Here is a 239,884-nt window from a genome sequence, read left to right on the forward strand (position 1 = left end):
ACTCCCATGATATTCTCTGAGACATGGTGCACAAAGCTCCGTGCCACGTGCACGTCTGTGGCACACGTGGGGTTTATACAGCAGGATAACAATGTTTGTTTTTCTCTGGATATCTTGCCTAACAATTGCTCACATCCCATTTGCCTTTTTGACCACGCTGAGCTGCGAATCGATGTTTTCAGAGCGCTATACACAACATCTCACAAATCCTCAGATCCTCTTTGTAAACGGTACACGATAATTTAGAGACAAACAGCACATAAGCATATTGAAGACTCCCCCCCACGCACAGGCATCATCTTGCAGTTAAAGAAAGTGAATTTCATTTGCAAGATCATTGTGCAGCTCCTCAGCCCGTTTGGACCATCCAGAATGGGTCTGCATCAACAGCAAACTTGGCCACCTTCTCCTAGATCCCTTTCAAGACATGCAGGAGATTCCACAGGCAAGCTCTCCCCATGGAGAAAATAAGCGTTTACTCCTCCTCTACCTTTTAAAACATTTATTAATATGCTTTCCTTCTAGCTCCATCACAACTCCATTTCTTACTGCCATGTCCCCACTAATTCTGCTCTTTATTAGGATTTCTTACTGATGTGCCTGGTAGATCTGGTCCCCTGCAGCGCTCAGTGCCACCAGCGAGTTTGCAGAACATTTCTGAGCTAAACTGAGGACTCTGCAGTCTTTAGAGATTTATTCAGCAGTCTAATGTAACTCCATCTAATTTTCCTTCCTCTTTACCAGATAGCAGGGATGCAAATTTAACAACCTGCCAATCATTAAGATCTTTCAGAACATTGCTAGAGTTACTAGTGTCTTTATTCCAATTTCCTTCTTGGCTAGGACATGAAAAATCTCATTACTTTCATGAATGAAAGCTTGTGTCTCCTAGCATCTGCCCTTCCCCACCCCCACAGATAAGGGAAAATTTAAAAACCTCTCAAAAAGTCAAAGTTCTTAATTAAGGGTGGGGTGGGGGGGGGAAATCATACCATAAAAGTTAACAAGGGAACAGCGAATGAAGCGGCTGCAGTGGAGAACATATGTTCGTTCTGTAGAGACACTCCAGCTGACGCCAACAGCACACCGGCTGCTCCCATGCTTGTCACAGCACCAGTTGACTCATTTCCAGGCAGATAGGAAGCTTTAGCAGGATCACACCGCAGTTTAGCTCTGCAATGGAGTTGAAATTATTAAGAATCTGTCACGGCTTCCAGATACACTGGAAGCACAGACATAAAATTGCTTGGATGTTTTTAAACCAGAATTCTTGCACTTCTGGCAACCTTGAGAGCTTAGCCCACTAAGAATAACTGTATGGGCTTGAAAAGACAAGTTTAACCCAGGAGAGCGTGGTACACTTTAAGATAAGGCTACAGTTCATCTAAAAGCACAATTCTATTGCAAAAAGTGTAGGGGTTTATGCAGATTTTTTTATTGTCTTGCTAAATCCACGTCTGAAGATATCATGTCTCCTCATCTGAACTGGCAAACTTAACGCTGTAGAAGAAAACATGCTATGTCGTCACTCAGGTTTCCAGGAGGACTAATCCATGGACATAAACACGCTGGGCGTCACCGGAGGTTTTTTGGTACCTACCCTCTAACCCAGTCTGCCTACATGGTCTTCCTAAGAGATGAGTGGTCGTCAGATACATGTGACAATGGGCTGCAACTGGATCTGCTGCAGTCCTTGCACAGCCATAAGTGCTAGAAATAGATAGACTCAGGAATCACATGCCCTTTGTATACGTGGTCAAACTCCTCCCTAAGGCACCCATTGGACTAGAGATACCACAGGCACCTTCCCACCAGCATATCCAGGAGTCCACTCGGACCAACCACCTGATGCTGTACAACAGGGCAGCCAATGGCCTCCACCCAACAGACCATCACGACTTAAAACAGGCTACTAAACACTGCAAAAAGGTGGCCTTAAACTGACTGACGTTATCTAAAAGCCAGCTGTTCCAGCTCTTCTAGACAGGCCTCAGTATGTCACTGTACTTAAACCATGAAAACCTAATTCTTTCCGTTTTCCTTCTTTGGCTCACATCCATGCATCCTCAGCTGCTTGTGCTATTTAATCTCCTCCAAGTCAGGAGATGACACCAAGGAGGCTGTGGCACAGCAGCACTGTTAACCAGGGATAATTGTGGGGGGTGGACAGGCAAGGAGACAAATATCAAACGGCAAAATCTTTGCCAGCAGAGAGCAGGGGTGTCACCGAGGATGCCATATCCGCCAGCCAGGTTTTTCCAGGCTGAACCAGGCTTTTTCAGAGCGTAGCACAAAAAGAAGGTTAGGACCAAAAAAAAAAAAAAATCTAAAGCAGTTCCGAAGAAACAAATGCTCTTGGGATGTGTGGTGGGCCATTTCTAAACCAAGAGCTAACTTTTACAGAGAGCTTTTGTTAATTAGCATCACCTTCATTAATGGAAGTAACATACCCAGGGGAAGGGAGGGCAGGACACTGGAATAAGAGCTCATCTGGGTAAACCTCCAGGCTGCAGCCCTGGTCTATGTGCAGAGGCAAACATGCATACAGCGAGACATATGTCCTTTCCCTCCTTTTGAGCTACATCAGCACCTATATTTGCAGCACAAGATCCCTGCCCCATACCCCCTACCTTCTCTTGCCGCACAGCAGAGAAGCCCCACAGTGTGTCATCAAGAAAACACAGCTTTGGAAAGCACCACGTCTTTCCTTCACACCCCTGCCCCATCCATCGTAACATGCAGACAACCAGGCAGGGAGTGACAGGTCTGGAGACAATGCTTGCTCCTTCCAGGAAACCCATTAGTCCAAAAGCCCCAGTTAAAAGGTTTTTCAAGCACTGTGATACTCATGATCTATAGTAAAACAGAAACAGAAAACCTATTAGTCAGTCTCACCTCTGTGCCTGGAAAGATTACAGAGCAATCCTCCTGGATACTATGCTAAGGCACATGGAAAATAAGGTTGTCAGTACTGGGACTGGTGCTGTTTAACGTCTTTGTTGGTGACATGGACGTTGGGATTGAGTGCACCCTCAGCAAGTTTGCCCATGACACCAAGCTGTGTGGTGTGGTCAACACGCTGGCAGGGAGGGATGCCATCCAGAAGGACCTGGACAGGCTGGAGAGGTGGGCCCATGCAAACCTCCTGTATTCAATAAGGCCGAGTGCAAGGTCCTGCACATGGGTTGGGGCAATCCCATGCACAAATCCAGGCTGGGCAGAGAATGGATTGACAGCAGCCCTGAGGAGAAGGACTTGGGGGTGTTGGTGGGTGAGAAGCTCAACATGAGCCGGCAATGTGCACTGGCAGCCCCGAAAGCCAACCCCATCCAGGGCTGCATCCCCAGCAGCGTGGCCAGCAGGGCGAGGAGGGGGATTCTGCCCCTCTGCTGCGCTCTGGGGAGACCCCACCTGGAATATTGCATCCAGTTCTGGAGCCCTCAACATAAGAAGGACACAGACTTGTTGGAGCGGGTCCAGGGGAGGGCCACGAAGATGCTCAAAGGGCTGGAGCACCTCTGCTGTGAGGACAGGCTGAGAGGCTTGTGGTTCTTCAGCCTGGAGAAGAGAAGGCTCCGGGGAGATGTTATAGCCCCTTCCAGTGCCTAAAGGGGCTCCAGGAAAGCTGGGGAAGGACTTTGATGAGGGAGGGTAACAATAGGAGGAGGGGTAACAGTTATAAACCGAAAGAGGGGAGATTTAGATGAGATATTAGGAAGGAATTCTTCACTGTAAGGGTGGTGAGGCACTGGCTCAGGTTGCCCAGAGAAGCTGTGGAGGCCCCATCCCTGGAGGTGTTCAAGGTCAGGTTGGACGGGGCTTGGAGCAACCTGGGCTGGTGGGAGGTGTCCCTGCCCTTGGCAGTGTGGTTGGAACTAGATGATCTTTAAGGTACCTTCCAACCCAAACCATTGTATGATTCTAATAGTATCAGGGAGGTCCAGGCATTTTTGTGAGACTTTTATTCTCTCTTGGAGATGTCCCAGCTCCCTGCCCCCTCCCCATCCGGGGGATGATGCCTGGGGAATGAAGCAATGCCTATTTTCATTTGATGGAGTCTTGGTCTGGGGCTATACCGTGCCACTCCCCATGCAACTCCTATAAGTTCATGCTTGCTACAGTATTTTTCATGTGCTTGTAAGCCTGCCCCAGCCAGCTCCTTCCAGCTGGGGGTTGTATCAATGTCTTTGGAGAGACAGAGGACTTTCATGTCACTTTGCAAATGTTATCCCACTGTCCTTGCCACAGGAGGGAGGTGAAAATAATGCCTCTTAGTGCCCTCTGCACTCTTCCTCCCAAAATACAGCTGTCTAAAACCCTCCTCAGGCAGAGGCTCAGCACAGAAAATTTTAGGCCCAGAGGTGAATGTCTCAGAAAGTTATAGGGAAATGAAAACAAAAGGGATTGAATAGAAACTGGTTTGTGACCTCAGTGCCAGTGGTTGCTACTAGAGCCCAGAACAGGGATTGCTTGTGATGGGGTGAAAGCAATCTTCCTTGCACCAGTCACAAAGATTCATCAAAGATGTTGGAAATTTTGATTTATAGATCATATATTCCTAAAAAGCATGTATTTATTATTATACATCAGAAAACATCCATACAGATGACACATTGCAAAACTAGAGCTGTCAGATATTTATTTTTGCAGTCACCAGAAGTAACGTTATTAAACTATCCAAAGGCAGCCTTCAAAAGCAAGAAAAATAAATTCCAAATTAGTTTAAACGAATGAATTCATAATAATTGCTGCTAAAGTATCAAGTGATCAATCTCTGTCTCCACCGCCTTCTGATCCTGAATATTAAACTAGCAGAAGACAAAACACAGTGCAAAGATCTGTGTGTCTGTCACAGGGGTGAATCTGGAGCCAGCCCACTCCCATGAAAGAAGCGCTGGTCTCCGTGCCCTGCCCTGGGCCTGCTGGTGGGTACCTGATGGTCATTAGTTCAAGAAAACTTTTTCTATCAAACCTTTGGATCTTGGAAATACAGAGTCACAAAATAATTGAGGTGGGAAGGGGCTGTGGTCAGGCTCGGATGGGGTTGCTCAGGGCCATGTCCAGCTGAGGCCTGAGTGGTTCCAAGCATGGAGATCCTACAGCCTCTCTGGACTTCCATGCCCATGTTTGGCCGCCCCTGTGAGGAAAAAAAGATTTCCTAGCATATTTTCCCCTTATTTTCCCCTGGCTGCTGACATCATCGCCTTTTTTATGCCTCAAGAAAAGAGTTGGAATGTTGGGGGCAATGCTGATATGGTGAAGGCCAGTGCTGTGCCTCACATGGTGAGGGTCTTCTGGATATCATTACTGATTAGCAGCAGCAGAAAGATGAGAGTTGTCTCTGATGCCTGAGATGGTCCTGAAATGTCCTCTCTTGAGCAACATCTTCTAACCCACAAATCTGTGGTTCATGGTGGATGGGGGAAGCTACTTCTTCACCCAGGGCCAGGCAGGTCTTCCTCTTCTGAGGGCCCAAAGGCCACCATTTTATCAACTCGCAAATATAGAAGTGATCGGGGCATGTTTCTGACAGCACAAAAGGAAGCAGTAGGGGAAATCAGCTCCCTTCTTCCCCTTTCTGCCCTCAGACTGAGAGAGAAGCAAACATTTTGGGCAGATAGTCTTGAGGAAGGGAAAAAAATTAAGAAACGTAATCATTGATCGGACATGCTGCATAGGACTGCTGTTCTGCCAGCCTGGGGCTCGCTTTCAGACCCCTGAGAACATGCAGGAAATTATTAACAATTACCTAGTAATTATATTAATTGCATATTAAGTCTGTCCTGTGTTGTATGAAATGTATTAACCATATTAAGTGGCAACGTGTGAAGTATGAGCAGTAACACCCTGAAGTAAGAAACTTTCTCCTCCACTTTCCTCACTCTTTCCGGAGAGGCGGTAAGGGGGAAAGCCACTCAGGGAGGCTGAAGCAACTCTCACCTCTCCTGAGCAGGGGGAGGAAAGCAGAGATGTGGGATGGCCCAGAGCTCTGCACTTGCAGCTTTATGGCCCCAGCATTGGCCGTGTGAGCCATTTCACGTTCTTCAGTGGGAAGCGATACTTTTAGGCTTTGTATTTCAGTTTTATAGGCCATGAAATACTTCTGAAGTGCTTCACCCTTGGCAGGTTTATGGGCAAATAGATATCTTCCTTTAATATTTAGTCACGTTCATGCGTGAATTAACCAATGCTAGTCACGCTAACACTGACATTACACCCTGGATTTGAATATTTTTCTACTCCAGTTTGCACTGTTGCAACAGGGGGGTGCAAAGAACCGTCCTTTTCCAGCCCCCAAAGCTGTAGCTGCTGCCCCCCGCAAGGCTCACATGCAGCCAGGAGAGGTCACAGCCTGAAGCACAGAGGTGCCAGAGGGAAAACAGAGACAACCCCTTCCACTGGGAGACACACGCAGCCTCAAAAAGGAAAGCATTAATAGGGGATTTCAGTTTTGCCCTTTGTTTTCAAACACGTGTGGTCTCATTGTGCTCAGTCACATGCTGCGGGTCACCAGCATGCCCAATCAGGAGGTTTTTGGGACTGAGGTAAGAGGTAGACGAACAAAGCTGGGACAGTGTCTCCCACTACCCATCCCTGAATGGAGCAGGGCATGAAGCTGCTGGGACAATGTGGTGAAGGGGCAGCAGCAGAGCAGTGAGCAGACCAGAGGGTTCAAGAGGATAAGGATGAGGGGCAATGGCTTCAAACTGGAAGACGGGAGATTTAGATTAGATATTAGGAAGAAATTTTTTACTGTGAGGGTGGTGAGCCCCTGGCGCAGGTTGCCCAGGGAAGTTGTGGCTGCCCCATCCCTGGAGGTGTTCAAGGCCAGGTTGGACGGGGCTCTGAGCAACCTGGGCTGGTGGGAGGTGTCCCTGCCCAGGGCAGGGGGAGTTGGAACTAGATGGTCTTTAAGGTCCCATCCAACCTAAACCATTGTGATTCTATGATCTCTGGTGGCGGTAAGGGATCAGAGAGCAAGGTCAATGGAGTATAGGCACATCTCTTGTCTCATGGGCATTTGGGTGTCACCCCCAGACTTTTCTCCCTGCCCTGCAGGTGGGACGCTGTCACAGAGAGCCCTGGTACATCTATGGACCATACGAGGTTGACAACACCAGGGAGAAACCCTGAATCTCTTCAAGAGGTGTGGAATGAGGGGTGCTGCAGCAAGCAGTGGGCAGCTGCCAGTTCTTCCAGCACAAGCATGGGCCGGGGTTTCTGTTGCTGGATTGTCTTACCTCTGGGAGCCAAAGCTGCTTGCTGCAAGAGTCTGGCCAGAGGACAGCATAAGAGGGAGACCACTGACACACTGAGGGAAGTACCACTGGGCAAACATGAGGTGTGAGGAACATCTTTGCTGGGGCACCCACAGAGGTGCCACCCCCTCCACCTGTGAGCATGCCTGGCTTTGTCAAGCTAGCATGGAGCTAGTGGGTAACAGTGGCCATGGATCAAAATACATTTTCCCAGTAAAAGCAATTTTGCTGAATTTAGACTCTTTAATTTTAGCAATACTCATCAGTATCTCTTCATCCTGATTACAATGTTGTCTCCAAAAGCACTGTTTCCACAGAAGTGCTGATTAATTTTATCACACCAACAAGCTGATGAACAGAAACGAAAACACTCTGGAGGAAAGTTGTCAAAATCCTGTCACCCCGACATGACTGCAGAAGCAAGGGAGCCCCTGAGCCACGCTCCTCCTCCCACAGGGTGGAAAACTCCTTCCTAACCCCAGAAGGCTAAAAATGACCTCTGGGATTCCCAGGATGATGGACACCTTCAGGCAAAATTCTGTGACCAAGCTTTCTTCAGATAAAGCACCACTTTTATCTTGGCAGCTCCACAGGCCTGGGTGGATCTGATCATGGCTTCATGGCAGGGAAAGGAACCAAAAGATGGGGTCTCCTGTCTATTCTGGACAAAGGAGTATCAGGCCATAAGCAAAGTGCAGAGCAGAGACATTTCTGAAATTCACAATATTCAACCATTAAGGGCTCCAGAATCCCCTCTGGCTGCAAAATGACTGGTGGAGCTAGTGACATTCAGTCACGGCTGAACAAAACCTGCCCTTGGGTGCCTGCTCCCAGGTGGTTTGCTGTGACTGGAAGTGTGCAACTCCATTCTTTCTGCCTCTCTCTCCCCTCCATCCAGCATAGGACTCTGAACTTTTATAAACCTTCAACTGTTGCATTGTTACACTTCTGTCAAGTTTGCTCATGTTTTCTGGGACAGATGAAATGTTTGGCAACAGCAGTTGTTGCATACGCCACCTGCTTCACTGGTGAAAAAAAAAAAAAAAAAGAATTGCTTTTCCTAATTGCATTATGGCCGTACCTAGAAACCCAGAAGAACAAGACCTTTCTGTTCTCAGTCCCTCTATACCTCCAGTAACAGACAGAATTTGCCCCCTAAATCCAAAGAGACACAACAGTGGAAACAAGGCCTCATCATCTCTGTTTTGCACAGGAATGAACCGGAACAGAGAAAGGCCACATGAGGTATGCAGCTTCTGCTTGAAAACCAGGCTTCCAGTTGCTAATGTAATGTTTGATAGGACGAGGGGTGATGGCTTCAAACTGGAAGAGAGGAGATTTAGATGAGATATTAGGAATAAATTCTTCACTCTGAGGGCGGTGAGCCCCTGGCCCAGGTCACCCCGAGAAGCTGTGGCTGCCCCATCCCTGGAGGTGTTCAAGGCCGGGTTGGACGGGGCTCTGAGCAACCGGGGCTGGTGGGAGGTGTCCCTGCCCAGGGCAGGGGGGTGGAACTAGATGGTCTTTAAGGTCCTTTCCAACCTAAACCATTCTATGATACCTGGCCCAGGCGTCTGTGGAGCAATGGGTTGGTTTTCATAGGAAACAGCTAGCACCACCACAGTGTTGGCCTCTCCCTGCACTGCCCTGGTGTGCCGGCTGTGTAAAGCGACGGGCCTGTGGGATTGGCAAGGACCTGAGGCCAGAAGCAAGGCATGGGTTGTAGACAGAGGCAGTGAGTTGGACTAAGCCAGCAGTGCAGCAGGAAAAGCCATGCAAAAGAGAACTTTCTATTTTCCGCTTTCACATCAAATACAGGTTGAGAATTTTTTTTTTTTTTTAATTACCCGGACTCATACAATTTGAGAGAACAGGGCAGTGTTCGGGCAGCAGGCAGGAGTATCAGAGAGGGGGGAGATGAAGAAGTGGCTTAGACCCCAGTGGTGGTTAGGGCACAAAAGAAAACGTGGTGATTCTCTCTGGACCACCCAGGGGCATCTGGAGAAAAGTCCTATGCACGTTAAAACCAGCACCTCCTGTTTTCCAGGATCCACTGCAGGTACAAATTTTTGCTCCCAGGCTCATCTTTTAACGGCATCTTGATGACCAGGATGGGAAAATCAGAAACAAAGGGGATATTTTACGCTGGTAACCGAGTGTGCTGTCCTTTACAGACTGTTTGTCTCTGTTTGTGCTATTGTATGGAGGTTTCTTGGCTTCCCTCGCATAGTTTCCGTGGTGCGTTGGGTGCGTTTGAAGCATATTGTGTTACATAAAGCAGCTCATTTTAACGTCGCATGAAATGTGCCATCGCCTCCCTGCCCTCTGCTTCAGGCACACAACAGCTATGTGATATGTATGAGAGATGTGACTGCCACCGTGAACTCTGGGCAGACTCATATGGCTTTTATCAAGCAAGTGACGGCGCTATCAGTACGGGGCCTGATCCTGATCAGGTGTAAACTGCTGCAGCCACTAACACCAGGATGTTTCCAGGAAAACAAATAAATCAAGAAAAAGGCCAAAAAAAAAACAAAAAAAAAAGGCAGCAGAGTTTTTTCTTCTTTCTTGGCAACCAGCAGTTCATTTTTTTTCCAGCTGTGGTTTTTGAGTTTTAGACGACAACCCAAATATTTTCACTCAAAACAAAACTTTTCAGGGAAACCCTCTGTCTCTTTTGCTTTATTTCCAAAGGCAAAACTTTCCTTCAACAAAATTGCAGCCCGTGTTAAGACACTGCCTGGATCCTCTGCTTGCTTCTGCTGGCTGGGAATCTGGCCTGTTGAGACCTGAGGTTCCTAGCAGCAAATTTCAAAATTGTCATCTCTCTGATGTTTTAAATAAATGTAGGCAGCTGTCTGAGCCACACATCTACCCTAGCCAAAATATTGTTCATTCCAAGTGGATTTGCTCCATTATAAATTGTCTACAAATAATTTAAAAAGCGATGGTGTTTCTTAAATTATCTTATCAAGCTCTTTAAATATTGAAATGCATCAAATATTTATGCTTGGCAATTCAGGGTATCCTTAGTCCTGGTTACTGCAGTATTCTGATCAGCATTAGAGCCGTGTTCTGCCAGCCCTAGGATCTGAAGAGGTGGTGCTAGCTAAGAGAAGTGTCATGTCCACCACCCCCATGGGTGCTCGGCTCCGGGGGTGTTCTTTGCGGGAGTGAAATGTGGAAGCCCAAAGAGGTATGGCGGTTTCAGCATGAGTGGAGCAAAGGGGTTAGCAGGCACAAGCAGAGCCAGGAGCAAACACACAAGGCCGCATGCACCATCCAAGCGCGCTGCTGATTGCGTGCGTGGTCTCCGAGTCCTTCAGGGCAGGTCCAGGGTGAGCTGATATGGGCAGACTCCTCCGATCACTGCCACAGAATCCCAGTGCTTGTGGGCTTTTCAGTTCCAGCCTGGCCATGGGGCCCTCAAGTGTCTCTAGTTACACACAAAATCAGAGCCCGTGTGGCAGTTTCTGAATTCAGGAATATCACCCGGACCAGGCTGCTGAGATCCTCATCTCCACAGCCTCAGAGGCGGCTCTGTCAGAAGGCAGGAAAGTGCGAGATGAAAAAAAGCACTGCATGCGGATTTTACATGTCAGGGATGGAGAAGCTACACCTGTAGCAACCAGAGTCCAAACGAACGCAGCTAGTGTCGGACCAGCTCCTCCTTCTCTTCCAGCAGAAATCCCAGAACAAAATTCAAGTCTTCTCTTTTGGAAGCCAAGGAGGAGGTCCAATTGAGTTGACTGAAGTATCTCATTTGGAAAGGCTGAAGCGCCGTTTTGCATGCACGTTCCCAGGCTGGTGTCCAGTGAAAGGGAGCTGGGGAGACGAGGCAGGCTCCCTCACTTCTGTATTTACCACTCCCGTCCAGAGATCAGGAATTTCCAGGACCTGTCCACCAGCATGTTGCCTGTATGGCAGATTGCCCCAAACTCCAATCCCTAGTGCTGCCACGAGGCTCGCTGCCAGGCGGGTACATTGGCAGGGGATCAGCAGGAGGGTTTTGATGGATCCCCTCTTTCCTTACTCCCACCCCACCTCAGCCCACCGTGGGGTACCGGAGATTCAGCCAAATCAACATGTTCTTCTGGAACTTTTCAACTTTGACTAATCAGGAGAGTTTCTGACAGAAAAAATGTTCCACTGGAAAATTTCTGACCAGCGCTAATTAGCATTTTTTCTATTAGCTTTGTCCTGAAGGCACAGTAATTTATGCCTCGGTGAAATAAACAATCACTTAATGATCACCAAGAATTGGACGCTCCCCAGGTTTGAGGCATATTTGCTTACCCTGAACAGAAAAATTCTTATTCACTCGCAAAGCTTTACATACCTAACACAAGGAAAGAACGGCTGCCTGACTTTCTTGTGCTTTACCCGGGCACAGGCCCAACTCCCTTTTAATCACTTTGCTTTTTTTTTTTTTTTAAAAAAAAGCTACACTGACGCACCTGAGCAGCACATCTCAACGTGTGGGAGGCGTCAGCTGTGGTCCGTCCCTCCACCTTTTCTGCCCGGCAAGCCTTTATTTTGGAACCCTGCGCAAGCCAAATGCGGAATAAGAACGAGCCCCTTGGCGTCTTTGGGAAACGGCTGCGGATGCCGGGGCATATGGTGCTGCTTTCGCTGCAGCGAGAATACGGCTACAGGGTCTCCCAGGAAAGCAGGCCGCTATATTTAAATCACTCTTGCAAAATCCACATTGATATTCATAAAAAGACACTTCAACACCTCTTTGGTGACTTGAAGCTGCAGCACACAGCACGGGAGAGAGCGCCAGTGGCTCTGGAGACCAAGGCTCTGTTTCATTGACCATGACAGGCAGAGGACGGGTGGCACAAGAAAAAAAAAGCCCAACCAGGAACAAAATCCTGGCGACGCAGCGCTGGGCTGCCGAGCGAAAAGCCAGGGAGGATTTTCCCCAGGAGAGTGTGCAGCCCTAGGAGAGGACGGAGCTGCACAGGGGACATCCCTGTAGGGGGACCAGCTCTCAGCAGACCACCCTGGTGTGGTGCAGGCACCAATCCTCATCTCGCCAGCTCACCACAAACGTCTCTGGTGCCAGCCCAGGCAGAGCTGCTGACGTCCTCCACCTGTGTCACCACCAAAGGTGGGCTTTCTCCCTCTGTCCTGCCTGTTCTGGGGAGGAGGAGATGATTCAGTAAGCACGAAGAGCTATGGGGTTTTATTTCCATCCCCCTGCAGCCCGCTGTGGCAGCACCGCTGCCTGTTTTTCCTTTTGCTTTAGGAAAATGTCTTCCACCTTATCGCCCACATGCCCTGATACAAACCTCACCTCTCCCAGCAGGGACAAGTGGAAAAGCGCTCAATGGAAAATATGAGAAGCTCTTTGGCCGCTCCATGTGGGGAGCAGAGTTCAAAAAGGGCGGCGTCGCTCCTGTGGAGGGTGACAGGCGGTGGCTGTGCAGAAGGGCAGATCAAAGCCAAAAAACAGCCTACCCCCATGGCCTCGTGGCCACCAAAACTCTGAACGCAGCATTATCCTGTTATTCTCAAAGCCACGTACATTTTTCTTCAGTTACACACACTCGCGGCTTTCAACTTTTCCTTCATGGAAAGGAGGGGCACACGCAATGAATTGAAGCAACAGTCTTGCTTTCCTTAGCCCTTTTTGGTTAGCCCTAAGGCTTCTCATGGAAGGCAAAAGACCTGTGAAACACAAATATATTGGTGCCAAATCTTGTTCGGGTTTTATGTTGCTTTGTGGTGGCAGCTTCATGTGTATATCTGGACAACCTAGTAAGCCATAGAAATAAAATCACATGAATAAGCCCAGGGAAGTCAGAAGTATTATTCAATATTTAAAATTAAACAGGAATTTCAATGCTTTGCTCAATCATGTTCTTATTTGCAGACCTCCTGAATCACCAAGCCCGTCTGACAGGCAACAGTGGCGTACGTTCCCCTTCAAGCATGCTCCTAGGATGAGCTTGGCTCCTGGTCTTGACAGGCGGGAGAAACCCTGGGACAGTTTTCCAGAAGGGATTTTTCTTCTCCCGTTACTTCCCACCACCCCAAACACCAGGCACCAATCATTTGCCTGATGTGGTAGGAACCGAAAGGTCCCCTTCATACTTACTCAATCTCTTTTTTTTTTTTGCGAGGGATTCCTTTTGCCACCAGTTTCTTGCTTCCATGGGTCTTCTGCTTGCTCTGGGATGGAGGGCTGTGCTCCCAGGGCCTTTGTTCTGGATGCTGGGAAGGTGCTGTAGACCTCCGAGGATCCCCATCTATACACACACACACACATACACATTCGCTCCAATTTCGGAGACGCCAAACAGCAGGAGTCAAATAGGCCATTTGAAGCAGTATCTCTAATTGGGCAATTTGGAACATAATAATGAAATAATGTAGTAGTTTATCGTTAATTGTAGAGGTGGAGCTGGTGAGCCCTTAACAAAACTTGTATTCTGCCAAGTGTTCAACAGATGTTTAGGAAAAATCTCAAACAGTCAAGGTCATTCGCATGTGGGAGTATACACGGAATTTCCTTCTCCTGCAATGAATCAAAACCAGCAAGTTTGAGGATGACAGTTTCAATGCAAGTGGCCTGAGTATGGAGACCTACATTCAGCCTTAGGTATTTAAGTGCCTGAATATGTCTTTCACCAGTTCTTTGTCATCCTGGGAGCCCCATCTGGAGCAATAGATTAGGTCCCTAATATCCTATTTACTCCCAGTTGCCGCTACAACGTACAGTAACAATGACATACACGTAGTCTCGCCTTTTCACTGGAGCCCTTAATATTCCCATTTGCACAGCAGGGATAAAAAAGGGCAGAGTTAATTATACGACCACGTGGCTGACCTGTGACACAGGGCTCCTTGTGCACATTTTTGTCCTTTATCGGCCCTTTCGGAAACTGAAAACTGGGAAGTATGGAAGGTGGGAAGGAGAACGAGGAGTGATTTATTCATAAATACATCTGGAAGGAGCTTCCAAACTGCAGCTTCCCCTCCTCAGTGTTTCAGGCATGTCCCCCGGTGGCTACTGTAATATCAGAGGAATGCTTACTCCTGCTACTGCTGCTAATCTGGGAGCAGTCACGTGGCTCTTCCATAATCTCTCTCTCTCCAAAAAATTTGACTCTTAACCTTCCCTGGCTACAGACATGATGTATATTGCCTTGACATGCTTCCAAGTAGCAAACATGCAAAACCCTGACCTATAAGCAAAGCAAAGGGGAAGAGGGGAAAAAAAAATAAAATATATATTTCTAAGAATAAAATGATGTGAGACTGCAGGAAAGGGAGAAGAGAAATCTGCCTTGGTCATTTCTGTTTGCCCTCACCTAGGAATTACGTTGGAAAAAACCCAAGAGAATGTTACTCTGGGGAGAAGGAAAAAAAGAAAAGGTGTTCTGAGGTGCAAATAAAATAAAAAAAAAAGAAAAAGGTAGCCGGCAGAAAAGAGCATTATTTATTTATTTTCGCTCATTTATGTGTCAGATGAAGCTGAAAGCTGCCAGATAGCTTCTTTTCGACAGCTTGAAGTTACTGTTGGGAACAGATCCATGTATGGAAGCAAAAGCAGAAAAGCATAGATAAGCTGAGATCCAGCTATGCAAACCATCTTTAGAGACACTTAAAGGACAAGCACCCCAGCTCCTTTCTTTCTGGTAAATTTAGAGGCGCTATCATATGAGGGCTTTTTTCCGTTCCGCTTCACCCGCAACTGCTGCGACTCGGCTGGGGTAAGTGAAAAGCAATTCCAGCGTTTCTTGGGAAAAGCTCGGTATTCGGTGAGCCTGACATCCTGAGAAAAGCCGTAAATCCGGGGCTATGGGATGACTCCAATAGCTGGATGGCGGTTAAGCTCTCTGAGTAAGGAACATGACATATAACAGCTTTGCCGCTGGAGGGACAGAAACTTTCCAAGTGTCTGAAAGAGGCAAAGAGAAAAATGTTGGAAAACAAGCGGTTTGTCACTCCTGAACTGGATTTACAGGCTGACTGCCGTTAGAGCTCTGGCGGACAGAGGGGCAGGAGGGATCGGTGGTAGTTTGTAGTTTCCAGCATCTGAGTCTTTCTGTGTTTCCATTTAGAAAAATTTGTGAAATAGTCAAGGGTTTTTTCTTCCCTGGTCTGTCCTACTTTCGTTTTGAGAAACATGTCTCGTTTGGGTTGAGCTGACTGGACATTGGGAAGAGCTTGTTGTAAACGACTGTTGTTTTTCTTGGCACTTGAAGGCAGTTTCTCAACGTTTCTCTGTAGATTTGAGGTTGATTACATCCTGTGCAAGGATTTTTTTTGGTACAGTTTTAACTGCCATTACAGTGTTGTGAAAGTCGACCCCAGCGAAAACAGCTGTGTGCTATTGTGAAGGTTTCCAAAGCGCTCCTTCCAACTAGCGCTGAAGTGTGTTAGCTCTGCGGACCGGGCACTGCCAAGAAAGCAGAGTATACCCTTGGCAGAAAGGCTTTCCCCACGGAAGCGTTTTGTTAAAAAGAACACCAAAAAACTCACCCTTTTTGTTGCTTTGGCTTAAAATCTTGTTGGTTTGCGGTGGTACAGTTAAATGCGAGATTCTTCTTTAAACGCTCCAGAACGGTGTTTGGGTAACAGTTCATGTGCTTTCGGGTGTTATAATACAGTATTCGTACTCCCACTGCAAAGCGCTAGGTAAAGCTTTCTCATTTTTCTGGTGGTTAATAGACTGGAAAAAATGTTAGAGCAGGTGAAGTGAAATTATACAGAAAGAACTGAAAATAATATCGGGAATATGAGTGAAATTGTAGGAGATTTCCAGAGATATGAAGGATGACTGTAAAGGGAAATTACGAGACCGTGAATGTCATAAGCATTTCCATTCATGAATGAAAACTCTTTCCCTTGTCATTGTATAAGGAGAACATAACGAAAGCGTTTGCTTGTAACTCTGTAGTGGAGTCTGCAATCGAGAGGGCCCGTGTGTACGGCCCCCCTTTCCCCTTACATAGCCAGCATTTCCATGGGTATTCCCACATTCCTCATTTTTACACTCACGGAAATACAAATCTTCTATTTGTCCGGTTTCCTCCCAAGTGCTGAAAATAAAAACTACCCAAAATTAAGCTGAGCTGCCATTGAAATTTGTCCTTGCCAGGCAAACTTTGGGTTTTTTTTTTTTTCACAGGCATCTTCTAAATACATATCACCTGTCTATAGAAAAGCCAGCACAGAAATGAATCTTTAAGTAATGGGGGGTCAATAGATAGCTTTTTAATTGCCATTGAGTCGAGTCATTAACAAATAAGCCTTTTTGCTGTTATTGCTACGAACGAACACTTCTGCATTTCACACTCAGATTGCTTCTGTTTTCTGTTGGGTGTGGTTCTGGTTTATAGGTTGCTGTGAGCCTGCTGATAGGGAAAAGCTTTTCCCCAGTTCCGTTCCCCCCCCCCCTTTTTTTTTTTGCCTTCTCTTCGAGGCTTTGCGCTTCCCTTTCCCCAGAGACAGCGACTAGCTGATGTGCATGGTCCCTGAGCAAGGCGCTGCTCGACAGTTGTGCTGGGCAGGTCGGGAAGAGGATGGCAGGATGGAGCTGGGAAAGATGGGACCTATTTAATTTGATTTTCCCATTTGGCCCAGCGTGGCCCAGTAGACAAAGCCCCGGTGGCAGGAGTCATCACTCGGTTCCCAGCCCCAGGGTGGACCTGACCAGGGACCTCGTGAATGACCCATCCTTTCTGCCCCCCTCCTTCCCTCCCTCCATCAGAAGCATTTTCAGGCAGGCTGTATTATCGCTAATGTTTATTGCTATTATCATCAGTGTACTAGCTATTATTAATATTTACTATTGATTAGTCATGGGTATTGCTAGTGTTTGTTTGGTCCCTTGTGCAAAGCTGATGGGATCTCATTCAGAGGCCCTAGACACGAATATAAATAGTCATATAAAGCATTAGCGACAGTATCGCTAACATATCTTTTATAAGTGACGAGTCATTATGAGTGCTGCCGTCTCCGAGCATCCGCCACGAGGTCCTCCCACGCACCGTTTTTCGCCGGGAGGAGGGGTGGAAGGGGGAGCTCTGCTCTTTCTCACCATCCCAGCCAGCGAGACTGCCGGGGCAGCGCAAAGCCCAGGAGTTGACTAACAAGGGCAAAGCCGAGCTCGGTGCTTGTTCTCGCCAGCGGTGGAGAAGGGTAAAGCTGCCCTCGTCCTGGTGGCACTTGGAGCGAGCAAGAATCTGGTGTGTGTGTCTCGTGCAAGGAGCCACAGGCACACCGGACTTCTAGGTGCACTGGTGCTTTGTGTTCCTAAATCTTAGTGGCTTTCAAAACAAACAAAAAAACCCAACCAACACCCTTGGATTTTCAAACATAAGGTCTGAAGAAGTCTTTGCACCAGACATCCACAGCTGAGCCCCGAGGTCAGACTTTCTTGTGAGGAGGGAAAGACGTGTTTGTGGTTTGTAGTGCACCCAGGACGAGAGCATCCTCAAAACAAACCACACAGAGAGCTACACCCTGAAGTCGCTCCATGAGGATTTCACACCCTGGCTCTGGCTTGAAGTAAGCCCACCATGTATTCTCCTCCTTCAGACACTTCAATATTGTTATGGTGATTCCTGAAGGATGGAATTTGGACACCATCTCTGCCTTTTCTCTAGTAAGTCAGAAGGTTGGAGCAGATTCTGGGGACACATTGAGAAGACTGATCCACTTCTCTGGCCCGATACATTTTATTGCCTATGTTCTACAGAAATGTGCTTTATGTGACAGCTCTGCCTGTTCCCAGCCTAGAAACCTGCAGACCCGTTTGCCAATTCAAATCTGGTTTGCCCAAGGAACTGAGGCCTGAAGAATATGATGTTCCAAAAAAAAAAAAAAAAAAATCATTCTGAAAATGTGCAGCTGTCTTTGGTTTTCTTGCTCCCAAAACATCATCTTCCTATTCTTGTCTCTCTTCCTTCAGGGTAAGGGACAATGGTCTATCTGGGGAGGGTTTCACCAGAGGACTCACAAAGACAGGCAGTTTTCAAGAAGGAATGGCGTTTTAGGAAAAGTTTGCGTTTGCAGGCTGCGAGCAGTACATGTAGCGTGTAGCATGGCACTTGCTGCGTGCAACCTCATGCACAAATGTGTCCAGTATCTTCTATGCACACGTGGCCGTAATCCTTTTGAATAAGAGTAGAACTTCAGAGGGGAAGTGAAAATAGGCTGTGTTTTGGAGAAATTGTGCTGCCAGTTTTGTTTCACGGTGTTAAACGCTGGGCCATCCAGCCTCACAAACCTTTTCTTCTTTATAAAAATTTTGTGTATAACAACTGACTGCGCAGCGTGGAGAGATGAGTCAATAACCCTCAATGGCCTCAGCTGGCCTAAATTCGGCTGTCATTTTCGGTCACTTACAGACATGAGCTACTCCTAAATTTCCATCCCATTATACAAGTTGCCTTTAATGCCAAGCTGGCGTCGAGCTCTTACAAAATAGCTCTGGATGATACTAATTTCTCAGGTATTCAGCATCTCACTAGCAAACTGAACCATGGCGTTGCTGAATTATGCTCACACGGGAGGAATCCCGGTGCTGTGGTTTGCAGACAAGGGAAATGGAGAAATGTCTCTTTACAACTGCAGGAAACAATAATCTGAATTCAGAGTTGCATGCCCCTGAGCTAAAAAGCTCAGTTTTAGAGGTGCCTAGGATGTTTTCCCTAAGCGGTCGGCAAGATGTGCCAGCAGGCTGGCTAGGGACGCGGCTGCAGGGATCTCCTGCTGTTCCAGTGTGCTTCAGAGGGACGCCAGCCATGAGGCTCGCTCTTCAGACCCACCATCTGCTGATCTGTGCTGCTACGGGGGGAGGTAACAACACGACAGCTTTAGGCAGTGGTGGTGTTTGCTGCCCATTTACAGGTAAGGCAAGGCAATTATGAATTGACATTCATGAAGGAGTCGGTCCTTTAAGAAACTTGGTATTATTCTGGCAACACATGGGGGGAAAACATAGCAACAATACAGTAAATCTGGAGGTCTTCAAAACAGTTTATATTTATCTAGGGCTCCAGCCCTCACTGTGATCCAATCATAAATGTATTCTTATTGCATGGGGTCACTGCAGGGCAAAGCTGAAGTTGTTTTGATTTCCATACTTCAACATATTTGGATTTCTTTTATATTTAATGCTGAACTTCCTCCTGAGTTTGGGATGTTTGTTTTTAGGATCTTTCCCAAATCCTTGGAATGCTGAACTCTGACGTTGCTAACATAAAATGCAGGTTTTGGTTTGTGATCTCTCTAGCTGAGCCTTTTTCAGAGAGGAGAGGAGAGGAGAGGAGAGGAGAGGAGAGGAGAGGAGAGGAGAGGAGAGGAGAGGAGAGGAGAGGAGAGGAGAGGAGAGGAGAGGAGAGGAGAGGAGAGGAGAGGAGAGGAGAGGAGAGGAGAGGAGAGGAGAGGAGAGGAGAGGAGAGGAGAGGAGAGGAGAGGAGAGGAGAGGAGAGGAGAGGAGAGGAGAGGAGAAAACTGCATCAGTTTACTTATGCAGAAAGGTGGGCATAGGTAGAAGGAAGATATTCGCAGAACTGGGATTCTGGAAAATGGCAGGATTTGGGTAGAGGTACAGTGGGAAGACACATGTCCCAGAAAAGTTTGGGTTCCACTCAGCTTAACAATGACTAGTGACTTGTCTGTAAATACCCAAAGAGGACAAAAGCTTGGGAAATTCTTCTGCCAAGGAGCGCTGTTCGGGTATAGATTTTTCCCTTAGCAGGCTGGGAGATTCAGTGCTTTCAAGCCCCTCATCCTGTGCAGGATGAGTTCCACCAGCAGTTTTGTCCCTGCGATGTTGCCCAGGTTATCCCACAGACTGCAGTGTGCCCTGGAGGTTGCAGACTAACCCAGCATGACAACACCACGCACCATTTCCTGCTCTTCCAGACAGTTGTCCTTCCTTTCATCGGAACATCAAATTGGCTTTTCTTTCCCTCTTATATAAGCAAAAGCGAAAATCTAGAGGAAAATGTGTAAACGGAAAAATGACAAAAGATGGGAAGCGCAGGAATGTGGCCTGCAGAACTATTGCTGCCTTTCTGTCCCCCCACCAAGGCTTCCTTCAGCTGGGAACTTCTGCATGTGAAATGTTCCCTTCCTGCTTTCTTCTCTACCTTGAGGTGGATTGGACAGCCTTCTGTTGCAACATGGCCCTAACGGGGTTTGTGGTCTCCTCTTTGTCAGCCAGATGGGTCCCAGCAGACTGCCTGGACAGCAATGTGCAAGGAGACGAATGGCACGCCGCCATCCTGGGCCACCTGTCCAGCCCCTAACCCACTGGGAGATGGTGGGGATCCTTTGATGCAATCTACCTGAAAACTTCTCCAGGCAGCTAGGTCTCCCAGGCTACAGGGCGACCTCACCGAGATGCTGAGTTTTATCTGTAATGTTAAACCTAATGTAAAGCATTAAGAAGCAAGGGACAGGACATGAGGTTAGTGGAGGTGATGGAGAGGCCTGGCCCACATTGATTTGGTCAGGGCTTCAGCGGGTCAAGCCTCAGGCAGAAGTCTGAAGACTCCTGAAGCAGCTGAGGGGATGTGCTTGTCCACTTGAGGCAGCTCTGACCACCCTTAGGCTTTGTGCAGGGGCCTAGGGCTTGGGGGACCAGTCTTCTCTCTTGCCCTACAACCTCTTCAGCCTTCCAAATCAGCTTGCTTTGATGCCTGCTTCCAGAAGTAGGAGCCGCGCATCAAGGTTTAGGCTTTAGTGTGGGAGCCCACCTCTTTGAACCAGCTGATTCCCAGCATCAGCAATTGCCGTACCCGCACACTGGAACTAGGAAGCAAAACCAAGGTGACATCTAATTCTCAGCTCATAGCTTTTGCTGCAGTTTGGCAAGCATGATGTTAGAAATACCCCATGTTATCTTTTTGGCTCACAGAAAGGCTCCAAGCAGAGATCTTGTGCTTCTGCCCTAGATGCGGCAATAAACATTTGGATTTGCTGCTGGCCTGTTGAGACTGCCAACATGTACACAGTAAAAGTAAACCCTTCCTGTGGCCACAGACCACAACATGCTAGTGATCCGTGGTATTATCCTGTTATTTCGTGAGTCATTGTTGCTGCTGAGAAATACACATAGCCGAATAAGTTGCTAACAATAACACTGGATGTGAGAGACAAGTGTTTGTTTTACTCTGGTGTAACTTATTCCATATGGTCCTTTAACGCATGTTAAATGTTAAGTCGCTGTGGCCTGCCAACTATTATTCCAAGATGACCTCCCGGATTTAGCCTGCTTTTCAGAGCGTAGCTATTTGAAACAGGGCTCTGAAAGCATCTCCTGTCCAGGATAAACGCCCAGTTCAGGAGCAAGACAGATGTTTTGGATTGCCCTGTCTTTAGCTGGATAAGTAGGTCTCCATTTTTGTTGATTGTCCAGAATAGTGATGTTTACTGCGGCTCTGCCGCCTGCTGTGACACCTTTCAGATGTAAGCCACGTGTCATACCAACGTCCTGGCACAGGGCAGAAGCCATATCCTGACCGAGGAGCCAATAAAAGTTTAACATATAGAATCACAGAATGCTTTAGGTTGGAAGGGACCTTAAAGACCATCTAGTTCCACCCCCTCTGCCATGGGCAGGGACACCTTGCTCTAGACGAGGTTACTCAAAGCTTCTATCATTAGCCTAGCTTCTAGGTTACTTCTAGCATTTACCTCCCATGTGTTATTTCCCGAGGTGCTGATGAGCCAAATCTTTGTGAAAACCTTCTTGCAGGCTTTCCAAATCTTCTTGGTAGTCTTAATTCATGGGCAAAATACGTCGGGAAGAGAGATATGCAGCTGCGAAAGGTGCCCTTGTTGCACACTCTGGCTACGTTACTCAAAGGTTTAACACAATGAGCTCCAGCACTACAGCGGACCTTTGCGTGATGTCCTGCACCTGTGTTCCTGCCCATACTGGGCCCAGTCTACAGCACAGCTTGGAAGACAACTGCATTGAAAAGTTTCTCTTGTTTTGAAATACTTCTTGCCACCAGTTATGGAAAATAGATGCTCCGAGAAGCATCTTTCTCAGTAACTGAGAGATTTGCCTTTTGGCTTGAGTTTATTTGATCCAAAGTGAATTTCTGAAAACAAGAGTAACCGATACTTAAGAGCGTTTGAGAGCCTTGCTGATAACCTCATCTTTCCCCTGAAGTGTGGCATATCTCCAACTTAACCTAGACAAAAGAGTTAATCTTGAAGGTTCTCTGCTGTAAGAGTGTACGAGGATCTCTATGATCCTGTGGAGGAGAACAGCGTGTACAGAGCACACGCGGTTTATTATCAGAGAAAAGAATACTTTGGACTGCCTGCCATTGAAAATCTGCTTAGTGAGCAATGATTTGTCTGTTCAGCTACCAATTGTTGGGAAGGTTAAGGAGAAATCGTGAGTATTTTAGAAAAATTAGTCGGTCCCTTTCTAGACACTTGGGAATCTCCATTATAAATCACCAAAGACCCACCCAAGGATCCATAATTCAGCGACAGTCCTTGCATTTTTAGAGGCTGGGGCAAGGCGTCCAGGTGTGCACCTTGCTTCGTGTGTGCCTGGAAAGCGCCTCAATGTGTTAAAATGCCTGAAGATGTACCTCCACAATAACGCACTAGAAAACATTTGGCCCTTGACCCTTAATTTCAATGTTCTTACCTTAAAAATAACCAGGCAGGCTATTTTTAAGCGTGCTTTGATGAACAGACCTGGAGGAATGCTACAAAACAGGACAAGTTTGTAAGCATTACAAGCTGTGCCACTACTCATGTTTTCTAGACGTTTTCTGTCCCTGTTGATAAAAACATAACCAATTTTAACATTCTTCTCTTTGAAACAGACAGTCTGATTATCTTGAAACGTGCCTTGATGTATGCAGCCTACGGAAAATTACAGAACAAGACAAGTTTGAAGACTCTAACCTTAATAAAGCTGATGTTTTGCCAGCACAAACTCCCTGCCTTCATCCTTGAGCTGTAACTTCGTTTCTTGTCTGTGGAGTGGATTTTATTTGACCCATGTCCTTTCTTTTGTGGCTGTTGACTTGTGCCGAGACTTTGCTTTAGCTAGTTCTTTCCTCCCCCCCAAAAACCATCTGCAGGAAGGCACTGCGGTGAGCTGGGCTTTTTGAAGAGCTGGAAGTGTGCTGAACGTGTGGGGTTTTTTATTATTATTTATTTGTTTGTTTGTTTATTTACTTATTTTGCCCAGGTTCTTCTTCTTTACCAAGTCTCTCTCCTCCCAGACAAGCCATCCACCCGTATTTACTTTTTCCCTCGCTGGCCCCAGGTTTCCTGACTTTAAACGCTTACTTGGTACTCACGATGGGGTTGCCTTGGTAATTTCTACCTCGGTCAGCAATTAAGCTGCTACCCTGCTTTTGTCATGTGCAAAGTTTCTCTTTTCTGCCGTTTTTCACACTGCCGTCTCATCAGGTCGGTCTGCTCCCAGGTTGTGTGAGCTTGGAGAGCATCGCCGCCTAGATCCGCTCTCCCAGTGTGGCTTCATTTCCAGTGCTCCGACCATTTTGCTACACCAAATCTTTGGCAGGTTTTCTTTTCTTTCAGCCTACTAACCGTGGCAGCGGTTTTCTTTCTATGGAGTGCTGAATGCCTCCTGATTGTTCATCTCTCAGGCGCATCTTCTTGATGGAATGATGTCGAGAGCTAGGTCACCTACACCTGAGCTGAACTCAACAGAGGTTTGATCATCCTGGTCTTAAAACCTTTGCCTGACACAGCCTTCTCCTCTGCAGACAATCCGGCTGCCTACAACCTTACTCTTGTGGTCATAGAAAGCTCTTCCTCGTGCCAAACTTCAGGCTCCCTGCCTGTAGTTTGACCTCCTGACTTCTTACCTTACTGACAGTAGGAGTGGGAAACGTCTATCCTTTCAGATTTGCGAAGCTACGTGTCTTCTCTTGACTTGACAGTCTGTGTTCCTGCAACGTTTCCTCTTGAATCATGTTTTCTAGACCTCTTCTCTTATTTCTTCCCATTGGTGGCTCTGCAGATGTTGCCTGCTTTCCTGATGCCACTGGTCATGTAAATACAGCTGTTAACTCTGGAGTCTACTGATGGCAAATAAAATGCCAGATACTGTTAACAGCCCTGGCACAAGTACCAAAATACCACACTGGTGTCTTGAGATGCAGTGGCCCAGAAACTTTCTTAATGGAAAGGAGCACATGGAAAGGAGCTGAATGAAAGAGGAAAAGCCTGTGTTCCCATCAGCCCTGCTAAGGCACTGGTCTACCAAACATACAGCTGCCTGCACACCAGTGGACTGGTTCTACTGCTGGATCTCTGCTCCCTCCCTGTATGGTGATGCCTTCCCATCTCTGTCATTCCCTCCCTACCTGCCACGGCACTGCCTGCACACCCTCCCGTCCCTCCTGCACGTACAAACACGGGAGAACAGCCCCAGAACACGGATGGTTTTGCCAGAAGCTGGGAACAGCCTCCCGTAAGAGCAGAAGATTTTTATAAGAGACTTGGGGATTTATAACCACCGGGCAGGTGGCAAAGGAGCATCTTCAGTCGTTCTAGAGCATCATCGCAATCCAGAAAGATGTGAGGAAGCCACTCAGCTCAGAGCAGCTTTCGAACAGGCCGTGTCTGAAATTCCAAGGGGGGGGACAGACCGGCACGTGACAGCACGGGGAGTTTGAAAGGCAATCCGGTCTCACAAATGGTGCAGTTTCATTTCTCCAAAATCTCTAGCAAAAACCCCAAACCCATAAACATTAAGTAATCTGGAAAGTTAAATCTGTTTTTCTTCAGTTTCTCTGCTTTTCGGTTGAATTTTCTTTATGTCCAGGGCTGCAGTTCCTACGCTTAGGACGTGCAGCATCGGGTACCGCCTCACCACTGCTTGCACAGAGCAGCCAAGCATTTTTGGTCTGTGCCTCTTGGGAAGCGCAAACGGAGCAAACTGGGCCAAAATGGCAAGAGCTGCGTGTGCACCAGTGGGAGCCCCCATCCATCGGATTCGTCTCTAAGCCGTGGGGAGTGATAAGAACCCCGCTGCTGCCTCAGCTGTTCCAGGGACAGAGCCAGCCAGGAGCAAGGGCACATGTCTTCTCCAGGGTGCCTTGGGGAAGACTGAGGAACACAGAAATTCCTAGTCCCATGGGTCCTCTTAGCCTAAAATTGACTACCGCGTGCTGATAACATCTGGCAGCAGCACGCTCCTCAGCTCCGCTGTGTCCCCAGGACCCAGGGGTTAACCTTCAGCAGAGCTGGTCAGTGCTGGAGGGCCACCTAGCCAGGCGAGGCCACTTGGAGGTCACACGAGGCAGAGCTGAGGCAGACATCGGTAAAGTCCAAGCAGCAAGGAGACACGGAAAACTTCTGGCTGCCCTGCAAGGACAGCTCGGATTAGAGCCCATCACAGCGAAGACAAGTCTCCCTTTAAGAGAAGTCGTTTCACATCCTTTTGCCTAATGGGCTTGGTTTTTGCAAGGTGTTCCAGCAGCTTTCTTGACCTGGAATATATAAATAAAATATAAATAAGGTGCTTCATGCAGCTGAGGTCGGTCACTTCTCACTTTTAATAAAAAAGTCTATTTTCCCTGGAATATTCAGCCTCGCTCAGGGCTTGGCAAACAGATGGTGCAGAGGAGGCCAAATTACCTTCACAACTAGGGGCCGCAGCCGGAGTCACGCACTACATCCGATTCCCTCCGTGTTCCCCACTGGGAGCGACGGGAACCTTGCACGCAGATCAAATGAGGGATGCGGCCTCACGCCACACCAGAGCTGCTGAGGAAGCATCACAGTCCTCAGTTTGCAGGACGCAGCTCCCAGATCTCACCACATTCTCATGGCGTCTGCACGTTTGTTCTTTCTTAAAGTCCCAGCTCCTGGAGTCATGTGATGACACATCACTATTTCATCTCTCTTATTTTTTCAACTTATTTCTGGTTACTAAGTAAACCGGAAAACATCAAACCTCTAGGCTTCAAAAGCAGAAGGCAAATCCAGAGGACACAACATTTGTGGCTTTTTAATTCTGGATTTGGGCCTGGGGGTGGGACGGGGGAGGGTGTGGGGGGGGGGAGATTGTTTTTTTTTTTCAGCCAAATTTTTTCTAGGCCAGGGCAGTCTTCGGGTGGTGGTGAAAAGAGCTGGAGCATCAAGTGGAGAGCGCTGGTGCCTGCTGGGGCGTAGCGCTGCCCCAGGGCTGGCGCGCTGCAGCTCCATGGCCCCTCGCAGGACACTCGGCTTGGGGCAGCGGCGTTCCCTCGGCTGCTGCTTTCACTGGGGAACGCATTTCAGTTGACCTTGCTTCTGCATTTGTAGTTCCTGTATTCTGCAGTTTTGTAACAGCAAAACACAGCTTCATTTTTTTTTTTTTTTGGATGGTAAAAGGGACAGCGAAGGGACAGGCAGTTCAGCAGAGGACATCTGGCCCTTCGTTTTCCAGTGACTCAGGCTAGGAACTGGTTTTTGCCTGTGAAACGGGGACGGGAGTGACATGCTAGTATTAGCAGGCACCGCTGCGGAGACAAATGACAGCTGTCAGAAGGCTTCTGAGTTTCTACTCCTTTGAGAAGAGTAAGGAGGCAGTTTGCACCTTCTACCTCTCTCACGTTGAGCCCAGGCGCCGAAGTCACTCTGCGCACATATTGGATTTTTCCTGATGACTGAAGAGCAGGGTTGTTTTTTTCAAAAAAAGAAAACGTGAGGTTCCGAAGCAGAATTTGAAAAGAAGAGTGTGTGGCTTGTTTTGCAGACTAGATGTTTGCAAAGTACACGCAGCTCTCCCTGTTTCCAAGCTCCCGAAACTCATGCCCAGCCCCTATAACTAGCTCTGTTTTCAACCCCCAACGTGGCAGGTGGTTTCCAGGGCAAATACTCTTTTGTGTCCGCCACACACACGCAGTGCTCTGCAAAATTTGGCCAGCCAATGCTTCCTCCAGGAAAATTCTCTCCCAAGTTGTTAAATGCTACGCTCATCAATTAGCGCTGCAGATTTATTGTTTAAACCTGCATAAAACACAGCATTGAGCGAGTCTTGGGGGAAAGCTTGAAAGCAGCACAAGCGTGGTTTCTCCAGTTACCTCTGCGTGTTCCCAAAGCATCGCAGTGAGAGAAAACCACACGCTGCCAATTTTGCACAAGCGTGCCCAAACATCCCACTGAGCACTGCCTCTTCCCTGGGGTACAGCCTTCACTCTCGGTTTTCCCAGGACAGAAGACACCTTCCACACCTAAAAGCTCTGGCTGGCCGATGGACAACTGTCAATGCGCTCAGACCTCCCCGGGGGTCATCAGGATGCAGACTGCACCAGCCGCTTGGAAACAGCTACGGAGGCACTGCCTGGAGAGCTCAAAAAGAAGTGGATCGTGTCCAGCAAACAGAATTGCCCTTCCTGTTCACTGCTCTGTCCCACTCCATCCGCCACATTTCTTGATGCCTGATTTATCCTCCCAACAGCAAAAGCAGGTTTGAAGGTGACAGTGAAAGTGAACGCTCAAATTGCTGGAAACTATGTTTCTGAGCGTCTTTTTTAGAAACACCACTCTCAAGGATCTCCGGGTCCCTGCCAAGAACATGCAGAGGAGAGCCAGAGAAGGTTCAGTGGGCGCACGCTCAAGCCTGCTGCCGTGAGGAGCAAAGACAGATGGATGGCAAGACAGAGGTGACATCCCATCTGCTCCCGCAGGATCTCGCTGGCATCTTCTGAGGGACTCAAGGAAAACCATGACCCGAGATAACTAACCAGCGAGGACTCACTGGTTATCCTCCAGCATTATCTGAACCCGCAAAAGCTGGAGCAGAGACCAAAGCATCCCACCAAGGAGATGTTCCAGACAGGGCCAAGAAAGGGTGGTGGGACAGCTGCTGGGAGGTGAGCATGCTGTGGCTGAGCTGAAGACTGACCTTGCCCTGAAGGGAATATAAGGCAGGAATTTTTCGAGCAAGAAATGCTTGAGGGTTTGTGTCCCCCTCCTCTAAAACGTGCAGGAGCTCAGATGTCTTTTTCCAGAAGGCACTGAGCAGAGAATTGGCCCGCACCGTTCTGTCCTGAGCTCCAAACTCCACAGTCCACTGACCCCACTCTTTGTGGGAGGGAATTGTCTTTCTGCTCTGCATATGTAGACAATACCCAGAAACCTCCTCCAGCAACCGCAGAGAGATGCAGGCTGCTGTCGGAGAGAGCTGTGGGTGTTGCATGAATGAATGAAAGAATGAATGAACCACTCGTTCGCATTGGCATGAGCATCTCCATGATTTTTGAGACTGCTAATTAGTGGTTGTAAGCGCGTTCGCAATGGTAGGTGTTCGCTCGCCCGACTGCAAAGAGAGAGACGGGGAAGGAGAGGCAGCTGGAGCAAAGCGCTGCCTCTCCCAGCGCAGCCCGGCTGCAGTGGTGATGCAGCACGGACGTGCCCCGCACCGCGGCGAACGCGCTGTGTCAGCACACGAGCCACCTCGTTGTGTTTGTTGCCTGGAGCACTGGGCAGACCGGGGGAGCGCTCCCTCCAGCTTGTCCAGCATGGGTGGACTTCACAGCCCCGTTCCACTGCTTCAGCTGCGTCGGCTGAGAAAAAGCAGTGTGAACCAGGGCCACCGCAGGCTGGACCCGTCCTAAAACACAGCATCTGCTCTCACCGTTTGGGCTCCCTGTCTCCCCTACTCCCTGACTTCCACTCTTTCTTTCGGAGCCCAACTCCACCTTTCTCTTGGAGGCTGTGGAAGGTGAAGGTCTGAATGTGCCTGGAAAGGGGTGTGTGATGGACCAGGGAGAGGGAGACATCTCCCAGCCTCACATCCCTCCTAACCAGTCACTTGCCAAGCAGATGGAAGCTGCTCGCAGGTGCAGGTGGGATAATGCCGCATCTCTGCTTCACCTTCCCTGTCCCGGTGCCGTTAAGCCAAAGGCTTCATTTGCGTGGACTAATGAGCATCACCACAAACACCGCCTGGCTCTTGTTTTCTTCAGCTCCCCTCAAACGTCCCAAAAATCCCTCAGCTGAAGCAACTTTTCTGAGGGTCTCAGCAGGAGGCAGGGAGAACCGGGACCAGCTTCCCGGGAGGAGCTGGGGACGCACCTGGCTCTTCAGAGAGCAGCTCACCAGTGGATCAACCATGAGCAGGGTTAACGTCGCGGTGCTCCAGAGGAGTTGTGCACCATATTCAGTGAAATAGCTGGGAAGTAGGTCAGCAACGTAACTGAGGGAAACGGGGAGCTTTAGGGAGAACTTCATGGCTGACAGCTAATTAAAATCCGAGCTCCACTGCTTAGGGTGGCAACAATTAGATGTCAGTGCGCAGGGTGAAAAGCACCAGCAGGGACTGGGTTTGCTGCAACCACGCCAGTTTTTCCCGCTCGCGCTCCCCGTTTGCCGTGCCGCCTTGCGTCCTGCAGCCGCTGCCAAACCCAATGCCGCTGGTAGGTACACCTCCACGGCTCTGCCCGGGTCCTGAGCACGTTTAGTTGTCCTCATTTTATATCAAAGGCCCTGCAGGGAGAACAGAGTCCCATCGAAGTACTGCACATGGCCATGTACAACCTCATCCAACCTCCAAAGAGTTTTAAATCAAAAGAGGTGAGACAGACAACCACAGTTAGCTACTGGACACAAAAACCCATTTGGGTATTTTTTTCTTGTGTGGAAATGCCCTGTGTAGGCAATAAGCTCTTAAAGTGAGACAAAAACTAAATAACAGGACATGGTGATGTAAATTTTTTTTTTTTTAAAAAAAAGGAAAGGAAAGAAAAGAAGGAAGGAAAGCACAAATGAAATCCAAAGGTAAAATTCTGGCTTGCTGTCTTGCCAGTGGTGACAAAAATCACAGGCACAGCTGAGAAGGTAAGAGGGAGCAGGTGTAAGAGGGTGCAGGAGCTAAAATAACGGCTCTGCTTCTCCCCGGTTCTCGTTGCACCTGAAGATCTGGGCGTAGAGGGCTGCTCAAGGTCGCCGGGTACTTGCAACTACCAGCGTGTGAGTTATTAGATTTGGTCCTATTTTAAGTTCCTAAAGCCACAGAGTTTTGCCTGGAGGGTGGGACAATGGGTTCATCCGCTCCTTGCTGGAGCCAGCGAAGGGTGGAGGAGTCGTTCAGGCGTGGTGAAAGGGGAATTGCCCACAGGAAGGACACTTGGGCCAGCCTGAGGTGCAGCAAGTCCTTCTGCGCCAGGCTGCCGGCTTCCTGCAGGACCTGCCCAACCCCGATGACCCTCCCGTGGGGACAGGAGGCTCTGTGGGTTCAGGGGCTGACCTGGACATAGCCAGGTGCGGGGGCAGTTCCCAGGAGAGCCCTAGATGACCCATATGCCCCTCGCCTGTCACCCCACGTACGCCTCTGTCCGCTGCAAACCGCCAGGGTTTGGTTGTTTAGGTTATTGGTGATGTGAGAGGGGAGTGAACCTCAACCCAGGGCCCCCTGGGATGCTCCTGGCCTCCCGCCTCCCCAGAGCAGCCATGGGGGACACGGTGGGGCACGGTGACAGACACAGCAAGGCACTCCTTGCACCCTATGTCCTGCGTCCCTTCTCGCCATCTCTCCCAGGACCCCCTGCAGGGTACAGACGGCACCGGGCTTGCCTTGGCAAGGCTGCGGGGCAACCGGAGGGGGGATGCGATGAGCCACGGTGGGCAGGACTGGGAGCTGACTGGGAGCTGGGGCATGGCGGGCAGGGCAGGGGACAAGCAAAGCGTGGATGGGGGACTGTCCCAGGCAGGGTGGGCACGCCTGGGGACAGGTAGGACATGGATGGGGACTGTCCCAGGCAGGGCAGATGAGGCTGGAGGCAGGCAGGGCAGGACGGGGGACAGTCGGGGAGGGCAGGGGAGAGGCAGGGCACGGATGGGGGCGGGCAGGGCAGGGCAGGCAGGGAGGGCAGGGCGGGCAGGGCTGGGGACGGGCAGGGCAGGGCTGGGGGCTGCCCCAGGCAGGGCGGGCAGGGCTGCTGGGGGTGGGTCCGCAACCAGCCCTGCCTTTCAAAGTCCCTCGCTCCGAGGAGGAAATCGGGAAATATTTCCATCAGCAGCAGCAGGAGGAGGAGGAAGAGGAGGAGGAGGAGGGCTGAAGCCGCCAGCGCGGAGGAGGGACGGCGGCTTTCTCGCTGCCCGCGCAGCGCGGCGGAGGGATGCGGAGGGAGGGGAGGCTGAGGCTGAGGCTGAGGCTGAGGCTGCCTGCGGGGCGGGCGGGCTGAGCGCATCCCCGGGGCTCCGTGTGCGTGTGTGTGCGCTTCCTCCATCCCTCCCTCCCCTCCCTCCCTCCCTCCCTCCCGCCCGCCGCCGCGCCGCGCCGCAGCCGCGCACCGGGGCTCCGCCACCCGCCCCGCCGCGATGCCCCGCCGATGCTGAGCCGCCCCCGGCGCCTCCCGTTCCTGCCCCCCCCGGCCAGGTAGGACCACGACCGACCCACATCCCCCTCCCCAAGCCCTGCCCAGCGCGGCCGGTCCCCTCCCGCCGCTGGTTTCTACCCCCGGGGGGTCCCCAGCGCCGGGGGAGGATGGGGGGGGCGTGGGGAGGGGGGGGGACGGGACCGGAGCCGTGGGGGAGGCGGGGGTAGGATGCTCTCCTCCCTGCTTTTGGCAATCCAGCCGTGGCACCTTCAGGCAGGCGATGGGGCTCGCCCTCACCCCCCCGCCGGCCAATCGCGACATGTCGCGACGGGAGAGGCGGCTGCGGCGGAAGGGGGGGAGGGGGGTGTGTGTGCCTCCGCCCGGCGGGGGTGTCGCTGCCCTCCCCAGGCAGGGCTGCTTTTCCTCCGGCCCCCCCGGGGGATTTGTGCCTTGAAAGGGGGTTCGGGAGGGGAGCGGTGGGAGGCACCTGCAGCCGCCGGGATGAAATTCCCGTTTTCCCCTTGGCTCCCGGCGTGTGCCGGGGAGGGCTGGCGTTAAGCAGCGCTCATCACGTAGGCTTTTGTCTAGGTGGAAGCATGGCTGGGGCTCTGCCGTCATCTCGAGTTTTAATTCTCCCATCGTCGCCTTGTTGCATCCCTTCCCCGCCGCGCCAGGCGAAGCCACCGCACCCCACGCTCGCCGCCGTCTCCCCGCGGGGAAAGCGAACGGCCCAAGCGATGTGGGAAACGCAGAGCTCCGGGCGCTGGGGAGAATTGGAGCCTACAAATGAAAGCTGTAGTAAAACCACAAGGTCACGGGGCGTGTGGGTGCGAGCGGTTTGATTTCAGGGCTCCTCTTCGCTGGCGCTTGGCGGGGAGCCGTGCCTCCAGTCCCAGGCGGTGGGAATCCGCCTGTCGGGCGCTGGAAACGGGGGTTGCGAGCGGCTGGGGTTCTCTGTGCCCTCTCCCGACACCTGCCTTGGCATCCGTGTGCTTTTTCTCACCACCACGAAGAGAAGAGGTGCACTTTTATTGAGAATAGGGAAGCTGGGACACTTGCATGTTGATGCGATGACAGTGGCCAGAAAAAAAAAAAAAAGCACCGTGCCGTTTGGCTTTGGCTGAGGCAGTGGACATCACCAAAGAAAGGCATTTGCGTTTCCCTTGGTGGATCTGATAAATGTTTCTTTCTCCCCTTTTCCTTCCGATTGGTTCTTCAATAGCAGCTTTGCCCCTTTTCCAGCAGAGGCGTTTAGCCCAAATAGGGAAATAATCTGGCATTTCTAGAGCCGTAGCCTACCAGCCAAGCCATGAACCCCCACCGCTGTCTCCCCAGGAAAGTTGATGCGTTGCCTGACTCCTCTTAGACCCCACCAGCTCTTGTTTCTCTGGAGGCATAAACAACTCCTAAGCCAGTAGCTGGGGAGCCGCGGTGCTCGGAGCTTCCCCTGTACCAGGGTTTGTGTCCAAGATATTGGAGGAGATTGGCTGTTCTCTTCGTGCCTGGCGTCCCTGGAATGCCAACACCAAGGAGCACGCTTTTAAGCTGATGAAACTTTGCTTGCTTCTCTCTCCCCCACTTTCACTGTGAATTGCTCCTCAGACTTAAATATTCACCATCCTGCAGCTGCTCAGGCTGCACCTAGTTTGCTCGCCTGGCACTGCTGTACCCGGGACGACACGAACTTGGCTCGTGTCCTTGCTTTTGGGACCTCGCATGATGCCATACAGGCACAGCCATTTCTCTGCCTGTTTGGGCAGTGTCCTGATCTGCTCAGGGCTGTCAGGGTTGCAATTTTCCGGTGTTGCATCTAGGACAGAGTTTAGTTTTCTGCAGTGTTTTCGGGGGGGGATACAGTCGTGCTGGCTTACCGGGGAAAAGCCACTGTTCTTCAGCATCCTAATGAAACTCAGATCCTATAATAAAGCCCAGCATCCCTCAAGGCAGGAGCATCACCGGACAGCCAACCAACAGGTTGGTCGTAGACACCACAAACGGCACCGGATGCGGGCTCTCCTTGCGAGCTCCCTTCGAGCTCAGGGTGCCGTGATCGGCACGTGCTCCCGGCTCACGGACATCGGTGCAAATCCCGTCTGCAGCTGGGTCTGCTGCAAGGTGCTCAGGGAGCTGTGCCGCCGGGTCGCTGGCACCCAACGTGGGCCGAGCTCACTGCCCCATCGTTCCCTTGCCGAGGGTGTGAGTGGTATCTCCCCCCAGCTGTTTTCAGGAAGCTTGTAGGAACTTGGCTTTCTCCACTATCTCTATCCCTCTGGTGATTTTTGCTGCAGTTGGGGGGGAGCGATGTGAACAGACAGACAGACATGGAAACTGTGATTTCATACGCCTGGCTTCCGAAGGAAACCTGGCTACAAATAGAAATGAGATTTGCTGCAGCAAAGAGACAGAGAAGGCGGGGGAGAGTGGGGAGGAGGGGAGGGGGTGGTTCACCCCGCTTTTGAGATAGGCAACCAAAGGCCCGGCACACACCTGGGCTTGCACTCCCTTTCCTGAGATCTGGCGGTCTAAAAACTGGGCATCTGCTCGGCACTCGCGTTCAGCTCCCTCTAGAGTCAGCGGTGCGAGAGCTGTACCTCTCTGGACGGGGACTCCCCTGGAAGGTGCTACCACCCTTGGCCAGCCAGGGCTAGGCACCTCCCTGATGGATGGAGCATGCCAGGGTGGGCCTCCAGCCCAAACTAGCCTGCCCAGCTCCCGTTTAGGACCCTGTCCGAATCGCCCAGCTCCACAACCTGCGTTCCCCTCTGCCTTTTTTCCACACACCTTCCCAGGGACGTCTCCCACCCCTTCATGCCTGGATGGACGCGGGGAGCTGGGGCTGGGGATTTGTCTCTTCTGCTCCTTCCTCCCGCAGAGCCCAGGAAAGCATCCCGGGGACCCACCCAACAGCTACAAAAATGGGCCCGGGGGGAAGAGGGGACACAGGCAGGCAGAGAGGAAGGCAACACGCCTGCTAATTCCTCTCTCCCGGCCCCTGTGGGGCATCTCCGGGCAGATGCTTCCTCCCCAGGCTGCCCGGGAGCCTCAGGTTTATTCTCCCGACGCTCACGGGAGGTGCTCATCCCGTTTTACGGAGGGAGAGGCAGAGCGCAGGGAGGTGAAGGGCTGCCCTGAGATCGCAGAGGGAGTCTGTCGGCGAGGCAGCCTGCGAAGCCGGCTCACGGAGACCAGGCAGAGGGACCGTGCTTAAAGCAGCAAGCGAGATCCGCAGGCAGAGGAAGGCATTAACAGCCCCGGAGGGATAATGGGGAAGAGCCTGATGCTGCTTGGTAAAGAAGAGACCAAAACCAGGTGGTAGGGATAGAGAAATGGTCTGGAAACAGCAGTGAGTAGAAGAGGAGATGTAAAATAAAATAAAAAAAAAAATTATAAAAATACAACCCCAAAAGAAACGTAATATTTCTCCCTTGCTTCTTGTTCCCCGGCATTTTGCTCGCTGAGATCTTGAATCATGGGGGAGAGGGACGACTTGCCACTTGGTCTCCACGCGTTAAAACGCAAGGCTGGAATCTCCCTGACAAACGCTTCCAAGATCAGTCTCTACAGGCAGCCCCCAAATTCGTCCAATCTGGCTGAAATTTTATATCGGGGATGTTTTATTTTCTCTTATTTATCTGTTTATTTTGGAAAGTTGCTGGGGAGATTGTGGGAGGAGATTGGATGCTTCATTGAAGAGATAGGATACTTGGAAAAATCAGTTGCAGACTGATAATTGTTCTAACTTTTTAATGTCCTTTACAGAAAACAGGGTGGCCTGATGTGTATTTTACTTGATTGGCTTCACGGAGGGCTTGTGCCTCTGACTATATTTGGAAAGGTTTCGATGGGGGTTTTTTTGGTTGGTTTTTTTTTTTTTTTTTTTTTTTTCTTGTACTGATGCAATCAGGATGCTGATGGCCTGGAAATCATTTTCCTGATGTGGAGATCTGGAGGGGCATGGGCAGGGGATGCCAACAAGGCTGCGCCTGTTTTTGGAGTGGCAGAGCTGGGCGGAAGGCAGAAGGAGCCAGGCAGAGCCGGAGCCGGGCTGCCAGCCAAGGGTTTTCCAAGCTGTGTTTAAAGAGCCGTCACGCTGCGCGGCCCTGAGCGGCAACACGGTATTTGGATGCGGTGGCTTTCCTCCACAGGCACGGGTGCGCAGGCGGCGCAGCGGCAGGGTCCTTCTCCTGCTTTGATGGGTAAAAATCACAGCTGGCAAGAGCTGCTTCTTACCAAAGCTGTGCCACGGGTCAGCGTCACAAGCAGAAGCGAAGCCAGTGGAGCTGCCTAGACAAACCCCCAGTCGCCCTGTCCCTTGCAGGGCTGCTGGCATCCCTTTTGTGTCCCTTGGCTGTAGAAAGCTGGACTCGGGCTCTTGGCTGGTTTACTGATTGATGGTCAGAGATCAGACAATTTGTTTGGGCTTTTTCTTGTTTTGTTTTTTTTTTTTTTTTTTCCCTTTTCCTACAGTCATGTCTTTTCCCAGTAGAGGCTTTGCTGGAGCTGCCCCGCTGTGAAGTGGATTGCTGCTTTCAACGGGGCGCAGGTGTAGAGGCTTCGGCAGGGCCGGGGAGGGTCGGGAGGAGAGGAGAGAGGTGTGCTAGCCCTCCGGAGATGGGGCAGCAGAAGGGAAGGATGCCATCCAGCGAAGGATGGGTATTGCTCGCGGGGGACTCCGAAGCGAAGAGAAACTGAGGAAGGGGTGCTGTGACTTCGGGTCTGACCTCGGGGTGGGAGCATAGGGCGCATCGCTTGAAACAGCCATTGACTTGTTGGCTCGGAGAGCCTGTCCTCTCACCTGGGGCCTTTTTTTGGGGGGGGTTCTGTCTTTTCCCCAGGGACGCTGGCAGGGGAGTGAGTAGCTGGCTGGCTTTGAGGCTCTGTTTCCCTAGCTTGCGGGCTGCCTGTGCCTTCCCGTGGCTACTAGGTGCTGCTTTGTCAAAGTTTTTGGCCCCTCTGGCTGAAGAGAGACCATCTTTCTCCTGCCCCGGGCACCGGCAAAGGGGGGTTTTGAGGTGCCTTTGGCTAGGAAAAGCCCCTCTCTGTCTAGCCCTGACTGTGGGGCGGGGAAGGGCTGTGTGGGATTCCCCGTGGTGTTGCCACACGCTGCTGGGTTGTGTCCCCACAGCACGTGGGAAAGCAGCCGCGTGAAGAGCAGACTTCCCACTGCCCCCCCCCCCAGCCAGCGACCAGCCACCCCGTGGGGAGAGGGTGCTGCTCCCACCGCCCGCACACCAGTGACACAGCCATGGGGACACCCTCTGCGGTACAAGCTGGCGGTAAATTCACAGTAATGATGTTTATCGCGAAGCTGATGTCGCAGTGGGGTGGGCACCGTCGCGTCGGGTGGTGGCTGTCCCCGTGTGAACACTGCTGTGTTACGTTACAGCTGCTCCGTACAGGCTTTCTGTCAGACGCTGGGGGAAAAGAAATCCCTATGGAAAGTCTCTCTTTGTGTGGCCCCTCGTTCCTCGTGAGCCCAGGCCATTTCCTTCCTTGCCCAATCCTTCTTCTGTAATGGAAGTGTCTGGGCTGGCAGTGTTTTTTCAGTACTCTGAAAAATAATGGTGCTCATTGCAGATGGTCATAAACCCGTGTGAGATACAAAAGCGGAGGAAAATAACAGGAAGGGTCATACAGTGGGTGTTTCAAGGGCGAAGTGCCCAAATGGAGACGGGACTTTGGGGAGGCTGCTGCAAGTGGAAAAGTCGTGCGTTGTTGAAACGCAGAGCAGCTCTCCGGCTCGCTCTGCATGCAGCGACCAGCCAGCCCGAAGGAGCGTTGCTGCCAGGGAAAGGTCAGAGCAGAGTCTAAAAGGCTGTTTTCTCCCCATCTGGCAGCTCCTGAGCTGGGGGGCTGGAGCACGAGCTGGCAGCAGGAGCTTTCTCCGATCAATTTGTAAAACCTAGAGCTCCCATGCCCCGCAGGGAAGCAAATATCTCTGCAACCTTCCCAGCCCTGCTGTGGGCCACAGCTTCCCTCCTGGTGTTTCACACCACCAAGTGTTGGAAGAAAGGCTGGACCAACATCCCTTGGACGGGAGGTGCATCTAAACTGAGTTTGCCTCTAAGGGACCATTCAGTCTCTCCATGACCGTGCAAAACCAGCTGCTAGAGGCCCCGGGAGTTTGTCCACAAAGGGAAGGGGCACAGCTGCGACTTCAGGAGACCCCCAGTTGGGATCTGGCTTTGCTGGTTAGAATCATGGAATGGTTTAGGTGGGAAGGGACCTTAAAGATCATCTAGTTCCACCCCCCCTGCCCTGGGCGGGGACACCTCCCACCAGCCCCGGTTGCTCCAAGTCCTGTCCAACCCGGCCTTGAACACCTCCAGGGATGGGGCAGCCACAGCTTCTCCGGGCAACCTGCTCCATGGGCTCAGCGCCCTCAGGGTAAAGAATTTCTTCCTGATATCTAATCTAAATCTCCCCTCTTCCAGTTTGAAGCCATCACCCCTCATCCTATCACTGCACGCCCTTGTAAAAAGTCCCTCTCCAGCTTTCTTGTAGGCCCCCTTCAGATACTGGAAGGCTGCTGTAAGGTCTCCCCGGAGCCTTCTTTTCTTCAGGCTGAACATCCCCAACTCTCTCTCAGCCTGTCCTCATGGGAGAGGTGCTCCAGCCCTCGGATCATCCTCGTGTCCCTCCTCTGGACCCGCTCCAGCTCTACCTGAAAGCTCTCAGGCAGCCGGTCCCGGGGAGCCCCGGGGCGGCTTTGCCCCCTCAGTGGTGAAGAGGGCTCTGGGTGCTGCCCCTGGGCAGGGCCGTGCTGGCCTGGGGTGGTGGTTTGGGGCTCTTCACCGTGCACGTAGGGTGAGCGCCGAGCCCGAGAGCAGCTTGCCCTCCCCCTGCCCAGTGGTACCGTGATAAATCTGACGGGAGAGGCGTCGGGGGAGCGATGGCGAGGGCGCCACGCCACGGCAGGCGGGGTTGGCCGGGGCGGCTAACCTGGCAGGCCGTGAATCAGCTACCGCGTTTGCTTTTATTGTTGATGGCCGGGATGGGAAATGCAATTGAGACACCTTAATGAAAAGCTAACAAAGTTGGGTTCGGAGGGAGGGCTGGCGCTCTGGTAGCCTTGCTTCTCGTTAGAGAATAGTATGAATGATTTGTCTGGGAATATTCCTACCGCTGCGCCGGCAGCAGTGTGCTGACCATGGGCCGGGACCCCATGCAAACGCAGAGGAAGAGGGTCTCTGGGGACCCAGCTGTTTATTTTGGATTGTGCAAGTAAAGAAATGCTGTTAATTTTATAGCAGCTTCTTCTCAGAGATATTTGGCGTGCCAGGCTCTGATTGTGTGTGTGTAACCAGCACGGCGCAGCCAAGCATTTTCTAGCCCTCCATAATTTCGGAGACTGGTGTTAATAAGGCTCATTGTGAAGTGGTTCCCGTAGGAAAGCTTGTGAGGGTGCGTGAGTCTTGCTTAATGGCTGCACCCCAAAATGCTGGAGAAAGTCCAACATAGAGCTGGGGGATGCTGCTGCTGCTCGATGAAGGCTCGTGGCACATGGCCAAGGCCGGTGGGTCTTCCGAAGCTCCAGCCTTTCCCCACCCATCGGAACTCTCCAGAAAAGTTCCATGTTCCTTATCTCCTGCCCTCTGAGGGAACAATGTTTTTGGTACATGGAGAGCTGGATGGGAAGGCCGGAAAGGTGGATTGCTCAGATGCAAGCCTCTAGGCCTTTTTTCCTCCTGTTCAACGTAATATGGGACTTGATCTAAAAAAATAGGAAAAAGAAACAAACCCAAAACCAACAAACCAAAACCAACTTTATTAGAATGTTTGAAAGGGAAGAACATGGCAAATAAAGTTCAAGTGACTTATTAATCTGATTTAGTGGGTGTCTTTTTTCTGGCTGAGACTTCCAGTGCTCGAATCCTTTTAAGACTGTAGAGTTGGTCCAAAGTGTGATGGGACTCTCCTATTCTTTATGACCTAAATCAGTGACCCAAAGCCTAATATTTTCTCTAGAACCATCTGTTTCCCCTTCTTGCCAAGGGGATTTCACAATGCCTGGTTGCTCTGAATAATTGTACATGTGCAAGGATATGACTTGCCACAGGGAGAAAATTAACTGAGTAAGGGCAGGTGGATGCTCTTGAGTTTTCTGTTGAAACTACTACCATTTAGAAAGAGAGGGTGAAGAAGCATGCCGCTGAGTAATATTTTGTGCCCACACTAAATTTTTTTTAAGCCTGCATATTTAAAAAAAAAAAAAGCAAAACTACAGTTAGGAGCTATCTGGGATAAGCCGAGTAGATACCAAGTCAGCCTGTGTTTTGACAGCCCCTTTATCAAACGTCTCAGAGATCTGGTTTGGAGCAGTGTGAAACACAGGAGTACAGATGTTGGGTGACTAATTCATGCTTCGGCTAAACTTCAATGACCATGAACGCACATCTGTTTCGACTTAGCTATCCGCCAAATGGCCTGCAACAAGGTACTCTGCATTACAAACATCATGTTTTCAATTTTTTACTTCAGATTTGTGAGCGGTGGCTGTAGCCTGCGTTCTGGGAAGCGGAGGGTACCCAGGGATTGTGACCAGAGGAGCAATGTTCAGGGCTTCTGACTCCGGCAGTAAGAGCTTTTCATAGCGTTAGCAGGATTCCCGAGGCAAACAACTCCTTTCTTTAAATCTGTCTTCATACAGGAGACTTGCTTTTTCTTGTTCATCTTATCTGCGCTTATCACCCAGCTCTCTGACTTGCTCACTTCCTGCTCTGTGTATCTTTTTCTTTTCTTAATTAGAAAACTGGGAGGAGGGGGGGGGCAGACCAATAATTCCTGGTGAGGAAATGCCATTTGTATAAAACTGCCTTGATAAATTCTCAGTAGTATTTCTCCAGCCCAATAATCCTACTGCAGCATCCTTAAATAAAAGCAAACGGAGGAGAGGGCTTTGATCCGTCATTATAATGTCTCTGCGAAGTCCATCCCATAACGTGGGTGTGAGATGGTACCCATTGCTTCCTCCGGCCGGTTCTTCGCTTGCGCGCAGCTCTGTCCCTGCGCAAGGTGCCCTAATCACCCTAAAAAGGGGTGATTTCTGTGTCACGGGGGACAAGGAGATGGGTGGTGGTGACCAGGTGGTTGGTGTGGTGTGTCCCTGTTTTGAAGGGTCAACGCTTCTCCCCAGGCACGCCTGCCTGGCTGTACTTTTGCAGCCAGCAACGCGGCATGCGTGGCTGGAGAGGCAGCCTGCTCCCTGGCCGTGCTGTGGGACGAGCCCTCTTCCAGGAGGAAGAGGGAAGGTGTGCTTTAGCCGTCCTGCTTGGGTCACGCTGGCCATGAGTGGGCCCCAGGTGGGAGCTGGGATGCTGTGGCCGGATGCAGCCTTTAGCGTGGATGGGTCAGTCTGCGTCTCCCAGCGTGTCCAGCTGGGCAGCTGTTTGGTGGAGACCGGGCAGATGGCAAATGGTAGGGAGAGACCTGCCAGGCATTGCGGAGGCTGGGCTTTGGCGGGCATTGACTGGATCTCCTGCTTGTGTCCCATCTCCCATATGGGCCTGGGAATACCACCCTTCTCTTAGAATCAGAGACTCATAGAATCATAGGATGGTTTAGGTGGGAAGAGACCTTAAAGCTCATCCAGTCCCACCCCCCTGCCCTGGGCAGGGACACCTCCCACCAGCCCAGGCTGCTCCAAGCCCCGTCCAACCTGGCCTTGAACACCTCCAGGGATGGGGCAGCCACGGCTTCCCTGGGCAATTTGTTCCAGTAGTTGAAACCTTTCATAGCTGGGCTCTTTTTTTTTTTTTTTCCTCCCCTTTCTGGGTGGTGGGGTTTTTTATGAGCAAAACCAGTTCAGCCTTTTGTATTCTTCAGCAAGGTAAAGGTATTGACGTACTCATTTTCCTCTCTTCATAGAAACGATTTTAAGTACCGTGTGATTAAATTAACTTGTAATGGAGAAGCATAGTATGGCAAAGGCTCTCCTTGAGGAGAAAATACAGCTTTAATAACTAGGAATCTGGCTTTTATTGGCTGGTAAAATTGAGAATGTAACACTGAGCATGCTCAGGTTTTCGCACTAAGCATCTCTGTGTACTTAAAGGCATCTGTTCTGTCGGTTTATGCACTGTTAACTAACTGCAAACCTCTTTAACAGCTCCTCTCCACTGCTGGAAAATCCTGAGGCAGGACAAGGGCAAGTACTGCTGTCATGCCTGATGACTGATGTTGTAAATGGAGTGAGAAAGGCCCTTGAAGGGGAAGCCGTCAAAGCTGACCTAGTGGGAAGGGAGCGCAGGGACAGGTTTCCTCTCGAAGCATGCCAAGAGAGCCGGGCTCGGATGCACATGGGGCTCTTTCCAGTTTCATGAAGGTGCAAAGTGATGCGCTGTGGAGGGAATGGCTCCAAAATCATTAATTAAAGACTGCCCTTCTGGTGCACCTTATGACCAAGTTGCTGTTAAGAATAAGGTTTTGCCAGGGCTTGAGCTCACTTCGTGCAGCTTTCAGATGGGGAGTAGATGCTTGGGAGGACTTTGAGCAAGAAAAGGCTGTGAAATACGTAGTTTACAGTGATTAAAAATGGCAAGTATAAAAATATTTTTTAAAAATGATCGGGGACCAGGAGATTTCCCTGTCCAATCCTGCTTTCACCCTGAACTCCCGTGAGTGAGCGCACTGTAATTTTGAAATGGGAACCACTTCTGCCAGCTGTGAAGCGGAATGATGGGCTTTAACTAGATGAGAAACAAGAAAGTGCAATTGAACAAATAGGCTTTCAGCAAAGAGAAAGAAAGTGGCATTAAACATCATAGTAGCTAAAGGGGGTAGGTGCTAACCCACTGGTAGCATCTGAATCCGTCCTTGTTCAGGTAACTGAACTACATGGAAAACTGCAGCAGTCGTAAAACAAATGAGCTCATTAGATGGGTCATCTTGAGTAACAGGATAACTCGATTATATGTTTGGGAAAGATGGGAAATAAACGGGGTGTAGAGGAAAATCCGTTGTCTGTGGCTGGCCTCACTTAATGCATCTTTCATTTTGTCTCTGCAGCTTGAGGACGTCTGGGACCTGTTCGGTGGAAGCGGCCATGTCGCGAGCAACTCACCCACCCACCTTCCCAGTGAGCTTCCAACTCCTTGGCGTTGTGCTGGTGTTGCTCTTCCATGCAGACGGCATACATGCAGAGAGCCCCAGCGAGTTGCCTGTGAACGACACCGAGGAGTGCACTGGCTCATACATCTGCAAAAAGGGTGTGATTCTACCAATATGGGAACCCCAAGACCCCTCATTTGGTGACAAAATCGCTCGGGCAACAGTGTATTTTGTAGCCATGGTGTACATGTTCCTGGGAGTATCTATCATAGCTGACCGCTTCATGTCCTCCATCGAAGTCATTACATCCCAAGAGCGGGAAATAACCATCAAGAAGCCCAACGGCGAGACCAGCAAAACCACAGTGAGGATCTGGAATGAGACCGTTTCCAACCTCACACTGATGGCCTTGGGCTCGTCTGCCCCCGAGATCCTCCTGTCTGTTATCGAAGTGTGTGGCCACGGCTTCACAGCGGGGGACTTGGGGCCAAGCACAATCGTGGGGAGTGCTGCGTTTAACATGTTTGTCATCATTGCGATCTGTGTTTACGTTGTTCCAGATGGAGAGATAAGGAAGATCAAGCACTTGCGAGTGTTTTTTGTTACAGCGGCCTGGAGCATCTTTGCCTACACTTGGCTTTACATTATTTTATCTGTGTCTTCCCCTGGGATTGTGGAGGTTTGGGAAGGCTTGCTCACTTTCTTCTTCTTCCCCATCTGTGTGGTGTTTGCCTGGATAGCTGACAGGAGGCTTTTATTTTATAAGTACGTCTACAAGAAATACCGAGCTGGCAAGCAGAGAGGCATGATCATTGAGCACGAGGGTGACCGGCCCTCCTCCAAAGCTGATATCGAGATGGATGGCAAAGTTGCTAATTCTCATGTGGAGAACTTTTTGGATGGGACATTGGTGTTGGAGGTGGATGAGAAAGACCAGGATGATGAGGAAGCCAGGAGGGAAATGGCTCGGATCCTGAAGGAGCTGAAACAAAAGCACCCTGACAAGGAAATTGAACAGCTTATAGAGTTGGCCAACTACCAGGTCCTGAGCCAGCAGCAGAAGAGCAGGGCCTTTTACCGCATTCAGGCCACTCGGCTCATGACAGGAGCTGGCAACATCTTGAAGAGACATGCTGCAGACCAGGCCCGCAAAGCTGTCAGCATGCATGAGGTCAACAGTGAGGTGGCAGAAAATGACCCCATCAGCAAGCTCTACTTTGAGCAGGGTACCTACCAGTGTCTGGAGAACTGTGGCACTGTCGCCCTGACCATCATTCGCCGGGGAGGTGACTTGACCAACACAGTGTACGTTGACTTCCGGACAGAGGATGGGACAGCCAATGCTGGCTCTGACTATGAGTTCACTGAAGGGACAGTGGTCTTCAAGCCTGGAGAGACCCAGAAGGAAATCCGTGTTGGCATAATTGACGATGACATATTTGAGGAGGATGAGAACTTCCTGGTCCATCTCAGCAACGTCCGCGTGAGCACTGATGCCTCAGATGAGGGCATTCTTGAGGCCAGTCGTGTCTCAACACTTGCTTGCCTGGGATCACCATCTACTGCCACCGTCACCATCTTTGACGATGACCACGCTGGCATCTTCACCTTTGAGGAGCCAGTAACGCATGTCAGTGAAAGTGTGGGGACCATGGAAGTCAAAGTGTTGCGAACCTCTGGTGCACGAGGAAATGTTATTGTGCCCTACAAAACCATTGAAGGCTCAGCCAAAGGTGGAGGAGAGGACTTTGAAGACACCTGCGGGGAGCTGGAATTCCAGAACGATGAGATAGTGTAAGTGAAGTTTTTATTTGTTACTTACAGTCTCTGGTTCTCCTGAAATTAAATGCACATGGCTCCCAGAGCTGCACTGGAGGCGTTTGGGTGCCAGCACGTTGCAGTAAGCCATGAATGGCCTTTGGGGAGCCTGAAATACCGTGTTCCTGCCTTGCTAACAGACCAGAGAGTGATGCCTGCTCAGGGGCACTCCACCCTTCCAGCAGCAGGGAGGTGGGACTGGTTTGTGAGCCCAGCCTCCCGCACCCTACCCGTGCACTGAGCAGATCTCTATAGCCTCGGCTCTACAGTGAACAGCTCTCTACAGTTCTCTACAGAGAACAAAACCGAGCTGGCTGTTACCGCTCAGTCGTAAGGACCTGTCTTATGAAGGGCCTGAACTGAGCGTATGAATTGCGGTACCTGCTTCTCCTTGCCTGTTGAGGGTCAGGTCATCTGGGACTGGGCCACAGCCTGTTCCACTGTTCAGGGCTTTGGTGAAGGTCACTGCATCTCTTCCTCTTCAGAAGGCTGCAGGCCCAGGTCATTGTCCAATGCAAAGGTACTGACATGCAGAGAAGCCTCATAGTTAGGATGCAACTGCAGCCACATTTGCCTGCTTGCAAATAAGAGAGGCTGAAAGCTGTTGGAGGCTACTCCGGGGTGTTGCTAGGTGGATGGTGGAAAAATTATTAGTGCTGTAGCCTTGTTTATTACATTATGTGGAGAATATAAATTAGCCCAGTAAATCATGGTAGAAAACATCTATCCTTGGGTATGCCATGGAGACATTTCCTTGCCCAGTTGGGGCTCAGGGAGGAGCAAAGGTTGGGAGTTGCGTTGTCCAGTCTCAGGCACTTCCTACAGTGGAGGCTGTGTCTGTAGGTCGGTCCCTGCCAACAGTAGACTCTGTATCACAGAACCACTGTGTAGAACTTGGAGTAGTGACTGATGAAGGGCACTGCTGCGTCACGGGAGAGCTAAATGTTGGCTTGGGTGTTGGGTAGCATAGAACTGGTCTCTTGGGAGCTGAGGCAGACCCACGATGAGTGCTGGGAGTGGGCCTTATGTTCTGTTACTTGTATGTGCTCCGTGTGCACAGGGAGACTGAAGCAAACGGGGGAATCATAAAACTACTCGAAGTAGGGGGAAAAAAAGTCATTTGTAGTTCTCAGGCAGAGTATTAGACCAGTTGGGGTTTTGACTTCTCAGGAAAAACTGAGCAAGAACTTCTCATCTCCAGCAATCTGGAGGCCAGAACATGCATTTTGCTCACACAAGGGTCAAGAGCACGCAATATGCCATTGTTCCTGGCTCCTGAATGATAACTTTAGAAGAGAGGAATGCAGTTATTTGATTATTTATTTATTTATTTTCATTCTGGGAGAAGCAGGGAGCTATCTGCAAAGATGCAATGAACTAGGCTATAAGGATATCCCCCGAAGGCTCTTTACTTTTTATCCAGGTCACTCAGCACTAGCTAAACTGGGCTACTGGCAGGAAGACTTTGACGTTTGATCTCGGTTCCCCTGGGGTGTGACATGTTTACATGGCAGGCCAAACACACGGCCGCAGGCTCTGCGACTGCGCTCAGAGGGCCTCGGGCTTCCCCCGTGTCTTGGATCCATCACTCTGGCCAGGATCTCTGTGCTGCCCTTCATCAAAGACAGGTAGTGCCACCTGTGTCGGCACTGCCCGTTGGTGCTCGGTCTGTGATGTGGGGTTTTGCAGCGGAAGCGGTGCTTTCTCCCCGGCGCACCACTGCGCTGTGCCTCTGCTGGTGGCCTTTCCTCCGCTGCTGACTTTTGCCACCAGCCCAGTAACCAAGGGGTGCGCTGGAAACGGGCTGGCCGCATCCTGCCGGAGCTGCTGCCTGGCCTCCCCGGGGGCGTCCTGTGTGCCCTCCCCACGGCGGCAAGCCTCCTCCTTCCTTTTCTTGCTGGCTCTCAGCATGTGCACAGCAAGCAAGAAATGGGGGAAAAAAGCTTTCTTAGAAACCAAAGCGTGTGTTTTTTTTTCTGTGCAGATGTCAGGGCATTGCTGTCCTGTCTTTATTGCCTTTAAACTGTGTCTCCTGGGAATCACAGGGAGGGACAGGACAGGACAGGACATGGGAAGCACCACTTTAGGAGTTTGCAGCCCGGTACAGGTGAGGGCTTGGGGAATGGGGTGGGAGGAGGTGGCTGCTGCCGGCTGTATATTGACCAGGGGGCTTGCTCCATTCAGGTGGGAGAGGACATGCACATACCTTATTTTTCTGGGAGAAGGATGAAACTGATTGTACAAATTGCAATCTACTCACGCGCCTGAAAGGCAGCGTGTAGTCATCCAAAACTTAGCCGCTACAGTCCACGTTCAGGTGTCGGACGGTACCATCTGAGTCGCAGATTTCCTGCAGGTCCGCGTTTGCCTGGGCACAGCTTTAGGACAGCCCTGCAGCACAAAGGTGGTGTGGTCCTGAAGCTGAGGTGCCTATTAGAGGCATCCTCTCTCAGAAGAATTTCCTCTAATGGGAATAGAGAAGATGCGCTGGCACAATATGTGGATTATGGAGCCTGTTCGCTATGTCGTTGCTTGTTCCTGCTGTGCTTCAGCCAAATCACAGCTGCGTAGAATGGTGCGATTCCCCAGCACGTTTAATAAAGTTCTAAATCTTCAGGTTTTCCCATGGTCTGGTGGCCGAGAGGTGGCTTTGCTGCCCTTTCTAAAGGTCCTCAGTGCCTCTTCAGCTCTGCCATTCTGGGCTGTATCAATCAGCTTGATAAAATCGAGTACAGTGTGTTTTTCTGGGGAACGAACAACAAACGTAGGGCAGTGCAGGGGGACACGAGGATGAAAGAAAACTGTGTGCAAGCCTCTATTTTTAGAGGGCTGGCTTGCTGGTAAGTCCCAGTAAAATTAGACAGCACTGGGACGGCCCTGATCTTCTGGAGAAGACCTTCCTCTGGTTCCCAAAAGGCCTGATTACGTAACGTGTTGTTTGTTTGCGGTGTCCAGAGAGACTTTCCCGTTTTGCAATCTGTTGATGTCCCCTTTCCCAGAGCACACAAAATAGCTGTGTAACTGCTGCAGCTATGCCACTCCTATGCATTTAATCAAACATCTCATTCCAATGCTACGAAAAGAGATGAACAATGGAGAAGGTGTTGGTCCTCTTATGGAGAAGGTGTTGGTCCTCTTATGGAGAAGGTGTTGGTCCTCTTATGGAGCATTTTATCCCAGCAGTGCCTGGTAGCCTCGTGGAGTGGTGCTTTTCTGCTCCTTGCTCCTGAAGCACAGCTTGTGTGTTCAATGGGTGCGTGTTGACAGGTGAAAGAAACAGCATTTAAATGTGTTGTGCAAAAGGGTTAGCTGTGTTTGCACAACAGATTGTCCCAAGCTGTGTGGGAAAGCTGAAGATGTCCGACTTGGGTCTCAGCGAGGTCAGTCTTAGTGATGCTGCATGGTTACCTGGGGCTCTGAGACATCGGTGTAGGACAGGGTGCTATGATTTAAAGTGTAAGAGAGAGCCTTCCCTCTGGGACCGTCCTCAACAGGGTGACTCCAGCCTTGTCTTGCACCTCCATTAATGATTAAAGCTTTCTTGATAAGAATACAGAGAAGATGGGTAGTTGCAGGCTTTTCCTGCCCACCCATCTACCACAGCTGTTGTGACCATAGAAGAGGTCACCGGTTCATCTAGCCACTGTATTTTTATCTCCTGACCGAATGCTGAATGATTCAGAAGTCCAGCCTCCTATCTTAGAGGAGGAAGCAATGCTTCCCCCAGATGATGGCATCTCTTCTCTTTGCTGTCTCGAAACATCAGGAGGAGCACCTCTTCCAGACGGGACTGCGAAGCTATATGAAAACTGTGTGTTCTTTCATGTTCAAAAAAAATGGTAGTTTTTCTAGAGATAACACTGCGACTAGAGATCTATTGCAATCTGCATTCCAGATGTCTGCACCCACGCGCCCCCAAAGGAAAAGTTTTTACTGCATTAATAAGTCAGTGAGGAAGGTGGTACCCACAATTGTACGGATGACCGATTAAACCAGTCTTTCACCTATGCCGTTACACCTGTAAATGCATGGAGAATCTTATGTCAATAGGTCTTGCTGTTTGTAATATATAGTTTAGCTGTTTTTATAAAAAGGCGTCTGCTGCAGGTTTAGGAAGTGACACTCTTGGCCCATTGAATTCGACTTGTCCAAGCCAGCTTTGGCATTTCTCTGGAAGCATAAATCTGGGAGCCAAATGCTACAGTGACACAGACATCAGCTAAATCCTCTGATTTTTTAGGGAAACTGTCCCCAGAGACCATGTAGCCTCCCTCCCAAGAGCCGTTGAAAAATGTCAATGTCAATAAATACAGATTGTGGCAGGGGGGAACCAAGTGGTGCTGCTTTTTTAAGTTCCCCTTTTCTTTTCCAAAAGAAGTTGGGTGAGGTATTTCTAAAGAAACAGCAAAAATAAAATCCTGGCTCAGCCCTGGGACCTCTTGAGCTCAGTTTTGCATCTGTGGCCTGCAGCTTCAGGGAGGGGGAAAAAAAAAAGAAACCTGCAGCAGGGTCAGCCTTGCAGTAGGAGGCAGTTGAAGAGCAGAGAGTCTTCTGGTGTGGCGGAGAGACCGCTGTCAACCGGAGAAGCAAACAAACATTCCCTTTTTACCATTCATCGTTGAACACATGATCTTTGTCCCTCCCGCTTTGTTTGCGTGGGTGAGCGTGCATCCCCTCCCTCGCAAGCTCTGGCTTGCGCAGAGTTAATGTCCGGAGGCACGGGGCGAGGTATCAAAATCGACCCCAAACCAAGATTAAACTCTTACTTGGACTGTTTCCAGCGCCCAGCTTGGGTTTTGGAGCGTGTTTTCCCCTCGCCGCTGGCAGTCTCGCCTGGCCCAGTGGGACTTACAGGCAGCTCAACTACAGCCACCAGGATCTAGGTCTTGGGTCCTTGGCAGGAGCACCTAGTGCCCTGGGTCCACCTTCTGGGAGGTGGACCCGGCTGTGGCCCACAGCAGGGAGCTGAGCACCTCTGTCGCACCAGGCTGGAGCACGGCGTGGGGGCCCATTTCCCTTTCCAGGGGACTTCTGTGGAGGAGAAGTTCCCTGGGGCTGAAACGTATCATTGCTTTGGCTCCTGAAGCCCAAAAGCTGGTCGTCCCCTCCTCAGGGGGGAAGATGTAAGAGGGTGAGCTGTCTTTTCTTTTTATCCTCTTCATTCACACTATGTTTAGACTTTCCCAAACACTCCTAAAATATTAGCCTTAACATCTTCCAGACTTGTGCATCTCTCATAAACTGCAGTGCTGTCTTGGTGGCACTGGACAACCCCCACAATTCTGTTAGGAGACAGCAAGGAAATAAGGCTACACGGTGTTTGCAGACCTTCCCCTGCCTACAGGTGCTTGCTGTTGCTCTGTGCACACAGACATGGACACGGTGTGTTCTGAAAAAATCATCCACAAGTGCCTCGTCAGGTCCCAAGCCTGCGAAACGCATACTTGTGACTGTGTCTCTATGGCTTGATGTTGTCCTCTCCTCCCCAGAGCAAGGCCAGTGGGTGTGCTTCCATGGCATGTCATCGTGGCGGTGTGGACAGGTCCTGCCCGTAGCTTGCCTGAGGAGGGTGAGCACGGGATGTAGACCGCGCCGTTTGCCCAAATAAGTCATGAAATCTAGGAACTTGATTTGATGATGTCCCCTGTGGAGGGGATCAGGCAGCGAGGTTGGGTTATTGGCTGAAGGAAGTTGTGCCAGCGCATCACTGGGGGAAAATGGGGGGGGGGGGGAAGGGTGAGGACAAGAGTGGTTAGCTCTTGCTGAACAACTGACACAGTTTTTGTCCTTGAAAAACCAATGTTTCCTTATTTGTAATGAGCTGTTGTTGGCAATTTACTGCTGCCAGCTGCATCTCTGTGGTTGATTAAGGGAGCTTGGATCTTAAATATGTAATAACTCTCTGAAAGCCATTGAGAGGCAGTTATTAGCTTCATCAGGGCCTGTGTACACATCCGCTGTGCTCCTTTATGAAAAGGCTACCTATTAAATGCATTGTAGTAATTTATAAAACACAGGATCTAGGCTTGTTTTAAGAAATGAAAGCAGCAACCCTAGCGAAGCGTTGGAAGGGTTGTCTTGGAGCGAAGGGCTGCTCTGCAGCTCCTTGCTGGGGAGATGAAAGTGGGGGGACAGGAGAAGGCCTGTCCCCCTTTGGTGGCTCTCTGCCATCCCTGCCGTGTGCTGGAGCACCGCTGGCAGCAGCGTTAGCACCAGCTGTGACACGCAGGCCTCGTCAACAGAGCAGGGATCCATCCCCTTCTCCCTCTTGCGCCCGCGGGATCCTGTACCATAGCAAATCCTTGAGCGGGGAAGAGGTAAATAGTTGGTGTCGCCATGCCCTTGGCAGGCAGGTCTGCTGGAGGAGATGCACCGTCTACCATGCCTGGGTCTGCCTGCTGTGCGTCCCTACTGGCTTTGCTCACACCGGGGACAAAACTGCATGCTCCCGAGTAAGGACACACACGTCGCTGCCCTGCAAGGGGGAAGACACCCATGCTGTCCCTTCGTCTCTGCTCCTTTCCCATTCTCCAGCACCGCAGGATAACTGTGTGAGCTCATCCTTCACCGTCTGGTCTTGCTGAACCACCTGTACTTTTACAGTACTCAGATGAGGAGCTTGGATTAAAGGTTAGTCGTTCACAGCCACGGTGTTTGTGATGGCCGGGGTGCGTGGCCTAGCTGCGCTGGTACTAGTGGGGATGTTCTCTGCTTTGCAGTCTCGCGCATGGTTGGAGTTAAGATCAGCCCTCTCCAAGCCATAAATGCCATTTAGCCCGAGGACATCTTGGGAGATATCAAAAAATCTACTAATAATGTTTCTGACACTGACATTGGAGGCATTGCGGTGGTTTCCAAGAATGGCAATGCTGAATCCTGGGTGACAACAAATAATAACGGCATTCTCTGTTTTAAAAATATCTTAGCGTAAGAGAGAAAATATTCCCACTGCTGTGCAAGTAAGGGGGTGACCAGCATGTGCCTCCTCTGTCCAGTCCCTATATGGTTCCATTTCCATAGTGTCTGGACTCCTTCCTACACAATCAAAGTAACAATAAAATGTGTCTGGCAATGAGGAACAAAGCAATAACGAAGAATGGGGTCACGGACCGGATCCCCATGAACTGATGGAGCTGATGGCGTATGCCTGTCCCATCAGAGCAAAGTCCTTTCCAGGGGAAGGTCCTCTGAGTGCAGATGCTCTCAGATGGCTGAGGACAGGGATGGAGATGGGCTGAGTGGAGTCCAGTGCAGAGATAATACCTTTGGATTTTTTCTAGAGGTGGTTTAAATTTTACGGCATTGTTGTTCAGGAAGCTTCTTTGCTCTTTGGAGTGCTTCAGTGGTTCCCCTGGTTATTTGCTCCTGTGTTATTTGCTCCTGGTGCGCGGTAGTCACACACTGCGCTATTTTGGGGTCATGCGATGCAGCTCTAAATTAACCACAGGCCCAGCACGCCCTGAGGAGAGCCTTGTCCCAGAGGCCAGATGCACCGTCACCAGGTGACAAAGCTGTTGTCTTGCTGGCTGGGACATAAGGAGGACATGAAGTTTCTTGCTGGGTCCAGAAAAAAAAACCCAAACCAAACAAACCCACAAGGATTGATTTGCTCCGAGTTCTTTTCCAAACTCTGTTGCTTGCTTCCAGGAGAACAAAATAGTTATACGTGGGGCCTTTGCAAACAATCTGGAGTAGTTAGAGCGCTCAGCAGCCCCTCAAACTGCCCGGACAGCCTCTCCGCTTTGCAGCGCCGACGGCTCTCCTTCCCCTGCCTCTTCCCCCCGGCGCTCGCCCTCCTGTCCCTGCCCCGTTCTTCCGGCCTTGGCTCTGCCCTCCCCTCAGCCAAGGCCTTACCCGGGCGCTCCTCTCGGCAGGGCTGTGACAGATGATTTCTCCTGGCATGCCCTCAGATATGGGCAAGAAACACGGCTGTCTGGAGCCGGCGGACGCTGTGCTCCGAGGGGCTGCGCGTCCTCGGCCGCAGCCCTGCTTTCCCTCTCGGCATCGCCGTCCTGCAGCCCCGGCTCTGCTGCCCTAACCCTGCGCAGCGCTCACATGAACACGCAGCCCCGTCACAGCATACGAGGCAGAAAAAAGGTTTGTTCTGCAGGGAGACTGGAGTAAATGGAGCTGGGATGAGCAGGGGAGAGATGCTGGTTTCGTTGAGAACGGGAGGCTGGACCTGCGACGAAACCTGTTGCGTTGGCTCGAGCAGGTGGGGAGCAGGTTTTACCTGGCACCAGGGTCTGCACAGGGCTTTGTACTTGCTTAGTTCAGTAGATTTGCGTTCATACTTTAGCTTTGGTTATTGAAAAGTACGTTCCTCCTTAGAATCATAGAATCACAGGATGGTTAGAGATGGAGGGGACTCTGAAGATCAATTTGTTCCACCCCCCTGCCCTGGGCAGGGACACCTCCCCCCAGCCCAGGTTGCTCCCAGCCCCGTCCAACCCGGCCTTGAACACCTCCAGGGATGGGGCAGCCACAGCTTCTCCGGGCAACCTGCGCCAGGGGCTCACCACCCTCACAGCAAAGAATTTCTTCCTAATATCTAATCGAAATCTCCCCTCTTCTGGTTTAAAACCATTCCCCCTCATCCTATCGCTCCCTTCCCTGATGAAGAGTCCCTCCCCAGTTCTCCTGGAGCCCCTTTAGGCACTGGAAGGCTGCTATAATGTCTCCCCGGAGCCTTCTCTTCTCCAGGCTGAACACCCCCAACTCTCTCAGCCTCTCTTCATAGGAGAGGTGCTCCAGCCCTCGCAGCATCTCCATGGCCTCCTCTGGCCCTGCTCCAACAGGTCCATGCCTTTTCTCTGCTGAGGGTTTCAGAGCTGGACACAGTGCTCCAGAAGAATCATACAAAAACCTGAAAATGGGTCAGTTTAGAAGGGAGGGTTGAAGAGCAGCGTGGGAGTGTTGGGTCAGAGTCAGGTCGAGCATGACCTGGATGAGAATTAGAGGGGAAGGAGGTGTCCTGTCCGTGCCTCAGCAGTGCAGAGGGAGAAGGGAAAGGGAGGTGAACAACAGACTCCACCGAGAAGCAGATCCCGCGGTAGACTTGTGTGTTCACGAGGCCTACAGGCGTAGGACAGAGATGGTGTCCTCATACCCAGCGAGCATACTGAAATCTCGCCTCGTGCTGTTAGGAGAATGCCTGAGGGGCTCTTGAAGCTGCTAGCAGCCCCCCTGGAAGGTTTCCTGGGCAATAGGGCAGATCTGCAGGCAAGCTTCAGGAGCTGCCATGAAAAGCAGCTGAGCCAGACTAGGTCTGCTTCTGTACCTAAAAGAGCCTAGAATAAATCAACACGATATTTGTAAGTGCCTCGGAGATAACGAGGAGACGAGTAACAGCCAGCATATATTTGTCAAGAACAAATCTTATCAAGCCAACCTAATTTCCTTTTATGCCAGCCTTTTTGGGGAAGGGAGAGCAGCGGTTGTCATATCACCGGGCTTCAGAAGGGCTGTTCATGGTGCCTTCTTCAGCACTGTCGTAAGGAAGCGCTGGCTAAATGGGCCACTGGGCTGATGAGGTCAAACCCGTCTGGAAGGAGAAGCGTGGCACTGGATGGGGGTGAAAAGGCGTTCAGCGGGTGCTTGTTGGGCATGGAAAAGAGATTTGGTGTTTAAACTTGCAGATAGGAAGAGCGGAAAGGCTGGAAGCATTATCAAAGGCAGGATGGGGTTTTAGAGACGGGCTGGGAAATAGCCTGAGCGGAAGCAAGACACTGTAAAATGCTTGTGCCAGAAGAGTCGTAAGCACAAATTCAAGTGGGAGGGGATCGACTGAGTCAGGGGGTGACATTGTGACCCGGCAGCCAAATCTGAGCTCACGTCACGCTCTTGCAATGAATGAGACAGACGTCATCCTGAAGGTATTCATGAGGAGTGCAGCCATCCCTAGGCCTGCTCTGCCCAGCTGTGTCCAGCTCTGAGCACTCGACTCCGGAAGAAGTTGGGAAGGGTCCAACGGAAAGCACGGAAAATGATTGATGGTCTGGGAACTGTGACCCAAGGTGAGAGACTGCAAGAACTGGGGCTGTTTAATTTAGAAAGACACAGGCGAAGGGAAGGTCTAAGCCTGGTAAAGGGCAATAAAATATTCTCTGTGTCTGCAGGGTCTTGAGAAAGCAACAGAGGCAATCCAGATTGGACAGGAGGGAAAAATTCCTCCTCATACAGATGGGTCCACTCAGGAGCAGCTTGGGGGAATGGGTGACCTCTGTCAACTGCAGAGGACAGCTTAGAGACGCTGTTCAACAATTTACTGAACGTATCAGGTGTTATCGTCTCTTTTAGGACAGCATTGGGTCAGATGGGGTCTTCTGGAACTCCTCCTCTCCTGTTGTTATGTGCTAGCCCGGCAAAAGCGTTCATCATGTGAGTTACACTTCGGTCAGGTGGCCTCTGTCCTGCATGGTCTTCTGCTGCAACTGTGTGATGGGGTAACATGCAAAGCAACCTACAGATGGAGCAGAAAGACTAAATGCGAGTGTACGCATGCAACCTTCAGAGCTTCCCTGTGGCCACCCAATCTGGGCTCATTGCTCGCAATGCATATCTGGGACAGGGCCAGTGCTCGCCTGCCGTCTGTCTCCTTTGCTGATAATTAGATGCAATCCAAGCTTCCCTGCAGGAGAGCCCTGTCCCCGTGGGGGAAGAAGCAAGGCTGCACAGATTAAGGAAGCTAATTAGAGGGGAAGAGAGCATTGGTACTGAAGCCCCAACAGTAAACTTTGAAATCTAGATAAGGGAGCAGTATTTAATTATATACAATTAAAACACCACATCTCAGCCCCCCTGAGAACTGGCGGTCTTGGAAAGCCCTCACAAAGGTGCTAATGAACAGATCTGAAGGCAGCGGTGGGCTAGGGGCTGTGCTTATTAAACCTCACCTGGAAAACACATCTGAAGAGAAGAGCTAGGAAAATCCCCTTGGACCACTGGCTCCTCATTTCTGTGCGGTGTCCTCCCTCTCCCAGAGCAGGTAATGGGAACCCAAAGCTGTGGTGCTGCTCTTCCACGCATCTGGGCACAGACCATGGCAGCCACCTACGCAAGGAGAAGCTATCCTGAAAACATTGGGGGAACTGGAGAGGGTTGTAAATACTTGGCCCGAGAAAAAGAAAGTCTTTGTGCCCTTCTCTCCCAAGGCACAGGAGACAAAGCTCCTGCCCTCGCGCCTGCCAGCCAGGGGCCTCCTGGTGTCTCCAGGGAGCACCATGCCGATGTTCCCCTCCGCTCCACCACCCCGCAAAGTTATCTCAGGCTATTTTCTGGCAAGTTTGCTGTAGCCACTAAAGCAGCTCCTTCCCCTCCCTGCTCCTTTGCCACAGCACGTATGTAGCCCCTGACTTGTGATCCTTTAGCCTGCCCTCTCCAAGGCAGGAGGGCAGTCTGATTTCCCTGTAAAGTGCCTGCCTTGTGGTCAAACATCGCCCTCGGTGCCAGCAAGCTTTGTGGGCTGCAGCAGTAGCTTTTATCCCATAGCTGCTTCTGGGTGTTAATGCAGTAAAACCACGATGAGGGAAAGCTTGGATGGATTCATATCATCTGGCAGAGTGGAACTGCAGAGCCAGCCTGAAGTTTTCCAAAATTCCTCTTCCTCAGCAACTTCAAACCCCTCGGGAAGGCTTTGGTTCAGCCTTGGGTGCCAAAGGAGGTGGTGCCTGTTTTAATTTGTAAATATAAAGTGCCAGAGGGCTTCTACCTCCTGAAGGCAGTAACTTTGAAAAGCACGAGAGAAAGGCTACAGCTCCTTTTCCTCCATCCTTGTCTCCTGGTATTCCTCTTTTGCCTGGTCTTTGCCCCCACTTTCTTCTAGGTTCGTGCACAGAACCCCTGAGTCACATCTGCGACGTTGTCACAAACAGCTTCCCTGGTGATTCGGCTGCTTAAAATATTATGAGACCTAAAAGTGATGCCAATGCCATTTGAGGTTCATTTTATTTGCCTGAGCCTTCCTGGTGATGTTTTCCTCCGCCGTGCCAAGAGCTAAAGCCTCAGGGGGTTCTTCACTCATTGTGTTTTAGGTGAAAATTAAATTTCTTGTTGAATCCCAGAGCTCCGAGAGTTGGGGTTTTAAGAAGAGTGCTGACTCGCATCTAGAGTGCCCCGTCTGGCCCTTGGTGTGCCCGGGGAGAATTTGCCGTGCTCAGGGGGGAGAATTGCTCTCTACTCTCGGTCCTGCAGAGCTGGAAGGGAAGGTGGGGAGGCTGAAGTTGCCTCTCAGTCCAAGTCTTCCTAGACCTAGTGTGAACGAGCACGCCGGTCTTTTGCAAATACACAAACAGGTTTCTACAAAGCGCTTGCTAATGTACCAAAACAGCAGTTTGTCCTTTCAGTGATTTGTGGGGAGTCAGTAAAGGACTCAACCTGGGGAGCTCGTTACCCTGCTGAAGTAGTGCATTTTTAGCGTAGCTGCCGGGAAGCTGTTAGCTGCCGGCTGCGATGCAGAGTGAGAGGCTCGGCAGCGCCGGGAGGAGACCTGTGAGAGGAGACGTCTGTCGCCTCTGGTGGGGTTGGCTGGCGGTGGGGACAAGGCAGCAGGGGGGTGTGAGAAGCGCCGGGTTCGAGCCCCATGGCTGGGCTGTGGGCACGCTGGTATCGTCCTGGGGTCTCCGGTCATGGGGGTGAAGGGGAGAAGAGGAGAGCAGAGCCTGCTCGGACACTTAGCCACGCGCCGGGTATAGAACAGAGACCTTCTGGAAAATGCAGTCAGACTCTCAGGGCTTAAAAGCCAGGCCCTTGGTTCTGTACATCAAAGGGAGCGTGGTGCGGATCGGCCACTGCGCTGCTTCACGGGCACGGCGTGTTTGTCGCCTTCAGCTGTTGCACAGCTCAGCGACAAAGCTAATTCGCGCCGTCGCCCTTTCCTCTCGGTGTGCGTAGATGGACTTAACCCCCGCGGCAGCTGTAGCCATCTCCAAAAGGGGTGCGCGTCCCTCAAGGTGCCCGTGGAGCCGAGGGCTGCGTCTGCCTGTGCCTCAGTGATCGGAGCAGGTGATGGTCCGATGGGGGACGTGCATGTTGGGGCTGAGGCGGGATAAGGGAAAAGAGAGGTGAATGCTCGATGGAAGTTGGAAAAGGAGGAGCGGAAGGAAAAATGAGAGGGGTGAAAATCACCACGGTTGGTATAAGCGCTTCCTCTCAGCTGCTGGTGAGCGCTTCCAGAGCTGCAGCGTGCTCCGGGTCGTGTTGGGAGGCCCCTAGTCCCATCGAAACGTCGAGCCAGGTTGGGCTGCCCAAGTTTGCGACAGCTTGTTGGAAAAAGCTGTTTGGCTCCTGCTACAGCATGAGTTTGACGTCCGTGTTTTAAATGCGTTGAGCTGATAACTGCCCAAGTTTCAGCTTCGGTGTGCTTGCGGGAAGAGCCCTGGCCTGGCGCTCGGCAGCAAAGGTGAAAGCAACGAGGGGAAGAGAATTGTTCTGGCCTTGCCGAAGAAAAATCTCTGTGCGTGGGAAAAGGAGATCTGAAGTGATCTGAATTTTCCTGCTCTTGGTCAGCATTTTGGCGCCAAGGTAGTCACGCTCTGTGTGGATGGGTACACGCATGTGGGAGAGGGAAAGAAAAAAGGTTACGTGAAGAGCTCCATATTTAATATTGTGTTAATCCCTTCCCTCCCAGCTAGAGCAGAGGTTTAAAATTCCTTTGCTGGACATGAAGGGAAATGTACTGATCTGTGGGAACACTGTTTAATTAGGGAAGAAAGCTTTACCTTTCAGGAAACTTGCAACTGAATAAATGAGTTTGGAAATCTGAAGAAATTAATTAAAGTTTGGGGTTGTGGGGTTCTTTTTTTATTTATTGCTTCACAGAAAATTCAAGTTGCATTTTGAACCCAACCCTGGAAACTTAAGCAGGGGATGGATTTCAGGCCAAGTGTTTTGAAAACCCCTGCTGACAGCAGCCGTGGCAGAAGGTGAAGCAGCAACACGTCAGCGTGGCGATTTCTCCGCGAAAGCCAGGACGCGGAAAAGGTGTATATCGAGTCAGGCAACTTGCGCAACAGCTCTTTGCAAGCAGGGATTTGCTTCCAGCACCCTAGTTACGTGACGGAAAATCCTGCAAAGAGGCAGGTGGGAGTCGCAAAGCCCTGCGCCAGCTTCGGGCCCAGAGCTCCGCGCGATGGTGGTCTCCACCGGCAGCCGCGGGGAGCGGGGCGTTGGGCCTGCCCTCCAGTCCTTGCTGGGGTACAGCGCCCTTCGATTTGTGGCAGGAGTTTTGTTCGTTTATTTCTTTTTGAGCTTAGGCACATTTACTAATTAGAGGCGAACTGGAGAGCTCTGCTAACGCGTTTGAACGCGGGTAGCTTGAGGCCTGCATTTGGGTCATTAAAAATGGAGTAAAACGATGTTCTCTTTGCACCAGTTATTGTGAGCAGGGGCCTTGATTTGGCAGCAGCTATCTCCCCAACACCACTGCGCTAATGACTTCTGACGCAGAAGGAACAGCGTGTCATTGACGCAGTAGGGTGGTGTGAAGCCACTGTATGACAAGGAGAGGCTGGGAGTTTATGACGGGCTTGTAACAAACCTGGACCAACTGGCTGAGTTTAAAGCCTTGGGAGGCTGGAAGCCAAAACATTTGCTGACCCGTGAGGGGAAAGCCTTTCCCGCACAGACATCCTCCCGAGGATGGGGGCATGCCGCAGGGTGAGCAAAGCGGGTCTGGAGACGTGCCAGCACGAGCATCGCTCTCTCCTGCTCCTCCCTTGGTTTCTCCATTGGTCCCATTACAAAATAGGTCACGCGTACAAGTGAGGGGGAACCAACATCAGGATTTCTCTCCAGGTGTTGCCAGGAGAGGTAAAACCCTCCCAGGGAAACCCAGCTCCTGCCTCCTGAGGATCTTCTCTGCCTACTGGTGCGTCCAAGCAGCCCGGGTGACCTTGACTATCGAGAGAGGTTTTCTTCACTGCTCTGTGGGATCTCTCTGCTGGCTGCAGGCAGGTTTTGGTCGAGATGGAGGCCATCGATTTTTTTAAAAGTAAATGATAGGCTGTCAAGACAGGCTTCATCTCACGGCTGGTCTAAGCTACAAATACAACAAAAGCTGCTAGAGATGGTCTGTAAAGGTCATTTGGCTCGCCTCCCTGTGTGACAGAGGTTGTACAGGCTTGTTGGTTGTCATTCCTACAACAGCTGGAACTGGGGAAATGTTTGATTGAGGGTTTTTCCCCAGAAGTACCTCAATGCATTTTTCCTCTCGGTGAAAATGAGGAAAATTGGAAACTCCAGAGAAGCATACCTGTTTTTCATTTTAAAAGCTGGAGGAGGAGAAAACAAAGATTTGGGGGGGGGGGGGGGGGGTTGGGTTGATTTTTAGAGAAGACACCTGGGACAAAATAAAACGTCCCTCTTGCCTACTTTGGTCCTTGATGACAGAAATCCACATCGCAACGCGAACACTGAGTGACCTGCAGAGATTTGCTGTGCTGGGAAGGCCCTGGGCCATGATCCCACTGTAGGGGTGCAGTCACATTGGTCGAGGTTCAGTTGTGAGGGAGGTGGAGGGTTGCTTGCGTGCTGTGACGGTGGAAACGGCTCACATCTCTTGAGCTGCAGAAGGAAATTACTTCCCATTTCTTCTTCTGTCGCTCTGTGCCCTCTAGCAGTGCTCTCCAAAGGTGGTTGCAATGCAGACATAAATAAAATTCAGCACGCACTGGGACTATGCATACCTGGAGCCATAAAGGAAACCTTAATGAGTTAAATCAGAGCTTTTATTATCTAATTTCTCATTGTCAACCAGTTTCTCGCATCTCTGTAGATAACTGATGTGGTGAAGAATAGTTCTTACCTTCTGGAAGCGGGCTGCCTTTCGAAATGCTTCCATCAGAGATGCATTTTTCAGGCTTGTACTTCTTCCTTCTCATTATCTTGTCAATGGGAACTTTCTTTGCACTGACTCCGCCGAGTGGAGGAAGGAGGACGGATTAGCAGGGAAGGCAAGGCCGTTTTGTCTTTGCCTGGGGGATGGGGGCACTGGGGCCTCGGGAGAAGGGAGAATAATTCCCCTTTCTGCCGGAGGAGTTGCAAGGGTGGCTGGAGCCTGGTAGAGGGAAGCCAGCTCAGCCACGGCTGTGGCTGAAAATGCCTTGATGCGGGAGGGTTAATCATCTGGCCACTGCTCCTGTTGGTAAGCTCCACAGCTGCTCTTTCGGCAAAGGAGCTCTTTTTGAATCTCAAAGCTATCGGCCGCAGACAAAAGCAGCGCATTTTTAAAGTCTAGAGGACTGTAAAAGACTGCAGATAAACCTAAAGAGTTTTCCCCAGTAGCTAAACCCCTGGGTTAAATCTGTTGAAATTGTTGAGAGAAGATCCCACAAATATTTGTAATGCTCGGATTTTGACCGAGGATGCTCCATGCTCAGCTGAAGGAGTGCCTACAGCTCTGGCCTGCCGGCTCGGGAGCGTTAGTGGGCTGGGTTGCAACCGCGTGAGTCTGCGTGCAAACGTCGCTGCTCTGCTTTGGGGTTTGGTCCTTTCCCTTTCCAACCTCGTGGATGGTCACATCGAGGAGGTGTGCCTTCCTTTTCAGATCTCTTCTTCCACGTGTCCCACCTGGTGTTTGCAAGCACCACGTGTTTGGTTGCGGCACGCAGGCAGGGAGCAATGCGAGACCGGTGGTCAGAGGTAAGCAGGCTTCCGGGGCATGCAGAATGAAGATTGACGGCAAAGTGGCTCTGGAGCACGCAAGGAAGCTGGGAAGGGTCAGCAGGCGCCAACACACCTAGTCCTCTTCTGCGGGTGCAAAACCCATTCTTCCTACAGAGACCTCTCTTATCTCTCTTCATATTGTCCCTGTTTCCACCCCAGCCTTCCCTCTGTCCCGCCACTCCAGTTTGGTCTCTCTGCTCGCCTTCCGAGTGTCATGGGCTCAAGGGGAAGGAGGCTCGTACCCTGCCTCCAGCCAGGTGGGCCTGGGTCATCCTGCCCCAAGATGTGCTGTGGGTACCTGCGCAGGCATGACGCGGCTCCTGGTTTGGCCTTTAGGCTCACTGCAGAGAGAAACCATGTCTGCTGGGCTTAGTCCTCGGGCGTGAAAAGTTAATAGATGGGCTGGGATCTAAATGAGGATGCCACAGGGCCCTCTGGGCAGGTGACCCAGGCTGCACGGGGATGCGCTCCTGCTGCGAAGGCACCAGTGCTGGTTAGAGAACCGTGTGCCATGGTACAGCCCACGTAATAACCACCAGCCAAAGCGGTCGGGGTTTGCATTTCAAACTGCAGTTCTCAAGCCTGCGTCTTCTTACTTGCCATCGCTGCAGGAGAGGTTTGTCATGTCTGATGGTTGTTTCCACCCTGCGAACTCCCCCTTTTGCTGTGGCGTTACTGCTGCTTTTGGCACTGGCTGAGGCCAAAATGTGGTTGGTTGGTGGTTTTGTGACCGTGCCCTGCTGAGATACAACATGAGTTACAGAAAGAGACACAAAAGAGGGTTTGTATTTAAATAGAATTGGTTCTCGTGGTTTTGTCACCACATATGGCAGGGACATATGCAGAAATGAATTTGCTGCTGTTTGCCTGGTAACAATAAGCAGGTTGGGACGGTATGTTAGAGCTGCCAAAAGGACACATGACTTCTCTTTTATAATCTCTGGTTTTTTACTTCAGATGTTCACTGCTGTTTTCTTGAAGCTCAGTTGCAAGTAACGAATTGGGGGCGGGTGGGAAGGTATTCAAGCCGCTGCGAAAAAGAAACAGGGTACCCCAGAGGCACATGGGTTCGTCTGCCCGTCAGAGAGAGATGTCCTCCACTGAGGCTGATCTCCTGGTGAGGACCAAGCGTTGTGAGCCTCCGGCTCAAGCCTTACGCCTGTTGGCGAACTCACTGGGCTGGTTTGCGGCTATAATGTTAGAGGTGAGTCGTTAAAAGCCTACATGCAGCAGACTGAGGGCAGGAACGCCAGCTCTTTGCTTTTGAGCGTGAGACCATCTCGGTGGTGGGGCGCATGTGCACAGCAGTGTCTTGGAGAGAGCAAGCACTTGGTTCTTGTTGATTCTTCAGGGGCTACAAACCTGTTCTTCCCCCCTTGGAAGGAAAACCTGCAATGCTGTTTTTCAAGCCCGTGTGTCTGTGAGCATACATCCCTACTCTGTGTCTCTTCGGGTCCTGCACTTGGGTCACACCAACCCCACGCAGCGCTACAGGCCTGGGGCAGAGTGGCTGGAAAGCTCCCCAGCAGAGAAGGACCTGGGGGGGTTGGTGGACAGCTGGCTGAGTATGAGCCAGCAGTGTGCCCAGGTGGCCGAGAAGGCCAACGGCATCCTGGCCTGTACCAGCAATAATGTGGCCAGCAGGACTGGGGCAGTGATGGTCCCCCTGTACTCGGCACTGGTGAGGCCCCATCTCAAGTGCTGTGTTCAGTTTTGGGCCCCTCACTACAAGAAAGACATTGAGGTGCTGGAGCGTGTCCAGAGAAGGGCTACGGAGCTGGTGAGGGGTCTGGAGCACAAGTCCTGTGAGGAGCAGCTGAGGGCCCTGGGGGTGTTCAGCCTGGAGAAGAGGAGGCTGAGTGGAAACCTTCCAGTTCCCTACAGCTCCCTGAAAGGAGGTTGTAGAGAGGTGGGGGTCAACCTCTTCTTGCTAGTAACAGGAGATAGGACAAGAGGAAACGGCCTCAAGTTACGCCAGGGGAGGTTTAGGATGGATCTTAGGAAAAAGTTCTTCACAGAAGGGGCTGTTAAGAATTGGAACACAAATCCCCAGGGAAGTGGTGGAGTCTCCATCCTGGAAGGTATTTAAAAGACGGGCAGACGTGGTGCTGAGGGACATGGTTTAGTGGTGGATTTGGCAGTGTTGGGTTGATGGTTGGACTCAATGATCTTAAAGGTCCCTTCCAATCTAGACAATTCTGTGATTCTATGATTCTCAGCTAAGTGGCAACGTCCCTGCCCTCCCAACCACACAGCAAAGCCAGAAATAGTCACTCGTCCAGCCCCACAGTGAACCTGGGAGGTTTACTTTCCCAGAAAAAGCCGGGAGGGAGGCAACAGTTTGCAAGCTGGAGGGGAAGGGAGGACGGAGCTGACATCTGGGAGACATGAAGCACCTCTCGGTAAAGCCTTGCAGCTCATTTCCCCTCCTGCAGAATGACACATGGGGGGTTCTTAAAAAAAAAAAAAAAAAAAAAAAAAGGAAATTTTAGTGAAAAACATGGACTTTTGCTATCTAAAGAACTTTTTCACAAAGGGTAAGTCATAATCACTACGAGTCTCCGAAGCAAAGCCTTTCAATGCCAAGTGATTTTCTAGCTCCATTTTCATGCAGGCATCGTTTTTGCTCTCATTTCTGCAAGCCTGAATCGCAGAAAACACCGTTCTTCGCCAGAGAGCATCTTGTAAAATGCCCTGCCTCTGCTTGGGGGTGCTTTGCTTCGAGGGTGCAGTGGGTCACCCTCCCCCCCGACTTTGCAATAGTTAATAGCGCTTTATAGCTCAAGAGCCGCCGTCGCAGGCGCGCGAGGCCGGGGGACGGCTCTCCGCCTTTCCAGCGTGTCGCGCGCCCTGCCGCACGCGTGGCTGCGAGCATGGCGTGCGGAGCCGTGCCCGGCGGGAGCGGGGCGCTCAATCCCGCCGCGGGACGATCACACTTCAAAGCTGGTTGACGGTAGGGGGGCGGTGGTTTTACAGAGGTTAACGGATCTCGCTGGGGCCGCGTGTACGAGGATCGCTAGGGACTTAGCATCTTTTTCTCCCCCGTGTAGTTCTTTGACCATATATAGCCAAGGTATCAACTTACAGGCCTGGGGATTTCAGCTTTCTGTTTAGATTTTAGATGAAAGGCTGCAGTTGGAAGTGATTGTTATAAATATTTCCTGCTATCTGGTAGCAGGCTGACTTCAGTCCCTTCTAAGGAATTCGCCATAATTATCCTTTATAGCAGCTGCAATGAAAACCCCGCTCCCGGTGGAGGCGGGTGAAGGGAGCGTGCCCTCCGGCCGCCCCGGTGGGATGGGGCTGCGCCCCGTGTTGGAGGGCTGGCGTGGGGGGACCCAACCTGAGGGGAGCGCAGAGCTCTGTTGCTCTGCTGCTAGGGCAACCCAACGGGTGATGTCACGCGCTCCGGCAACATTCACAAGCCAAAGGAAGCGCGTGCAAAGACCATCGGGGATGTTTTTAGACTCCCTTGCAAGCACAAAAAGAGGGGAAGCTGCTGTTGGCTTTGCAGGCTGGAACCCGGCCGGCTGCTTTCCCCCTCCGGGCAGGGTGCTGCTGGCCAGAGCCTGGGTGCGGGGCTGGCGGGGTGGCCCATGGCAGGAGCTGGGGTTCGGAATGCAGATGAACCGTCCTGAGGCTTGCAAAGGAGATAGAAGCGTTCAATAAACACCTGCATCCTCGCATCGATGCTTATCAATATCTACAGGGCGGGTGGCAAGAGGATGGGGACAGACTCTTTTCAGTGGTGCCCAGCGACAGGACAAGGGGCAACGGGCACAAACTGGAACATGGGAAATACCGCCTGAACATGAGGAGGAACTTGTCTCCTGTGAGGGTGGCAGAGCACTGGCACAGGCTGCCCAGAGAGGCTGTGGACTCTCCTTCTCTGGAGATACTCAAAACCCGCCTGGGCAACCTGCTGTAGGTGCCCCTGCTCTGGCAGAGGGGTTGGACTAGATGGTCTCCAGAGGTCCCTTCCAGCCCTGACCATTCTGTGATTCTGTGATCCTCCTGCGGTTTCTCCTGGTGTGGCCACACAGGGGATGGGAGATGGGGCTGGGCGCTCTCCACATGGTGGGAACCAAGGGATTCCCTACCCAGGCTCTTCTCTCTGTTGGCCACCAGCAAATTGTTCCCCGTGTCTGAGAAGGAAGGGGAAGAAGGCACCGTCCCGCACACCATCAGGCTGTCCCAACTGCACGGGGTAGCATCTCGCCGTGAATGCAGCTCGTGGAGGGCACGGGCTGGACATTTCTGGAGGAAACTTTCTGCAGTTTCCATTTTAGGGAAAAGTAAGGAATGGAGTGAGCGTCTGGGGCTGTTGTCGCTCACCTAGAGAAGCCCCAGGACTGGAGTCTGGGTAGCTGCCTTCAGTCTCAGAGCTGACTGACCACATTTTCCTCCAAACGCTGAGAGTAACAGGGAGGATGAGGGCTGTCACCCTGCCCAGGACTCTTCCTTTCATTTTCCCTTCTCCCTCTCTCTCTATTCTATCTTTAAAAATCTCTTCACATATCAAAAACCACACAGCAAACCAGCCAGAGCTGCCACTCTGTGCAGAAGGGCTAAAAAAAACCCCAAACCAGCAGCCAGCAAGATCAGGCAGAAATCCTGGCTCCCAGGGTCCCAGGGCCGCTGGAAATTTGTGCCACAGAAATGCTGCGCTGTGGTGCAATTTAGTGCCGCTGAAGAAGAATAAATCTGCTTTAAAAAAAAAAAAAATCCATCTGCATATTGCATATATTTATAGTTAGCTGCAAGCCTTTCCAGTGAGAACTTTTAGAATTTATTTTAAATTAAAGTGACTAGCGTGACATACCAGTACTTAGCCTTTTAACAAAAACATTTTAGTCGTATAAATACAGTTGCTATTATTAAACTCTAGGGAAAGCCAGCAAGCTGCTCCGAATAACATCCCTCTGGTTTGCCCGTCTGAGCTCTTCTGTTGATACCCAGAACCGAGGCGTTTGAACACCTTGATGGAGGCCAGGGCTTCATTTTATTTTCTGCTTCCCCGATGGCAGCTAAAGCTTGTTTTAAACTTTATTTCCACTTTCTCTTCTTTTTTCCCTCCCCCCTTCCATTATGTTATTCCTTACACTTCTTTTTTCCTTTTCTTTTAAGCCTTTTAAATCTTTTTCCTCCTTCTCTCATCACCCAGGGAAGCCCAATTCCCAGTGGTACCTTCTGGCCTTCTCTCTGAAGGCTGTTGGAAACTGGTCTGATAAATCAGTTGCTGGGACAGACTGGAAGGACGGCATGAGCTGCCCTCTGGGTTAGCAGAGAGCAGGGGTACTTCTGGGCATGGAAAAACGCCTGTAGAGGAGCTTTTAGGAAATCTCTTTCCATTTGTCCTGCCTACACCTTTCAGAAAAGCCAAGCGGGAGTGAGTTTTGATGCTCCAGAGTAAATAACACCAACGACGGTGCCGGCAGAGCTGGGGGCAGGTTTCGACCTGCAATCGGCCCCCTTTTTTAGGGACCACCCTTCCAAAAAGCTGTCTGGAAGTTAAAAGGCGGGCGGCCGATGGCTGGGGTCCATCCCGTCTCCTCCACGTTGGTCTTCGCCCAGTTCGTTTCCAAAGGAGAGCTGAGCAGCTCTTCCTCCCGCAGCCTTTGAGCCCGTGCGGCTGCTGCGAGAGGGAGGAGGCAATAAATCACTTCAGCCAAAGGCATGGGCCCATCCAGTCGCTTAATTAACGAGGGGCTCTCTCCTTATTTGTAACCTCCTTTCAGAGCAAATGAGTATGACTGGTAATGAAAGGAAACATATGCAGTAGTTTAAAAATAGATGTCTCGGGGCAGCGAGGAAAATCTTTGCCCTGCCGTGTGTGGCTGGAGCCGGCATCCAGCATCTCCCGTTCAATGGGAGCCCGCGTGCACGGGGGCTTGCTGCCCCAAAAGTGTCCCTCTCGGGTCCTGTCCTGCAGCACAGGCATGGCGCAGGGAGAACCAGCTGGCTCCTGCTCGGGTTCCCGTGCTAATCCAGCCGTGGCCCGCTGGGATTTATCCAGCCCAGCTGTGTAATGATCCTGCCTGTGCTGCCTTGTGTCTGCTGTCCTTCACCTCTTCTGCAGCCCCACAGCTGTCCCTCTACCCGCCACCATGCGGACCACGTGCTGCTGTCCCCTCTCCCCAACCTTTGCGGCCTTCTCCCTCCACCTCTCCGCTCCCTCTCTCCCAGCACCCACAGCAGCTTATTGCTTCACGTGACGGAGCGGTATTTCCATGTCCAGGGACCAAAAAGCAGGGCCCTGCCACGCCAGCACCTGAGAACACCCCGTCCTGCCCAAAGGACTTTGTACAAGCCTAACAAAACCCCATCGATCTTGCCCTTGTAGGGGGGAAATGGAGGCACGGGAGTCTGGGACCAGCCTGGTGGGCGTCGTTGCTCCAGCTGCCCCGCCAGCCGGTGGCTCGCGGCTTGGAGGGCCGGGGCCATGTATCCGGGAGACACAGGGCTTTCCGAAAACCCATGCGCATCGATGTGCTGGTCCACACAAGGGCACATCTGTATCAGGCAAGACGGGCAGGATACCGGACAGCAGAAACAGGGGGTATAATTGGCAAAACCAGTGTGGGTCCCAGTTGTCCCCTGGCAAAGGCAGGATTTGATCCAGCAATGTGCGCTCACAGCCCAGAAGGCCGACCCCATCCCGGGCTGCGTCCCCAGCAGCGTGGCCAGCAGGGCGAGGGGGGGGAATCTGCCCCTCTGCTCCTTTCTCGTGACCCCCCCGTGCAGTGCTGCCTCCAGCTCTGGGGGACCCAACAGCAGAAGGACATGGACCTGTTGGAGCGGGTCCAGAGGAGGCCACAAAGATGATCCGAGGGCTGGAGCCCCTCTGCTGGGAGGACAGGCTGGGAGAGTTGGGGGTGTTCAGCCTGGAGAAGAGAAGGCTCCGGGGAGACCTCAGAGCCCCTTCCAGTGCCTAAAGGGGGCCTACAAGAAAGCTGGAGAGGGACTTTTTACAAGGGCATGTAGTGATATGATGAGGGGTGATGGCTTCAAACTGGAAGAGGGGAGATTTAGATTAGATATTAAGAAGAAACTTTTCCCTGTGCGGGCGGTGAGCCCCTGGCGCAGGTCGCCCCGAGAAGCTGTGGCTGCCCCATCCCTGGAGGTGTCCAAGGCCGGGTTGGACGGGGCTGGGAGCAGCCGGGGCTGGGGGGAGGTGTCCCTGCCCGGGGCAGGGGGAGTTGGAACTCGATGATCACAGTCCCTTCGAACCTAAACCATTCCATGATTCTATGATTTTATGTCCAAGACACACGCTAGAATTAGGAAAGTTTACGATTTGTCATTTAAGTTCCTCCAGCACGGGACATTGAGAGGTATCATGAGGCTTCTATGAACACAGTTTCTGTTTGCTTTGTCCTTATTCCAGGTTTTCTTTTCTTTTTGTGTCCCCCTCTCTTAATTCAGACAGTTTAAAGCAATGTAAGTGTTACGCTTCTGAATTAAAAGCAGACAAACTGACTCAGTCATGCTCTGACAATAGGCGGTAATTTGCAATTATGGGGCAGCGATTCCCTCCGCACCTGTCTGAGCCGGTCCCTTCGGCACCTCTCACCCGTCCTGCCCCGAGCTGCTGCTTTCCACCCTGGGGGATCTTCCCCCCCCAGGCTCACCTTCCCCTGCTTCTCTCCTCGCCATAAGAAACGGGGCCTGGCAACGCTGCTGCCAGAATGATTAGGGCCGTTCCGCATGTAAACCAGAAAAAAACCCAAACGCAAACACTCAAGCAAGCATAGGGGGAAAAAATCATTTAATCCCTGTGACAATCACTTTATTGTTGTTTTTTTAGGCCTGGAGGTTTTCTGATGGTTCAAGAGATAAAAAAAAAAAGTCTTTCTACCGTATCTGTAGCTTTTAGTAATCACCCAAGTAATTGCGTTGGTGGTAAACTGTGCAGCAATAAACATGTGTACAGCTGTGATGCAAAAAGCAGAGCTAATCTGGCTGAGGGTGCCAAGCAATATGCCGTGCAGAAGTAATGATTATTAATAGTATGTGTTGACTTAGGCTGATAATGCCCCAGAGCCTTCGCTCTCTGTATCTCACCGGCGGTAAACGGGCACTTGGTGCGGAAGACAAATACCATGTCACTAGGAAACTGCCTGCCCCTGGACACCCTGGAGGTAGCGTGTCCGTAGGGACGGTGGTTCACCGGGATGGAGGCTTTGGGGTGTATCTCGAGCGGAGGGAAACCGGCAAAAATGCCAGGGCAGGGGACTGTGCCCTGTGTCTTACCATTTTCGTCGCACAAAGACTCATGGAACGGTGTTTGGATGCGATAAACGCGGACACAATGCGCTGTGTGGGCAGGAGTGATGCAGGTTGTGTACGGGGAGGGCTCTTGTCTGAGTTAATTATTCCCAGAACCAGAAATAATTAGCGCTGAGCCCTATTTTTGGAAGCAAATGCAAGATGAGCTAGAGAAATATTAAACAGGAAAAATTATTACATAGTCTGAAGGGTAGAGCTGGTTGAACAGGGGGAAAAGAAATTTAATTGAAAAAATATAAAACCTCACAGTGTTGAAATTAGAAAATGCTAGATTAATCCAGGAAAAATCCCTAAACCAACCCAAAACCTAGAATCTTCACCTTTTTTTCTCTCTGGCTCTCGTTACAGCCTTCCAAACAGGCGTATAGGTGACTGTCAAGGCACAGGGAGGGTTGGGGAAGAAATTCTTTACTTTCTTTCTTCCTTAAACTTCTGTCTTTTGCTACTCTCCATCTGTTCCTGAATTCCTGGGTTTGTGGGAAGAAATCTCTGATATGTCAAATGAAAAGTAAAACCATGGCTGTGGTGACTTTGTAGCATTTCAGAATTTCATCTGCTTTAGAAAGTCTGTTTAGCAAAAGAGGCAAGAGAGCACTTTTTCCTTTTTTCCCCTCCATTTTTTGGCAGTTTTGAAAAATTGATGAAATGCTGGAGAGGAAGTCAAAGGAATGGGTAGGAAACAGCAAGAGTGAGGACTTAAAGAAATGGCAGGGAAATAGGTATTTCCTATTTAATAATAATAATAATAATAATAATAATAATAATAATAATAATAATAATAATAATAATAGAAATATAATAATAATAAAGACTATTATAAAAAATAGGCAGGGAAAATGTGGTACTCAAACATTTAGTTTGGAGGATAGAGAGGGCTTGAAATTTTCAGCAAAGAATTGCAAGATAAGTTTTGTGGAGGAAAAAAATCTTTTAACAAGACATTTTCGGACAGCTCTGATAGTAAATATTATTCCTCTAAAGAGAATTGTGGACTTTTAGAGGAAATAAAGAAATTTTCCTAATCCAGAGCAGCAAGCGGCCTCTACTCAAATGCAGTGATTTACTCTGCTTTGTTTAAGGATGCCTTGTATTTAAAAGGGAAACGGGGAAAAACTCCCACCATAAGGGCAATTAGTACTTCAGAGATTAAATTTAGAGCCAAAACTGTCACAGGCAACAGTATTTCTGATAGCAGGGCACTACTTCTCACGTCATGTGAGCTGGCGTTAACGTTGATAAAACGAGCAGCTAAAACGTGAGCCACGGTATATATAGAAAATATATATATATTGTTATATATCGTTATATATAACAAGCACGTTCTTTTGAGAAACTGACATTTGAGGGCAGGTGATTGGTCAAGCATCCATGGACTTCTGTCACGAGGGAAGAGGTATCATTGGTTTCCTCAAGTTGAAAACAACCAAAATTGCTTTTGTTGCCGAGTAAGTGGTTTGGTTCTCATTTTCCCACTGCATATTGTACTTTGCAGACTAAAAAAGACATGAGAAATAGAAGTGACTGATTTTTCCATTCCTTAAGCTGCCTCCACGTGGGTTGATTGCTCAGGGGATTTCAAGGCAGACTGAAACACAGACAAATGCTGGCTTCATGTACGCTCTTAAATATTGCTGTGTTTTGAATTTTATTAGAAACTTGGCAGACTTTTGCTTGAGCTCTAACTTCCTTTTCGGCTTTCAGTTTATCAGCTGCCATAATTTTAGATGCACAATCACAGTGTGCAACCACAGAGCGCGGAGCGCCTGCGCAAGGGGAGCGCTCGAAGAACATGTCTGGTTAAAGTGCTTGTCGTATTAGTAGCTGGCAGCCGGGGCAAACCAGACCCAAACTGGTACGTTGCACAAGTGCAGAAACCCGTTCTCCAGCATGCCTTGTGCTGCCAATCCCGCTGTGCTTGGACACAAAGCTTAACTGCCCGGGAAAAGGCCAGGATCTTCCTCAGCCCTGTTCTCGGAGCTCTGCCCAAAGACGTACATTGGGTGTACATACACTCAAGGGCGCGTATATTCAAGGGATGGGATGTGATAAACCCGTACGTCTGTCAGAAAGTGAATACAGCCTCCTGATCTTTCCGAGCTGACTGCGGCGCTAAACCCTGCCACGAGGCAGCCATAATTCCTTGTGCCAGGCACTGAAGACAGACGCCCAAATCCTAGTTTAGCATAGGAAGTAGGTGTTTTTCCATTGCTCCAAAGCAGTCTTTGACTCCCGAAATCACTGCCCTTCATTTGGTTTTGCTGCAGCATGTCCTGTTCAGGGTCCAAAATGCAAGGTGGCAGATGCTGCTGGATCTGGCCATGAACACCTTTGAGTTGGCCGATTAGGTCTCACAAAACCCTTGGGGATGTGGAAGACATGAGCAAGTTGGGGAAGAGAGATGGGCGCAAAACTCCTGTGGAAGGAAATCAGTCCCTCTGGAGCAGCGCCGGCTTTTGGTGACTAAAAGGCAGGAGAGAAAAAAAGCTGATTGATAACTGATGAAGCTCTTGATGCGACGGGGTGCTTTCTCAAGCATGGTCCAGACCACAGTATGTTTGGGAGTCACTGGTAGCTTGCCACCTGCACGGGAGATGTTCATGGTCTCCATCAGTGCAAGAGGGGAAACTTTGCTTTTTGCTTCCCACACAAACGGATCCCATGCCGGCTGGTGTGCAGGCTCTCCGCTGGAGAGTGACTGGGACACACCTCTCTGAAATAACGTGAGTTTCTATGGCAAAGATATCTTTCACCACCATAAATTCTGATGCTGCAGAGCATCCATGCCCTGAATTTCCTCCAGCACAGAGCAAGCCTGGGTGCCTGCCGAGTACGACCCAAGGAAATGCTGGGGTATGGTTGTGACTGGTAGGAGATGTTGTACTGGGCATCCCATATCGTATTCTGAAGAGGTCCCACAAGCTGGAAGGACTGCCGGTTATAGAATCATAGAGTCATAGAATGGTTTAGGTTGGAAAGGACCTTAAAGATCATCTAGTTCCAACCGCCCTGCCCTGGGCAGGGACACCTCCCGCCAGCCCAGGTTGCTCCGAGCCCCGTCCAACCCGGCCTTGTACTATCGCAAAAGCTCGTTTCTTCCGCAGTACTGAAACGGGGGTCTTAAGTGGAGCAAAAATCTGTGCTACATCAACCCCCAGCTCACGTGAGGGCTGTAATGTTTCAAGCCATCCACCTGGAGTAACCACCCTGGGGCTTGTTTGCGTCCATGAGAACAGGGACGCCGATCCTGGGTCCGTGCTGGCACCAGTCTCTCGGAAATTAGCCAGGCTTCCAGTGGCTTCCAGTATATCATAACGCCCGCGTCGTCCAGTCTCAAGGCAGGTGGAGCAATAATGAAGACAGAGTGGGGAAAGGCAGTCTGTACCCAGAGCGTTTTTAATAAGTGAAATTGAAAATAAATCACCGCAGACGCGGTGGCTCACGCCAGCTCTCGTTGGTGCGCGTTCCCTCGCTCTGCTTTCCTTTCCCCTGCTAATTGCTCTGCCGCAACGCATTATTATCCTGGTTTATTACCCGGCTGGTGGAAGCTGGGGTAGTCTCCGAACCTGCCTTGGAGAGGAGTTACACTGGAACGAACCAGCCAGCGTCTTTTCCTGGGAGAATAAATTAGGAAATAAAGAGAACTGGAGAGCCTGACGTGTTTGATGTTTGATGGTGCGGGATTAGGCGTACCTCACCCAGCAAACAGCAGAGCCCTGGCATACCCGCGTGCCCCTGCCTCCCTGGGACCGCCTCGATGCCGAAAGCCCACTGTCACGGTGCCAAAAGGCAGCATCCCCCCCCACCGCCTCCCCAGAAAGGGGGTCTCTGCGGCCCGCCCCTCCCTCCCTTCATTCCTGAGAAATTAAAGCAAGTTCTGGGAAAGCAGCCGGGCGCTGGAGACCTTGAGAGATGTGGCTCAGAATAGAAACTCTCTCCCTCGCCACAGCTCTCTTGGCAGCCGTCTTTTAGCCAGCCAGGGTTTGTTCCCCTCGCCTCGCTGACAAGCCACCGGCTGTAGGGGCGGGAGAAGGCAGGGTTTGCACCCTCCCCCGGGCAGTTTGGGGGTCCTCAGGTGATGGGGAACCATCTGCGCCTCGTTCTGCTCCATCAGAGATGTGGGTCTTTGTTTTGAGGCTGGCGGAGGATGGAAGCAAAGCGCAGATGCCTGGTGGTCATGAGTTTGGAGGGAAGACTGGCCTGTGCTGTCATTCTGCCCTGCTTTGGGGAGGCAGGCTGCTCCCCAGGTGCTGCTGCCGGAGGGATGGCAGCCCAGGGTTTTAACAAAGAACAACAAACCAGTATTAACTATTAGATTGCTGGGCTTTTTTTAAGTTTGTTTGGTTTTTTTTTTACCAGAAGTTCCCAGGCACTTCTGTCCTCCTTCATAACAAACCCTTCTCGTCTAGCAGCTAGGTGGTTCCCAGGGAAGCGGTTTGCGGCGTGGTGAAAACCAACCCTTTCGGGCTTAAAATCGGCTCTGGGCGATGCCGAACCGCCTAGAGCAAGAGATGCTTGGAACGGCGGGGCTGCCTTCAAATGTCATGGTCTGGAGAGCTCCACTGGTGAAATCTGCAGCCGAAAGCCCGCCTGCCACCGCCGCCGCCGTGCGCGAGCCAAAGTGAGCGTGTGGGGGCCGAAGGATGCTGTCTGTGCTACAGCGAGCAGCAGAGCGCTACGTGAGAGACGGATGAGTTTCAGGGAATGGCTCTCCTTTGGGTGAGCCGGGACCCGCCGTCCCCATGCCTGAGGCATGTCAAGAGATGCCAAAGCCCAGCTGGGGCTTTCCTCAGGCGGTGGCAGCAGTGCCACCGCACACGGGGACGCAGAGCGGAGGGCGGATGGGGTGACTCTCCCTCGGCGCAGGGGACTAAAATGCGAGGCAGTGAGCCGAAGCGTTTTGAAGACGCTGTCTTTCCGTTTGATGTGAACCCGTCTCGCCTGGCAAGAGCCCAGAAGCGCGTCGCGGCTTGGTGACAGCCAGCAGGACTTGCCTGGTGGGGAGCACGGGGATGAGCCAGCTCCTACTCGGCACAGGGGGGAAATCAGTGCCTCTGGCCAAATCTGGTTTTGAATTTGGGAACAGCTATCGGCCAGCACAGCCCGCTTCTTGAACTTTTCACAGTTATGTGTCCATTTAGGGCTTTGCATGTAGAATCAGTCATCTAGGTTAGCAGGGACCTTTAAGATCATCAAATCCAACCATTAGCCTAACACTGCCAAACCCACCACTAACCCACGTCCCTCAGCACCACGTCTGCCCGTCTTTTAAATACCTCCAGGGATGGCGACTCCACCACTGCCCTGGGCATCTGTGTACATCAAGTACTTCCCAGGTGTAGGCATCAAGCATGCAGAACCACTCGTCTCTTTCAGGAGTAAGTGAAAAATTTGCCCTGTGTTGCCTGGCTTTAGCAGCTATTCTCACCCTTTTATCTGAAGCCCCTGAGATGTGAGGAGCAGGGATGGTTCCTTGCACGCTGCAGATGGGCTGCTGTGTAAGGACAGAAATGAAATGATTCGTCTTGTGCGTAATCCAGAAGCTCAGCTGAGTTACTCATCAGTTACCCTCTATAAACCACTTTGTAGACTGCTGCTGCTGCTTATTACTTCTGATATCTTACATTGTCTGATGAGTTGCCGTGTTTTGCCTGCTGCTCCTTCCATCGCTTTGCACTCTTGGCTGCTTTAGTTTATCAGGTGGCTTCTGCAGCCCTGCCGGCGAGCAGTCAGCAGTTTGGAGATGCGTTGTGCAAACCACTGGGTATCTGGAAGCTAAAGGGTGTGGGCTTCCGTCATAGGTACGTGGGGATTTTCAGCATGGTGGGGTTTGGATAAGGACTTTTCCCCATCTATCTGTCTGTGTTTTGGGCCTAAGCACACACGCGTTGGTCATGAGGAGGGCGGTCTCTGATCTGCAGGGTGTTTGGGGGCAGTAGGATTTTACATGTATTTTCTGGAGCTGCAATTTCCATTTTCTCGTCAACAAATACAAGCCTGTGCAGGAACGAAAAGCACTAAAGCGCTGGAGAAGAGCCCGATGGAAGCTACATGGGAGAAGCGTTGATATAAAGTGTCAAACTTTGGTTCATCACGGTGTGGTGAGGTAAGAGTATCATCTAAGGGTAGTCCAGTTCTGGGCTCCCCCCTTCAAGAAAGACAGGGAACTACTGGAGAGAGTCCAGCAGAGGGCTAAGAAGATGCTCAGGGGACTGGAGCATCTCTCTGGAGAGAGCATCTCTCTGGAGCATCTCTCTGGAGAGATCTCATCTGGAGATCTCTCTGGAGCATCTCAGGCTGAGAGCCGCGGGGCTGTTCAGCCTGGAGAGGAGAAGGCTGAGAGGGGATCTCATCAATGCTTATCAATATCTACAGGGCGGGTGGCAAGAGGATGGGGACAGACTCTTTTCAGTGGTGCCCAGCGACAGGGCAAGGGGCAACGGGCACAAACTGGAACACGGGAAGTTCCATGTAAACACGAGGAGGGACCTCTCTCCTGCGAGGGCGGCAGAGCACTGGCACAGGCTGCCCAGAGAGGGGGGGCATCTCCTTCTCTGGAGAGATTCCAAACCGGCCTGGATGTGTTCCTGTGCAACCTGCTCTGGGGGAGCCTGCTCAGGCAGGGGGGATGGACTAGATGATCTCCAGAGGTCCCTTCCAACCCCGACCATTGTGTGATTCTGCGATCTGAACGCCTCTTACACTGTGTGCCGGCTGCTGCTGCTAATTTTTCCTCTTTAGAAGTTGCCAGAAACCGCTCTGTGCAAGGGGAAAGATACTGCGGCTGCTTTCTTTAAAAAGTCATGCCTCCTAAACGGCTCCTGTGCCTGGGAGGCAGGCGGTGAGGTGCTCTGAATGCATCAACGCGAAACCCCCTCGAAGCCATCGCCATCATTTATGTCACAGCCGTCTCGGTCGGGCGCAGTGGCACGCTGGCAGACGAGCCCGGCTGGTGGCGTAATCCAGGAGCCCGCTCTTTGCTTTGGAAGATGACTCCTGCCATCGACATCTCCAAAATAAAGCTCTCGGGACTTTTGAGGGTTGGGGAGGGGGGGAGCGTGGCCTGCCTGCCTGGCCCTGAGCCGCAGGGTGGTTTTGGGCACGGCAGGGCTGGCTTTGGGGACACCGGCCACAGCCGGCACCCCCAGGAGCGAACTGCTGCTGGAGGAAGGGCACGAGGATGGCGGGCAGACACCCGGGTTTGCCGCCGGCTGCTGCAAATATCGCCAGAGTCTGAACTATCAACCGGTGAAGAGAAATGTGCTTTTTTTTCTTTCCAAGCGGGATTGCCAGGGGTTTGGTCTAAGGCTTTTGCAGGTATCTTTAGCTTTAACGGCTCTTGCATTTAACTGGCAACCCGGCACTGTTGTGTAACCTCTTGAAATGAGAGGGATTTCCAAAGAGATCTGGAGCTTTTCCCACCGTCTCCGGCAAGAATCCCTCCCTGCAGCCCTGCGGTCCTGTCCCCCGGCGCCCATGCCGGGAGCCCCGGAGAAGCTCCCTGCGCTGGCGCCCTGGGACGCTGCGCTCCCAGTCTGGCCTCCCTCTTCCCTTTCCCTTGTCGAGGTACAGTCTTGTCCTGTTTCGAAATGGTTTGGTTTTCCCCTTGCTGCCTTCGCCTTGTCCGAAATTGGAAAATACCGAGGGCAGGACAAGCCCCAGGAGGGGAGGGGAGGGAAGGGAAGCTCGGGCCAAGCCGCGGGAGCTCGGCGGGAGGACGCAGAGGGCAGCGGGGCGGTGAGCAGAGCCGGTTTGCAGGCGGAGGCTGGGGGAAGAGGTCCAGCCGCGGCGCTGGCCGGAGGCAGCGTGGCCAGCCTGGCCGCAGCCCCGGGCTGCGCTGCACCCCCATGACCTACATACACCCGCGCTGCCGGTGGATGGATGTGTTGCCAAACTTTTGAAGAGTTTGTTCCTCTCGGCCTTGCCGGGAGGAGTGAGGGAGGTTTTTTGGGGCCAGGCTCGGCGCGTCTGCCTTGGAAGAGCTCCTTAGACTGCACTTTTTGCTGTGTAAATAATAAATAGTGCATTTAATATTAAACAGCCTGTGCACTTACCAGACCTTGTGGCGCACGTGAAACCTGGCAAATGAAGTGCATGACGGCAGTTTGTCTTTAAAACCATGCAGGATTTCCAATGCGTCACCTTCCTTTTGGAGGGGGGAGCAAGGCTTGCTCCCTTGCTTTTCCCTCTGCTCCTCCAGTCGCATCTCAGAGCATCCTCTCCCGTGCTGAGCACGGTCCTTGGCCCATCCTGGAGTTCCTCCGCCTTGGCCATCCGGCCCCTTGCACTGCGACCACCCGCATCTCCTCATCCCCTGCAATGGGACCTCAGCTGTCTACATGGGCACGGCTCAGTGCACGGCCCCCCGAGGACCACGGACATGGGGGTGGAGAAAGCCTGAGGGATTCAAGGCCAGGTTGGACAAGGCTTTTGGCAGCCTGGTCTAGTGAAAGGTGCCCCTGCCCAGGGCAGGGGGGGTGGAACTGGGTCATCTTTAAGGTCCCTTCCAACCCAAACCATGCTGTGATTCTATGATTCGCTTGTGGTGAAACAGCAGAAATGGGTGTGTGGAGCTTGGTGGAACCGGGACAAAATCGCTTTCTGGCAGGGGACTCAGCAGGGTGCACAGCAAGGATGACGGAGCAAGTGAAAATTAGTCATTTGGGGAGGAAGGACTGCCGGTACAGTGGGTGACGTCTGCCTGGTTAGCTCACAGGCTTGCCAGGGAGACACTGGGAAGCCCATCACTGGAGTAATTGAAAACCCAACTGTACTCAGCCCTAGGGAGAGACCTGCATCTGCACGGGGAGCTTGTGCGTACATGCACAGATGCATGCACCGGTGAGGTGGTGGTGTGATGCAGTCGGTTTTTCCGTCTCTGATTTCTACGATTCAGTGACCATCGATCATTTTGGAGAGCTAATCACGTTACTCCACAGTTTCAGGTGAATAAGGAGCAGGCGCGACCTCTGGGGACCTGGCACGCTGCAGAGCAGGCATCCGCCTGCGAGAGCGTTATTGCATTAGCCGAGCATCCCTGTTTGTGTTGATACAGGCTCTGCTCTTGCATCGCTGCTGACAAGCGAAGGCTGCGTGGAGTAACACGCAGCGGCGATGCGGCGAGGCTGGGCAGCCTGATTCGATTTCGTTGTTTGTTTGTATAAGATTCATGGGAGGCAGAGGGAGGGGGAAAATCCAGATGAAGATGAAAAATGATGCTGCAGATGAAGGCTAGCAGTGAATATACAGAGCCGGCCTTTAATTCAGTCTTCATAGTCTGAAAGGAACGCGCACACTCACACACGCAAAACCCCGGCTGCACGTAATGGGCTTTGGGAAAAGGAGCCCTTGGCTCCCTCCTCCCAGCTTTACTTTTTAGAGAATGCCTTTCCTTCATTTTGGAAATGATTGCATTATCTCAAACTGCTTGTAAATCTTGTTAGCCAAGTAATATAGTTTGGACTAAATGTCTGTTCCTACATGGGCCTCGGGGGAATATGGAAAATAACCAACGCGGCCCTGTTGCGAACTCCCACCAGCTCTGCGAAGGAGACTCCTTTTTTTCTGATTAACCTCCGTTCCTTTCCTCGGAGAGGCAGAGAGAGAAGCAGCAAGATTAATGAAAATTAGGTCTGTTAAAGCCAGTGTTGTCTTCTAGTTGTGTGTACAGCCTTGCCACAAACTGAGCTCATCACCAAACGCAGAATTAATCAAACTGGAGTGCAGGCACTTAGCTTCTCCGTGTGCGTGTGCGTGTGCGTGTGTATACACTACGGTGCCGGCACCAGATGCATTTGCAATTGAAAGGAGCAGAGAAACGGAGACAAGATGTTAATTTTCCTATTTATTATTTATGTAGTTGAGAGTTTGCACCCAGCAAAGCTCGTGGAGCTGTGACTGATGAGTTAATTGGACACCACACTGGCACCGCTGGAAGAAGCTACGGAAAGCCAGGGACAAAAATAGTAGCTGGGGCTGTAGGAGAGCGTGTCCAATGTGTGTTGACGTGCTTAGGGATGCAAAGCCATAGCTCCTGCTCCTGCTCCAAAGGGAAGGGAGTTGTGGTTGGTGGTTTTATTTCCCAAAAGGCTCCAGTGTAGGGTTAGAGCTTGCATAAGGATCACGATACCTTGTATTTAAACCAGCTCCGGGCCAAGCGTGATTCCCCTCGTGTGGCCGAGGAGGTGCCTTCCACGGGTCCCCTGCGAGACGGTCCCGAAGCCAGTTGTAGGCCGTGGGGTCATGGTGTCACTGCGACGGGTGACTGTGCTGGTTCTGCCACGAACAAACCACCTCGCGGAGAGCCCGGCCAACCGCGGCTCTCCTCCATCTGGTGAACCAGGCTGCCTTTGAAAACAAAGCAGCAACTGAAAACTGTGCATAGATCTTATCACGCCGCTCTTCTCTGAATATAAAGAGGCTGAAGGGAGATCTGCGATGGAGATTTCCTGCGGGCATGTGCGCTCGGGCTGTCCCAGGGGAACGCTGGCTTTTCCATGTCACCCATCTTTTTGCATTGCCAATAGCAAATAGCAGAGGACCACAGGTGGTGGCCCAGCAGGGTTAGCAAGGGCAGGGCAGGGGCTGGGGATAGCGTTAGGGTCTTCTTCCCCTTGGTGGGACCGTTGAAAGGGAGCTAGCAACCAACTAGCTTCCGGGGCACAAAAGGAAAACATCAAGGGATCCAAGGGCTAAGCAATGAAGCTATTTCACTCTGCAAACGTCCCCCCACCATGGCGAGTGGTTTGCTTGGGCTCACTCTGGGGATCCTGCCTCACAGCAGCCAGGAACTGGAGTTTCCTTCCCACCACAAAGCTCGGCCCACCACGGGGAGATCTCGTCCCTTTCTGTGTCCCCACCACTGACACGGAGCAGCCACTTTGCTCCCATTTCCCTGGGGAGAGTCGCTTTCCCACTCCGAGCAACACCATCAGGATCCCAGCGAGGAGAGGGGAAGAAGCCTTTTGCTCCCGGCAGCGGAGCGGTCCTTCCAGGGTAACCCCGCAGGAGAAGGGCATCACGGGCATGTCACTGGGTGGTCAGCTTCGGGCTCTGAACCTGCTGGAGAAGGGTGCGAGCAGGTTTAGCGAGCACTTTCCCATAGGAAAGGCCGGGAGGACGTGGCCTCTGGGAGCGCACCCTGGGCTGCCTGCTTGCCCTCTGTGTCTTGCCGTAATTTCATTTCCAAACCCCTCCCTTCTGACCAAACCACGCAGCCGTGAAGCGCAAGGTCGAGAGGAGTCAGGCTGGGGAGGGAGGGTGGGGAAATAATGCTGCTGCAGGATAAAAGCCGCTGAGGGATGAAATCCCATCCACCGGGAGCCTGGGGAAACCCTCCTCAGGGGGTTACGCCGAGTCTTATGTGGTCCAGAGAAAAGGGAGTTAAATTACTCCCCTCATCCAGTAAATTCAACCCATTTTTCTGTCTGCAGACATAGCAAACCTTCCTCCAGCACCTTTGGTCCGATACTTTATTCCTAGTTGTTCGGCCTGGGCTGGATGAGAAAGCATATTGTTGATAAAAACATGGGGGGGGGGGGCGCATGCTTCTTTTCTAAACTTTCATTTAAAGCAACTGCATTTTCCACCTAAACATCTGATTCTGTCTTTAATCATACCAATCTCCTGACCTCAAAAAAATACTTCATCTGTTAGTGCCACAGTTTGGTGTGCTTTATGTGAGAATACAAAAATCCTTTTGTTTCTTTAAAATCTGCTGCTTTTTGATGTCACCGGGAGATCACTTGTTCTTGTGTCAAGGAAGGATAAATGAGAAGTGTCAGGCAGACCTTTTATATGTTGCTTTATCTTTAAGCTAAACAAATCCACTGTGTGCAGCCTGGCTTACTATGGAAATCTCTGCACCCCCTTATCAGTTGTCACCCTGCTACTTGATGTTCTCCCTTTCTGAAGAGGAATGACAGAAACCGCGTATGTGCCCGCGCTGCAGATTTACTGAATGTCATCGTGCTGGTTTGATACTATTTTTTTCAAGCCACTGTTTGCACCTCCAAGGGTTTCTTTTGTTTTCTTGATGTCAGAGCGGAGTTCTTCACCGGGCTGACTGCTGCGGAGTCCTTTTCACGAGCAGCTACAGCTGATTTACAATGCAGGGCGTGTAGGAGTAGTTTGGGTTTTTTCCCATCGATGTGTGCGTTGCTTTGCATTAATTTCTTCAGGCTTCATCTTCCCACTCCCTCACCCTTCTCGGGTGCCTTTGAAGATTCCCACAGTTCTCCCCGAGCTTGAGTCAAATATGCATATACATGTATATATGTGTATTTGTGTGCGTATACGTATGTGTACATATATGGAAGGATGGGGGGGGGGGGGGGTGTATGGGCTTTTTTCTCAAGACTGTTAAAGAATTTCCGAAGCCCTGTATATCCTCCCATGCAACTGTATGACACCCCGCTGGTGAGCTTACTCTCTTGAAAATTGACCATTTTGCCCAGAGAAGCTGTGGGAGGTGTTCAAGGCCGGGTTGGACCGGGCCTGGAGCAACCTGGGCTGGGGGGAGGTGTCCCTGCCCGGGACAGGGGGGTGGAACTGGATGGTCTTTAATGTCCCTTCCAACCTCAACCATTCTGTGGTTCTTCCTCCTTGTTTCCCACTTGTGAGCTCTTTTCAAAGCTGCGACCTCTCTCAGCTCTCCTAACTGTTGATCACTGGCTTTCATTGCCATCCTTCCGTGAGGCCCGGACCAGGTTGAAGCCATCTGAACTGCGCACGAGAGAGTGATGCGCAGAGTGCTCTTAGATGCTTATCCTCAAATTTCCTGCTCTGACACCAGACGCCTCCGGTTGATGGCTCACTCTCTCTCCAAATTTAATCTGGTTTACTGCATAAAGCCACTCTGTACACTGAAAAAAAAAAAAAAAAAAACAAACCCCAAAAAACCCAAACCAAAAATGTCGGAAATTTTTGTGCCACGTGTGAGCTGGGGGCAGGAGAGGAAGCCAAAGCGTGGAAGGCCTGTTATTGCGCTGCCAGCAAGCCGATGAGGCTGAGCCGATGCGGGGCTCAGAGCTGCACCGCCCTGCGTGGCTGTCAGCCGCCCGACCCACAGCGCAGCTCGGCGCACCAAAACCCGAATAAGCAAGCACACAATCACACCTGCTTCCCCTCCCGCAACCCACCCAGGGACGAACAGCCGGCTCCCCGTGGGGTGTAAATCGCCACCTTGAGAGGAGCCAGATTCTTTCATTTTATGAAGTTTTTTTTTTTTTAAAAATAGTTAAGCTAACTTTGTGTTCGGTGAGTCCCTTTGGGACAAATTTCCCCATGACAAGCCAAGGGGGGAGCGTTTTGCTCTAGCAAGGTCTGGTGTCTCATTCAGCACAAGGAGCTGCTCTCTTAATAGTTTTGTACGTAGAATTCTGGTTCCCCATGCTGGGAGAAATGGAGTGTGTTGTGCATGCTGTTACTGAGCCGTTGTGAAACAACGTTAAATAGTATAGAGGGGAAAGAGAACATAAAAACAGACTATGAGGGTTTTTTTTTATCCCAGAGCAACGTTGCAATGTGTGTGTTGGGGGTGGAATTCAGAATTCTCACATTTCAATAAAGCCACGTTTCCCTTCAAACTGGCAAACCGGTCCCAGCCAACAAAGCACTAGGTACCCTGTGAACCGTTCCCTTAGCGAGCAGAAATGCCAGCAGCAACCTCAAGTGAGCAGTCCTCGTCAAGCTGAGTACTGAAATAATATAGGAGAGGGCCGGTGCGGGCTGCCGAGAAACGAAGCCTGGGGACAGGACAGCTCTGCACGTGACGAGATGCTGCTCCGAGCCCCCTCCAGCCCTGCCTGCCAGAGCTGTATTTGCTTTCTCCGTTGGGTTCGAGGTGGCTTTCCGCGACTCGCGCCGGTCCTTGTCTCAGCCCGTCTAAAAAGAAAGCGAAAAGCCTCCTGTGGCTGCTGTTCTGCATTTCTCTCATGGGTACAAAAGCCGTGCTGCTTTGCAAGGCCGCGGGGGATTTTGCCTTTGAGAGGTGACTAAAGACTCCTGGATTAGATCCAAAGTGTATATAAACTCTCTCTCTCCCAGGGCAAAGCCCCACGGCTGTGTTTTTCAGAGGGTGGTGGAGGCAGTGCTGGTTTGTGCATGCATGTGGTCTGGTTCTTTGCGTTTTTCTTGCTGGTTTGGGAGCTGAACCAATTCAAGAGTTTAAATGGCTTTGAAGCCCAGCTTGTCGTGGGTTGCCATCAAAATATAGATACATGCGTGACTCTACGTTGTTCTTAATGGCTGCGTTGAGTGCGTATGGTTGTGTTAGTGTCCTGAGCAGGGGGACTCAATTAATCTTGGCCAGCATCACTGGCTGAATTTTATAGAACCATAGAATGGTTTGGGTTGGAAGGCACCTTAAAGACCATCCAGTCCCACCCTCCTGCCCTGGGCAGGGACACCTCCCCCCAGCCCAGGTTGCTCCCAGCCCCGTCCAACCTGGCCTTGAACACCTCCAGGGATGGGGCAGCCACAGCTTCTCTGGGCAACCTGCGCCAGGGGCTCACCGCCCCCACAGCCAAGAATTTCTTCCTCATATCTATTCTATATCTCCCTTCTTCCACTTTGAAGCCATTCCCCCTCATCCTGTCAGTACCTGCGCTTGTAAGAAGTCCCTCTCCAGCATTCTTGTAGGCACCCTTCAGATACTGGAAAGGTGCTATAAGGTCTCACCGAGGTCCATTCATTTTTTCATCATCCTGACAACTTTTCCAGCTGGGAAAGTGATGAAAGGCCCCGCCTGCTCCCGCAAGACCAGGAGAATAAGGAGAAATATGGTTGTTCCTGGAGGGGTGTCTCACAAGGCTGCTGCTCCGATGACACTTAGGCAAAAGCAAGTCCTGGCAGAGGATGCGATAGCCCTGATCCGTTGTGGGAAAATGAGGGTGCAAAATCCAGCGTATGGGGAAGGGTCCTTCTCCCGCATGATGCTGTGCCTCCGCTTGTCCGCACCTCCATGGGGGAGGGAACACTCCTGCCTCTTTCCCCAAGCACCGTAAACAGCTCTGCAGAGCTGCGCGGAAACTCTTCAGATGTCCTCGAGAGTCCTGGCCTGACGGTGTCAGGGAGGAAGACCACGTCCCTGACCCGTACTTGACTTTTCTGTTACTGGCAGCGGGGCGGTGGGGTTGCTAATGCCAACATTAACACTTGGAAGTCTCCTGCGGTTTAAGATCTGAGACCCGTGGTCTGAATTGCACTGAAGTGAAGGCCAGATTAAAGGGGAGAACTCGGCCGAGATCCTGATGTGCCTCTGCGTTTGTGTGTGCGCACATGCAAAAAACAAGTAAAAAAAACCAAAACCCACTTGGGTATGATTCACCAAAATATTGTGTGGGGGAATCATTTTCCACCAGGGAGATAATTGCTAATTACATGAGTATGAAGCAATTTGATTTGCAAAGTTTTGTTCTTTGCAGCCTGAGAAACCTAATTTCGCAGGAGCTGAGGTTATGGGTATTTAGGCAACGGAGGTATTGTTGTTTCTGTCAGAGCCCTGAGTTTAAGTTTTCAGGAAAGCTGCTGCCCTTTAAAATAACTTCGCTTTATTTATTAGCTCAAAACTTTCCCAGAGCGAATGACAAATAAAGCCTGTGGTATTTTTCCAGGGCTTATTTTGAGATAAAAGCTATCTGGTATAAAGGGTTCCTCTGGCAGCTGGACAAGACGACCATAAATCAGCATCAAGGAGCAGGGAGAGCTGCCTGACGGATGCAGGATGCGCTTAGAGGGTTCCTCCGCTCCGGATGAAGCGGGGCGAGAGCTGGTCGGGCCGACATGGCTGGCCAGGATGGTGCCGGCATGCCACCACGAAACGAAATGTTCCCGCTGAACGTGGTGGCAGCAGGAGTAGCTTGGTTACTCCGGTCTGTGGAGCTGCTAATTAAGAATAATGAGCTCGAGCCAGCGCAGCCGTTTTCTGCGTGCCTCGATAGAGAAATCATCCTCCCCTTATGAGTCCTTTAGTCCTCGCAGCTGGTACGTAGCCCAAACCCCTTTAATTTCTCCAGACAGCGCTGGGAGGTCCTGGGGTGGCTCCCGGCAGGTTTTGTTCAGGAAGGAAGAGATGGAGAGGGCTTGGGTTGCAAGAGCCCAGGGAAGCTGAATGAATCATTAAAAGCACGATAAGAGCCTAAAAGCCTCCACCAAATGCCCTTATTAGTGTTGATTTGATTGTTTATGCCACTTGACAGGGATGAAACCAGAGGCAGATGCAACAACTAAGTACTGGGTCACTGCAGCGCCCTGCCCGCGGTGCCTGGCCTTTGCCGGAGACCTGCCTTGCGCATCCAGACGCAAGGTTGTGTGTTCGGGAGAGCAGCTGGGCTCGGGGGCTGGGCCTGTGGCCACCCGAACATCTGCGGCGAGACGCCGCGCACGGTTTCTCGCAGAAGAGGAGAGCGGCGGTAGCGCGGCGCGGGGGCGGCCGCCTTCAGCAGAGGAAGCGGCAAAGCTCGCCCGCCGCCGATGTCCGCTGGGCTGGGGGTCTCCTGCTGAGGGCCAGCAGCTGGGGGAATCGCGGCTGCCCCCCAAAGGCGCCAAGCAGGGGTTTGGGGACGCCCCTCCTGTGCCCTGCGGGCGTTTTGCCGGCAGCCGAGGAGAGGAGATTGAAGCAGGAGCTTTTAAAACACCGGGGAGAACATTGGGAGAAAAGAGGAGCGGAAGCCAAGCTCCTCGTCCTTGCTGCTTACCCTAGGGTGGAGATGGTTGTGCTCTGGAGCCAGCCGGCACGGGTCGGGGGAGCAGGGTTTGGGCAGCCTGGCGGGGAGGGGCGGAGGGGGGACCTCTCCCACCCCAAGGACTCCTGCACGCCATCGCCGTCGGTCCCCCGCCGGCTCTCAGCAGGCAGTGGCAGCTCCCTGTAGAGCAGAGAGCTGGTAAAGATTGCGAGGCACTCAAATACCGTGGCAAAAGTGATGAATGTGGACAATTCCAGGCAGATTATGCCCGCTAGATAAGCTGTCGGTACCTGGAAGACACACTGCAGGAGAGCTGCTGTGCAGAGGCAGGAGACCTTTCCTTCTCCCGCTGCTCCTGAGGAGGCGGCTGTGGGTCTTCTGGCCCCGCTTAATACAAACAGTGGATTTTAGATGCAGTTGAGTATTCGGAGCAGTGGTTTTCAGTGCAGACTGATCCAAGCCTGGAGATGCTCCAACGTGGAGCATCGCTCTGCCTTGCTTTGGTGCTCTGCGGTTGACATCAGAGAATCGAACGCCAGGCCACCAGCTTGGCCATGAGCAGCTCACCAGAGGGATGTGTCTGAGGCTGTGTTAGGAGGGAGCTCTGAGGGTGCTGAGCTCTGTCCTGACTCCGGCAGACGACTGGCGTTGGCTGTGTCTCACGTCTTCCCTCCATATAACGGCATTGCTCCACCTCACAGCAGTGTGCAATAAAACCACGGAGGGGTGTTAGTGAAAGGCCAAGCGACCGCCATGACGCGCGGCAGGCATCCTCTGGGAAGCCCAGGTGGCAGGGGGCTTGCGAGCATCTCTACAACCTGCACAGGTATCACTGGCGAGGCCGGAGGGGATGGGGTGCTGGAGAGCTCTCGGAGGAGCTAAAGGGGCCATTTTTTGGCATAGGTCTTGCATCATGCTCTTAGCAGCCCACTGACCGCTGGCAAACCGTATCACCATCCAAGCCCAATCCGTCCCTGGTAGCGTAGCGTAGCGTTGGTAGGTCTTTCCACTTCTTAGCTGCCTTGGGTGGATGGGCTGGCTGCTGAATTAGCCGTTCGCTTGCGGTGTCTCAGGAGCCGCACGTGGATTTTGCAGGCACATGCCTGTTTTATTTGGCTTCAAGGACTGAACGCCCGGTGTTTTTCATAGCACTGTTCCCTTCTCTGTGCTTCCCCCCACCTTCGGAGCGGGCCACAGCTCCCAGGGATGAAAGGCCAGAACTAACCAGGCTGAACTTCGAACCGCCGTGCTCCCGAAGTGCGGCCAGTCTGGATTTAGATCAGCAGAGCTCAACTCACAGCACAAAAATAGACAAAATTCTTCAAGGCATCCTTTAAATGTTAGCGACTCTTTAAAAGGCAGCTCTTTCAGCCTGTCATCCTGACTTTCTCCCTAAAATGCTGCTTCTTGCACAGAATGGGCCCCGTTTTCTCCCCATCCCGCAGCTGAGGGCCGCCGCTTTGCCGGCGTTCGGAGCTGTCGCTGTAGTAGGGTCTTGTGGGGTTTTGTCACCCTCCAGCGCCAGTGTGATGGCCTCGCTGGGAGCGCAGGGCCCAGGGACGTTTCTGCTCCCTGTGTGAGAAGAGGACCCCTCTGCTCAGGTAGATCCTCGGCTCCGGCAAAGCAGGGTGGTCGCTTTCCAGTCTCGAGATGCATCGAAGTCCAGCCTCATTGCTTCCCCCAGCAAACATCTTGCGGTAGCTCCAGCCCGCCACGGCATGTGGCATGTAGCTTTTCCTCGAGCCCCCAGGCTCCAGGAGACCAGACCTTTGGGAGAGCATCAGCTGGCCCAGCACAGAGCCCGGCAAACACACGCTCGCTGCAGCACGGCGCGTTGGCAACGGGGACCCTGCACCTCCTGGGCCGCGTCCTGCGGCGAGCACCCTCGCTTCTGACTGGTGAGGGACCGTGGGCCTGTGAAGATTACTCCACGAGGCCAGGGAGCGCGAATCTGTTACCCTCACGGTCAAAAAGTTGTTTGAAGTCAGAAGAGGAAAAGAGAAAATGTGGTCTCAGCGACTAATGTTGCAGGAGAGGCCGTCAGCGGCTCCGAGGGCCTTACAGCTTTGTCGCCCTGCGCTGGAGGGTTCGACGTGGTTAGTTGACCCTCCCCTGATGCAAAATACAGACATAAGAACCCTGCATGTTAATGGCATGCCAGCCCTGATCAGTAAATCCCTGGATATTGACGGCGAGAGGTGGTCACCTCGAATTAACAGCCGCCGCTGTTTAAAGGTCCTTCTCCGCCTGAACTCAGCTGCCCCCGGCGCTCCCGCAGCTGCGGCGAGGGGAGGCTGAGGCTCAGCGCCGTGCTCTGTGCCTTGCTTCCCTCATCTCTGAGGCATTGCCTGCTGCGTTTTTCTTGCTTTCCTTTTTTCCTTTTTTTTTTTTCTCCCCTTTCCCCTCCCGCCCTGTGCATTTTTAATCCCCTCTCAGGGCAGCTGCAGCACCCTGGCTTACTGCGGTTGCATGTCTGTGTATTGTCCACGCTCGCGCTCCTCACAGCTGAAGATGCTTTTCAAATTAAAAAAAAAAAAAAATAAAAAAAATCCCAATCCTCGCAAGCACCACAGAGATGAAATATGCATTCCTTGGTAAAATATTAAAACTAATCTCTTCCACAACAGGCACAGCCCATGAAGATGTCTTGAAAACACACAGGGAGGCATGGATGCAATATTTACAATCCTGAGCAAGGCAATGTATAAGCTGCCTGAACTCCCCGATGCTGTTTGAGCAGTATTTTTCTGGAGTGTATCAGAACAAATTAATCAACATTTTCCTTCCTAACTATATGCAAATGGACTTCTAAAATTTCTCTGGCTGTAGGTTGTAGCACTAATTGCTCACTGGGCTTATCCAAGCGGCTTGGGTTTGATAAGCAGGAGAAAGCGCTTTTTTTCCCCATTTCCCCTTCTGCAATTATTAAAGGTCAGCACAAAACGAACCAAAGAAGCAGAGGGATCTGGTCGCCTTTTCCTTTGATGCTGGGCTCTTGTTTCTCTTCCTCGGATTGTGGTAGGGGAAGGAATAAGAGCGAACTACCCCATCTCCACTTGTACCCCTGTGTGGCTGCCATGTGCTGAACCATTTCTCATGGCAAAACAGCCCCACGCACCTGCCAAAATAATTACTTTTGTTGTTGTTGTTTATAAAAAAAAAACAACAACAAAACAAAAAACAGGATAATAAAAGCTGTCCAAAAAATTGTCAAATTTTATCTCCAGGCTCTAGGAGAGCGCATGGCTTCCCGGGGCTTTCCTCCACGTGTCTCCTGCTGAAGCTGAGCAATGAGTGTCCGTGTGCGCCTGTGTGACTCCTGCAATTGGGAGGAGCAGAGGAGAAGCGGGGTGGGAGAGGAGCAGAAAGGTCCCCAGGGACAGCCAAAGCATTTCTGTGCATCCCTTGCGCTGACTCATCTTGCAGGGTACTTGTGACCCACGCGTGTACATGGGCTTTGTCTCTCGGTGGCCTCCAGTCTGAAAATACCTTCGCCAGCCAAGCGTTACTGTGGGGGTGCTGAAGTGGTTTAGCATTGGGAAATGACTGTTTACTGAAACCGTGCTGCAGGAAAACCAAAATTCTTTTCTGTGTTTCTGTGTTTTCGGAATCTTGTGTAGAATCATAGAATGGTTTAGGTTTGTAGGGACCTTAAAGATCATCCAGTGCCACCCCCCTGCCCTGGGCAGGGACACCTCCCCCCAGCCCCAGTTGCTCCAAGCCCCGTCCAACCTGGCCTTGGACACCTCCAGGGATGGGGCAGCCACAGCTTCTCGGGGCAACCTGCGCCAGGGGCTCACCGCCCGCATGGGGAAACATTTCTTCCTGATATCTAATCTAAATCTCCCCTCTTCCAGTTTGAAGCCATTGCCCCCCGTCCTATCACTACATGCCCTGGTAAAAAGTCCCTCTCCAGCTTTCTTGTAGGCCCCCTTCAGATACTGGAAGGCTTCTATAATGTCTCCCCAGAGCCTTCTCTTCTCCAGGCTGAACACCCCCAACTCTCTCAGCCTCTCCTCACAGCAGAGGTGCTCCAGCCTTCTGATCATCTTTGTGGTCCTCTGGACGTGCTCCAACAGGTCCATGTCCTTCTGATATTGGGGGCCCCAGAGCTGGCCCTGCTGGCCACGCTGCTGGGGATGCAGCCCAGGATGTGGGTGGCTTTCGGGGCTGCCAGCGCACATTGCCGGGTTGTGTTGAGCTTCTCATCCACCAACACCACCAAGTCCTTCTCCTCAAGGCTGCTGTGAATCCATTCTCTATCCAGCCTGTATTTGTGCTTGGGATTTCCTCGGCCCACGGGCAGTATGTGTATCATAGACATGCTCTGTATCCTACTGGCTCGCTCTGACCAGGTGGAGCTGGCGAACTCCAACCTTGCATCTGGAGACCCAGAAATGCACAAAGCTACGAGGAGGCAATGCTCTCACAAACCACGTCTGAAGCCAGAGCAGACCTGGATCGTGACTGTCACATCAGAGCCGCGCTCCTGCAGTCAGAGAGGGGCTGAGATTGCTCTGGAGCAGGTGACACCACCTGCGCACCCCCCGGGGACCAGAGGTTGCAGAAGTCCTGGTGTAGCTGCAAAGCTTTCAGCACAAAGCAAGCCGCTTTCCAGCCGTTCAGAGCTTGCTGGTCACTGCTGGAGAAAATCAGCTCCTGCGCATACAAGCGTCTTCCAGCAGGAACTGCTGAGCCCTTTGCACCAAACACGTGGAGTTGATTTTTGATTTGCCTCTGTAAATAAAGGCAGGTCCCAGTGCGGGACTGGGGACCGAGGTTGTCCCACGCAGCTCAGTTGTGTGTGTGTCTGGTGGCCAGAAGGAGAAGCTGGACCAGGGGTGGTGCGCTGGGGAAGTCTGACCAGGGCTGAGATCTCAAAGCAGAGGTGGCATGCCGTGCTGATGTTGCGAGGCAGAGCTGCGCTGGCCATGCCAGTGTCGCAAAGGTGTCCCTGCTGCGGGAACCCAGCTAACGTGGGTAGGTGGAGCCTTTCCAGCCACAGCACTGGGGCTCCGGGACTTCCGTGCCTCTGCTTTTGGCCACTGGTGGCTTGTAGGGCCTGCTTGGTTAGACTGTGGTGGTTCATCACCGGGGCTCAAGGTGCCCCAGTCCATGGCAGGACACCTGCGTGCAGCTGAGCACCGTTATTGCTACGTGGGTGAGACAGGCTGGAGGCAGATGAAGGTCTCCTGAACGGTGGCAGTGTGACTGGGGGGGGATGGCTGGCGAGGACGAGTGTCTGCTCCCTGGAGAAGCTTGGCAGAAAAGCTGTTCACGGTAAATCCCTGCTCCGCAGCTTCTCCCACGCCTGTCATGCTCTTACCATCCAGCTACACGTTCCTTAGCGTTTCTTGCAGACAAAGCTTCTGGGTGCTCCGGCAAATGATCCTGCATCGTTTCACCCGGGCATGCATGGCCTGTGGACCTCAGCGGTGTTTATGGAGAGCGCGGGGTGAGGGCAGAAGGGACCTGCCAGACCTTGGGCAGCAGCCCGGTACCCAGGAGGGATGGGAGAAATAAACATGTTATGGCTGTGGAGTGGGGTGCAGCCGCCTTGTAGCCCCACAGGATGCGGCGGGGGGCTTCCCGGCATCATTGCATCCTTGGGGGTGGGAGGACGTCGGGTGTCGCCGTGCCCCTGTGGAGCCAGCTGGGCAGCTGTGGTGTTACAGCTGTTCGCAGAGGGATTTCAGAAGCGCTGAGTGGTACTACCCCCCGCCCCGAAACCCGTCTCCCTGCGCTAGGTACTTCCAGCATGCCTCTGCCGGGTGCCCAAGCTCCATGATGACTGGGAGAACCAAGAGGTTGAGCAATTTGGTGAATTATTTATCCATTATTCATTTACCCGATGTGCATATAATGCTGTGCAGCGAGTGAGCAAGCGCAAAATTAAAACCCGAAATGATGGATGCTGCCTTGTGAAGGGCTCTTCATCCCGCTCTTGAGACTCATTCAGCTTTAAATATTGATGGCGGATCGCCTGTTGGCAAACAAATATTGTGTAAATCTATCCGTCTCAGCTCACTGCCGCAGCTGGGGAGGCAGAGGGTGCGCGGAGTTGCAGCCGCATGGGCTGAGACGTGTGGTCTGTGCTGCCTGGGGGGGAGAGGGGGGCTCCGAGTCCCTTTAATTACCTCCTGAAGTTAGCAATTAATCTCTGCTTGAGTACTTAACCCGCCTGGCAATACAGCATCAGCCAGCTGCAGTCTTTAATAGGCTGATCCGTGCAACCTCCCCAAGAAGCACGGGCAGTCTCAGCGGGGGCTGCAGCGGGTCCGGTAATCGCAGGGCTGCTGCTACCTCTCTGCTGCCGTTTGGATAACCGGTGGCTCCGGTTGCTGCTATTGTACTTCAGAACCTGCCAGGCACGTATTAGCATGGAAGACGAGTTAAAAAAAAAAAAATCCAAATCAACCCTGCTGAGAAAGGGCGGTGTGATGTTCGAGGAGCTGGGTTGAGGGACTAGCGCAGTGAGAAGCAGCTTCCCAAGCTGGCACGGTCGCTCCCCAACTGCCCAGGCCAGCCGCGCTCAGTCTTTCCAAACACACGGACCCCTAGGATCCCAAATTTCCCAGGCGGATCCCACCCCAGGCCACCTCACCCCAAAACCAGCCGCGAGCCCAGCAGACCAAGAGGGGCTGCCTGCAGGGAGGATAAATTTGGTGTCGTCCCTGGTGAGCCCCAAAGCTGTGGATCTGCTTTGTTACTCCTCGAGCTCCCCGCAGGAGCCATGCCTGTGGCGAGATGGGTGGGTGCTCAGCTCAGCAGGCAGCGGGGTCCATCCACGCAGCGGGGTCCATCCACGGCACGGAGTCAAGAAGCAGAGGCGTTTCCACGCCGGCTTCTCCCGGTGCAGAGCCGGCGGTCTGTGCACCGGCGCGTTGTCCCCAGCTCCCTTAGATCCAGCTGTGGTCTCCTTATCTCCCGATGCACAGCGGTAGCCACAGTCTTCTCTGCCCTGTCAGCATTCAAACCGCGTTTCGCACCCTTTCCCCAGCCGCCGGGAATTGGGAGAGGGACAGGGGGTCGCGCACAGCGGGCTGGGGTTTGTCTGCTCCTCGGCAGTCTGGAGGCACCCTGGGGACCATGGCGGCAGATGGACAGCCCGGGGGAGCCGCCAGCGAAAGGCGGGCTGAAAGCATCTCTCTTGGCCCTCCTGAGCCACAGGCATGTGGCGAGGTGCCTCTCCGGAGATGCTGTCCTTGCACGACTCCGGGGCTCGCTGCCCGCTGTGCGGCAGCGTGACTCCCGCGTGGCTTTGGGGTAAAGGCCTGAAGGGTACGTGTGCCTGAGAAACAAATGCCATCGGCCCCTCTCTTCCTTCCTCTCTGGAAGGAGGACCTGATATTCTTTTCACATTTGAGAAGCCCAAGACAAGTATCTTAAACATGGACCGTGGCCAGTCCAATTACTTCTCTTGGTTCCGTGCCCAGGGTTTATTCCGTGAAACATCTCCATGACAAATGTTCTCACTGCGAGAAACTTTCTAGTACTTTTTTTTTTTTCCATTTCTTGATGCTGTATAAACTTCTGCCAGAGGCTGCCCAGAACCAAGGTGTAATTCTGATCCATCCAGACCTCTGCAAAGCGCGGCTGGAAAATATATCAGCAAGGTGATAATCACTACAGCCTCGAGAAACAGCTTTGTATGAACGAACCCAGCGATTTCTTTTGTAGGAATAAACTTTCCTTGGAGACATTATGTTGTTTTCCTCCTTTAATCTTTTCCCTGGGATTTCCATATCAGCACCCTAAGACCCAAGCAGACGGTGTTGCTCGTTTTCAGTCTGTTTCGGGCATGGATTAATTGCAGATACCCAGCTGTCTTGCTCTAACTCGCCGTATCATACCGTTCAACTAAACAACTGCCAACCTGAGCGCAGGAAAGCGCGGCTGGATAATTTTTCTGCCGGAAAGAAAAACTTCTGGTGGCAATTCAGGTCTCGACCTTCGCCCTGCGGAAATCAGCGCCTCTCGGTTTGGCACGGGGGTGCCCAGACCCCGGGGGCGCCGGGCAGCGCCGGACGGAGAGGAGCAGCCCGCAGGGTTTTGCTGGCCGCTCCGTCCTGGCCCTACCTTGTGTCTCGACGTCGGGGCTTATTATTCAGCGCAGGACTCTGCGGAAGGGTTGCCAGCTCTGACCGCTTAGCCAAATTAATAGCGCCGAGCGGGAACAAGACGTACTGGCGAGCTTCCCCAGGACTAGGCAGATCGTGGCTGCCCCCGATGGGAGCCGGTGACAGGGAGGGCTCCCCTCTCCCTGGCCTTGCTCTCTCCCGGCTCCGGGAGCCCCAGCCTGCTGTAAGCTCCACTTTTTGGAGTCTTTCTGACTTGGGAGGAATCAGAGAGAGGCGGCTGCACAGGTTTGCGCCTCCTCCATTCCCCCACCGCGAGCGCTGGGTGGCCCCCAGCCCCCTGACCAAGGCTGTCCCCCGCGTCTGGCTGGGGGCTTGCTCACCCCCTCCAGATGTTCCCAAGCACTGATGGCACAGCAAGCAGCAACGTGCCCGTTTGTTTATTGTTATTCCTCTGTGCCTTAGCTGTGGCCAGTGGCTGGACCACGTACTGCATCCCTATGGGAAGCATGGGGCCGACTGGATGCTGGGGAGCACACGGCGAAGAAACGGCACTGCCCGCCGAAAACCAGCAATACCTGGCACAGAGCAATCACTTGAAGAGCCCTGTGCGGCGTGCAGACCGGCTGCTGCGCCGCGACACTACGTACCAGCAGGCTGTTTCTCACTGCTTTCGCTTTTATTTCCCCAGTGAAAACCCCGTGTGTTGCGGTGCATGGTTTTTCCTGCTGTAGTTGCTGGATCTTCACAAATCCACCCCCCCGCCTCAGCCTGGCTTCCCACTCCCGCGCCTGTCCCCACGTGCAGCCAGGGGCCAGCGGGGCTTGTGGGCATTCTGCAAGGACTTGTAGAAGCATAGAATCATAGAACCATTTGGGTTGGAAAAGACCTTTAAGATCTTCGAGTCCAACCATCAACCTGGCACTGCCAAGTCCACCACTAACCCACGTCCCTCAGCGCCACATCTACAGGACTTTTAAATCCCTCCAGGGATGGCAACTCCACCACTGCCCTGGGCAGCCCGTGCCAGTGCTTGACAACCCTTTCGGTGGACACATTTTTCCTAATATCTATCCTAAACCTCCCCTGGCACAACTTAAGGTTGTTTCTGCTTCGCGCTTGAGAGAAGAGCCCGACCCCCCCTCGCTACCCCCTCCTTTCAGAGTGTTCTCCCCTCAGCCTCCTTTTCTCCAGGCTGAACAACCTTTGATTCACGGAAAGTTCATTTTGGGGTCCCACAAAGCTTCAGGCTTGCGGGAGGCTGCTGGGAGCTCTGTTTGGTCGTTAAAACATTTGTGGTATCGCCGGGGCTTCCCCTACCAGCGCCCCAGCAGAAGAGGTGTCAGAGAAGGGGAACAGGATCCTCTGCAGCCCACAGTGCGGCGGGACCCACCAGAGGAATGGAAATCTCCTCAAACCAAACTCGATAACCAAAATTCAAATTCGTGATGTTGAATTCTTTTAACAAAACGCTGTCATTATCCTAAATATAAAACTGTTTGATTCCAAACCATTTTTCATAGTAATATTAGACAAAAACATCTTGTTCTAAACATGTCACTTTCGACAAACCCAGCATCTTTCTGGCTGAAAAGAAATACTTTGAGAATAAATCTCTATGGCAGTACTAGTGATAAGTCTTTCATTTCATGCTCTAATTGAACATTGGCTTTACAACTTAAAAGCAATCATCCTAAATTGCCTTCTGCTAATGTTAATGCTTCAGACAAAGGGTAACAGCCAGATTATAGGTTCGTATATTATTCAGGCAAATCTGGGTTCTTCATACATCACTTTTAAAAAGAAAATTAATTTTTCCTTGTGTCAAGAATGCAAACAGTGATAATGGATGATATACTTACATCACCCTGCATTGCTGAGATTGGCGAGAACATCGCCTCCGAACAAAGCGAGCGGCGGCCACCGCGCACGCCCTCCTGCCAGCCCAAGCGAGGAGGTGGGCAACCTCAAGAATGCCGTGACTCAGACCTGTGCTGCTTCTTCCAGGGGGGGAGGCCAGGTCTCACCCCCTGCACTGATAAGCACCATCCCCTTCATCTGTTTAACTGACGTCATCTATTCAAAGCCCTCGCTTGGCGGGTGGCTTTGGCGATGGGCAATGACTCGCCCCCCCCCCCGGCACTGAGCGCAGAGCTACCCGTTTCGCCGGGTGCTCTCTCCGAGGAGTGCCAAGCGGAGCCGTCCCCAAGGCTCCCCTCTCCCCCGCCGTCCACCCCCGTCTCGCGCACGCTGCGTCTCCCAGGCCCCGCGGAGAACGTGCTGCGTGGTGCCAGCAGCACGGGGAGGGCTCCGGCCAAGTGACCCAGCAGGGTCCGTGCGGGGCCGGCGCTGAGCCTGGCCAGATGTGTGCCCCGCGAGCAGAGGTTTGACAAAAGCTCAAACCGTAGGCGTCAGCTGAGGCTGCCGCATCAGGGCTGGACCTGACTTGGATGCGTTTGGGTTGTCCCCGGGGTGGGAATCACCGATGCCTCCTGCTTCCACCCAGAGCCTCTCGTTTCCCAGCCCAGCTCCCTCGCAGGGAAGACTGGGTCTGCACGGCAGCCCCGGTGCCGCACGCTCCCTGCTTTTTTGGCCGTGCCATGGGAATCCCGCTCTTTCCCAGGCGTCACGCTGGGAGCAGTGTATTTTTAGCCCTGGGTGCCGGGGCCGGGTGTCTGCGCGGCGGCGGGGCCCTCGGCTCCCCGGGCGCTGCCTGTTCCCACCACATCTGCTGCTCTCCGTTTGCAAGCTGCCTCCGCGGCGCTTGGCACGAACGGTCTCCGTTGTCTCCTCGCTCGGTGGCTTCATTAATTCACACCTTGTTTCCTCTTCCAGGAGCGAGCTTTCCAGAGCCGCTTGTGTTTGCCCCGCTTTTCGAGGTCACGTCTGCCTTCTCGCCCGCCCCTGCCATGCTGACCCTCTGGTCCAGCAGTTTCGGGGTTTCACTGGCTCCTAAATTGTTGGGGGTCATCTTTTGCATCGGCTGGAGCGAGTCGGTGCTCGTTGTGAGCTTGGGTGGCGAGGTGGGATCACGGCTGCATCCAGCCATCGCATCACCGGTGCCAAATTAGAACGGACAATTAGAATTGGCTCCCACGCGCTCCTCGGGTGCTTCTGCCCACGGCAGGCTCGCGGCCCCGGTAACGCTGGTGAGAAATAGAGGCCCCCCCACAAGCTGCTGGGAAGGAACGGAGGGACACGGCGCTCAAACTGTGCTGCTTCAGCCCACGGGCTCCTTCCTTCCCTCCCAGATGTGGACACAGCTGCCCGGCAGACTGATGGCTCCTGGGGCAGAGTGATCTGCAGAAGCGTTACCCAGTAAAAATAGCAACCCAGTAAAAAATAGCTGGAGCTGGGAGCTGTGCCTGGCACTGGCGAGCGCGGCCCCCCAAGGCGGGAAGCGTCCCTGCGGGCAGAGGCTGCGACGCCACGAGCGGGCGCTGGCAGGATGGAGCGGTCCCTGCCCTTGGTGGGAGCAAAGGGCACGCGCGGCTCTCCCGTCCTTCCATGGCAGGAGCTGAGGCTCCGCAGGGAGCGTCAGGGGGAACGCATCACAGCTCAGGGCTTTCCTCTTGAGATCAAGACGGTTGGACAAGCAGAGGGCGGAGAGCAGCTGCGGCCCCGGGGAGCGCGCTGCGCACAAGGATGAGCCTGGCAGAGGAGCTCTCCATGCTCACAGAGGGACAGCTGATACCGAGAAATCCACCAGATTTCTGGTCACGCAAGAAATCCAGAGCATCTTTAGGCTCTCAAGGCCAAATCCCAACTGGTCAGGCTGCCGTCCACGTCTCATACTTCAGCCGAGGAAGCCATCGCTGTAAAACGGCGGTAGCTCAGCAATTCGCAGCAACCTCTAGAGTCTCCCGCAGCCCTTCCAGCTCAGAGGTCCCAGGTGCTTCGCAAAGCCCACCCGGTATGGTGCTGTCGCAGGGCTCAGGGAAACTGAGGCACAGAAAGATTGAGACGGAGGTGGTGTGTGCTGGATCAGACCACGTGGCGTGAGTTCTCCAGCCTGTGGCTCGCAGTCTGAGCTCTGCCCCGCGGCTGCGAGCAGCGCTTCGTACGGACAAACACTTGGGTTTTATCTGCGTTATGTTCTTTACTGCTCAGTTGTCAGTCTCCTGTTGAAAGCAGTACAGTCTGAAAACGCCTCTTGTTAATAGCTTGTTATCGGGACTGGTGCCACTACGTACAAGTGTTATCTCCTTGATCCCATCTGTCTCGGGAAATGTGTCTGAGAGGAGAGCGAGGACGGAGCTGGGTGGCTGCGGGAGCCCGGGAGAGAGACCTGGACACCCCACAGTTACACCGCCACCGGCTTTAATTCATCTCCGCGCAGCGGAGCTCTTAGAAATGTCACTGGGGAGCTGCAGTGGCTGTGATTGATCACGTCTCCACCGCACGCCGACGGAGGAGAGCAACTTCAGCAAGAGGAGACCTTGGCTCCCGAGCCTCCCCTTGAAGTCCGGGAATGAATTATGCAAACTAATCCGTCCCTTGGCTCCTCCGACAGCTGCTGCCTTCCTCACACCTCCTGCCTTTACCTTTTTCTTTAGCTCTGAGCAGTTTTAGAGCCATCGAGGCGTCGCCTCCTTTCGGCTGGTGTTCACGTGTGATCCAGGATGCCTGTGGAGGTCATGGCGGCTCATCCCCTCCTGTAGGTTGTTGATGGAGGGCTTGCCCTGGTGGCTTGCTGGGATTGCGGCCCCGAAGAGAGATGGGAGCTGGGGCAGACAGAGAGCAGGGCAGAGATGAGCCCACTGGGAGTGGGACGGAGAGATGGAAGGATAAGGTTCCTGCCAGCACTGGTGCCTCGGTCACCCCTTTGCCACGTCCCTCCCGCTGTCCCGGGGTGTGAGATGCCCCAGCGCGGGGTGCCGGCGCAGCGCGGGAGGCAGGGGGAGGCTGGCGTTGCCCCAGCTCTCCTCCTGCCCCGCTGCAAGCCACGCTTTATTTAAAAGTCCGTTGGCAAAGAGCCTGTCTCATTTTGATCCAAAAAGGCTCCCAGGCTGGAGAAGCGGGGAGAAAGGTGGCTGCTTTCGTCTGTCACTTGTTGGAATGTGCTGAACCCTGAGGCAGGGAGGTCATCACCCCGGAGAAGGGGGGGGGGGCATTAAAATGGGAACCCCCTTTTTGTTCCGGGTGTTGGGGAAAACAAAACCAAAACAGAAAAGACAGCAAGAATATCTCCTTCCTCCTGCTCTCTGTCTGCCTTGGAGTGCAGAGCAGGGGCGGGCAGGGCCCGGCTTTTCCGCCAGGATTGTCGGCCAGGAAACGGGATTTCGTTGCGGCTGAGTCTTGAAAGCGCTGCTGAGCTCCGAACGCTCCCAGTGATGGCAGCTCGGTGTGGAAATGGTTTAAAATGAGTGTTTCGCACTCGCCATCTCCGGAGCACTCAGGTGTACGCGTTGGCCCTGTTCCTGGGGTGGGGGGTGTGCGTGTCGAAATGATTTACACAGGCAGTGCCGTTACGTTTGGCTGCTGGCGATGTAGTACGTGAACACTGAACTTCAGATGTACGACCACGTGCGGTGAGTTAAGGTTATACGGACAATCTTCGCCCTCCTGCCCATGGGCACCTTCTGCCGACGCGTAGCTCTCGAGGCGCGCGTCTCCTCAGCGCAATGCAGCTACCGCCAAGCCGCCGCGCGTATGGTGGGAGATTCTAAGGGCGCTCGCTTTAGGCAAGACAGCGCATGAGAAGGCCATGGGGTCAGGGACGACGTCGGGTCTCTGTATGGTCACACCGCCCTGCCGCCGGGCAGCTCTTTTGCGATCGAAGCCATTAGATACCCACAAACCACGCGTGCCAGGAATTTGCCGGCACGTCGGCGCTGACACGTTGACCCCGCAGAAGAGCTGCTGAGGTGGGTTTGGGTCATCATTCTTCGGAGCAGCTCGTTTAGGGCTTGCATTTTTGAGATGCAGAGATTTAATTTCTCCCTGCACATCAGCTGTCTGGAGCGCTAAGTCTTCGGCATGTGAGATAACGAAATCCCATATGATTAGCATTTGTGGTTTGCCGCTATTTGCAGAAGAAAATAATAGCGAGCTTAAATACCTATTAGTCACCCATAGCTGTGCGTGTCTGCGCTGTACGTTCAGAAAGTAGGTGCCATTTAGCAGGCCAGGGGATTTTTTTGAAAGAATCTTTTAAAAGCGCGCTTTTGAAAAATCAGCTTTTAAGTATGGGGAATTTGATATGGCTCGGCAGTTCTCGCCGATTAAAAAGCCAGTGGCCAAGCCCATTTCTAAAGTGCTGGTAGGAAACAAGAATTTCCTGGGGAATTAAGAGCCCGGCTGAACACAGGCTTCAGGAAACAGATGCAAAACGTTGTGTGGGGGGTTGTAGTATGTTTTGGGGTTTTTATTAAGGCTGGTTTTGTGTCGCTGGCCTGGGCAGGTTAGTTAAAAACTCGCCCTGTTTGTGCATCTCTTGCCTTCTCAGCGTTGTGTGACGCTGCTTTGCAGATGAAAGCGTCTCCCTCTGAGCTCGGGAGTCCCAGAGCTGTTCCCTATGCCCGTGGGATTTCTGGCAGTCGCTTTTCAAAGGCTTTGGGGAGGAGGCGTGAAATAACCGCGGGGAGCTGGGGAGCCTCCTTCCCCAGCTTTGCCTCAGACAAAATCCCAGCAAGGTGGGCCAGACACCAGCGCTGTGTCCATCCCTGTCCCGCAGCCTGCCTGGACCAGGAGCCCAAACGCCCTGGCCAGGCATAACGGGGGAAGGTTGATGGGGAAGATGAATCCAGAGATAAGGAAAGAACACGTTTACTTGGCACAATCTCATTTCACGCGGTCAAGCTGCTTTCTCCACCAGTTCACTGTCTGCAAGGGCCTCCCGGAGATCTGTGGGTGCTGGTCCCGAACCCTGCAGAGGGAAGGCTGGGGAGGTGCAGATGACTTTTCCAGCCTTGTGCTTGTGTTATAGTCAGACAGGAAAATAGGAAAGCGGCATTTGAGGGTAGGTCATGATGCCAGCAAGGGACCGGGGTCCCTCCAGGGCCCATGGGTTTCCTTGCTCAGGCCATACCACCAAGGCGGGACTCGGAGGGGGCCGGTATCAGCCATGGAGGAGCCCGGGGGTGCCGGGTGGTTCAGGTAGAGAGCACCGGCTGTGATGGGCCAAACAAGCACTGCTGCCTTTGCACGGGGAGCATCCTCAGTGGGTGGCCACGCTGGACCAGCGCGGGGCTGACAGCATGGCTTTTCATAGAAACATAGGATAGTTTCGGTTGGAAGAGACCTTTAAGATCGTTGAGTCCAACTGTTAAGCTAATACTGCCAAACCCACCACTAACCCATGTCCCTCAGCACCACATCTGCCCGTCTTTTAAATCCCCCCAGGGATGGCGACTCCACCACTTCCCTGGGCAGCCTGTGCCAGTGCTTGACAACCCTTTCGGTGAAGAACTTTTTCCTAAGATCCATCCTAAACCTCCCCTGGCGCAACTTGAAGCTGATTTCTTTTGTTCTATCACTTGTTACTAGTGAGAAGAGGTTGACTCTGACCTCGCTACCCCCTCCTTTCAGGTAGTTAGAGAGCGAGAAGGTCTCCCCTCAGCCTCCTCTTCTCCAGGCTGAACACCCCCAGGGCCCTCAGCTGCTCCTCATGAGACGTGTGCTCCAGACCCTTCACCAGCTCTGTTGGTCTTCTCCGTGCCACCGGGATTTTTCATTCCTTTGCAGCAGTAGAGCAAGGAAAAGGCTGCTTCTGTTGCAAACCAAGGCGTGCAACCCACCGTACACTGCAAGCATGCTGGAGTCCCTGCATCAGCCCAGAAATGTCCTAGAGAAGTGACGGAACCTGCTCCCCAAATCCTTTCTTGCGGGAAGAGGTGGTGCGGGTCGCTTCGCTGCTGATCACATTCCACCCTAAGAGACAGAGGGAGCTGAGCGGATATTCCCACTGCAGGAGGTGAAACCCCCTTGCAGCCTTTCCGGCTGCTGGGTGGGACTGTGGCAGAGGTGGACAAGCACCTCCTTGTGCTCCTGGCCCTCAGCCGGAGCAGCAGCACAGCAGGCAGGGCTCTGGTGCGGGGCTGGGTTGAAAACTGGGGTGAATCCGATTTCAGATAGCAGATCCCATCTAGCGCTGATCTGCTGGAGAGGAACAGATGCCCTTGCTACTCGGATCTAGGAAAAGTTGCAACTAATGGGTATTGATCAGAGAAGAAAGCAGATCTGTGGGCACAAATTTATGTGCGAGCTTGAAAGAAGTATTTCCCTAAAAGGGGAACAGTGTGAATAATCAGGCTCTGAGACAAATGCTAATCAGCATTACATTTTGCCTCTGAGTCCCCAGACAGAGTGTTTAATCTCTGGAATTAGATATTTCCCTGGTGAGAAGTTAGACAACTTCAAGAGACTGCTGTTTGAAAAATTAAGCTTGGTGTGCGTTGAGTTTAGATCTCTCCGATTGCGTGCGGTTCGGTCTGTCCCGAAGCTGGCCAGCCTCCGGACCTGTGAGCAAAACGTGAAAACATTCATTTCTTCCTCTCTTTATTGAGAGACCAGCAGAGAAACATTTATTAATCAAAGGCTACCAAGGACGGCTTTCAATCGGACATAAAGGCACAGAGTTTTCCGTATGAGAGCCACGACGCAAACATTTTCTTACTGAAATATTTTATCGAAGATGAAGGCTCAGATGTTCATTATCTGGAAGAGTATCTCCTACAAGTTGTATCTTTATTTTTTTGGTAGCCCCTGGGGCTACATAGCATTGACTAGAGGAGCTGAGCCATAGGAGAAGACTGGATTTATGGAGATGTGAGCTGGACGTTTGACAACTGTAGGTTCAGGCAGTTGATTAATCAATAACTGGTATCCATCCCAGTTTTTCATTGCACTAGTGATATCTAGTTTAAAGCAGTCTCAGATGGATTAACCTTTTATTATGTGCTCTGGGCTTGCTTCTGAGAGTCTGGAAAGCGTCCCAGATGGTGTGTGTGCCCAAGCACGCACCTATACAGAGACACGTATGTCAGGCAGGCTGGGAGAGGTGGGGGGGGTCAGCCTGGAGAAGTGAAGGCTCCGGGGAGACCTCAGAGCCCCTTCCGGTGCCTAAAGGGGCTCCAGGAGAGCTGAGGAGGGACTCTGGATCAGGGAGGGGAGCCATAGGATGAGGGAGAACGCTTTTAAACTGAAAGAGGGGAGAGTTAGATTACATATCAGGAAGAAATTTTTCCCTGTGCGGGCGGTGAGCCCCTGGCGCAGGCTGCCCCGAGAAGCTGTGGCTGCCCCATCCCTGGAGGGGTTCAAGGCTGGGTTGGACGGGGCTGGGAGCAACCTGGGCTGGGGGGAGGTGGCCCTGCCTGTGGCAATGGGGTTTGGAACTAGATGGTCTTTAATGTCCCCTCCAACTCTAACCGTTCTATGATTCTATGATATCTGCTCACCCTGCCCTAGCTTTGGGGTTGGCCTTGCTTTGACCAAAGACTTCCAGAGGTCCCTGTCCACCCGCACCCTTCTACACCTCTGCATTTCTGACCACACTTCAGGAGAGGGTACATGTGCTTTCCCAAATGCTGTGTGCCCATATATGTACAGAAATGTATGTGTTACTGCAGCAAAATAAGCTGAATCAAGCCAAAAAGAAGCTTCACAAAGAAACACGAAGGAAAACTGTACCTTGCTAATAAAAAATAAATCCTTTTTTATGAAAAAAAAAAAAAAGAGATATAAGGAAAGAAGAGACTTCTTTGTTCCTCTTAGGAGTAAGAGTTCTGGCATTACAGTACTTATTTTGGAAATTTCATGACAGTGATTTCATCCTTTGTAGCCACTTGTGGCTCAGAACATTTTTACCATGGTTGCCAAGTAACAATCACTAAGCATTTGTGTCTAGATCAGTAAAGGGGAGTAGAGGGAATGGATAAAATCTATTTTCAGAGGCGTAATCATTGGTGGCTCTTTGTAGGTTAACGGTTAAGTTCACTCAGCAGTGACAGTGTTTTGTTGAAGGCCTTGGGATTTACAAACGGGAAAACAGAAAGCAAAGAGACTAAAGAGGGTTTTTTATCGTTATTATTACTCTTCCAGAGCAGAATGGCTTATGAGTGATTAAGGAGGCATTAACTATGTTGGACGTCAAGTCCCACGTGCAACAGGCGCATTATAATCCCCTCCTCGGGGCCGGGCTGCGGCCTGATCGTTTCCCCCAAGGTTTGGCTATGCTGAAACCTCCCGGCACCGCAGACCCCGCTCTGCCCTCATTTGGCTCACGGGGCAGCTGACAGCTGATGCTGGTGGAGGTTTCCCTCACTGCAAAAAAAGGATGGAGCGATGTGGGGAGAAATAGGGAGGAAGGCTCGGGGATCTGGCAAAGAGTACCGGCGGGAGTTCCCCTGGTGCGGCAGAGGCTGCGGCGTGGGCACGGCGGCACGGCGGCGTGCCTCTGGCCTACACTGCCGGGGATTTTCCCTGCTAGCCAGCCTGACCTGCCTCTTTGCCACCAGCGCTACTGCTTCCCCTGCCCATCAGACAGGGTGGTTTTGCCCTGACACCCTGAGGTTTTTCTCAGGAAAACTTTCCTCTTCCATGACTGGTCCCTCCTGAGCTTTTCTTCCACCACATCTCGAGGTCACCTTCATCTTTCCAAAGATATCGTACCGTGGATGCGGCATTCAGGGCGGACTTGGAGAAAAGCAGTGGCATGCCCTGTCCTCTTCCAGGTGGCAGTCCTCTACACGGCCCCGTGCGCTGTCCGCCTTCCTTACTACTGCAGAAGCAACTCCCACCGATTCCCAACAACTCCTCTACCCTTGGTGTCCTCGCCTGAAGACCTGCCGCCAGTCAGGTGTCTCCTCCGCCCCGGTGACGTCGCACGTTCCCCAAAGCCAAGCCTGTGCCTTGGGGAAGGGCTGGGGCAGAGGGTGGGGGCCACCACATCTCCCAGCACCTGGTCCAGGGCATGCCCGGATGTTGCAGCCCAGTGGGAGAGGAGGGCTGGGGATGAGCGCTGCTCTCTGCCCCACCAGCCTGGGCTGGAGCGGGGCATCTCCTGATGCTGGGCTCCGGGAATGGCACTTCCGTCGCGTAAATAAATAAATAAAACCCGGGTTGTTGGCAGAAAGCAGACAGGAACGGCCACTCAGGGCAGGAAAAGGGACTTGCAAAGTCTTTTTGCAGGTTCCTGGGAGAGGGCGAACGTGGAGGGGATCCGTGTCGTACACCTTCTCCCCACGACAGATGAGCCTGTGCGGGAAGGAGAGGTTTCTAGTTAATTGTACGATGCGAGATTGCTGTTTCGTAATGCTGAACAGGCTGAAAACCGAGCAGGGCCGGACTAAAACGTGCCAGGGAAGAAACGCTGGCGCTTTCCCACCCGGGCCGTCCCCCTTGTAAAACAGCAGTATTTTTAGATGGGTCATATCGTGGGGTTCATTTCGCGATGTCCGTCGCATGGGATTGCTGAGTCCCTCGGCGGGTTAGCTGGAGGGATGTAAGCGGGATGGAGCTGGGCCCCGGTGTGTGTTTAAATGGGGAGGCAAGGATATCTTGATTTATGACGGTGAGGGTGCTTTCTCGCAACAAGCGAGAGCTTCGGCCATTTCAGCAAGCATCTGATGAGGGCGTTTGTAGGGGCACTGTGACATGTATGTTACGAGTGTAGAAAGTAAGATTGTAAACTGATTGGCGTTTAAGCAATAGCATAAGGTTCTATGGGTCGCAGGACATGCGTCATTTTTAATGAAAATGGAAACAACATATTTTGGGTCATAAAGAGAGTATTTGAGAAACAGCTCTGTGGTGATCTCCTCTCCTTCAGCATCTTGTTCCTCCAGGGCAGGGAGGTTTTGAGGATGGGAGAGGTCACAGAGTGTCAGCGGGGGCATTCTCGCTGGTGCTACCAAACCTCCCCAGAGCTGGTGGCAGGCGATGCCACCGCTGCCAGGCTGAGCCGGAGCCGGAGCTGAGCTTCTTTGCATGCAGCCATCCTTCCCCGCCATTGCTTGTGGATGGCCTGCTGGTGACCACAGTCCACAGCAAGGCGAGGTGTGTCCGCGGGTGAGGTGTGGGCTGTGCGTTACTGCTGACTGGGGAGTTAAAGCCAGCAGCTTCCTGGAAACTGATGCAGATAAGGCTTAACGCTCACATCTGCACGATGGGGTCCCATCTGTGTTCCAGGAAATATTTACCTTTAATAAATTCTCATCTTATATCTTCTGACAAAAAAAAAAAAAAGAAGAAGAAGAAATAAAGAAATTCCCACTGAAGTTCAGTGGGAAAAACCTTCCTCCTTCCACTTCTAAAAGCTGGTAGTTAGAAGCAGCTCCCAGTCCAGCAGGATTTGTAGCTCACATCGAAGGGGCTTGGGATGGGGTTGAGTGTGTTTTTTTCAAGTAGATCTTGACTTCCAGGTTCAAACTTAATTGTCCTCTTCTGGTGGTCTGAGATTTGGGAAGCAAAAGAGCCAGACCACTAATAATTGCCTCCGCTTTTAAAGACACCCGTCCTCCTCTGATAATCACAAGTTGGGGGCGGAAGGGGGGGAAACACGTGAGTTGTTTTTCAGAGCTTGGTCTGGCTGCGTTTCATGGAGCAGGAGCGATAAGGAGCCCTGCAGGACCTCCGTTTTAAAGCAGGAGCTCGGTGCTGGGTTTCACATCTCCGAATCGGCGAGTTCCCGGCGGTGCAGTGCCTTACCTATCTGGGAAGAGGCACGTGGCGTTTCTGCCCGGAGTGCTGGCACTTGGCCCTGGAGGTGTTGAGAGAAAGGCAGCTGGGCACGTATCTGTTTGGCTTCGACCCAGCAGGACATCGCTTTTCCAGCCTGCTCCGAGCAGATCTGCATGCCCTGATGTGCAAGCAGCCCCCCCCGTGCCACCAGCTGGCCGGCACAGTTCAGCTGGCGCCTACCAAGACTGCTCGATCACATCCCGGGTGGCTAAGCCACTTCTGCCTTGTGGACAATTCCCTAAAGCTGCTGAGTGATTTTGGTGCCTGAGCCTGAACAGCGGCTGCTTCCAGGAGCTCCAAGGCAGCTCCGGGGGAACTGGTCCACCAACGCTTGGAGACACCCACTCATTGGCATGGATCGGAATACAGCCTGGAGCAGGCATGACGTGGAAAGAGGTGGAAGATCAGCACCCCAGGGACGGTGGAGATGAGTGACGGCTACAGGGACGCTTGTGTTGAGTCCGTTTCGGAGTCGAATCAAGCTGAAAGGGTTCACGGGCAGAGGGTGCAGGGCGGCGCATGGTCAGACTGGTTTGGGAAGCTAAAAATAGCAGCAGAGTGGAGTCAGTCCTTGGTTAATCTGGGTTTGTTAAGGCCAGACGTCCAGATCCAGTTCAGTACTTTGATTGAAAAGGCTGTATTTACAGAGCTGCCGAACTGGCCCGTTGCCCACTGGGGTGATACTGGCCACTGGGCACTGGGCCAGTTTGACTGGGTGACTTCAGTATCCTCCTCCAAAGACTTGCGCTGCAGTGTTGGCCTGGCTTGTTCTCCTGAGACCTCATACAGCGGGTCACGAGCAGAGCTGGGATTTCTCTGCGGAATATCTCAGCCCCAGGCTCACAAACGGCCAACTTCTGTCCTCAGGAAACCCAGTCACACCGGACCCGCCCAGAAATTTCCGCTTGTGGTCAGAACTCCCCATCTTCTTCTGTCTTGACCCATCGGCAAACCTTTAAAAGGTGAATCACAGAATCACAGAATGGACCGGGTTGGAAGGGACCTCTGGAGATCACCCAGTCCCCCCCCCACCAAAGCAGGGTCACCTACAGCAGGCTGGACAGGATCCCGTCCGGGTGGGTTTTGAATATCTGCAGAGAAGGAGACTTCACAACCTCTTTGGGCAGCCTGTTCCATTGAACAGGCTTGCCCGTTTTTGAGAGATTCGGGAAGGAAAAACAGCCATTCTGCATTGTGCCGGCATGAATGGGGCTCGGTTTGGGATGTGGCTGATTGACGAGACTTGGTTTGCCCATGGCTGACTGATGTCTCAGGTGACTTGTGTGGAGGCTGGAGTAGCTCAGCCCTGTGTTAGACAGCTGAAAACTCGCGTAGGAGTGGAACATCAGGCATGACCCTGCTGCAGAAAAGCTGCATGTGGAGTTTGCACGTGGTTAGCAGCAGGAAGCCTGCCGGCAGGCCCTAACTTTCTAATATCTAATAAGCACACTATGCCAAAACGCATTTTTGAGCACGGCTAGAAACATCCAAGCGGTCACGGACAAGGAGAGGGAGGGAGGCAGGGCAGAGAGACGAGTGTGCGTTGGTGATCCCGTAAGCCGGGCCCTCCCAGCAAGCAGGCTGCGATCTCCCCTGGGACGCCCCGCCGACCCCAGGGCAGCGGTGCGGGTTCTGGGGCGTCATCTCCTCGGAGGGGGCAGGGGCAGAGCCGAGCTGGTGCGAGGGGCCGCAGCAGGTTGCTGTGGTGGCTGAGATCACCCGGCATCGGCAAAAGCCGTCTCTCCTGACTTTGCCCCCCCTCCCACGGCCAAGCAGAGAGGTGTAAATCACTGCTTGAGTGTCTCTTTCTGGTGAGAAAATTTTAAAAATACCCATCCAAAAAGTGTCTGGCTTTGTAAGGGGCACGTGCGTCACCCTGACAGCCTCTGCCGTTCAACAGACAGGCCCAGTTACCCCCCCCTGAAATCACTGCAATTCACTGCCCGTTTGGTGACGGGCACCCGCCTTTATCCTCCTCCAGCAGCTCTCTGCAGCCGCGGGTTCCCTTTCGCGTGCCCGCCCGAGGGCGCAGCCCTTTGTGAGCTGCCCGTGTTTTCATACGGCATCTTTTGAAAGCCAGATGCAGATTTTAGAAAGAAGTGCTGAAGTGCGAAACAAAGATGGGAGAAGCGCTGGGTCAGGAGGAGAAGCTCCCGGTGCTCCCCCAGAGCCCGCTGCTGGTGACCTGCCCATCCCCGGGCGTCAAAGCAGGTTTCTCCGCAATGTTCGGCTTCCCGAGAGCCCGAATGGTGTCCCCTGGAGATATCTGTCTGTCCAGTGATGGAGGGGGTTGCTGAGAGCAAGTCCATCGCTTTTGGCAGGGTCCTGTGCCTCGGTGCCTCCAGCCTCTGCCTGCAGGCGTGAGCTTTGGGAGGCTGGGACGTACTTAGTAACAACCGCATGGGTAGCACAGAGCCTCGCACTGCTTTCCTAGAAGAAATTACCGCTGCCGGGGAGAGGGGACCGGAGGAGAACGGAGGGTCGGGGCCGGGTGTCCCGGTGGCCGCGGGCTGGCAGCTGGGCTTGCCTGGGAGAAGCCCGGGCCATCTCAGCAGCGATTTACACCACTTGTGATGCCGTGACAGGAGATGGCCGGCTCCAAACGGCGAGAGACATTACTGTGTTTGCCCACAGTCAGCTGATTAAAACGGTATCTTCCTCACATTTGTGCAGTGATTAGTGATGAAATGCAAATCACATGCAAATGGCTGGTGTGCACAGCCAGCTCCAAACTCGGGCACTTTCGTTTCCTCTGAGGCGTTTGAGCTCTTGTAGCATCCACACGGAGGAACAGGATGAAGCCGCTTGTGATCGGAGCACAGAGCTGAAGCAAACAGCGCGGCGAGAGTGGGAAAAATCCACCGCCGCCCGGATGCGCTTACCGAGCGGCGTCTGTTTGGGTCGCATCGAGGCATGGAATCCAGCTTATGCAAAGATCTTTATTAAATAAACAGCCACAAACCACACCGAGGAGCCTTCCACGTACCTCGCTTCCCAGCCTGGTTTCTCTCGTTCACCGGGGCCTGGCTGGGATAGCCTGCCACACTGCACATCAAAACGCCATCGCGGTTGCTGGATAGAGCAGCAGAATACGTTTCTTTAAGCGTCAGACTTGGAAAGGAGGTCTATAAACACGATGAGAGCAACAAAACAAATTCCCAGACCCTTGCCACAAAGAGTAATTACAAATATATATATATATATATATACATATACATGCATCCATACTTTTAACTTGGCTTCTGTCCTCCTTTGGCTTGCAGACCTGGAGCATTGCTTCAGTCTGAAATTCAGTGCAGCCGTGTTTCCTCGCTTCCAGGCAGCTTTGTGGGGGAGGCAGGGCCAAGATAAATAAATAAATAAGGGCTCGCAGAGTGAAATATTATATTTAATAAGGCTGACGAGTCCTCCTGAAACCCAGTTGTGAAAACTTTAAGAAGTGTCTGTTTCCTGTAGCTATCAACATGCTAGGAAAGGGGAAGCCCTACGGGCTGGTCAAGCTTTTCCCAGCGGCCACAGGGACTTTCGCAGCTGGTCTTGATTTGCCTGGATATTGCTCATTTTCCTAGCGCTCGTAACAGCCCTGGAATGGAAATCCTGGCTTCCCTGGCACCGGGTGCATCCCCGTGGGGTGCCGGCGGGTGAAGGGTGCCAGCCCAAAAATTATTCGTCCCGCTTAGCTCTTGGCTTCCCCTGCCGTTTGAGGAGGTGAGGCTGGATTCGTGAATGATGGAGTGAGTTGCAGGAGGCCTGAGAGAGGACAAAACTCACGGTGAATCTGACTCCCAGGTTTGTGCTGCTCGCGGCGGTCCCCTCCCTTCTTGACGCACCACGTTGACGGGGTTTGTGCGTGCCCATCAGCTGGACGGCAAACCCGCACCTGATGGCTGGCTGATGGCGGCGAGCGGGAGGAGCAGGAGGGAGACGAGGGCTGCTCTGGACTTTAAAAAGGCAAAAGCCAACACAAGCCGGCGTCGGAGGCGTGTCTGCGCACCTCTAGGCTGTGCACGCATGTCTGCGTGCCAGCGCCGAATAAATATACATGGCCCCGCGACTGGTGGGGGGACACCGTATGTGTACCCAGGGAAGTAACCGGCCTGCCGCATGACTTGCTCGGCCTCTTAGGAGGCGCAGAGGAACCGGTGCCTGTACCTAGATCTTCTGTGAATCGGACATAAATCTGTATTATCTTCAGCTTTTTTTTTGTGGCACGGCTGTTTCTGTTGGGCAATTCGGTTGGGTTAAGTACTGCATCCAGCTCTGGAGTCCCCAACATCAGAAGGACATGGACCTGCTGGAGCGCATCCAGAGGAGAGCCACGAGGATGATCCGAGGGCTGGAGCCCCTCTCCTATGAGGAGAGGCTGGGAGAGTTGGGGGGGTTCAGCCTGGAGAAGAGAAGGCTCTGGGGAGACCTTATAGCAGCCTTCCAGTGCCTAAAGGGGGCCTACAGGAGAGCTGGGGGGGGACTTTTTACAAGGGCATGTAGTGATAGGACGGGGGGTAATGGCTTTAAACTTAAAGCTGTCGTCTCCCCTCATGCCCGAGCTTGCTCAAGGACATGGTGCAGGGTCCTCTTGGCTCTTCAGCCTGGAGATCGTTTTTTGTTTGCTGCTTTTCTGGCGGGGCCCATCGCACGTAAATTGTCATCCCCTTGGAGTACACCTTGGGCATTTTTCTCTGGGTTTCTGGCAGCTTGGAAGCACGCTTTTCTGCCTATCTGCTAGGATTTTGACATGAAGCTGTTTATTTGAGGTGTAGAAATGGAAATCTCATCTTCACAAGTCACCCTGGAATTTTCCTCCAAAGATCAGTGAAAGCAATCGTTAATACGGGGCATCATTTATAGCTCTGTGCAGAATAATCCTGCAGGCTCTCTGGCAGCTATGAATTGGAAAACAGTAAAGACCATTACCAGAGGGTTCTTTTTTTTTTTAAAAAAAAAAAAAGAAAGCATGTTCTTTAATACATTGTGTAGCTCTCAGGAAAGGAGGCAGCGAATTAAAAATCTCTCTCAGCAAATGCATGCAGCACCGTTCCAAATTCCTCCGCTTTTTTTTTTTTTTTGCCTCTTTTTTGTTTGTTTGTTTCTTTCTCTCTTTTTCCATGCCCTGACATCTTCCCTGAGTAGCGCCAACAGAATTAGAGACTTTCGCTAATGTGCTCTGCAAAGGTTCCTCTGGGGAAGCAGCAACCCCGAACAAATGCTCACCTCCGCGGACGGCTCCCGAGCCCAGGGCTGCAGCAGCTGTGCCCGGGCACCTCGGCTTGGCCAAACAGCTGAGCCCCCCGTGCTGGACGTGGGGGCTGGGACTCCCCCGGCTCTCCCGGTCCTGCCGTCCTCTCAGCGCTTCTGGAGGCTCACCCGCTGCCTGCTTGCCTAGATTTTCCCCCACTTCATTTCCAAACGCGGTCAAAACGTGCTGGGAACTGCAGCGGGGGCAAATTTGACTTTATCGTGCGGCTTCACGGCCCTTCTCTCCAGATTTGGTCCGGATCCCCACACCTTTCGGTACCACCAGCCGCGTCTTTGGGACTGTTCTTCTTGCAGCTTCTGGCCAGTCCGGCTCAGGCTGGAGACTGCAGAAGCACGGCCGGAACCCCCGACCATGCTTAAGCCCTGTTGTGGTTAGGCTTTAAATTGACCTTGAACGCCTCGATAGCTTTAAAAGGGTGAGCTCTGGTGAGAAAATAGAACAGCAACTGTGTGTGGCTACTAGAGGATCCCTACCTGGCTGTGGTAAAGAAGCACGCTCACGGCCCGTTCGGCATCCCGATACTCGGTCAAAAAATCAATACGGTGATGAGGTGGTGTGAGGAATGACAGCAGCGGGCGCTGCGTGGCAGGGCGCTCCGAAGGGCACCTCAGCCGGTTCGGAACAGGGTCTTCCTAATGGAGTCTCCCGCTGAGATTCGTTCTCTTCTTCGAAAGCACTGATATCCCCACAACAGCACCTCTCCGGGCTTGAAGGACAAGCTAATGAGCTTCGGAGAGGGAGAGGGGCAGAATACAAAAGGCAGCCTTTATTTCCTGGCTGGTTGTTTTGGTCAATTTGTTTTCCTCTTAACTACACTTTGCTACGGTTTCCTCCTTGAATCCTGACAGGCAGTGTCCTTGGAACACTTCTTAAAAGCACCTTGTTTTGATTCACGCTGTAATTATCATCACCGGCGTGGCTTCCTGGAGCCAAAGGCAATTAATGCTAGCCTTGTGTCGCTCTCCCTTTCTTCCCCTCCCGGGCTTAGCGCTGGGAAGACTCCATTCCCTGGGCCTCCCTCCTGCCCTCCTTCCACCCGACGGCTCCTCAGCCGCCCCCGCGGTTCCCACCAGGCCCGAGCTAGGGAGAAACTCCCAAGCGCGATACTGAGGTGTCTTTCTACCTCTTTGCGCTGTGAATGCAAGGTTTCAAATTGCCCTTCCCAGGAGCCGCAGGGGGGTCCTGCGGCATCGCTCCACCTGCGGCCAGCCAACAGGGTGAGCAGGCTGGACACGCGGCCACCCTGTTGGTTTGGCCGGAGTTAAACAACTCCAGCCATGTGCGTGCCTCTGCTTGAGCCGAAGTTGAGCTCAGGATCAGGGGAGCCGAAAAAGGAGACTCACGCTCCCCCCCACATCCCAGGCTGAGCACGAGGGCGCAGGTCTAGACGCCCCCGGCAAACTTCGCTGAGGATGAAGTTTGATGCAGCTGATGAGGAAGGCTACCAAAACGACTGCGGAGAGCCCGTCGTCCTCGCGGCAAGCGGGAGCCCATGTGCTCGGAGGCATTCCCAGCTGAGAGGCCAGCCCGAAGGAGGAGGGGGAGGCACGGGGGTGGGATTTCCCCTGCCCTGCCGCTGCCCCTGTGGCGGGCCAGCCAGCTCCCCTGCCACGACCGGAGCTCCCAGTTCACAGGGAAAGCCCTGCTGGGGGCACAGCCTCGCAAAGGCAGGTTTGGCACTGGGGGAGGATGGAGCATTTCCAGAGCAGATGAAACCTTCCAAGACCTTGAGCTGCCAGTTCGAAGAAGCCTACGCGTTTTGCAAGTTTTTAGAGTCTTAGAACTTGGTCTAATTTAAGCGAATTTTTATGGGATTGGCACATCCGAAGCGCTGGAGAGATCCTTCTGCTAAGTTTCATCCTCTGCAGTAAAGCATAAGGAAGAGAGAATTACTCAATATGGTGTTTGGGGGGGGAAAAAAATGTTTGCACGGGCAAAGCAGCGTATTTTTTTCTTTCCCGAAGTGGAGTCTTCAGTGGCGAAGACGGTGGGGCTTTTCGTGACTCTCCCAGAAGCGGCCACTCCACATGGAAAGCTCCGGTCTGAACGGCTGAAGTCTGGCAGAGCATCCAGCAACCGGCACAGACTCTAAAAGAGTGGAAAGGCGTGGGCAAGTGTAACGGCAGGCGCTTTGGCACGTTCTGCCTTTAACTCAAAGCCCCGAGAGCGTCGGGGGTCCGGACGAGCACGCTTGAGGTAGGAGGGTCGGCTGGAGAAGCGGCCTCTGGGAACTTGTCCCTCTTGTTGCCCGAACTAAGGACTGCAGAGGGATGGAAACCAGCTCCGGGGTTTGTGTGGGAATCGCCGCTTCCACCTAACGCCAGCAGTTTCCAGCATGACAGGCAAAGCCGGCCCTGGGGCGGCCCCTGCGCGTTGCCGTTTTTACGCGCTCTTTACCATTTTCACCCCGGCGCACGTGAACCGAGACGTGGACCTTTTCCCCCCGCCGCAGGGACCCTGCCCAGCTTGTAAGGCAGGAGCTGTCACACAGCACTCGAGACCGCTCTTCCACGCTCACGTTTCTCTTGGCCACTCGGTTCCTCTTATTTTAGCTTTGTTTAAACAATCTCCTTGGTAACCGGAGACAGAAGCAGAATTTGTTCATCCTCCTCGCAGGGTTGTTTCCTGCCTATCTCGGCACGGGGAGGGATCCACAGCAAATATGCGTTTGCTTTTGTGCTCCCACCACAGGCTTTAACCCCAAGTATTGCTGGGGAGATCTGGTGCCTCTTTCAAAGGGTCTTTATACCCAGAGCTGCAGCCGAGAGGGACGTATGTCAGGGTTTGATTTATTTGGCAGTAAACAGACGGCCACGTGTGTCAGCCACGCGGTGTGAACGGTGGCGCTTGCAACTGCCCACGTCCTCCTGACCTTGAATGTGTCCAGCAGCAGGGGAAACCCACCGGAGTGGCCCTTGCAGGCGTGATGCAGGCGCCAGGGTGGTGAGACCCTCCAGCGGGGGTGGGGAAGGGCTCCTTGCTGCGGCAGCACCCTCCAGCCGGGGACCAGAGCCCCGCACATCTTCCGTCACCCACCTCTGCCCGGGCACAGCAGCCCAAGGACACCAGGGTCCGCTGGTCTTCTTGGGGCAGCGTCAGCACGGTCTGTGTGAGGGGACGGGCATTAAGCGCCTAAAGACCTGGAGGTGTTTGAAAAGGCAGGGGAAAAAATTCCATCTCAGCTGGCATGCGTTCTTCTCTGCCCTCTGGAGAGGCAACCTGTTGGAAAGGAAGGGGGAGAGAAAAAAATAAAACGAAAACAACTCCCAAACCGTCTGAAGGCTTGGCTGCGTTTCCAGCCAGGGGAGGTAAAATCAGCTCCTGCGCTTACTCCCTCTGTCTGAAAAACATGTGGTGTCCAGAGACACGAATTTCAGAGGCAGAGCAGCTTTCCCCATTGCCCTGTCGTGTTTGGAGCCAAGCCCCGGGGCCAAGTTTGTCCCCTCCCTGCCATGTCCTGCTGGGCTGGGGGCAGAGAGGAACCCCGCGGCTGGCGCTCGAGCCCAGCACACGCTCTTTCTTGGCCAGAGCCATCCCCAAAGGATGGAAACGTGAAAACACCAAGCAGCGCCTTCAGTGCAGAAAGTAAAGAGTCGGGATTTTGGGGTCGTTTTGTTGACTTGATGCTCCAAACGTTGTCACTGTTTAAGGCAGCGTTGCTGTAGCAGCAGCCCCTCTCGGGGGGTGGCCGGGGAGCGCTTCGGGGGGCTGTTCTGAGTTTGCTGGCTTATCCCTGGGTCATCGTCTGCATCGCCTCTCTTGCAGGGCCTGCCTCGTGGCATAGTGAGGGCGCTGCATGGCACGGGGCTGTGGTCTTCAGAAACGAGCATCCCTGATGCTTCAAGCCTGTGCAGTGACAGCATTTCATGTCTTTCATACAGACGGGTACCCCCCGATCCTGGTCCAGCACGAGTGACTTGCCGAAGGGAGACTGGACCAGGGGTGAACTCTGCAGCCAGTCATTTAAATTGCCGAAGGCGCGAGCCTTGCACTCGAACCTCCCTCGACAGGAGATTACTTACAGCTTCTTCTAATGAAAGTTCAGTGTGACGCTTCGCGACAAGCTCATGGAAGATCAAAAAGGCGTTTCCGTAGCTTAGGAGTCCATTAGCATCAGCAGGGCCCCAGCAGGCAGAGCAGGTAGGACGTCTGCCGGGTGCTGCGCTTGCGAAATGCAGATCACATCTGCACACCCGCCCACACCGCCGCCGGCGGGCAGATGCCGCGTGGTTCGGCGCTTGGACTGCAACGTCGTGTGCGTGTGCGTGTGCCCACAGACGCGTTTTGCTGAGCTGGCGCGGAAGCTGTTGGGAGCAGCAGGGCGCACCGCGATGAGCGGCGCCGCGCAAAATGCTTTGCCCACAGCTGCTTTCCCAGTCTTGGAGTCAGTCGCTCGCCTCGCCAGGGGAAGGAGGATGAACGTAGCGAGGGGGAAGGGCTTATTTCTGCCGCACCACCCAGAGGACCCTCAGCCTGCATTTGGGTCACCGTGCCAAGAGTTTGGGGGGAGCGTCTTGAAAAGAAGGGCTGATCTTCGGGGCCAGGCAGCAAATGAGAGGAGTCGGCTGCATCCCTGCCGGAGCAGGGAGTTAAAACGAAGCTGGATGCTGCTCCTGAAAGGGAGCCTGCACGTTCGATACCGAATTTCTGCGGCGTGCCCTCTGCTGTCTCTGAGCATCCCCTCGTCCTCTCCTTCTTTTCCCACGTAGCAGCTGCTTTTCCAGCAGCAGAGCTACCTGCCAGCAGCCCTGGCAGAGGGACAGGGCACAATCGAGACCCCTTGTCCGCTCTCTTCCCAAAGAACACGGGAAGTTCTCCCTCGTCCTGAAACCCGGGCAAGCGGGACTTGCCACGTGCCTTCCCTGGGAGGGAAGCGCTGCTATGATTGATACAAAACCTTGCTGCTGATGCACAGCAGACATATTTTGGGCTTCCCTGAATCCCGATCCTGAAGCCACGCCGTTAGACACGGACCTACTATTTCGCACGGTCCCCACTGTTTTGTGCAGTCAGCTTTAACTCAGCAAAGTTTGCCGAATGATTTACAGGGCTGTCCTCTCCGTCAAAATAAATTTTGGGGAGCGCCAAAGCCATTCTGATGGGGGCGACGTCGCCTGTTCGAGGAACACTGTCACAGCAACTATGGCAGGTGCGCACGGGGAAGAGCAACTCGTATTTATTTGAAAGGTGAGAGCAATTATTGCCGTAAGGTGGGGGGGGGGATGGGACCCAGCTGTAAAGAAAAGCCACGTGCACATTTGGGGGCAGAGACCAGCAAGAAGCACTTGTATGAGCTTCCAGTTGCTCTTGCTTGAAGAAAACGCGTATGAGGACAATCACAGAGAGGAATAAACCCCTTCACGGTTTTATTCCTCACCATCCTTGTTTTCCACTTCAAGTTTTGCAGCGGGTTTTCAAAGCCGGCCTTGACCCCTTCTCACGTCTCTTCCCTGCAACATGCAGGGGCAGACCAAGAGAGTGCCGTGCATCGCTGACTAGTTGGCCCCTTGCAAAATGTGCCGTGGGCAGGGGAGCGAAGAAGTGCGTCAGCCAGAGGGCAAAATTCACAGCCAGGTCAGAGCGAACATCGAGGGCTCCCCGGAAAAGCATTCCTGGTCTGGCAAATCCTGCCCAATATGGTCTTCCTAAGAAGAGAGGCAGGCGGCATTCAGTCTAGCGTGTGAAATCACCTCACCTGGCAATCGTTGCTCCTGAAAGGTGTTCTCTGAGGCACTGAGCATCAGCTGTGCCTGTCATCTCCCAGCTATTTGAGCAGCAACAGCTCCGGGTCCTCCTGCCTCTGCAAACCGCCTCCCGTGTCTTGTATCTCCACACAGCCCAGGGAGAGCAGGCTGGAGCCTTTTCCAGGATTTTTCTGATAGTGGTGCTCTGGAGCAGGACAGCCTCATGGTTTCGAGCTGTGTGTTGTCACTTAGGCTCGCTGAGGCCAGGGGAGCAGTTGCTTTACGCAGCCACGGAAACGACAACACAGCCCTGTGGTCTTAGGAAGGTTGATCCAGCAAGCTGTGGAGAAAGAGGTGGAGGGTAACCACGAAAATAAGAGCAGCCAGGTAAGTTTTGGCTCCGGCGGTGGGGGGAGGATAGAGGCACTGGTTGCCCCTCCCTTTGTTTGCAGTGCCCAGGCTGGTGCGCTCGACCACGGTTTTGGTAGGCGCGGGACCGTGCGGCCCCATGCAGATCTGGGCTGCCGGACTGGCAAACCAAGCTGCCGCATCAGCTCAGCCCCCATCCGCGCTTCCCAGAGCGCGCGTCAGCCTTAGCTTCAGGCAGGTTCTTCCCGTGCCCCCCGCGTCGTGTTTGCAGCACGCTTCAGGCAAAATTTTCGTGAAGTACAGACATTTCGTGTCAGCAGGGCTTGGTTCCGCAAAGGGCCCTGCGTGGGTGACTCATGGCACGTCTTGCAAAGATGGGATCCCATCAGCAGGGACAGAAACCCTAATGAACCCCCTCGTCTGTCAGAGACCACTGGGTTAGAGCTAAAATCGTGCCTTGCACAAGGTCGCTCGCGTAATCTGGCCCGTTTCTGCGCATCCGCTGTCCCTCGGGAAGGTGCGTCCCTGCGCTGGCTGAGCGTCGCCTTCTCATGTGTCCCCCGCCAGGTCCGCGTCCCCTCCACCACAGACCCGCGTGTCTCTCCGCACGTGAGGCAGTCGCCTCCTCACCATCAGGTGCAAATTTTGTTGTTGACCGGTGCAAGAAAAAGCTCCTCCTGCCCAGCGACGAGGCAGCTTCCCTCCTCGAGCAGCTGCCGGAAATGTGAGCGGTGGAGCTGTGAAGCGCATAAAAGCGCTCCCTGGTGCCCCGGTGGGACGAGCTGTGTGCTGCAGAGGCAGACGCAGGGCCAGCGAGGTCTCCTAACAGCACGGACGGGGCCTCGCGCCCCTGCAGCCTCCAGGGGGGCTCACCCAGCAGAGGACAGCCGGGGAGATGGAGGGCAAAGCGTGGTGAAGGGGGGGGACGGGGAGGGAAAGGGCTGCCTTGCTCTCGGCGGTCGGCTCTGGCCGTGCCCTGGAGGCTGGTCCATGGCTCCTCGCGATGGCCACGGCCAGTTTGCGTGGTGGGGGTGGCGGCGCCCGGCCCTGAGGATGGTTTTGGAGCTTGGTCCCCCATGGCACCCAGTCCCCTACATCAGCCCTCTGCACAGGCACTGCCCGGTACCCTGTGCTCACAGGACTCTCCCAAGCCACGTGCCCGTCTCTCATGGCAAGCTTTAACTTCAGCTAATTAAGTGACTGGCTGACGAGCAGATGTATGAGAAATCGATGCGGCAGCTCTCTGCGGGAGCCTGAGAACGCGTGCCGGAACGGGCAGCACTGATGGATGTGGCTTTGAAATGTCCCCTCCAGAAGGTGGTGTGTGCCGCATGGCTGTTCTCTCGCTGGCCCTCTGGGTGGGAAGGCTTTTCAGCGGTGCCCGGTGACAGGACAAGAGGGAATGGGCACTAACTTGACTATAGGCAGTTCCATCTCAACCTGAGGAGGGACTTCTCTCCTGTGCGGGTGGCAGAGCACTGGCACAGCTGCCCAGAGAGGGAGGGAGTCTCCCACTCTGGAGCCATTCCAAACCCGCCTGGACGTGTCCTGTGCAACCTGCTCTGGGTGCCCCTGCTCTGGCGGGGGCTTGGATCAGATGATCTCCAGAGGTCCCATCCAACCCCGACCAGTCTGTGACTCTGAGGTGCGCGGTTGCCGGGGGCTCAGGGCTGGCAGCACCGGGCTTAGGCAGCAGGACTCCACTCCCGACTGCCCGCCCTGGGTGTGGTAACTGTGAATCTGCAGTTGCAAGTCCTCCAAGCTCTTCATGTCCTTCTGGGGGATCAGTGGAAGCCGGATGGGTGACAAGCATTGTTCCCTCCCCAGGAATAAGTGTCTGTCTGTCCAGGCAGTGACAGCACACTACGTTCTCCTGGGCAAGCTAGTTACTGACTGCTGTAGCACTTGGTTGGTTGCGTGTTGAGAGATGATCACTTTCCTGGCCCTCTGGAGGCACCGCTACTGGCAGTACCTCTTAGCTCTTCCAGCTCACAGGTGATCTCTGCACAATGACGCTTTCTTAGCTGCGAGATCTCTGACCTAGGTGCATAGCAGGGTTGAGGTGGGCAAGGTCTCTGGATTGGAAGCTGGATCAGAAGGTCTCTGGCCCTTACCTTTTCTCAGAGGGCTAACATCAAAGCTAAACCAAGTTGCTCAGGAAAGCTTTGAACATCTCCAAGGATGGAGGTAGCTGGCCTCATTCTTTCACTCCAAAAAAAAAAAAATAAAAATAAAAAAAATAAAAAAAGCAGTGTTAAAAAGGCATGACTACAGCTCTGAAAGAGAGCTGAGATGTGTTGTGCAGTAATGAAAACCACCTTTTGCCATGCTGAATCTGAGCAGCAGTAGGAAGTGAGCGCTGGACTTGACACATCTCTGCTCCTGGAGATCTCGCCCTGTCAAGAAGCGCCCTGGAGGATGTCCCCTGTCCCCCAGCGTGTCCTGCCTGGATCTCTCCGGAGCTGATCGCTGATGCCCTGGAAACAGCGAGCTCCCTTGGTCCTTGCAGTGCTGGTCACTTGTCTGAGCCATGAGAGGGGTTTCTGCCATGTCATGTAACTAAGCAGTACAGCGTAGATTGGGGATGGCAGGGTTTTTACGAGTGTATTCAGGATTTCTGCCGGTGCGCTGTGACTGTGCAGATATTCAGGTTTGAAATGAATGCAGAGGTCCGTGTAGGTTGTCACCGGTCATTCCTGGTGCCATCTGATGCCACAAAAGAGAAAAGGCTAGTGGAGACGGGAGAGCTGGCAGTCCCAGCTCCTTACACCTCTGCCCAGTGCTGCACCCATCTTCTCATGTGCCCTTGGACAAAGAAAGTACCTGCAGAGAAATATTCCCCTGTTGGTCTCCGTTCTGCTCCTGTCACCCTGTGCTAGCTCGTTGCGCACGTGCCTTTCCCTGCACGTGCTCGAGATGGCTCACGGGGTGCTTTCCCCAGCTGGTGTTTTTTTTCCGAAGCATTAGATCTCTTCTTGTCGTGCCTTTGCCGTCGTACAAAGCCAGTTTGCTTGCCCATTGATAGGGGACATTCAGCCCTGTCCTGCTAGTGCCATGTCACCGCTGGGGTCACCTGCAGGCAGGCACGTGAGTACTCTCTCGCCCTTCCCAGAGATGCATGCCAGCCCCCCCTCGCTTTCTGGGCGCTTGTGCCAAGTACACAGCACCTCCCAAGAGCAGCCCTCTGCTGTCCGTGACACTGGGCTGGCATTAGCAGTCACACTGCACACCGCAAATGCCAACAGCTTACCCAAGCTCAAAGGGAAATGGGAGAAACCTGCAGAGCGTAGCTAAATACGTAGAAACCCGTTTTGGCTGGGAAACCCCTGAGACACAAATATCTGGGGGCTGGGAGAGCATCGCTTGGAAATACTCTCTATATTCCTGTCCTGCCCTTATATCCTCCTAATCCAAGGTGCTCTTGGCAGTTGTCAGTAGAGGCTGTGCTGGGTGGCCGTTGGGTCCAACCAGGTATAGCTGTTCTTCCCTTGGTGTGCCATCCTTAGAGCATCACCAGCCAAGAGGACTTTTCCACGGGCTATTGTGACTAAGGGCTCTGTGGGAATGCTCTGTTAGAAGACCTTTACAGTTCGAATGAAATGGTGTGGTGTGAAATGAAAATTAAATCCTGATGGGGAGCACTGGGCTTGGAGCTAGGGCAGAGATGTGCGTGCCGTGTTCCCAAAGAGACCATCCTTCTCTTGCTGCTGGATGTCAGCAAGAGGAGAAGAGCTGGAGCTGCAATTCTGCAAGATTTGTTTCATTCTTTGTTTTCTGGTACATGGAAATGAGACGAAACTCATTCCCTCAGCAATTGCCTTGGCTACAGACTCCGGGAAGAGCGATTTCTGGTCCAGAAATGCCGACAGTTGGATGCGCCATGGACGCCCTCCCCCTTCATGCTGGAATGGGGCTCTTAAGCTCAGGCCACGGGCACTCGCTGCCAATGGAAGGAAGACCCCAGCAGCAGCAGTGGTTTGCTGCAAACGTGCCCCATGGTGTCACCGGGGCTGCCGGCAGCGGGCAGGGAGGAAGGCAGGAGGTCTTCCCAAGCTTGCTGGTTTAGGCCAACACACAGCCAAGGCTCGGCAGAGGGACCTCTAGCCCCAACCGCCCAAAGCTGTCAGAGAGGTGCTCCAGAAATTGCTCTTTCCCACCTGCAGTGGGACAAGGCAGGAGAAAAATATTCTAGCTTTTTTAAGGGCTGCGGCGTTTGCACGCTTATGGGACCTTGAGTGTTTGGGTTAGACACCCAGGTCCTGGAGATGGTGGACTATGGCAGAAACACCGCTTTCGTCCCCAAATCGAAGCTCATTCTGTGAGGATTTGGGCAAACGCCATCTAAAATTGACCCCAGATTCGCAGGAGGTGAAGAAAATGTGTAATGTTTTGGAGGCTGCTTTAATCCTCTGTTCTAACCATCTGGGTTTTCCCTCCGTCCAGTAGATTTGGGACTCCCGGTTTCTGGCCCTGCAGTGACTCAGCAGTGGGGGTTTCGGGGTGCTCTACGGCGTCCCTTTTCTGTTCTGTTCACTCAAGCACTATCAAGAAGCGGAGAGCGTGTCAGAGGGTCCCGCAAGAGCAGGGTGTCGTCAGCGCGCCTCCCAGGTTACTGTAGAAAGCGGTCCTCGCTCTGGCGCGGGATAAATCGTGCCGTTGCCTGATCCTCCTCCTCCTCCTCCACGGACCAAAGCCTGCCGCCTGGTGTCGCGGTTTGGGCCGGACCGGCCACCGGCACAAACAACTGATGCTCTCCCCCAGCTCTCTGTCCAAGGAGAGGGGGAGAGAGCAACTTAGGAGTTCAGAAGGAACTAAATGACTTTAATGAAATACTAATAATAAATAACAAAGCTATCTGGCCTTGGTTGTTATGGCAATAAGTACAAGCAAGAGCCTCTCTGCATCCCATGCCTGGGCATAAATTACAGCTAATCGGGTCTTATCACTCCGAGAGCGAACAGTATCTGCACAATGTGCTGTTAATTTCCGAGAGTTCAGCTAGTTAGAAGAGGCTTAGCTGCAATGTAAAATTACCGCACGGAAAAGGGGTTCCGTTTTACCGCGAAGCAGGACACGTGGCCACAGGCGGGGGGAGCCTGCGGAGGGGCTTCGCCGCAGGCAAAAGGCAGCGCGATGGAGACGGGGCAGCCCCGCGTTGTTTTCCCGGGCTCGCTGTTTCTCAAACAGATGCGATCTCAAACACCATCGGGAGGAAATCCTTTCCTCCGGGACTGCAGTCTCATCCCAGGGACAAATTTGCCTCAGCGGTTCTTGCTGACTGGGGATCCATCCGGCGAGCGAGCTTGCCGTTTGTTCCTCCCACCCTCTCCCCCCCTGCCCCAGCTACCTCAAACAGCAGAAACGGCAGTGGTGCGCATGTCTACCCGGCACAGGGCACTTGCTCGCACCCTAGACAGACCTCTCGGAATGCCGCACCTGCTGGCGGTGGCACTTTAAGCCCCAAGGCCGCGTTATTCAAGGAATTCCTACCGGTGTTGGGTCTAAGCATCAGGACCAGCTTTTTCCGTTGGCACCCAGGTTTCTTTTTGTGAGGGAGAATCGTTTTGTGGGGTTTTGAGGAACGCCACGCACGGCGAGCCAGAGCGCGCCCATAGGAAGCTTACGTCTTGACACCTCTGCTGCCCTCGGAATCGATGAAGGCAGCCTTTTTAATTAACTTTCCTGAGAAGGGCTTTTTTTTTTTTTTTTTTTTTTTTTCCTACAGAGGGGCAGGGCGCAGTGTACGTTTTAATGGGATTTGTCAGGAAAATTATTGATTTTGTTAGTAATGCTTTTGAAATTGTGCCATTCCGTTAATTCTGTCAGGTCCTCTTTGATAGCTTGGCTGAGAGCGTTTTTGCATCCTTCATTAGTTTTTTAATACGCGATAATTTCCCCTAACTCATCAATGCAAAGCAAGATCAACTGCGTGCTCGGTAACCATTTTTCCTATGTACAAACCCATTGCAGCAATAATTATAAACAGAACAAATTATTACAGATATTCATTATAAAATACAATTACACTGAGCCGTGCTGCATTGTCGCACTTTTCACAGCCATCGCTCGCTCTTGAGTAAATGGTTTCATTATAAGCATGAAGGGCAAACTTAATACGCTTCTGACTCATAGCGAACAGCGCAAGAAATCATCGCGGCTGTTCCTCCAAGTGCTTGGCAGTGTTTGCTCTGAATGAGAGTAAAATGCCAAATACCCGTCAGCTGAAGAGAGAGAGGGGCTCTGGGTGGCAGTACAGATGTGCAAGGAGGGGAGAAAGCCAGAGATTACGGCAGCGGGGCCTGAATTTCACTCCCCTGGAGCGTGGCTTTCTTCCATGCTTATGGGGTTTTCGGTGCTGGGACCGGCCAGGAGCAGCAGGTCCTCCTTGGTCGGAGATTAGAGCAGCCTCGGGCTGCTTCGCCGGGCACGAGCCCCGTGTAACCCGGGGCTGGGCGTTTCTGGGCTACTTTCGTCAGTCCCTGAAGAGAGCTGGAAAACTTCTTCCATGCTGATTTCCACCACGCCCCCCCCCCCCCCCCAGGTAAAGCAATTTCGTTCACTCAATTTTCACTCTGTCCGGTGCCCCGCGGAGCAAACGTCTCTGCTGGTGGCCAGAGCCTCTGCCGGTACCACGGGGAAAGCGGGGAACAAATTCGGCAACCCTGTGAAGAGAGACCTGCTGCACAACTCGTGAGCAGGAGGGAACCAAACCTTCGGGGCTTGGGTGAGGGTGTGCTGCTTGCGAAGGGAAACAAAAGAAAAGCTAAATCTCACCGGCAGTGAAGCTTCCCTTCAACCCCTCCCCTATCCAGAAAGACCGTCTTTCCCATACGTTCCCCCCACAGAAGAAGTCCTAACCCCGGCGTCCCTCTCAAGGGCGTAAATCGGAGCCTCCAAAGCCCAGACTGAGCAGCGGATGGTGGCGGCGTGCATGGATCCGCTGTGCCTGGCGAGACGGAGCCTCTCCTGTGCGCGGGGGGCCGGTTTAAGCGGTGCAGCGTGCAAGCTGTCAAGGGGCTCTTCCGCCCCCCTGGATTTTTGGAAGGGGACGTGTGTCTTGCTGCCCTCGGGCTGAGGCCCCTCTGGGGGAGGCTGGTCCAGCCTGCGTCATGTCTGGCCGCTGGCGCTCGGAGCCCGGGGCCCGCGCTCACCCCGAGGCCGGCCCGGCCCACGGCTCCCGCCCTGCGCTTTCGGCTGCGCTGCCCCCCCCCGCCTGGGCTACCGAACCCGCTGCCTTCTGTCCGCAGCCCCCTTCTCCTGCCGTTTCCACCCTCCTCCTCTCCCTGCCCCCCCTCCTCCCTTTCCCCCCTTACTCTTGAATCTCTATTTCTTCTTCTCTGTTCCAGCAAAACGATATCAATCAAGGTGATAGATGATGAGGAGTATGAGAAAAACAAGACCTTCTACCTAGAGATCGGGGAGCCCCGGCTGGTGGAGATGAGTGAGAAGAAAGGTGGGGGACGTGCTGCGGGGCTGAGCCCAGCCCGTGTGTCCCTGTCCGGCTCGCTCATGCCTGGCACCTGCAACACCGAGCTCGCGTCCCCGGCGCCTATGGAAAAGGGCAGGAGCGGGGGCAGTTCCCACCCTCCCCGGCGCCCAGCCTCTCCTTCCCCAGCCCACCGAGGCCCGGCCCCGGCCGGGTGGCGGGGGAGCTCCTGCCCTTCCCCATACGCCCCCGGGGGGGGGATGTGCAGCCGCTTCCCCCGACCCGACCATCTCCGGCACCACGGCACCCGGGCGGACATGGACTGCATGCGTGTGTGATGCCAATCATGTGTTTGCCTTTGTCTTGTGTTCCCACAGGAAATTCATTACCCTTAGAGTACTTGACCGTGAGGAGTATGAGAAAGAGTGCAGTTTCTTCCTTGTGCTTGGGGACCCGGTGTGGCTACGACGAGGAGTGAAAGGTGTGAGAGTAAAACCAGACCAGCTCTCGAGACGCTGCCGTCCGCTTTCTCTGTGTCTCCCTACTCTCACACTCCTTTCTCCTCGCACTTTGGCTCCCGGCCGTTTTGCCCTCCCTCCTTCGCAGCTTGGCCACTGCACCTTTTTTGCTCTGTTTTCTTTCCTCTTTCGCTGTGGGAGGACTCCGTCCCGCTCACCGGGGCGCCCCACCCGGGAAGGGCCCCGAGCGCCGGGGCAGGGGGCGACGAGCATCGCCGGCCCCCGGGGGCGTTTTGAGAGCGCCGCCCCGCCACGCGGCAGCTACACCTTCATTTAATCCAGTGGAAAATTCGGTCTCGAGAAGCCAAAAGGCGATGCCGCGTCATTTTTAGCGGAAGATAAAATAGCCTTCACTGGAAATAAAATGCATGGCCAGAGCAGTAACTTCAGCCTTTTTATACTGGCGCTAGGGTCTGAAAATAGCGGAGACTCACAGCACGAGCAGGTAATGCCGTACGCTGCCATCGGTCTGGGAGAAAGCAGGTTATACGCAAATAAAGTTCCACGGCTCTGCGCTGGATAATAGCTTCTCACAGGGGTAATAAAAACAGTTTCCTCTTTCATCACGTTTTTAAACCAACTGCAGACCTTCCCAAAAAGACAGAGTTCACTTATTTTGCCGTGCGTTTTTTTTTTTCTGCTGGGAAATTAAGTGAAAATTAATGGCAGCAGCTAATTCTGCGTGCCACTGGCGGCTGAGCAAGAAGCGGTTTTAGAGTTACTTAGGATAATTAGTTGCCCTACAACAGACCCTTATTAAAGCCTTTGTAAAAAAATTGGCAGCAGCATTTGGTCTGTCTGCCTTGGAGCTGCTTTCTAATTTCTGGGACATCAGCTCTCCCTTCAGCAGGCGGGGGGTTGTTATACATCAGTTGTTCAGGACGGAGAGGGCCCCCAGCAGTCCCCACGCTGAGTGGGGGACGTGCTGCGGTAATTCCGGGCTTAAAAACGCACCCGGCAGCGATGCCCGCGTTCCCCTTCGGCGCCAGTGCCGTCTCGGTGGGCTGCGTCGTCCCCTCCATCAGGCTTCCCGCTGGTTTGTGTCACCGGCGAGCAGAAGCGGGGCTAAAATATCCGGCGTGCTGGCAGGGCCCAGGCTCTGCAGGTGGGGTTTGTGTCATTAAACGGTGCCGGTGGCATCTGTGGAGCGCAGCCAGCGTTGCCAGGATAAAGGGACAGGCGGGCAACTCTGCGGCTCCGGCTTTGCCCAGCTCCACCGGGACCAGCGCCAGCCCAACCTTCAACAGCAGATAGGCTTTCCAGGCCGCGGGTTTGCGAACCCATGGTAGCAACTCACGGGATCCTAGAATTAAAAATAGAAGGAAAAGGAAAGAAAGTTCCTCTTCTCCCCGGTCACAGAGATAACGGAGGAAACCTGAGGGGAGCCGAGCTTTGCAAACTCGCCAGCTGCAAGGCGAGTCAAGATTTTCAAGGATGCTATTTGCTGCTTTGGCCATGCAATGATTTTTTTTTATTATTATTATTTTCTATTTTTTAAAACTCAATTTTTGTGCTTGGTTTTGTACGAGAGGCAGCGAGGCGGGGCGAGCTGTGCGCTTGGCACCCCGGAGGTGACGGCATCTCTGAAACGTCACCCTTGGGCCATGTGGTGGGGTCTGCAGACCCGCCGGCGGCACTAAGGGCGAGGCTTTTTCTTTTTGTTTTGGAGACCTCAAATGTTGAGCGACAAGATTCCCCAGGCCAAGCCTTGCCCCAGACTTTTCTTCTCTCGTGCTACACGCCAGAAGCTATTGCTCCCCGTTGGGCAGCTGGAGGAGGTCAAAGCCAGTAGCCGCTGCACGTGGGACGTCTTGTGTCCTCCCCCCGGGGCAGAACTGCCTCTGAGGCCAACGGAAGATCTTGCACCTACAATTCAAAGGGGGAAAATGAATTTTTGGAGTGTGCCTTTTTAATCCCATATCCACCCCATGTTTGCAATGGTGTTTTGGTTTGGTTTTTTTAATTTATTTTAAATCCACAATCCCATGAAACGTTTCTGTTCCTTTATTTTTAGTGCCTTTCTCTCAACACTAATGGTATCCTGCAGCTTTACAGATCTGAAATCTCTGCCCTGGGATCTGGAGTCTTTCTGTGGATATCCCTTTTGATTTCATTATTCATTTACTTTTCTTCTTCTGTGTTTGTCTCTGTCTGTCTCCTTCACAGCCCTGTTGTTGAATGAGCTTGGTAAGCGCGCATTTGTTTTTCTTTTCCATTTTTCCAGTTTGTCTGCGTATTCTCGGAAGGCAATTGATTTTGCTTGACATTTTTCCTTGCTCACGACATTCTCTTTTAGGGTGGTCAGCACTATTTAAGTAAGCTCAGGTGTCTCATGCCACATCTTCCCTTGGAGTAGAGCCCCACAGTTAGTGACCCACTGTCACTAACGAGCGGTAACCCGCTGCAGCGAGGAGCACTTTTCGGGAGTGGCGTTGTTACAGCCATCGTAAACCCGCCGACACCCCCAGTTACAAACCTGCGCCGTGCCAATTAACCCATCGCCTCTTAACGCCGGCGCGGCAGAAACGGGACTGCCTGGTGACCGAGGGATGCTTGTGGCAGGACGGGAAGGTTGGCCGGTCCTTTTTGAAGAGACGGTGCCAACTTTGCCTCCGGTTTTGGGGAGGATTACAGCCCATCCAGCCTCTGAACTTCCCTGCTGGCCATCCCCGGGATAGGGCGGCCGGGGAGGGAAGCGGAGCCGCCCTCGTTCCCCCAATGCACCCCCAGCCCCAGGGCAGGCTCCTGCTGGTTTTACCCGCTCCACCGCATATATTAGACACTGGGGAAGGGGGTGGGGGTGGCAGCTTGCAGATACGGGTTGAAAAGCCCGTGTGCAGGTCCCCCCACGCTACCCCTGGGGCGTGTGTCGTGGGGGGCTACTCCACGTCCACAGTCCCCGGCCGTGGGGCAGGGGAGGACCACCCCGTCCCTGCTGGCTGCAGGGTGTCCGTCTTGCTGTGCTGATGCTAATCTTTCTCTCTCTCTCCCCCCCACTCCCTCTCTCTCTCTTTTTTTTTTTTTTTTTTTTTTTTTTTTTTCTCTTTTTTCCCCTCATTTTTGGTTTCATCTAGGTGGCTTCACCATCACAGGTATGGATTTCTGCTCTCCCCCCCACTCCCCCCCCCTTCCCTCCTCTTGACGGCCATATGCTCACCCTGCTCTTTCCTCTCGCTTTCCTCTTCGCTTTTGTTCTGTCCTGGAAGGGAAACTCTGGAAGGGTAAGGAGGTGCCGTGCCGCGGCCCCGCTGCCCCCGCACGGTCCCACTAACAGCGTGTCCTCTCACAGGGTGCTCTGCCTGCCCCACACGCCTAACCCCCACCTCGGGGAGGGAGAGCCCTCACCCCCGAAGCGGCAGGCAGCACCCCCGCCATCTCTTGCAGCAGGGGCGGGGGGTGCTTCTCCACTTGGTCCAGCCTCCCCCACCCTGCTCTCCTCGCTCCCCAGGCAGCAGCCAGGCTGCCCGAGCACGGCGGGACAGGCGGGCCCCCGTGGCTGCTTCCGGCACCCAGCCCCTGCCCTTCCCACCAGCATCCTTAGCCAGCCGAGCATCCATCCTTAGGCCGAGCATGGGCGTGGGGAGAAGGTCCCAGGTCCCACGGGTCGCAGAGCTGCCCTGGAAACAATAACTTGGACTCGCCGGGCTCTGGCCGCGAGGCCGGTCCCTTTGAGCAGCAGCGGGAGGAGAAGGGCTTTCCCGGGGCACGGTGGAGGGGCAGCCGGCGCGGGAGCGACACTAACCCCGCGTGAAGTAGGAGCGATAGTTTACTAACCGCACGGCGGTGGTTTGCACGGGGCGTACAGTCCCTCCCGCTGATCTCCTGCTGATCGCTTTGATAGGCAAACCTATCTTCAGGAAGGTCCAGGCTAGAGATCATCCTCTTCCTTGCACCGTGGTCACCATCCAAGGTACCCGCAGCGTGGCGCCCGAGGGCCGTGGCGGTCGGACACGGACTGACCGGGGTGTTTGCCTACTGATGCTTTAATTCCTGCCTCCAGTGAATCCAGCCCTTTTTAGCCCTGATGTCCTCATCCCTGGGGTGGGCTGGAAGGGAGCTCAGCGGGGGTCTGCGCAGGGACGGTGGCAGAAGCCATGCTGCCTGGGGTGCCCGTGCCCCAGAGGTCGCCCGTGGAGGTGCAGACCTGCCCCATTGCTCTTGTAGTCTCGCCGTTGCCTCCTCTCTCAGGGTTTGGGGCCGGGCCATGCCCGGTGCATGGCTCCTCACACCTGTATGGCCCAGCATCATCTCCTCCGGCCCCACCACGGCAGCGGGAGTTCCATGCTCTCTGGCTGCCGGCCCCCCTCCCCAGGGCGAAGCCCGGCTCAGGAGGAGGCAGAGCCGAGGTTTCACACCCGTCTCAGCCCGGGGGCTGCCGGCAGCTCCCTCTGGCTGTAATAGCCTGATGGAAATGTCCTGGCCGTGCCCCGACGCGGAGCTGGAGAGCTGGGAAACGGAGCGGCCCTAGTGGTGATCTGTGTCCCGTCCCTCCCGCACGCCGGCGGGAGAGGCAGCAGGTACCAGGTGATGAGCTATTCCCCAGCCCCGAGGGTGAACCGGGCTCCTTCCGAGGTTGGACGAGTTGCCGGACCTCTTGCTAGCATTTCCCAGCAAAACCGCCTTGCCTATTGCTCCATGACCTCCTCCTCCTTCTCAGCTGCGCTGTCGCTCACCCTCCCACCCGGAGGCTTCCTGACGGGAAGCCCTCTCCAGCGTGACCCGCCGGACCCGGCTCACCGACGGGCTCTTTGCTTTGCAGAGGAGAACGAAGAAAAGCAGCCGCTGACCAGCAAGGAGGAGGAAGAGCGCCGAATCGCGGAGATGGGGCGCCCGGTCCTGGGGGAGCACACGAAGCTCGAAATCATCATTGAGGAGTCCTACGAGTTCAAGGTACTGTCCGCGTCCCCTGTCCCTGCTCTCCTTCCCCTCCTCCTTTTGGGCTCATGCGGTGCTGGCAAGCAGGTGGCAACGGCGTGGCAGCAAGGCCAGGCGGCTCCTGGCGTCACAAGGTCTCACAGCAGGACCCAGGGACGCTTTCCAAGGCAGCTGAGCCAAGGCATGACAAAAGGGTGAGGGTCGCTCCAGTGAGATGGCGGTGGGTTAAAGTACGCTTACTCCGTCCGCTAGCCCGCAGCCGTGGTCCTTGGGGGATGATCCCAGACTTTCCGTCCTGCTCACAGGCTGTGGTTATCATTATACAAGCACATCAGTCTGGTGAGCCGACCGGGCTCCCAAATGCTGCAGGCTGCTTTAAAATATAACCTCGTTCTCACAGTGATGTGCTACAGCCGGGTCCTGCTCACAGGCGGTCTCGAGCCTGGGACCCGCAGCACGAAGGGCTGACTCCCCGGATAGCCATGAAGCTCAGGTGCTGCGAACGCACGTGCCAGACCCAGGGCTGAAAACTGGCCGTTTCGCTATCTTTCCCCTTTTTCTGTAGTATAAAAAAATAACAGACCGCCCCTTACTGTGTCACCGCGGTGGCTGTGGGAGGGAATTGCGAGTGCTTACATTTGCTCTCACTGCTGGGGCTCCTGACCTGAGCTTAAAATCTACTAAGCTTTTTCCATGAGTGCATGGCTGTAAGCATGAGTGCCGGTGGGTTTTAGCCCGGCGTCTCCGAGCCCGGTAGCCCCTAACTCTCTCCTCTGCGTCTCCATCCACAGAACACGGTGGACAAGCTCATTAAGAAGACGAACCTGGCCCTGGTGGTTGGCACAAACAGCTGGAGGGAGCAGTTTATTGAGGCTATTACTGTCAGCGCCGGTGAGTTTGGACCGCGGCTCCAGGTGAATTACGATCCACCTGGCTCGTTGTCGCAGCTTGGCGGTGTCGGTAATGCGGACCGTAGTGGAGCAGCAGAAGGCAAAACAGGTGGCGGAGTTATTTGCAGCGTCTGCATAGGTGAGACAGCTGATTAAACCCTCTGGTGAGATCACCTTGGCTGGTGTGTCGGGAGCCTCCCGCGTTAAGTGTGGTGCCTGCAGCGGCCGGCAGGGAAACGCCCTGGCTCTTACCAGATGGCAGCGGGGGAAGAAGGCATTGCAGTGAGAGAGACCTGGGAGGCGAAGGCAGCCTTTAAACTCAGAGCGGCATAAAATGATGCCGGTGCGAAGCAGCAGCGCTCCCCGTCCCTGGGGCTGCCTGTACTGCTGCGGCGGGGACGGTGCGGTAGCGAGGGTGCCGAGCCCTGAAGACAGCCACCGAGTCCCCCTCTCTTGTGGGCCAAAATTTGCCCCGCTTTCAGGACCTCCTGCTGCTCCAGCCAGCTGGGGCTGGAGGTTATGGCTCAGCAGCCCCATGGCTGCGGCGGCACGTGATAGCCGTGGTGATATCTGATCGTATCTTCCCTCTCCTGGAGAATTGCCTTTCCCTCAGAAAACGCCCTGTGGTGCTGCTCTCACAGGCGCCGGCGCCACGTTTGCCAGTTATGCCCAGTATAGGATATATTAGCATCCCCCCATCTGTGGAAGATGAAGGAAAGGAGGTCTCCTCCAGATGTGGTTTTAACAGCTGGCGACACTGTAACTCGCTGGCCGGACGTTACCCCCTCGCAGCCCAGGCTGGGCTGCCTGTGTGCACGCATTAGGGCAAAATCGACCGGCTGAAATTCAATCACTGGGGAAGGCAATTGGAGCTCGTCCGTCTAATTGTGCATTGAAACGCACGGGGGAACACTCATGCTTCCTACCTCGAGCTCTGCTGCACAGGGTTACCTCTGCCCGGCACAAAGTAATTAAAAGCGATGGCTGTGCCATTTAGCCTCCGCCTCTGAAAACGAGGACAGTACATTGTGCGGCAGCTATCTCCTAAATTGCGATGCCTCCCCCTGTAGCATAGTTATTCTTAGAGCCTCCAGCCAAGAGCCTGCCGTTATTTCGGATACAGCATGAACGTATCGTGCAAGACAAGCCTTGCTGCGGGTTTTGTAGCTAATACGGCTAAACTAATCTATGCCAGAATCAATTATTTAATCGCATCCCATATTAAAGCGGAGATAATCACTGGTACTTGGATCCCATCTCTGTGACGCGTGTAAGGACTGAAGTTATGTGAAAGCCCCGTTGCCACCGTGTCTTGGATATACAGCCACCGTCACTGCTAACAGGATGATGAACAAGCGTTTAATAAACATGGCATATTTCGGTGGACGTGAGCCATCCCTTGCAGCTGGGGAACAGTAGTTTGTCTCTGAGATCTGAACCTACTTTTTTTTTTGCCAGGACTGAGCTCCTCAAGCTTTGTGCCAAGCCAGTTAAAATGCCTCAACACTGGAGTTTGGGCTTGAGGTTTCTTTTTCCTGCAGCGCGCCATGGAGAGCAGGTGAAAGTCACACATTCCCCTTTCAAAATGGAACATCCCAGCTGAGAAAAGTAGCCTTCAAACCCCATTTCCCACCCAACGAGCAGCTGATGGCGATGTTGGCGGGGAGGCCGAGTGACGGAGCAGCCGGAGGTCAGGTCTGTGGGAGGTGCAGGCAAGACTGTGCCATGCCCCACCGCGCCATGCGTGGGGCTGAGCCGGAGCCTCTCGCCCATAGCTGCCTTCAGTGCGCACCCGACGGCCCATAAAGTTTCTTCCCCAGCAAGAAAACATCCTTGGGGTTTGGGAGCCCGTTTCTGAACGCACCCCTGGGTCACCATCCAACCGCAACGCCGTGTTTCAAGTCACCTTCACAGAGGTGACCCGCCAGCCCTTTGAAAGAGACTATTGCTGCTTAACGAAATGATAGACAGATCTGGATGAGTGTTATGACAGTGGCACTCATGTTCATTTTTCAGTCTGTTTTATCATCCCCATAAAGATTTAGATCCATGACAGTCCTGCTGCCGTGCAGCTTGGGAGAGGATTAAAATACCTGCTGCAAAATTCCGGTGTGAGCACCGCACGGTGTATCCTGCCAGTACCAGCCTTTGTGCAACGGGCGGAAAAACAGGCCAGCATCGGCTTCCCAGCCTGAGAAAAAATGTTCCTTATCTCCGCGGCAGTGCACAGCAATAGGGTATTTATAGCTGCCAAAATAATACCACCGTGCCGCTGATCAGCTACTGTTTCTGCCATGGAGAGTTTGAAGCTTTAAATCCAAGCAACACATAATTTTCCATCAAGTTATTATCGAGACATCAAGTTTCCCACTGCCTCTATCTTATGGGTTGGTCCTGATCTCCAAAGGTGCTTTGAAGACAATCGACGTGTGCAAGGTTGCGGCCCAACAGGGTGCTGAGGAGGACGTTTTTCCCTGGGTAGTCACGGCTTTATTCAGCTGAATATTGGAAACCTCCAAAGATGATGTCCACCAGCCCAGGTTTGTGTCCTGAGGCTCTCCAGGAGAAGACGTTTCTCCATCCAAGCTGCAGTTTGCAGCCGTTGCCCCCTGTTGTATCACTTCTCAGCGCAGAGGGGAGTTCCCCTCCACCCTCTATGTGCACGGCCTCCGAGTCGCTGGAGGCTGTTGCTTGGTGCCCTCCCTTTGTACAGCTGTCTGCATTAGAGGTTCCCTCCTGCCTTGCTCTCACCGGTTCCATCACTACCCTCTCCCCTAAGGCTGCATCTCAGCCAGGAGCCCCAAGGATGAGGGCAGAGTGCTGGGCCAAACCGAAGGCGGGTTGAGTCCCCTTACAGGTTACCAGATCTCTTGAGGGTGCTCGCAATCCGGGTGATCCCTGGGCCCTTCGCCTTTTCTTGTCCCTGTGCGTTCCCTGTGGGACCACAATGGGGTTAGCCGAGAGGTGAAACTTCAGTCCACAGGGTTTGGCCTCCACTTGCTCGGGAAGGGTGGCACGTCTTGATCCCCCGGTTGGCTTTTCATCGCCACTTTTGCGGTGAGACGGAAAGAGCCAGTGGCTCACCAGCAGCTTCCCCCAGTAGCTCTGTTGTCCGTGGCACAGAGCCACCATTTGAACATGGGGTTAGTTGATACCCGCGTGTGGGTACACCGCGTACAGCGAGGCCGTTTTATTCTCCCTGCGGGAGGCTTTATAAATTTTCTTATTCAATCAAACATCCGCACTGTGGAGGAAGATGTGAAAGGAGGACTGTTCAGCCCGGCCGGCAGTGGGGCAGATAAAAACAGCACGGTCTCGTTCAAAAACTTACGCCAGCCTGGTCAGTACTGCTTTTCCCAGGCACGACCATCATCCCCTTAAACCCGGTGTCTGGCGAGGTTGGACCTTGTCCCCTCGCCCGCTGCAGAGGCTGAGGTTCCACAGGGTACGCTTGGCTGCTCTGGGACTTGGCCCCTTTTTTCGGTGTCCTCCTGGTACAGGCTCGCTCATGCCATCTGACGGAGGTGGACTGCACATTGCGTCCTCCCCTTGGTGAGGAGCTTCTGCCAACAGCTGTGCAGGGCGAGCCGGTGGTCCACATCCTTGGAGGGAAAAATACACATCAAAGACAAACCTCCAACCCGAGTGCAAGGGGTGCCTTTAACACAGCTCGCGACGGCCTTGGAATCCCTGACATCCGTGACTTAGAAGCCCATCCTTGTTCCTTGAGGGTGAAAGGAAGGCTCCCACTGATTTCGTTGCCCCCGGGACATCAGGCAGGATGGACACGAGGACTCGCATCCCCGAATCCCCGCCTGCGCTGGAGACCCGGGTCTTGCAGGTGCCGCAGGGACGCAGCCGTGGGCCCTGCAAGGCATTAACGACAGATTGGTGAAAAGTGAAGCACTGGCCCGGATCTGGGACAGAAAATAAACAGAAGAATCACAGAATGGTTTGGGTTGGAAGGCACCTTAAAGACCATCTAGTTCCACCCCTCTGCCCTGGGCAGGGAGACCTTCTGCTAGACCAGGTTGCTCCCAGCCCCGTGCAGCCTGGCCTTGGACACCTCCAGGGATGGGGCAGCCACAGCCTCTCGGGGCAGCCTGCGCCAGGGGCTCACCGCCCCCACAGGGGAAAACTTCTTCCTGAAAAATTTCTTCCTGAAGGAAGGAAAGGGCGTTTTTGCTGTGACAAATGATGCCCAACAGCTGGCTCATGGCCTGGGTTTCTCGACAGCTAGCAGGAACGGGTGTAAGTGGGGAAGCATTTTCATGTGCAGGGGGTGTCCACTGACCTTGGTCAGGCCAGACCAAAAGGAAAGGGCAGCCAGAGCTCAGAGGGAGGCACGTGAAGGGGCAGGGACGTGCAACGGGGAGGGACAGTCAGCAGTGGTGGAGCAGGGAGGTTTTAAGGCGTATATTCTTCATGGCTGGATCCCAGTTTATGGAAAAGGTGAAGCGCCAGCACTAGCAGCTCAGCAGTCACCAAAACCAGCCGTCTTTCTGGAGAGCTGGAAGGAATTGCCGGTGCTCGTGAGAAGCAGCTCGGAAAGAGCTTCCTTAGGGGAGTCTCCATGAGGCACGTGTTGCTCTTGGCGGGTTAACCCACCCTGGTTGGCTCCAGCCAGCGTGAGGCCAGTCATTTCCCACATCTACTGGGGAAAGGGCTCCTGAGGAGGGGCTGAGTCCCAGAAAACGTGCGGTGGTTAAACCCTGGCAGAGGTGCTGGCGTGAGACTGCGCTTTCTGAAGTGCAGGTTGGTTTTCGAGACCGATGCCTTCGGAGGGTCTCTCTGTGCCGTAGGAAGGAGCCAGGAAAGTCATCGAGCCCTCATGATGGTTGACCGGAAAATAAAATATTTGGAAGTCAAGGCCTTCTGAGGCCCAAATCATGAGAGACGGCATTTGGGGGGGGCTGCAGTGTGCACAGGAGCTTTCCCCATCCTCCTGCAGGATGGGCGAGACTAATCAGGCACTGTTGGTTTTCTCTAGGGGAAGACGATGATGACGATGAATGTGGGGAGGAGAAGCTGCCCTCCTGCTTTGACTACGTGATGCACTTTCTGACCGTCTTCTGGAAGGTCCTTTTTGCCTTCGTGCCCCCGACAGACTACTGGAATGGCTGGGCTTGCTTCGTCGTCTCCATCCTCATGATCGGCCTCCTGACAGCTTTCATCGGCGACCTGGCATCCCACTTTGGCTGCACCATTGGCTTGAAGGACTCGGTCACTGCGGTGGTGTTTGTTGCACTGGGGACATCGGTGCCAGGTAAGGACAACAGCGGGGTTTGTTGTAAAGGTCCATCTCTGCCCCCTCTGGGTTGGGTTTGGGCTGGGAAAGCGGGGCACAGCAAGGTCCTCAGCTGTGCTCTGCAGGACCCTCGAGGACAGATTTGAGGTGTATGTGGAAGCTGTTTTTCAGTCTCAGGCGGGCCAGGAGGGTTGAACAAGGACGTGGATTCAGTCCCCTGGGAAGTATTTCAAGGACCTTCCCCTTGCAAAGACTGTGAAGTGTGTTTCTGCGGACAGCCTGCGTGGCATCCCCCTCCCGGGGCAGGGAATTGGTCTTTGGTTAACATGCTGTCTGTGTTGGCAGTCCTGCATTTTCTTCCTGAGCATCTGCTCCTCTAGCTTTGTCTCCCAGGTGAGTAAGGTGCCAGTCCGTGCGCAGGGCGCTCTGCCCAGCGCCGACGCCTTTGTGCGAGATTAGGCTCGGCTTTTGGTTCCAATGGATGGAGGTGAGGCTGCTGAGCTGGGGAAGCTACTCGAAAGGTGACTTGTGAAACCCCTAGAAGGCCCCGGCCCCACGAATGTTTGGAGACGTGTCTCTGATGAGGTGGTCAGCCAGCCTCAGAAGACAGCAGGGACCAAGGACTGACCAGGGAGAGAACAAACCCACACGTTTCCACACCTATGTGCCACTTCGTCCTCCCAATGCACATCGACTTGCTGCAACCCAACCTCCTTTTCTGCTGGCTCCGTGAAGGGATGAACCAGTGCACTGGAGAGGATGTTCCCAATGACATGGTTGCTCCGGGAAGTCCCATGTCAGCTTGTGTGAGAGGGCCTCTGCCTCTCACTCACCCTCTTCCACGGGCTGGTTCCCAGAGAAGGGGCTCTAACGCAACCCCACCACCCCCCTGTGTCAGTCATACCTTCCCTCACCACCCCCAGACTTCCAGTGATCAGCACTCAGGTGCTTGAAGATCTTGAAATTGTCATAATGCTATCAAAGCCCAAAAAAAGAAGCAGCGGAACCAAAAGGAAGAACAGCTTTGGGCAAGGAACAGAAGAAGGAGCATTTTTTGGACCTCTGGCACTTTCAGGCATGAGGTTCGTAGGGCTGTCTCACACCCTTGACAGTGAAAATCTTCTCTCCTGCTTTTGTCGACAAAAGGTGGCACTTAAGAAGTCGTTTTTAGGATGTATTTGGCTCCTCTAGTTTGAACTAGCAGATGCTCCCAGACCGCGTCACGTCACGCGGGTGCTCGCTGGTCTTGGTGCCAGGCTGCGCTTCGCCAACTCACCTGGGAGAACCCGCTGGGATGGAGCATAAAGGAAGCTCCGTAGAACTGAAAAACATGAAATCTGACCTCACCGCTTTCTTTTTCCGAGCCACGCTCCGCTGCCTGTACCCGAGGTGATCTGGGAGCGCAGATGTGTTAAGGATTCGTCTTCTCATGAGCTGAGAGTGCTGCCCTGGACAAAACCCAGACGCTAATCCCCCCTCCTGCTCACACAGCACCACCCCCTGCAGATCCAGAGTGGGTTTGGATGTAAAATCAGCACTTCCCTATGGTGCAGAGCGGCGGCGTGCTGATCTACTCGACACACGATCTGCCATGCAAAAGGCCAGCCGAGTTTTATCACAGCTCTTTTGCCACCGGTATGAAAGCTGGTGGAACACCGGGGCAAGCGTACAGCCCCCCGCGTGGGTTCTCTCCCTAAGGGGTGAAGGATGACCACTTGTTTACCAAAGCGTCGGGGTCTGCACAAGACACCGAACTTCAGTGAGACAAACATTTTTTTGGAGAGACATAGAATCATAGAATGGTTTAGGTTGGAAGGGACTTTGAAGATCATCGAGTCCCAACCCCCCTGCCCTGGGCAGGGACACCTCCCCCCAGCCCAGGTTGCTCCCAGCCCCGTCCAACCCGGCCTTGAACCCCTCCAGGGATGGGGCAGCCACAGCTGCTCGGGGCGACCTGCGCCGGGGGCTCACCGCCCGCACAGGGAAAAACTTCTTCCTAATGTTCAGTTTGAACCTGCCCTCTTAGTTTAAAGCTGTTCCCCCTCGCCCTATCGCTACGTGCCCCAGTAAAAAGTCCCTCCCCATCATTAAAGCAAACACAGAAAGACAAATACAAAACTTCAGGGGAGCTGAAGGATAGACACAAACCGTTGTGGCTCCCACAAAGCTTTTCTGACCTTTCGGTTCTTTTGCAAGCCAACAAATTAGTGGCCGTGGGAGAAGAGGCCAACGCAGTGGAGTACTGGGAAGCATTGTCTCTTGCTTGAAGCACTGGGGGGCCTTCTGGGGCCGTGCCGGGGGAAGCCCCATGTTTCTGGACATTGAGATTTCCCTCCCGGGCATTTGTAGACCCCGATTGTCACTCTGGCTCTGGCCAGATGTGCCCTCCCGTGGGAGTGCCCGTAGACGGGGCTGCGCCCTGTCCCCTCACCCGCTATCGTCATTCCCCAGGTGATGCCATTGACACTTGTCCCCAGGCTGCCTGCCGCTGTCCCTCCTTACCCGGCTGTTTCCTGAGGCTTTCTCTCCGCCTTCCCTTTGCAGACACGTTCGCCAGCAAAGTAGCAGCGACGCAGGACCAGTACGCGGACGCCTCCATCGGGAACGTCACCGGGAGCAACGCCGTGAACGTTTTCCTGGGCATCGGGGTGGCCTGGTCCATCGCGGCCATCTACCACGCGGCGCACGGACAAGCCTTCCAAGTCTCCCCCGGCACCTTGGCCTTCTCCGTCACCCTCTTCACCATTTTTGCTTTTATCAGTGTGGGCGTGCTGCTCTACCGGCGGAGACCCGAGATCGGAGGTGAGCTGGGCGGGCCGCGGACTTCCAAGCTGCTCACATCCTCGCTCTTTATCCTCCTCTGGCTCTTGTACATATTCTTCTCATCTCTGGAAGCCTACTGCCACATAAAGGGCTTCTAAAGGGACACTCAGAGATAGTAAATATATATATATATATCTATATGTATCTATATAGAGTGATATATAGGTATAGATATAGATATAACGCTGTGTATAATGAACAGAGAAAGAATAAAAGAGATTTTGCCATGTTCACACACCTGCTGACGGAAAGCGGCTTTGGAGCATCCTTTGAACTAGGCAGGACCCCAAAGCCAGCAGGACCCTTCCCCGGGCAGCCGCCCCGGCCAGGAGCCCGGCGGCGGGGCCCTCTCCGCAGCTCTACCAACGCGAGCGGCCGGTAGCCACTGAGCCCCTTCCCCATCGCGCTCTCCCGCCGCCGGCCCCGGGAGGATGGATGCAACGGTGACTGGGGCCCCGCGTCGGTACGGGGAAGGCCGGAGTAGCTGGCGAGAAGCAGAGCAGCGGGCGAGGGAAGGCGAGGAGGAGCGAGGGTCCCCCTCTCCCGCCACCGGCCGCCTGCCTTCGCCGCTTGGCAACGTCCCCTCCGGCCCCGTCGGAGAGAAGCGAGAGACCGGACTGAAGACGAGGGGCAATTGGGAGCTTTCTAAGGATGGAACACAAACCGTTTTCGTCATTGATTTGGGGTTGGTTTTTGGTTTTGTTTTGGGTTTTTTTTTTTCTGTTTTGGCGTGTGTACAACTAGCATTCCCCCCACCCCCCCACATGCCCCTTTGCCTTTTCCCCCTCCCGTGCTTCGGGGATGCGCAGCCGCAACCTCGTGTCCGGTGTCCTCAGCCGAGGCTGTGCGGAGCGGCGGCAGCTCTCCTCCCGCCTCCTCCTCCGCCTCCTCGGGCATGCTGTCGTGGTACTTGTAACATTTTGCATGAATGAAAATGAACCCTTACCTGTATATAGCATCCTATAGCGGTAGTCCTTCCGGCCATGTGGGTTGAGCATTGCAGATACAAGTGTTTTCTTTTCACCGGGTTTTATTTATTTTAGCTAGTTTAGTTTCGCCATAGGTTTTTGTTCGTTTGTTTGTTTCCTCTTTAGCGGGGGTGAAAGGAGGGGGAAAGCCGTCCCCGTTTGTTGCTCGGCGCGTGGCTCCGGGAGAAGCAATAATGGCCACACAGATGGCGGTTTCCAGGGCAGGAAAACCCACAGCCCGGAGACTGCAGGCTCCGTCCCCCCCTCTCCTGGCCGGGGTCCCCCCCGCCACGGCGGCCGGCCCAGGACATGCCGAAGCCGCTGTGAAGACCTCCACCGTCCCCAGGAGGTTTTGCACAAGGTCCCGAGCGGGCCGAGCAGCGTCCCAGCCCCGGGGGGGTGAGCGTCGCTGGCTCCCGGCACCTCGCCTGCCTCTGCCTTTATAGCCGGCGGCTGCCTCGAAGCCCCTTCCCCCCCCCGTGCCCCCAGAGGTCTGGCCACAGCCCCTGTTTCTGAGCGTTAAGCCATCAGGGTCAGTCCCCAAAGCTGATCCTCTTTCCCACAGCCATTTGGAGGCGGAACAATTCAGCGTGAAGGGCTGAGCTCTTCCCACCCGGCGGAAAACCCCATCTGAGCCTCGTGCCGTAACCGATTGGCTGGGGGTGTCCGTGCTCCTTTTGAACAATCTTCGGAAGTTTTAGTCAACCTGTTGTAAGATTTTTTCTCTAGGAGTACGAAGCCGTGGGTTTGTTGTTTTTTTTTTTTTTCCTTCTCAAGCCTTTTTCTCACTTTTGATGGGGTTTGGGGGTTTTCTTTTTGTTTCTCGTTGTTCTGGGGGAAGAATCAAACGCAGGCGCAGGCTGTTCAGGTTTCCGATTACCTTTATGTAAAACTATTTCATTTTCATCCGTTTGGCTTCATTGATTTTTCTTTGTGTGTATCGCCCACCATTATAGGCAGTGAGCCCACTAATTGTGATGATCCTTATCAATGGTACACAATGCACAGACAAATAAAGTTTGTAATGATTCCCGATGGATCCAGTACTGCTCCTGCATATTCTCTATGGAAAACCCTTCCCTCCCCTCCCCTTGTCTCCCTTTTACGTTGCGCCCATCTCTTCTTTACTCATTGGTTTGCCTTCATTGTGTTTCCGGCGCTGACGGGGGCGACGGTGCCTCCGCGCGCCCGCTCTCGCCCCATCTCACGCCTTCTTCCCGCTCCATCTCCATCGTGCCTCCGGCGTGGCTGTGCCGCGCCACGGCCGGGGCTCGCTCCCAGGGGGATGCAGGTACAGGGGCTGCGGTACCGCTCTCAGGGGGATGCAGGAAACCGCCCAGGGACAAAGCTACCTGATGATAAGTGGGCACGAAGGAGGTGCCTGACCGGGGCAGGGTCCAGAGCAGATCGGAGACACGTCGCCAGGTCGCCCGGCAAACCGGGAGCTGGGGTGGCCCCTGCCCCGGTGCAGTGGGGCCATCTCTGACCCACGTGGCTCGACGGAGCCGAGGAGGAGAAAAGCCTCGACGTGCCCAGGGGTGTTGCTCCTCCCTGCGCTTCATCCAGCATCCAGGCTAGAAACGTGCCACCGAGCACGGAGTGAGTGCCAGGGGGAGGAGGCGGCTGGTTTCGTCGCAGCGTGACCGCGTCTGCCAGAGCACCAGAGGCAGTAAAAATTCCCGTCGGCTGCTGTGAGGGGATGCGTGGCAGAGCAGGTAACTCGCCCTGCGGGTGCTCAGCGCCCTCCAGGATGAGTGCGGGTCAAGCCTCAACGCTCATCGAGCCCCGGGCGAAGGCAGCCGGTCACGTCCGCGTGCTTTTCCCAGGCGGTGAATTATGGAAGCGAAGCAGCTCTCCTGACCCGGTAATTACATCTGCCGAAAGGTGATGTTGGCATTTCGCTCTCATCGTTTGCTTTTTCGGAATGAATTGCAGTCGCTGAAGTCATTAACAGGTTGAACGGGACTTGTGCAGCCGCTCAGTTTTAACAGGCAGTAAATAACTGTTCCGCTCACAGAGCTTTCCGAAGGGAACGATGGAGCATCGCTTGCTTAGGACAAGGCCTAAATCGCACAGTAAACACCAGCTTCGTTTACGCTCTTGTTCTCTGCCAGCCGTGCGCTCTTCGGCACCTTCTAACGAGCTTGTGCAAAGCGCGCCACGGGTTCGCCCACGCGGGAGCCGCGGATGAGCAGCGAGCCTTTGGCCTGGCCGCTTGCCCCGCCGCGCCGAGGAGGGCACGGACCGCTCCGCCCCTGCTGGCGAGGGTGGAACGCCTGCCCCTCAGAAGGATGCCAGGCGGCGCCGAGGGCCTTCGGAGACGGGCGCCCGAATAACTCAACTGCGAAGCGCTTGGGAAGGAAGAAGGAGAAGGAGCACGCGGAGCAGCGACAGCCCCGAGCATCCCAGCAAAAGCCATATCCCCAGCTCCCCCGGGGGGGCCAACGGGGCGCGGAGGCAAATCCCGGCCGCGACCTGAACAGGTGGAAAAGGCGCAGAAGAGCCCGGACTCCGCAGGTCAGCGCAAACCTGCAGCATCTCCGGGCTGCTCCCACCGGTGTCGGGGCACCGCCGGCCCCGGGGAGATGCCAACCCCTCCTCTCCAACCAACGCACCCCCCAGGCAGCCCGCCACGGCTCGGGGCCAGGGGAGACCCCAAGAGGCGTTTGTGCATCTTTCCCCCCCAGCCCGCTCCACCTCGCTTCCTTAAAGGCCGAAAGGGCAAAGGGGGGCGTTTGGGCCCTTTCTGGTGGCGCGGGTGGATGGAGTCTGTAAACTCACCGTGCTATTTCTGCTGGGGGCCGGGTTGGGGCAGAACCAGAGCCCGCCTGTTATTGTTACAGCTATTTTTAAATGCTCGGGTAAGAATCAAGCGCAAGGGTGTCGGGGGCCACGTACATACCTAAGGAGGAGGCTCAGCTGAGTTCCTGGAGGGACAGAGCTGGGCATAGCCAGAAAGTGACCCAGAGAGAGAAAAGAGGGGAAAACTTAATGCCGGATGGCGTTATTCCGGGAGAAAGCCCTACGTTATTTTTCTGTGGGCTTTGGCAGCCGGGCCCATCCGGGGAAGCGTGTTTGCAGAGCGCCAGGAACCGCTCCGGCCTCTCCGAGCGTGCGATGACCGACCACACACACGCATACACGTGCACGGCGCAGCGGCAGAGAAGCCTGTTTATCTTGTAAAAAAAAAAAAAAAAAAAAAAGGGCTTGCGCAGGAAAGCATCCAGAGGCATCTGTGTTCTTGCAGAAAGCACCAAGGGACAATAAATACAGCGAGATTCCTCACCTTTTAAGGACTTGAGCCTTCCTCCTTTTGGAACCGGAGGTGCCGGGAGCCTCTCGCCAGCCAGCAATGCCCCTCGCGCAGAGGGACGGGGCCGGTCTGGCCAAGGGGAGCTGTTATCAGCAAAGACTGACGGATCTGTTGTACTGCGCTACGACAGCTCTCCGCCCCCTCCCCGCAGGCGCAGCCCCAGCCCCGTGCAGTTCCAGGTAGTGGTGGGAAGTTTGGAGCATTAGCAAAGCACCGGCAGCGCGTGCGACCTGAGGTCGGGGTCCTCCAGCACCCCCCTTGAGCCACCTCGCGGCCCAGAACAGCCGTCTGCCCACGGTGCGGGTCCAGCTTGGGGATTTTCCACGCAATTTTCCCCCTGCAATTTTCCACGCGGCAGCAGCGGACGCCCGCGGGCTGAGCTCTTCCGCTCATCGCCCCGGCACCATCGCGGCCACTACCCACAGGCACTCTTTTTATTGTGCTGCTGTCCTCCGCTCGTTAGTTTTTGGAAGATTAAACGTTTCTGCTGAATTCCCACCCGTTATCAAGTCGCACAGATGCTCCAACTCCACACACACCCCCGCCCCAACCCTGCCTCTGTGCTTCCAGAGCAACCGAATTGCTTTTAACTGAGGGTTCAAGGTCCGCCTCGACTCCTTTCTTTCAAAACCGAGCCTGTTCTTGGTGCGCTAAGTATTCTAAAACTTATCTACGTGCCTACAAAACCTTCCTGCCCCCCCCCCCCGGCTGAAAATGGGTAGAGTTTAAGTCAAGCGAGTTGCAATGGCTCGGGACGCTTATCCACCCTGAGAGCTCCCAAGCTCTTGCGGGACACGGAGGACTGCCGCAGGGCTCTTCTCCCTGCGCCCCCAACCTCTCCCCTGAGGGTGGATTTCTTTCTTCTCTTCTAATTCGAAGCTCAGAGGAGTCCCCCACAGACGACGGCAGGGGGAGACCCGGGCGGAGTACAGCCTGGCTCCGCTTTCTTGACGGAAAGGGGCTGCTATCCCGCTGATTCGGGAGCATCCACGAAAGCTTTTGCGAACTAGCGGCGTTGCGACTCCCGGGGATGCGCACAGCGGGTTTCTCCTTGCTCGGTGCAACGCCGAGACGGCTCCCTTACCCCCGGCCGGGCCTGGCTGTGCTGAGATGCCCCTCGGCCGCACCGATGAAAATGAACCGGTGCCGGCCGTGTCTTCCTTTGTTTGCCCCACGCTGCTTCCTTCACCTCCCCGGCTCTTGAGGAAACGCGCCCGCGCGGCGAGCCGTGTCGGAGGCCCGCTTGTCCTGCTCTTAATCAGGAAGCACGCGCTACTTCTAGCAGCTCTCCAGAGCGAAAGATTGCCATAACACCTTTTGCATTATGGTCTCTGTGTCAGCAAGAAAGAAAAAACTTTTTTTTTTTTTTTTCTTCCCTGACGACGACTCAACTTCTGACAACGCTCGTCCGCTGCTTCTTGCTGCGGTCCACTCAGCACTGGGAGGCACGGCTCTGCAAATCACCCAGCTTTCAAGACCACCCGCCGAGGACATTGTTCAGCAATGCGCAAACTGCTTTTATTAGTGGGTGGAGGGGAGAAGTCGGCGAATTCTCCGAAGCTTCCACGCTCGCTCACGAGAGCATCAGCCTTGATTCCAGCCGGAGAGGCCTGCAGGCAGTGGTGGCCACGATATCCTGAAGACGAGGGAAATAAATGAGATGGGAATTAGCCAAAAAAAAAAAACCAAAAACAAAAACCCCAACAGTAGCAGTTAATTTAGAACTGTTGCTAATTTTAATTAAGTGGTCCCATTATCTTGATGCTTGAGTGACCACTCCAGCTCTCAAAAGCCATTTCCGTACCCTTGAAAGGCAGGGAAAGCAACCGCTCCCCTTTCCGGCATAGAAAACGGGCCGCTGCGATGAGCTTGGAGAAGACGCGGCAACGCGTTTGCCGTGGCGGGGACGTGGCCCAAATTGGCGGCTTCTGCCACCGTCCCGCGCAGGCGTGGAGGGACGCTGGGGCAGGGAGCTGCGCTGCCGGCCCCGGGGATGCTGGATGCTCCCCACGGAGGGGGCAGCCCGAGGAAGGGCAGGATGCAGGAGGGAAAGAGCTCCAGATGCTTCGCTGGTCCTAAAAAAGCGAGGGGAAGGGCGGCTAGTGGCCAGAGGAGTGTGGTGCTGGGGGGCAGGTCGCCCACCTCGTTGGGCACCGCGGTGGCCCCGGGGACGGCACTGCCCCAGACAAGACTGTCCTCCGGTGTTTTTGATGTGCTGGAGCCGAGGTCCAAAAATGCTGGCTCACGCTTTCCTGCTCTCCTCTGACAGCAGCCGCTGGGGAGCAGCTCCCCATCGCCCTGGGGGGGGGGTGGGGTGGGAGGCTGTCACCGTCCGTCCTGACGCCCCCCAAGCATCGGTCAGCCCAACCACCCACCACGGTCACCCCCGGCATGTCCTGTGTCACCCGTCATCCTGTGCGTCCCCCCCTCCCCGCCGCAGGGCACTCCAGGGCAGACACGTCTTGTGCAAACCCCAAACCGAGAGAGAGAGAGAGAGAGAGACCCCCAACATCCCAACGTGCCGCCCGGTACCCCCTGCCGGGGGCAGGGCAGGAAGACCCTCGCCAAAATTTTTCCCCAAGCAGGGCTGAAAGGAGAGTTTGAAGAAGAACTGGCTTGCCCGGAGAGAGCACGGGGCACCCATTCAACCCCACCTTCCCGCTTCCCGCTCCGCCAGCCGGCACTGCCCCGGCAATGCAAAGCCCCCCCCTCCCCTCCCCCCGGGGGGCTCAGCATCCGAAATCTCCCGATCTCTCTGTCTCTCTCCTGGTCCCTGGTAACGTTCAATGGCACAATGCAGCTACACTATTTGAAAAGCCATAATATTTGTTGGTACGGCTCTTTTATTACCGTCGATTTATATATATATATATATTTGTGGATAAAAGAGGTCACCTTGGGAGACGCTTGTAGTCTACTGGGAAAATAATGATCCCATGCTGTATATTCTGTACATGCTGTATAAACAAAGCGGAATACTTAAATCGAAATGTCCGGTGGACTTGGTGGCATATGCTGCGGGGGGGGGGGGGGGCGGGAGCGGGTGAGCCCCCTCCTCGGGCCACCCCGCTTCAGGCTCGGGGTCCCCGGCAGAGCGACCATCCCGCTGGGGTCTCGGCCAAAGCCCGGGGCAGGATGCGGCCACGGGGCGAGGGTGAAGCCTGCGGCTCCCCGGGTGCTTTTTCCCATGGGAAAGGGGGAAGGAGGCGGCTTTGCGGGATGGAAGCGGCCGCGCTCCATCTCCCTCCGGGAGGTGAAGCACAGGACTGGGTCCGGCTCCGTTTGTCCAGAAACCTCCCGGCGCAGCGAGCCCAGCGCCGCCCACCCGCTTCCCTCCTCTCCTGCCCGGGCTGGAAACCCTTCAGCCACCACCACCCAGCGCGACGTCGCTGAGCCTTACGGTCACAGAGAGACGGTTCCCCGCGGGGAGGGGGGTGTCCGGCAGCGGCACAGACTGGCGCCGAGCATCTGGCTCCTGCGGCTCGTCTCCCCGCTCACCCCGCGCGACGCTGCCGGCCGCCCGTTTGCACGGCGGCGCCGAGCTGGGGTCTCCCAACCCCGCCCGCGCCGTTAAAAAAAAAAAACCAACCTGTGTCATCTTTTCTGTGGTGTCGGTCTACGACTTTTGAAACCGTCGGAGACAGTTGTGGTAGCCGAAAAATCGTGCTGAGCTCATATATTTTTATATTTGTGGTGTTTTCCTATTAATAGAGAGTAGTGAACCAGTAACCCTATAGCTGAAAGTGAACTATTCAAAATAAATATACGACTGCAGAAAATATTTGTAAAAATAATTTATTTGAAATATTCTGCCAAAGATAGCTCTCTAACGATCTGTAAAACGTCGTTGCTCTCTTTTTGCTCTGAATGTCATTGTGAAAGCACCTTTCTCCCCGCTATCTTTTGAAGATTTGCTTTTTTGTATCTTTAAGGGCAAAGAAATAACGCCAATGATTTTTTTTACCGGAGTAGTAGGGAGGCAACGAGACAACTTTATAACGGTGATAAATGGGATCCGGTAACAATCACTCCGACAATCCGGTTTCTCCCGCAGTCCCTCTTGTGGACGGATGGGTTTGGAAGCCCGGGGATGGTTCTCTAAGCGGGAAGGTCTCGACTGCGGCGGCTGCTGGTGTAGCTCACCTGAAGGAGAGAAATCTCTCGACCACCCATTTGCAGGCGCGAGGCATTCGGGTGACTTCCCCTCTCCGTTATCTATCCGCGCCATGCCTTTATCAGCCCTTCGTAAGCCACGTCCACGTCCGTTAGGCTCCACCGTACCAGAGAGATTTTTTGGCTCAGGTTTTGGGGTTGGTTTTTTTTTTTTTTTTTTATTTTTTTGCTTCTGAGCAGATTGGTAGTTTCTTAAATTTCTCGGTCGTAAAGATCTGGAGGAATCGATTGCTAATAAAGAAAAGGAGGGGCTGTGTTCCAGTGAACGGGGGCTGCGGCGGTGCGATCCGACTTCTGACTCAGCGAAGGTCGATGCTGCGCCAGAGAGGTGCCCAGAAACGGAGACGGGAAAAGCCGTTTCCGAGCCGGGAGGTGTGCCGGGAGCACCGCCGGCCGTCGGGTAAAAGCCCCGCGGCCGTGGGAACGGCGTGCCGGCCAGTTTTGGTCGCGCCCTGCGATGAGGGTGCCGAATGCGCGGCCTGCCGCGCGGCAGGGAAACGCCAGCGGGCCGGGGAAGACAATTGCGAGAAAAGTTGGGTTTCTGATCACTGTGCATTTTGTTAATTAGTGAATTCAAATAGTTTTATTTTTACCAAAAAAACAGATTATCTTTATTCCAGTAAAGACAACTGTTGACTTGAGATATATATATATATATATATATATTATTTGAATGGTTTATATCCTGTTGTTCTAACGACATAAAAATGGAACCACGTTGCAAGTTGTGTCATTCCGGTGTACAAAATAAATGACTTTTCCCTGCATGCTGCCTGGGTATGTTGTGATTTGAATTAAATTAAGAGTTATATCTGAATTGCCTTATTCAAGAGGTTGTATGTTACCTACCCGGGGACTGACCTGGCACTGTTCATCACATCACACGTGTGTACTGGATGCTGTGTTATGTCAAATTCAGACGAGATGTCCGTCATCTGTGTATTTCGTGGCAGACCTTTTATCTTGTTAAACTGTGCTATGTGGACCGCTCATTGCCTGAAATAGTCAGAGTTGTATAAATCAGTGTCTTCGGCTGTTTTCCTAATTTTATCACATTTCCTAACACAAAATATAGATGTTTGTAAATTCTTCATTCATTTCGTCTATTTTTACGTAGGAGGCTTTTTTTTTTTTTTAATCTGGCAAAGGAGCGCGATAAGGATTCAGCTTCCCCCGAATTTTTCAAGCAAGGCTCAGTCCCATTTCTATCCCCCCCCACACCCCATCGGCAAGAGGCAAACACCAATTTTCGCCAGCTACAATCGGAACGGGACACACACGGACACACGGACACACACACACGTTTTACCACTATTATCTTTTCTGCGCCGTTATGGCTGCAGAACGCGACGATTAACGCCGAGCCACGCACGATGCTTCCGTCGCGACAAGCCCTGCGGGGACCGGGCGCTTTTACAGCGGGTTTTTCCCACCCCTCCGCTGTGCCGAGGGGTCGAGTGGGGTTGGGAAAGGGCAGATGTCCCCGATGGAGCCGATAAAACGCTCGTTGAGAGGATGGAAACCCTCTTGCCGGAGCCAGCCGCCATGCCCACTCGGCGGTACAGGTGCCACATGTCCTCCGCAACACCTCCTCCTCCCCGCTCCTCCCCCTTCCCACTGCGCTGTGTGAAACACTGGGTATTTGGGGTTTTTTTTGTTATGTCCAGTAACCATAGAAACCCACGGTATATTCCCGGAGCAGGACACGCCGCGGTCCTGGGTTATCGATTCCCTTGCCTGGGCTTTGGGACGGCTACAAAATTTCCTGTCCCATCCACGAAACGCGCCTCCCATATTGTGGGGGGTTTTGTTTTGTTTTTTTTTTCTTCTCTCATTTGGCAAGCTGCAGGTGCGAAGGCTGCTGCAGGCCAACGGGGAGGCGCGGGGGGGAGGTAAAAAATGTTCATTTTTGCCTTATCCGCTCAGGGGCTCTCAGCGTGAGCCCAAAAGTGTCACCGCCGGGACGTCATGGGCTCACCTGGCACGAGGTCCCGCTGCGGGGCTTGTGCATCCCCGGGCGTGCAAGGGACACCCTTGGGCGTGCAAGGGACATCCTCAGGGATGGGGGACGGGGGGGGGACGGGGTTTGCCTGCAGCGGCCCTGACCCAGCACAGGGGTAGCCCGGCTCCAATCGCCGCTCCTGTCCTGAGGGGGTTCCCCTGGGGTGGGCGGCCAAAAAAAAAAAAAAGTCAGAAATGGGCAAAGTGAAAATTCAAATTAAGCCTCGAGGCTGGGGTGGGTGAGGAGAGGCGGGGGGGCGAGTCGGGCTCGGTGCGGGGTTGGCGCTTGCTTCTGCCCGCTCCCCCATGGGGGGTCTCCAGGGATGGTGGCGGCGCTGGGAGAGGGGCACTGGGGAGGGCCCGGGACTGGTGTAAGGCGTGGGGGCGGGCAGAGATGCACCGAGTTGTGCTCGGTCTCGGCCGGGAGCGGTGTGCGTGGGGGGACGCTGCTGTGGCTCTGCAGGAGCCGAGAGGACCCCCCCACATCACCCCCCATCGCCGCCGAGACCGGGCGCAACTCAGCGCACGTAACGGCGGCGGGCGGGGCCGTCCGCAAGGCGAGGCCCCGCCCCTCTCCCCGTGCGAGGCCCCGCCCCCTAGGCCGCCATTGGCTGGCCCGGCGGGCGGGTTTCCCGCGCGCGCGGCGGCATGGCGGGAGAGGGGGCGGTGGGGCTGGTGCGGGAGCTGCACCGCGCCGGCGGCGGGCGCCTGCCGCCCTTCCGGGTCAGCGGGGACGGGGACACCGGGGCGATGGGGGGTCCCGGGGGGGCGGCCGGCACTGACCCTGCCCGGTGTTGCAGGCGGAGGGGCTGCGGCAGGCGCTGGAGGAGATGCGGGCGCTGTACGAGCGCAACCAGGCCGACGTGTGAGTGTCGCGTCCCGTTCCCCCCACCCCCCACCCCACCGCCATCCCGCACCTCTGTAACGCGGCTTCTCCTCCTCCTCCTTTTCCAGGTCCGAAGCGAAGTCGGGACGGACGGATCTGATTTTCCTCATCCGCTTTCGGCACTGCTGCCTGCTCCGAAACCAGCGCTGCCTCCTGGCCTACCTGTGAGTGCGGGGGGGTCGTCGGGGGTGCGGGGGGGCCCTCGGGGGGGGCAGCCCCTCGCCCCAAAAGACAGAGATCCTGCTGGGTGTCTCTCCTTGTGTTGGTTGCCAGTACCGCCAAGAGAAGGCCTTGCTTCCTCCCCGCCCTTTAAAAGTTTTAATTACTGAATAGGCCAAAAATCGCATCTTTTTTTAAAAGCAATCACATCTTTTTTAAAAAAAAATCACATCTTTTAAAGGAAGGTGGGTAAAACGGCCCAAGGTTTTGCTCCCTGCTTTGAGGGCAGGACTAGGGGCATCGGTGTCACCCCGGGGATGCTGCTGCCAGCAAAGATGCTGGGGTTGGTCCATCATTTCTTCCCCCAGGTACGACCGGCTGCTGCGGATCCGAGCACTAAGGTGGGAGTACGGCAGCGTCCTGCCAAACACCATCCAGTTCCACATGTCAGCCGAGGAAGTGAGTCAGCCTCATCCTAAACTCTTCCCCTCTTTCCACTTATTCCTCCTGATACATTGTCTGTTTAGTAGGGTTGAAATCGGGTAGACTTCTTCCCCCACTATAAACACGATGCTTAATGTGCCTTTCTGTAAATACTGATCTGTTTATTCGTCATCTGTGGGTACAATCCCAAACGGGTGCTGAGGGCGGGTGATGCTTGGCACTTTTAAGGACCAAGTGGTCTTCACTAGGTCAGACTCACAGCCAGCAGAACTACGTCTTCACACGCTGCTCTCGTTTGAGAGCATCTCTAGAGCAACGTACAGAGCTGCTAACGTTAGCAGCACGTGTCCTACCCCGAGTTCAGGCGGCTCTGCCTCTGGGCCGGTTTTTCCCTTTGGAAGAGCTTGCGTTCACCTTTGGCTGGCACAAACGCGCTTGGGAACAGTGGTCCAAGAGCACAAATAAACTAGATCTCGCTGCTCGGGGACCTGTCTTTCAGCATCAAGCTGTTTAGCTTTGCCTGAGGGATCGCTGTTCATGTCCACAGGTGGAGTGGTTCAACCGGTACAAAAAGTCGCTGGCTACCTACATGAGGTCAGTAGGAGGAGAGGAGGGGCTGGACCTTACGCAGGACATAAAACCTCCCAAAAGCCTGTACATTGAAGTAAGTGCAAGATTGGTGGTTGCTGTCTGTGAACAAATGTTTTGCCCGACCATCTTTCTTTTATTTTTTTATTAATTTTTTTTAGAGAATTTCACCCCCATCCCAGGTCAGAAGGTCATTAAGCAAAGCCTTCGAGAGCACCAAAGCTTCTACATTATTGCACTTTACGCTCTGCCTGCTGGCGTTTTGCTCCCTCTTCTACTGAGGGCTCAAAGCATATTGAAAGATGGCATTTCTAGTCCGCAGGGAACTAAAAGGTGGGGCGGGGTAAGCGGTCTGAATCCCAGTGAGAAGTTTTTGCAGCATTTTGCTGAAACTTAACCGACTCCCGGATCAGCTACGAACTTTGTCGCCATGTTAAGGATCATTAACTAGTTTTCTTTGTTGTGATTTTAAATGGACTCTGATAGATGAGACTATACAGTGTTTTACACGATTGATACAACAAAGCAAGAGGACGTGAGAAATCAAGGGTGGGTAGCTGAGGTGCTCTGTTCTGATGTTCTCTTCGGAAGCACATGTAGTGATGATTAACCTGCTCCTTCAGACAGTTTCACTGTTAACACACTGGCGTTTTCTGGTGAGGGGGGGTGTGTGTGTGTGAGGAGGTTCTCCTGGAAATGCTGCTGCTCTTCCCCAACCCCATGGAGGGCTGGGCCGGGCTGCTGGCTGGTGCTTCTTGCTCTAGGCAGCGGCAGGAGGAGAACATCAGGTAGAGCCCACAGACCATGGGGTGGGTCCGGTTCTGCATTTCCCGGTCTGCTCCATATTGAGGCTCCAGCAGGCGGGCAGGAATGCATCCAACTTAGGGTTGCAAGTCAGCAGTGATGTCTGGCGTTTTCTGTGGGACATCTGATGATCTGAGCACCACGTTTCCGCTTTGCAGGTGCGGTGTTTAAGAGACTATGGAGAATTTGAGATCGACGATGGTACCACCGTCCTGTTGAAGAAGAACAGCCAGGTACCCATAACAAGAGAGTGTGGTCCGTTCTCTTCCTTCCCTTTTGCCCCCGTGACATCCCTCTGCTTATCACCACACATCACGGCGCCTGCACACACAGCTCCTTGCACGTGCTGCAAGCTGTCTGCGTGGCGCAGGGCTGCGGTTCAGCTCTGCCTGATCTGGTACCACCACGCAGCAGGCACACAGCACAACAAACAGACCTGGTTGTGCACAGCGATGAATCCAGTCTGCCTGGGTTTCAAGGAAAGTTTGTCTTTGTTTCTGTGCAGCACTTTTTACCCCGCTGGAAATGCGAGCAGTTAATCAGACAAGGAGTCCTCGAGCACATTCTGTCGTAAGCGCGCAGGACAGGAGGGAGAGCTCTTGCTTGGTGGCCTGCTGGCTGGGCTCTGGAAGCCAGGGGAGCTCCACCGTTGCAAAATAAAGAATTGGTTCGGCCTTCAATTTAGTGTTTTTCAAGAGTTAACTTTGCGTTCGTTAAAACACTGACATGGTGCTCTGGCCCAACCCATCCTGACCCTGAAAGCTGATGCTCAACCTGTTATTTAGGTGTCTTGGTGGAGCTGTTCCTCCAAGTGTCAGATGAAGCTGCACGAGCTTCTTTCTAGGATTAGACATGAAGCCTTCTCTCCCATCAGAGGCCTCTAAACGTTGTTTCTTAAGGTGCTGAAGTGAATGAGCGCTGCAGTCTGGGTCATGGGCCTGGCCGTGGTTTCTCCCAGCACACTTGCGCTGTCCCTCTATGAAGAGTCTCCTTCCCCAGAGCATTAGGACTATTTGGAGTAGGGGTGGGAAAGGATGCAGAGGGTTTTAAGGATTACGGTTAGCACAAAACCAAGGCTGAAGAGCTGCTCTCCGTGTCTGGTTTTCCTAATGGAGCTCTCAAGTAGTGGCGGGGAGATAACACTTGTAAAACCTTAAGCCCTGGGTAAGGCTAGAGGTTTGCCTTGCCCCCATCTGTGACAGGAGCCCAAAAGCAAATACCTTAGGGAAGAACAGAGGAACAGGATCGATGCCTGGGGCGTTACTGCGTTGCTCTCCCAGCCCCAGCCAAGGAACCTCCCTGAGCTAGCCCACGGCCTCTGCTGGGGCTTCCCTCATGGCCCTTGTAATCAGGGCTGCAAAGAGGAGTCAGGTGTCATCCACCAGCACAGAAAAAGCCTCCTCAGTCACAGCCTCCTGCCATCTCCTGGCGCTGTCCCCAGGGCCAGGGCATCCCTCTGCCCTGGCAGGCTGGGAATTAAAGGCAGCGGCTGAGTTTTAGCTCACAGCCAATTTACCCCCTTTTGTTCTCGAACCAACAACAGCTTGAGCTATTTTTAAGCCCTGTTCTTTGTATTGACTTTTTCCAGCCTCTGCTTTGCTACCCTCATCCAGTCAGGCTCGTCTAGTCTCTCTCGTACAGTAGTCTCTGTAGCCCCCAAAATCCTAGGAGTCCTTCCACAGCTAGTGGCCACCACAGCCCCCATGGAAATATCCTCTGCTCCGCAAAGAGCAAGGCAGGGGCACAGTGACAACGCTGCATCCTCCATGCAGAGGGTAACGCGCTGGGCAGATCGATAAATTTGGTATCTGCTGATGTTAATGCTTGGCTTTGTAGCCTTTCAGACAACTTATTTTGGCAAAAGCAGGACTCGCTGCCAGTGTGTGAAGGCCAACAAGGAAGGCAAGATGACATGGTTCACTTACCATGTCTCCTGGTCTCCTTTGAAGAAGTGCAGTGCTCAGTAGGGATCACCAACACTGCTCCAAGCCTTGGAGGTTCAAATTGAAAGAAGGCTCTTCCCTCAACCCCTTTGTCCTGCTCACCACAGAGGCAACAATCTGGTAGCGGTTTGGTTTGGATCCTAGGCTCAGGCTTTAGGAAGGCCAGAGTCTTCTAGAGCCCAAGAGGAGCTGTAGGGAATAAAAGTCCAGCAACAGTTGCGGGAGGCTGCTGAAATACAGAGCAGACTGGAGATGGCAGGAGGTGCTGCAATACTGCAAACGTTTTAATGCCACAACACAGCTTTCCTGCCGGGAGTGAGCCAGATGCAGGAACCTGCAAGCCCTCATGCCCTGGCTTCCCAGCCATAACGGCACGACCCCAAGAGCAGCCCTCTGTAGAGAGGGAGCATCCACATTCTCCATTCTACCCAGGAAAATCCTGGCAACGCCAGGGAGGACAAGACTGATTTCCCAACCCCGCCATCCCTCCCCTTCCACACCTGACAAACCCTGGCCAGGACCAGGACTGCCACAGCAAGTGCCCCATCACCCACTCAGAGATGCTGGCGTGATTTTTCCAATGAGCTGCTTCAGGGCTGAGGCTTGCTCTTCTAACAGCTGGTTCTTCTCTTCAGTGCTCTTCTGCTTCAGCTCAGCCGCCTGCAGGGCCATTGCAAACCCCCGGTTCTCCTCACGGAGGTCTTTGATCAGCAGTTTGTTCCTGGAGAGTTGGGCCTGCGGCAGACACAGGAGGCTTAAGGTTCATCATTCCTACGCAGGAGTCCCAGGCAGGCCGGGACACGCAGCACTAACCCCTCTTGTGCTCACCTGTGTGTCCTTGAGCTGAGCTGCTCTCTCTGCCAGCACAGCTTCAGCACTCCTCAGATTATGCTCCAGCCCCTCAGCCTGCTCCACAGCTGCCTGCAGCAGACGCTCGTGTTCCTCCTGCAGCGGGCAATAAAACCTAACATGGGGTTATCCCAGCACTCACCTGGCCCCTGGCAACCCTGGACAGTGCGTTTCCCTAGAGCCCCACTCACAGACCTTCACACTCCCTGAAGGAGAGCGTGGGGGGACCAGCAGAGGTGGTGCAGGATTCAAAGAGCAGCAGGACAAGCACCTAGAGCAGTACAACCTTTCCTAGGTCAGCACCAAACAGTTTTAAGACAAAGAACAGATTTCCCAGCAAAGTTTTCTATGAAAAAAAAAAGCCAATGGCCTCCCCTCTCTCAACTATGTCCAGAAAAGCCCAGGGAGAGACATAGTTTCCTTGGATGCAGTTTTTGTGTCTGCTCATTTGAATTCCTTAGGTTATAATTTGCTCCATCTTTGCCCAGGTTAGTTCAACTGAATCAGTGTCCTGAAACAAAGGACAAAGCCACAAAAGCCCAACAGCTTGTTGCCCAGTGCCTAGAGATAAAGCCACCCCGCTCTGTGCAGGCTACATCTCCATATAGAGGGCTCAAACCTGCGTTCCCCAGCCTGAGCCAACATAGAGCGTCTGCCTGGATAACTCCTGCTCCTCTAGGCACAAGGTATCTGGTCTGGGGTAGGCGGATTAGGGTGGGGAGGGCTCCTGTTTGAGTGCAGGGAGATGGCTGGGTTCGGGAGGAATTAAAATCGCAGCTGAATTTGAAGATCAAGTGCATTTTCCACATGGGCTCTTGATATATAGCATCTTCTGCCCAAACCTCTGGAGGCTTCAGCCACAGCTGCCTTCCAGGCTGGCAGTGCTCCCTCCCCGGTACCCTTGACTGAGTTTCTGCGATTCCCTGCTTACCTGAGTCCTGACCAGCTGCCTGCATGTCTGTTGAGCCTGCCGGTGGAGGCTTTCCTGGAGCTGCTGAGCCTTGCACTGTTCCTCTCTCAAGCTGTTTTGCAGCTGCTCGAACTGTTTCTTTGGCACCATGTTGTTCATCTGCGCCTTGGCCTGCTGCAACTGCAGAGCGTGCCGAGTCTGGGCCAGGCTCAGGCTTGCTTTGGCTTCTAAAAGCTGCAACACCGAAAGGCCGATAGCTGGTTACAGCTTTGGGCAAGCAATGGCACAGACCCAGGGTGTGCTGTGGGTGAGGGGAGAGGTTAGGAAGCACCCTCAGCCCTCGCCTCAGCTCTCATGCCAGTGTGGCCACAGCAGAGCAGCAGGACCATGGGAGTGGTGCTTGCTGGGCACGTACAAAGCCAGGGATGGCGAACACTGAGAAATGCTCCCCTTGCTGAGCAGTGAGGAGCAGGAGTTGCTGAAGGGATCCTCTGGGAGGGAGTCCTCACACCAAGGGCTGCAATGGCAGGAGGCAGAGGGGGCTGCTCACCTGGGTTTGTTCTTAAGACACATCCCGGGCAAGCTGGGCTTCAGTCCCCGATTGTCCTATGTGTCCTCTGCTTCCTGCCATCAGCAAAAGGGAAAGCCTGGTACTGGGAAGCAGGTCTGGTCCAGCTTTCCCCTAGGGCTACCTAGGGGTGGCTGGCATGGGCAAGTGTACTCTGGAAAGCCATTCCTTGAGCCTGTCCCCAGGGCAGAAGGCAGGAGAGAGATATTATTAACACACTTGGAGGTTTCTCACATCAGCTTTCCTCTGCCTCAGTGGTCCTTGTTCCCCTGCTCTGATCACCTCGTTTCCCTCTCCTCAGACGTGGCCTGTCTGGCCCCTGTCATCTCTGCCCAACCTCTGCCTGATCCTGCCACTCCTCTAGCTCCTCAGTCAGCCAAGCTATGGGGAACCACAGCTCCTGGCACTCCTGTGTAAGCCACCTCTGCTCAGCCTGCATCTCCTCTGCCCGGCTAGGCTGCACAGGACAAGGACAGAAGGGACACCACAGGGCCAGCTGTGAGCAAGGACCCCATCCCAAGCTGCATCTGAACCAGCCTCAGACATATCTGAGCAAGAGGGCGAGTCCTTTGTCCCCCACAAAGAGGAAGAGGACAGTCTTTTCTGCCTGGGGAAGGTGTCCAATGCAGCCCCGAGCAGGGCAATACCAATATCACAGGGACCACTCAGCAGCCTGCCACCCACCGAATGACACCCACCTTCTCCTGCGATGTCTTGAGCTGCTGTCGGAGCAGCTCTGTCTCCATCCAACATGCTGCATGCTGCTGGTGGTGCTCCAGCCTTACAGCCACCTCTGCTCCTCGTAGCCGTTCACTCTGGAAAAGGTTGAGAAAAAGCCAATTCAGGCCCAGAGGCTTGGGGTGGGAAGAGAAGCAACAGAGACTTCTTAACCTGTCCCACGCTGTCCCCACTGGGTCCCCAATCAGGAACACCGCTGTCACTGCAGAGCCTTGCGGGCACTCGGGACAAGTGCCCTTATTTCCCAGCATGACCAAAGCCCAGTGGCTGAGTTCAGGCACAGCATTCCGGGGTAAGAAAACCCACACAGATGATAGCCCTGGAAGAGGACACTAGGGAAAGCGGGGGAGGAGGCAACTGGGGTCTGACTGTACAGCTGTGTAACAGAAATATTAAGATTGGTAAGAATCAGTATGAATATAAATGTGTCCATGTGCACATGTGAAGGTACCAGATGAAAGAGCAGAGTAAGGGCTACAAGAGTAGCCTGCATCAACTCTAAAGGGTACCATCCCCAAGATGTTGCTCCTAAGACACCATCCCCAGCAGTAATGCTGAGTGAGGTGCAGTTTCTGGCCCGTGCTCTGACCAGACCACAGCACAGATAACAGGTCAGCAGAAAGCCTGCATCTAACAGCAGGGCAGCAACACGCCCCACATCCTGTTCCTCTGCCAGCCTCCCAGGAAAACAGCCAACCAACACAGCTTTCCTCCAAAGGAGGAAAAGCAAACAGTGGGCAGCAGGTTTGTGACTGAAGGTTAATGGAAGCTGAAGCCAGCAAAGGGCAACAAAGGGCACCCTGCTGCAGGTGATGGCCCAAAAGAGATGTCCAAAAAACAGGTTGTGGTTCTCAGTCACAGAGGAATCCCAGGAATAGGGTGAGGAACTAACAGCCTGCAACCCTCATCCGTGTTGCGCACAAGCAATCCTGGCCAGGCCTTGTGCGCACGCACATCCAAGGGCTCGTGAGCACGTGGGTTTGAGACTGGGAGTGAGCAAAATCCCTGGGAGAAAGAGTGCAAGTAGAAAAGTCAACCTCATTAGAGATTTTGTAGTAACATCTTCCCTTCTGTAAGACCTTCACCGGCTTTTGCCACACGGATTTTCCCTACTTGACAAGCTATAAAATGAAGCTGGTTCTTCAAAGCAACACTGGGTTTGAATGTTTGAAACAAACATTCTTGTTCTCCTCTATAAGTGCGCGCAGTTTTTGTCCTCCTAAATCCTTCAGCCAAGAGCCTGTCAGTTAGTGTTAAAGGCTTCTTACCGATGCTGTTAACTCTGCTGTTTCAGCCAGCTCCTCCACCTTCTCTCTGCCCGACTCGCTCTCGTGTTTCCTGTGGGGGAGAGGGACACGATCAGCTTCAGGCCAGTGAGCAGCAAACCACGCCCCCCCAGAGAAGGGCCCCGTTTCAGGGAGCCACGTTTTGGCAGGTTTTGGCCTGCAACAGGAAGCAAAGCCAAGCCAAAACGGGTATGGTGATGAATTGATGCAGGAGCGGGTCAGGTGTCTCTGCCCCAACAGGTGACTCAGCCCAGCCCAGGGCAGACAGGATCCAAAGTCCTGCAACGCTGTCAGAGGCTGAAAAATCAGGGGATGAAGAAGAGTGGGAGAGCCAGCTTTGCAGACTCTTGGGACCATCCGCACCATCAACCTGGCTCTCCTTGGATTTATGCTTCAGTGGGGACCCCAGTACCTATCTCCAGCTTCCTAAGGCAGCAGCCGGCCACTGGCTAAAAGGTTTGTATAGCGAGGAAGCCCATCCTCCCCTGCCCTCAGCATACCCATCCACACAGCCTTCCCCAAACCCAGTTCCGGATCCTGTGCTCTGGCCTGCCCAAGCCTGTCCCAGCACTGGCTGCTTTTGCGTGGAGCGAAGGGCATGAGAGTGCCGGCGGGCTCAGAAACGAGAAAACAAAAGGCAGGTTGAGCCAGCAGAAATCTGGTTAATGTACCTGAGTGGCTGTTCCTTTTACAATCATTAGCTATCCACCCATTTGCCAGCCTCCCACAGCTGGCTCCCCTCTTACTCATCGTGTTCGTTGCCCTTCTCCTTTGCTAGCCTTAGCTCTTGCTGGAGTCTCCCAAGTTGACTTCTCAGCAAGCTGTTCTCCTCCAGCAGCCGGCACAGCTCTCCCCTGCAGGGAGAGACAGCAGAGTGAGAAAACCATGCAAAAGCCCAGTTTGCTCTTCGCATCCTACACTGGGTCCCTGCCCTATTCCCATTTGGTTTGCAAGGACAGCAAGAACTAAAGAAATCTGAGAAACCAGCATCCAATAACTCAGGCAAACCATGTGGGGACAACCAAGAGACATTGGTAGAGAAGGAGCAGGTCTTCAGGGTAAGGGAAATAAAGGGGAATAAGGACAAACAGCATCAGACCCTGAACTTGTGTGGCTTCCAGTGGCTGAAATTATTTTGCAGGCCTGCCAAGGAGTGGAAACAAAGTGATTTGGCTCATCAAGACACACCGAGATTCATTACAGGATAACCAGGTGGTAAGCCCAACGCCTCACCTGCAATAGAGCCATGTTTGGAGAAGTCAGCTTGCTTGTGAGGCCTCTGGGATTTTACAGTGCTGGACACAACAGCCGTGACCGCAAATCCAAGGTAGCCTCTCTGCCTCATTATCCTTCCACTCCTACTGGTACTCCCAGTCTCCCATGAGGCCATGAGTACTGGCACTTGCGGGAAGGAAGCTCAGTCCTGTGTTAAACAGAGAGTCCGATCCAATAGCTACTGCTAAACCCCAGGTCCACACGGGACCCAAATTCCTCAGGGGAACGCGCAGGAGAACAGACTGTCCATCCTGGCAGGGAGGACAGCATTGCAGTTTGTGACGCTGCATGAGTGTGGAAGTTCTTCCTCTCTTCTCCAAGCAAGTGAGAGGACATGGGTTGTGTGGTGTTTGCTCCCCCTGCTTGGCAGGACACTTGTCCTGGTTTGAGCGACACAGGACTAATTTCTCTTCTAATGCTTGGGAAAACTGCACTTTTAGAAGACTCTAGTGTCTGAATTTGTGAAAAATATTTACTTTCTAGCCAGCTGTGGTACTTGGGTTTAAGATCTCAGGGTTTTTGAGTTAGCCAGGTGCAGGGATGAAGAGGAGCGAGACCCGGGCACTTGACCCAAGCTGGCCAACAGGATTATTTCACACCATGAATGTCACATTCAATATAAATCAGAAAGTTTGCTGAGGAGTTTTTTCTCTTCTGTGATGGCTGTGAGCCTGAGAACTCCTTGCCCCAGTGCCAGAGCCCCGAGCCCTTCCCTCCCTCCCAAAGTCATAGGGCTCGCAGTGTCCCACATTTGCTGTCCACTGCTGGGCATGCACAGCTTCTACTGATAAAATGAGCTGAGTGTAATCCTTGTATGTTTTATATTGGTATTGGGATCAATATTGGTTCTTTAGTATTATTAATGTTAATTATTTAGTCTTATTCTATTAAAACTGTTTATATTTCAACTCTCAGGTTTCCTTGTTTTTCCCCATTCCCCTTCCTGGGTGGGGAGGGGTCATCGGATGATAGAATAATTGTCTAAACAATGACAAATTGTTGTGGCTTCCTCAAACCATAACAACACACCTCACAGCAGCTGCTTTGACTCAGTTTTACATCAAGATTCACGTGCTGTGCTTCCTGTGGCATCTCCAACACCCCTGTGCAGCTGTACAAGGCAGAGGAGACGAGCGCGTAGCCAGTCATGGCTGTGTGAGCACATCCCAGCTCTCTGACCACACTCCCACGGTTATTAAGACATGCAGGGGACAGCAAGAGAGAACATAGCTGCTGTTACAGTGTCGAGAGAGAACATAGCTGCTGTTAGAGTGTCTCGGACAATCGTGTTGTTAAGCAGCCTGGTGTTTCACAAGGCATTTGCTTTTTTTGCAGCAGCAGCAGCAGCACTGTGTTAATTCTGCAAACTGCCTTTGTGCTCAAACCTGCCACTCTCTCAAGCTCTGGGTTCATTTCCCAGACAGTGCACGACACCTTTGAGCTGCATCAGCTCCAGTTTCACCCTGTTTCTTTCCCTCTCCAGTTCCATTTTGACAGCCCAAATGTCATGTTTCCTCCTATGCTGCTGTGCCACTCTGTCTCCCAGAGCTTTTTTTCCCTTTTCCTGCCCTCCAGATCAAGTCTATGTCCTGACATGCTGCTGTGTCTGCTGTGTGAAGGCAAACCATTTATTCATCTTTGCTCTCTCTACCTCCTTCCCAAGCACATCCCCTTATCTATCAAGATTTCGTTTTTCCTTGACAAATACTTTCAGCTTTGGCTCCAGCTTCTAGATTGAACAGGCCATTCACTGGAACAGACCTCTGCACAGGTCCATCCATCACACAATTTTTCATTTCGCCTCTGTTGCTTCGGTGCTGAGGTTGCACCAGGAGATTTTGGGGACCTTCCCCCCAGAGGGCAGCTCTCCAGACACCTTGTCCCTTCCAACACCACAGCCCTCAGCCCCATGATCCCTCCATTATTCCTATTTCATCCTGCTGCTTTTTTTTCCTCTTTTTCTTCTCAACAGCCAGCATCTCGCACATCTTGACTTGTTCCTCCTTAACCTTCTCTCCCAACTTTAGCTGCCTCTTCTTCCACAGCGAGACAATGTTCTTTTCCTTCCACTTCCACTGCTGCCTTTCCCGGGCACACTGCTCTTGAAGGTCTCCCCTTGGAGCCTTTATCATTGGGAAATCACCTCCAATGTTGCAGCACCAATGTTGCTGCAACAAAGCCTTACAGCTGTCCCCATGCTGGCGTTCACTCCATGACAACTCTTGATTACGCTCAACCTCTGCGTCTTTCCTAAGGATAAACACCATTTTGCTGACACGGATTTGATAACACAGCTTCAAAAGCTCAGCCAGCCTCAGAATGTACTTTTGCCGGAGGAGGCAATGCAAAGCTTTCTTTAGGTTGCAAACTCTAGGCAACTACTTGAACGTTACAGAAAGTTCCCGCACTGTTTTGTACTTCTCAAAGACTCATCCATCAGATGTTTTCCAACAACCCTGAAAGCTCCCTGCTACAGCCAGTCCCTCTACCATTCACCAGAGATGGTGGCAACACAGCTGTTATTTGGGTTTGTTCCCCTGGTCTGTCACAGAGTCAAGTCACCTCCTTTCTCCCACACCTACCCTGTATCTCAGCTCCTCAGCCCTAAAACGGGGATAATGACCTAGCAAAAATCCTCCGCTTGCATATTGCCAAAGGGGACTCTGCTCCTGACAAGAGGCAGTGAAGGCAGGCACAGCAGGGAAGAGGCAGGAGGAAAGTCTGGGGGCAGTGGTGGGGTGTGCTGGGAAGCAGGAGGGGGCAGGCATGGACAGGCAACAGTTTCCTGTCCAATTCCTCTCCCATATCTTCTGCAAGGCCATTCGGGCCCCTGGGGAGGGTGCAGAACGAGCACCACAAGCACAGGAAGCGAAGATGAACAGCCATTTGGTGACAACCTGACTCTCCCACAAGCCAGTCTGTTTTGGCTACATAGAGAAATTTAAGCTATTTTTTGCTGCTTTTAAGACAGCAGGTTGTGATGATCTAGCTAGTAGAGGCAAGTTTGCTGAAGGACCAAGAAAGAGAGAGATAACAGGAAAACGCTGATGAAAGCTCTCTTATTTCCCTCACTGCTTTGAGATACAGTCTCTGCTGGGCACTGCCTCTGACACAAGCTTGTAGAACATGCAGGGAAACTTCACATCTTAAAATAAAACCGCTCATGTAAGGGGAGTTTAGACATCTCACTTTGAACAGTTGCAGCCCTGCAATACCGCCCAGATTTTCTTCCAAATTAAAGCAGCTCTCCAGCCTCATGAGAAACCAGCCCAACCTACTCCGGTATGAGCAGGCGATGCACCCTTAGTCTCCCGCATAGCCCCAGAAAGAGAACAGTGCCAGACCTCAAGTTCTCTCTGTCCCTGCGCTGCATCCTCAGCTCTTCTCCCTCCTGGTCCAGCTGCTGCCCTGGGTGGTAAATGTCTTCGGTGTGCTGTTGTACGACCCTGGCCTGCTCCATCTCAAACTTCTCCTCCAGCTCCGGGCTCCACACACATTTTTGCTCTTTCAGACTATCAATGACGTTCCAGTACTTTGCAACTGTTTCTTCCAGCTCTTTTTTCTGGTCTTCCATCTTGCGCATCTCAGCCTTGAAGCTTTCCTCACTGTCCTTCCTCTTTCTCTCAAAGTTTCTCCTCATTAACTCGATTTCCTCCTCGTAATAGTTTATCTGGTGGGAGGAGACAGGATTTGGATATTGGCATCATGCTCCCAAGAACTCCCCTCTCCTGCAATAGCTCTGACTCAGATTGATCTATTGGTCCCTCTCAACAGAGGACACTCTTCAGGCAGCTCTGGTCCCTACTGACCTTAGGGCAATAATCAGTCTCATGCAGCAGCCTCTAACAAGCAGGTATCGGTGGTCCCAGCTCTTCCCAGTAAGCAGCACAGTTCTCCCCTTTCTCCTTGTTTGCAAGGGACCTCAGCGAGGAGAAGGGAGAGGCCAGGGCATCATCCGCCACTGCTCCTCATATCCTTCCTCCACCCCTGTCCTGGTTTCAGCTGGGATAGAGTTAATTTTCTTCCTAGTAGCTGCTGTGTTTTGGATTTAGTATGGGAACAACACTGATAAAACATATTGGTTTAGTTGTTGCTAAGTAATGCTTATATTAAGTCGAGGACTTTTTCAGCTTCCCATAGAAACTGAGAGGGAGCATAGACGGGACAAGCTGGCCAAAGGGATATTCCATACCATAGAGGTCATGCTCAGTATATACATGGGGGTTGGCCAGGGAACAGGAATCCATGATTGCTGCTCGGGACAGGCTGGGCAATCGATCGTCGGGTGCTGAGCAACTGTATTACATCACCATTTTGTATCCTGCTGGGGGGTGAGTGAGTGAACGGCTGCGTGGCCCTAGTTGCCAGCTGGGGTTAAACCACCACAACCCCGCAGAGTGGTCCCTTGTGCAAGATGTGGTGGTGAGCAGCTGCTGCTCCCCACAGCTCCCCTGTAAACACTAAAAACTCTTGGGATTTGATGAGCACAAAGGCAGGACTGCAAAGCAAGCTGAAGATCTGCAAGCAGCTTTGTGCTGCTTGAACTGTTCATCACCTGTGTGACAGTTTAGGATTTACTCTTGCAGTGCTGCAGCGGAAACCCAGCAGGCATCCCCAACCCCTCAGTTCAGCAGCAAAAGGAGTGAAGGTGGAAACTGAGGCCTCTCACATGAGCGCTCGCTGCTGTCTAAAGGGAGGGCAGGGCTCAACTGTCACCTTAGGGCAAGCAGGTTAAAACCGTCCTGCAAGCCCAGGGAGACTGGGCTCTGATACCCACCCCGTGCCCTCAGGAGACACCTGGCTGCTTCTCCTCTTGGGCCTGTCACTGGTTTCACCGCAACAGCAATACTGAGTAGAGTACATCTCTGGTTCCCCATAAGAAGCAAGACCCACACAAACATTTTGCAAGGTGGCAGAGATTTCCACAGCGCCTTTGCCAGCCAGGGAGGGCTCCAAACCCTCCTACCAGCTAAGATGGGCTGGGGAAGCACATGCAATAACCCCAGTGGAGAGATGAGGTACCACCCTGCTTCCCAGCCTGAACTTTCTCCAGCAACCCTCCTGGAGCAGATGCTCCGTCAGCCGTTCTGCAGCAGGGTGCTTACCAAGCAGTTGTGCCAAGAGGTCAGGACATCTCCCCCACCCCCCTCACCTTGGTTTCCAGCTGCACCTTCAGATCCTGCAGCTGCTCTTGGAGCTGCTCCATTGAGAGTGATGCCTCTGTGCACGCAGAAGTGGGAACCAGAGGGCTGGGAGAGCGGCACACTGGCAGAGAGGAGCACTGTGAGGACACACCTACAAGACACAGAATCACAGAATCATAGAATCGTCTAGATTGGAAGGGACCTTGAAGATCATCGAGTCCAACCATTAGCCTAAGACTGCCAAAACCACCACTAAACCATGTCCCTCAGCACCACGTCTGCCCGTCTTTTAAATACCTCCAGGGGTGGTGACTCAATCACTTCCCTGGGCAGCCTGTTCCAATGCTTGACAACCCCTTCTGTGAAGAAATTTTTCCTAAGATCCATCCTAAACCTCCCCTGGTGCAACTTGAGGCCCTTTCCTCTTGTCCTATCACTTGTGCCTTGGGAGACGAGAGCGACTCCCTCTCCTACAACCTCCTTTCAGTTCGTTGTAGAGAGCGAACAGGACAGGCCTGGCTGTCCTGATCAGGATGGCTGCAGATTCATAGAGTCAAGTCCACACAACCCCAAAAGATGGAGATCCCCCATCTATCTGGCAACCAGTCCCAGGGCCGCATCAACATTCTGGGCCAGAATTTTTTTCCTAATGCTCAACCTGAATCTCCCAACCCACAGTTTGGAGCTACTTCCTCTTTATTATATTGTGTTTCCTCAACAGTGAAAATCTACCTGTTCACTCCCAGCTGCCTAGTCCACAGGTCACCATCACCAGCTCTCGAGTTGGAAGAGCCTCCTTCCCTCCATCTGCCTCCTCCGCACCACCCATTACCCCCTTCATCCCTCCCATGGCTGCCCGATGCCAGAACTGGCAGCAGCAGCTCAGGCACAAAAAGCCGCCCCACACCCCCATGGAAAATCCAATCCAGAGGGAACCTTGTTCTGGCTGAGAAGATGGACAGGCACCTCCTGCATTTTACCTCCTGCTGGCAGCCCTCTCTCAGCCCCGCTCTCCCGTAGCTGGAGACGCAGCCTTTCCAGCTCCCTCCACAGCACTCCATTCTGGTCCCACAGCACCTGAAGCAGAGACTGGTCACGACATGGCTACGAAGCTCACCAGGGCTGCAGAGGGCCAAGCACCCACCGCTCTCAGCAGCCATGTGCACTCAGGGCCTCTTGCAGCATGAAGAGCAGAGCCCTCTCGCCAGCACAATCAGAGAATAAGGCAGGGGGATTTTCTTCCATCCCAAACAGGCAGAGATAAGAGATTTTGGAAGAGCCAGAGAAGAAATACAAGCCTAGATTACAGCGACCAGTATGACAAGAACCATCACTAAACACTGTAAAGCATGAAAAGCCACAAGCAACTGACCCCACATGCAAAAGCACACAATACCAGGGGCTTTTGCAGACACCTCAGAAGGCTGGACCTCCTCAGCTCCTCCTGATCTAAACAAAACCATTGCTAGTGACCAACACACAAGAAACACTGTGATCTAAGTATGATCCCTCACTCAGCCCTGAGGTTTGCGTTTCCATCCTCAAGACACTCCTGTGGGCACCTGGGCTAGCCAACAAGCACTACCACGCGCAGACAAAGAAACAGCAGGATTTACAGCGAAGCAAGTCTGGAAGGGAACGTTTCCAGGTTGCAGAAGGAATAAAGTGAGGCGAGAAGGTGCTGATCCCATGGGAAGCAGAGCACAAGGCAGGTCCTGCTGCCTGCTTAGCACAGAGACACCCTCAGATGCCAGCATAGGAGTTTATCCCATCTCAGTGCCAACACTACCCTGCAGCAAGGAGTCCCACGGCTGAACACCACACTATGAGTCATCACAGCAGTGCAACGAGCCACTTCCATGAGGGTGTCGGAAGCCAGGCAACTGCTTGTTTCACTTCACACTCTCCATCCCGTAGTGGAAGCAACAGCGTACAAGGCATCCTGGCTCCCTCCGGACTGTCCACTTTGAGCAGACATCAAATTATATCCCATATGATGCCACCCAGGAAAATGATGGGCTGCAAGAGCCTATGAACTAGGATACTTCCAAAGATCCAAATTAATAAATATTGAGCAGATCCAGTCAAATGCAAACCCAGTTTATTTAATCTCCATCTAAACAGGAGTGCAGAGGAGGAGGGGCGCTGACAGCATTCAACAAGGGTAAAGGATAAACCCGAGTGGGTGCCTTTACAGGGGCAGATGAAGCCTGAAAGGTGAACCTCTCCATCCATCAGCTTTCTCATGAACAACTCTGAGGCTTCTCAACGGGAGGAAAAATTACAGCACTGAGCATCTTCAACCCTCTGGTGCCACCTGGAGCAATGCTGCGCTGCATAGTGCTCCAGCATGTTTGCCTTTAATTACAGCTTCAAGAGGGGCTGTCTGCTGTATCTGCGAAAAGGCTTTGCTGAAAATGCAGATTTCAGCCCCTGCTGGGGCAGATTTAATGTCTCTACTCAATGGTATTCCCCAGTCACACACAGCACTTGGAAACAAATGGGCAATGCAATAAGCACAGGACTCAGAAGCCAAGGCACAGAACACCCAGCAACTCACAACATGCAAGATACACATCACTTAAAGACAACAGAAGAGAAACGGAGGCTGTGCTCACATGCCCAAGAGTCCAAAGCTCTGGGCAGGAGCACAGCACCCTGCAAGAGGTATAACATCCCCCCCCCAATGGCTGGACCACACACACACCAGGTACCTGGACAGGCTCACCTTGACTCTCTAGCAGAGTCCAGCAGCAACAAGTTTTGCAGGGGTTGTTAAAGCGGGGTAAGAAAGGGGAAGGGAAAAACAAAATGATAAAAGAATTTAGCTGATAACATGCTTTCCAAAGAAGAACAGCTTTCTCCTTGCGTTCGAGATGAAATGCAACACAGCCCAGTGTAGTCTGTCCTTATACACAGAGCTACGTGGTTCCCAAACAAAGTGGCCCATGGCTACAGGGTGGCAGGAAGGGAGGAATTTACGACCCACCCCAATTCCTCCCCTGCCAGTATTCCAGCAAGAGTACCAACCCACAGAGGGTTGTAGGAGCAAGGAGACAGGCTGCTTTAGTGGGGGCACAGCTGTGTCCTGCCTCCTGCCAAAGGACACCGAGCAAGGCATCTGCACTCTGATCGGGGCTGCCTCCTTGCTCTCCCCCAGGCCAAAGTGCCCAACAGATGTGACAATGAGAGCTGCATTTTCATGACAGCATTGCTGGAGAGCTGCCCACCCGTACCTGGCACTGCCGCTCATACTCCAGGACAATCTCTGCAAAGCGCTCGCTCTGGTTCAGGAGCTCTGGGCTGTGGGGCTCCACCTGGCCCAGCTGCACAAGCACAGGGAAACAATTCTCATCAAAGGAATGATCACTTCTCCAAATGGAGAGGCAAAAGCTCTACTAAATCACTGGACCCATGGCGCTACACCCATGGATTCAATGGCAGGGTTCCTATTCACACCTGTGGAATAGGTCAGATGCAGACAGTGGAGGAAAAACATTTTTCTTCAAGTGTGAGAGACACAAACCACAGGCAGGCGAGCTTTCCCATACTGGCTAACAAGACCACAGACTCATTTCCTTCCCCAGATCCATTTTACCAGGCACCTTGCTGAAGTGGAAGACACTAAAACTAACCCTTTACTTCAACACTTGTGAAAAAGAAAGCTTCTCTTTTTCTAGAAACCAAACTCTAAAGTTCGCACTTGAAGACTGCAGATCTGTAGAGTTTTCTACAATTGCAAACTTTCCTCATCCTTTTTTTTTTTTTCAAACTTTGAAAACCCTAAATTAAAAGCCAACATTTTTTCTTTCTGGGTTGTCATTAATGTGCAGAAGAGTTCAAATAGGGGGAGACCATAACAGACCCAAAATACATCAACTTTCACAGAAAAGGGTCCCTCTTGTGATGAGTTCCTAAAAAGTTCCTATTTAACCACAACAGAGAAAGAAAGGCTACCTTGTCCTTCACAACGCGGCTGAGTTCTTTCTGTAGCTCCAACACTAGCTTCTCAGAGGCCGCCAGTTTCTCAGCCATCTCCGTGACCTTGTTTTGCAGCTGTGTGTTCTCCTGCAGACAAAAGGGAGAAGATTCTCTTGATGTTGTGGGTCCCCTCATCACAGGATGGGTTCATCGGCCACAAGTTTTCAGCAGGAAGCTGTAAAACAACCGGCACATCAGCATGCCGAACGCAGCACAACTCGCAGGAGACCCTACTTTGGACAGCACGGTGCTGATACGCACCAAGTGGGCTGGGGTTTGGCTTACCTCCCCAAAGGGCAGACAAAGGAGTGGGTTTTGCAGAAGACAGCCCCACAGGTTCACCTCCACCTCTGCTTCACAAAACTATGGTTTCCCTCACAGCCAACAAAGGCAACAAGTCCTGAGCTATCTCTGTCTGTAGTACGCTGAACAGCGTGGGAAAATCCCAGACGCGGACACCACAGTCTCTGCTTTTGGCACGGTCCCTGGCACAATTTAGGCTCAGCCACCAGGTCTTCAGGTGTTACCAAGGGCCAAATCACTCCCAACAAACAACATGGGGGTTTAATAACATCATTTCAAGGGAACAAGCTCTGTATTTAATTCAATAGCATGGATATGGCTGATGATTTTTCCTGCATAAAACTCCTGTCCTACCCTGCAAGAGGAACACAAACCATCCATTTTTGTCACCACCCCTGTTCTGCCTCCTCTGAAGAAGTGAAGGTGTTTCACCCAGGGCAGTTTTACTTACCTTCATTGTGTGGTTCAGTCTCCCTCGCAGGCTGGCCTCTTTGCCCTGGAGGAACCGTGTATCAGCCTCCAGCTTTGCTTGGTGATTGACTGCTTGCTGCAAAAGCAGCTCTTTTGCCTCGATTTCTGCCTGAACATCCCTGGGGGAAAAAAAGCAACATGCTTGGGGCACCCAGAGTGTGTTCTCAGGTGGCCACGAGGTCCAGACACCCCCTCTCACCATGCACAAAGCAGGAGATGAGAGCTTGGTTGGAGGGATGCTGGGACAGTAGTGGGAGGGGTTCTTCAGGGACTCCTCTGCCACTGACACATTGGCAAAACAAGTGGGAGATTCATGAAGGGAGACTGGGATGGGAGGGAGAGGCTGTGGGCACCCACAGGAAAACCATTTTCCCTGCCCCACCAAAAGGACCTCTCCTACTTGAGCTTGCTCTGGGTGTGCTCGAGAGCGATGTACTGCTCGTCCAACTCCCTGTCAAGCTGCAGGCAGCATCTCTCCACTTTCTCCAAGTCCAGCCTCGCCTTGTCCCTCTCCCTGGCGATCTGCCTCACCTGGATCCTGCAGGCACGGCGAGCAGTGCATTAAGAGACATCTCACACACCCCACAGAAGGGCCCTCCTCACAGGGGGCAGCACCCTTACCTGAGGCACTGCAGTTTGTATCCGTAGGAGGTGACGGCTGCATGCTGAAGCCCACTCCTGGGGACCATGAGCGTGTTGTCCAAAGCTGCAGGCAGCTCTGCCAGCCTCACCTGCTCCTCTGTGCTGCTGCTCAGCCTCTGCAAGGACAGCGCAGACTGAAATCACTTTCCCCCTCTTCCAGCAGCACCAACAGGACTTCTGTTGTCACACCATCCAGGTTTTCAGAGATCTGCCCCCATCTCATGGATAAGCTTAGATCACATCCATCCCAGATTTTCCCCAGCCCTGGGGTGGCCACACCCTGCCATCCCATCATGAACCTGACTGCTAGCGCTTCTTCCACCCCAGATGGCTGCTCACTGAAAGGCCTTGCTGCTCACCTCACTCACCACCACCGGACAAAGCAGCACCAGAGACCACCAGAGAATCTCCTCTAAGTTCTTCCAGGGCTCAGATGGCAATGACAAGTTCAGGCTTGGCAAATCTAGCGCCGTTGCTGATGCTGGAGAAGAGATGTGGGGCCAAGCAGCTTGGCCCGAAGGATGGACTGCTTCCCTGTGCACTCTCCTCTGATGCTGAGGAAAAAAGCAACAGAGGTGAGTCAGTGAGGCAAAACTGGCAGAGAAAAACTGACAGCTTTCCATACCGAAAGGAAACTCCAGGGACCCCATCAATATTGGGGAATGTTCTAAAAAACAACCCCAAGCTGCCAGGAGGGAGATGCCCTGAGCTGCCCTTAAGGCAGCCACGAAGAGCAGGATGACAGGCACAGACCGTGCACTTCGGTCTCCCTACTAACCCACAAAAACTCAGTATTCACAGAAAGACCAACGTGGAAATGTATATAGCATCAGAGGGTCACGTGAAAACTGTCACACAGGGACTGCTAGCCAACATTTTGTTTGATCTAGAAGCTAAAATTGGGTTGAGGTCAGCTTCAAAGGTAAATGAGATTCAGCCAAGGTGAACCAAAAAGCAGAACCTAGAAAGCTGATGCAGAACTGGCAACATCTCCAAGAGCACCAATTTCATACCAGGTTTGGAGGAAGTCTATCCCCAGAGAACTTTTACCTCAAAGTCTTAAGCCAGAAGAACCTGAAACAATTCCTTTTTTCTTTTTTGTCTGGAGCTGTTATGCTCAGGATCCTGGATGAAGCCATGCTGGCTGTCAGGGTAATCAGCTATTCACTTCTACCTTAGTGCATTAAAGCGCAGTTACTTCAAAAGCTTTTGCAAATGCTTTGCCAGTCCTTGGAATTAAAAGCACTACGGAGAAAGAAGTATTTTACATCAAACAAAGAAAATGGGGATGAAGCTTTGCTCCATGCACTAAAAAGGGGACAACCTGAGTCACAAGAGGTGCAGAAATGTCAGCGCTTCTGAAGTCCATGAACTGGGGTGATCTTTCCCCTCTGCTAGGCTATGCATCCCTCTCCCTCCCGTAAAAAAATGAGGCTTGACAGCACTCTGTTGTTCTGTATTACCATCCCACTCCACCTGCACAGGGTTTGCACCTACTTGGGCAGCTCCCAAGGGAGCCTTTTGGTCACCATGCAGTGGGTGAAGTCCAGACCATACCCAAAAACTGACTGTCAAGTGGAAAACTCTCCCCAGGTCACCACACTCAGATGACCAACTAATGTCTATTAAATCACCCCCTTATGAAACAAAACATCTTGGCCTGAATTGTTCCCAGTAGAACCCATTCTTTAGCCTCCTCTTTTGCAGAGAAATGGACAGAGAAACCTTTCTAAGTGTGATGGCTGGATTTGCAGCTGGATTCTCTGCAGGACGTTGCAGAACATCAAACACAAATGAACTGTCTCATGTTGAGAACTAGGAATGACTTACAGTTCCTTATCCAAAGTTAATGGAAATCACCTCCAGGGAACTGCAGATCAAGGCCATCAACCAGGACCCTTTTTACAAAGAAATCTTTCTGCCTTTCAGCTCACCTCACTGCTGACAGTCTTTGCTGCTTGAGAGATGTTGATGTACCTTGGAAAAAGGCAGTCATGTGGCTGAACAAGCCAAACTGCAGCTTCTCAAAGCTCACCCTTCCATCTCCATCCTTCTCCAGTTTAATGAATAAATATTTGAGTTCCTAAAAAATGAGTACAAGAGCAGAGAAACTCACCAGCTGCAGGAACACAGCTTGAAGCATCCAAACAGCTTCTAAAATAAATCCCACTGTTTTTTACAGTGCAAATGGAACGCAATTTAAAAACTCTTTTGGAAAATTAATGCTGCTTTATTTCCATGCATACACAAAGACACAAACTTCGCTCCACAAAGTCTGTGAGCCCCAGGAGTGGATGCAGACAGGTACGAAACCTACTTGATTCCTGCTTCAGTTTTGGGAGAGAAGAGGGATTAAGGCCCCATGCCTACTCTGGGACCCTGAAGGGATACAGTCGCCCTGTAATTTCATTTCGGAAATAGCAGGCTATTCACAGAGACACACAGCAAAAGGACAAAATACAACAGGAACAAGCTGCAACAAGGGAAATCTTGACTGGCCATAAGTTAAAAATTCTTCCTCCTGAGTGCACTGCAGCCCTGGGACAGGCCCAGAGAAGCTGGAGTGTCTCCATCCTGGGAAATACTCAAAGCTAGACTGGACAAGCCCTGAGCAACTTGGTCTAGCTTGAAAGTCAGCCCTGCTGTAAAGAGGACTAGTCCAAATGCCTCCAGAGTTCCTTCCCCACCTAACCCTGACTTGGTCAGACACTACAGACCAGCTCCTCTCCAAGGGAAGCCATCTGTGTCCCCAAGGAAACACAGCTGTGCTGTGGTACGCCAGCTCAGCACCAGTGCCTGCAGTCTAGGGGAGGCAAAGCTTACTTTTGACAGTCGTTTCCTCTGACTCTACAGATTCACTGCCCAGAACCCACCACCCATCCCTCTCTCAACAAACTGGCTCCTGGCCTTTCCCTGCTCACCTCCTTCCTCAGCTCTTTCAGCCAAATGCTGGCTGAGGAAAGCCTCACCTCCTTACACCTACCTCCTCTGGGAAGGCCCGGACTTGAGCCTCAGCCATGTCCAAGGAAGGGCTGGGCATCCGCCGGGAGCTGCAGGCTAGGTTTGGCTACCAGATGAAAACACAGCACACACCAGCCATCCTAAAAACAGCCTCCCCACAACTATTTGTGACACAGTCCTGTGAGGACCAAGCTCCCTGTACCTTTATTCATCCCTGTAAGGACAATGCAAAAGCACAGCCAATGTCACTGACACAACAAGGATGACAGGGATCAAGGAGCATGATTCCCCTGTCACAAACACAATCCAGATGTGTTAGCCACTGTGCCATCTTCCTATACTCCCCCGCAAATCCCAGAGGATCTGTACCACGTCCTCTCCTGATGGCCTGCCATTATTTTGGAGGACAGAGGCCATCATACTTTGTCCCTCCATTTAAAAGAGCTTTATCACTTTCAGCCTCTTTGTTTGCCCTCAGGCTCTGCTGCAAAAAAAACCGAGGAAAGAGCATCAGTCACCATGTGCCCCAAGGCAAGGGTCACACACCCCAAACCTGCTCAAATATGCAGCTCCTGACACATCTGCTCACAACCACTATGGGAACAATCCATGTGAAGCACCCAGCCTGACTCACTCAGGCACACTCAGCCACGCCGGGACTGGAAATGCTTGTGGTTTTGTAACAACTTCATTTCCCCATGTCAAACATTCTAGCTCAGGACTCAGAAGAGCGCCCTGCCAAGCAGGAGAGAGCCTTTTCCCACAAAAGTTTAGGGGTTTATTCAGAGATCAGGCAAGCATCCAAGGCATCCATGGCAGGAGGATGGTTAAATCTGCCCTCTATCCAAGGATGAAAAAAACAACATTGGAGGAGGAGGAGAAAAAGGGGAAAAAATGCAAATCCTGCTGAAGTCCCAGATGGAAATGGAGGTGTAGCATGCCCACATCCAAACCCTCTGCCCAAAAAGCAAACCCAGAGATCCAGCTCTGTGAAAACTGGATCCCAGCTGCTTGAATGACACGGACAGTGAAATGAACAGGGCATCAGCTGACGAAAGGCAGAGCAAAGCATGCCTCCTTCTCCACTGGTCTCTGTTGAGAACCTCAGAACTTCCATCAGCAGCCTGGTTTGAGCTCAAGTTTCCAAATCAAACCCTGTTTGACAGTCCTGGGCTTGCAGAGGAGGTGATATGGTCTGACAGCCAGCCCATCCTCCCCTTGCAAATAGACTGGGGTGTTCCTGGGTCTGGATACTGGGCTTTTACATGGACAATGCATATACAGACTTCAGTTTTTCCAAGGGGGACACATCACTATGAAGCCAGAGATCGGGCTGCCTCCACCTCATCTCCCAGCAGCATATTAAGCAAAGAAACGAACCCGCCTTCCCCATGCGTGACCTCCACCTCCCGTTTCAAGGTGTTTTAAGGATGTATAGCCTCACACGGGGCGAACAGGCCACGCCAAGGCGGCGGTGCCGGTAGCCAGCCCACAGAGGCGAAGCTATTTGCAGGCCGCGCTTCGCCGGGAGGGACGGCATGGAGGCACCCCACACACACCTGTGCAGGACCCTGGGCGCCGAAGAGGCTAGCGCCGCCGGTACTGGCACGGCGCTAACCCCTCCGGCGCCCAAGAGCCTACGGTGGCCAAAGCCCAGGCCGCACCGGCCCCGCCGCCCCCGGCCCTCACTCACCGCGCCGCCGCGCATGCGCGCGCCCCGCCCATTTCCTCCGCGCCTGCGCACGCCGCACCGGCCTTCTGTCTCATAGCCCCTGCGCATGCGCATGCCTCGCCCTCCCGCCTGCCCGCATTTTCGCGCTTGCGCACACTGCACCCGCCGCTCTGTCCACCGTCACCGCGCATGCCCACGCTGCGCTCTCCTCCCCGGCCACACTTCCTGCGCATGAGCACAGGGCACCCTCCCGCCCGCCTACCCTCCGCGCATGCGTACACCGCGACCTCACGCCCGTCCACATCCTGCGCATGCGCACACCACAGACTCCCGCCCCTCCCGCGCATGCGCAGTTCCCGCGCATGCGCAGCCGGGCGGCCTCTCCGTGCGCGGGGCTTGTGGTACCGTCGCCGGTGCGTGAGGGAAGGCCTCAGCCATGTCGGGGTCGGCGGGGTCTGGCGGGACGGGCGGCTCGGCGCGGAAGCGGCTGATGAAGGAGGAGGACATGACGAAGGTGGAGTTCGAGACGAGCGAGGAGGTGGACGTGACGCCCACCTTCGACACCATGGGGCTGCGGGAGGACCTGCTGCGCGGCATCTACGCCTACGGTGCGCGGCGGGGCGGCAGCGAGGGGCGGAGGGGAGGGAGCGGGGGGGAGGGGGTCGGCGGCGGTGGGGGCCCATCCCAACCTACCGGTTTGCGGGGCTGCCCCGCCGCTGATGGTAACGGCGGCCTCCGCAGGTTTTGAGAAGCCCTCGGCCATCCAGCAGAGAGCCATCAAGCAGATCATCAAGGGGAGAGACGTCATCGCCCAGTAAGTGGGGCTGCCGGTGAGGGGGCGGGTGGGAGAGGCCTGTGCCCCGAGAAGGGGAAGGGGCGGGAGGGTGTCAGTCACACCCGGTGCCTGAAGCGAGCTCTGTCACCCGTGGGCCTCGGCTGCTGCCTGGCGGGACAGGGAAAATCGCATCACGAGTGATACGGGGTGAAATGGGCAAACTTGCGCCTTGGCTGTGGTCCTCATAGCTCTTAATGGCAAAGTTTATTAGGTTTAGGTATGTCAGTGTAATAAAGATGCAGCCAAGCTGTTGTGTGTTCTCAGTGACTAGAGCTCTGAGACTGTTGTGAATGTTTTCCAGCAAAGCCAGAGAAGTATGGAGACAACTGCAGTCTCGATCAAGGGAAAAAGTAGGCAGAAGGAAGCCTATTATGTCTCTAGAGACAAAGAAGGACGTGCATCCCACTTTGTACGTCACTAGCAGGAGTTGCTAGCTTTCCAAATTGTATTGGCTTACCTACCGTTTACTTTAAAAGTAAAAAAAATATGTACAACAAATTGCAGGAAGTTAAAACGCTGGTCTGATAAGGAGTAAACATGCCAGAGCTGAGGACCCTGCAACAGAGTGCTCTATCCCTGATACTGTGGTTCTCAAAGCTGCTTGTCTGCAGATCACGCTGTGATCATAACAGAACTTTGTCAGCTATGCTGTTGGCGATACTGACTTCTTTGCCATGGAGGAGTGGCAAAGAGCAGAAGGGTGGGATTCATTGAAATTGACTGTTTTGGTCCAGATATCCAGAGTATACACCAAATGTCTGTTTCTCAGGTCACAGTCAGGAACAGGGAAGACGGCAACATTCTCCATCTCTGTTCTGCAGTGCCTGGATATACAGGTAATTTCCTAGCACATGCTCAAAATGTTTTTTAACTAAATCGGTAGAGTCTTTCTCATAAAAGCCTTTGTTTTTAGAGTGAATAAATGAAGCTTTACACTGAAATCTTTTCGTTATGAGCAGTGACCTTCAGACAAATTTGAGTGAAAATTTCACCAGGCTCTACTCTGTAACAATTTGGTTGTTAAACGCACCTTGGCAAAATAAGTTCAAATAAAGCCTTGTAATTGTAAAGTTGGCTTTAACAGCTGACGTCTTTCACATCCTTTAATATTAGAGGGCTAAATTAATCTCTTAGCTGGCAGAATTGTCCTGAAACAGTCTGAACAGCATCAACAACCTGTCTGAACAGTTGACGCACATTGCGCAGAATCAAACCTTGTTTTTTTAACTGGCAGATGTGTGCTTTTGTGTAGTCAGTGGTATCATGTCTATCCAATTGTTTTTTAAGTATAACTTGAATGTGTAGATGCTGTTGAACAAAATGATGATTTTCTCTGGGCCAGTTAAATAAAGCTTAGATTGTTATTCTCCTGTCACTGCCTGGGCACGTAAAACTAAACTTTGCGTGTTCTAAAGAAGAGGTCAGCTTTACACTTTGTTTCTGTAAAGCGCTTGTAATATTTTTCAAACGTGATGCTTTAAAATGTTCTCTTGGAATCTTTGTGCAATGCAAGGTTTTTATCTGAACTGAACATACAAGATTGAAGTGATTTAAAGTTGTTCCTATTCTTTTGCAAGAAAAGCACACGCTTTTATAATTGTTTTCAGAAATCGGCTTGGAATGAAAAATGAGCTATCAAAGAACTGCTTAAGTGCTGTCTTGTCAAACGTAACTTAAATTAAGTTACCAAGGCCAGGTTGGGCGGGGCTTTGAGCAACCTGGTCTAGTGGGAGGTGTCCCTGCCCATGGCAGGGGGGTTCACACTGGATGATCATTAAGGTCCCTTCCAACCCAAACCATTTTGTGATTTTAGGAAGAGGCTGTTACTGTGTAAATGTTCTGTGTGAGAGCAGCTTCCTAGGTGTACTCACCCTTGCAAATACTAGATTTTAACACAAAATTCTGTGTTTAATCTAGGTGTACTCACCCTTGCAAATACTAGATTTTAACACAAAATTCTGTGTTTAATCCTTCAGATGTGACATTTCAGAGTACTGTGGGGTCCATGATCTCTGTTATGCTGGGATGATATCTGTCCTGTGATTAACTACCCTGTGATGACCTGTTTTTAACCAGGTTCGGGAGACCCAGGCGTTGATCTTGGCACCAACTCGGGAGCTGGCTGTACAGATCCAGAAGGTAGGAGCAGTTAAATCGCCCTCTGTAAAGCACTCGCAAGGCCTGGGGCCGATTCTTGGGTGTTACCCAGCAGAGCTCAAAGCACAGCTGCTGCTTTTCCTTTCTGTTCATGAAAGGAATAAGAAATTCTGAGAAGGGGCTGGCTTGCTCATCTGCGTCGTGGCCATTCTAGCTTTCATGACCACATTGGCCAGCAGTTTAAGGTTTTACACATTCCTAACAGAATTGTTTAGGACGGTACTTTTAAAGCAGTTGTGATCCCTGGGAAGCTGAGTTCCCAGTGTTTGAAGGCCTGCTGTTGAGGAGGTTTGGGTAACAGAAATTTAAAAAATCCCTCTTAACGGCTTGTGCTTACATCTCTCTGAAAAAAAACCCTGTACGGCTGTGCAGAACTACATCCCTTCATAAATACAAACTTCTTGAGAGCTCAGTTAATTAAGCCATTCCTTTGTATCGACACAGGGTCTTCTTGCTCTGGGAGACTACATGAATGTCCAGTGTCATGCCTGCATCGGAGGGACCAACGTGGGTGAAGATATCAGAAAACTGGACTATGGGCAGCATGTTGTTGCTGGCACTCCAGGCCGTGTGTTTGGTAAGATGTGGGAGGCTGCATCACCTCTGGGTTCAGATCCGAGTGGTGCCCTGGGAACCTCCTGCAACATTTTGTGCACTTAGGTTTGAAATAGCGTGGCAATTACATTTATCACGACGCCGTTAATGTGAAGGATCACAAGGAAACAACTTACTGTAGCAATAGCTGGAAAAGACTATAGGGAGAAAGCAATAGGGGTAGTATTTGGATTTTCTCTGTTTATATTTCACTTTTAGTTGTGGAAGTGTTTCGCTATATGGTGGCGTGGGAACTAAGAGTATTTTTAAAGCAGAATTACAGTCCCAGGAAGTACTTCAGAATCTTGGAGGAGATAGGAGCTGGGTCCATCTGAGTGTCAAAGTTAGCTCCACATTTTCTGTGTGCTGGCCGTCGCTCTTTGTTAAATCAAGTGCACTTGCAGGTGGTACTTTCTGGTTTCATTGCATGAAGATTTTTATATTTACTGTTCACGGCAGTTACTACAGTGATAGTGTTAACCTTCAAGCTCACATCTCTGAGAAACAGGCAGCACTTTCTTAACACAAGCACCTGTCACTGGGAGAGCATAGAGCTCCACAAGTGGGGAAAAAAAAACCCAAACCCAAAAACTAGCAGCTGCCAAACTGAGCTGGCTTTGAACAGCACGGAAATAGCAAATGCTTTTCCATGACAGTATTAAGGGACTATTGAAAGCCACATGCTCTTTCAAACAGGATGTGGATTTGCCCAGTCCATTGGTGAAAAGCTTACCTAGCGTTTTGCGTTTCTCACATCCAGTCGCAGTTACTGTGGGAGACTGGGGCACCTGTCCTGTGCAGTTTGCAAGTAGCATCCCACATCTCGGACCCGCAGAGCTTCCCTGCGGTCAGTGCTCTCTTAGCTGGGCTGCAGAGATGTACTCCCTCACTTGGAGGGTGCTGGGGGCACACTGTGACCCTCGGCTGTTGCCTTTCATCACCAAACACCAGTCTCTGGCAGCAACAGAGTGAAGTGCCTGTCTCTCCTCCACCAAAATGCCGTGACAGCGGCGGGGAGCAGTGTAGGCTCGCTTGCTTTTAGAGCCTTTTCATCTTACAAAGTGAATTCTTGCAGATATGATTCGTCGTCGAAGTTTAAGGACTCGTGCCATCAAAATGCTGGTTTTGGATGAAGCAGATGAAATGCTCAATAAAGGTAAAATATTTTGTCTCCCTTTTACTTCCTCTCTTCTCACCTCCTTGAGATTCCAGGGTGTCCCAGCTGGCAGTCCCACTTCTAAAAACAATTGGTTTTGTCAAAGTTAGACAATTGTAGTTAATTGTAGGCTGTAACAGGTTGAACTACTGGATATGCCTTGTCTGACTTTGTTGTAGTGTCTTTTTCAATCGTTACAAATTCTTGAGCACTGCCTCGCATACTTTACTGTGTGCTACAGCCACGTGTCGTGGGTTTGGGAAAATTAGGAAGAGATGAGCAGTATGTGACACTGGCTTCGAGTTACTGATTCACTCGTTAACATTCATCTCGTAGCATAGGCCCAGTACTGAATTCCAGATCAAACTGCAAAAGAGCAGGATATTCGGGGGAAAGATGTGCTAACTGTTCTGTGCTACTTGGTTTGCTTTTCAGGTTTTAAGGAGCAGATTTACGATGTCTACAGATACTTGCCTCCAGCTACACAGGTGGTTCTGATCAGCGCCACTCTGCCTCATGAAATTCTGGAGATGACCAACAAATTCATGACAGACCCCATTCGCATCTTGGTGAAGCGGTGAGTGAGTTTCCTTGGAAAGCACAGGAGCTCTTTGAGTTGATCCGGCCCTGGGCAGTTCACAGTGTTAACCAATCTAAACATGCAGAGGCTCTCTCACGTCCCTTCTGCCCATTGCCGTTTGTCTCAGTGTTTGCAGACATCCTCAGGTGCTGTTTTCCAGTAGAGGCCAACTCGTCTCTCTGACTTTAACCTTGTCCAATTGTTTGCTGCTGCTCTGCCTGACTGCCCCCCACCCCTTCACCCTCCCCGTCTATAGCAGCCTCTTCTCCTGGAAACCCATTTTTCACACCAGAGGATTTCTGCAGGCCTCCTCCACTAATTTGCTATTACATAGCGAGCCAAAAAAAGCCTTTAGCTGACTGATCCCGACTGCTCTTGGAGGTGTAGCATACGTTCGGTGGTGTCACAGGTCCTCATGCGCTGGAGCTCAGCAAAAGTCAAGAGGAGTAAGCATAGGAGGAGCCTCCCTCTTGCCTGATCTCTTACACTGCCCCGTTTTCCTTTCTTCAGTCTCTCTCGGCAAGAAGCCTGAATGTAAAAACGATGAGAACAGCAACGTTTCCCTTTGAAGCACTCTGTCTAGAGCAGAGGGGCTGCCCCGGGAGTTCTAGTCTCGGTTGCATGGGTCGCGTTGGAGGCCTTTCTTAGAGCAGACGTCTCCAGGGACGTTTTAGAACAACTTGGACTCGTGTATAGACCCACAGGGCAGAGGTGTGATCTCTGCATCATATGTATTCACCTACTTGTGGTGTGCTCTAGCTGTTCTTCTTCCCTACAGCGATGAGTTGACCCTTGAAGGAATCAAGCAGTTTTTCGTGGCTGTAGAGAGGGAAGAATGGAAGTTTGACACCTTGTGCGATCTCTACGACACACTCACCATCACCCAGGCTGTCATCTTCTGCAACACCAAGAGAAAGGTACAGCAGCCGCCGTCGGAGGCTGCCTCCGAGGAGGGTGCCAGGACAAACCCAGTTAAGAGGTCTGGTTGTTTCCCCGTTTGGAAATAGTTCAGTAAGAACGGAGGTGAAACGTTTGTCTTTGGGACGTGCCTCACTTAAACAACAGGTTATAGGCCAACCTGATAGAGTTGCCTTTTTAGAGAAGTAGACCCGATTCTTCTGATTGCTTATAATCCCTGAAACAAAACCACACTTTCTGAGTAAATGCCCTTAACTCCTTTCCTTTCATGGCTCCTGGAGCCCTGTGTCATACAGCTGATGCTTTGTAAGGATTATTTACTTCTTTTAGCGCCAGAATGCTGGTTAAAGTGTCTCTTGGTCCTTAGCAGCGTATATCGCTGCAGTCTCCAAGCACGACTCGCACGTTTGGCTCTCCTGAGCCAAGAGCTAAGCCGGGCTGCTTGGCTGTCCGCGCAGGTAGACTGGCTCACCGAGAAGATGAGAGAAGCCAACTTCACAGTTTCATCCATGCACGGGGACATGCCACAGAAGGAGAGGGAGTCCATTATGAAAGAGTTCCGATCCGGCGCAAGGTAAATGCCTTAAACAGCGTCGCTTACAGCATTGCTACCTCTGGGCAGGGTTTTTTCTAGCATCTGAAGGGAACAGGCCTGGGAAAGCCGTAAAACCTCTGTGAAGGCCTTGTTCAGCTTAGATTAGGAAGAGCTCCGATTGCCATCCCTCCTCTGTGGTGTCACAGGGTTGGGAGATTGCCGCTTTCCAAGGAGAGATGCTCAAACTTACAGAATTAGTCTGGTTTATTTTGCTGAAGAAGTTTGGAGTTGCTACATTTAAAATAAGAAAAAAAAAAAAAACAAAAACAAAAACAAACTATTTGGGCTGTGTCCTGTATTTTAAACTCTTGGGAGCATCATATTCTTTCTGAAAGATCAAAGCTGCCTTGGTACCAGCTGCCCTCCCTGGAGTTTGGGGATGCCGCAGGGTACTATGGCGGCAGGAGGAGGGCAGCGTCACAGGGGAGGCCCTGTGCCGGGAGGCTGCGACTTCTCAGCTCTCACACCCACCTCAGCGGGGTGGGAACAGCCATAACTGTCCCCTTCTCTTTGCAGCCGAGTCCTTATTTCAACAGATGTTTGGGCTCGAGGCCTGGACGTGCCACAGGTGTCCCTGATCATTAACTACGACTTACCCAACAACAGAGAGCTCTACATACACAGGTAAGCTCGGCCTTGGCCTGGGGGAGCGTGGCTGGATTACCCTTCCCCGAGGTGGCTCCATTCTCTCCTCCTTCTGCCTCTACAGAATCGGCCGGTCGGGCAGATATGGCCGAAAAGGTGTAGCGATCAACTTTGTGAAGAATGACGACATCCGCATCCTGCGAGACATCGAGCAGTACTACTCCACCCAGATAGATGAAATGCCCATGAACGGTGAGTGCCGGCCAGGCTGCTGCCCTCCTCCAGTTGGGAACTGGTGTGCTGCAGCTGGAAGAGAAACGCCAGGGGCTTTGTTTTGCCATGTGCCTCCTTCCCCAACCTCACCCATCTTTGCTTCTCCCTGGGGACAGCAATAGGTGTGCTGGGCTGCGGCTCTCACCACACACTTACATGCTCTCATTTTCTCTCGTTTCAGTCGCTGATCTCATCTGAAGGGCAGTGTTTACCAGGGAGTCGTACGATTTGGTAGCCCCCATAATTCTGTTTCGGACCCACATCCTTTTAGCATCTTGCTGATCGTATGTTCTTGAGTTGAGCTGTGCTTGGGAACTTGTGTAAATAATATCTTTACTCCCGCCCATGTTTTTTCAATAAAAGAAAAGGAAGTTTTACCGTAACCTGTGCTTAATTACTTTAACCCAAGATAGTAACAAGCGGGGAGTTTGGAAATACTGCCGTACTTGACTAGCACAATCAAAAACATGTTTGATACTCATTATATTTAGGTTCATTAAATACAGGGCTTCTTGGTCTCCACCCTTTCAGTATCGCGGTGCCACGCTGCCTGATAAACGCTTTAGTTTCCTTAACTTGACTCTTAAGGATCAGCCATCTACAGGAAAAATCTATGGTCTCTCCCTCGCCTGCTCGAACTTACAAGGTAGCCAGAAAAGACGTTTCCCATTGTTTATGCCTTTCTGGAGCCAGAAACATCGCTGTGGATGAGGATTTCCCTTCCCGAGGAACCCAGGGACTTGAGCAGGCCCTCGTGAGGGTGAGCACCTCTTTAACTTGATACCAGCTGGAGAAATACATTGTGGTCAGCGTTTCCACATCATCCCAGTCGTCTCTCTCCTCTGTCTCCCTAAAGCATTGTGCTGTAGGACGAAGCTCTGTTAGTGGGAAATCAACGCGCACAAGCTGTGGATCCCTCCGGTAACTGGGCAGGGAGGCTCAGTTGGTCCAGCAGGCGGTCTCTGGGTCACCAGTTTGCTCCAGTAGCCAGCACAGAGACACGGCCCACAGCCCCACTCCAGTTGCGATCCCACTGGGGATGCCCTCAGTCACTGGCCTTCAGCCACAAGAATGGAGTCCCTTCTCCCGGGAAGAGAGTGAGAAATGGAGTTAAGGGAGAAAACAGAACAGACAAGAATGCTCACAGCAACTTCTCCCCACATGCCCAGCCCCTTAATCATTCATTTCCTACTAAATCACTTTGGCCCCTCCCAGAAAGTAGGGGTTCTTGGTCTGGCTGTTTTGTGGGGGTTGGGTTGTTTTTTTTTTTGTTTGGGTTTTTTTTGCATTAATTCTGCAACTTCTCAGCATGGTGTTTAGGAAGTCTCCCCCTCCACACCCTTCCAGTCCTCTCCCAGAAGGTAAGGGAAGCCTGGGTAAAGCCTCCCGGCTTCACTCTCCCCACTCAGGGCACCCTCACTGCAGGGCACAGCCCAGCCTCAAATCCAACTGGTACCTGCCCAGAAAAGGTGAGCAGCGAAGGCAAGCACAGCCCTCTGAGCCCCCGACGCTACTCCAGCCCTTTGACTTATAAAGAGATTCAGCAGCAAAGCATTAGATTGTTTAAATAACAGTATTTAATCTGTACAAGTCTGAGAAGAGAGCTTAAAAAGCAACATTCCTACCTCATCTTCAGCATCCTTCACTGCTCCCCGGCAGCTCCTTACGGTACAAAAACCACAGTGCAACTGCTTTAGTCCTAGACAGATTATTTCCCTCACTGAAGCGAGGGGAGAGTGATGAAGCTCAAACATCGACAGAAACCGTTACCATTTAGGAATGCAAAACCCCAGCTATTGCACACAGTCATTCCCAGCGGAAACTACAGCAGGTAATTACTTAGCTGCCTTTACACTCCCGCCCATCTGAAAACACCTCGCTTGATACCAATTTAGTCAAGAGTGAAAAAGAGCGCCAGCGATAAGATTTTGGAATGACACGGTGGTTGGGTCGTGAGGGGGGCAGAAGCTGAGAAGCAACTCCCCGAGTCAAGAAGTTTTCCTGTAGAGGGAGGGGACGCAAGCCAGAGAGATGTCACCTTTCAGAGACAGGCAGGAGAGGAGCATCAGCTATGAAGTACAATAGACAATTTGATCACATAAGCGCCAGGATAAGTATTTGACATCATTTATGGCATAGGATACATACTCAAACATCTTTTAAAAATAAGCACAGATTTCATTTCATATATACACAACTGATTTTAATCATGTACTGAAAATAAATTACAGGAAGGAACTTTAAAATGCAACAGAGGACAACAGTTTCACAACAAACATTCCCATTGATTTTCCCACGGGGGTGAGAGATTGCAGTGCTCAAGGCAGGTAAATATCACAAATATATAAAAAAAAAAAAAAAAACAACTTCAAATCATTGATGCATTCACACATTTACATGAGCCACAAACATTCCTTTACAGGGACTGCACTTCGCTACCACAGAACCAGGTTTTGCCATAAACTACAAAACTTTGATACAAAATTGTATTTATAATATTTATATTTCATATACATGCCCTATCTGTGATTTCTTAAAAAATAAAAACTAAACACACTGTACAGACAATCCGAACTCATTGCTTGGTAGCTGTAGGCAACGGGGTTTGTTGTGGGTTTTTTTTTGGATGGAATTTCTCCCTCCCCCCAGTAGAATTAATGGCGATATTATATACATGAAGGCTTAAACCTGCAGAAAAAGCCAGCTGGGTTCCCATACGCACCTCCCCGGGGCCCGCGTCCGCCAGCTCCGGGCAAGACCCCGGCTGCTCCTCCCGCACAAGTCAGTTCTGCCGCCGGCGGTGGCGGCGTGAGGAACCGATCCATGCATTTGTGTAACACTGGTAGAAAAGGCAATAAAGCAAGATACGTATTGTGATGTGGCGGCTCTGAACGGCTTCACTGACTTGATACGCTCGGTCAGACTCGTCCGGGGGCGGCGAGGGGATGGCACAGAGCTGGGTGCAGCTGGTGAGAGCACACCTTGGGTGGGCCCCATCATTGATACTTCCCTGAAATTCCAGAGTCCCGCTGCTGACGGCATCAACTCCAGCGCAGGGGGCAGATCCCTCCCCCCTACGTGGTTCTCCAGGACTACACGTAACCACCCTCCCTCCCTCCCCCCACAGCCATCTCCACAGCACCGGTTTGTGGGCGAAGCAGAGCGCTGACAACAACCTTCCTCCTCCCAGGTGATGGCAGCAATCTGCGAAGCCAGTCACACTAAACTACTTCTACAGTTGATTGTAAACTTTGGTTTATTTTTATTTAATTTTTTTTTAATTATTATTATTGAGTTCTCATGGTACAGCAAGCATGTCTAGGATGAGAGGGCAGAGTCGAAGAGGAGACGAGCTGTCAGTCTGTCTTTAGTCTGGCATGGTGAGCCACCTGCTCGGTCAGGCCTGCTTTGATAGAGTTTTTTACAGACTGCCTCATATGATCCTCCAGCAAATTATCACTCATGGGCTTCAACACCTGTGGAATGAGAAACATGCAAAAGAAACAAAAAAAAAATATAAAATGAGGTAACCGAGGAAAATGAATTATTAAAAAAACATATGAAGAGATGAGACTTGAAATAATGAAAAAAAACCAAACAAGAATGCTGAAGTCTGACACAAACTGGCATGAACTGAAAGAGAAATGAGTTTCGCTGCTACAGTAATGGGGTTAAATCAGTCACGTGCTATGGACACGAGTGATATCCCTCCTACACAGCAGTACTTCACTGAATTCCAACCACTTTACAGTTCCTAGAAGATGGATGTGCAATTCCATACCCTATATGCAGCATCAGTCTGGTATGGTTACAGCGTTTATGCAGACCGGCCCAGACGGTCCAGCTTATTGTCCTATATGTGTTAAGTGTGAACACTTCAGATACAGAAAGAAAGTTAAAAATACTGGCTAGTTTTTCTTCTTGTTATTGTTGGATGAGAGTCGCTGTCGCGGCACCGACGTGAGAGCACGGCGAATCGTTCGGCGTCTAAGGACTTCAAAGAGTTTGGAAAACACCTAAAACACGAATTCAGCTTGTTAGGAAAAGCGGCTCTTAGAAGGCAGCAGGAAAAGTCAATCAAGTTCAGAAAGAGAAACTGATTGACAGTAACGTCTCACCTTCCTGGGATTCCTCTGAAGCAAGGAGGGAAAAGAAAGGCAGACAGTCAGAAAAATAAAAATTATAAAAAAAAAAAAAAAAAAATCAATTTAAAGAACACTGTATATAATCAAAGTGATTCAGACAGGACCCGTCAGGGCATTGGAGATTACCAGCGATGCACAACTGGAGCAACACCAGCAGCAAGCTCTTTGGGACGCCACCTTCCTCTAGCCCACAAAAGGCAAGCAGGAGCCAAGTTCTCCCCAGTGCAGGGAAGGTCAGCAGGCGAATCGAGCCTTAGGTGCTGTAGGTAGCCTACGGCAGCAACTGCGCTCGGCCACTACCACGCATCGAACCCACACCTTCCGCCTCCCTTGCGGTGCTCTTCAGCTCCAGACCCCAAAGCAAGAAGCTCCGGTGGTACAGGAGAGCCTCCGTTTGAACCACTAGGTAGGGTTGCAACTCAAGATTTAGCACCCCGATGCTCATTTCCCTCCTAGTATTATTTTTTCCACTCTAGCATAACTCCTAACCTTACCTGGTTGCTCAGACAGGTCTAGTGTGCCACTGCCTACGATGAGCCTGGAACAGTCATTTTTCAGACACAGACGACAGCCTCCGTATTGAAGGCTGCAGTTAGTTATTTAGAATCACAGAATCATAGAATGGTTTAGGTTGGAAGGGACCTTAAAGATCATCTCGTTCCAACCCCCTGCCCTGGCCCCATCCAACCTGGCCTCGAACCCCTCCAGGGAAGGGGCAGCCACAGCCTCTCTGGGCCATTTGTTCCAGTGTCTCACCACCCTCAGAGTGAACAATTTCTTCCTAATAACTCATCTAAATCTCCCCTCTTCCAGTTTGAAGCCATCACCCCTCATCCTATCACTGCACGCCCTTGTAAAAAGTCCCTCTCCAGCTTTCTTGTAGGCCCCCTTCAGATACCGGTAGCTGCAAGTTCTAATTAGCCCTCCAGTGTCACACCATCAGGGGAGGTGAGGGAGGGCAGTGGTGTTTCACCTTCCCTATTTCTTGCACCACCTGAAATATTTTATCCACCACCTCCATAAGGCAAGTTTATCACTTTCAACCTACCCTTAAAAGCAGAATTCCTCACTCTGAAAGAGTAACAAGATCTTTAAAGGGTCCCCCCACTCTTCACTGTTCAAACACCTAGCAAGGCTCGTGCAGTCTTACTTCAAGTAACTTTTTTTTTGTAATATCCTAATCTTGTTTAACATTCTCACTGAAGAGAGCAGTCGCACTTCTGAGCTGATTTTCCCTCAGCAGCATTAGCATTCTCCATTAGGTCTAGACCAGCTTTTCACTCACAGCACTGAACAGAAACTGATATGTCCGCTCAAAGAAAGGAAGATTTTGCATTAAAAACAAATACCAACCTGTTCCCATATAGCTTCGGCGATCTGATCGATGGCTGTTCCAACTTCTCTGAATTCCCCAGAGTACTTAACGTACGCCCAAGTACAAAAGGATATAAGAGCCATCCCCAGCACGAGATTACACAGGGTAGCTATGGAGTTCATACCAAGGAACCCAGTCAGTCCTGAGGTTATATACATGGCAAACATGACTGCAAATAGAGTGGCAGGGGTACGAGCAGCATAAAAGATGTTTTTGCCATCGTTGTGCTTCACAAAGTTTGCATAGATCTCGTCGATTTCCACTTCAAGCTGTTCCTGGTAGCGCCGACAGAACTCCTCCCCTCCCATCTTCTTCACCGAGCGGAACTGCCTGACAGCCGACTCTCTGAAATCCTGGTGCTTCCGCTCGAGGTCCGATGGGGCAATGTAAGGCTTATCTCCCCCACAAACCTGTTAGAGCAATCAGAGACGAGGTCATCACACCCTGAGTATCTTTTGCCCTACAGAAAGCAAACCGGCTCCTCACTGCCCCCCTCCGACGCCAGCAGCAGACTACCTCCTGCAGCCCTCTTGGCTCAAGCCCTGGAGACCCGTCTCAAGCAAAGCATGAGCGGCAGAGCCAGAGCCTCACCCGTCTTATCACATCCGGAGCTATAGCACAGGACTGAGCTCAACTGTTCCCTGTGGGCAGGCCCAGAAGGGCAGGACATCAGCCACACGTACATTCCCGTTATGATCGGGTGAAATAAAGGAACACCAGGAGGCAGAGAAGGCTTGGCTTGAGGAAGGTTAAGGAGAACTCCGAAGGCCACAAGCCCTCCCCCTCAGCTTTTTACTCCTGGACACGCATCTCGGCGAGACGGTCAGGGCAGAACTTGGACAAACAGGGTCAATTTTGCCCACCCGACAAGTTTATTCCTGTTCATTGCTGCCACTAGCAGGCACCACAGAACTTACCAAGTGACAGGAATGAACAAGAACTAGCTGCTGACATCTGTAGCCTGTTCTTCCCTAGACTGTCCTCTAGGCTCGGTTCTGATCAACTTGTGAGAGCACGTTTCTGCTGAAGGGATGAGACCATGGACTCGGATACCCACCATGTGGACGCCCACCATCTTCCTCTCCCTGAATCAGCACGGGTATGAAAATGGTTTGCCTCCAAGGACTTCTACTCTGACTTCTAACCTGACTGATTTCTGACCTCTCGAGAACTACGGTTAGAGATTACCTAAGCCATCAGAGACATACAGATGGCAGATCAGCTCCAACTCCTCCAGGCCTGCACAGTCAGCTCACGTCTAAAAACTGAAGATTCTTTCCACGCGATGTCAAACCACCACCTTCCCTCTCCTGCCTCCAGGCAGGCTTATCGCAGCGCTTGTCATCTCATGTCTGGAGCGCAGCAACAACTTTAACTTTCTCCTGCTGCTATCCCTTCAGCAGCGCTTTCTCAGAGTACCGCATCCCCCGTCTGCCTCACAAGACGCACGGCTTCACTGGCTGGCTGCACGGCAAACCTCACTGGAGAGATCCCCCCGCCCTGCTTTGCCCCTTGCTCAAGTTTAACAAGCACCTTTCTGCTTTTTCCCTACTGAAGTCCTCCACATCTGGCCAAACTCTCCCTGGAAAATGGCTACCGGACTCATCCTCCAAAATGGTGTTTTCACACCGCCCAGGGAGCATTAAACACTAGGAGCTGCTGCTGCATCGAGCCCACCGCGCAAATAACTGCCACTGTTTTCTTATAGTCGGTGTGGCTGCGCCTGTTGTTCCCTACACTTACATTAGGGGACAGTATTTTGGTTACGCACACTCAGGAAAGGAGGGCTCTGGTTCAGGAGGAGAACTCGGAAGCTACAGTAAGAACTATCTTTACATAATCCAGTCTTAAATCCAAAGAGTTGCTACTTCTATTCCTAAAAATAGAAGTTTCAGAGCTGTGTCACCTTACGAACATCATCTGAGACATCTGGATAAAAAAACAACTCAAAAGACATTTGTGCGTATCTCACAGGGATATAAAAATACACAGTACTGGGGAACATTACTATGGAAACAAAGTCTGTTTAAGAGAACATCTGTTCCTGTTTATTCCTTGCCCCAAGTAAGGAACCTTACAACTACAGTATCTCAACAGCCATCGAGGAGTCAAGGTAGGAAGGCAGACTCAGCATTTATTATAAACAAACTTTTACTATTTCAAGAGATTTTCCAAAACGGAAACGAACACAAGAAAGAGTCCCCCTACACCAGCAGAGCATCTCAAAACCAACTGCTAACAACTGGAACTGGCTAGTCTGCCACTAGCATTAGGCCTTACTCTAATTTCAAAATGGAAAGCTACTGCAGCGATTAAGACCAGAATTAGCCTCATTAATGGGGAGCTATGTTTGCAGCATGCTAGCACGCCTACTGGTCTTTCACAATAAGCATAGTCCTGTTAAAGCTTTAAGAGACATGTCATTGATTTCAGCATTTCCTACGATAAAACCTTGCACAACACTACACTGAAGTACAAAGTCCATCCAGATATTCAGTTTGGAGTGGCATAAAGTCACTATCTCCAAGAGAAGCACAAGTAGGTAATTACACATACAGCTTTTTCAGACGAGATAATTCTTCTGTTTCAAGGGGGTTTTTAAAACTTTGGAATAATTTTAATCCTTGCACTTTACAGCTAGTGAATGACCACGATTCAGACGCATGAGATTATACAGTACTAGAACTCTACCCTTGCGTGACCCTGGCCCACCAAATGTCTCCTCACCTGTTTGCCCGTTTCACGTCACGGGATTTTAAGATGTCTGTCAAGAGCAGCAGGGGGAACTAACAGGTGGTACCTTAAACATGCCCATTCCCATACCTCCCCCCAGCAATTTCTGTCTCAAAGAATCCTGGTTTTGCTGCATCAGACATGGAACCTCAGAGCAGAGTGCAGAAAACACACGAGGCCTGGCCCTAAGCTACTTGTTTTTTCCCCTCCATTAACACACTCGCAACCAACGGCGAGTACAACATTAAAACTGAAGGCCTGTATTTACATGTAGGCAATTAGAAGTTGTGTCATCATACCTGCTCCATGCCTTTACTGTACAAGTCTTTTGCTCCTGCCACAGCTGCAAGATTGTTCGCCTCAGCTGTTGCCTAGAAAACATCGAGCACTGTGTTTATCATCACAGCATTACCAGCAAGTTACACACATGTCGTTACACCCCCCAACATACCCCCACAGCCTCCAAAGCTTCAGTTCGCCAGGAAAATGGCCCACCAGACCAGGAAGGTTAGCGATAGACATCAAAATAGATTACTGACTAGGAAAATATTTTCTTCAGCTTTCTAGCACAGCTGCAGACAAACTCCCATGCTCTTGTCCGGGCTTTTCATCATGACCAATCTCTGCTGAATGATCTATTGTTAATAAGCAAATAAGGCTCACTGAACTATTAAATGTTAATCCTGATCCACCGCAACCTATTTGGGTTCAAGTTATGCCAGGTGAGGTTTAGACTGGGTATTCGGAAAAATTTTTTCACTGAAAGGGTTATTAAACATTGGAAGAGGCTGCCCAGGGAGGGGGTGGATTCGCCATCCCTGGAGGTGTTTAAAAAAAAGGGTAGATGTGGTACTTGGGGACATGGTTTAGAAGTGGTTTTGTCAGGGTAGGGTAGTGGTTGGACTTGATGATCTTAAAGGTCCCTTCCAACCTCAACAGTTTTATGATTCTATGATTCTACCTGTGATGAGAGCAGCAAGCTGGTATCATTTCTGCATTACATATGTGCAGTTTCAGTGTCAGAATTTAAAGACTGTTTTCAACCTGTGTCACGTCAGGGACAGTTATTCTAGTTAATGCTGCAAGATGTCATCTTCTGAATCTCCCAGTCACATTTATGGCATGCTACATAGAGGAAACAATAGCAGTCTGTTTCATTGAGATGAGTTTTCTGAACTCCCCCAAAAGTCTAAAGACTTGGTTCCTTGAGGGACAAGAAGACACCCAGAACAGTCATGTCTTAATGACGTGACAGAGGAAGCTTAAAAAACCCCAAAGTCTTACAAACACAAAATGGTTAAAACTGACCCTAAACCCTGCACTTTAGTGAAAGCTCTTCAGCCCGAACAACTCAAGGGTTCGCCACACAGCTTTATACAATCAGTTCGTGTTCAGATTGCTTTAAAGCTGATTACACCCTCCTTGGACCGACCCAGAAAAGAAACCTCAATGCAGTTATCCCATCTAACAAACTCACATACAGTAGCCCTACACTGCAAGACAGCATCGATAACTGCATTACTAAAGAATCATAGAATTGTCTAGGTTGGAAGGGACCTTTAAAATCCTCCTCCATTTTATCTGCTGCAGTCGACGCTAAAAGCCCTCTGAATACAGTCTGAAAGCTACTGGCAAAATAATAAGTTATGGGAAACACATGCTTAGAAGTTGAAGCAGCTCAAAAAAACCTAACCACCCAGATATACCCCTGCTCCATTTGGCAGACAGAACTGAGGGAAGACACAAACGTGTAACCCAAGCTACTCAGTTCAGGAGGTTTTCAAAGTACACAGCTCCTTCAAGAGCTACAGCTCTGTGTGCGGGAGCTTCAACTGCAAAAGCTTAAAGTACACAACATCTATCACATTATTTGAAAGAAAAATAATACCTGCAGCATAGATTTCGGATGAGGTAGCTCCTCTCCTTGATAGATTTTAATATAAGCCTAAATGGGAGAAAGAAAGAAAAAAGTTCTTTTTCCTAAACATTTATGATTGAGAAGGAGAGAAGAGGATGTTATAAAGATAGAGCTCAGAGATTATTTCTTTGTAATAATGCTAAATATTCAATTAAACAAATTTCTTCATCCAATGCTGGCATTCTCACATTTATCCCTAGTGCTTTAATCCTTTTCCTTTCCCGCCCGTTTGAGGCTGGGACCTAGCAGGGTAGCAGAGCACCTTGAGAACACGTGGCCACTATCTCAAGAAGCAACAGGCAGGTTTCTGCTCCCTCAAATACATAAAAAGGTCTTTGCTCGGCAGGGAATCTTCACCCCAAACAAACAAGCGAAGCTGACTGTCTCACACAGCCTTTCTGGCAAGAGGTCTGTCCAAACCGCCCCCCAGAGCTGGGAGAACCAGTATTTACATTTCCCCATAGGCCTTGCTCCCTTCGAGTGTGGGAGGGGAAAAAAAAGCAGATCAAAGAACTAATGCAGACAGAGCTGAGCTGCCAAAACGCTGCTGGAAGCCAAGCAGGCAGCCCATCCCTCTGTGCTCCACTCCACCAACCCTCAGGTACCCTTTCTTTCACCGGGGTTTCAGGAGGCTGGAAGAGAACATGGCCTTCACGTCTTCTCGTCCAGCCCACAAGATGGCCCGTGGCACGGCTCCTTGGGACAGATTAGCAGAGGTGGCACAGCGGGCAGCAGTAACCACTGTAGCACTTTGGACAAGCCGCACACAAGGCCACTCTCAGCCCCGTGGAGGTCGGGCAGCTACTCTTCTTCATGCTCCTACTGCTCGCTCCCCCGCCCCCCCCCCCCCGCTTGTCTACAAGCCTCTGCCCTGAGGATTTTTCTCTGTAAAGGAGGAGAGAACAAGGTTATCGGGGTCCCTATATACCCAATGCTCTAGGTTGTAGGACAACCTACAAAAAAAACGTATAGAGTTATACAGGACTCCGTTCCCTCGACACCCTCCTTGCTTCTGTAGCTAATTCCTCCAAGAAAAGCCCTCCAGTTTCCAACTCGGACTTCTCCACCTCAGCTTTAGATGCAGAGTCCCCAGGGAGCAGTCCCCTTTCATTGCATAACCGCGGTGTTTATGCGGCACCCTGCACGACTGCTCCCAGACTGGGTATGGGATGCAAATCCGGCAGCTTTCCAACACAGGAGGTTTTACACTCAAGTTTTTAGGGTGCAGTCCTTCCTCAACTGCTGTCAAATGCGCACTACCTACAATGTATAGGATCAGGTCTTACTGGAGAAGAAAGCAGAACAAAAAGCAGCATGCAGCCGTGTAAATGCAGAACCTGGGCATTGATTGTTTTCGCTTGTCAGAACAGCCACAGCTTCTGCATCCCATATCACGTCTTTCCTTTATAAAGAAGAGTTACTTCATTTTAACAAGTGTTACAAAGTTCTAGTCTCAGATTCCTTCCATGCATAGCTTCTTTCTTAACATCTCCCCACCTCCGTTCTACCTTTAACATGCATGCTCAAAGGCAATAATGCAAAATTAACATCTTTAGGAATGAGTGCCACTTTCTCCTACCAAGCCAACTGTCTGAGTCATTCCAATTAAAAAAAAAAAAAAAAAAAAAGAGACCAATTCCTGGTGATGTGGGGATTATGTTATCGCATTTCTGCTGGTGTCACCACGATACCAAAACAGCTCAAGAGTTTAACAGCTGCAAGTATCATGCACAAACGTTTCAGAGCATACAGTGGTGCTGCACACGCAAGTGTTCAGGAAGCATCTTCCTTGCATGTTAAAAATCCAGAGGGGAGTATTTGAAATTTTCACTGCATACCTAGCAGTTCAAGAGCTGGTTTTCCATCTGTACAATCTACATGAGACACTTAAAAAAAATGAAAAAGCAAGATATCCAGACAAACTAGAATTCCAAAGTAGGAAAAAGTATTGAAGTGTTTCAGCCTATTTACAAACAAAGAAAAAAAGAAAGTCTCCACAATTTTGCCAATAGTAGCTTGCAAAGAGCTACACTGTTAGGAAGTTGTGTGCCAGTTCTGGAAAGTCAGAGTAATGAAATGAAAACAAAAGTGAGCTGATCAGCGAGTGTCAGCCTAGATATTTTAGCTTCTCTGGGAACAACACGCCCTAAAATTAGAATACTTTCTTTTAAGCCATTAACAGAAATAATTAGTGTGAGTTTGCTTACCTTGAAGTATTCTACAAGATCTCTACAGGTCACCTTGGATCCACTAATCTCTTTTTCTACTAAGTTTTCGGGGGCAAGCAGTAATGGTACCAAATTCCGCAGTTCTTTCTTAAAATCCTCATCTATATCTAGTAAAATTCAAACAATTTCAGGGGGGAAAAAAAAAAAAAAAAAAAGTGGTTAGTTTTCTTTCCAGTCTTACATTTCCTAAAGGAACACTGATAACCCATGAGCTTTCAAAATCCGTGGCATCACAACTCTTGATTGTATTTTTAAGATATTTAAAGGCTTAAATACACAGTATAGCTTTAGTAAGTTCTACCTACTCTTTAATCTAAACTTCAGACTGAGAGAACAAGGTTCAATAGTCATAATATTTAAAATGCATTTCCCCAACTACACCAACACCTTATGCAATAATCCCACGGGTCTGTGCCCTCAGCACAGAAGCGGCTGGCACCCCAACTATCACAAACCCACTTTTTTTAAGCCTTTGACATTCTGATACGTTCCTTCTGTTGGGGGACAAGCAGCAATTGGAGGAATCCCTACTGCCTCTCAATTCTGCAGTAGCAGAAGCCTACAGCTTTTATTTTAAAGTCATTCTAGTGCTGACCTTTGGTTTAGCAAGTTCTTCGAGAAAAGCCTTTCAATTTTAGGAAAGTCTTCAATTTTATGAACCCTCCCGTCTGGAATCCTCAATTGTCTTTAGAATCCTTATTTAATGACCTTTAGGTATGTCTGAAGCTATCAGATTACAATCAACAGCTAAACATAAAGATATCCATTCCCTCTGCCCGCTTAACTCCTCTACCTTTAAATCACTGAAAAGAACACACAATGCACATTTCTAGATTCTGTGGTTTCACCTTTTAGCCCTACATTTTTCCAATCAAACATTTCAATAGCCAACCATTTCAGTGTTTAACTTCTATTATAAAAGAAAACAAACTCCGTGATCTGAATCAAGAAACACACAATGGAAAACTTCCTACCATTCAACCTTCCATCAAAATTTGGATTTGTTGCAACTTTAAGACCAGGGTGGGGCAACAGGAAACAGCCAAGATTACTGAAACAGGAGTGAATATGCTTCCTTACATTCTGTAGCTCTTCGTGTTGGTTTTGCTTTACCTAAAGAAAAAAAAAAAAGGCAGTGACAACTGCTAATAGTTTTGCAGTATTGCAATTAAGATTAAATATCAGCTTAAAAGCACACAAGTGTGTTTTAAGCTTTCATTCCTGAGCCTAAAAATGCCAAGTTCTAAACTCCAGAATTCCCCAAATGAGTGGGAACATCCCAAATGTATTTTATTAGCACAAAGAGTTAGCTCATCCTGCATCATTATCTTGACGGTAAGTTGTCACTTAAGTTACAAGACCACACTAGGATTGCTGGAGATAACTTACCTGCAATCTTTTCTCTAGGAACTTTTTTCCTCCTTCCAAGCCATACGCATGTTCATAAGGATAACTCCAATCTCTAATTAAGAACATTAGTGTCTGTAACAGGGAGAACAGCAGCAATGAATGGCTTGCATCATTCCTAAGGTCAAAAACTCTATCACACGTGATTATTTTAAGTAAAAAAATTTCTAATAAGCTTGGCTGCTCTAAAGGAAGGAGCCCTGTAGTTTTGTGGTGCAAGAGTTTGCTTGTTTAAAAAAAAAAAAAAAAGCCACAAAACCCCAACCAAACCCGCACACCAAACACAGAAATACAACAGACTCCTTATCTGAAAGGAAGTACCCAAGTGTCTCAAAAATGTCAGCAGTTTTGTGACTTTTAACACTGAAGCCAGTAACACTTCAAGTAAATGAAACACAACATGACCCTCCTCAATGCTGTTTCTCAGAGGCCACACAACCTTTACTCAGAACCACGTAGCACCACCAAAGATCAACCATATCTCAGAGTAATAAGGAGAAAGTTTCACGCTGCCCTCTTAAACATCTGCACATCACTTGACACTTTCATTCCTTTTATGCCTTATAACTCAGGCACAAAATGTGATCCTACTCCGCATTTTTCCGTTGAGTTTTTGCTAAGAAATGTGGCGATGGGAAAGGAAAATCAGTCTCGTAAAGAATAAGCTAGCTTCAGCCCAACTCATTTCTCTTCATCAATTATCCTGAGCTCAGTTTCTGCACATTGAATTGCTTAAGGTCCATTTAACAGATATAGTTACCTGAAACGGCTTTTGGTAAATTTCTTCCATAGCTAGTCTTCCATATTCTGTAAACAACTGGTAGAAAGAAGAATGTAAGGGTACCACACATAAAACATATTCTTCTGCTGTAAAGTATTCTATTCTATATAAATATTCTAGTCACTAGAAAACAAAGCATTTGATCTTAAATCCTATTATGGGTTGAGAATGGCCAACACACCTCAAGAACAAGTACACCAAGCCTCAGTAAAACTCAGGAAATCCTGATTTCCATTGGTTTCACAGTGCCATTCTGTAACTGTCAACGCGCCGTGCCTCTAAGTGGGTGGCCTGCAGGCTATTCTCAGAGGAAAGCTGGCTGTGTCTCTCAGCAAGCCAGTTTCCAACACTTGTTTCCCAGGCTAGGAAGGTAAGCCTGTCTAACATTTGCTCCTTACTTCCCACAAAAGATTTATTCCTGGAAGTCTCAAGGAACTTGGCTAGAGCCAACTCATCAGACAGTTAGATATAAGCCAAGTTCAGCAGCTTCCCAAATCTCTAATTCAGCCTGTGACCATAACTGATAATTGTTCTTTCCTTCCAGTATAAAGGCAAAGGTCGGCTCTCTTCCTTGCATTGCTTCCACCATCTTTAATACCAGCAGCAGCGTTCTTCACTGGACTGAGCGGGCCAGACAAGCCCCGAGAACATGGACTCTGCTTGCAGCCCTTGGCGGTCGAGAGGAAGGAAGCACCCCAGTACCCTCTAATACCAGGCAACTGTTCTTCTGCATTAAAACTAACTCCTGGAACAGCTCAGGTAAATTTCATGGCTGCATGGACAGTTCCCCTTGTGTTGATCCCAAGGGCATCTGAGAACTTATAAGACTAATTTAACACAAATTAACTCCCAAGCCCTTGTCACCCAGAGCAAAAGCAGCTCTGAAGCGGCCAAGCACCCATGAGACTGGCTCCCTTGATCCTGACTCCCTAGCCCACTCACTTCCCTGCTACACAGAAAAGGCAGCCAGAGACTACCAGTATTTGAGAACGAGACATTCCTATTATAACAAAAATTCAGAATTTCCTTCCCTCAGCCCATGATTCCTTGCTCCAACTTTTAAGTTTGTGGGTGTCCCCTACCCACTGCTTATGTTTATCACCCTTCTCTTCCCTCAAATCTCACCCTCCGATATAATAGAGATTGCACCGAGGCTATCAAAAAACTAAAGTCATGAGGAAAGTCTGGCTTTTGTATAATTAGTTAAGGCTTTTTTGTTGTTGTTGTTTGTAGCGCTTGGTTAGGGTTTTCTTTTTTTTTTGGGGGGGTGGGGGGTGGGGGTGGGGTGTGCTGGCCCAGCGATACAACTCTGTTAACTGAGAAGAGCATCACAAGACTATGTTTAGTTAGCGCTCTTCTACTTCCAGTATTGGCAGCCAGTCTTCTGCAGCACTGACCAAGGCAGAAGTCCTTTCAATCAGAAGACGCATAAAACAGTTTTAATCTGTGACAAGGTCACGGCCTGAGCAGAGGCAGGCATTTGTTAACACACAAGCTAGCCTTTAAAGCTACAGGTTTTAAGTTAAGCAGATAAGGTTCTTGCACCATTCATGTGAAGCCAGAATTCAGTGGCCTTTGACCACAACGTTCCATTAGAGGATGAAAACCCCACAGTAAAGAGAGGAAGATTCTTTTCGACTTTTGTTTCTAAGCAGAAATAAAATTCTGTGAAAGTTTCTCAGCTGAAAAACTAGAGAAGGCTTCAGGGTAGAAGATACTCTTTCTGACCTGACCCAAGCTCCCACATTTCTTTAGAAACCAGATATGAAATACCATCCATTTTCCCATTTCACCAAAAAAGGAGAAACATTGGAATTTTCTCATTAAATACTTCCATAAATCGTTTCCTTTCTCATCCTTCCGGGAATTTCAGAACTTATCATATAGAGAAGTGACTTGAGAAAGATAAGATTTAGCCAGATTAGGAGCCTGTGCTATTTTGGCACAGCAGAAGTATCGCAGCATCATGGAGTTGATGCAAATAGTGTTGTTATAGGCAGTACTAGTTTTAGCATCAGGTCAGCTGCAGTGTTTTATACGCAGTAGCAGGCAGCTCCCAAATCACAGTAACATTAAGTAGTAAGAATGTTCAAGAACAACATCAAGACTATCAGTTCAGAAGCAAACCCAGCATCTTCTTACCTGCAAATGTTGAAGGTCATCTTCCTGAATATTCTGGGACAAGTTGTATACCTGCAAGAGACAGTAAAAGAATTACAGTGTAACGTGAAACTGTTATCTAAAAGAGACTACATGAATTTAAGACATCTTGAGTATTTTTACTCCCACCAGAAAAGTCTAACTACCCAGAAGTCAGCAACTAGAAGGTATCATAGAATGCATCTCAAAAGTCACTTCCTCACACAGAGTGCTAGCGACAAAACCACTGCCGACTACACCAATCCTTCTTAGAAGAGCTTCTTTCCAAGGAAGCAACTCATAAAGGAATCTGAGAAGACTGCCGAATGCTTCAAATCACCACATAGGTGTGAGGATTGAGAAGGGTACGTCTGTTTTCCATCCTCAAGTTCAAGTGCCCTAGGCTTCAGTGGTCCAGCAGCTGCATCTCTGACACAGAAATGACTGGGTAGTTAGTTCGCCGGGTTTTTCTGCTTTCAAATCTTCCCAGAGAAATCTGATTTTATCCAGGGAGCTCATGACTGTTTCAATAGCACAAATACTGAACAGCAGTGAATTCAAAGATGCATCAATAACCCACAACTTATCCTAACCACAAGAAAAGAAACAAACAAAAAGTCAAACCAACCCACCAAAAACAACCCAACAGGGCAGAAGTAGTGTTCTACGTAATCCTGTTACTTTCACGTTGCAGCCTGTCTGAAGAAGTTCACTTGTCATCCCTCAAAAACCTGCTTGCTTTTGGCACGTTTCAGGCACAAGCTTAAAAGTAGTTTTGGGCACAGCACAAGAGAAGTGTTCGAAGTTTAACAGTAGCAGCAATTGTAAGTTTAGCTGATCATAGTGTAATTTCAACACAAACTGCATCTAAAGTCTTAAAAAAGATTTGGTAACACATCTGTACAGAAGTGGTTGCTACTCTGACATCTTTTTTCTTAGCGTTCCCCAGTTCAGCCAGCAATATAACTCAGCTTGGCCTTAGATAGCCTTGGTTCCACAGAGAAACTTATGTGGTATACTACACTGAAAATAAGACATTAAGTATGAAAGCTTCAATGATAGTTGGAGGAAGATATGCAGGTGATCTTTCAAAGCGTGGCTAGAGAGGTATTTTTTGCGTGTTCAGGACAGAGGGTTCCTACAACTGCCGTTATTCACCAGCACGGGTATTCTCACCTGGACAGAACTCGTCATGGTGCTCAGAGCAAAAACCGTTGCACAGTCTTTGATAGTGGATTGGCTATCAAAGGCACCTTGGGTATCCATGAGTAGTACAGCAACCTAGAGAGTTTTAAAGAGCAGCAATCGTTAACCAAATTGTTAATACTTTCAAACTCCAGCCCATTGGGATAAATTCTGTTTCAAATAGAGCAAGTCTCTGCCCCGTATCTACTTATTAACCCCCAGTCAGCCCTCTGCACTTTTAAGAATATACCTATCTTAAAATAATAATTTTTCATAAGAAAACAAGATAATTGATACTGACTGTCTGCTGGAATGACAAGGAATGAAGCGATCCTAATGATAAAAGCTCATCTGTCCAATTCCCATCTTTGGGATCTACTCCAATTCCCTTCTCTTTCAGTTAGAGGTGACTGATAAGCAAGAACAAGCAAGTGATTTGTCCTCAGAACACAAACAGATCCTTACAACTTAGCTGTCTTTTAGCCAGAGAACTGTTTGGTTAGCTGTTTGGTATTTTGTTAGAAATAGTTTTGGTTCAAAACTATTTCAAATTTGGAAATTTGAACTTCCTGCACTCCCCTAAGCCACTATGCGCTTAAAGATCAGTGTCCCGTATTAATTGGCCATCAGATGTTTCCTTTGCAAATGCAAAGGCTACAAAAGCTAAATAACCAAGAGCTTATGGTTCAGGAGAAGGTGAATAGCTCAAGATACACCACTAGTATTGTGGAGTAAATATTTATTAACAACATTAACACTTTGTTTCAGCATGAAGATAAACACCTACAACCAAACTTTGTAGTTAAACAGACTTAATTAAATAAGATGCATCAGCTTCGATTAGAATAGAGTTAGCACCTTTTATCCCACTATTAGACTTAGTCCTTTAAACTATAAACTTTAAACTACACGGAAGGATCAGCTTCCAGACACTGAAGCTGTTCCCAGTACGGACACCCATACATTGCATTTCACTAGAACACAGCTACAAGCCAGAACGCATTCTCACCTCCAAGAAAAACGGCGTTTGTTACAGAGCTGTTCTTATCACAGCATTTGTCTATATACAGTATTTACAGCCACTACAGTTTTACAGCACCCACAGGATAACCCACCCATCGGCCTGGACAGAGTAGACTTTGCCAAAACAAAGTACGCTCAGAATGGGACTGTTGTTGGAGATTGAACCTTACAACCCAGCAGGAAAATTCACGCTTGCACTGATTTAAGGTTTCCAAATGTTATACAGCTACTGAACACAAACACCGATGTTTGAACTGCCTCCGCGAGACCCAGAGCATTAGCGGTATACACACAGAGGCAAGAATCCTTGCATGCACCTGTTTAAGCCAAGCACTTACCTTTGTTCCATTGGGTTTATCAATGACAAACACTTCACTCCAAATCTGAATGCCGGTGGTTTCCCGTTCACATCCACCTCTCCATGTAAACCCTGTCAATGGCTCAGTGTTTCCACCTATCCAGCAAGGAGAATTCTACAAAACAAAAGGAGAAACATATTTAAAACCAAGGAGACAGCTTTCTTTTTTAACCTGCTATGTTTTAGCAGACTTCCACATTGTTCTCTCATTTTCCTCAGAGCTAATTGACAACACTACACAAAATATTAAACCACAGTGCTACTCTGCTGTGTTTCAAGGATCATCCGCAGAGAAGTGTTGTTCGGGTCTACTGTATTGCAGTGATCGCACAACTCCTCAGCCACTGAAGAGCCTATGTGCACAGCTTTCAAGTCACAAGCACTCAGAGCTAATGAGAACAGCTCCGTTTTGTCCATCAATGCCACTTCGCACTCATGCTCTTCTCCCACAGTTGGGAGAACTCAACTCAAACACAGTTGTAAATAGCACTTATTTTAACTACAAGAACGCCTAAACCTCTGCAAGGAACAAATAACCTGATCTTGACTTAATCCTCTCCCTTCCTCCTCACAAACAAGTCAACTGCTGAAACCAGCCAAGCATCTAAGCCCCTGCACTAGCAGAGGCCAGCACGAGACTCCCAGCGCCAGCCTGCGGAAGCCAAAGAGAACAGGCGAAGACCAGAAGATCTACAATCTGTACTTGTCACAGTCACAAAATACTCTGTGCTAAGCGATTAGGATTCAAGAAAAAAGGTCACATTAGGAGTTTGATACGTGTCAATCAATCCATCCATATTAAAATTCTGTTGGCACATTGCCCACTTTGGTAAAGGCCATCAGAGAGTCGAGTGCAGTTTGTAGCTAACACGTCTGGCCGATGGTACCATTACAAGGTCTTCGGGCCTCAAGGACAGGCTACACATGGAGCAGCAGCTCACACAGAAGAATCCAGCCATTATACTAGCACATTTAACCCAGAAACTTAGTTTACGTACTGGGCAAATAAGGAGCATGAACAGGCTCCCTGAGGAAGTTTCACTGCAATGGGTTTATATACACTGAAGTCCTACCAGTGAGGAGTGGCAGGCAGACAAAAGTTTAACTGATGAGGAGGCTTAGAGAAGAACCCTTATTACACAGGCCGGAACATAGCATGCTGGCAGAACAGAAAGAGACGTTTAATGAATTTGCCTCTGACTTCCCAGAGAAGATCACCAGCCAGGAAAGTGTGCTCTTTGAGAAGGTCAAAGGGGAGACTTCTCGATTCACTAGGCTACACTCACCACCTTGCTGACTCTGCCCTGGCAGTTTTCAGAAAAGAGCTCAAGACACATCTCTTCACATCGCAGAAAACAGCATGAGCACCCAGGGGCTGTACAGAATAGAAATACTCACTACAAATAAGTGAAACAGCTTATTTCTAAAGGGGGGAGAAACCCCTGGAGACATTCCTCACCCCTAGCAGCATGCAGAGCAATCCATAAAGAGGGAAAGGAAATCAAGCAGTTCTGCACCAGCATTCTTCCAAATGATAAGTGCACACCATTCGGCTCTGCTATTTGGATCAGATATGGCAAGATTAAATGAGATGAGCAGATAAAAAAAAATAATCAGAAAATGAATATAGGTCTGGAAGTGAAGAGAACCACAGCTCTTTACAGTTTGGTTGTTTGGGTTTTCTTCCTCTTTTGTTGGTTTTCTTTGGTTGGCTGTTTGGTTTTTTTTTTGGGGGGTGGGGGTGTGGGCGTTGTTTTGTCATGCACATACACCTCTAGCAGACAGACTAAGCAAAACCTGAACAGCTTTCCCTGTTATGCACCCACTTATGCATTCACTGACCACGCTAGCAATCAAGCTCCAGGCCTGCTTTGGGCTTCAGTACGCTCCAGGATACAGTTGCATGATGCTGAATTGTATTTTGCAGGTGTACGACAACAGATTGTAGCCTTCCACTTTTTCAAAAGGATGTGTTACATTATTCAACAATATGTTCCATTTTCCATGAGGGCGGTGAGCCCCTGGCGCAGGCTGCCCCCGAGAGGGGTTCAAGGCCGGGGTGGATGGGGCTGGGAGCAACCTGGGCTGGGGGGAGGTGGCCCTGCCCAGGGCAGGGGGGTGGGACTAGGTGATCTTTATGGTTCCTTCCAACCTAAACCATTCTATGATTTATCATTTATAAAAGAATACTTTTTCCCAGTTTGGTCCAGAAATTATCCCTATTTGTAGCAACTCGGACCAAAACTACACAAATATTTTGACGAGTCCCTCAATAAGCACTAGATATGGCCACATTTGATTTCAAATGCGATGCGTGTCACAGGAGACTTTGGTGTCTTAACAGGCACAACTTCAGCTGAAGCTGCTTCATCTTGTGGATGGACTTAAGCCTGTCTGACTCACCTTTACATCGGTTTGAAGCACTCTTAGCTTGTTACCTCTGTCTTTCCTTAGTTAAAACTCAGTATTTTAAACAGTGTCCATCCATCAAGTTGGCTTGAAAGATATGCAAGAGATGAGAAGAAGAAAAGACTACTTTGTTCCCACTTGAAATCAATTTATCAATTACAATTTTGTATCAGCCACCTAAAAGATAACCTCTCTAAATATATTCCACACCAAGGAAAGGACCAATGCAGCTTTATTTGCATAGTGCCACTAGTACAGAGCGCACCTTGCAGATTAATACAAGCTAAGAAGGTCATATCCCTGTAAAAAAGCTTTTAAATCTAAATTTACTAGTGTTACTGCACCCAACTCTTAATAAGGCTTAAACTGCAAGAAAGATCACAGGATCCTTGCAGCAGCTTGCCGAGTACACAGCTGCTGCTGGTTTGTGGCAGACTATTCAGTTCCATTTCAAACGGGTAATCATTACACTAAGTATCAGTGCCTGAAACAAGATGCCCATCTCCCTTAAGTTAGTGCCCAATCTTAGCCATGCCAAAATCCTACCTGTCACTTCAACCAGCACAAATGAGATTTTTAGAACAGTAACTTTTCATGTGACCTCCAGCTCTTGGTTTAAGACAAAAAAAAAAAAAAAAAAAGGGATTCTGAAGTATCTTGGCACATTTTTCATCGTGCACATTAATATTCAGTGGAGGATATCCCTAAGTTGCTTGATCAGTGTACGAACTGAATGCAGACACTTTAGTATTATGTGCAGGATCCAATATTTAGTTCATAGAAAATACAGACTTGTAATTAAGCCTGACTGAAGATGGGAGCGGTCAGACTAAAAAGAGTACTACAAAACTATACCAAAGCCTCCGCTCCTGTACTGCAAGGAGCCTAGAGGATACCATTTGCCTTTATACAATTCAGCAGTGCTCAAAAGAGGCGGCGTTGCACTTATCTCCTCCTCCTCCCCAACTCCCATCAATGAGTTTGCAGCAGCTCTGATGCTCGTCAAACTCTTTCCCTAAGCCAGTTTACGTCACTGAGCTGGCAGGAAAACAATTCGGCAAAGTGCAGTGTCTTCTGACGCACCGGTGAGTTGGATCAGCTCAGTTAAGGGGCCGCAAGTGTTACAGCTTCAGAATGCAAATACCTAGCTGGCAGCAGCACATGGAGAGCAAGCCCTCCCTGCTTCGGGCAAGAGACAGTTGTTACAGTAGACGGCCGAGTTTGTCTTCATCTTTAGTTTAAGTGAAACAAACAGTATTTTGAAGGACACCTATAGAAAACTGAAGTGATTGCACAATAAAGAGAACAGAGAGGCACAATATTACACAAGGCTGAAAGAGTATTTCAATCCATTTTGCTTTATGACCTTTTGTTTTATTTCACCATCTGAAAGTATTTGCTTAAAGCTCACCCCTTCTATTTGTGGAAAGAACTAACGATACCTCTACTCAGCCACCATCTATAGCTCGTATTGCTACATTTCTTGGGAGTTTGGGGTTGTTGTTTATGGTTTGTTTGGGTTTGTTTTTTTTTTTTTCTTTTTAATATAAACAGGACACTAGAGAGCATTTATACACACACAATAGGCCACCCACTGAACCTTTCATTCCTCCCTAGGTTAAAAGAGTCTCAAGAAGTTGGGAGCACCAGCTTGCTACTCTGTATTCCTCCAACCATATCCTCAGTGTCTTTCTTACAGAGCTCTTGACAAATCAGTGAGAGGAATTCAATAGCAGGCACTACTGGGAGTGAGAGAAAGGAAGTCTTCATCTGCCAACTACCAGCAGCTTCTCTGCAATATTCCCACATTTCCAGTAACAGCAGGATTCATCGTGATTTCTCCTCAAGCCAGCTAACACAAAGGTAAAATAGATGTAGTTGTGGTTAGTTTCTGCTACCATGAATTCCAACTCCAAAGAACAGTGACCGAAAAAGGAATCCCTTCTGGATTGGGGTTTTCTTTTGCCTCCAAGAGCTTTAAAAAGCAACAAAACACTGAATTGTCAATATTCACTATTAAAAGAAACACACTACAACCTGTGACAGGATGTGTATGTTCACAGAAGACCCGACCCCATCTTCTCTGTATCAGCCCAAGAGTTCAAAGTATAGTAGACACAAGACAACACCAGCCAAAAGCTACAAGCTAAGAGAAGTAGTTAAATTTTGGATCAGGCATTCATTAACCAATGACTTAAAGATTATGTTGTGACACATTCCAAGCAGGAAACCACAAGCCTTCTCCCCTTTCCCCTACCTCAGATTTAAGCAGATTTAGTCCTCCAATAGCCACCTAACAAGACTCTTCTTTTTGCAGCAACGGGTAAGCTAGTTCTACAATAGTTCAGGAGATCAAGTCAAAGCAAGATTCCTCCAAGCCACCACTTGGATCAGCCCTTCCCCAAAGCTCAACTAGAAAACCCATTGCACTCCCTCATTCAAGTTCTTCTCATTACCACTTACATCGGGACACCAATAAGTTGCCTTGATAACTGCAGGAGAATTCATATTGAAAGACTGTCACTTAAATACACTTCACAGAGTAGAAACAGAGTGGCTGGCTTCCCCACCTCCCCAATGAGTAAGACAAATTTGTCCTCAAATCAACAAATACAAAGGTAAATTACTAAAATAACAAACTACTTTTCTCCTGCAGGGAAAATCCAAATTACTCACCCTGTTATACATGTATCTAAGCATGAAGTCCAGCAGAAAAGATTTTCCTTTGCGGAAAGCTCCTGCTACAGACACAACTACTATGTTAAGATCTTTGATGTGTTCCTGAAGCAAGATTTTTTCCAATGCTGCTTCATCTAATTCAAAGTTATGGTCATCTTCATGAGCAAGAACAATCTGTATGGGGCGTGGCTTATCCAAATCCACCTCGTCATCTGAGTCGGGCAGGGCATCCGAGTCAGGTAGGGCATCCTCCTCCTCTTCTTCTTCATAAAGCTTACCTGCAAATTGACAGGTTACAAGACATTAGTAAGTCAGAGCTTAGGACACTAGACATTTCTTTGAAGTGAAGCCTTGAGCTGGGCTTTCATTCCCAGCAGCAAGGGTGGCGTTCTTGGGAATGCACACATGCAGACAGCGAGATAAACAGCAGCTCCCTGTCCTTTTTCATCAGCTTTGCATATAGTCTACATTTCAGGTCTTCAGCATTCTCTGTGTTTTAAGAAATCACAAAAGACAACTGGCTTTCAGCATCAAAATCCCTTTTAAAGGATTCTTAAGTATAACTTCTATTAAAAATTAAGGGCGTTTTCTCTCTTATCTGGAAAAAATTAATTAGTTTAAAATAAGATCCAAGAAGGACCAAAAAAAGTCATTTTTTGATCACCACCTTCTTATACAATAAGGAAAAAAAAAAAGAAAAATGAATCAATGTTTTCTTTGAGTTTTGCTTACCAACACGTACAAGCAAGACCATTGATCTAGTATGTAACCCCAGGATTACATACATCAGCAGATAACTAAGTTCCTCTCTAATTCCACCACATTCCACCCATTTCAATTCTCACTACAGCAAAGACTTCAGAGTGCCTGTTCACTGCTTGCAAGAGGATAAACCCCGAGCACGTGAGAGGCCTCACGCTTCTGGGATAAGAAAAACAAAAAATCCACTGAATTAGTTTCTGGCTTCATTCTCTTCCTATGACAGGTTATAAAGCAAGATTTAGTAACAGTAATTACCAACTCCTTCAAAAAAAGTTAAGAGAATGTTTTTATATACAGTTTAAGAATCAATACCCTTACAGTTCTTTCAGCTACTGGCTGATCCTGAAACACAGATGAGATTTAAGTTACCAATAAATGACAAATTCAGATAACAGCCCTTCAGATGTACAGCACAATAGTACCAATATCCTATTTTCCTGACTTCCAGAATTCTGGAGTTAATGAGTTAGAGGCCTAAACAAACCAAACAAACTGACCTGCCCAGGATGTTCAAGCACCACAACACTGAAGTTTGTCCCACAGCAGAAATGAACTCTACCACTGGCCTCATTCCACTTTTTCTAGCAAGCATCTGGGAGCAGTTTTGTGCTTAGAGAATTGCCTCCAACTCCAGATTTACATTTTGATATCAGAACCTCATATGTACAAACCTGACCGAGGCACCTTCCTAGGGTGATATTCCCAGATAAGTAACTGCTATGAATTTAATTACACTGGATGGCTGGTCACGCTTGCATTTCCAAGCATTGCTTTAATGAAGACCAAGAAGCAGCCATCTCCCGTTACTTGATGGATCGCGCGCAGGTAGGTTACCGGGCTGCCATGCTTCCTGGGGAAGCAGCCCAGAAGCAGTCTTCTCTTGCAGGATGCGTTATGAGGCTCCACGGAATGTACCACGGTTCCATTCCTTCATGGCAGGCCCTGCCAATACCCACAGCACCTGCCAAGTCATTCCTGCCAGACTTCACATCCTAGATACCATCCTCAGCAAAAGACTTCGGAACAGTGCTCCAACGCACGCTGTTTTGTGGATGTAATGAGACATTTGAGTTATTACCACGAACTTGAAAAACTGGTAACATGGTGACCCTGGAGGTTTTCCAGCAGCTGTCTCTCTAGCCCGTTCTGACAACATTTCACATCATTGCAAATCAGAGAGGACGTTTCCATTTCCAAGTATCGAATCTGTGCTGCCTCAAATGCCAGTGGCACTAAATCTTAAAAGAAGAAAATTGGTTTCAATGGATTAAACTAGTACTTGGTTTGAAAAGGAAGTAACTGGAATGCTAATATCCTAGACAGCTAGACCTGAATTCCAATGCTATCCAAGTGGGTGTGCTAAACAGCCCCTGGCATCACCCTAACTCAAACTGCTTGACAAAGCAGGCCAAAAAACTCAATTGCACCAGCAGGCCTGAAAACTAGAAGGGGTAACTTTAAAAAGAAAAGCTGCCAACAGGACACCAAACCATACAAACTAAATCGACACAATATAGGTCACCACTTCAGAAGAAAAAAAAACCTCTCACCTCTGGCCTAGAGCTTTTGTATTCCCAGAAATTAAACAAGCCCTCTTTTTTTAAAAAGAAAAAGTTTACAAAACGGCTTTTGCCCCATACAGATAGCATCATTTGTAGGCCAGGAAACAGCCCAGGTGAGGTATGAAGATTTTGACAGTCAGAAAGAAAGCCTTCAGCATCACAGCCTAGAAGCATAAAGGGAATAATTCTATTGATAAAAGCGTTATGATTAGATACCTCCAAGAAGAGACACCTGTGTTTTAGCAAACAGATATTCACACAATGTATGAAAACCTCTGCTTCTACATATTCCCCAAGCAACAGGTTTGACTTGATTACTTAAAACAGCCTTATATTCTTTTATTTAAACTCATACTTCACTTCAGCTGAAGTAAGGTATCAGTTTTGTAAACTAAGGTAGACTGTAAAATAGTCTGAAGCGACATCTGCAACTTCTCTTTGTTCACCTGGAGCCTGAATTAACCACCTTTTCCTACCTGGAAGTCATCAGAACCGTAAGAGACCTCAAAGCATGAGCTGTAGCAGCATCATTCCGCCAGTGCTGAGCACAGCCACCCAAAGCCTCTTCAAGCCAAGCAGCTTTCTGAACAAGCAAGTAGAGTGGTCTTTTATCATTAGTTATTTCTAAACAAGCAGATTCTCCCTATCGCAAGTAGATAGTACTATCAAGAGCTTACACACAATATGGCCATTAAAAGCTTCTAACATGTTGTTCATAGTATCCTGCGCCCCTGAAGCTCACTTAGCTCAGAGGGGACCGGAGAGAAGATCCATCTTCGGCCATATTGAATTCCTATGAGATTTCACTTACCAGCAGAAATCACAAAGTCAAGTCCAGAGCATCAAGTTGGGCTTTGGTTTTTTGTTTGTTTTGGGTTGGGTTGGGTTGTTGGGTTGGTTTTTTTTTTGGACTAGCCAGCCTAATATATCTGAAAGCTCCCAACCTGTCTACAGAAAAGACCGCCATTGCCATGAATCAAGTACTTTAGAGGGTGGAGAACTACAGTGTTGACAGCTGTGAAGGAAACCTGATCCATCCAGAAGAGCTGGTTTGATAACTTCATGCTTGAGTTAGAGTGCACCCTTCCCTTCAAAAGATTTTGAACTAGTAAGCAGTTACCAGTACAGACATTGCACAAGTTGAGCACATTAACTGTAGAACAAGTGCTACTGCTTGTCCCAGCAGCATAATCAGCATATGCTAACCTGTTCCGTGCTCCTAGGCAGAACTCACCACCGTTTTGGTCCTCTATACTACCTTCTGGCTGCTTACCCTGTTACTGAGGCAGCACTGGAGTACTTTGGAAGCTCTTCTAGAAGGCTTTGGCATCCTGGGCAGAAGGATCACATTCCACTTCAAGAACTACTTTCAGAGCAGTCTCTCAAAACAATGGTCAGGACAAGAAGTCCCACTTCACAGTCCAGTTTTCTGCAAAAGCACTGTAGTAAGTTCTGTAAGCAGTTCATAAAATAAGTGTGCTGATACTACTGTCAAGTCAAGTTGGGCCAGGAGTTAATGAAATTCAGAACATGAAGCCCTACTCCTTACTTCCTTCTCCCTTTCCTCACCTGCCCCAGCATGGTCATAGCGTGCTATTTGAAACTCAGCATTTAAGTGGATTTGTCCTAAAGCCCAGTCTAAGGACCACAAACTGCTCTGAATTCTTGCAATAGTCCCAGCAAATCAAGTACAGGAATGGATGAGGACTAACTTTAGAAGAGGTGGCATTCACAGAACGACCATCCCTACACCAAAGCATTTCTAGCCAACCGGACAGTAATTTGGACTTGCAAAGCTGACGGCAGCCTCCCTATATAGGTGGCTGTGACAACACACTCAGTACTGCTACAGAGGCAACCAAAGCAACAGACTTCTGTTGTTTCAGGGTTTTTGGGTTTTATAGTGTCTCTTAACACATAGAGAAGTCCAGTTCCATCCCAGTTAGGGGGTTACGGACCCAGCACATCCACCCCATACATTCACACTCAGAGTGGTTGTTTCAGCGGCATGGCTGGTGGCTCCTTGTACCACACCAGGAACAGACAGGTAACACCGCCTCCTGCCACAGCACTAAAGACAGGCTGGTAGATCCATCCAACTCACTCAGGGGGTTGGTCTCAACGCTGTTGGCAATCCCCATGTGCACAGAAGACTGAGCCACAGGCATTTAGTACACACAGAAAAGCTCTCATCTGTCAAAGCACATAGCACGAGAGCTTGCAGCATAGTGTCCAGAAAGCCATAGCTATGTTTGTCTTCCCCCCCCCCAAGACGTTCATCTGACCTTTGAAGCTTCTGTACTACTGAACTAACATACCCCAGACTGCAGTCATATCTACCACTCTGGCTGGAGCTGATGCAAAAAGATCATCAACTGGACTTGCCCCTGAAGTCTGTCATCCACTCAGGCCTATTACTAAGGCTGTTCACTAATCACTCCCCTGCTCCATTTCGGCTTCTTCCAACCAGAATCATTCAATTAGAGCACGTGAGCTAATGCGCAGTTCTGACCATGCGTAATCGCTTCCTAACCCAGGTCAAACAGGCTAGGAGATACAAGAGAAGCAACACTGTACAGCAAGACACAGCAGCAGACAGACTTCAATGGAAGCAGATATAGCCAAGAAAAGATACACCACCCCGTTTCCCCTCTAAGCTCTTCACTCCATTCAGCAACAGCTACAGCAGGACTACTAATGACACTCACCAGCTAAGTATCCAGAACAAGCACCATTTGTTGAAAGGCTAAGCCAGATTTTGAGAACAGTAGCTTCTTGTGTATGTACAGACAATATTTCAACTGACCAAACTCAACTAAATAACCCATTTCTTAAAGTATGAGGTAAAATGAAAAGCTAATTCCTGCTTCCCCCAAGTACACAGCTAGCAGCTGATGACCTATTTGTCCCGCAGCATAAGAACACGGGAGCGAGAACAGCCAGCTGAACCTGCGTGCTATGAAAGTAAAAGACAGCCAGCTTTAAATGCGAGTTCCTCCCTTTAAGCACATTAATTGAAATAAGGCAGCAACATAGTTACCTTTAACTTTCAATCCAAATACAGCTTGAGCTCATTAAACATATCATTCACATCTTTTCATGACAAAAAAAAAAAAAAAGCACACACTAATTGCTAAACTTCAGCTGGTTTTAGATACAGTATAGGTTTTTGATCAACAAGCACCAAATGACAACTAGTCATCGCTTCTCCGGACAGCGGGTTGGACACAGACAACTGCATACAGATGCAGCACATTAAAATAAATTTAAATGCCATTTGTTTTTTAATGACTTTAGACTTGGATTATGAACAAAGTCTAGAGAAGTCACTTTCATTAGCGTAGTGTTGTAAAACGTCCATAACATCAGAGCATCCTTCCATTTGCTCTATCCCAAGGAGTTACAAATACTTCACTCTGCATATCTTCAAGGTGGTACTCTTAACTTGTTCGTACCTGTGCTTTGCTAGAAGTCTGATTTTAAATCAAAGCTTCCAGTATGCCTACATACTTAACTCTCAGCATTCCTGAACACTTTTTCCTAATGCTCTACAGACACCACACATTTGTGTCCATACAAAAGCTATCAAAGTCTCCCCGCATAGTTCAATACAGATGCATGACAGGTTCCCACACACACCTGAATGGTGAAGCAAGCTGAAGTGGGCTACGCTAACCTCAAACCATCTGGCTTGAAATCTTCTTCTACCTCCGCGGCCTGAGGGAGTTCACAGCTTGAATCAAAAGCTTAAAATAAGTCAGCATGAGGAAACTGCTGCACCACATTTAAACATAATGCATTCTCTGAGCTTCACCTAGGAAATTTTCCTTAGAGAGAAAGGAGACAAACTGTTTAAATGTTTCTTGTTTTGGTGTAGTGAGCTGAGGAAAGTGTAGGCATGTGTGAACTGAGTTCCAGAGCACAGGAAAAAAAAAAAATAGGTTAACCTTCAAACCTTATTTGGACAAGGTAAAAAAAAAAAATCTGGCACGTCTACTGAAAAAACACACAAAAAAACCCACAAACAAACAACAACAAAAAAAAAACACTAAAATAAAAATCCTCCCTTTTCTCCAGCAGTCCTACTCCATGCAATAAACTCACACCAAGACCTACGTGAAAGCTATGGGGCTGCTACAGACCTTAATGCATCACTGCTTTCCTATTGCTGACTGGCAAATACTGCCAAGTAGCTCATTTTAAGGCCAGAAATAATTAAATGTTTTGAATATTTCAGCTATAAATAGGACTGATGAGCTAAGTTCTAAAGACTTGTTTGGATATCCAATAAGACTGACAGAGGAGTAGGGGAGGGGGGAAGACTCATTTAACTCTCTCTGTTCCTCCAGGGCAATGGGACATTAAGGGACAGATCTAGAACTGTTACATAAACTGTGAGCAGAAGCGGGAAGTACCTGAAGCTACAATTCTGCCAGAGAAGGGGAAAAAGAAGATATACTGATGACCTAGATACCTATGAAGCGTCATAACTAATCAAACAATAGGCTTCTCTACTCCTAAGTGCTTTAAATTGCTTCTCTGCTGAATGGTCGGCATATAGGCAGGAGCAGACAGCTCTCTCCCATAGCTATGCAAAATACCGGTGAGCTAGCATTTTGCATTCTCCATTTAAGGGGACAGAAAGGCTAGAAAGAGATGTTATAACGAAGAGGTGCAGGAAATAAGTCAACCCTCAAATTCAGCTATTTTCAGCAAATGCATACAAGTAAGAGAATACCAATAAGCAGAGACTAAGAGAGAAGCAGCACAAACCCTGACACAACCTAGTAAGTAGCAAAAAAAGGTGTTCATATGTATCAAAAGGACTGTTTTTCTGGAAGCACATCATGAACTTCGGAAGAAAGATGTTTCTCCATACCTACAAGGAACAACTTGGAGGGTAGGGATAGTGACAAAGCACGCTTCTCATCCTTCTTCCACTCTGCCTAAAAAACACGGCTATTATTAGCAAACGCACCGAAGGACCTAACAGGATCTCTACCCACAGTGAGGTTTACCAGTACTTTTCCAGCCCCCTCAAAGAATGCTGCTTCAGAATACTAAGGCAGATGAAAGCACCAAAAGGCCTCTTTCTTGCCTTTTCTCCCCTTTCTTACCCCATCCCCCAGGTTCTCAAGGAAGGGAATGAGAGTACACCAGATGTGACAATGCCCTAGTTCACTGTGGACTCTGGCAACGGCAAGCAAAAGCTCTGCGTGAACACTGCAGGCTAACTGGATCCTCGCAGGCCACACAGATTTAAGCTTCTGCTTGTATTTCAGAGTGGTTTTATTTAAGGTTGTTGCTCACCCAAGATGACTCAGTCAGAGTCTTCTAATTGGTTTAGGCCGTAACTACATTTTTATGTACTTCATATGTATACATACCTCATGTCAGCAGCTGGTAATTTAAACAATGATCAGCTAACTCAACCCAAGCTTTTGAGGATAGAGAGAAAAGAATAAGGTGAGAGATGTCTGATCTTCAGATTAGCAGCCAGAATAGGTTTAGTCACCCAGCTGCGTCTGCACCACAGCCACCGAGGAGCTCAGCAGCAATCAAAGCAAGCGCTCGCTTTTGCTGTCCAGGGAGGTATGCCGAAGGGCCAGTCTCCAGACTCGTTTCCCGGATAAACAAGCTGCCAGTCAGGAACAACAACAGGTTTAAGGAAACGGAGCAATCCAAAGAGGCTTTAATTTTTCCTTTTTGATCAAACCACTCTAACAATCTGAAGCTTCTAAGCAAAAGAGATCATTTAGTCCAGCCTCTAGTTTACGCTCAGCTTCTCACCTCCATGTAAGTTCCTGCAGCTAAGAGGGTCTTCCATCCAGCTTTTCCAGCACCGAACTCCATAGCTTTGTTTTATTAAAAAGTTCTACATTTCATTTCAGAGATTAATGAGCAGTAGAGGGAGAGACTGGCTTTACCTTAAGAAATTGCCTTCTCTAGATCACATAGCTAGCAAAACCGATACACTACCTACCTTCAGACACCTTCACAGAGGATTTAAATTCACCCTCCCTCTCCCTCCTCAACTGTTTTTAACCTGGTAGCATCATTAACACACCCACCAGATGAAAGGGAAGTGTGACAGGAGGGAAACACAACATGTGCCAACACAATTAATGCCCAGATCAACAATGTGAACCGAAACAGGAAAAAAAACCCACGCAAGTCACACAGGGAATTGAAACCACAAAGAAACAAATCACATTCTGCATGTGTTTATACTTTGTTTTCAACAGAAGAAGAGATTTTTCTCACACAGCTACAACAAAAGTAGTTTTCATCACAGTCCCTCTCCAAAGCATGTAGAGAAAGAGGCCTAGGCTGCCATATCACTTTCCTGCAATTAACCCATAATAATTGATACAGCACCTAACCATGTCCATATCCTTCAGAGCCCCGCACCTACTCTCCACGACTCCCTAGTCTCCGCCAGGCATTATTGCTGTTGCTGCACAAAAGTCCCTTACTAAGGCAACAGCTCAAAGTACATTTATTCTGCCAACGGGACAGTGCCAGTAACTGCCACCTCCTCCTCTCTCCTCTGTTTCAGGAGCACAGTGGAGTCTTACCTCCACCCTCACACAAGGGCTCTCCCACTCCTCCCCACTTCCAGCTCCACGCAGTACCACGCCGTCTTGCCTGCTAGTTTGGCCACATATCCAACACTGCTGAGAGTCAAGTCAGCTGAACAAACCAAAGCACCAGAAAAAGCAATCCAACACGAACAGGCTTCTACAAACTGCATCACCTCAAAAAGAACCCAACAAGCAGTAGAGCTGAAGACAAACAAAAAGCAGAGCTCTGGAGCCACAGAGCTTCATCTGCAGGGCACAGGGTCGGTTCAACTGCAGTGTTGAACAGTACAGGACCGCTGCCCTTGTTGGCACCACTGCCCTGGGTCCAGGCACCAACTTATCTTGAACAAACACAAGGTGATCTACAGTGCACTCTACAGCCTCTGAAACAGCAGCACCAGCACAATTGAGGGGAGGCACAAGCTGGTTAACTGGGCACTGGCACCAAAAGAAAAGTTCAGCTTTGTAACTACAACCTAGTTAAGCTGGAAAACTTCTCCAGACTCTCAGAACTCACAAGTACAGTTAAGAAGCGCATTCATGTGGAGACTGACTTAGTGATATGTGATAACACTGCAAAGATGGGGAGACAACTGGGCTGTAACTGGATCAGACTGTGTGTTGCCAAGGATTTGTCTAGATCTGAAAGAGCTCATATTTAGGCTGGGCTAGCCAACACATTTGTTAACCTTCACTTAACAACGAGGTTTCCTTCCTTTGCAAGTGGAGGTTAACACCAGTTTCAGGTTTGTCAATAACATAAGCTAGGACGTGGAACTGGTGGGAAGACCTTGAGCTTGGCTGGCACAGTCCTTCCCGTGCAAGAGGAGCATTCCCTTAAACATTCCTACTGAATATATTGTACCTGCTACAAGCTGTCTCTACTAAAGAGTACATTAAAGGAATTTTGATCTCAAAATCAGTTGTCACAAGGACGCTGTAAAACACTTCACCTCAGTAGCTCAGTTCCACGCAACAAGCACCTTTGTATCAGTTCAAAGGGCTCAAGACTTACCTACTTACCTAAGCTTCTTTAGCATCATTCACAACGCTTGTTACCACAGAAACCTCAGCCACTCCTAGCAGAACAAGGGTCTAAACAACAGAAGCATTTCTGGTTTTTAAACAGCATTTTCCTGGGATGCCAAATGCCATTGTTACGTGCATGCTAACGGCTGCTGGCCAGTCAAGCCTAGCGTGGAAAAAGAAGAGAGTAAGCCCAGAGGTAAGTCAAGCCAGACCATCCTCCTGAAAGGCACAAACACAGAAGGGGAGCTGATTACTACTTCTCTTCAGGTCAAGTTCTAGGACTAGTCTGAATACATCTAGCCAATCTAACTGCTCTTCTACAGGACAGCACAGCATACCATATGTTGAGACTACAAGTGGTTTAATATCCATCTTTCACTTGGGTGGAGAAGGAAGAGGGAAATACAACTGTCTGAAGACCGTATGTTTAACACCCCTCCCCAAACAACAGTTTAGTCTTTGTAAATCATATTTATTGTCCTCATTCTGTGGATCCATTAAAACTTTCCTTACAGTGTACAGAGCACAAAAGCCAGGGAGAGAAGTCCAGGTTTAGAAGATGAACCCAAACAGATATAGATAGCAGCGTGCTGCTCTTTAAAACTCACAAAAGCTTAATATGGTCAGTTCTAATGCACTACAGAAATAAGAAGTCAACAACTGCTTAGACTAAAGAACAGCTCAGTTTGATATTCGATTAATGAAACAGTGATATGTCTGCAACTCAAAGTACTTAGACTGAGATGCTAAGAATAACATTCAGTCTATCACAGGCCAACTTCCAACCTCTTTAAAAGCACCAGATCGCATTTTAAGGGTCTTCTCAAACAAGCAGGATTCCTAGTAGCATCTGAAGGTTCCACAAGTATTTAATTGCATCTGCTATCTAATTGCTCATAGTGGATAGCGTGTTTGGTTTTCCTGCTGAAAAAAAAATAAGCTTAATAGGAGCATTAAGAAATGCAACTTCTACTACCACCACTATTTAGTTTGAAAAACTTTTTTTTTTTTGCCTTTTCTATCTCAGAGCATAATGTGGTAAGTTCTCAATAGCTACTTATTTCTACAGTACTATTAGCTCTAGAAAATACCCTAGTCCTGTGCCCCAACCCCCAAAAGCACTACTTACTGCACTTTTCCAAACAATTTCTGTACTAAGAAGTCTGACACACTAGCCTTTAGAAAGATTTCCTTTTAAGTATTTTGCACTGCACTCACTCCCTCCCCTCCCTCATCCCCGTGACAAGCTTAAGACTGTTGCTTGGAAGAAAAGTGATAACTGCCTCGAGGGAAGCTTTAAGGCCATGTTTAGAATCACGCTGCCGTCATTAACAAAAACAATTCCCTAGTATTAGTCCAGAATTACAAAGTATTTAAGAAATTATTTCTCTTAAAAGCAAGATGACTTCTTGTTTTAAGAAAGTGATTTGGTTATATCAAGAACCTTAATCAAATTTTCTACATCAGTCATTTGCCCTACTATTCCACACCTAAGTAGTACATTGAAGGAAGCCAAACTTCTGCCTCATGTACTTCAAGTGACCATTCCTCCCCTGAAATCAGTACTGTGATGCGTTCCATAGTAGGCAGAGGACTGAGAGATGGTACCTTCCATTTTCCAATTGTTTAAGGTTCCCCAAGTAGATCCCACTACACAGACCAAGAGAAATGAACAGCCACAAGACCTTCTTTCTTACAAGACCACTTTCTTACATTTACCTGAGGAGCTGAAAATGCAGAAAAGGTTGAGGAGGGGAGGGAAACAAGTCTGCAGGCATCATAGGATTGAGCTTATAGAGACTGTTAAAATAACTGCACTCATTCTTCCACTCAGCAATACCACCCTGTTTGAGAAGATAAGAGGCGAGAACAACTTTTCCAAGTACACACAACATACAAGTAGTCCTAACACATCAGTACAAGCAGTTAACACATGTTCTCCGACAGGCTTCTACAATTTTCAATCCGAGTAAAAAAAAAAAAAGCACCTTGTTGTCCTGGAATTATTATACAACACATTGTTCAAAAGACTTCAAGACACTGAGACCAATAAGAACTTGTAAATTCAATGTGACTATCTCTGAGGTGATGCTGAAAAAAATGTATTACAATTTGACACTAACTACAGACTGGAACCTGATTCTGATCTCACTTGAGCAACAACTGCATAAGGGCAAATTAAGTTCTACTCTCAAATACCAGTCTACTGGAAATTACATTCTACACTTCATGTCTGTAATCTGTACAACATTTTATTAGTTCAAGCCTTCAACGTCGCTTCCTTCCAGGTTTTGGCTGCTATTCCAGTCTTTTAAGAGAAACCTGCCAAGACCTGCAGTAGCACACAAACCCCACCTTGCCATGCAGAAATCACTGGTATGCAGGGCTGAAAATGCAATCAGTCATTTGCTCATTGTCTGCACTGAAAATAAAGCTGGAAATACATCTAGAAGAAGCAAAAAGTATTAGATGAGACCTCTCCCCTCCCAGAAAAAGCATATCAAAATATCTCTCATACCATAAACAAACCGTAAATAGAGGCCCAGTAACTGAGCTGTAAGCCAAGTACTTTCCCAAAAGGCACTTTGTGTAGTCTTACAGCTTTGACAGTTCTCTTATCTATTCGTCCAAGACACAGAAGAGCAGGGTGATTCTTTTAGAAGCAGCTGGTCTTTCACAAATAATTTCTGCACAGGCCCAAATGGACTTCTCTTTCATATTATATTTTATTTCCTATTAGCCCTGCTTATGAGCTCATCGGGCTGGTATCAAACAGGAATGCCAATAGCCAGCTTACCTGCGCTCACTCAGGTCACTTTTAGTCAGACTGCCTTGGAGGCTGTATGGCTCAGTAGTGCCGTCTTTGGTGTCAAACATTCTGCTTTAAGTTTTTCCAACCTTAAAGAGAAGCCAGCTAGGAAGCATTATAAAGTCAGCATAGCTATTTGTTTAGTTAATAGTGAGAGGGAGAAAACGCTTATTTAGCGTCACAGATCATACTGAGCACAAAGATCTACTATTCTCAGAGCAGAACGAGATACAAACTAGTCTCCTTACCTCAAGGAGTAACATCCCATGGAGCAGCTGGAAAGCCCAGCGATAGACTCCAGGCAAACTAACTAGACAGCTTTAGGATATGCAAGAGCATGAACAACCTGCTATGGAGGTAATTCATTAAGTGAATTTACCAGCTACAGCACCGTAATGGTGTCTGCCTGTTCCCTCCCAAACACAATGGGGGAGGGTAAGCTCCTTGCTTTGCTGTACAGTGAGAACTCCAGTTCGACACCAACAGGTAGTTACTTGCCTAGCATTAATTTATACCCTAGACCATCTCCCAATAACTCATTTGTACAGCTACAGAATACAACGGGTGTTACCTTGAAGTCTTAGAAGATAAATTCAGACAAATAAGAATTGACAGTGGGGGAGGAAAGAGATCTTCAAATTCCTCCGATTTCATTCCAGGTTTCTTAAGTGGGCAGAGGATCAACTTCCGAATATAAATGCCTTCTGAGTTCCTCTGACTTTTATACTGAATGAGTTTCACAAAGCATGCTTAGCAAACACATGAAATCTTGCTTTCCTGGAAGTGAACACTACACAAAATATATTAATTTATTTCAGGGAAAAAAAAAAAGTTAAAGGTCAGACAAGTTAGCTACCAATGCTCTCAGAACATTAGCCCCTATTACATATTAATTTGCTGATAAAAATGACTTGATTATAATCCTTGTCCTAATAGACCTCACTCATTTCATATCAGTCATTTCTTCACAGCCATCTGAAATAGCAGACATCGACCTGAGCTACATTTTCATCCATTTGTTCTGGTGTTTCAGATACAAACCCCAATCCCACAAATGTATTCATGTAAATCAACTCCCTACGCAGCACTATCAGCTCGAAGTCAGTCATAGGATGAGATAATGTTCTTCATGTCAAGAACAACCTTCCAAAAACAAGGAAAGCTACTTCCATCTTTCCTCCAGGACACGTCAAAAAGTTCAGGTTGCTGAAAATGCTTTAAGAAAGAGACCCAGTTGTTCTCCAGTAAGAGTAAAGTCTTAATAACCAATGTATATAAGTACTTCTGAAAACTTCCAGTTATTTACAAATACAGCAGGCCTCCCTTTGTAGAAGCTTAGAAAATATTTTTGTGCCTTGTTCACCTTAGATAGTCAAGGTTAAAGACAAACCTTAAAATACTAAAGATTGGTATAGTAAGTTTAAGAAGTTGATGCAGGATTTAGCAAAAAAGTTGGAAAATGGCACTCAAACTGGCAGCTTGCAGATCACAGCAGCTCGCAGGCACAGCATGCAGCAACAGTAAAAAACAAGGAAACAAGTCAGTCTGATTTTAAAGTTTAAAACTTCCCATTTAAAGACTGTCATGCCAGGATACCTAAAATCATCCCCAGGACAGGGCCTGTTCACAACTGCAGTGCAGTAACAAAAGCATGTTCAAACTTCACCTTACATAGAAAAGTTAAGATTTCAGTGAAGCTTGGCAGTTTTCCTTATGAATGTTCTTGGAACAGTTAGAAACTTTTACAGACTGTGCTAAGATATACAACAGTATACTAACAACAGGCACAAAGTTAAAACTAGTTTCATCATAGTGATGAAGTGAAACCTGCAATCCAGCTTGCGTTAGAGACTAACAGCACTGAGGTTCACTACCAAAACGAGATGACCACAGAATTTAATTTACCTGCATTTCCATCTGCTTATTACATCTGTTTTTGCAGTTGGGCAAAACCCAAAGTCAGAGAGGATGTGATACTGCCATCAGGAGATAAGTGCTTTTTTACTACATGGGAGGAAAATCCCCAGCCCTTCTCCCCTCCAACAGACCCGCTCTTATCCAGTCTAGCCAGCTTGAGGCAGCATCCCTATTCTTATTAGGGCAAGAAGAGAAAACAATCCCTCATCTATCACAGTATCTTGCTCCAGTCAGTGGTACTTTATTAGTATAGGCAGTAAGCAAACATTAATCACCAATATTTAACCAAAACACAGGGACTGCAGCTGGCACAAGGCACCCAAGAACTATCAGCACTCCTGCAAGACCTGGCTCAAGCATTCCTGCCCATCCAACACAAACTAGAGCTACCTGAGCGCCTAAACTAGGAGAGTGTCATATTTAAAGGAATGCTTTTATGACAGTTCAAGTAAAACTGTCCTGTGCTAGAACTATTTCATAAATGTCTTTAAGTTGCAGGCAGGCGAACATGAAAAGGAAAGAATACAGCCTTCTGCGACCCAGCTCCCTGGTTTCAAAGGAATTCTAGTTGAAACACCAGAGAGCTATTCCTATTATTTGAGGGGGGAACTGTAACATCATTAGTGACTTTAGGGCAAGCTAGAACATAACAGCTGTTAAGCAACACTTAGTAATGGTACAGGAGGAGTTATAGGCCTCTCCTGTCACATTTCTCTTCTTGTAACTGTTCCAATCTACCATTCTGCTTTATTTCATTGTACAGAAACCTCTTTGGCAGGCAGGCACAGGTCATCCATAGCTGTACACACAGATCCAACCAATTAAGTTGTTCCATGCCTAAAGTACACAAGTTAACAGTGACATGCACGTTTCCACCACTAATGATGACACAGCTACCTTAAAGGCCGTTTATTACAGGTGTGCTGGCACTTTTATGACCCTGAGAAAGTTATGCAACAAATCTAATGCTTTGAGATTATTAAACTCCATCGTGGTAAAAACACGAGAACCACGAAAAAAAAATTCAGCAGTGCTGGGGAGGGGTGGGGAAACCAGTACCCAAGCAGTACCATATCTTCAATTTCAACCTCTAGACCCATTCTTGAATTATTAAAGTCACAATCAAAAATTTCCACATGCTCAGAAGCATCGCCTTTTCCTCCCTAGAAAAAAAAAGACAGTAGAGGAGTCGCTCTGCACACCTGCCAGTCTATAGCACAGTTAGATTTCCCAGTCTCTAGTTGGCTTGCAAATGCAGCAATCAAAACCATTAGCGGCACAGGGCATCTGCTCGGATTTGTGTGTTTAACCGTGCCCGGTCCAATCGCTCTGCTTCCAAATTAAGTGAGAGTTATACAACAAAGATGTTAAAATAGTGCAGTGCTAAAATCCTTGGGTGATTCAACTGAAGTGTTCAAGGCAGCACAGTCCTCGCAGGTCTCCCCCCGCGGGGTACGGCAGAGAGAGGGTTACAAGTTCTTTTCAGCTATTCTTGAGAAAGATACATATTAAAAAAAAAAAACAAACCCCAAACCAAACACACACACCATTCTGCGCAGACTCCAGCACAGCCCAGGCTGAACGCGGAGCCAGAGACATGTCCCACCGCCACCAGAGGATACATTACAAGCAAGAGCAGCGCTGAGAGCAGCGGGGCCGCACGGGGGACGGGCCAACAGCCGCCTCCTTCCCCGCGTTCTCCCCTTCGCAGCTGAACGCGCCCCTGAGGAACCGGGCCCGGGCCCGGCACCGGCCCGCACTCCCCCACCCACCCACCCCCCCCCGGTCACAGCCGCCCCCGCTCCGGTGACCCCCCTCGAGGGCAGGCGGCCACCCCCGCCATTTTGAGGACGGGGGGGACGACGACGACGACACCGGGGCCTCCCCCGGCGCGGCGCCGCCCCGACCCGACCCGTCCCGCCGCCCCAGCCCCGCGCCTCCCGCGGGGCCCCCGCCGCCGGGCGGCCCCGGGGTCGGGTGGTGGTGGTGCGAGGTGAGCGTGTGTGTGAGGTGAGCGTGTGCATGGGGAGGCGGGTGTGTGTGAGGGGGGAGCCGTTACCTGCCGGGTCGGGCCGTTGGCGGGCCGGACCCGCGCGCCGCGCCGCGTCCCTTTCCGCCATCTTGTCCGGGTTTAAAATTAACTCGCCGTGACGTCAGAGCTCCGCCGCCAGACCTTTATCGCCCGCCGGCGGCGGCGGCGCGCGGGCAGGGCGGGTCCTCGCGCCCCCCACCCCCCGGCTGCCCCGCCCCGGCGAAGGGCGGGGCAGCGCATGCGCAGCTTGTGGCCACAGCCCCCTCCCCGGGAGGGAGGCGCATGCGCAGTGGCTCCCCGCCCGGCGGCGGGCAAGATGGCGGCTTTCCCCCCCTCTCGTCCCCGAGGTCGCCCGTCGTCTGAGGGGAGAAGCGAAGTACCAGGCGGTGTGGGAGCCGCTCGGTGCTGCGGGAGAGACACGCGCTCCCCCCACACAAAGCGGGCTCTGCTGCCCGGCCCGGTTCCCCCTCAGGCTCCAGCACCTTGATTTGAGAGGGGCCTGGTGATAGTGGTACAGCGGCTGAGGAGGCCCAAAGGCCACACGGGACATCTCAGGATGAGCATCCCTGGGGGATTCCTCGCTCATCGGCCCACTGCTCCCAGTATAGCTGGCTCCAGTAGGAAACGCAGCCAGACAGTTGCCAGTGTGCCACCAGGCCCATCCCTTCAGGCTACCTGGTGGCACCCACCTTTCCCTGCCCTGTATGGTGGGCTCTCGCTTCCCTGTTCCACCTCTGTTGGGCTACAGGGATGGCCAGGTAAGCGACCCACGCGCTCTGCGCTTCTGGCTCATGAGTTCTCGTTTGCTGTGGCATTTGGGCTGGAAACACACAAGAGGACAGCTCTGAAGCAGAACAAGCTACACAAGTTCCCAAGGGTTTGGGAAAAGAGTCTTGTTCCTCTAAACCCCAAGTGACCTTGCTGCGTCCTTTCAAAAGGCCAACTGTTAAAGTTAGCTGCCTTTACTGCACAAGGTTTTTAGGTCCGTGAGGTTTCCTATTGCTAAAGGTTGTGTAAACCTTCACAATCAAATTGGTCAGTGTGACCTTGTCACTCGTTACAACACATTTTGTGTGATAAATCAGCATGTAAAATGGGCAACAGCTGTGCAAAAGCTTACCTCACCGTGGTAATGCTCTCTGTAGAAGCCATTTTTCCTCAAAGTCCTGAGCTATGCTAACTTATTGGGTCCTGGAGATGCATCTTTTGAGTGAGAGCCATCTAAAAAGTAAGCAGAGTTTGGTTCTGCCCAAATAGAGGTGCGAGGGAAAGCTCAGAAGAGATCTTCAAAGCAAAAACCAATGGGCTGTCCCTGGAAGTGCTTTGCAAATGTTCTCCAAACCCTGCTTTTGGTCCTTTATTACTGAGGTAGCACATAAGGGTTGTCCTGACATTGGGGTCCATTACACTTGGTGCTGTGCTTACCATGGCTGTCCTTGCCTCAGAGAGTTTAATGCCTAAAACACATTAAAAAGACATTGAAATGTCTAAAAGATGCTGTAATCACAACAAGTGAGAACTGCAGAAGGATAAAATGATCAAACCGATAATCATGTATTCAATTATAGTTATGCCACTTGTAATAATAAAATACGTAAACTGTCAAGAACTTTATTATTCTAGATTTACATCAGTGTAAATGGAAGCAGGATTCAACTGCTGTGTACAGAAGCGTGGGTATGAATGCTAGAAAAAAAAAAAAACATTGCCATTGGCCTTTTGCAGTTTAATACCCTCTAGTTATTTGGGGGAAATGAGTGTGCCATTGCCTGTCCTTCTAACCTCATCGCCAAGTCAAGAGGAAAACCTCTGTTGAACTCAGAAAGAAGGCAGAGCACACTCTACATACAGAGGTATTTCAGAAATACACAGGAAATCAGGCAAAGGGAAATAACTTGAAGTAAAACACCCTGAAAGCTAGAAACACTGTTAACTGACAGGCCTAAGCTTCAGCAGCTCAATATGAAAACTAAAAAACTGAGGAAAAAAAAAACCCACAATGCTAAAGAAGTTTCCCAGTTCTGTTGTTAGTAAACAACCATGTTTCTGATCAAGCCTGGAACAGTTTATGCAAAGAAGGGTCTGAAAGAGTGCATATGCAGACAGATAGATTTCTGCTTCATGCAACAGGATTTACTGCTGCTGTAACATGAGAACAGAAGTCAGGAACTTGGAGGTCAGAGAGCTCAACCTTCATGCTGTCCTTTTACATTTGCAGGAAGGAAGATGTTTTCTGAGCTGAGGATTTTGCTATCCACGTGTCATCTCCGAGCTGCAAAGGTGCCTGTCTCCACCACACTCCTGGCTGCGTGCTGCTTTCCCCTGAGCCAGGCTATGCAAGGAGTTACCACTGAAACTGCTTAAGCTAGCCACGGATTTGGCCTGAAAGGAGCTTGGGAGCAGCGGCACTGTGGTGGGAAGCGACTGCCGGAGCAGGAGGACATGTCTAACCCACAAGTGCAGGTTGGCCCAGTAGTCCTTCAGCCAGCAAAGGCGCACAGGTTTTGCGCTACAGACAGCATCTTCTTCTGGATTTGGCCATGTTGGTTTAAAAAAAACAACAACAAACAAAACAAACTCTTCAAGGTTGTCCCGAACCCACTTTGGGCCAGTCAACACAACCAGTGTCATCAGCCCCAAGGCAGGGGCTGCTCAGCCACTCTGCTGGCAGACCTGTCCCTTCCCACAGCTGGAAGGGAAATGGATGCACCACAATGTCTCCTGGCCCTCAGACAGCATGGCATGGCAGGGGACAAGACAGTTCCTGACCCATACCGGCAGAGCCACCCACTGGACACTAGAAAAAGCCAGATCAGGCTCAGGTTCTTTTTACCTTTGTGTATAAAATGCTTCTCTAGCCCTGTGAGCTAACCTGTGCAATGCAGCTGGGTTTAAGTTGACCTGCTTGATGACAAATCCAGAAGCCGAGCACCCACCTGAAGCATGCTGAACACAGCTCCTGGGCTGAGGAACAGAGCCATCTCCCATCCTGAAGGGCTGAGGGTCCTGGGATGAGCTGGAGAGGTCTCTGTTGGCGGTACCACACTTACTCGCGTCTTTCCTCATCTGCTTCGGGCTGTAGCATCCGAACTAACAACAAGGTGAGCCTCAGTCTTCCCTCCAGGCCCACGTGCAGAAACACGCTGCTTGCTACTGCCCAGGCTAGCTCACATTTGCCTCACCACCTCTGCGAGGATCTCAGCCCCATAAACAGGCAAGCTTGGTTTCCTATGCTTTTTTTTTTTTCTGATGTTTGCCATTCCCCAAGAGCATCTCCCTCAGATTCAGGGGCTCCTTCATCTGTCACACAGGTGATCTAAAAGTTGGTGTGTGCCACCAGAGAGTGCCAGGCACAGCCCCGAGCTTGTATCTACCTGTCTGTGTTTGCATGACCTGGGGCTCTCCCCAGCAAAGCCAAAAGGGGAGTTAGCATGGTTCCAAACCTGGTTCTCCTGCAGAGAGACCAAGGAAACAGAGAGGCTGTTGGGAAAGAGGGGAAATAAACAATTTATCAAATCTCCTGAACCTGCAGCTGTCCCACATGCTGAAAGGAGATGCCTTTTTAGCTGGCAGCAGCACACGTGCTCGAGACCACGAGCAGCCCCTCACATACCACTCATTTATAGCAAGCCAAGTGGGAGACATGTCCCATTCTCCCCCGGTGATGACTCAAAAGCTGCTCCTCCGGGGAGGAAGGATGAAATAATGTTGAATTTTAGCTGTTGTTAGAGCAGCTCAGAGCATGTTGCTAGGCACCAGCTGCAGGAATCGCCTGCAGGTGCTTTCGCAGGAGGGGCTGGGCCCATTTACTGGGCTCTCCCAGTGCAGCCCGAGTGCCAAATGCCTTTGAAATGGGCATAATCTGTTCTCAGCCTGAAGGAGCTGTTGCACAATCTCCCCAGGATTAAGAGTTTAAATCCCCACAGCTAGGGAAGGGCCGTGGGCAGGCTCTGGAGCCACGCTGGCCTGCGCCATCCATGTCAGGGGGCTCTCTGGGATGGTGGCACACAGCCTGCCCATGGAATTGGCTGTCTCGCAGGTGCGAATGGGAGCCCTTCTCCCCTGTTCCCTTATCAGGGTGATTGAAGTCTTCAAAGGATTAAATGGCTAAGTGGTTTTCCTCTGCTCCTGGAAATGAAGCTCTGTAACCAGCTGAAGCTTTCATGTGCAAGTGTTTGCTCAAACAGACTCCTATCATTTGGGTCTGGATAAACACAGGGTGATTTCCATCTCACTGTTATGTAAGAGCACAAGATGAGGCTGCCTTTAAAGCCTGGGCTGGATACTGCCTCCTGTGATGGTGGCAGTGCTGCTTAGAGTGCTGATACACCTGCAAGCCCCAGGGCTGCCCCGCTGCAGAGATGGCTCTGTCTCAGAGATGCCTCCAGCCTCACCTGGAGGACCCGGCTGCCTACCTACTGCCTGCTCTGTGGGGATTTTTGACCCACCTCTCTAAAAAGGAGACCAGCTCTGCTACTGGGGAGTACAGGCGCACATGTTAAATGCCAGTATGGTGGAATGCGTTTCCATGCAGGTTTTAAACTGCTTTTTCTCACCTGACCTGGGCATCTCTAAGCACCTCTGGGGTTCGGGTCCCCTTGGTGGCATTTCCTGATGGCTCCTTAGGCCATCAAGGCCACTACAGAAAAAGAATGATTCCACACCCCCAGACTATAGCTCCCAACCTTTTTGTCCTGGAAAAAGAGGAATTGCTCCAGCTGTCACTGTGATGCCTATCAAATGTGTTGCAGAGATAATCACACGGGCCACCCGTCCTATACAGCCTCCCAAGGCACGGAGCTGTGTTTCTTTACCTTGCTGACTGTAGCAGCAAGGCACTTGGCTGAAGGAAGGAGCAGTCCCCAGTGGTGCCTATGCCATCAGTGACACCACGCTTCAGTCCACCCTGCTAGTGCTTTTTCTGCATGGTGCAGCACGCAGTGGTCAGGTTACCCAAGACAGTTTGGGATGAAAGTACTCCACTGTCACAGGGGCATCAGCATCAATTCAGAGTCTCACTTGGAAAAACGCTGTGTTGATGTTTTATTCTTTAATGTAATAAAATAAGACAGGTTGCTTCCTGTGCGGCAGGTGTTCGTTAGGAAACACACCTAGCAGCACTGTCTAACTTTTAGAGGAGGATATTTGTCCTCGATGCTTAACTGATCTTTTGCGTCGCAAGCCAAGTTGGGGCTCTCTGTGGGGCAAAGTGAAGTGGTGCAGCTTTAACACCTGGGGAGGGTATTTTGCGTCGATCCCTATGCAGGCAGACCTGGCTCCTGGTTGCACGTGGGGTTGAGGATGATTGCCCTGGCATACAAAGGGTGCTAATTACACAGCAGAGTTTTATTTGCGTCCTTTGCAGCTACATGTCTCTGGCTCTGCTGGGCGAGATTTACAGGTCCTCACAAGGAGGCAGGTGGTTTATTCTCAGGGTTTCACATGGTTTCTTCCCACGCAAGTCCAGACTAGCTGCACAGGGGTGAGTTTTGCTTAAAAGAGCTGAGTTGCAGCTCTCATTGTCCTTTCCTGGAAGGCAAACCCCCTCCAACAACATCCGACACTCTCGGATGAGGCTGCATCAGCCCATCGCTCCATCAGGATGGGTTTGGATGCAACTTACCCACGTGGTTACAGCCCACTCTGCCCAGCTCGGAAGAAGTTTTGGACCAGCACGGGCTGCCTTGCCAAGGACTCGGGTACCTCAAAGACATGGTAGCTGTCGGCAGGAGCTGGCGTGAGACTCAGTGACAGCAGCACCTACAGGAAACCCCATGTCTGACGGCGACCTGAGCTTCTCCCATCCGGAACTGTGGGCTTACGAGAGAGCGCCTGGGACAGCAGCACCCTCCAGGGCTGGGATGACTGCTACGCTCTGCTCTGAACCAGGCCTGGGTCTGGGGCATGATCCTTAACACGCTGATGAAACTGTCTGGATCCAACCTCTGGCATCGAATCAGTCTGCGGCTGAGTCTAGACATGAAGGACCGGACCAGTTCTGCCGTCTACATTTCCAGGTTCCCCTGGGCCAAGCTAAGGACACAAAGCAGAATGTGCCATTTAATCTGGCTGGACTAATGTGTGAATTTAATTAGATTTAATCTACTCTCAATAAAATCTAGAACACACTGTAGAAAAATGGCATTTAATCTTTCTCCAGGCCTCTCTGTATGTGCCCGAGCAGGCAGCCCTCAGCGTAGCCATGGGCAAGCACAATGAAACCAGAAGCCAAGTTTTAGCAGCACCCAGAGGATGGGGTTGAGATCAACGTCCTGTCATCTTTGGATTTGTGCCGGTCTGATTCAGAGGTTCTCCTGCCCCAAAACCTCTCTGTGTGGCAGAGGAAAGTGTGGTGAAGGCAGAAGAATGTGGGGAAGGCACGGTCACGGGGGTTGGTACCTGCCAGCCCCAGCCCTGCTCCCAGGCTTGCTCGAGAGGCAGCAGGGCTTGTGTCAACGGAGTCCTCACCTTCATCTCGGTACCCTCAGGAACTGCAGAGGGCTGAGCTGCCCTGCTGGCTCCAGGGGAGTTTCAGCAACTGCAGGTGTCCCCTTGCTGAGCTGAGAAATGCACTCCCATGGGCCAGGCGAGCGCATCGAATTAGAGGTGGCCACTCCAATGCCACAGAAGCGAAGTGCACCGCATCCTTTGGGAAAAGCACAGTGCCAGGTTGCTGCTGGGAACTGCTCATGGGGAGCATGGCTGGGTCCCCCCAGAAGACTGTACGATGAATTCAGGTGCTATCCTGCATGCTCGCTCCATGTCAGCTTGCTCTGTGCACCTGGTCAGCCACAAAAAGCACAGTATTGCACTGGCTTTGATCGCGCTTAGGTAGTTTGACAAAAGAAGGCTCCAGTAGCTCATCACAAGGAAAAATATAGAATTATTTGGAAATACTAATCAGGGGATATCACCTATTTTGTGCAGCTCAAATAACGTTAACTTGCGAGAATGAGAGAAATGGCAAGAGAAGGAGAGGGAGAAGGCATTTTATTCCTTTCCTGATGCAGCCTGCCCTGGATAAACGCAGCCTGGCTGCAGCTGCGGGCGGGAGGGTTAGCTGCCCAAACCCACAGCAAATTCATTGCAGAGCCAGGGATTAAGATACAATCATTTGATCTCAGATTAAACAGTGGATGAGCACCACAAAGGATAGCTTAAAACATTTGGAAAGGTGTTAAGGAAAATCAAGCAGGATTAAATAACAAAATAGCTGTATTAAGCTAGAATCCCGCCCCGGATCAGAAGAAGAGCCTGCCGGCAGGGACAGGCAAACAAGCTCGGTGCCACGGCACCGCGGCGTTTGGGGACTGAGCGACTGACTGTGTGGGGAAGAGCGGGGCAGCTTGCCGTCTGGGGCAGGGGGGACTGTGCGTGCGTGTGAGTGACGTGGCAGAGCCGGTGTCCCACCCCAGCCCCACCAGTCCCATTCGGGGCTCTCTGAGGATGACACAAGGGCAGCTCGGATGGTCTCTGCTGTCCTAGAGCAGCCTCAGGGATGGAGCAGAAGGGACTCATGACTCCCACCGGTTTTGCAGGCAGGGTTTTGGGAGGAGAGGAGCACCAGGGCTGCCACGTGGCTGTCGCTCAGGATGAGGGACATTTGGCAGGTGCATGAGACGTTTCACACCATCCCAGTCCCCCTGGTCCTCCCGCACTGGCGCTGACTGCTGGGCTGCTTCTCAGCACAGCCCCGCTGCTTGCAGTACCCTGACCTCTATGTGGGAAGACAGAGCAAAATGGAGAATCAGAGAAGCCCAGAGCATCTTTCCTCCGCCACCACAGGGCCACGCTGATGCCCTGCTCTGCCAGCGCAGCATTCCGGGGAGAAACACAAGCAAGGGATAACTCAAGCTTCCTCAGTGCCATCCGCCAGCGTTACTATTTCCCACCCACCCTCTGAGCTGAAAACAACAGGAACTCGCCCTGCCCCACACCAGTTTGTTGCTGATATTGAACTGTTCTCCCTTGCCCTGAAGGGGAGCACGGCCACCTGCCAAAACCCCTTATTAGGAAGAAATTATCCAGCAAAAATAGGCTAGCTGGCTATAAATACTGCAGCTTTGTGACATGCAGAGAGGCTGGGGGATGCAGAGCTGTGCTGGATGGATGCCGGGTCTCCGCCGGGTCTGGGCAAGGTGCAGTGGGAGCTGACCCGGCGGAGACCCAGCGTCAGGCACGTGGTCCCTGCCTGCGCCCATTGAGCCACAGTATCCTACAGATAAACGCCAGTCTTTTCTCGGGCCGATGGCTTTACAAACAGGTTGGTGCCCACGTCACCTTGCAACGAGGAACCCCAAGGCTGGGAAAAGGTCCAAGCGTGGGGACTGCCCGAAAGCATTTTTCTCCTCCTCCTCCTCCTTCTTCTTCTCGGCCAGGGGGGGACAGCCATCCTGCAAACCGCAGCCCATTTTCCAGGCAGCCCCGCTGCCAGCCACAGCCACCTGGCAGGCGCAGTGACCCTGAGTGATTATTTACCGGTGGATTGTATAACAGAGCAGGGCAGACGTTACATTTCTGTCCCTGACCTCAGCCTTGGGACATCTCCCACCCCAAAAACTGCCAGTCTAATCTTTCAGACCTCAGGGGAGCAGCCTTGGGCATCTGACACCATCCTTCAGAGAGGAGCGATCAGTGGGGAGCGGGTTGCTCTGGGCAGGAACAGGCTGCCTAGCACATCCCAGTCCCATGGAAGGGAGAAGAGGAGGGAGCCTAATACCCCACCAAGGGCTCAGGTGTGGAGCCCAGACCCTGCTGAAATGCCCAGGCTGACCCTGCAAAGCCTCCCTGCTCCCTGGTATCCGTCTAAATAAAGCACTACGCTCGCCTCTCCATGTCAGGATGAGCCATGCCAGCAAGGTGAGGATGGATGAGCTAGCCTTGGGCAGGGCAAGCCAGCTCCAACAGCTCCCTTGGGGTCCAACCACACTGCTTCTGGGGTCTGGGAGTACCTGAGCCCCTTGAACCTGCCCCAGTAGGGGTGGGCAGCGCCCAGGAGGCAGCAGAGAGGCACCTGCTGCTCTGGAGACCCCCACATAGTCTGGGGCTCAGGGCTACATCAGCCTTGTGCTGGTGACGTCCCCCAACTGTGTTGTTCCCTGGAGGACGCTCCTTCAACCTGGCTCAGGAGACAGTTCGGGGCAGTGCCCTAGAGCCCTCGGTGGTCAGAAGGATGCTGCAGTGTTGCAAGGAGACAGGCATGGGCAGCTTGCCAGCTGGTTTGGACCCATCTCATTCAGAAAGCAATTAAAACCAGCTTCTCCTGAAGCCTGATTTGAGTGGATGCAACAAGGAGCTTGTTTCTGAGCCTGACTTCAGCTTACCTCAGTTCTGTCTCCTTCCAGCAGGTCTCAGTGGCTGTGGACAGCCCCTCCAGGATGAGCGTAGATCTGCTGGGAAGCTGGAGAGGACCCAGCCGGGCCACCCAGCTGGTTGAGGTCAGGAGACACTGCCTACATGGAGAGATGGAAACGGCTGATTTGGTTAGTTGGGAAGGAGAGGAGGTTGGGGCAATTTAGAATTCTGCAGTGACTTGGAGGGCAGATACAGGGAAGATGGAGCCAAAGTCTTTCCAGTAGGTCAAAGACAATGTTGAGAGGTTGCAGCCTGGCCGGTTCAGGTAGGACATGAGGAAAAACTCCTTCCTTGGAAGGTGGTGCAACCCTGGGACATGTACCCAGACAGGCGGAGGCTCCATCCTTGGAAGTTTTTCAGCCCCAGCTGCTCTGACCTGGCGTTGGCAACAGTCTGCTCCGAGGGTTGGCTGGATCAGAGACCTCCACAGGACCCTTCCCAGGGAGGCACAGGGATGCTCCCGCAATGCCCAGCGAGCAGTGCAGGGGGGATGCCGAGCCTGTGAGCTGCCAGTGTACCCGACCCCTCTGCACCCTGCAGCAGCAACCAGCTCTCAGAGCTCACCTGAAACCCCGCCTTACCAATTTCGTTGGCGGGGAAGGGAATAAAAGGATGAATGAATGTATTTCTTATAGGTTACATACACAATTAACACAAAAGCCGCCTTATAAATAGGTGGCACAAGCCGTCAGTGCTTTCATGGAGAGGCAACCTGGGCCTTTAACACAGAAAACATTTTGGCTGGTTCAAAGGCAAACTGCCCTCCCCATGGGCAAGTCAGATCTCAGCCAGAGGAAGCAGCTTTTGGCTTGCTAGGAATATCTGGATTTTGCAAAGCTTGTCTGCTTCATTCACAGGGAATTGCTTTGGAGCTGGTCCTCAGATCTTAAAAGCCTGGCGTGCCGCTGCTGGCGGGTGAGCTGCTCTGCCATCCCATGGTGCAAGAGCTCTGCTCCAGCTGGGCAGCAAGGCACCTGGCTCGGATCGGCTTATGAAAGAGCCGAGCTAAGCGAGGACACCGTGCGAATGCAGCAACACTAGAGGAGGGCACCCGGTGTGGCTGTGGCTATGCCTGGTTCCGCCGCGAGTGAGGGAGCCAGCGCCGCAGCACCCACACGTGCTCCCTGCAGCGCCCGGACGGTGCGACACGAGAGATGCCTTCGCGCTTTGCCTCTGCCGCAAACCAGTGCTAGCAGCAACCCCCCAGGGATTCGGGGTCACGCCGCAAGTGCCTGTGGCTGGGGGTTCAGGACAAACGCCACAGCGAGGAGCAAGGATGCTGGCAGCTGCCCTGCACTTTCAGGTCACTCCCATTCCCCGCAAGATGGCAGAGGCAGTGCCACCAGCAGACCCACAGCACGCAGGCAGCTTGTGCAAGAGACACAGAGCACAGGGGCTCCAACAGCCCAGAGGCAGAGGGTTGCTAGAAATGCCAAGCCGAGGTTGGTTCTTCATTTCCCCTGAGAGTTACAAAATCCATGGCCAAGGTGAAATGCCGGACAGCCCGTGACCTCTGGCTCCGAGCTTGGAAAACACGTGCCTTGGCCTGAAAGAAGGGAGCAGAGAGAAAAAGAAAACCAAAAAAAGAGCAAACTCAGAAGGAAAGCGGAGCAGGAGCGAGCCCCGGCTGAAGCCAAGGAGGGAGGGCAAAGGGACAGCTTTCCAACGGGATCAGTATTCACTGCGCTACAGAGCCGCTGTATGACTCATGCACCACTCCTGTTCTGAAACCCTCTTTAAAGCCCATTTTTGCTTGGTATCGAAACAACTTGTTTTCTTTTCGGTATAAGCGATCCGGCTGCAAGTTTGAAGCTGGCCCCGTTCTTTGCCAGGCGTGAAGGTAACACAAGGGAATCCAGAGAACAGCCACAGCTTGACAGCACGCGGCTGGCGGGACCAAGCCTTTTCCAGGCTCCTGCTCTGGCCCCAGGCAGTCTCCACCAGTGCCAACACTTCTCCCTCACCACTGTCTTTCTTCTGCAGCCCATCATTACACTACAGGCCTCCTTCCTCCTTGAAAAAAAGCCACTGGAGAGCTTATCAGGCAGGGCTTGCTGCTTCCTGCGTGGGGGTGAGCTCCAGCCAGAGCCCGCAGGGGACGGCTCAGGGAACGGGACAGTCCGCCAGCCAGCGCAGGAGCCAGGCAGGCAGACACAACTCCACCTCTGCCGTTATTTCCCAGGCGCCCCCACCGCCATGAGTGGGACAGGCAGAACCTGGAGGAAAACCAGGAGGAAAGGAAAACCTGCAGGCTCCCTGTGTCCCTTTTGTGAGCCCTTTGAGACAGATGTCTTGCCCCGGGGACCCTGACCTCTTCTGGGCTCCGCTTGTGCCACTGTGACAGCCAGTTTTCTCCTGCCTCTCACTGCATCTCTTTGCGTTTATTTAACAAATCCTCCTCAGAGGTCCCAGGCCATTGTAGGTGCTGCTCACGCCTTTGGTTGTTGAATCCTTTTCCATTCTGTCCCCAGTGGAAGCAATCACGCTTGTCTTGTGAGATGTTCTTCCTAAGCCAGGCTGCCGTTTATCCCATTATTATTGAAGTATCAAGGGCATTTGCGCATGTTTGGAAGCACATCAGCTCCCTCAAGGAAGAGGGATGAAATATCCTGCCTTGCCTGATAGATTAAATTGCTTACACAAGTGGAATCAGATCCAGGTTTCTGGGTTATCTGGCAGAGCTCTTTCGCAATGCTGCTCTTAGGAGAAGGGTTGCAGAGCTGTTTTAACTCACAGCCCGGAGCTGGCAAGACTGCAGGAGAGAGTCAGACACCAAGTTTTCCCAACTTGGGACGTTTCTGGGTAACCCAGAGAGGATTCCCCAGGCAAGGATGGGTTTCTGCAGAAACCGCCTGACGCGCCGCCCTCTCCAACCATAGCTGTGGTCAGCAACATATGCGCTTGCTGCCCTTGAGACGGTTGACATGGTCTCTCTCCTCACTTGTAGATCTCTCAGCAGATTGCCCCATGTGAGCTGGAGTGGTCATCCTGGGGAACGAAAGTCCAAACTCAAGCACCCAGGAGTCCCTTTTGCAGGTTTAGCTTTGCGGGTGCCTGCTGGTGGTACAGCACAGGTGCTGCAGGAGAGCGTCCCACGGCCTCAAACAGCCTACGAGCACAACCCCCAAAAATAAGCAGTGTAAAACCTACTCAGGACAGAGTTTGGGGAAGATTTCCCTGTCCCCAGTGGAGCAGCCGGCCTCGGGCTGCAGACTCCTGCCCGCGGGTGAAGTGCTAGGGAGAGGTGAGCACCCAGGGTCCCTGGCGCTGAACTGGGAGCAGAGGGAGCTGGATTTCTTGCTGCCACCTGCTGTCCCCGGCCAGCAGGGCAGCCCTGCTCAGCTCTCCGTGCCAGCTGACCCAAAGCCTGGTTTGTCCACCCAGAGTCACTAACAGTGACACAAAAGTAGTCCTTGTCCTAATTCTCCCAGTCACATGCTCCAAAAGCACAGCCAATCCAAGTTGTCCCCAATTTTCTACCCGGCAGGAGGAAGCCTGCCGACTCCCAGTTCCTGCTGGGAACCCACAGGTAGCTCTGTGCCTCTTCCACCCACAGCCCAAGAGGGGCTTGAGCGCGAGCCAAGGGACATCCCAAGGGGGACGGTCTAGGCTGCAAAGGGTGCAGTGAAAAGCCCCAAAGCACAAGTGGGTGGGAAAAGGCCATACAAGTCCCAGCAGCTTTACTACTAGGCTAAAATTGTCCTTCCGATGCGTTTCCAAGGGTGCTAAGATGGGACTAAGATGGGAGCAGGTCCAGAAGAGGGCCACAAAGATGATCCGAGGGCTGGAGCCCCTCTCCTATGAGGACGGGCTGAGAGAGTTGGGGGTGTTCAGCCTGGAGAAGAGAAGGCTCTGGGGAGACCTTAGAGCCCCTTCCAGTATCTGAAGGGGGCCTACAAGAAAGCTGGAGAGGGACTTTTTACAAGGGCGTGCAGTGATAAGACGAGGGGTGATGGCTTCAAACTGGAATAGGGGAGATTTAGACGAGTTATTAGGAAGAAATTGTTCACTCTGAGGGTGGTGAGACACTGGAACAAATGGCCCAGAGAAGCTGTGGCTGCCCCATCCCTGGAGGTGTTCAAGGCCAGGTTGGACAGGGCTTGGAGCAACCTGGGCAGGGGGGAGGTGTCCCTGCCCAGGGCAGGGGGGTTCGGACTAGGTGAGCTTTAAGGTCCCTTCCAAGCCAAACCGTTCTATGAGTCCATGATTCCATGATGCTATGACTTGCTCGTATTTCCTCTGCAGCTTTTTCTAGGAAAAAAATCAGTTGGTAACAACAGCAGTAGGATATTCAGGGACAGTCAAGGAGGTTAAACTCAATTTGGTGTTTCAAGGGGATCTGCCAACGGGCATCGCAGCCCGCTCACACACGTCTTTCCAGAGCTCAAGTGGCCTGTGTCCGACTCTGCTTCCTTCAGTCTGTAATTGTGCCCACAAAGGGGCTTAATGTAGTTTTGCCAGTCCACCTTATAGTAGCGCTTTTATGCGATTCGGATTAACCTCATCCCCTGGGCAGAGAAGGTCCCATTTCACGCTGCTGTGACGTACGGCTAGGCCAGCCTTGGTCGGGTGTGGAGTGGGTGGAGGATCACACTGCAAGCAGCCAGCAGAGACAAACACATCCGATTCTTTTGCCAGGCCCTCAGGGGACGTTGGAGACGGGAAGGAATTCAGAAACAGGGTCCAGGTACACATGCAGGTGAATGCTTACCAAGGACGGCTCCTTGCAGGCTGAAGTCATTGTCCACAGTTTGCCTGATCTCCAGGTCAGACTGTCTTCATTTTGGTGAATTCCACCCCGAGACCAGTCACTGCCAAAGGTCAATCCCACAGCGAGCACTTCCAAATGCAATGCTCTCCTTGCTCCGGCTTGGCCTTCAGTGCCACGAGAAGACACTGGCAAGATGACAGTGTCAGCCATTTGCCTTGCGGCAAGCGACCCTTGGCCCTGGGAAGCGGTGGCCCACCTTTGCTGCTAGTCAGGACAGGAGCTCCCCCCCTGCTAGCTCAGCCCACCGCAGGGAAAGAGGGAAGGCAAGAGCTGCAGACTGTTCTTCAATTTACAAACAAATCAGTTGAACAAGTAAGTTGAGGAGTGGGTGCCAGGAAACATCTCAGGCCATCAGGTGTCTGGTCCAGAGAGGTGAATCGGTCAAAATGCTGCAGAAGCCCAACAACAGCAGAGCTGCAGGTGCTCAGTCCTGAACAGGACCTTGCCCGTTCCTCCAGGGCAGCCTTTGGCATTTCAGATAAATGGGGCACGGCAGGACTGCATCAGCTGGGCTGCACCTGGCACAAAGGGAACTCGGCCCTACCACCATCTGAAGCCCGTTTTGCATCCTCTTTATTAAATAGCGTATCGCTTATTTATAGGCAGAACCACAGGCCCCTGAAAGGAACCGGGAGAGGGAGGAGAGACAGAAGGCTGTTGTGAAAGGTCAGTAGGAAAGGAGTTGAAAAGTGCCTTTGCAGCAACGGCTGCCCTATCCTTCACTGTCCTCACCTCTGCGCACTCACGACATTCCTGGCAGAAGCCAGTTATCTCCTGGCTCCGGGGCAGCCCAGCAGCAAGACCCGTGGGCGGGCAGGTTCTTCGCACGGCCTCAGCTCCAGGCAAGGTAACAACCAGCCCAGTGACATTCCCTGCCCAGTGCAGACGGACTGGTGCAAGGACAGGTGCAGCGGGGCGTGTTGGCTGTGCCATTTCACCACTTCCGCTACAACAGGCAAGAAAACAACAGGCAAGGCAAAGATCTTGGGGCCTCACGCATTCATCGTGTGCAAGCCA

General features: G+C 51.4%; 5 protein-coding genes and 2 long non-coding RNA genes across 10 annotated transcripts; 3 read left to right on the forward strand and 4 right to left on the reverse strand.

The window, feature by feature from the left end:
• Positions 1–42,575: 42,575 nt before the first annotated feature.
• Positions 42,576–140,619, forward strand: SLC8A1 (solute carrier family 8 member A1). Of its 2 annotated transcripts, none has more exons than XM_082480401.1 (7): positions 42,576–44,389; positions 125,462–125,601; positions 129,901–129,969; positions 130,819–130,949; positions 131,726–131,825; positions 136,815–137,090; positions 139,617–140,619. In XM_082480401.1, exons 1-7 carry the CDS (start codon positions 42,591–42,593, stop codon positions 139,991–139,993), a joined length of 2,892 nt encoding a protein of 963 aa, XP_082336527.1. In that variant the 5' UTR covers positions 42,576–42,590; the 3' UTR covers positions 139,994–140,619. The 2 variants fall into 2 exon arrangements, with proteins under 2 accessions (XP_082336527.1, XP_082336528.1); XM_082480402.1 differs by lacking the exons at positions 125,462–125,601; positions 129,901–129,969 and adding exons at positions 125,919–126,022; positions 129,134–129,151.
• On the reverse strand, positions 133,089–139,679 carry LOC309669666. The gene is made up of 3 exons (XR_014268935.1): positions 139,575–139,679; positions 135,156–135,426; positions 133,089–135,068 (listed from the first exon to the last, which is right to left on the reverse strand). It is a non-coding gene; the product is annotated as an uncharacterized lncRNA (long non-coding RNA).
• A 10,377-nt stretch (positions 140,620–150,996) lies between the features above and the next one.
• On the forward strand, positions 150,997–153,896 carry GINS1 (GINS complex subunit 1). The gene is made up of 7 exons (XM_082481903.1): positions 150,997–151,073; positions 151,151–151,215; positions 151,305–151,400; positions 151,764–151,854; positions 152,387–152,503; positions 153,390–153,464; positions 153,737–153,896. Exons 1-7 carry the CDS (start codon positions 150,999–151,001, stop codon positions 153,803–153,805), a joined length of 588 nt encoding a protein of 195 aa, XP_082338029.1. The 5' UTR covers positions 150,997–150,998; the 3' UTR covers positions 153,806–153,896.
• A 123-nt stretch (positions 153,897–154,019) lies between these two features.
• On the reverse strand, positions 154,020–170,821 carry NINL (ninein like). The gene is made up of 12 exons (XM_082480210.1): positions 170,680–170,821; positions 169,902–170,012; positions 169,181–169,270; positions 165,953–166,081; positions 164,145–164,470; positions 160,272–160,379; positions 159,508–159,577; positions 158,200–158,316; positions 156,955–157,167; positions 156,003–156,119; positions 155,729–155,909; positions 154,020–154,451 (listed from the first exon to the last, which is right to left on the reverse strand). Exons 1-12 carry the CDS (start codon positions 170,683–170,685, stop codon positions 154,402–154,404), a joined length of 1,518 nt encoding a protein of 505 aa, XP_082336336.1. The 5' UTR covers positions 170,686–170,821; the 3' UTR covers positions 154,020–154,401.
• Positions 170,822–171,825: 1,004 nt separating this feature from the next.
• On the reverse strand, positions 171,826–176,021 carry LOC309669633. The gene is made up of 3 exons (XR_014268925.1): positions 175,996–176,021; positions 173,276–173,424; positions 171,826–171,895 (listed from the first exon to the last, which is right to left on the reverse strand). It is a non-coding gene; the product is annotated as an uncharacterized lncRNA (long non-coding RNA).
• A 330-nt stretch (positions 176,022–176,351) lies between these two features.
• On the forward strand, positions 176,352–184,050 carry EIF4A3 (eukaryotic translation initiation factor 4A3). The gene is made up of 12 exons (XM_082481729.1): positions 176,352–176,582; positions 176,716–176,788; positions 177,579–177,645; positions 178,886–178,948; positions 179,411–179,543; positions 180,636–180,716; positions 181,152–181,293; positions 182,075–182,213; positions 182,673–182,788; positions 183,326–183,433; positions 183,519–183,646; positions 183,849–184,050. Exons 1-12 carry the CDS (start codon positions 176,411–176,413, stop codon positions 183,863–183,865), a joined length of 1,239 nt encoding a protein of 412 aa, XP_082337855.1. The 5' UTR covers positions 176,352–176,410; the 3' UTR covers positions 183,866–184,050.
• Positions 184,051–185,528: 1,478 nt separating this feature from the next.
• Positions 185,529–224,830, reverse strand: ATL2 (atlastin GTPase 2; the record flags this gene model as incomplete). 3 transcript variants are annotated; one of them, XM_082480380.1, is made up of 14 exons in its annotated part: positions 187,028–187,683; positions 187,786–187,800; positions 189,166–189,597; positions 192,220–192,291; positions 193,809–193,865; positions 196,046–196,173; positions 197,041–197,179; positions 197,456–197,548; positions 198,234–198,290; positions 200,397–200,447; positions 201,570–201,674; positions 202,940–203,074; positions 208,045–208,325; positions 224,770–224,830. In XM_082480380.1, the coding sequence occupies 14 exons, from the start codon at positions 224,828–224,830 to the stop codon at positions 187,576–187,578; spliced, it is 1,734 nt and encodes a 577-aa protein (XP_082336506.1). In that variant the 3' UTR covers positions 187,028–187,575. The 3 variants fall into 3 exon arrangements, with proteins under 3 accessions (XP_082336507.1, XP_082336505.1, XP_082336506.1); XM_082480381.1 differs by lacking the exon at positions 187,786–187,800 and having other exon boundaries at positions 185,529–187,143; XM_082480379.1 differs by lacking the exons at positions 187,786–187,800; positions 208,045–208,325 and having other exon boundaries at positions 185,529–187,143; positions 224,770–224,801.
• Positions 224,831–239,884: the final 15,054 nt, after the last annotated feature.

This window comes from Vanellus vanellus (assembly GCF_965231255.1).
Source record: "Vanellus vanellus genome assembly, chromosome: 3".
NCBI lineage: Eukaryota > Metazoa > Chordata > Aves > Charadriiformes > Charadriidae > Vanellus > Vanellus vanellus.

Bases quoted from the DNA above. Each gene is read 5' to 3' on its own strand.
- SLC8A1 (XM_082480401.1), top strand. From the start codon at position 42,591: ATGTCGCGAGCAACTCACCCACCCACCTTCCCAGTGAGCTTCCAACTC. The intron at 44,390-125,461 runs GTAAGTGAAGTT...TCTCTGTTCCAG, and splicing joins TTCCAGAACGATGAGATAGT to CAAAACGATATCAATCAAGG. The intron at 131,826-136,814 runs GTGAGTTTGGAC...GGTTTTCTCTAG, and splicing joins GGCTATTACTGTCAGCGCCG to GGGAAGACGATGATGACGAT.
- EIF4A3 (XM_082481729.1), top strand. From the start codon at position 176,411: ATGTCGGGGTCGGCGGGGTCTGGCGGGACGGGCGGCTCGGCGCGGAAG. The intron at 176,583-176,715 runs GTGCGCGGCGGG...CGGCCTCCGCAG, and splicing joins GCGCGGCATCTACGCCTACG to GTTTTGAGAAGCCCTCGGCC. The intron at 181,294-182,074 runs GTGAGTGAGTTT...TCTTCCCTACAG, and splicing joins ATTCGCATCTTGGTGAAGCG to CGATGAGTTGACCCTTGAAG.
- NINL (XM_082480210.1), bottom strand. The intron at 164,471-165,952 runs GTGAGGGGGGTG...TCCTCCCACCAG, and splicing joins AGGTGCAGCTGGAAACCAAG to ATAAACTATTACGAGGAGGA. The intron at 155,910-156,002 runs GTGAGCACAAGA...TGTCTGCCGCAG, and splicing joins CTCAGCTCAAGGACACACAG to GCCCAACTCTCCAGGAACAA.
- GINS1 (XM_082481903.1), top strand. From the start codon at position 150,999: ATGGCGGGAGAGGGGGCGGTGGGGCTGGTGCGGGAGCTGCACCGCGCC. The intron at 151,401-151,763 runs GTGAGTGCGGGG...TTCTTCCCCCAG, and splicing joins CGCTGCCTCCTGGCCTACCT to GTACGACCGGCTGCTGCGGA. The intron at 152,504-153,389 runs GTAAGTGCAAGA...TCCGCTTTGCAG, and splicing joins CCAAAAGCCTGTACATTGAA to GTGCGGTGTTTAAGAGACTA.